General features: G+C 44.7%; 1 protein-coding gene across 4 annotated transcripts; it reads right to left on the bottom strand.

The window, feature by feature from the left end:
- Positions 1-1,094: 1,094 nt before the first annotated feature.
- LOC115100900 lies at positions 1,095-183,415 on the bottom strand. Of its 4 annotated transcripts, XM_029619965.1 has the most exons (9): positions 183,210-183,410; positions 182,010-182,363; positions 175,546-175,744; positions 132,182-132,372; positions 82,553-82,750; positions 81,324-81,506; positions 57,820-57,954; positions 3,952-4,044; positions 1,095-2,040 (listed from the first exon to the last, which is right to left on the bottom strand). In XM_029619965.1, the coding sequence occupies exons 3-9, from the start codon at positions 175,646-175,648 to the stop codon at positions 1,483-1,485; spliced, it is 1,461 nt and encodes a 486-aa protein (XP_029475825.1). In that variant the 5' UTR covers positions 175,649-175,744; positions 182,010-182,363; positions 183,210-183,410; the 3' UTR covers positions 1,095-1,482. The 4 variants fall into 4 exon arrangements, with proteins under 4 accessions (XP_029475825.1, XP_029475826.1, XP_029475823.1 ...); XM_029619966.1 differs by lacking the exon at positions 132,182-132,372 and having other exon boundaries at positions 183,210-183,414; XM_029619963.1 differs by lacking the exon at positions 182,010-182,363 and having other exon boundaries at positions 183,210-183,412.
- Between the last annotated feature and the right edge of the window lie 19,651 nt (positions 183,416-203,066).

Consider the following 203,066-nt stretch of genomic DNA (forward strand, 5'->3'; position numbering starts at 1 on the left):
TGTCCCCTAAACAGAGAACACACTCAAGGTGTGAGTCTGTTATAGACATATTCCGATTACAAATCGGACATTTTTTAAACTCCGAAGCCATCTTTTCAGCAACAGCCATCGATGAAAAGAGGGAGGAAAAAATTCTGAGAGAAAAAGTTTTTACTTTAAGTAAAAACGAGACTAGTTCTTCACCGGCCGGTGAAAGAGAGAGAAAAAAATCCCTTTGTGGGAGAAAATGTTTTGAAATCAATGACTTTTCAGTCAGAAAAATGTGTGAGGAAAACTCACAGGACTCCTATCTCCGCAATGCTTACAGCAGCGCGGAAAAACGAAGACTAGAGAGAGAGACCCCTGTGGCAGAGAATACCATGGCATGCTGGGCATGCTCAGTGGGCTCAGAGCGCCAGTCAAAAGTTTCTAGAAACTTTGACAGAAAGTTTTCCCGCAATAGGGCTCCGTCAGTGACGTCACCCAGATGTGAGGACTAGCATCCTACTTGTCCTGGGATAAAGCAGCACACTAGCTTAAAAAAAAAAAAAGATTATTGTGGGGCCAGTGTACACATTGGCCCTGCAGGGCCGAGCAAACCCATCTCCCAGTGAAAGACTATTTTTGGTGGGGGATAGTGTTGCAGATCAGCCCATCCCCTCCTTTCTCTCTCTCTCTCTTTTTTTTTTTTTTTTTTATAAATGCTTCCCTGCTGCCCCCCTCCCCACCCTCTATCTCAATACCATGTACCCCCATCCTCCGGACCACATGAAACCCTGCTGGTAGTGAGGTAACCTTTTATCTGCTCTTGTTCTGATATGACAAGCTCTGGAAGCATAAGCTTATCATTTCAGAACAGTGCTGGAAGTGCCAGGAGGAGGGAAGAAATTACCTCGTTCTCAGCAGGGTTTCTTGTGGTCAGAGGGACAACAGGGCGGTACAATTGTGGGTGCGGAGAGGGGACAGCAGGGAAGCATTTATTAGAACAAAACAAAATGGAAAAGGAGGGGGTGGGGGTGATCTGCCATCCTCCCCAACCTTCCTCCGAAAAAGTAGTCTTTCAACAGGTTTTGGGTAGCTCAGCCCAGCAGGGCCAATGTACACCTACTGGAGAGGGGGGCTGTAACTGGGCTGCTGGCCCGCAAAGTTCTTTTCTTTTTTTTTTTTTTTTTTACTGTGCAATTTTAGCCGAATATCTTTGAAGATATCTGGTTAAGTAGAGTGTTATCCGGCCACACAAGGTAAATTAATCTAATCAGTTATATTTTTAAGTTTTTCGGCTACATGTAGCCGGATAACTTTAGAAGAGTATATTCAGCGGGCTGTTTAACCTGCTGAAAATGCAGAACAAGTTATCTGGTTAATTTTAGCTGGATAACTTGTTGACTCACTGGCTTACTGAATATGGATCTGTACAGATCTAACCACTATGTTTAAAGTAAATGAAGAAAAATCCTTGTCCAATGCAAATTAATTTGCTTTTGTTTTTTCTCTTTAACATGATTAAACTGTTCTTTGCAACTTCAGTTGGGTTTCCCTGACCAGAGCATGCTCTGCTATCCGTTTCTCTCCCAAGGAAGGCACTACTGGCGGCGACGGTGCTTCCTGATGCTTATTTATTTCTGACACAGGGAAGAAAGGCATGGATGTGGGTGAGGAATTTGTTTCTAAACTGGATATAGGTTGCTCTGTGTCCAGGTGCACTGCAACAATTTCCAATGTCTCCAGCCCAGCATCGGAAGAGGTTTTTGAAGGCTCAAGAAAGGAAATGACTTCGCTGGCACCAACGCCCACCTGTGTCGGTGTAATGTTCTGTGTTGTTACCAGTCTGCTGGACAGTGCAAGATGCATGTTGTTGCTTTGCTCAGTGGATGTAGTGGTGTTAGCCAGCAGGTTGTGTGTTGATGTGGTTGTAGCAAGCCCTTGGCCTTCTAAGGCTGAGTTTGCTGAACGACTGGATTTACCATTGACTAAACATCCATCCTTTTGGGCAAATTCCTTACGTAGAGCTGCAACCTGCACCTGAAGAAGCTCCCGGTGCTGCCACTCCATTTGCTCCACCTATGTAAATCACAGATCATTAAAGTAATTTATAAATGGGAAAATATTGGTATAAAAAACAAAGCTATTATTAATTCCGTATATATGTATAGATCATATGCTAAAGTAAAAAAACAGCAACAGCTGCTGCCACGTAATACCCTTCTACGGAAATGAATGTGCCAATTATGCAAAGTTTACCTCATGATCTCCAAAAACCCCATTAGTGCTTTTTAAAATGCACATAACACACTGCTGTTTCCACGCTGGTAAGTACATTCACTGCAACCTTCAGACATCTTAGGGGGAGGAGGAATAGCCTAGTGGTTAGAGCAGTGGACTATGACCCAGGAGACCAGGGTTCAAGTCCTGCTGTCGCTCCTTATGACCTTGGGCAAGTCACTTTACCCTCCATTGCCTCAGGTACAAACTTACAGGTCAATACAGTAAAGTGCAGCCGCAGTTAACCCGCTTTCTACTCACTTTTCGGCCGCGTTAGTCCAACCCGCGATACACTATCCCCTTTAACCTACTCTTACCGCCTCTTTAAATCACCGGGTAACCCCTTCCGCCCGCGGCATGTATATTACATGTAAACAAACAAATTAGCTATTCCCTTCCATACAGTAACGCGCGCCCCTGACTATCGCTTTTTTACCCTGCCGTTTTGCCACGTGTTTAACCTGCTAATTTACCGCCTACCCGTACCCCTGCGTTAGAGGCAGGGGTAAGGGTAGACTGCAAACTTTCCCCCAAAAGGAAACCTAAAAACCTAAAATCCCCTCCTCCCAAAGCGACTTGACATGTTACCAACTTACTTTTTGTTGCTTTCAGCCCCTTCCCTTCTCTGCCGTCCTCCGGAGGGGGCAGCCGGCGGCGAAAGCAGCCTGCAGCGGTCCCCCCCGCGCAGGTCCCGGTTCTCCTGCCTCAGCCCTCATCTGAAGATTGTGAAGTCAGGTAAGAGCCCACTGTTCTGTGCCCTCTCCAGTCATGGCGCGAGCGGAGCGAAGCGAAGCGTACTTTCATTGGCTTGAGCGCCCGTCAATTTGGGCGCTCAAGCCAATGAAGCACATGGACAGGCGGGTGATGTCACGCCCGCCCGTCCATGTGCTTTCATTGGCTGGAGCGCTCAAATTGACGGGCACTCAAGCCAATGAAAGTACGCTTCGCTCACGCCGTGACTGGAGAGGGCACAAAACAGTGGGCTCTTACCTGACTTCACAATCTTCAGATGAGGGCTGAGCCAGGAAAACCGAGACCTGCGTGGGGGGGACCGCTGCAAGCTGCTTTCGCCGCCGGCTGCCCCCTCCGGAGGACGGCAGAGAAGGGAAGGGGCTGAAAGCAACAAAAAGTAAGTTTTCATGGGTTAAAGTTGGGATCCACTTCCTGGTACCTGTCATTTCAAATGTCATTTGAAATGACAGGTACCAGCGCACCCAGGATACTGTATAGACCCTGTATTAAGCGCCTATACAGTAAAATGGGTTGCGCGGGCCTAACACGTCACAGACGCTTCTTGGACGCGGCTTGCATTTGTAAGCTATTTAAATACAGTATCGAGCGGTAGGTGAGCAGGACTGTGCGTGTGGCAAACGCGGGTGCGCCCGGCACCAACGCAGCTCTTCCTACCGCTCCTTACTGTATCGGCCTGTTAGATTGTAAGCCCTCTGGGGATAGAGAAATACCTACAGTACCTGAATGTAAACCGGTGTGATATCTTGATTGAGATCGAATGTCGGTATATAAAAATAATAAATAAAATAAATAAATCTTGCATTTTGCTGTGATTATAAATGTCCAATGGTCATACTGGTCCACCCAGTCTGACCACTGAAAGAATCGCCCAGTAATGCTGTTCATCTGACATTAGGATTTCAATATTCCTCTGAAGCACAAAAGCAAAGCTGAAAGAATGAGAGAAGGGAAAGATACCATTTTATTCACTTTCTTCTCTAGGTCATCCGATGTCCGGTACTGGTTCAGCTCCTCAGTCATCTGCATGTTGGCCTGAACAATGCTTGCAATCTGGACAAAGACAAAGGAGGATGCAACACTAAAACAAGTCAGTTTTTTTCTAACTCCTATTTACTCTACATTTCTTCCTGTAACCTGCTTAAGCTCATATCTGGACTCTACCAGCCATTGTGAAAGCCCCTGACACAGAAAATCTCTTTAGAAACCGAGCTTTTGCTGTAGCCTAAACACTTGGGGTGTCTAAACTGTGCTGAATCTCCTGTTTGTCTCCCTACACTCCTCCAAGAACTAAAGCATCACCTTGTGATATACCAGGTCATTGCCAAAGGGTGAAAACAACCTTCACAATTGCAGCCTGTAATGTAGGTAAGCAATGACAGAACTTGGCAGGGTACATTAGTAAATAGTATATGTTTATTTATTTAAAATTGCTTATAGTCTGCTCCCTCCAAAGTTTGGGGCAGGTTACAATCATACATACAAAATAAAATAAAAACATAAATCATATAACAAAAATAACACACACACAGATCATAAAAAACCAGAGCATAGCAAAGTATTCTTCATCAAAAACAAAAGTATTTATTAAGAGGTCTGGTTCCTGTATCAAATCTTTGAATGCACCATTAGGTCACTTTACCTCTTTGGCAAAGGATTGCCAAAGAGGTAAAGTGAGGAGACAAAACATTTTTCAGATATAGCAGAGAAAGAAGGGAGGCCCGAAGTGGTATAGTGAAATTGAAAGGTGACAAGGAGCACTGTGTGGAGAGACATGAAGAAATGGCGGAAATATTAAACAAATATTTCAATTCAGTGTTCATTCCAGGATACTGAAGGAGCTTAGAGATGAGCTGGCAGGTCCGCTGAATGACCTGTTCAAGAAGATCCCTGGAAATAGGAGTGGTGCCAAGTGATTTGAGAAGAGCAATGGTTGCCCCACTTCACAAGAGTGGTAGCAAAGAGGAGGCTGCAAACTATAGGCTGGTTAGCCTCATCTTGGTGGTGGGAAAATTAATGGAGACTCTGCTGAAAAAAAGGATAATGAACTATCTACGATCAGGAGGGTTGCTGGACCGGAGGCAGCATAGATTCTTATCAGACAAATCTGATTGATTTTTTTGAATGGATAACTAAAGAATTAGATCGAGGAAGAACACTTGATATAATCTTTTTTTTATCATTTAAAGGTTTATTATACTTATAACAGTGTCATATTCACAAACCAGCAAACATGATAACAGGTATACTTTCATAACAGAAATCAGCATACATATCACAACATGATGAGAAGATATACCGTACCCAGAGGATTAAAACCATAATAAAACATTATATATCATGAAAATACAACTGTGTTTTTCTCCCCTGCCCCCCCCCCCCTTCTCCATAGGTGAAACCAAATAATGAATTGTTGTAATGTGTGAATACCACTAACAACCGCCTGGTCCCTCCCCTGAAAGGCAATGGAAGTATTCTATGTTTAGGGCCGCAAAGCTCGTCAGGGAGAACCAGTGGATTGGGCGGATTTCCAACTGGAATATGCCTGCCAAGTTTTGTCAAATTTATGCATACTTTTATGCCGAAAAGCTGTTATTTTAGACAATAAATATATTTTTTCCACTTGCTGTTGAATGACTGCTTTTGATGGTACTCTGGCATCCTTCCAGGTCCTTGCAATTTCCAAACGGGTGGCCAGTCTAACATAATGAGCCAACCTATTAAAATCATCCGACAATCCCACAAACTTGAGCCCAAGTAATGCCTGAGCCGGTCCAAAAACTGGTAGGCCAGGCATCATGTCTCCCATCCATTGTCTATAGCCGACCATAGTGCCTGTAAAACAGGGCAATCCCACCACATACGGATAAAAGTGCCCACCTTCCTGCACTTCCTCCAGCAGTGCTCAGAGACCCGGGGCATAAATTTGTGTAACCGCTGCGGATACATATACCATCGATACATAACCTTATAGGCATTTTCGATCATGGATGCAGCTATATAACCTTTCCCAAGTCCTTGGAATATCGTCTTCCACTGCTGATTAGGGATAACCATCCCCAAGTCTCGTTCCCATGCAAGTTGAAAGTTTGATTTTGTTCCATCCGCCCTTGCCAATAATTGATAAATTCCCGACAACAGCTGACTAGAAGTGTCAGCTTTCTTACACAATTTTTCAAAAGAGGATTGACCAAGTGTCAAATGCGGGCAGATCTGGGTGGTTCTAGCAAAATGAGCTAGCTGCATATATGGGAAATAAGCTGAATCGGGTAAATTATACTGACGCTGCAAATCAGCAAAGGATTTAATCCCTTTTGAACCCCATATATGATCCCATTCCAAAATTCCCCGTCTCCTCCAAATTTGGAAGGCCGGATTTTCTTGTCCAGGTCTAAACTCTTTATTGTCATAAAGACTAGTGCTAACATGGTATTCTCTCCATCCCAAGAGTCTTTCTCCCTGCTGATACCATAACGATAAGGTATCTAAAATGGAGGAAGATAGTGCGGTTCCTGGATCCACAATCCAAGTCCTCCTTGGTTGCCAAATGAGGTTCCTTAATGGGGTGCCCCCAAAAAGTTCCTGATTAATTTGTATCCACTGTTTGGGATTTTTCCCTTTATGCCAATCTACCACTTTTTTAAAGTGAGCAGCCCAGTAATAACGGGAAATATCCGGAACACCAAGCCCGCCCAGCGCCTTAGTCTGAAAGAGCACGCTCCGGGCTACCCTCGGCCTCCGCCCAGATGAAATTCATACATTTCCGTTGCCAGATTTGAAGTTGGGACGCTGGAACTTGTATGGGAAGCGTTTGAAAGAGGTACAATAATTTTGGTAATAATGACATTTTGAATACCGCCATCCGTCCTATCCATGAGATGTGATATCTGCTCCATTCTTCCATCTCTCTAACCAATTTTTTCCATAAAGGTACATAATTGAGAGTAAAGAGATCATGTGACGCACTGAGTTGCACTCCTAAGTACTTAATATGAGACGATGCCCATCGGAATGGGAATTGTCCCTTTAGGTGGGAAACGGTATGGGAGGCGAGGTTAATGTTCAAAATCTCTGATTTCTCCCAGTTAACCCTAAAACCCGAAACTCTGCTAAATGCATCCATCTCTGAAATCAAATGAGTGAGTGATAGTTCGGGTCTAGTGAGTGTGAGCAGGATGTTGTCTGCATAGAGGGAGAGTTTAGACGAGATCCGTCCCATCGTTAACCTCTTAATAGCCTCCTGCTCTAAGAACAATGCGAAAAGTAATGGGGATAGTGGACAACCCTGTCTGGTACCTCGTCCAACTGTAAAATTTGGAGAGTAACCGCCATTGATCTTTAAGCAAACCTGAGGGGCATTATATAATTGCCTTAACCATTGCAAAAAAGGGGCACCAAATCCCATACTCTCCAAAGTACAGAACAGATATGGCCAGTGAACCATATCGAACGCCTTTTCGGCATCTATGGACAAGGCTATGGTTGGGATTTGATACCTTTTCGCAAACCAAATACTGTCAAAAATCTTGTGAACGTTGTCCGGAGTTGTCCTCCCAGGAATAAACCCCGACTGATCTGTATGGACAAGCTGCGAAATATAACAATTTAACCGGTTGGCCAGTATCTTCGCCAGAATTTTTACATCAATGTTTAACAGAGATATAGCAAATGTTGCTTACCTGATGTAACAGGTGTTCTCACAGGACAGCAGGATGTTAGTCCTCACAAATGGGTGACATCGAGGATGGAGCCCACCACGGAAAACTTCTGTCAAAGTTTAAACAGAACTTTGACTGGCCCCTACTGGGCATGCCCAGCAAGGCACTGACCCTGCAGCCAGCAGGGGTCTCCCTTCAGTCTGATTTTCAAAGCTACAGGCAGTGCCTAAAAAGTAAAAACAAAACAAACCCAACACCGTGGGGTGGCGGGCGGGTTTCGTGAGGACTAACATCCTGCTGTCCTGTGAGAACACCTGTTACATCAGGTAAGCAACATTTGCTTTCTCACAGGACAAGCAGGATGGTTGTCCTCACAAATGGGTGAGTACCGAGCTGAGGATGTCCTGACTTGCACCAAATGCACCCAACGACGTGCAACAGGCACAACAACTGGGGTGGAATTTGGTAAGGGCATCCGCACCCTACCGGGAAGGTGGAAGGGTGTTGGTACATCATGTTGGAAAAAGGTTACACAAGACAGATTGGCTGAAGATGGAGTCCTGTCTTCCAGCTTTGTCCAAACAATAGTGGGCTGCAAAGGTATGGAGAGAACTCCAGGTTGCAGCTTTACAGATGTCAGGAAGCGGCACCGATCGAAGGTGTGCTACTGAAGTCGCCATGGCCCTCACAGAGTGTGCTTTTACACGGTCTTGAAAAGGAATGCCTGCTTGCTGATAGCAAAAAGAAATGCAGTCCGCCAACCAGGAGGAAAGAGCCTGCTTACCCACAGGTTGTCCTAACTTGTTAGGATGGAAAGAGGCAAATAATTGAGTGCTCTTCCTGTGAGTAACTGTACGGTCTAGATAAAAAGCTAGAGCTCGTTTACAGTCAAGGGTATGCAGAGTCTGTTCCCCGGAGTTGGAGTGGGGCCTGGGAAAAAAGATAGGTAGTATGATGGATTGATTAATATGAAACTCTGAAACTACCTTAGGTAAGAATTTAGGGTGAGTGCGGAGTACCGCCCGGTCCTGCAGGAGTTTAGTGTAAGGCGGATAGGTAACTAGGGCCTGTAATTCACTAACTCTGCGAGCTGAAGTGATAGCCAAAAGGAATAACACTTTCCATGTGAGATATTTTAGGTCACAGGAGTGCAGAGGTTCGAAAGGTGGTTTCATAAGGCGACCAAGAACCAGATTAAGGTCCCAAGATGGGGCCGGAGGACGTAAAGGTGGCTTCAGATGGAGCAAGCCTTTAAGAAAGCGTGTTACCAGGGGTTGTACTGAAATAGGGACACCCTCTATACCTTTATGGAAAGCGGCTACCGCACTGACATGCATCCTAATGGAAGAGGTTTTAAGACCTGATTCCGATAGATGCCATAAATAGTCCAAGAACTTAGAGATTGGACAGGAAAGGGGATCAAGGGACTGAGAAGTGCACCATGATGTGTACCTTTTCCATTTATACGAATAGGATCTTCTGGTGGAGGGCTTTCGTGAAGCTATCAGGACACGAGAAACCGAATCCGAAAGGTTAAAAGGCTGAAGGACTAACCTTTCAACATCCATGCCGTCAGGGACAAGGCTTGGAGGTTGGGATGGAGGAGGCATCCGTCGTTCTGAGTGAGCAGATGCGGATCCGTTCCCAGAGGGATGTGCCTGCGGATGGAGTGATCCTGGAGTATGGGAAACCACACCTGGCGTGGCCAGTGGGGTGCTATCAGGATCATGGTTCCTCCGTCCTGGCGAAGCTTCACGAGAGCCCTTGACAGAAGAGGAAGTGGAGGGAATGCATAGAGCAGACCTGTCATCCACTTGAGGGAGAAGGCATCCCTCGGCCGAGAGTGCTAGCTTCGAATGAGAGAGCAGTAATCGTCCACTTTGTGGTTCTGAGGGGACGCAAAGAGGTCTATGCGGGGAGAACCCCACTTGTGAAACAGAGAGGTCGCTACGAGAGGATCGAGTGACCACTCGTGCGGTTGGAAGACCCGGCTCAGCTGGTCTGCCAATACATTGTCCACTCCCGGCAGGTAAGTGGCTCTGAGGTACATGGAGTGGGAGAGGGCTTCTGCCCAAATCTGCGCAGCTTCTTGACACAGAAGGAAGGAGCCTGTCCCTCCCTGCTTGTTTATGTACCACATGGCCACTTGGTTGTCTGTCTGGATTAAGATTATCTGATTCGATAGATGATCTTTGAACGTTCTGAGCGCGTAGCGGATTGCTCGAAGTTCCAAAAAATTTATCTGGTGTTCGGCTTCCTTTGGTGACCATAACCCTTGGGTTTGGAAATCGTCCACATGGGCCCCCCAACCGATGTGGGAAGCGTCGGTGGTTAGGATTACTTGTGGATCTGGTAGGAGAAAAGGTAAGCCCTGAAGGAGATTGACTTGAGTCGTCCACCAGGTTAAAGACAGGCGAAGCGCTTGTGTAACTGTGACTATGGAGGACAGACGCTGAGAAGCTTGAGTCCATTGGTGTCGCAGAGTCCATTGTGTTACTCTCATGGCTAGTCGGGTCATGGGAGTGACTTGAACCGAGGATGCCATGTGTCCTAGGAGAATGAGGAATTGGCGAGCCGTGGTAGTGTCTTGAGACTGGAGCTGGCGAGCTAGGGACATGAGAGTTTGGACCCGTTGAAGCGGAAGGTAGGCCTTTGCCTGTAAGGTGTCCAAGTCTGCCCCAATGAAAGATAAGGTTTGAGATGGGACTAAGCAAGATTTCTCGTAATTGACAAGAAACCCTAAGGAAAGGAGTGTGTTGATTGTCAATTTTAGGGAGGATTGAGCAATCTGAGGGGTGGAGGCCCTGATTAGCCAATCGTCCAGATAGGGGTAGATGTGGACACCTTCCTTCCTGAGGAATGCTGCTACCACTACGAGGCATTTGGTGAAGACTCGTGGAGCAGATGCCAGACCGAAAGGTAGTACTCGGTATTGATAATGGTCGCGGCCTACCAGAAACCGCAGATACTTGCGATGGGATTGTGTTATCGCAATGTGGGTATAAGCATCTTTTAGGTCGAGAGAGCACAGCCAATCCCCCTTTTGCAGCAGAGGGAGTAGCGCGCCCAGGGTTACCATCTTGAACTTCTCTTTTTGAAGGTACTTGTTGAGGGCCCGAAGGTCCAAAATGGGACGTAGCCCCCCTGACTTCTTTGGTATTAGAAAGTACCGGGAGTAGAATCCCTTTCCCCGTTGAGAGGGAGGGACGGGTTCTATAGCATTTGATTGCAAAAGAAGGGACACTTCCTGTTGTAATTGAGTCAAATGGCTGGATAGACTCCATGCTTGAAGAGGCGGGGAGTCTGCCGGAAGAGTTATGAAGTTGAGGTGGTAACCCTGTGCGATAATGGCCAGCACCCACTGATCTGAGGTAATCTGTATCCAACGCTGTAAAAAGTGGTACAGACGACCTCCCACAGGGATGTCGGGAAGCGGGATGTGGCATGTGCTCCGTACCGGGAAGTCAAAGGCCCGCCGCAGGCCCCGGAGGTGGGGCTACAGCAGGTCTTTGTTTCCTAGGCTGACGTGGCTGAGGTCTGCTGGAGGATCGAGCCGGACGAGGCCTAGCCGACGGAGGATAGTAACGACGTGGCCGAAAGAAAGACTTTTTAGAGTCCTTCTTAGGCGGTGGTTTGGAGGATACCTCAGATGGAACAGACGAAAGTTGCTTCAACGTCTCGTGGTGATCCTTTAATTCTGCCACAATTTGTTGAATCTGTTCTCCAAACAGATTGTCCAGTAAGCAGGGTAAATCGGCTAGACGATCCTGGACCTCTGGGCGAAGGTTGGATGACTTTAACCAAGCCCAACGTCTGGCTGAGATGGCAGTAGCTGAGACTTTAGTGGAAGCATCGAAGATATCGTAGGCCGTTCTAATCTCGTGCTTCCCAGCCTCAAATCCTTTGTGAAGAAGGGCTTGAAGCTGTGGCTGGTATTGGTCCGGTAACGTGTCAGCGTAGTCCTGCATCTGTTTAAGGATGGCTCTGTTGTATTGAGTCATGTAAAGTTGATATGAAGCTATGCGAGATATCAACATAGCCCCATGATACACTTTCCGTCCCACACTATCCAGGAATTTATTGTCCTTGACAGGGGGAGTGGAAGAGTGTGGTTTTAGGCGCTTGGCCTTCTTTTGCGCGGACTCAACTACAACAGAGCGATGATCCAGTTGAGGCTTCTGAAATCCTGGTGCTGACTGGACGAGGTATGTGGAGTCAGCTTTCTTATTAACTGGTGACACAGATGAAGGGGATTCCCAGTTTTTCTTTAAAAGATCCAGAAATACCTGGTGAATGGGGATGGAAGCGATGATTTTTGGAGCATCCAGAAATTGGAGCAGTTCCATCATTTGGTGCCTGTCATCAGTCTCAGATTGCAGCTGAAAAGGTACAATTTCTGACATCTCCTTTACAAAATTAATAAAGGAGAGATCCTCAGGAGGAGATCGTTTTCTACTCTCTGTAGGAGATGGTGGTGAAGGCAAATCTGTATCAGAAGATGTATCATCACCCCAGGTATCATAAGGATCATGTGGGGCTTGCAGCCCTGAAGGACCTGGTTGAGGATCCAAAGGCATCGATGGAAATCTGGATGGAATCGGTGCTGCAAGCGGAACTGGGAACGGCATCGAGGGCTTCGGGACTGCCGATGGAATCGGTGCCGGTCTTGGAATCGATGGAGCCGAGGGATAGATCGGTGGAGAGGTATGCGAAGGCACCGATGGGACTACCCCGGACGGGGGAATCAGAAACGGTGTTTCTCCTGCCGATGAGAATCCTGTCGGAGACGATGGTGTAGTCGGTGCTACTGGAATCACCGATGGAAGTGCCGTCATAAGTGCGTCCATGCGGCGTAGTAGCGGTGCTAGGGCGTCCAGCAAAGGCTCGGTGGTCGGTTCCCTCCTCGGTGGCGGAGTCGGTGCCGGAATCGGTGCCGGTGGAGGCTGGAACCTTTGCATCGCTTTCTCGATGGCTTCCTGGACCAGCCGGTCCAGTTCTGCCCGGAGACCAGAGGTAACGATACCCGGCTCGACGGGAGAGGGAGGCTGAGGCAGAGCCGGAGGGACCACCGTAACCGGTGGGATCACGGCTCCCACACCCGGAGAGGGTGAGGGTTTCCTCGATGCCTGCGAACGAGACGTGGACGGTGCCAGGTCTGACCGAGGCTTTTTTGTCGGTGGCTCGGCCTGTGCAGAGGTCGATGGCTGTGGATCCTCGACGGGCCGAGACTTGTGCCGCCGATGGCGATGTTTGTCCTTCCGATCTCCTCGCCCATCCGGGGAGGGGATAGGAGTCGACGGCCGAGAAGTCATCGGTGGTGGACGGTCACCGGAGGGTTGACGGTGATGGTGCAACTTTGACGGTGCCGGTTCCGATGACGTCGATGCTATCGATGGTGTTGGGGTGGGTGCATGGAAGAGGAGCCCCATCTTCTCCATCCTGGCTTTACGACCCTTAGGTGTCATTAGGGCACATTTAGTGCAAGTGAGGACATCATGCTCACTACCCAAACACAAAACACAGACCCTATGGGGGTCTGTGATTGACATAGTCCGGGTGCAATCCGGACAACGACGGAACCCCGTCGCCATGGCCTAGGGCCAAATTTAGCCACGGGATCGGTAAGTGCCAACAGGCCTCAAGGGCCAAAATCGACGGCAGTCGATAAAAAACGGCAAAAAACTTACCGGATTCCGCGAAGGTGACAAAAATTTGTCAAAGGGAGACCCCTGAGGGGCAAATTTTCTTCGGAAAGAAAAAAAACCGAATTCCTGTCAGGAACATGGTAAGAGAGCTCCTTTCACCGCGTGGCAACTGCTGCGCGGAAAAAAGAAGACTGAAGGGAGACCCCTGCTGGCTGCAGGGTCAGTGCCTTGCTGGGCATGCCCAGTAGGGGCCAGTCAAAGTTCTGTTTAAACTTTGACAGAAGTTTTCCGTGGTGGGCTCCATCCTCGATGTCACCCATTTGTGAGGACAACCATCCTGCTTGTCCTGTGAGAAAGGCCGGTACGAGCCACAAAGAGAGGGATCCCTACCGGGCTTCAATAAAATAGTTATCCCAGCCGTGTTAGCTTGGGAGGACAAAGCGGATCCCGCCCTCAGTGAATTAAAGAAATTAAGAAGAATGGGCGCCAGTACTGTGGCAAACTGTTTGTAAAATCTGGGCGTATATCCGTCCAACCCAGGTGATTTACCCAGTTTGAGAGTTTTAATAGCTTCTGTGACTTCTAATAAAGTAATATCCTTATCCATGAACTGCCTTTGTGTAGCTGTTAATTCTGGTAGAGGGATGTCCGATAGATAATGAGATATGGCCTCAGCAGATATCTTAGAGTCTGTACTGTAAAGCTGAGCATAAAATTGATGGAATCGTTGCCTAATCGAAGTGTTATCTGTCAGCATAACACCGTCTGCGCTCTTAATTTTAAGAATAGTGGCTTGAGCTTGTTTACGTTTTAACGTTTGCGCTAGATACTTCCCCGCTTTATTCCCTCCCTCAAAAAACCTCTGTTGCGCCAGGGTTAACTGGTGAGCAATCTTTGCCGAATCTAGTTGCGCTATTTTGTCTTTAGTCTCTTGAATAGCCTGTAATGTCATGAGGTTAGTAGGATCGCCCATATGGGAATGTTCTAATCCTTTAAGATGCAATAGTAACCCCTGCCTGTCCTTATCTGTCTGTTTTTTAACAAATGTGGCTCGTGAGATAAACGAACCGCGCAGGACACATTTCAGGCAGTCCCATACAATCCCAGGATCCATCCCCTCAGTATCATTAGTATTTAGATAATCCTGTATTTCCTTAGCGATCTGGCGTTGAAACTCACTGTCTTCCAATAAGGAGTCATTTAGGCGCCAAAAACGTTGCCCCCTATCATAATTTTGAATTTGTAGGGTGAACCATATTGGTGAATGATCCGACCAGACGATCGGTTCAATATCCACGGCTTGAACCATATTTATTCGCAGCCTGTCCAACAGGAACATATCCAAACGAGAATAACTGCTGTGAGGATGCGAATAAAATGAATAACAGCGGGATTTGGGAAAGCGAGAACGCCATATATCTATCCCAGAAATCAGGGATTGGACGTTTTTTAAAGCTTTCCGGACTAAAGTGGAATCAGAACTGCGCCCCGTTGAATTGTTTAGTGTTGGATTAAGGGTCGTGTTAAAATCTCCACCCAGTATCACACTCCCTTCTGCCTTATCTGCGATGGTAGTATACAATTGTGTGTAAAAAAACCTCTTTTTGAGAAGTCGGACCATATATCAATATAAGGGAATACAGCTCAGACCCCACTCTGATATTGAGTAGTAAATACCGCCCTTGAGAGTCGGCGTGGGAGTTCAGCAACTCATATTGTAAATCCTTATTTATAAGTATCCCCACCCCCGCATATTTAGCGTCTTTGGTTGCAGCAGCCCAATATTGATGTGGATAATGAACATTTTTTAGTAATGCCTCATACCGCTTTCTAAGGTGCGTCTCCTGTAAGTATATCACATCTGCCTTCAAACGACCCATTTCCTGAAAGAGGAGCCTACGCTTCCGCCCGGAGTTTAGGCCCTTAACATTGAGAGATACAAATTTAATAGTAGCCATTTAGATTGCTTGGACCCTCCGTTCCATGCTGTACAGACCAGATAAGCTCGGTGGGGCCTGATGCAGGTAATAATATAGGGCCCAGCCAAAGGGATGGCTTCCAACTGAAAAAGGTAAACCATGGCAGACATATGTGTTAGCACACCAAACAATCCCCGCTGTGGAACCACATTTATACCTATGGAGAAAAGATATCCCCCCCACCCTCCCCCTCCCCCTTTGAACCTCCTGGGAAGGATGAAATCGTTCCCAGCATCTACTGGAAGAAAGGCCCATCCTGAAGCTAGAACGAAGCCCCCACCCCCACAAGTACCGTGTATTGCTATCGCAGCTAATTATCACACCCGATGCATGAAATCAAATATATGAAACCCAAACACTTGGAGAACCGCTTCATACGGAACCAAGACCAACAGAATAATACTGTGTTGTTGCCCACAGGGCGCCAGAGCTTTGGCAAGCTGACCTGAAAAGAAAAAGAATGTAAAGTCACAAAAGTCAAGTTAGAGCGCCTTCCTTGAGGCCGTCACTAGGGTTTCTTCTCAGTCTTCTACCCCCTTTGGGAACTCGCTGCCATCTGGGTATCTCCGTGCGGCGACCCTTAGGGACCTTAGGGTCCAGAGCTGGGACCTCCACCATCATGCCCGCCTCCTTTACCGCCTGGACTGCGTCTTCAAAAGTATGAGCCTTGAAGGATTTCCCATCCACTTGGAACCATATTCCAAATGGGAAGAGCCAACGATAACGCACTTTTGCTGCTGTGAGGGCCGTGGTGATTGGTTTAAAAGCTAATTGCTTCCGTAAGGTAGTAGCAGCCAGGTCCGCATACACTGCAATATCGTGTTCTTCCCACCGCCAGTATTGTTGTTGCCTCGCTGCTGTAGCGATTTTATCCTTATACATAAAGGAATGGAAGCAGACCACTATGTCTCTGGGGGTATTTCCTACCCTAGGTCCCAGCGATCTGTGGGCTCTCTCGATCTGGGTGCTGTAAGAGGGCTCCCCATCTCTATGCACTTGTTCCCCCATGATCACAGCACAAATCCGCCTAATCACTGAAACACAGTCCTTATATTCTTCACTTTCTGGCACACCTTTGAAACGCAAGTTACAGCGTCTATTTCTATTTTCAATGTCCTCGAGCTTATCAGCAAGCTCCGTTTGCTGAATCTGTAGGGCAGAGAGATCTTTTTGTTGTGCAGTCCAGCGCTCTTCATGGTCATCAAGGCGCGTGTCAGCCTCCGCCAGCTGGCGTGCCATGGTTGCATGCTCTTCCCTCATTTCTTGTAATGTATTAGCAATTTCAGCTTTAAACGATTTGATATCTTTGCGAAGCTCAATGAACCAGGAGCGCATTTCTGCGCGAATCGAGGAGTCATCCGTCGGACCTCGCTCTGCACACTCAGGATCCTCCACGTCTCGCATCTCAGAATCCGCCGCCATTTTGTGCGCCTCGACCTCCGGATCATCCCCGAGCTTATTATAGGAGAATTTTTGAAAATCGAAGGTATTTTTTTTCGCAGTCATGGTCCTCTAATGGTCTGCTATCAAATGCGTTTGGTTTCAGGTCAAAACGCCACGATTAACGCAAATTATTCTCCGTAAAAGCTCCGGTGGGTGAGGAGCCCCGCTCTTAGGCGTCCAGCATGGGAAGTGATGTCACTTCCTCCTCCACACTTGATATAATCTACTTGGATTTCAGCAAAGCTTTCGATACAATCCCGCATAGGAGGTTTGTGAATAAAATGAAAAGCATGGGAGTGAGCACCAAAGTGGTGATGTGGACTACAAACTAGTTGATGGATAGAAGACAGCATGTAATGGTAAATGGAACCTACTCTGAAGAGAACAGTGTTAAGTGGAGTGCCACAAGGATCGGTGTTGGGACTGGTTCTGTTCAATATCTTTGTGACATTGAGGAAGGGGTAGAAGATAAAGTTTGTCTATTTGGGGATGATATTAAGATCTGCAACAGAGTGGACACACCAGAAGGAGTAGAGACAATGAAACATGATTTAAGAAAGCTTGAACAGTGGTCAAAGATATGGCAGCTGGGATTCAATGCCAAGAGGGCTGAAAGACTTGTGCACAGACCAAGAGAGGGACCTTGGGGTGATAGTGACTAGCAAACTGAAGATTGTGAAGCAATGTGACAAGGCGATAGCTAAAGCCAGAAGAATGCTGGGCGGCACAGAGAGAGGAATAACCAGTAAGAAAAAGGAGTTGATAATCTCCTTTGTACAGGTCCTTGGTGAGAACTCACCTGGAGTACTGTGTTCAGTTCTGAACACTGTATCTCAAAAGGGATAGAGTCAGGATGGAAGTGGTCCAGAGAAGAGCAACCAAAATGTTGTTGTTGGTGGTGGGGGTCTCCATTGAATGACTTATGAAAGGGTGAAGGATCTAAATATGTATACCCTGGAAGAGAGGAGGTGCAGGGGTGATATAATACAGACCTTCAGATACCTGAAAGGTTTTAATGATGCACAAACTTGAAGCCTTTCCATTGGAAAGGAAATAGTAGAACTAGGGAATCACGAAATGAAACTTGAGGGGGGACATCTCAGAACCAACATCAGGGAATATTTCTTCACGTAGAGGGTGATAGATGCTTGGAAATCCCTTGCAGAGAAAGTGGTAAAAATGAAAATAGTCAAAGAATTTAAAGGGGCATGGATAAACATTGTGGATCCCAAAAGGGTAGAGGACAGAAATGAAGACAACAGTGCATGAAGGCAACCCTCTTGGTGTGACAGTTACTACCCTTAGCAGAAGCACAGGGATTACCACCCTCAACCAATAAGCATTGATACTTTTGATGCAACTGCAACATCACTCTCTGCTTTGATGGTGGGAGGGGAAAAAAGGGGAATTGGATTCAGACAGCAATTAACCTGGGCCCCGACTTCTAGAGTGTGGGGGTACTGATATGCAAAGGGAAAAAGCAAAGTTCTAAGTCCAAGTCCAAAAGCAAAAGCAGGTCAGCATTGCCAGAATTTTCAGGAATGCTCTCACCCAGTAAAAATGTTGCTAGCAGTAATTTTTTATGGGTTTGACAGTTGCTTGGTTTTTTATTGTAAATATTACTAACCATATTATAAGGATCGAGGATAACTGCACGAACTACCCTTGAGAGAAACCTGGGGTGACCTACATGACACGGTAAATATTAAGCTTGCTGGGCAGACTGGATGGACCATTTGATCCTTTTCTGCCATCATTACTAAATTACTATAATAAAATAGTCTTCAAGGCCTTCCTGAATTCTCTAGAGTCTTCAATCAAGCGCAGCTGCAAGGGAAGTGAGCTCCAAAGTAATGGGCCGGAAATAGAAAAAGCTCTCTCTCTTGTTTAATCAAGCCTGGCTGATCTATGTCAAGGAATTTCCAGTTATTGCTGGCTGGATGAATGGCAGGAACAGCTAGGTACTACTATTTGTTCTTCTCTCTTTGTGCACACTGCAGCTTTTGTATGACCTTCAACAGCCCAATCTGTCTTATTTGGAATAAAAACAGCAACAAAGAAAAACTGACTTTCTAAAGGAGCGATAATTAGCTGGACTTTAGGAATATATAGAAATCTATCAACATGGCAAATGCCTAATGGGTGGATTATGTCTGTCCATCTGTTTGGCTTTGACCTTGTTTCAGCAGTCACACTAGAGGATGGATTATTTATTATTATTATTATGAACATTTGATATTCTACCTTATACCAAAAGATTGCCTCAAGGCAGCTTACAATCAAATTTAAATCAACAGTTACAGTAACATTAATAGGTCATTTAAAGCCAGGAAATAAAAGAGAATCAAATTTCAGTTTTGTCAGGTCCTTAAGACCAAGAGTCATTGTGAGGAGTTTAGGAAAAAGCCTGTCTTAACAGCCATGCCTTAGCCTTTTTTTCTAGAAAGGAAAGACTTCATATTAGAGATTACAGGAATGGGTATGTAGTATAGTCAAATCAGACAACTGTAAATGTATTTTTTGGGGGATAGTGGAGATTGCATTGCATTTGGGTCTGATTCGGAAGCACTATTTTCATTGTTGTATGCACTAAACCCTGTGTTAGAGGATGGGGGAAGTGATTTACTGCCTCTCGGGCCGACACAGTAAAGTGCGCTCAGCAAGGGGTTTAGCGCCTTCAAAACTCACGTCCAATCCTTCCCGAAACTAATAGTGCTCATCACACGCAAATGCAGGCGTTAATTTCTGAGCAGCCCGAAAAAGTGTACAGAAAAGCAGAAAATACTGCTTTTCTGTACATCCTCCAATTTAATATTGTGGTGATATTAAGTCGGAGAAACCAGAAGGTTAAAACATTTTTTTTAAAAAGTGTGCCGGCGGGTCAGGTTAGGAAAACAGATGCTCAATTTTACAAGCGTCCGTTTTCCTAACCCATGGCTGTGCACAGATTAGGAAAACAAACGCTGGTAAAGTTGAGCATCCATTTTCCAAACCCGCTGACAGCAACTTCTCCTGGGCTTCCACTGCTAAGGAGGCGCTAGGGGCATGCTATTGTCCCTAGCACCTCCTTTTTAGTGTGACCCTCTCATTTAAACACGGTATCGTGTGCTCAGGAGAGGTGGCTGGGCGCATGTTAAGAAAGCGGGTGCTCAACACTGAGCGCTCGTTTTCCCGCGACCTTACTGTATCGGCCTGACTATGTGGAAGAGAAGTGTTGTATACAAATGAATGCCACTCCCTCACATATACAGCTTGTGGGAGTACATCCTGTAGACTTGTTATAAGTTAAGGCATCCATTCCTGCTGTATTTCCATGTTCATGATTCCTTATTTTTCCATCAATAAGATGATATCATCTGGCAGCACTGAATGGATCTCTCTCCAAGCTAGAGGAATTTTGAGCTCTACTGAGCATGTGCGGAAGTTCCCACACAGGTGTTGCCTCAAGAGTCTCCTCAGTCTGATTTTGTCCATGCTTTGCACAGACCATTTTTCTGTCTCTCTTCATAGATTTCATTCCTTCTTAAATTTTCTAAACTCACAGTTTTTCAGCAACCCACAGCAGCACTTTTCAGGCTTCATTTTTGAAAAAAAAAAAAAAGACAAACATTCTAGAACATGGTGTCAAAGAAAACAATCAGTGTATTCAAGCCCTGAACCTGTGGATAAATTATATCCATCACAGATGGCCATGAACAATGTTATATTTGCCTCAATCCAGAACACACCCAACCAAACTATCCAGCACAATGACGAATGTTCCCAAGCTCACAAAAGTCACCAGCGGCAAAGATAGCTAGCCTACGGCCAAAAGTAAAAGTAGATCAGCATCAACAAGCCATCACTCCTCCACTTCCACCAGAAGCAGCCGGAGCGAATCTTCAGGCAAAGGCTCTTCACACTGGGGTGACTCAGAATGGTCAGCCCCAGGTGCATCGAGCCCGAGAAGGCCATGATCAACAGAGTTGGTCAGATTGCCTACCAAGGAAAAGCACCAAGTGCCTTCAAAAAAGAATAAAGATTCATCAAACTAAAGTTTAATTGAAATCATCGAAGCAATTAATGCATAAAGTATTGGAATGCTCAATGCGTTGAAATCACTGATGCATGTTGCTCCAGATCACCTGACACATGAAGCTTCGACACAGCTGAAGCAAGGTGCATCAGGACACTCGATGCAGAGTGCAGTCTGCTCAACGCACAATGCACCTGAAACACATTTATTTATTTATTGAAGCGTTTTATATATTGTCATTTCAAAAGAAGATGACAATGGTTTACAAAATCAGCATTCACATACTGGGTCAACATTCATATTCTAGATCAACACAGCAGCAAATATATATTCTAGTTCATATTCAAACATATTCTAGGTTAACACAACATCAAATAAATATTCTAGGTAATATTCATACATTTTCTAGGTCAACACAACAGCAAATACAAATTCTAATTCTACTAACATTTCACTTACATTGTTCAGTACTTATAGTTCACTCTATTAACATTATCGGACTGAACAACCCAGGAGAAAACTCATTCCTCGATGTGTACTGCGTGAAGAAGCCAACACATGATGCATCAAGGTCCCCAATACGACCTGCGTCGAAGGACTCTGTGTTAGGTAGTTTATTTTATTTATTTATTTTTGGCTTTTCTATACCGACGTTCATGTAAAAAATACATATCACAACGGTTTACAATACAACAAAAACATTCGCTCAGGGCAATACAAAGAACAGAGATGGCTTTTAACATTAAAACGGATCATAACATAACATAAACCTTATAAAATAACTTAAATACAAATCATTTATTTATTTTATTTATTTAAAAACTTTTCTATACCGTTGCTAAGTTAAATACCATCGCAACGGTTTACATGTAGGCACATATTTAATGAGGGTAAAAGCATACTATAGTACATTCTAACAGGTGCCGTTAAAGGTTTGGTTACAATATATCATTAGACATAGACATTTAGCGAAGTAGTTCATGACCAGTTGTACCAAGGTACTTACACGGGTAGTTTTATCACACATAGTATTATAGTTATGTTTGTTGTGGTGTAGAGTTCATAGACTAATCTATTGTAAAGTTCTACGTACTGTGTGTCTGTGCCTTTCTGTTTTTTCCTGAATAATTTCTCTCTATTCTTTTGTCTCTTTGTAAAATGCTTGTTTAAAAAGCCATGTTTTTAAACTTTTCTTGAATGTCTTTAGATCACTTTGTAGTCTGATCTCTGGAGGCATTGTTTTCCAGATTATGGGTCCTGCTAGTGATAGGGCTCTCTCTCTCACTTGGGTCAGTCTTGCTGTTTTAACTGATGGAATGGTTAGGAGTGCTTTATTTGCTGATCGGAGATTCCTGTGTGGCGTGTGTACCCGTAATGCTGTGTTTAGCCAATCTGATTTCTCATCATATATTAATTTGTGAATGATACATAGGGTTTTGTATTTAATTCTATGTTCAATTGGTAGCCAATGTAACTCTGCTAGGGTTTCAGTTATATGGTCCCGCCTTTTTTTTCCGGTTAGTATTCTAGCTGCTGTGTTCTGTAGTATTTGCAGTGGTCTTAATGTCGTATTTGGTAGTCCTAGCATAAGGGCATTGCAGTAGTCTGTGCTGGAGAAAATTAGTGCCTGTAGTATTGTTCGGAAGTCATTTTGAGTCAGTAGTGGTTTAAGTTTTCTGAGTACCATGAGCTTTGCATAACCTTCCTTTACTTTTAGTGATATGTGTTGTTTCAGATTGATTTCAGGGTCTATAATTATTCCCAGGTTATGCACTTTTCCAGTTAGTTCAATTTTCTGGTTGTCTTTGAGAATTATTGAGGTTTGACTGATTTCAGAATTTTTTCATTCTAAGTGTAGAAATTCTGTTTTATCAAAATTAATTACAAGTTCCATTTGTGTCAGTAGTAGTTTTATAATGCTTAGATACATGTTGGCTAGGTTTAATGTTTCCTCTAAAGTGTCGTCTATGGGTAGAATTAGTTGGATGTCGTCGGCGTAAATGTAGTGGATAATTCCTAGTCCTGCAAGTAGGGGGCATAATGGCAGCATGTATATATTAAAAAGGGTCGCAGATAGTGCTGATCCCTGTGGAACTCCTGTTTTGAGATTAATTTTTTCTGATACTGTGTTGTTGATCTGAACTTGGAAAAACCTGTTTTTTTAGATATGAACTGAACCATTTTAATGTTTGGCCGTGTAATCAGATTTCTTCCAGTCTATTTAGTAGTATTTTATGGTTTACTGTGTCAAAGGCTGCCGATAGGTCAAGCATTAGTAGAATATAGTGTTTACCACTATCAAAGCCTCTCAGGATGTTATCTGTTAGAGAGAGGAGAAGAGTCTCAGTGCTGTAGTGTTTTCGAAATCCGTGTTGAGATGAGTACAGTATGTTATTGTTATCCAGGTGTTCAGCTAGCTGTTTCTGTACTGTTTTTTCGATTAGTTTAGCTATTAAAGGAAGATTTGATACTGGTCTGTAGTTGTTTAGGATAAGGGGATCACTGTTTTTTTTCTTAATTATTGGTTTTATTATTGCTCCTTTCAGTATATCTGGCATTGTTCCTTCTTCTAGGGATAGGTTTATGATTTTAGTCAGCGTATGGGTGACTATGTTAGCTGATTTCTTCAGTTCAATTGTAGGTATTGTATCAATTTTGTGTGGGGCGGGGTTTACATTTTTTAGCGTCTGTTCCACTTCCATTTCAGATATCTCAGTGAAAGATGTCCATGGGTTTACATCCCTTTTTTGCATTTTAATTTCTTGGTTGGCAGTATTTGGAAGTTTGTCTCTTAATTTAGTGATTTTGTCACTGAAAAATTTGGCAATTTCATTACATTTTGTTTCTGGTAGGTTTTGTGTTGATTCCTGTTTGTCACTGGTTAGGTTTGAAACTATTGAGAATAGTGTTCTTGGATTATTTGCAAATTTTTCTATTTTATTGCTGAAATATTCTCTCTTAACATTGAGTATTAGCTGTTTGTAGAAAGCTAGATGCTTTCTGTATTTAGTTAGGTTCTCTGATGTATTATGTTTTCTCCATTTTCTTTCCAATGCTCTTAGAGTCCTTTTTATATCTTTTACTTTTGCATTATGCCAGGGGTTATTTTGTCTTGCTTCATTTTCCTGTATCGATTTGATGGGGTTTATTTCGTCAGCTATTTTTTTGGTTGTTTCTAACCATGTTTCTGTGGCAGAACTGCTGTTGTTGAAATCAATGTCTGTTAGTTTATCTTCTAGTTTGTCATTTAGTTTTTCAGTATTAAAAGGTGGTCTCTGTATTTGAACTCTAAGGGTTTATGATTTTGTTTGATTTGGGGTTTAAGGAATTTTATGTCGGAATGAATAAGGAAATGGTCTGACCATGGGATTTGTGTGTATTCAGATTTGCAGTGTTCTAGATAATTGTGGTTGATGAAGGTGAGATCCAGTGAATGTCCCGCTTTGTGTGTTGGTTTGTTTGTTATTAGCGAGAAGCCTAATGCTATCATAGTGTCTAATAGTGCTTGGCATGCGTTGGATAAAGGGTGGGCATCCATGTGAAGATTAAAATCTCCTAACAGTATGGTTGGTCTAGAGATGTTTAAGGGTATGGTAAGGAACTCAATTAGTGGTGATATATTTAACTCTAGGAGGCTTGGTGGGCAGTAGATAAGGCATATCTGTATATTGTTGGTATCAAAAATGGCAATTTCATGATTTTGGGGGGGTGTTATTTGGATAGGTTTACATTTAGTTTTTTCAATAATTAGTAAGAGACCTCAGAGTGGATGGGATGAGAACTGGATAAAACAACGGAGATAACAAACTGGGTTGTGGTGTCCGCATGGAAAGTTTACTTGAGAGAGAGAGGTTGCAAGTGAGGAAGAATTACGTGGCCGGGAAGGCTTGGCTGAATAGCCATGTTTTAAGTTTCTTTTTGAAAGCAGATGGGCAAGCTTCTTGTCTGAGGTCTGGGGGCAACGCATTCCATTGGTGGGGTCCTGCTGTCGATATGGCACGTTTTCTGAGGGAAGTTTTCGCTTGAGGGGCATACAAGGTGTGCCTGTAGGCACTCCTAATCGGTCTAGAGGAAGTATGAGGTCTGAGTTGGGTAGATAAGTGGAGAGATGTGAGGTTATTTTTTGCTTTATGGATGATCGTGAGGACTTTGAAGAGTATCCTGTATTTGATAGGTAGCCAGTGGAGGCTCTGAAGGGTGGGGGTGATATATTCCCATTTTTTGGTATTAGTAAGGATCCTGGCCGCGGAGTTCTACACCATTTGAAGGGGCTTTGTGGAGTTGGCCGGGAGACTGAGAAGGAGGGAGTTGCAATAGTCCAATTTCGACATGATGATGGATTGCAGCACTAATCTGAAGACCTGGAAGTGTAGTAGTGGTTTTAGGTTTCTTAGAACTCGCAGTTTGAAGAAGCAGTCCTTTGTGGTGGTGGTCACAAAATTCTTTAGCTTAAACTGTTTATCCAAAATTATGCCTAAGTCTCTCACCAGTGGAGCGTCATTGTTGGCTGAGTGGGAGGAGGACGGCAAGATCGGCTGAGTTGCGAGACCATCTTGATTAGGATCTCAGTCTTATTGGTGTTCAAGACCAGGTTAAGAGTGGAAAGAAGGTGGTTAATTTCTTGAAGGCAGTTGTTCCAGTGGTTAATGGTTTTTTGTATTGATTCTGTGATCGGGATGAGTATTTGGACAACATCCGTGTACAGAAAGTGGGATAGTTTAAGCTTTGTAAGTAGGTGGCAGAGTGGTAACAGGTAGATGTTGAAGAGTGTGGGTGAGAGAGAGGATCCTTGGGGGATACCCAGGTTAGAGTTGACAGGGGGGGATTCTTTAGTGTTAATCCTGACTTTGAAGCGCCTGTTAGATAAGAATGATCTGAACCAACTCAGAGCCGTTCCCTTAATGCCAATGTCTATTAATCTTTCTAGGAGAATCGCATGGTCCACTGTATCAAAAGCAGCAGAAAGATCGAGTGGCGCCAGAAGGAAAGTTTGTCCTTTTTCCATGTTTATGAGGATAGTATCTGCAAGGGATATAAGGAGAGACTCTGTGCTGAGGGTCTTATGAAATCCATATTGAGAGGGGGAGAGAATGTTATGTTCCTCAAGGTATTCCGATAGCTGTTAACGATTTTTTCCATGATTTTAGCAATCATTTATTTATTTATTTAAGGTTTTTATATACCGGCATTCATGAGACTGTCACATCATGCTGGTTTACATATAAACAGGGGTGCATTAAATACATAAAAAACCCCATAAATAACGTGTCGAAGAGAGGCAGTTACAATTAACAAGGGCTATAAAACTGGGAGCAGAGGAAATAAAGATAGTTTAGTAGAGCCCTTTAATCACAAAAAGCTCTACTACCAATCAGAACAACAGAAAACCTTGGTACTCGCCACAACTGAAATCCATTAAGCAAGAACTGAGAAATAAAGAACTTCTATGGCGAAAAAACCCAACACAATCTAACAGGGACTCATACAAGTCGCTCATGCACCGCTACCGGACATCCATTCTACAAACTAAAAGGGATTTCTACGCCCAGAAAATTCACCACTTCACCTTCGATCCCAAAGCTCTTTTCTCTCTTGTCTCGTCGCTCACTAAACCCACCCCCCCATCCATCCCAGACGATCAAGCTGCCAAAAAAGCCACTGAATTAGCATCTTACTTCAAGAAAAAAATCACAGACCTTATATCACCTTTAAAAGACAACAAAAGCCCACATGTGACCAACCTCTACTCAATTCACCCCCAACAGAACTCAACTCTGAATAAATTTGATCTTATATCCTCCTTAGAGATCGAATCAATTCTAAAAAAACTTAAACCCTCCTCCCACCCCACAGATGCGATCCCGGCTAATTTACTCATAGCTATCCCCAAAACAGTTGCTAAAGCCATCGCAGACATTATCAATTGTTCGCTACTTCAAGGATATGTTCCAGACCCGCTGAAACTTGCAATACTCAAACCACTCCTAAAAAAACCTAACCTTTCCTCAGACAACCCAGCCAATTTCCGACCCATTGCGAATCTCCCATTCATCTCTAAAATCTTGGAAAAGATAGTGAACAGACAGCTTACGGAATACCTTGATGACTACAATATCCTAGCACCATCTCAATATGGTTTTCGAAAAGAACGGAGCACCGAAACTCTCTTAATCTCTTTATCTGACACAATACTCCTGAATCTTGAAAAAAAACAATCCTGCTTACTCATACTCCTCGATCTATCAGCCGCATTTGACACGGTGAATCACTCCCTACTCTTGGAACGTCTGACAGACATTGGAATCAAAGACACTGCACTAAACTGGTTTAAGTCTTTTCTACAAAACAGATTTTACAAAGTTAGAATCAACAACAATGAATCACACCCCGTCGATTCTTCTATGGGAGTCCCTCAAGGCTCTTCTCTATCGCCGACTCTTTTTAACATATACATGTTACCGTTATGCCAGCTTTTATCCAACCTCAATCTTAAACATTTCATATACGCAGACGACGTACAAATTCTTATACCAATTAAAGAATCCCTCCAAAAAACACTTGAATTCTGGAACTCCTGCCTGTTGTCCATTAACAATTTACTCTCAAGTCTTAATCTAATTCTCAATTCCAACAAAACAGAAATTCTCCTTGTCTCTCAAGACAATAACCATACAAGGCCAAATTTAAACCAAACAAATCAACCTTCCTTCTCTGCACAAGTGAGAAACCTAGGAGTCATTATGGACGACCAACTAAACCTAAAGAGATTCGTAAACAACACTGCCAAGGAGGGCTTTTATAAATTACAAGTCCTTAAACGCCTCAGACCACTACTGCACTTCCAAGACTACAGATCAGTACTCCAAGCAATCATTTTCTCGAAAATCGATTATTGCAATTCCTTGCTAATCGGCATTCCAGCTAACACCCTTAAACCCCTTCAAATGCTGCAGAACGCCGCAGCCAGGATACTAACCAAGACCAACAGGAGAGATCATATCACCCCCATTTTGAGGGACCTACATTGGCTCCCAATTAAGTACAGAATACTTTACAAGACATTAACTATCATTCAAAAAACCATATACAAGGGCAGTCCGCTTGAACTCAACTTTCCTCTTCTACTTCATCTACCATCCAGACCAACGAGATCAGCTTATAAAAACACTCTCCAAACAACACACGTAAAAACTTCGCTTAGCAAACGAGCCTTGTCCTCAGCAGGTCCATCCTTCTGGAACTCGCTACCTTCTTCTCTCCGGACAGAACATTGCCCAATCAATTTCAAAAAAAGACTTAAAACCTGGCTTTTCGAGCAAGCGTTCAAATCATGATAATAAATCACATCAACTTCCACACACCGGCAAATAATCCATCCAAAGACTCTCAATCAAGCCCAAAACATAACACTTCACATTCAAAGATAATTTTAAGTTTCCCATTCTTCCTTTATGTTTAAGTTATTTTACCCATGTATTCTGTTCCAAGTTTTAAGTCCCTGTTCTATGTAACTTGCATTCTACATGCATGTCTTGTTCAGTTATAATGTAAACCGAGCTGATATGCAATCCTGCATGAAGCCCGGTATATAAAAATGTTAAATAAATAAATAAATAAATAAATAGAGACTAAATTATATACAAGGAGATGAAATACAGCTGCTGTGTTGGATATGTTGAAGGCAGGGGGGGGCATTAATTTAAGTCCGGGAAAGCTTGCATAAACAGCCAAGTCTTGAGTCTTTTTCTAAAGGTTAGGGGGCAGGGCTCCTGTCTGAGATCAGGAGGGATAGAGTTCCATAACGGTGGGCCAGCTGTGGAGAGGGCTCGATCTCTTAAGGTAATGTGACTAGTGGTTTTAGTGGGGGGTACATGGAGGGATCCTCTGTATGCGTCTCTGGTAGGTCTTGTGGAGTTGAGTAAGCGGACAGGAAATTGTAGGTCAATTGTGCTGTGTTGATGGATAATTTTGTATAGCAAGGAGATTGATTTGTAGATGATTCTGAAGTGAATTGGTAACCAATGAAGGCCTTTTGGAATTGGGGAGATATTAGTAGACGGCCTGCTGCGTTTTGTACCATTTGGAGCGGTTTGGTGTATGAGGAAGGGAGACCAAGTAGGATAGCGTTACAGTAATCTAACTTTGAGAAAATAATTGCTTGGAGGATCGTTCTGAAATCATGGGAAGGTTAGCTATTGGGCGGAAGTTGGCTGGGTCCGTAGGGGACAGGTTGGTTTTTTTTAGGATGGGTTTAAGAATGGCGAGCTTAAGTTGGTCTGGTACGATTCCTTGAATTAAGGAGAGGTTAATGATGTCAGAAATTGGCTTTGAGATGGTGTTTGGGATATTAAAGAGCAGGTTGGTCGGTATTGGGTCTAAAGGGTGCGAGGCTGATTTCATTTTTTTGAGGATACTTTCTATCTCCAGCGAGGATGTTGGTTCGAACGCTTCGAGCATTGAATTATATTGGCGTGAGGTGAGGAAGGCACTGGGAGAGGGCGTTGCAGGGGAAGTGGAGAGTGAGGTGGTAAGTTTAGAGATTTTTTTCTCGAAGTATATTGACAGTTCTGTGACTTTGTTGAGCGCTGATTCGTCAGGAATAGTGGGGGGTGATGGTTTAGTGAGCACCGAGACATATGCGAATAGGGCTTTCGAGTCGAAGATAAAATGGTGGATTTTCTCAGCGAAGAAGTCTTTTTTCGTTCTGAGGATGGCGACCCTATAAGAATTGAGAAGAGATTTGTAAGCAGGTGAAGAAGCCGTAGACGGATTTTTGCACCAAATGTGTTCTTTCCTTCTGAGGTCTTGTTTAAGGGACTTAAGATCGGAGGTGAACCAAGGTTTTCTGTTAAGAGATGAGGGGCTTATGACTTTGGTGGACGAAGGGCAAGTTTGATCAGCTTCTTTTGTAGTAACATTAATCCAGGATGTGATGGCTGCGTCAGTGTTTGAAAGGTCGAGATGTGATAGTTCCTTGGTGAGGTAGCTGTTGAGGTGGTCCAAGGAGCATTGTATTGTAGTTTTAGGATAGGAATGGGGAGGGTGATCCTTAATCTTGAGCGCAGTGGAGATGACCATGTGGTCTGACCATGGGACCGGTGAACAGATGGGCTTGGAGGAGAGCGAGATGCCATCGTTGATGAAAATGAGGTCTAAGGTATGACCTGCTGTGTGGGTAGGGCTATTGACGATTTGACAGAAGCCTAGGTAGCTGAGCGAGGAGAGAAGAGTTTCGCAGTTATGAGATAGTGGGGAAGCATCCACGTGCAAGTTGAAGTCTCCCAATATCACAGCTGGTTTGTCAGCGTTGATGTGCTTCGTTATGAGTTCAGTGATGGGAGAAGGGTTAGATTCCAAGGTTCCAGGGGGGGCGTAGATTAAGCAGATTTGTAAGTAGTTTGACTTAAAGAGGGCAGTTTCTATGTTGTGCGAGGTGTTGGTAAGTTGTAGGGTGAGGCCTAAACCTTTTTTAGCCGCTAGGAGGAGTCCTCCACCTCTTTTCTTGAGTCTGGGTATCGAGAAAAAATCATAGAGATGTGTGGGAAGTTGATTTGTGATTACCGAGTCAGTAGGTTTCAGCCAGGTTTCCATGATGGCTCATATATCAGGACTGACCTCAAGAAGGTAGTCATTGAGGATGTCTGTTTATTTGGTGAGTGATTGGGCGTTAAAAAGTGAGAGGGTGAAGAGGGAAAGGCCTAGCAACTGAGTGATAGGAGAGATCAAAATTGGTATAAGTCTCTGTTGGTGGGTGAAGCGAGCCGAGGGAATTCTTGAGTTATTATTGCTGTATCTTGGTTGATATTTGATCAAGGGGATGGTGGAGGTTCCCATATTTATTACTAAGATGCTGTGGAGCGCTGGAGTGGAGTGTTGCTGCTGCAGAGCAGGTATGGAGAGAGTGCAGTTCCTGGTTAGAGGGGAGCCAGTGGTCGCTCGGGTTTGGGGCAAATATCTGGGAGTTGTGCACACTGATTCCGAGAAATAAATACAGACTTCCGGGTTGCCCTCAGGGGTTGCACGAAGGGGCGCACAAAGGGGCCTGCTCCTTTGTCGCGCGGCGCCTAGGTGCCGTGAGGATTTAAAGGGCAATCGGGGCTGTCCCCCGATTGGCTGAACTGCTGTGGCTTCGGATTGGCTCCCGGGAGAAGAGGAGGAAGTGGCTCTCGTCCCGGGTTGGATCGCCTCTTGGTCGGCGCTGGCGGCGGCTTGGGTAAGAGTAAATTAAAAGGCTTTACCCCGGCGGGTCACCGGCGCCGATCACGCAGGCCTGGCTTCCAAGACGCTGCGTTGGAGCAGGAAGAGGGCTGTGCTGCAGTGCCGCGAGGATTTAAAGGGCAATCGGGGCTGTCCCCTGATTGGCTGAACTGCTGCAGCTTCGGATTGGCTCCCGGGAGAGGAGGAGGAAGTGGCTCTCGTCCCGGGTCGGATCGCCTCGTGGTCGGCGCTGGCGGTGGCTTGGGTAAGAGTAAATTAAAAGGCCTTACCCTGGCGGGTCACCGGCACTGATCTCGCAGGCCTGGCTTCCAAGACGCCGCGTTGGAGCAGGTAGTGTGGACCCAAATGCTAGTGCAACAGTCTTACCTGACTCAGCTCGAGATGGAGGAGTCCTGGTATTCCCGAAGGTAGTCTAGGTGTCCCCACTGGAGGAGAAGTAGACAACAGGAATCCAAAGGCAGTCCAAGTCAGAAGGCTGGCAGCAGACAAGGGTAATCCAGAGGCAGTCCAGGTAGCAAGGCAGGTGGCAGACAAGGGTAATCCAGAGGCAGTCCAGGTAGCAAGGCAAGTGGCAGACAATGAGAATCCAGAAGCAGTCTAAGTCAGAGGCAAGGCAACGAACCTCCGAAGATAGCACCAGCACAAGCGAGCCTGTAGCTGAGGCAAGGAATTGTGCTGGGGTATCAGTTTAAATACTGCACTTTTCCCGCGCTGGACGTGGGGGTTGCCGGGAGGGACACTGATGAAAGGGGAGGAGCAAGGCCACGTCGGTTTGCACAGTGCATCGCGGTGCAGGACCGCGCCAGGAATGGCCCGATCGCGGCGGATGGTCAGCAGTAGTGCGGGGGCATTCTGGAAGTAAGAGAAAGGAACCCTGGGTGCACCAGAAATCCTCGAAGCAGACATCGATGCAAACAACATGTACATCGATGCAAATATTGCAAACGAAATCTTAAGTATGCCATGTCAATTCAGATGACGCTCCAAACCTTTCTCCACTATCACACCACCTTCGCGATCAAAACAAGCTGATCCTTACATTGCTTTTCCAATACTCCAAGTGTGCCCAGTGCGCATGAAATATTAAGAGACGCTTTACCCACATAACTATATGCAGCACATGGCACATCCATGAATGAGGCAAGACTTCAGCTACCACCTCCCATTACCAGAGCATTGCCAGTTTCCCAGTTACTAACATAGGATCTTGGCTACAATTCCCACAGCCAACTTGTTAAATTCTTCCCTTGGCATCAAACCCACCACCTGCAACAGAATCAATACTAGTCTCCAAAGATGATGTTCCTTCACTGACATCTGCCCAGAAGTTGCAGCAGGCGATGGAATAAATAACAGATATGCTATGTGGCTACTTTACCTCCTTCGTTCTGGAGCCAGAACAACCAATTTTTCCTCCGGTCTACCCCCATCCAGTCATACTCAGAGAGTAATGCTAGGTGCTCCGCCACTGCCAAGATCAACTTCTTCATGGGGTAGAAGATCAACCTCAAGTGAGTGACCACCACTAGTAATAGTTTTCCCTCCAGAATAACAGAGTCCTTAGCCATTCCCAAGGTCCTCATGGTCCAGCATTCATTCCCCAGGGGAGTCCCTAAGCAGCTCCACCAGCATCTCTTCGGATCTACCTTTGGGGCTCCTGGATCATACGTCTCCATCTGACATACTCCAAATTTGTAGAAAAGATGGGCATGGCACTAAACATAACTGAGAAAAGACCCAGATCCCAGGGTGGAAGTCATGGGAATCCTAAAGACATGTAGGGAAATCCCAATTCTTGATAACAGGACAAGCAGCTAAGATGGACTCTCTGACATCAGAAAAATGGATATCGGCCTATTTGGCCAGCTGCATCCAAATGCAGATATGAGAGAGTTTGCAGTTTCTGTGTACTTGACGAGCTTGACAGATTTACCGGCCCCTGCCATCCTGGAAGGTGCCCAGTGAGGGCAAGAGGAAACATAAGTACAATTGGTGCTGTGTGAATTTGTGCAGTCAGAACACTAGGGGCCTTTTTTTTATGACTCTGGGGCCAATCCCGGAGCAGGACTTATCAGCTCACTGTCAGATGTGAACAACTGGCAATTGTCCTGCTGGCCTCTCTCTGAACCTGGAGAAAGTAACAAAGAACTCTGAATGCACAAAGCCACAGCCTATCAAAACCTTAATTGTGTATTCACCTGACTATGCATGAAACTGCTGAATTATGCACAGGTGAGTACTTAAAAGCAGCAGGGAGCATGCACTCAGTGTCATCAGGATATCGTTACCCATCCAGACGATGATCCATCTGAGTGCTGTCTGCCCCCTGCCTGGGCTTCCCTGGAAACAGGATACTGGGCTTGATGGATCCTTGATCTGACCCAGTATGGCATATCTTATGTTCTTATGAGTCTGGTCCCATCAGATTTATCCATGAGTAGGGGAACTGAGTGCACTTTGTTGCTAGCCAATGATAAGGTGAAGCCCTCCTCAGCTCGGGACTTTGCCAGGGGAGGAGATCCTGCCACAGCAGAGTCCAGAGGACACCTCACAGAGAACAACCTGCACTGAATGTCCACTGCATTTGAAAGAAATTAAGAATTCCAATCTTACTCCCTATCAGTGGGTCAGAAAAATAGGCTTTTTAGCGCTTGTAAGCAAGTCTACACTAGGGGATGTGATACTAGCATTAACTCTGTAATTTGATATGGTGGATGATAAATAAGCAGTAATCTAATTGTTTGTGTGTTTCCTGATATGAAGTAATGTGCCTAAACTCTATGTAACCCATAAATAAAGCATTACTTAAACAGTTTTATAAGTTCTTTGTGCAGACAGATAGGAAGGATCACTGATAAATAAGAAGGGAAGCTGCAGGGGTGAGTTAAAGAAACCCTTCACCCTACAGACATTCCATCAGAACAATTTGAATGTCTTTATTTATTTATTTTTTATTTATTTAAGGTTTTTATATACCGGCAATCATGAGCACATATCTTGCTGGTTTACATGGAACGGGAGTGCATTAAATACAACAACTAGAACTGTGGTGATCGAAGGAGCAGTTACAAAAAACAAGGGTAGCAGAACTTGGATAAGAAGGAAGAGATAGGAAAGAATAAACGGTTGAACGGTATACAAATAAATTAAATGCTATGTAAAAATGGCATGTTTAATGGCTGAATATTTGAAGTCCTTGGTTTTATCTTCTTATTGAAGATGTGAGAAACACTTTCGTCCAGCATCACCGCTGCCCAAAAACTGGATCTAAAATTTCAAATAAAAAAGTCACCAGGATTGGTGGACAACTTCCAAATAATTCAGTAGTAGTGGAATCTGCTTTCAAAAAGGCAAAAAAGACCCACCCTCACTCTAACACTCCACCTGGAAAAGATCATCAAATACTGAATGACTTTGGAAAAATAAGTGTTCCAAGGAACAATATTGACAACGAGAATTACACAACATCAGTTCTACATGGTTCAATACATCTATGACTGTGTCCAGAATTTAAAACCTTTTATTCGTTCAGAAACAGGAGAACAGATCTTGCCAACTCCCTTCTATGATTTAGAAGAAGCGATTTATCATCTACTTTGCTCAGCATATGAGTCTTTCGATACCACAGCTTGCACATCCGCTGCATCAATCAGAGTGCGCTGCATGGCATGGTTAAGAGCGAGCAGCATTTGTGAAAATATCCATGAAAAACTAGCCGAGTGACAATCCATTCAGTGAAAATTTATGGGAGTTAGTATCTCAGATCAAAGAATAAAACGTAGCAGTGTAGTCACTCCCTCTAGCAGAAGCCATATCTCATACAAACGACCTTATTACCCCAGGAGGTCAATATCGCATGCCGCCTTTACCACAACAGTAACAGTAAATGCACCCAGCATCATCGAGGGGTCGCCCAAGGAAATGCTGTCAGCAAAAACCACAACAGCAACCCTTGCCGAAACCTGATACCAATGTCCAACCACCTGGTGGGTAGCAGAATTCAATAATTTCTGTCTGTCTGGAATCAAATAACACAGAACAAGTGGGTGCTGAACAAGGTACAACACAATAATCGCCTCAATTTCAAACTTCGACTACTGGACCCCATGCTGCGGCTCCACCATCAGATCCTGCTCACCTTCCACTCTTGAAGCATGAGGTGCAGCAATTATTAGAACAAAATGTCATACAGGAAATCGCTCCTGCTCAATACAGCCAAGGGTTCTACTCTCAATATTTCCTAACTCCTAAGAAATCAGGAGGTCTGAGACATCCTAGATCTGGTAATCTCAACCAACATCTATGATGGGAAAAACTCAAAAGATCTCCTTGAGCACTATTCTCCCTTTCATTCAACAAGGGAACTGGATGTGTTCCCTAGATACCAAAAATGCATATGCATACATCCCCATTCACCCTTCTTTCTGGCATTACTTCTCTATCAAGGTGGACACAGTTCACTACCAATACAAAGTCCTTCCATTTGGACTTTTGGTTGCCCCCTCCCCGAGTCTTCATGAAATGCCTTGCAGTGGTAGTTGCCCATTTATATCATCGGGTGATTCAAGTATTCTGTTATTTGCATGACTGGCTCCTAGCTCCCCCAACATAGAAACATAGAAATGACGGCAGAAGAAGACCAAACGGCCCATCCAGTCTGCCCAGCAAGCTACGCAGTTTATCCATTTTTTTTTTTTTATCTTCCCCCCCACCCCTTTTTTTCTCCCCCTCCCCCGTCACTATTGGCTTCCAGCACCCTCCGGCCCCAATTCCCTTCCACCCCTCCACCAATGCAGAGAGCAGTGCCGTATCCGCATCCCAATGAACATCCAGTTCAATCAGGGGTAGCAACTGCCACAATAAACGGCCACACCCCTGCCCCATACTCTTACCCACCTCTGTTTTGCTTGTTTGTTTTTTGTTTTTTTGTTTTTTGTTTTTTTGGAGATGGCAGCCCTCCAACCTTCCGCTCCGTGAAGGTGGAACACAAACCACTGGCATCCCGCTCCGTGAATGCCTCTGTGGCTACTGCCGCTCCGTGCAGTATTTTGCTGCCTGAAGGTGGAACAACTACTTGCCACTGGCATCCCGCTCCGTGAATGCTTCTGTGGCTACTGCCGCTCCGTGCAGTGTTTTACCACCTCCTCTATATTTATGCCCACTAGACTTGATGGATCCACAGTGTTTATCCCACGCCCCTTTGAAGTCTTTCACAGTTTTAGACTTCACCACTTCCTCCGGAAGGGCATTCCAGGCATCCACCACCCTTTCCGTGAAGAAATACTTCCTGACATTGGTTCTTAGTCTTCCTCCCCGGAGCCTCAGCTCGTGACCTCTGGTTCTGCTGATTTTTTTCCGTCTGAAAAGGTTTGTCGTTGTCTTTGGATCATTAAAGTTTTTCAAGTATCTGAAAGTCTGAATCATATCACCCCTGCTCCTCCTTTCCTCCAGGGTGTACATATTTAGATTCTTCAATCTCTCCTCGTACGTCATCCGATGAAGATCCTCCACCTTCTTGGTTGCCCTTCTCTGTACCGCTTCCATCTTGTCTTTGTCTCTTTGTAGATACGGTCTCCAGAACTGAACACAGTACTCCAGGTGAGGCCTCACCAAGGACCTGTACAAGGGAATAATCACTTCCCTTTTCTTACTCGATATTCCTCTCTCTATGCAGCCCAGCATTCTTCTGGCTTTTGCTATCGCCTTGTCACATTGTTTCGCAGACTTCATATCATTAGACACTATCACCCCAAGGTCCCTCTCCTGCTCCGTGCACATCAGCCTTTCCCCCCCCATCGAATACAGTTCATTTGGATTTCCACTCCCCATATGCATGACTTTGCACTTCTTGGCATTGAATCTCAGCTGCCATATCTTCGACCACTCTTCCAGTTTCCTTAAATCCCGTCTCATTCTCTCCACTCCTTCCGGCGTGTCCACTCTGTTGCAGATCTTAGTGTCATCCGCAAAAAGACAAACCTTACCTTCTATCCCGTCCGCAATGTCGCTCACAAAGATATTGAACAGGACCGGTCCCAAAACCGATCCTTGTGGTACACCACTTAAAACCGCTCTCTCTTCAGAGAAAGTTCCGTTTACCATCACACATTGTCTTCTGTCCGTCAACCAATTTGCAATCCAGGTCACCACCTCGGCCCTCACTCCTAAGCTTCTCGTTTTATTCACCAGTCTCCTGTGCGGAACCGTATCAAAAGCTTTGCTGAAATCCAAGTAGATGACATCGAGCGCTCTTCCTTGATCCAATTCTTTGGTTACCCAGTCAAAAAAGTCAATCAGATTTGTCTGACAGGATCTTCCCCTGGTGAATCCATGTTGCCTCTGGTCCATTAATTCTCCTGACTGTAGATAGTTCACTATTCTCTCTTTCAGCAGTGACTCCATTACTTTTCCCACCACCGAAGTGAGGCTAACCGGTCTGTAGTTGCCAGCCTCCTCCCTGTTCCCACTCTTGTGAAGCGGGACCACCACCGCTCTTCTCCAATCTCTTGGTACCACTCCTGTTTCTAGGGATCTATTGAACAGGTCACACAGCGGACCCGCCAGAACATCTCTGAGCTCCCTCAGTATCCTTGGATGAATCCCATCAGGCCCCATAGCTTTCTCCACTTTCAGATTCTTTAGCTCTTCCCATACATTTTCTACTGTAAAAGGATTTTCATCTATTCCACTTCCCTCCAGTTTCTTGTTGTGTAGAGATGGTCCTTCTCCAGGGTCTTCTTTAGTGAACACAGAGCTGAAGTATTCGTTTAATATTTCTGCCATTTCTTCATCTCTCTCCACACATTGATCATTACCACCTTTCAATTTCACTATACCACTTTGGACCTTTCTCTTTTCGCTGATGTATCTGAAAAATGTTTTGTCACCATTTTTTATCTCCTTGGCAATCCTCTCTTCCGCTTGACTTTTTGCCAACTTGATTATTTTCTTCGTCTCCCTCAGTTGAAACAAATATTTTTCTTTGTGCTCCTCCCTTTGGGATCTTTTGTATTTTTTGAATGCTGTTCTTTTAGCTTTAATTTTGTCAGCCACCTCCTTTGAGAACCAGATAGGTTTCAATTTTCTTTTGCTTTTCTTTACATTTCTAACATATAGAGCAGTTGCCTTGGTGATTGCTCCTTTTAGATTGGTCCACTGCTGATCCACATCTCTTTCATTCTCCCATCCTTTTAGTTCTTCCTCCAGGTACTTCCCCATTTCCTCAAAGTCTGTGTTTTTGAACTGTAAAACTCGGGTCTTTGTGGTTCTTTTCCCTATTCTTTTAGTGATATTAAACCATATCGTTTGATGATCACTGGTGCTGAGGTGGGTGCCCACCTGGACATCGGAGACATTATCTCCATTAGTGAGCACTAAGTCGAGTATAGCTCCTTCTCTCGTGGGTTCCAACACCATTTGTTTGAACAAAGTTACTTGCATGGCATCCACTATCGCTCTACTATTTTTAGTTTCTGCAGATGGGATTTTCCAGTCTACATCTGGCATATTAAAGTCACCCACGATCACCACTTCTCCCTTCTTACCTATCTTATGGATGTCTTCAACCAGATCTCTGTCCAGATCTCTGTCCAACAAGATCTCTGTCCAGATCTCTGTCCAACAAGAAACAATCTACAGGAACATATCCACACACTTGTAGAGACCCTACAATCTCTAAGATTCCTTGTTAATTTCCAGAAATTAATCTGGAACCTACTCAGTGCTTGTAATTCATTGGAGCCATTATAGATTCAGCACCAATATGAGCATTCCTTCCTACTGACATGAGTAACTGCATTGGCCAATACTGTCAATAAATTAGTAACTTCTCCAACCACATCAGCAGGCCACCACTGGTCACTTAGCAACATCAGTGTACGTAATACCTCTGACACGTTTGCACGTGCATCGCCTACAATAGGGGCTACGGACTCAATGGAACATCTTCTTCAACTGCTCCACACATATATCACACTCACACCAGAAATTATATTGGAAATCTGTTGGTGGTTACAACCAGCTGTACTCTTCAACCCATCCCTTACCAGGTCATACTAGTCACAGATGCTTCTACCTGAAGATGGGGAGCAGACACTGCATCCTACAAAACTCAAGGTGTGTGGACAATCAAGAGTGCAGTCTACAAATCAACCTCATGGAACTCAGAGCAATGCACTATGCGCTTTTAGCCACATTCTCGGAAAAAAAGACATCATAATTCAAACGGATAACCAAGCAGCTATGTTTTAGATAAACAAGCAGAGAGGAACCGGATCATGGATCCTGTGCCAGGAAACTCAGTGTATATGGCAATGGGCAACAGAAAATGAAGCCATGCTTCAGGCCACTTATTTGCCTGCAATAGCAAATATTCTGGCAAATCGCCTCAGCAGGATATTCCATCCATAGGCAACTGGTGTTTCAGCTTGGGGGGTTAACCTTGGATTGACCTGTTCATGTCAGAACAGAACCGAAAATTAAATTGATTCTGCGCCATACTACCCAGTGTTCAACAAGAAACACAAGAAACTTTCTTGGAACAGAGGCCTCATATGTATGTTTCCCCTCCTATACTACTTACAGTAAGAACCATACAGAAACTCATGTAGGACCAGGCCACCATGATTCTGATCACATCAGCATGGCCAATTCAGGAATGATATGCATATCTAGTACAATTGTCCACAAGACCACCCCATTCATCTAGGAGACAACCTATGTCTCCTATCTCAGGAAGAAGGTTCTCTATTTCACCTGGCCCTTCGATCTTTCAATCTCACACACTGATGTTACACGCATAATGTTAGTACCATAGGCCTTAACCAGAACCAATTCAGGACATCCTCCTCTAGGCGAGGAAAACTTCCACAAGGCGCAGTTACTCCTTCATGTGAAAGAAATATTCTAAATGGTGTGCTTCTCACAGGCTAGAACCGTTACTTGTGAGTCAAGATACCTATTGCTCTACCTTTACTTTCTATCACAGTCTGGCTTCGCAACGGCGTCAGTGCGTGTACATCTCAATGCCACTGCAGCTTATTTCCCTGAGAATGGGGTACCTATCTCTGTTCATCCTCTGGTCTCCAAATTTATAAAGGGACTTTTACATTTTTGTCCACTAGTTTGCAAACTTCTAGTACCCTGGAATCTCAACATAGTCCTCACTCATCTAAATCAACTGCCATTTGAGCCTTTAAACTATATTACTGAAGTACTGACCTGGAAGGTAGTTTTTCTAGAACTAGTCACTTCCACACATTGTGTAAGTGAACTCTAAGCACTGGTGCTTTACCCCCACCTGTTTGTGCAGTTCTTTCACAATTAAGGTAGTGCTCAGAACTCATTCCAAATTCTTATTGAAAGTGGTGTCAGTGTTCCATTTAAACCAGTCAGTTACACTTCCTACTTTCTTTCCTCGTCCTCATGACCAGATCAAAGAGAAAGAGCTGCATACTTTAGACTGCAAAAGAACACTAGCTTACTGAAAACATCATACACAAGTATACAGAAAGTCATCACAACTGTTCATTTCTTATGATCCTACCAGGCTAGGCATTGCTGTGACAAAACAGACATTATCAAACTGAATTCTATGCTGCTGTTAGAACGTAACGCACTCACACGCGTCCATCGTCCTCATGATGCAACGAACACTGCCACCAACAGCGGCGATCTCCCTCGAAGGAAGCGCGTTGTGCACGCACTCCATTTTGGCACCTTCCCTGTGCTGCGTCGAATGTCGTCACCGGAAGTACCAAGGAGGACATCACCGACAGCCTCTATTTAAGGTTCAGCCTTCTAGTGGTTCTTCGCCTTGGCAATGGGCTTGGTGAGTCATGTTCTCTGATGCTCTGCTTGAATTGCTCTGTGTTCCAGTTTCTCTTGTTCTCCTTGATCCTGCCTCGTGGTCTTCCTATTAGTGTGAGTCTGGTCTTGTCCCCACTTTGTTTGGCCTTGACCCTCCACCTGATATTGGATTCTGCTTGTCGCCTGCCTTGACCCTTTTCCAGTTATTGGACTCTGGACTGCTTGGTGCCTACCTCGACCCTCCGCCTGGTATTGGATTCTGGATTTTGCTTGCTGCCTGCCTTGACCCTCCGCCTGGTATTGGACTCTGTTTCCCGCCCGCCTTGAACTACCGCCCCGCCCTGGAAGTGAACATTGCCTGGCTCCTATGCCAATTCTGGATGCCAGGTAAGAGAGTCAGATTCTTCCTGTTGGGTCCACAGAAATTCTTAACAGCTGCATCAGATCTTGATCTCGCCAATACTATCAGAGCACACCAGGTTCAAGCGACAACTTCCTCAATTGCATATCTCAGGGAGGTCCTCATTGACGTTATTTGTAAAGCTGTTACCTTGCCATCAGTGCACACTTTTATAACTCATTACTGCTTAGACAGCCAAGCCACTGTGGACAGTGTGGTGGGATGGGCAGTTCTGCACCATGCACTAAAAAAATAGTCATACTCCGTAAAAGGGAAGGTCCAAAAAAGCAAACCGGAAACAGGGGCAGAGGAAGAGGTCAAAAGAGAGGGAGAGGCAGGGGTTCTTTCACCCATATTAGAAACTAATCAACATGATCATAATAGAGTTGTCAACATTTCAAGTAGAGTTCTAAATACAGATGAACTCTGTCTTAAATAAAGGTCTTTCATTTGTTCCTACCCCTGCATATAACGCATTCAATACAATTACAAGGAAACTAAAATTTTTGGATATTTTCTCAAAAAAGGTAAACAATACCCAAGACTCTTCAATAATTAAACACAGCAGTAAATGGATACCAAATGGGCCCATTAACCCTGTAATTCACACCTATGAAGCATTAGTGCTTAAGGATATTGAGAAAAAGGAAAATAAATCCAGATTCAATAACAACCTTACTGCAGATGAGAAACTTGTGATTAAAACACTCAGCAATGACAAAAACATTATTATTAAATCTGCAGACAAAGGAGGGGCAGTAGTAGACAACGGGGGGGGATGAAAAATTATATCGTAAGACCATTGGTGATCCAACATCAAAAGTCAAGTTATCCATTGACAATTTATTATCAATAGCGGATGCTTCTGGATATTTAACAAAAAAGGAGATTAATTTTCTCACGGTTGATCATCCAGTGATGCCTACGATTTATATCCTACCTAAAATACATAAGTCTTTAACTAACCCTCCGGGTAGACCAATAATATCAGGGAATGGGTCGCTGCTAGAACCATTACCTAAATTTATAGACCTGTTCTTAAAACTTGCAGTTCCACTTATCCCATCGTATGTACGGGACTCCTCTCATATGATCACTATGCTACAGGCATTACCTGAGTTCACTAATGACATCATTTTAGTCACTTTAGATGTTGAAGCTTTGTATACCAACATCCCACAAGAAGGAGCAATACAGATTATAGAAGAACAATTGCACAATAGAAGTTTACATAAAAGAATACCTACCCAATTTATTATTGACCTCGCAATGATCGCCTTACATAACAATTTCTTTGATTTTGATAAACAATTTTATATTCAGATAAAAGGTGTAGCAATGGGCTCATCTATGGCGCCCTCAATCGCAAATCTTTATATGGTGAAATCTGAGCAAACTTTTTTACATGATCATGAATTTAAAGATCACATTTTACTTTGGAAAAGGTACATAGATGATGTGTTTTTTATTATGGACAGGACATGTGGAGCAATTACTTTCATTTAAAAATTGGCTCAATAATTTGGATGTAAATTTATAATTCAATATGACTTTTGATACTAGCAAAATTCCTTTTTTGGACATATTGATTTCACGCACTGAGGCCGGTTTCTTTACGGATATCTATAGGAAACCAACAGATACTAATAAGTTGTTGAGGTTTAATAGTTGCCATAGTAGATCTTTGGTTAAGAATTAGCCAGATACACAATTTTTGAGGCTAAAACGACTATGTACAGGCGAGCATACATTCCGTGAAAGATCTAGAGAAATGAAAAGGAGGTTCATTGCACGAGGTTATCATGAAACCTGTATTGATGGTGGTTACAATCAGTCAGCACACCTTGATCGCTCTGCACTTTTGATTCCCAAACTAAAGAGCAAAAACAAAATTATCTGCCCAATCACATATACAGGACTCACTCACAATATCACAGATTCTAAAGAAACATTGGCACATTTTACTGATATTACCTGTTTTTAAAGATAAGACAGTGATGATTGCCAACAAGCATGATAAGAATTTGAAGGATATGTTGTCACCTTCTGCATTACCAATACAAAGATGTAAAGATATAAGACCAGTTGTCCACAGACCATGTGGCAGATGCAGTGTATGTAGTGTAAATTTAAAAACAAAAAGCATAGAAATTGGTTCAACAAATAAAGTATATTTTTTGGGATTGTTTTACCAATTGCAGAAGCGATGGTGTGATATATGTTGGCATCTGCCCGTGCAAAAAAATGTGTATAGGTAAGACTACAAAACCGCTGCACAAACGCATCATCGAACATAAAAGTGCTATAAATAGGAAGGTGAAAGGGAAACCTTTAGTGGCACATAGTGTAGAGGCTGGACATGCTTTTGAGGAATACAGATTCTGTTTTGTTAAAAAATTGAACAAAAATTGGACAGGGGGTAATTTTGATTTAAATCTTTTAAGAGTAGAACAGAAATTTATCTTTGATTTTAACACCATGTCACCACATGGTCTTAACAATGAACTTGATTTTTCTGTTTTTTTATGAATTCCTTTTTTTTATGAACTCTACTGTGTATGGTGTTTCTTACAATGTTGTATTTTAACTACTATTTATTTATATTTCCACATAAGTTGGCCAAGTGTCATCTGGTGGATTTTAAAATTTATTTATCTATTCTATTATGCAGTTGTGTCCTTGTGGTTTTAAGAAAAAATTTTTATTATTGATATACTGTTTTTGGTCATTTGGTTTATGATAAGGATTATATTTCACCTACTGGTGCTGTGGTAGTATGATTTAAACTAAGTAAATGTAGAGAGTATTCACCATTTTGTTAGCCTTGATGCACTCCAAGTAAATTTAAGGTTGGCCCAACTTTGTATGTTCAGTTTTTTATTTTATCCTGACATTGCCCCTGCAAGCACTCACTGTTTTCCTATATTGCTCTCTTGTCTCCGGTTTTAATACATTATTAAAACATGAGCTTTTTTCCCTTTTCAAAATTAAGATAAAAAATAAAAAAAAGATACAATTTAATTATACAGGCATATTCCCTTCTTGACACACCAAACACATTTTGGCGCCATAAAAAGCATTTAAATGCTGGTAGTAAGTTTTCTGAGTCATTTCCTGCTTCACACTGAACTAATCATTGCGGCGTTTGTCTCTGCATCTGCTGGCTTTTGAGTCAATCAGCAAGGTTATTTTAGCCTCAGTAAGAATTTTATATGTAATTTTTTGTTATCTCTGTTTTAAGAATCAATGGTTTTCCCACTGCCATTTCCGTGTGTTTTTGAAATTAAAACGCCACTTTCACTTGCACCTCAGCCTCCTTAAAAATTAAAACATAAAATATAAAAGACACAATTAATTATATAGGCATGCTTAGATGGATTTTATTTGTTTATTCTTCACTTGTTTTTCCTTTCTTGATACACCAAACAAAACGGCATTTAAATGACAGTAGTAAGTACCCTGCTTCACACTGAACTAATCCCTGCAGCGTGTCTCTGTATTTGCTGACTTTTGAGTCTATCAGTAAGGCAATTCCAGCACGGGCAATGACTTTGCATTTACATTTTTTACTACCATTGTTCACTATCTTTGTTTAAGGTCAGTTTTTTCCCCCATCAAATCAAATGCCACTCTTAGTGCACTTTAGCACTCGTGCAGTTTTTTGTCCTTTGGCTTTCTTATTAGCGTTTTACTCATCTTTTGATACAGCTTTCGGTTATCTGTTTGAACTTTTTTTGCAGATATATTAATTAATATCCACTTTTGTGTGCTGTAATTCTCCTGATATTTATTTCTTTGACTTCATTAATGTATTTAAATGCCTATAGTGAGCCGTGGGAGGCATTTCCAGTTTTGCGCTGAAGGAGCGCTACGGCGTCTTTCTGTCCTGCACTTCTCTGGCGTTTATAGAACTTGACATTAAAGTTTTCTATGTTGGTAAGTGTATTTTTGGTGCTCTAAGTCTGCCCTGCTTATTAACGCTGGTTTCACTGTTAATGCACTGAGTTACTGTGTATCTCCCTATTTGTGGGTTTTTAGTTTCATTCTGCTTTTACTATGTTGCCTAACTGTGTATTCAGTTTTGTTTTAAGAATCACAGTGCCTAAGATACTCAATAGATTTTTCCAGTAATATTCATTCATTGCAACTGGTTTTGTTGTGCTTGTTTTTTAGCACAAACAGTGAAGGTGTTTGCTGGATGCAGGCTACCTTGGCATCGCCTGCTATAGGTATTTATTTACATTTTTAGGTACACACTCAATTATGTTATGTCAGTTATGATTTTATTTCCACAATTAATATTATTCATCTATACATTCTCATAATTGAAATCATACATCCAGTAGTTTGAGTTGAATGAAAGTTGTCTTTTGCTTTTTTAAGCACATTTTGACATTTTTGTATGTCTTTATTATTTATTATAATTATCATTTTTTATGATTTTATAATGTGTTGGTATACATGGCTTTATATGTCTTAAATGTTTGACATGTTTTTAATGTATTTATATGTATTTAATTGTTTTTTCATGTTTTTATATGTGTTTCATTAGCCCCTGAAGCAGCTCTTTCGAGCGAAACTCGGCCTGAGTCAGGCTTTTTTGATGCATAGTGCTGAATAAAGAACTAAGAGTCCTCGGTGTTCACCGGTTCTTTTTTCTTGGTTGCTAAAGAAATAGTCTACTCTCCATGATGGAGTCTGGATTGCTTTACCATTTAAACGCCCTGCTGCAATCCTTAGCTTGGGATTCCCCATAGAACATAGCTAATTCAGCCCTGCTTATCGATGGAAAAGAGCAAGTTTGCTTACCATAAACAGTGTTTTCCGTAGATAGCAGGATGAATTAGCTATGAAATGTCTGTCCTCCTCCCTGGAGAGTACACTATCCTACTGCTAGCTTGATATAGATTGAGGAAACTCTGAGGCAATGTCTGCATGGGAATTCCTGCACATGCTCAGTAGAGTTCAAAGCTCTACTAGCTTAAGAGAAACAAATCCGTTCAGTGCCACCAGATGATGTCACCCACAGATCATGGCTAATTCATCCTGCTATCTATGGAAGACACCATTTACGGTAACAAACTTGCTTTTCTGTGTTAGCAGGTTCTGTTTCAATAATCATTTGAAATGCAAAAAGAAACCAGTGAAACACAATAAAGCTATCAAGCGCATCACTATCTGTTTCTGTAAGGATTACTTCTCCCATCCCAATGCCCAAAATCCCACATTTATTTATTTATTTTATTTATTTACTTAATTAGCTTTTATATACCGACATTCGTGGGTACATCATGCCGGTTTACAATATAACTGAAGGAGGAAAATACAAAAAACCAGGGTGGGGGGAGGGGAGCAGCTAGGAAGAGAGAAGGGACGAGAGAAGAGGGGGAAAAAGAGGAAGAGGAGAATAGGAACAGTACCTGATGGAAAAACAACCAAAGAACATAATATGTAACATTGTAAATTATACACTCAAAAAGGGACTGTGTATAACCTTATACACTATATATAAATTATACACTCCAAAAAGCACTATATACAACAATATACATTATCTTTAACTAGTACATACAGAAGACACTATATATGACATTACAAATTATACGTTCAGAAAGGCAACTATATATAGTCTAGCAGGGGTTGCTAATGGGAAGGAAGGGTTTAAGGACAGGGAAAAGGGGTATAAAAGGGGGTATATAAGGAGGTGATTTCAGAAGCTTTTTCAAGAAACCCTCATTGGCACCTCCTCCACCGTGATTCAGCACTTGCAATGGTAGTGGCAGCTGTCTTCCCTCCTTTCGTGAGCCTGAGCACATCACCAATGTGGTGCACCCAGGTCTGATCAGGCCCTACAAATGCTGCAGCACTGAGGACTGGTGCCATGGATCTGGCCCCTATACTGCCTTTTAAAAATTTTCTATAGTATATCTTAGTTTGTTACTTTGTTTATATTTCATTACACATTATTCATTATTCATATATTATCTTTCTGTCTTGGGCAGTACACTGGCAATCAGCCTCCGTGCAAATTTCTATTTTTTCTAAAATCTCCCCATAGAGACTGTGACAATTTAATACCATCACATCAAAATGATTTTTTTTGCCACAAATGCTTCTCTTCAGATTATTAGTGCTTAAGCCATAGTTAGAGTCCAGAAAAAAACAAGAATCTAGGCTGGCAAGTACTTGGCTTTAAGATCACTTAGGTAATCAGAGAGGGCAATTATGGCAAGTACTTGCCAATTTGGCCCATTTCTATCTGAAAAGGCTGTAGAATGTCAAACTGCTTCTGTCAGCATGGGACAGTCAGACAGGAGGGGATGGGGAGGGTGCAAAGGGAAGACATACAATGTACCAGTGCTTTCTTTGTATGAAGAGTTTAGCAGTTGGACAATTGACTTTCACTATTCCTGTTGAAAATCTGAATACTGTTTTGCTCAAGGCACGCACTAAACTAAAGAATGACAAATATTTCCAAGAGAACAATATCATAGTATCATGTTGCTATCTTTTCCCGTCCATAGCAGGGATGAATTAGCCATGCTGTCATGGGATCTGTCAATCAGGTCCAGGAGGCGGAGCTTGTCAAAGCATAGATTAGAGTTTTGCTCTCTGCGGCTGCGCGTGTGTTCCTGCGCAGGAAAGTAACAGAATCTCCTCAGTCTGTTCTTTCCGCGCGCGGGATCGCACGCAGAGCTGTTTTTCTCATCAGCGTTAATAAATTAAATATGTCAAAATCGGGGTTTAAACCCTGTAATTGCGGCAAGGTAATGTCGGTCACGGATAGCCATGACCGATATTACCGATGCCTGGGGCCAGATCACAATCGTGAAGATTGTGAATTTTGTTCAAGGATGTCTCCGAGAGCCCTGAAACAACGGGCCTACAGGCTTCAGGAACTTTTTGCCTCACCGGAGCCATCGGAGGCTCATTCGTTACCTGGCCCTGCTATCTTACCGGCTCCCTCAAAAAAGAGGGCATCATCGAGGGATCCTCAGTCCTCCAATCTTGCAGGTAAGGACTTGGCGAGCCGGCAAAGACCATCAGATTTTAAACAATCCATAGAGCCAGAATCCCGATGCAAGAGACATTGGCGACAAAAACCTCGGCGCCTAAAACTTCTGCGCCTAACATGCCTTATGCGCATAAAACAATGACGGCGCATAACACTTCCGCGCCTGAAGTATGGGTGCACAAGACTACTGCGTGCATGGCGCTGAAGACACTTGTGCACATGACGCCGAAGGACCCGGCGCGCAAGGCGCCGAAGACATCTGCGCACAAGGCGCCGAAGATGTCTATGCGTGCAACGGGAGAAACATCTGCGCGCACGGCGCCGATGACACTTACGCGCACAGCGCCAGCGATATCTGCGCGCACGGCGCCAGACATACCTGTCCGCATGGCGCCGGAGACATCGGCGCCGATAAGTTTTGTGCGCATGGAATCAAAAAGATATGCGTACAATTCTAGATCTGCGCACAACTCCAAATCGGCGCACAAAACACTGGAACACCCATCTCAACATGGGTTAAAACGATGATGTGAACACTCACAGAGGTCTTACTCCACCTCTCCATCGATAACCCCACCTCGTTTGGGTACTTCTCTTTCTTCGAGAGCTACTTCGACAGAGTTTACAATAAAACATAGAAAGCGTTCACCGTCTTCACGTAGAAGTCATACAGACTCGTAGTCACACTATCATCATAAGCACTCACGGCACTCCCACCACAAAAAGTCGGCAAAGGAGTGTGCAACATGGGAAGTAAGCCCTTCGACTTCTAAATCATCTCATATACCAACTTCAAATACCTTCTCCCACAGAGAGGTAATACAAGTGACTTCCTCTAACGCTTCTACTGCTTCAGAGGATTCGATGGACATAATATGTGAAAAGAAACAGAAAGACCATAAAGTATCTAATACTTTACCTCAAACCACTCCAATGCAACCTAAAGCATGTGAGTCACAAGAACCAGATGATCGTACAATAATGCCCCCTCATACAAAAGAGGCATTTTATCAATTGTCCCAATCCTTAGCAGGATTTTATGAGACACTTCAGTCATCATTCAAAATGTCTAATCTTGCCTCTGTCAGTTCTCCGGAACATAAGACACAGACTAATAGAGAACCGTCGGTGGCGCCTCCAACATCTCCCATAGTCAACCGACCAACTTCACCGAATTATAAACAGGATACATCTTTTGATTCTCCTTCACAGCAAACATCCCCATCATCATCTATGGGATTCCCATCGGATCCATAGGAACAACCTCAGGAGCCATATTCCCCTCCAGAAGACCTAACATACCCAAAATTTCTGGAAAAATTGGGTACAATATTGAATCTAGAGGTCCAAAAAGAGACAGACCCTAGATCAGAAACCCTTGGTCTCCTAAAGATTTTCGATACTCCAGGAGAACCAACATCTCTTCCACCACAAGAACTCCTGCATTCTGTCTTACAGAAATCCTGGGAAACACCAGGAAGACAGACATAAAATTCCGTATGAAGAAAACATCACCGTACTCTATACCACAATTACCACATGCTTCAATTGTGGTAGAGTTGGCGATACAAAGATTTAAGAAAACGAAGTCGCATTCCTCATACCCACCAGGAAAAGACAACAAATATTTGGATGAGTTTGGCAGAAAAATATACCATAACTCAATATTGAATGCCCGAATTATGCACCATCAATTCTACAAGCTATAAAAGGTATGTTGTCTTCGAGTGTGGATCAGATATGTTGTCTTCGAGTGCGGATCAGATACCTCCGCCTCTTCATGACATGGAAGAGTGTTCTTGACACCTTTTGAGGTCGATCTATGAAGCATATGAAACATCTTCCAGGGCATCTGTAACAGCCATTGCAGCCCGATGACTAGCATGGTTATGCTCAAGTTCGATACGTAAAGATTTACACGAGAAACTAATAAATCTCCCATGTACAGGAGATAACCTGTTTGGAAAACGATTCCAGGACACAGTAGGTAAACTGAAGGAGCAAGCTCTAGCAGTACAATCATTAACATCACAACCTCACTATTCGACCACACGTCGTTATATGGGATCTACTCGTCGGCAATCATATACCAGGAGACCTTACAGGTCTTACCAGTCCTTTCGTACACAGACATACCCTTCTTACCAGCGTCCTGCTCCACAACAGAATACCACCAACCAACATAGAGGTAAAGCACATAACCAGAGACAGCAGGCACAACAGCCGACTACTGCAGTAAAGTCGACTCCATCTTTTTAGTTTCCCAGCCACCATCACAGCATCAAACACCACCCGGCAGGATTCATTCTTGCCTGGCAGCCTGGGAGAGGATAACATCCGATCAATGGGTTTGGAGATAGTATGGCACGGTTACCAACTCCAGCCTGTCACAAAACCCATATTACCTCATCTTTCCACTCTCAAGATTCAAAGCGTCCAACCGCAACTTGGGGAGGAAATTGCTTTGCTTCGCAAACAAGCAGTTTCCCCAGGGACCCAATCAGAAGGATTTTATTCCCCATACTTCCTCATACCCAAGAAGTTGGGTGGCCTTTGTCCCATATTAGATCTAAGGAAATTAAACAAATTCCTCACCAAAGAGAAATTCAAAATGGTATCGTTGAAATCAATCCTTCCTCTGATTCAAACCACTGATTGGATGTGTTCCATCGATCTGAAGGATGCTTACATACACATTCCAATCCATCCATCCTCGTGGCGTTACCTATGCTTTCGCTACAGGCATCAACAGTACCAGTACAAAGTTCTCCCTTTTGGACTATCGGCTGCACCCAGGGTTTTCACCAAATGCATGGTTGTGGTGGTGGTGGCTCATCTCAGACAACAAGGTATAACCATATTTCCAAATCTGGACGATTGGCTCATAATCGCCCCAGCTCCAAACATCTTACTCAGTCACCTCCATCGGGTGATACAATGCTTGCAGGAATTAGAATTGGTGATCAATTTTCAGAAATCACACCTACAACCAACACAACAGCTACAATTCATAGGAGCATGCCTGGACACCACTTGCAACCGAGCATACCTACCAAACGATAGAATATCACACTTCCGTCACCTTCTACATGGATTGAACCAAACTCAGAGACCTTCAGCAAGACAAGTTTTAGTAGTCCTAGGCCACATGGCGAAGGCTATTTTCACGGTTCCCAACACCAGGCTACACATGAGACGCCTACAATGGGGATTGTAATGTCAATGGAAACAACACTCGCAACCATTGACACAGAAGTTGTCCTTGACCTCCGAGATGAGAAAGGACATAACATGGTGGCTCCTAGACTCCACCCTGTCCAAGGGAGCATTGTTCAGTTCCCCTCCTCACAACACAGTCTTAACCACAGATGCGTCTCGCAAGGGCTGGGGTGCGCACCTCGAGACTTACGAAACACAAGGGTTATGGACAATCTCAGAACAGAACCTACAAATAAATTTGTTGGAACTCAGTGTGATTCGGAATGCATTACAAGTGTTCCAAGACCACCTGAAGGGTCGCAGTGTCATGATCTACACGGACAATCAAGTGGCAATGTTTTACATCAACAAACAAGGAGGGTCTGGTTCATGGTCCCTTTGCAAGGAGACCCTGACAATCTTCGAACACGCGCACAGAAATTGCATATATCTGCAAGCAACTTACCTACCAGGCGTGGCAAATACAAGAGCGGACAGGCTAAGTCGCATCTTTCATCCTCACGAATAGGCACTCAGTACAGAAATAGCCCAAGACATATTCATGCAGTGGGGGACACCTTCGATAGATCTCTTTGCAACGGAGATCAATGCTCAAGTTCCCGACTTCTGCTCGATAAGACCAAGCCAATTCAGGATCGCTCAAGATGCCTTCCTCATTCCGTGGACAACAGGCCTCCTGTACGCCTTTCCTCCCATACCCCTCATAACAAGAACAATTCAAAAGTGCATAGCAGACATCGCCCCAGCCTGGCTGAGGCAACCATGGTACAGTTTCCTTCTCCGACTATCCATCATGGATCCAATTCGGTTACCGAATCGCCAAGATCTTCTCTGCAAGATCAAGGGACGCTTCTACATCCACTACACTCATCTCTCCACTTGACAGCGTGGAGATTGAGAGACTCCTTTTAACAGAACAGGGAGTTTCCACATCGGCACAATTCATTTTGTTAGAATCCAGGAAACTCTCAACGAGGAAAAATTATAGCTATAAATGAAAACGTTACTCTACCTGGTGTACTTCCAAAGGTGTACCACCATTGGACTGCTCACCTGAGTTGCTCATTGATTATCTTCAAACACTATATGCAGCTGGTCTAGCAACATCATCCAGCAGAGTTCATCTCAGCGCCATAGGACATAAGAACATAAGAAAATGCCATACTGGGTCAGACCAAGGGTCCATCAAGCCCAGCATCCTGTTTCCAACAGTGGCCAATCCAGGCCATAAGAACCTGGCAAGTACCCAAAAACTAAGCCTATTCCATGTAACCATTGCTAATGGCAGTGGCTATTCTCTAAGTGAACTCAATAGCAGGTAATGGACTTCTCCTCGAAGAACTTATCCAATCCTTTTTTAAACACAGCTATACTAACTGCATGAACCACATTCTCTGGCAACAAATTCCAGAGTTTAATTGTGCGTTGAGTAAAAAAGAACTCTCTCAGATTAGTTTTAAATGTGCCCCATGCTAACTTCATGGAGTGCCCCCTAGTCTTTCTACTATCCGAAAGAGTAAATAACCAATTCACATCTACCCGTTCTAGACCTCTCATGATTTTAAACACCTCTATCATATCCCCCCTCAGTCGTCTCTTCTCCAAGCTAAAAAGTCCTAATCTCTTTAGTCTTTCCTCATAGGGGAGTTGTTCCATTCCCCTTATCATTTTGGTAGCCCTTCTCTGAACCTTCTCCATCGCAATTATATCTTTTTTGAGATGCGGCGACCAGAATTGTACACAGTATTCAAGGTGCGGTCTCACCATGGAGCGATACAGAGGCATTATGACATTTTCCGTTTTATTCATCATTCCTTTTCTAATAATTCCCAACATTCTGTTTGCTTTTTTGACTGCCGCAGCACACTGCACCGACGATTTCAATGTGTTATCCACTATGACACCTAGATCTCTTTCTTGGGTTGTAGCACCTAATATGGAACCCAACATTGTGTAATTATAGCATGGGTTATTTTTCCCTATATGCATCACCTTGCACTTATCCACATTAAATTTCATCTGCCATTTGGATGCCCAATTTTCCAGTCTCACAAGGTCTTCCTGCAATTTATCACAATCTGCTTGTGATTTAACTACTCTGAACAATTTTGTGTCATCTGCAAATTTGATTATCTCATTTGTCGTATTTCTTTCCAGATCATTTATAAATATATTGAACAGTAAGGGTCCCAATACAGATCCCTGAGGCAATCCACTGTCCACTCCCTTCCACTGAGAAAATTGCCCATTCAATCCTACTCTCTGTTTCCTGTCTTTTAGCCAGTTTGCAATCCACGAAAGGACATCGCCACCTATCCCATGACTTTTTACTTTTCCTAGAAGCCTCTCATGAGGAACTTTGTCAAACGCCTTCTGAAAATCCAAGTATACTATATCTACCGGTTCACCTTTATCCACATGTTTATTAACTCCTTCAAAAAAGTGAAGCAGATTTGTGAAGCAAGACTTGCCTTGGGTAAAGCCATGCTGATTTTGTTCCATTAAACCATGTCTTTCTATATGTTCTGTGATTTTGATGTTTAGAACACTTTCCACTATTTTTCCTGGCACTGAAGTCAGGCTAACTGGTCTGTAGTTTCCCGGATTGCCGGGATAGGGGCATATCATAGACCGGATTGCCCGGATAGGGGCATATCATAGGCCAGTTAACAATATTCCTATATCCAATCACCCCTTACTATCTCGTTTCATCAAGGGGTTAACTCACCTTCGTCCTCCGATCTCTAAGCCTCCAGTTCCATGGAACATCAACATAGTTCTGGAACAGCTCATGCTTTTCCCATTTGAACCCATGGACTCGGCACATATTAAATACCTCACATGGAAAGTTGTATTCCTGGTTGCAGTAACATCGGCACGAAGAGTTAGTGAATTACAGGCCTTGGTCCATTATTCTCCATATTTGCAATTTCATCACCAAAAGGTAGTTCTCCGAACTCACCCATCCTTCCTACCAAAAGTGGTTTCTCAATTCCATCTCAATCAGACCATGGAATTACCCACCTTTTTCCCTAAACCTCACGCAAATGATAGGGAAAAACTACTGCATACACTAGACTGCAAAAGAGCCTTAGCATACTATAAAGAGAGAACAAACTCGGATTCCCGTGTTTCTCAACTCTTTGTCTCTTTTGACCCAAAGGCACCTGGATTACCAGTGGCTAAACGCACCATCTCCAGCTGGATAGCTCAGTGCATCAAATTCTGTTACGACAAACAGAAACTACAACTACATACAGAGCCTAAAGCTCACCAAGTAGGAGCAGTAGCAGCCTCATTAGCACACCTAAAGAATGTGCAACCCATAGACATTTGCAAGGCAGCTACATGGTCATCGCTTCATACCTTCACATCTCACTACTGCCTTGATCAACAGGCAGCCACTGATGCGAAGATAGGGCAAGCAATCCTGCAATCTCTATCATCATATCCACGGTGACTGCCACACTGTCAAAGATCACATACAAATATATATATATATCATAAACGGGAACTTGGGACTCCCATGACAGCATGGCTAATTCAGCCCTGCTATCGACGGGAAAAAGCAAGTTTGCTAACTGTGTTTCCGTAGATAGCAGGATGAATTAGCCATGCTGACCCACCCTCCTCCCTGGCAGTCACCTAGTCTTCGACTACACTACAGCTTAATAACAGACTGAGGAGATTCCGTTACTTTCCTGCGTGGGAACACATACGCAGCCGCAGAGAGCAAAACTCTAATCTCTGCTTTGACAAGCTCCGCCTCCCGGACCTGATTGACAGATCCCATGACAGCATGGCTAATTCATCCTGCTATCTATGGAAACACCGTTTATGGTAAGCAAACTTGCTTTTTATTACTCCAGTCTAATAGCACACACTTCTCTTGCTGTATCTCTCCCCTAAGTGAGACCTCTGCTCCTTCCCCATCTAAAGGGCAGGGAAGGCAGAACCAAGACAATTTTGCTGGAGCTCAACCAACTTTTGTCCTGCACATCTCCTCTTCAATCATCAAGATTAAATAAGGCTGTAGTACAAAAGTACAATTTATGAACTGGCCAAGTGTGACAGGGCAACTTACAAGGGACTTTATTACTGTCCTTGTTCCCAGTCTCTCTTCCCTTCAGCATGGTTCTTGAAAAGGACCAGCATATTTTTTACATCCTGAACTAAATCAAGAAATTGGACTGCATTCTCTCTTGCTCTATCTACCTGTTGCAAGCATGAACGGACACTTGAGAGTGTGAGCCCCTGTGCCACTGCACGACCTGCACAACCCTGGGGCTGACCACAGTCCATGCTGCTAGTGGGCAAATACATCTGGGCACAGCCTGGTTGGGCCGGGAATTTTCTTAAGCTTGGAACATGGTTTGAACTCAGAACGCTTGAAGGCTTTGCTGAACCTGCATGCACAGGAAGTGAGATCCAGCAATGCAATGCTAGTCTCTGGGGTAGCCCTCCAGCCACTCCAAAAGCCCTTTTGGACTTGCCGCTTGGGAACAGCTTGCATGTTAGGACAGACGAAAGCAAGGACTGAAGACGACTCTGGAGACGAGGACATGACAAAGGCACTGAAGGAACTAGACAAAGGCACTGAAGACTTGGAACTAGATAAAGCTCTGGGAGAGCCCTGCGCTGCAGGGTGCCCTACAGAACCCGTGGACTAGCTGCAGGCCACGCTGATGACGGTGCAAACTCTGGACTTGGAACTTGACGAGGACTTGGCATCAGGACTTGGAACATGATGGAGACTCTGCAAGCGCCCTGCACTGTTGCGTGCCCTACACAGTCTGGGGCTGGTCGGGGACCATGACAATAGCAGTGCAGACACTGGATTCAGGAATAACGTGGAAGCTGAAACAAGAATTCTGAAGACCGGGACAGGACTCAGGAACTTAGACTTTGGATTCAAGAACTCGGACTCAGATTCAGGAACTCAGAACTAGGGATGGGACTCTGGAATTCAGGAATTCTGAACAAGACTTTAAAACCAAAGGACTTCCGGAGACTTGGACCAGCAAAGACTCAGAAGACTCTGGACAAGACAAAGACTTGGAACTAGGAACAGACATGGAACGCAGGAACGAAGAATTGGAATTAGGAACAAAACGCTGAAGACAGGAACCAGGAACCAACGAGAGTCCAAAACAGGGAACAGGCAACATGGAAGACCCTGAAAGCACCAGCAGACCTTTGCGAAGGCCAGGAGCAAAGACAGAAAGGCCCTTTTATAGGCCTGCAGGAAGATCATCATCAGAAGGGGCCGCAGGGCTTTTCCCACCTTGGGAGGCGCTAGTGTGCGCTGGAATCGGTGGTGGTCCAGGCCGTGAAAAACAGGGCAATGACAGCAGCATTACATAGCCTCATGGTTGACAGGTGGTGTCTCTCCTGCCGCTAAGAAGTGCCACAGGGCTATGGTGACAGTTCTCTAGCATGCAGAGAGGCAAGGAGGCATTCAGCCAGCACAGGGAGCTGGCGCAGGAGATAGGAACAGCGGCTTAAGGCTGTGCCAGGCGGTAAGCGAGCTGCTCGCAGGGCCCTCCCATGAGTGGAATCACAACAGTACCTCCTCCACCATAAGGTGTTTATTGCATACTCATTTTGGGCCTGATTTTAAAAAGCATTTACTCATGTAAAACTGGGTTTTATGTGAGTAAATGCACTTTACTCGAATAAGTGGGCTTTTGAAAATTGCTACAATATATGCCATTGAATTGTCCATAGGATTTACTCGCATAAGTGCCCTTTACTCGACTAAATGGCTTTTGAAAATTACTACAATAGTAGTATTTATGTGTGTAACTTCTTTTGAAAATTACCCCTGTTTCCAAATCACTTTGTGCATCTTAATCTATTCATTACACTATACCCAACTCTCATTTTATCTTTTTCTCCATCTTCTTGTATCTCTAGCATTCTCGCTCTCTCTTCACCTAGTTTTATTTTAACTTGTTCTCATGTCTAACCTTTTCTCTTAAGAACATAAGAAATTGCCATGCTGGGTCAGACCAAGGGTCCATCAAGCCCAGCATCCTGTTTCCAACAGAGGCCAAACCAGGCCACAAGAACTTGGCAAGTACGCAAACACCAAGAAGATCCCATGCTACTGATGCTAGTAATAGCAGAGGCCATTCCCTCTTCTCTGTCCAATTTATTTTTTTTTTATCTCATCTGGTCTTTCCTCCCCACTTATTTCCTCAATCTGTCTCTTCTTCTGCATCTTCCCTTCTCAGCCTCCAACTATCTGTCCTTGATCTTTTTTCCTTTATAATTTTTCTCTTCAGTCCTTGTCAATTTACAACCTCACTCTCCCTTTTACTGCTTATTTCTCTGCCTCTCTCATTTTCTTGGGCTCTCTCCCTGCCTCACGCTATTATTTCCTGTGTCTCTCTCTTACTTTTTCTCTCTTGACTTTTCAGTACCTACATGTTCCTTTAGCTGCATGATCTCTGCTCTCAATTTTCGCTCAGTCTCCTCCTTATCGTCTTTCAATCGCTGGTTCTGCTGATGCAGTTCAATTAGCTGCTTTTCCAATAGGCTCTGGTCTGGTGACTCACTGGGCTATGGGACATGAAAGGGAGGAAAGAGGCAAATGAATATGAGGTAGAAATGAGCAGGAAAAATATTTTAGAACAGGGCAATATACTTTTATTTATTTAAAACAGGTTTGTACACTGTCAAGACCACAGTATCTCAAGGCAAGAAGCAAACAATTAATAAACACAACACTAAGAAGGTGTACCTATGGTGAGCTGTAGGCAAGTATGAAAAATGTTGTTCTAAACGGAGTTTCAGCACAAGGTTGGGTTTAAGATTTTGGTACCCATAGGCAGAGTGCCACAGTGGCAACCTCTTTAAAGCTGTGCCAGCACACTGTCCTAAAGCAAGTGGAAGCAGGCTCCTCTTTGGCCTAGATACTTGGCATCTTCAACATTTGGCACCCTAGGCTATTGCCTATGTCTACATCTGGGCCTTTTTCAGCCATAAAGTTACATGGAAGTAAAATAGATTATAAAATTATGGATACAGCCTACAGAATCAACATCTTTCCCACTACTTTAAATTTTCTGCACCATTCTGTAAACTTAATGATGGGATTACTATATCTTAAACCGTACAAAATATTTCCTTGATTCCATCAAATTCTGTACAATGCAATTGTGTGCATTATATTCCACCTGACATGACATTTTACATCTCTTCAATGAGTTCTATTGCTGCCCTACATTTAATAAAATAATTGCATTTCAGTCATAAAATTATACAAATACTAGGGGTATTTGTATAATTTCATTTTGTTTATTTTGCTTGCCAACCCTGTTCATTTTGTTCATTTTGCTCGCCAACCCTGCCAATGGACTCTCAAGACTCCATCTTCATGCCTTGGTGTGTGTGTGTGTGTATGGAGAAGAACTGGGTTAATGTGTGTCAGACAGCTTACAGAGAGTTTGTGAAGATAGAGATGGGTATATGATGAGAAGTGGGGTATATGTATGTAGTGGTGAAGGCGGTATGTGTTGTTGGGTTAGTGTGAGGGTGTAAGTGGTATGGTGTATTGGTGTGGGTGTGCATACACTTTTCCCCCTTGCATTTTCCATATTCTTCCCCTACTTGTGTGGGAAGAATATGGAATACAATACATACACATGATGTGTATGTATTGGGAGGTGAGTGAAGTGTGCATGTTGGCGGGGGAAGTTAGTGGAGATGGGGTTTGGGGAGAGATGCGTGGAGGGTAGATGTGCGGCGGAGGACATGTGTTAGGGGAAATGTTATGCTGGTGGACCCTTGGACTGAGGGAGAGTTGACACTACCTGTGGGGAGGAGCCCCACCGGTCCCCACAGCCGAGGCTGGTGGAAGCAGAGGCCCAGCTGGAGCTTCACCAATACCAGCCCACATTCCCCTTAGGTTGAGCCCTCAGGTGCTGGGGCCGGCTGGACTTAGGTGGGGCCTCTGCGGAGGTGGTAATCCAGGAAGTTGGAGCATAGCAGGCAGCATGCCGGAAGGTCAGACGCAGAACAGCTAGGGGTTGGAGAAGAAAGAAATGTGGTGAAACAGGCCAACGTCAGGGGCAGGTAGCGAAACTCGAAGTCAAAGTCCAGGCAAGGTTGAGGTAGACAGCAAGAAGCGAGGTTGATGTCCAGTCCAGTGTCAAGCCAAGATCAGTCTGAAGAGAAGGAAGAAGGAAGGTCAGGAACTCAGGAACTTATACTCTGAAGGAGCAGATCTGTTGCCAAGGCAAGGCTGAAGGCAGGGACCAGACTTAAATAGTCCCAGGGCAATGATGTCATTGGCAAGGGCCACAGGGCTTTTCCTACCACGGGCCCTTTAAATTCAGCAAAGAGGCACGCGCGCGCACCTAGGAAGTCGAGTGCAGCAACAGGACGTCAGTGGCATTTCCAGCCATGAAGAAAGGCAGTGGCAGCGGCTCCCAGCTGCTGCAAGGGAGCCCGAGGCTGGTTTGGTCACGGTGGCATGGCATCAGGTGAGTGAGGCTGCTCGCAGGGCTCCACAAGCGGCCGATGCAGCAGGAAGTTAGTGGAGATGGAGGGTTGGGGGGAGATGTGTGGGGGAGTGGAAACACTGAGAGGAGAGGATCACCTTGCTGGTGGCTGAAAGGAATCAGTAAGTTTTTGCTTGGGACATTGACATTGACTTTTTTAAAAGTATTGGGGCAAAGTTAACTATTTGGGAATATTATTTAGTGTGTTTGTGTGTTTGTGCCTTTAATAGTCAGGCAGTGAATAAACAAGTTAGACTGTTTGCATTTTTAAATAGTCAGTCAATAAGGTAGCAGTAGGTAGGCAGTGAATACACAAGTTAGACTGTTTGTATTTTTAGTCAGTCAATAAGGTAGCAGTAGGTAGGCAGTGAATACACAAGTTAGACTGTTTGTATTTTTAGTCAGTCAATAAGGTAGCAGTAGGTAGGCAGTGAATACACAAGTTAGACTGTTTGTATTTAGTCAGTCAATAAGGTAGCAGTAGGTAGTGTGTTTATTTTTTAAAAGTCTGCAGAACTAAGTGTTCTCCAGACTTTTAAAGAGCTAAGTGTTTTATTTAATAATAACTGAGTGCATTGTATTGAAAAAAAAAAAAAAAAAACCCACAAAAAAAAAAAAACCCACAAAAAAGTAGCCAGAAGCTAGAAATAAGCTAGGAGCAGTATATACCAAAGTAAAAAAGTTCAGTTACTCACCTTGGAAAGGTGTTGAGGTAGTGTGATTAGGTTTGAATAGGGAACAACATTTGTTAATCAAGGGAGCTGTGAGTCACTCAGGCTGACTAACTAAAGTTAGACTGCTCTCTAGGTGATGCATTATCCTTTCGCACTGAGGATATCTCCCCAAGGCCTACTGCCCAGGAGGGAAGGGTTAGGTCGGCCGTCATAGTTGGTGATTCGATTATTAGGAATGTAGATAGCTGGGTGGCGGGTGGGCGTGAGGATCGCCTGGTAACTTGCCTACCTGGTGCGAAGGTGGCGGACCTCAAGCGTCACCTAGATAGGATTTTAGACAGTGCTGGGGAGGAGCCGGCTGTCGTGGTACACGTGGGCACCAACGACATAGGAAAATGTGGGAGGGAGGTTCTGGAAGCCAAATTTAGGCTCTTAGGTAGAAAGATTAGATCCAGAACCTCCAAGGTAGCATTCTCTGAAATGCTCCCTGTTCCACGCGCAGGTCACCAGAGGCAGGCAGAGCTCCGGAGTCTCAATGCGTGGATGAGACGATGGTGCAAGGAAGAGGGATTCAGTTTTGTTAGGAACTGGGGAACCTTTTGGGGAAGGGGGAGTCTCTTCCGAAGGGATGGGCTCCACCTTAACCAGGGTGGAACCAGACTGCTGGCGCTAACCTTTAAAAAGGAGATAGAGCAGCTTTTAAACTAGAACAAAGGGGAAAGCCAACAGTCGCTCAGCAGCGCATGGTTCGGAGAGAGGTATCTTTAAAGGATACTAATGATGCATTAGAATTAGGGCATCCCGACAGTGAGGTTCCAATAATTAGAAAAGTAGTCCAAGTGCCTGTAACTAAAAATTCACCTGAGCAAAAAAATTCTAACTTATCCCTATCAATTAAAAAGCAGAATAAAAATACAAACAAAAAACAAACTTTGAAATGTTTGTATGCTAATGCCAGAAGTCTAAGAAGTAAGATGGGAGAATTAGAATGTATAGCAGTAAATGACATAGACTTAATTGGCATCTCAGAGACATGGTGGAAAGAGGATAACCAATGGGACAGTGCTATACCGGGGTACAAATTATATCGCAATGACAGAGAGGAGCACTCGGGAGGAGGTGTGGCGCTTTATGTCCGGGATGGCATAGAGTCCAACAGGATAAACATCCTGCATGAGACTAAATACAAAATTGAGTCTTTATGGGTAGAAATCCCTTGTGTGTCAGGGAAGACTACAGTGATAGGGGTATACTACCGTCCACCTGGTCAAGATGGTGAGATGGACAGTGAAATGCTAAGAGAAATTAGGGAAGCTAACCAAATTGGTAGAGCAGTAATAATGGGAGACTTCAATTATCTAAATTGAAATATGTGGTGTTTGAGATTTTGAAAAAACTTCAACGCTGTGCATATCAATATTTACTTATGAATTTTAAGGACCATCATACCACCCCAGTGCTCACAAGTCAGACTTGCATTTCATGCACTTCATTATGGTCACTTTTAATCAATTGGTCCACATAGCTCAGTTCAATTTTTATGGATTTTTTCGTTATAAGTTTAAAAAAGAAACAACTTCCCTTATTCATCCGTTGTCGGGGTCATTCATCCCGTAGCTGTCGGGGGTATTCGTCCGACGCTCGCGTTTCGCCACACAAGCTGCTTCAGAGACGTGTATTCAAACTCTCCTGATCCAGCACTCCCCTTATTTTAGCGGGGATACAAACAGATCTTTAGGTAATCGTAAATTCTTACAAAGGAAGCCGAAGAAAGTCCAGGTAATACCCTTCTCGGATGATGGCGAGGACCCACTGGTCCGAGGTAATCTCGACCCACCTGCAGTAGAAGAGGGTTAGCCTGCCCCCTAAGGCTGCTACCCCCAGATGGGTCGGCTGATTGTCATTGTGGGTTACGGCCGGGACCCGAACCTGAGCCGGTTCCCCTCTTGTTGTGCTTAGTCCGAAAGGACTGGTTCCTGGCCTGAGAACGAGGTGCTTGGTAGCGAGTCCTGTAAGGGTTGAAGCGCTGAGAGTTTCTACCTCTGGATGGCCTAGGAAAAGGGCACTGGCTCCTCCTTGACCTGTCTTCTGGTAGACGGGGTAATGGAGAGGCGCCCCATTTATTGGCCAGTTTCTCGAGGTCGCTGCCGAACAGGAGGGATCCCTTAAAGGGCATTCTCGTGAGACGTGTCTTGGAGGAGGAGTCGGCCGACCAATTACGTAGCCAGAGCTGTCTCCTGGCTGCCACTGAGGATGACACTCCCTTGGCTGCCGTACGGACTAGGTCGAAGGCTGCGTCAGTGAGGAACGAGAGAGCTGATTCCATCTCTTCTCCCGGGGTGTTGTTCCTAGCCTGTGATAAACAGGAACGCGTCACCACGGTGCAGGTGGTCGCAATTCGTAGGGACATGACTGCCACCTCAAAGGCTTGTTTCAGAATGGCATCCATGCGCCGGTCATGTGTATCCTTGAGGGCCACCCCCCCTTCCACCGGAATGGTGGTGCGCTTCACAATTGCGCTAACTATGGCGTCTACCTGGGGGCACGCCAGCAGCTCCTTGGTTGCTGGGTCTAAGGGGTACATGCCAGACAAGGCCCGACCCCCTTTGAATGAGGCCTCCGGCACATTCCATTCCAGATCGATTAGCTGCTGTGCTGCTTGTAGGAGGGGAAAATGGTGAGCCGTTTGGCGCAGGCCCTCTAACAGGGGGTTCATTCTAGGTTCCCCTGGGGTGTCATGGCCTGGGAGAGCCAGTTCTGACAGGCATTGAGAGATCAGGCCTGGGAGATCCTCTTTCAGAAAGAAGCACCTCATGGTCCAATATGGTTCAATCCCCGAGGGAAGTTCTCCCTCCTCGGGGGGCTCGTCGTCTTCCTCAGGGCAATCTGAATCCCCATAAGTGGGGGTTCCGGGTGGCGAGTGGCCGTGCCTAGGCCTTGAGGGTCCAGGGGCTGGGTCATCCGGTACGTATGGACCCGTTCGGGGAGCAGACTGCATTGTGACAACGGCATGAATACCCTTGAATAATTCCACCCAGGAGAGCGAAGCAGGATCTGGCCTTAGGGGCACCAGGTCTCTCGGGTTCCCTGGCTGCTCACCGCTGCCTGCTAGGTCCGGGGTGTTCCCGGAGGAACTGGCAAATACGCTGGGCTGCGACCGGTCCTGGCCTGGACCTCCCAGGGCCTCTTCACATTGGGTACATAGGGAGTCTGCTTCCTCGCTCTGTGTGGCTCTGAGGTTGCATGCAGAGCAGAGGCTTATGCCTGCTTCTGGAGGTGCCGGCTCCGCTGATGCATGGGCTCTCTTACGCTCCATCTCATCTGTTAACTCAGCTGGAGTCTGCGCTTTGTAATATGCGCGAAAGATGTGCGCCTACCAATATGTGCTTGTCCACGTGCGCTTATCAAGGTGCGCCTAGGAACGTGCGTGTATCAACGTGCGCCTATCAACTGGCGCCTATGAACGTGCGCCTATCAGCGGGCGCTTATCAACGTGCGCCTATCAACGTGCGCTTAGCACCGGGCGCCTATCAACGTGCGCTTAGCACCGGGCGCCTATCAACGTGCGCTTAGCACCGGGCGCCTAACAGTGTGCGCCTAACAACGGGCGCCTATCAACGTGCACTTGGTAACGTGTGCCTATCAACGTGCGCGTAGCAACACGCGCGTTGCAACCTGCGCCTATCAACGTGCGCTTAGCAACATGCGCCTATTGCGCGGCGACAAACCAGGGCAGAAGGCGACAGCGAGCAGGCAGGCAAAATGGCGACCCCCTTGGCGGGTTGCCACGTAGGCAGACTCTGCTAATCCTCGCTTCCTCGGAGACCAACAAGTAAAGATGTACGCCTTACCTTGTCTTCGGCGCTTCCTGGCTGCGGGGGGAGAGGGTGATTACCATCACTGCCGCGCTCGAGGAAGTGCAACCACTGCCTCTAGGCCGCGCCCGAACTCGTCTCGCTCGGGGGCCAAGTCCACGCCGGGACCAAGGCTGCCTCTAAGCCGCACCCGAGCCCTTCTCACTCGGGGGCTAGGTCCCTGCCGCGAGTCGGCCACCGGACCGAGGCTTTTACCTCCGAGGGACCACAGAAATCACCTCGGGAAACTCAACTGGGGGAGGGACCGAATGGTATCACCGCAGGAGTGCGGGGCTCGTCTTCAGGTAGGTTTCTTCTATGAATTTAGTCGTTAGAATTTGGAAAAACGCTCAGCGAGCGTGAGGTAGCTCCAAACTGCTTTGGAGACGGAAATTACTGAATTGCTGCACTTCCTGCGAGGGTATATGTACCCGTGCTGACGTCAGATCCGTGTCCAACTGCTAGCACGAGCACACTATACCCACTTGTTTTGAGTCCATCTGCTACACGCTAGGAAAGTAGTGTTTTCCATTATCAAATCCTCTCAGAATGTTATCGGTCAGTGAGAGCAGCAAAATCCCTGTGCTATAATTTTTACGGCATCCATGTTGTGAAGGGTACAGAGAAGAGTGGGAATGGGGAGATGGGGGAGATGAGTGGGAATGAGGAGATGAGTAGAAATGGGGAGATGAGAAGAAACAGGGAAAGGGGGAGATGAATGGGAATGTGGAGATGGGAGAGTGGGTGTGCGTATTGTGTGTGTGTGGGAGAGGGGGTGTGCATGTGGGAGATATGTGGGAGCAGGGTATACATGGGGGCAGTGGGGGTGAGGGTGTCATGGGAGGGTGATTTTCACTCTCCCCTTCCCCTCACTCTCCCACTGCCTCACTCCTTCGGGCCCCTCCTTCCTCACTCACCCACTGCCCACTTTCTGTCTCCTTCAAAATTTCACTGTATCCCTCATCTATCCTCCTGTATCCCATTGTTCCCTTCCTCAACCCCTCCCACTTCAACATTCCCTCTTTCCCACTGCTCCTTTCTGCCCTCCTTCTCCTGTTACACCTACTCCACTACTCCCTTCCCCTTCTTCCTCCCACTACATGTGCTCTCTCCCACTGCTTCCTTCCTCCTATTACACCCCTTTCCCTCTGCTCCCCCTCCTTCTCCTACACCCCCTCCCACCACTCCATTCCCCACCCTCATCCACTACTCATTTCCCTTCCCTCTTTCTTCTCCCACTGCTCCCTTGTCCCTCACTCCCTCAATCTCTCACCCTATCTCCCCTACTGCTTCCCTTTCTCCATCCTCCCATTGCTCCTCTCCTCCCTCCCACTCCGGTGTGGGAGCCCGATTGGGGAAGGCGGAACAAAGAGGCCTTACCCCGACGGGCTTTCAGCGCCGGCTGCGCGGGCCCAGTTCACCACCGAACCCGTTGCAGAAAGGAAGACTCCGAGGAAGGCAGGGGTCTTTAAATCCTGCTCGTCTCGGAGTGATGACGTCACCCCTGCGCCCTGCGGGGCGGATCTCGGTGCGGCGGGTCTGGTGTGGGTGGGGGCTCGAGGCCCGGCGGGAGGATCAGGCCGGATCGAAGATTAAAAGGCCGGATCGAGGAGCGAGCTCTCGGCCCTCCAGGTAAGTCTGATCGGGGTCAGAAAAGGCCCCGATCAGATTATATTCAGACAACAACCAACAAGGACTGAATTACACAGTCTGAGTAAACAAATAAGCATGGGTGTAGCTTGCTTGCTGCAGCAGTTACTACCCCGAATCAATTAAGCCTGATACTTCACTTTCAATACATATCCAGAGAAGCTCTCTGCTTCAACGGCAGGGGGAAATGAAGAAAAGTGGATTAATATTCAGATAACAACCAACAGGACTGAATTGCACAGGCTGGGTAAACAAATAAGCGTGGAAGTAGCTTGCTTATTGCGGAGGTTACTACCCCTAACCAATTAAGCTAGATACTTCACGTAGAAGCAGTTCCAGCACTGCTCTCTACATTAATGGCGGGGATGGAAGGAATATAGAACCAAAATGTTACACTAATGGCGGGGGTGGAAGGGATATAGAACAAGAAAATTATTCCTTACCTGCTAATTTTCATTCCTGTAGTACCATGGATCAGTCCAGACAGTGGGTTATGTCCCCCGTCCAGCAGATGGAGTCAGAACAAAAACTTCTGGGGGAGGTCCTATATAACCTCACCTCCCTTGCCTCAATTCTCAGTAACTAGACTAGCAAAGCCAAGAAAAGATATAATTGCGATGGAGAAGGTACAGAGAAGGGCTACCAAAATGATAAGGGGAATGGAACAACTCCCCTATGAGGAAAGACTAAAGAGGTTAGGACTTTTCAGCTTGGAGAAGAGACGACTGAGGGGGGATATGATAGAGGTGTTTAAAATCATGAGAGGTCTAGAACGGGTAGATGTGAATGAAAATTAGGATTTAAGGAATAATTTTCTTTTCCCTGTACGTACCAGGATCAGTCCAGATGGTGGGATGTACCAAAGCTTCCCTACTATGGGTGGGCCGTAGACAGCCCTGCTCGAATGACTTTGTCCCCGAAGGAACCGAAAGTTGGTGCCTGGACGACCAGATGATAGTGTCTCGCGAAGGTATGGAGTGATTTCCAGGTGGCCGCTCTGCAGATCTCCTGCGAGGACACAGAGTTACTCTCTGCCCAAGACGCCGCTTGAGAGCGAAGAGAGTGAGCCTTAACACCCAGCGGCGGGTGCCTTCCAGCACCAAGATACGCGACGACAATCGCTTCCTTCAGCCAACGGGCGATGGTCGGTTTGGAGGCCATACAACCCTTCTTAGGTCCCGACCAAAGGACGAACAAGTGATCCAAAAGCCGAAACTCGTTGGTGATCTCCAGATAATGCATCAGACATCATCTAACATCCAGTTGGTGAAGATCACTAGGATCCGTCGAGGAAAAGGAAGGCAATTCAACCGCCTGGTTGAGGTGAAAAACCGAGACCACCTTAGGTAGAAAAGATGGTACCGTGCGCAAGGACACCCCCTCGCCAGTGAACCGGAGGTATGGCTCTCGGCAGGATAACGCTTGAAGTTCGGAAATGCAACGCGCCGAGCTGATCACTACCAGGAAGACCGTCTTGAGGGTGAGATCCTTGAGGGCAGCAGCCCGAAGAGGCTCAAAAGGTGGTCCGCTGAGGACGCGGAGTACCAGGTTGAGGTTCCACGAGGAGCAAGGGGGTCATAACGGTGGCTTCAGGTGCCTTACCCCCTTGAGGAAGCGTAGGATATCCGGATGAGACGAGAGCAACAAGTCGTTCCCGCTGTGAAGGAAAGCTCCCAAGGCCTGCAAGAACGAGAGAACCTGTGCCACTGAGGCATGGATCAGCTGAATGGAATGTTACACGCACCATGTCTCAAAGACCTTCCACACTCGAACGTAAGTAACGGAGGTGGACGTTTTACGTGCCCGCAGCAGGGTCGATATCGCTGCCTCCGGATACCCACGACGCCTCAACCTATGCCTCTCAAAAGCCAAGCCGCAAGACAGAAGCGATCTGCCTCCTCGAAAAAGACCTTGTCGGAGAAGATGCGAAAGATGACTGAGACGTACCGGATCCTCCTCCGCCAGGTTGAGGAGGTCTGCGAACCAGGGCTGTCGAGGCCACTCCGGAGCTACCAGAATTACCGGTCCCTGATGACCCTCTATCCTCCGAACTACCTTTCCCACTAGGGGCCACGGAGGGAAGACATATAACAGGATCTGTCGGGGCCACGGTAGCACCAGTGCATCGACTCCTTCCGCGGCTGAAGAAGCGAGGGGCCTTTGCATTGCCAGCTGTGGCCATGAGATCCATGTGGGGGAGACCCCAATGCCGAACTATCAGACGCATTGCTTCCTCTGAGAGCTCCCATTCTCCGGGATCTAAGTGTTGACGGCTTAGGAAGTCCGCCTGTACATTGTCCACGCCTGCAATGTGCGAGGCTGCCAGGTGCAGCAAGTGGCGTTCCGCCCATCGCATTAGCTTGTCTGCTTCCAACGATACGTGACGGCTTCTCGTGCCTCCCTGGCGATTTATGTACGCCACCATGGTCACGCTGTCCGAGAGAATCCTGACTGCCTGATGGTGAACCAGTGGGAGGAAGCCCTTCAATGCTAAGCGGACCGCCCTGGTCTCCAGGCGGTTGATGGGCCACCGTGCTTGGGCCGTCGTCCACAGGCCCTGGATTGATCTCGACTGACAGACCACTCCCCAGCTGGAGAGGCTGGTGTCCATGGTGACTACCACCCAGTCCGGAACCTCCAGGGATACACCCTGGGCCAAGTGGTGAGGATCCAGCCACCAGAGGAGACTGGCTTGTGTTGGTCTCGGAATCGGGAGGACCCCCTGAAAGTCCCGCGACACCGGCTTCCAGCGAGAGAGCAGAGCCTTCTGGAGAGAACGCAAGTGCGCAAAAGCCCACGGCACCAGATCTATAGTGGAGGCCATGGTTCCCAGGACCTGTAGGTAATCCCACACTGTGGGTGAAGGGAGCGCAGAGAAACACTGAATCTGCTCGTGCAGCGCTTGTGCCCGCTCCGGCTGCAAAAACACCTTGCCCTCCTTTGTGTCGAAACGTGCTCCCAGAAAATTCAACGATTGGGATGGAATGAGGTTGCTCTTGGCATAGTTGATGATCCACCCCAGGGATCGGAGCAGTTGTACCACCCTGTTGACCGCTCGATAACCCTGGGTTAGCGATTTCGCTCGTATGAGCCAGTCGTCCAGGTAGAGATGCCTAGGATTCCTTCCCTGCGTAGGGCAGCCGCCACTATCACCATGACCTTTGTAAAAACTCGTGGAGCTGTTGCCAAACCAAAAGGGAGGGCTTGGAATTGAAAATGTTGTCCCAATATCTTGAAACGAAGGTATTGTTGATGTGCTCGGCGGATCAGGATGTGAAGGTACGCCTCCATGAGATCCAGCGAGGCCAGGAACTCCCCTGGATGCACTGCTGCCAGTACCGAGCGGAGGGTCTCTATTCGGAACCGCGGGACCCTGAGGAACTTGTTGACCGTCTTGAGATCCAGGATAGGTCGGAAAGTGCCTTCCTTCTTGGGCACTACGAAATAGATGGAATAGTGTCCCCGGCCCAGCTCGGGGGCGGACCGGAACTATCGCCCCCAGTGCGTAGAGGCGGTCGAGGGTCTGGCGAACGGCCCTTCGCTTGTGAAGGGACCCGCATGGGGAGAAGAGAAACCTGTCCTCGGGGGCGCGAACAAAATCCAAGGCGTAGCCGTGTTTTAGAATATCCAAGACCCACTGATACGACGTGATTTGGACCCACTCTTCGTAGAAGAGAACAATCCGGCCCCCTATCCTGGGAATCGGCCTGGCATCACTGATCAGATTTCGAGGACGTGCCAGGACCCTGTCCTTCCTTACCGAGCCTGCGCCTTCGAAAGGACCGGTTCCAGGTATGCGAGCGAGATGACGGAGCTCGGGGGGTCTCTTGCCTCATATTCTGAGACCGGCGCTGAGTACGGAATCGGTTCCTGGTGGAACTGAAGGATCTTGCAGCACGAGGTTGATCCTCCGGGAGTCTGTGGACCGCATTCTCGATGAGGGACTTGATGATCTGGTCCAGATCCTCCCCGAAAAGGAACTTGCCTTTAAAGGGGAGCGAACCCAGCCGGGTCTTTGACAAGGCATCCGCCACCCAGTTGCGAAGCCACAGGAGTCGACAGGCCGAGACCACAGCCACCATCGAGCGAGCCAGAACCCGGAGAAGATCATATAGGGCTTCCGCTCCACAGCCGACCACGGCCTCCAATCTATCCCCCTATTGGGCCTCCGCAGCTGGCAGATCCTGGGAAGTGAGAAGCTGTTGTACCCAGCGAAGACCAACTCTTTGCGCTAGTGAGCTGCAGATGGCCGCCCGAATCCCCAGTGCTGATACCTCGAAAACTCTCTTGAGATAAACTTCCAGCTTTCTGTCTTGGATATCCTTCAGCGCCGTGCCGCCTGTGACTGTAATGGTGGTACGCTTCGTGACCGCCGAGACTGCAGAATCCACAGCCGGGTCCTTGAGCAACTCCAGAAACTCCTCCGGAAGGGGATAGAGTTTTTCCATCGCTCTGCTGGCCCCGAGAGTGGTCTCCAGGGAATCCCACTCCCTGGAGATCAACTGTAAGAAAGTGGGATGAGTAGGGAAAGCCTTAGCCGGCAGACGTAGACCCGCCAGAAGAGGATCCCCCTTCCGAACCTTAGGATCGGGCCCTACCGGTTCTGGGGGGCATCGATGTCCATCTCCTGCAGGATGTGGGGAATAAGATCGTCCAGCTCATCCGATTGGAAGATGCGGAGGATACTAGGATCGTCTCCCTCCATCTGGGCCCCCAGGATGGGGTCGTCCCCGGCCGGATCTATAAGAGGGTCTCCCCCCCCGGAATCGAGTGTGATCCGTGGGATGGCGCAGGGGGGTCCCGGGATGGACCCAGTGTTCCCCCGGCCGGAAAGGTACTGCCCTGGGAGGGGGTTCCCCCCAGGAGCGGAGCCGTACGCGCCAATTTGGGAGGGAGAGGTCCCGTGAAAAAATCCTTGCTCTGTAAGAATGCCTTGTGCATTAAATTCACAAATTCCGGTGAAAACGAAGGAACCCCCGAGGGAGGGCAAACCGGGGCCTCCCCTTCCTGAGATCCTGGCTCCCAAAAACGGGCTAAAACCGGTGGGACCGCTGACATCGGGGCCTCCGTGTCCTCCTCAGAGATGCCGGCGTCAGAATCCGAAAACAAAATGGCCACCGTTCCCGCGCTCAGCAGGAACGGGGCCTTTCGCTTCCTAGCCGCGCGGTCCTGCCCGCGGGTTCCTGCGGCGTCCCCCTGTTGAGAGCTGTCCTCCCCATCGGATAGCCAGCTTGCGCAGAGCCCCTCCCGCGAAAGCCGGCCCCCCGGCCGTCCGCATGTCGAGCAGGCCGCCGAACGTGGCATCCCGAGTCCAAGGGGGAGGGGCGAAAAGGCGCTGCAAAGTCCTCGGCGCCTGGCAGTAAAAACTCGCGGACCGCCTAAGAGAACCCCACCGACCCGGAGGGACCACCGGGGAATCTGACCTCCCGGCGGCCCCGGGGAATGGCACATCACGGGGCCGCGGGTCGGCAACAACTGAGGGGGGGGGGGGGAAGAGGTTAGCCCCACTAACTTTCACCCCGGTGGTCAGGCGCAGTAAACAGCGGGTTTGTGAAGAGAGCAAACCTGAAATGATAAAAGGAAAAAACACACTTACCCCCCCAACGGCCTGAAGTAAAAAACAGAAGGTAAGAAGATAAGGAAACAGACCTGTCAGCAAGCGCCTGGGAAAGGGAGCCAAGCAAATGACTCTCCCAGGCTTAAGGCTACCCTCCTGTCCTCAAACCTTATTATTATTATTATTTTTTTTTTTTTACTTGATCCCTCAGCAAAAGAAAACAGAGGAAGAGCCTAGAAAACTGTAAGCTACTGTGCTGGGGACTGGACAGTCCCCTGCTCACATCTGCTGGAGTCAGAAAGATACTGAGAATTGAGGCAAGGGAGGTGAGGTTATATAGGACCTCCCCCAGAAGTTTTTGTTCTGACTCCATCTGCTGGACAGGGGATATAACCCACCGCCTGGACTGATCCTGGTACGTACAGGGAACAAAAGGTTACACTAATGGCGGGGGTGGAAGGGATATAGAACCAAAAGGTTACTAAAGGCCAAGAGTAACAGATAAGTATGAGAGAGAGAGGAAAAAAAAAAAAGTGTGGAAGCTTGCTGGGCAGACTGGATTTGCCAGTCATTTCTATGTTTCTATATGTTTTTATGCTTTTCTGCAAGGAATTATTTATAGATAGGAGAAGGCCTGAAATTATAGGGAGTTACAATAAAGTATATCATTTTAAGAAAAAACTGGCTTAACGCTTATGTCGGAGCATTTTTACATGATTGTCATGTTAACCTTATCCAGTTAAGCTATCAACATTCCTGGCATATAAAAAAAAGACTTCAGTTGTTCTACTATTGTGAAAACAAAATTTTCATCTTTGCGCCATACACAACACCTACAAGGATATCTTAGTACAAAGGTGTACCCTAAAGCTAACACTTGAGGTCTTAAATCTATAAACGCTCTTCTTCTAACCTATGTTGGTCTAGATAAATCCGGAAAGATTTTCACCATTTGACCATAGAATTCTGCATTTTTATTTTGAAAGTAACCCTTCATTACAATACGGACGTCTCTTTCGGGAACGAAAGATACCAGCAGTGTACCTCTGTCCAAAATCTCTATGGCAGAACTCTCAATAAACTGTGTTAAGTTCTCCATGGCTCCCAACTGTTTCCTCCGGTTTTCTTCATAGACTTTGTCAGCAAATAAGCCTTATTAATTAAAGGTACCTGCGATTCATCAAATTTTAAACAATCAACAAGAAACTTTTTTAATGTACTTTGGGTATCCTCTCCCAATGCCCTAGGAAAATTGAGGAATCTCAAATTCAGGTGCCTTGTGTAATTCTCAAGTGATTCCAACCTTTTGGACTGCATACCAATATCTTTAATCAGGTTGACATTCACCGCCTGCACTTGAGTAGTTTTCTGTTCCATTTCAAACATCTTATTTCCCAGTTCTTTTATTTGACCTCCCAGATTTTGACCTCCCACTTCCACCTTTGAATATTTGCTTTCAGAGTCTTTAACTAGCTGTCCCAAGCTAGCCACAAGGTCCCATAATGTGTCCAGGGTAACAACTGCCGGTTTAGGGGATAATTGAAATAACTCACCCCCTTCCCGGACAGATGATATCCCTGTTGCCTCCACCTTTTGAGCCTCCTGGATCCTGCGTTCCTCCTCTGCCGGGTCAACTGGAGATACAGATGGTACAATTTCTTCCAATGCCCTAAGCCCTGTTGATTCCAACGGGCTTGAGGAGAATTGCGGTACAAGCGTGGTTTCGCCTTCTCGGCATCCCACTCCCATCGGGTAGATGACATCACTCCGCGCCATTTCCTGGAGTCTCGCCCATGTTGCTGGGGCCGGCGGAGGTCTACAATCCGAGGGACTGAGGGTGGTTTCCCCAAGCAATGACGAAGCTCCCTCTCTGACCACCGCAGCGGGGACTTCATCTCCCATTTTCTCTGATATCAGGGCTGCAAAGGCTATGATCATCTTTTGGCCAACAGGTAACATGGGTTCAGAAGGGTATACCTTTCTTTTTCACAGGCATCTTGATTAGTAAAAAGAGAACTCAGAGGAGCAGCTTCCCTTGCAGTCACTCACGCCGCCATCTTCATTAATCTATGTTTTTAATACAGGTTTTTATCGTAAATTGTCATTATTCTGTGTTTATTTTATATTGTGACTGTTTCATTCTGTATTTATTTTATTTTTTCTTTTCTTTATTATTAGCTTTAAATATATGTTATCAGTCTAATTATTTATTATTATGTATATTCTATTATGTTTATCACCTTCTTTGAGTTAGGCGATTCAGAAATTGAATAAAATGTAAATGCAAATGAGAGATACCTGTTCCGGAGATGGTTTTTAAGGGTGACAATTCAGATGAAGTGAACCAAAGAACCTGGAAGATGTGGTAGGCCAGATTCACAAACTGAACAGTAGTAAATCACCTGCCAGGGTTCTGAAAGAAGCCAAAAATGAAATTTCAGACTTATTACCTGTAATCTGTAACCTATCATTAAAAGGTGGCCAGTGTAACCCCGGTATTTAAAAAAGTCTCCGGGGTGATCCGGAAAACTACAGACTGGTGAACCTGACCAGTGCCAGAAAAAATCATGGAAAATGTTATAAAGAATAAAATCACAAAACATTTAGATAGACAGGGTTTAATGGGACACAGCCAGCATGGATTTACCCAAGGGAAGTCTTGCCTCACAATATCTCCTACAATTTATTTGAAGGAGTAATTAAATAAGTAGACAAAAGTGAACCCGCAGATGTGGTGTATTTTGATTTTTAGAACGACAGTCCCTCATGAGAGGCTTCTATAAAAACTAAAAAGTCATGGAATAGGAGGCGATGTCCTTTTATGGATTGCAAACTGGTTAAAAGACAGGAAACACGGGAAGCCTTACTGTTGGAGATTGACACCACGAGGTGTAAGGGAGAGAAGGACTGCAACCCAGAAGAGCAGTCAAACCAGCTCCTGCCCCTCCCCCTTGTTGTCGGCTGGGAGTGAACGCTGTGCTATTTAATTCAAAGCACAGCGGCGCACAGCCGAAGCCACGCGCCAAAGGGGTGCGCCCCTGGGAAAGATTTTGGAGAAAAGATTCTCTCCATACCTATGGGGAGAAAGAGGAAAATAAAGATCTTGGCTTCTACACCCGTGGAAAAGGAAGTGAGAGGACCGATGGATGATCATCTAGTAAGGAGAGTGAGTCAAACCTCAAGAGAGGTTATCCCAGATATTACATTCTCATCAGGGACTTCTGTGAGTCCTGCCCAGAGCCATATATCCAATCCACCCTCTAGCAGCAATGGGGTTAGTGAGGTTGAAACTTCCCCAAAGCTGATGACTTTAATATCTATTAATAACAGAGAGGAAAATTTAATGGATCAGGTATCAGAGTCTAAAGCATGAGATGAAAGTAATACAGCAATGTGTGCAAGTAACTTGCTCCTTGAATTAGATCTAGAAGTGATTGAGCCTGAAACTATTACCTTAGTTTCAGGCTCAGTCACTTCTAGATCTAATTCAAATGGAGAGAAGATTATCTCAATCCATGTCCCAATCCACCAATTTTGCTTTACAAACTAAGAAAACATTAGAAAACCATGGAAAACGTTTAGAACCATTGGAAACTTCAAATACAGCTACAGCCATGCAAATTGCATCTTTGCAGTCATCAGGAACTACTTTCATTAAAGATTCACTGATTATATACAATCAAATAGAAGGATTGGAAAATTCTATGAGAAGCAAAAATTTGCATCTCTTCAACTTTCCTACCACTGATTACTTTCAGCACAAGAATTATTTAAAAAATGTGAAGGAAATACTGTGTATATCTAATGATTTGCTTATATCAAAAAATTACTATGTTACAAATTTAAAAAGAGTTGTGGCTGTATCAGATGGGGGAATGGATGCTCTTGTACTTGATAGCCCCAATTTAACATCTTTTTTGGAGGCTTCAGTAGATAATATTCAAACTAGATCCACTTTAATAGTGACTTTTAGTTTAGAACAGCAAAAAAATGTGGTGTTACAAAAATACTTTAAAAATAAAAGTTTACTTTTCTGTGGTCAACTAGTGCAAATGTTCCCAGATGTTTCCAGGAGTACGCAACTTAGAAGGAAACAGTTTCTTTCATTGAGGTAGAATACATTTGTTTTTTCAGACCCTGGTCATCTGGAAACTTTTCTTCTAGATAAAGGTGGATAGGATTATAGCAGCTTCCAAGTTGGATAGTTAGTTTGGCAAAATATTATATATCTCCTGAATTATCAGTTGGATATTTTCTTGAATATTGCTTAATGATTGTGCTTCCCATAATGTGGACTGTATTTGGTGGTATTACGTTTGTTTTTTCTTTTTTCTTTGTACTTATGTAATAAGATTGCCTATTCTATGTGGATGTAATTCACAATATTCTTATTTCATTGGAAAATGTTAAGAAATGTAATAAAGTATAAATAATAACTTTTTAAAACTATTTTATAACTAATAACCCCTTTTTATAACTATTTTATAACTATTTTATAACTATTTTATAACTAATAACCCTAACAAGAGTTAGAGAGGGCTCTAACAGGGAGCCTCGGGCTCCCTGTTAGAGCCCTCTCTAACTCTTGTTTTTGCTGGTTATCCACTCCCACATCCCCGTTCTATGTATTTTCTACCTGCTGTTATAATGTAAACCGATGTGATGTGTATTTTAATGTCTGTATAGAAAAACTGTTAAATAAATAAATAAATAAATAAATAATAAAAAAAAACACAGACAGGAAACAGAGGGTAGGATTAGACCATCTATTTTTACAGTGGAGTACCCGAGGAATCTGTACTTGTACTGGTGCTTTTTAATATATTTATAAATGATCTGGAAAGGGGTACGTCAAGGGAGGTAATCAAATTCGCAGATGACACAAAATTATGCAGAGTACTTACATCTCAAGCAGATTGTGATAAATTGCAGGAGAACCTTGTAAGACTAGAAGATTGGGCTTCCAAATGGCAGATAAAATTGCAAAGTGATGCATATTAGGGACAAATAACCCTTGCTGTAGTTACACAATTTTAGATTCTGTTTTAGGAGTTACCAACCTAGGAAAGAGATCTAGGAGTCATAGTCAATAATATATTGAAATCGTTGGCTCACAGTGCTGTGGCGATCAAAAAAGCCTAGGGGGCACTCCATGAAGTTAGCATGTGGCACATTTAAAACTAATCGGAGAAAGTTCTTTTTTACTCAACGCACAATTAAAGTGGAATAGACTTAGTTTTTGGGTACTTGCCAGGTTCTTATGGCCTGGATTGGCCACTGTTGGAAACAGGATGCTGGGCTTGATGGACCCTTGGTCTGACCCAGTATGGCATTTTCTTATGTTCTTATTAGACATCCACTGTTTTATTTGCTATTCCTTCCTAATAATTCCTAACATTCTGTTTGCTTTAAGAACATAAGAAAATGCCATACTGGGTCAGACCAAGGGTCCATCAAGCCCAGCATCCTGGTTCTAACAGTGGCCAATCCAGGCCATAAGAACCTGGCAAGTACCTAAAAACTAAGGGGCGGATTTTAAGAGCCCTGCTCGCCTAAACCCGCCCAAATCCGGGCGGATTTAGGCGAGCAGGGCCCTGCGCGCCGGTAAGCCTATTTTACATAGGCTTACCGGCGCGCGCAGAGCCCCGGGACTCGCGTAAGTCCCGGGGTTTTCGGAGGGGAGCGTGTCGGGGGGCGTGTCGGGGGCGGGCCCGAACCGCGCGGCGTTTTCGGGGCGTGTCGGGAGCGTTCCGGGGGCGGGCCCGGGGGCGTGGCCGCGCCCTATGGACCCGCCCCCAGATCGCGTCACGGCACGCTAGCGGCCCGCTGGCGCGCGGGGATTTACTTCTCCCTCCGGGAGGCGTAAATCCCCCAACAAAGGTAAGGGGGGGTTTAGACAGGGCCGGGCGGGTGGGTTAGGTAGGGGAAGGGAGGGGAAGGTGAGGGGAGGGCAAAAGAAAGTTCCCTCCGAGGCCGCTCCGATTTCGGAGCAGCCTCGGAGGGAACAGGGGTAGGCTGCGCAGCTCGGCGCGCACCGGCTATACGAAATCGATAGCCTTGCGCGCACCGATCCCGGATTTCAGCGGCTACGCGCGTATCTACTGAAATCCAGCGTACTTTTGTTTGCGCCTGGAGCGCCAACAAAAGTACGCCTATTCGCGGTTTTTGAAAATCTACCCCTAAGTCTATTCCATGTTACCGTTGCTAGTAATAGCAGTGGCTATTTTCTAAGTCAACTTAATAGCAGGTAATGGACTTCTCCTCCAAGAACTTATCCAATCCTTTTTTAAACACCGCTATACTAACTGCACTGACCACATCCTCTGGCAACAAATTCCAGGGTTTAATTGTGCATTGAGTAAAAAAGAACTTTCTCCGATTAGTTTTAAATGTGCCCCATGCTAACTTCATGGAGTGCCCCCTAGTCTTTCTACTATCCGAAAGAGTAAATAACCGATTCACATCTACCTGTTCTAGACCTCTCATGATTTTAAACACCTCTATCATATCCCCCCTCAGTCGTCTCTTCTCCAAGCTGAAAAGTCCTAACCTCTGTATTTCTCCATGGTGAGACCACACTTTGAATTCTGTGTGCAATTCTGGTCACCACATCTCAAAAAAGATATAATTGCACTGGAGAAAGTGCAGAGAAAGGCAACCAAAATGATAAGGGGCATGGAACGGCTTCCCTATGAGGAAAGGCTAAAGAGGTTAGGGCTGTTCAGTTTGGAGAAGACTGAGGGGGGATATGACAGTGGGCCACAAAATCGGTTATTTACTCTCTCAGATAATAGAAGGACTCGGGGACACTCCATGAAGTTAGCAAGTAGCTCATTTAAAACAAATCAAAGAAAATTATTTTTCACTCAGCGCATAATTAATCTCTGGTATTCATTGCCAGGGGATGTAGTTACGGCAGTTAGTATAACTGGGTTTGGATAAGTTCCTAGAGGAAAACTCCATAAGCTGCTTTTAATCAATAAGGAATAGTAGCTTGAAATCTATTTAATGTTTGGGTATTTGCCAGGTACTTGTGACTTGGATTGGACATTGTTGAAAACAGGATGTTGGGCTTGATGCACCCTTGGTCTGACCCAGAATGGCATATCTTATGTTCTGACTGTCCTGTGAGTCTGGAGTCATGTGCCCGATGAAGCACACGACTCCAGACTCACAGAATACCCAGATTTACAGGACATACAGACTCACAGGCACTTGAGCACCATGGTATTCCCTGTAGGAATTGTATCGTGATGCTGGCAAGGTTTCTTGCAGGGGTCAATATGATGCTGCAACAGTTCTTGGGTACTGGTGGTAGAGGTTCGAGGCAGGCAGCCATCAAGCAAATTCAGTATTCAGGCAGAAGGTCGAAGCAGATGTCAGTCAAGCATAGTAACCAGACAGAGGGTCAAGGTAGGCGGCAGTCAAGTATCCTGGCTATATGGTCCAAGTCGGCAACAGGAGTTCAATCCGAGGAGGACAAGGAAGAGGCAGGTGAAGGGCAGACAGGAACTGGAGGCAAGGCAAGGAACTGGAAGTGAAGCAAGGAATTGGGGGTAAGGCAACAAACACCAGCAACGTGACACAGGAGGACTGGTTGCTGAGATGTCGGAATGCTGCACAGCTGGCCTTTAAGTACCCCAGGCTGGATGATGTCATTGGAATGCACTGTGAGCCCTGTATGAAGGGAGTGTGTGCATGTGCTTAAGGCAGGTTGGGTTGTCAGTGCGTACGGCCAATTGCATCCGCTGCAAGACGGGCACTGCGGTCAGCGAGGCATTACATCTTATCTGCTAACAACTTTTTTCTTCAAAGAAGCTTTCAGGCTCTAACCAGCATCTGCAGTGCTTCAGCCCCCTTTTAGCATAGTAATCAACAAATAATAATAATAACAACAGTAGCTATGAATAAGAGAGGTATCTACCATAAATTGATTGCTATCCTCAGCAGGTCTATCATTTGTAACAAATATTATTTTATGCTATTTATGTATGTTTATTGAAAGCCACCAAGAACATTGAATTAGGCAGCCTATAAATGTGCTAAATAAATAAAATAACTGCTGTGTTATGCTCTCTGCCCGCAGCAGCCCCACGGTGTGGTCCTCTCACCTCTCTGCACAAGCTTCAGGCTCCAGCTCCTCGTCGCTGGCGGCAGTGGGCCGCCAGTCTCGACCTCGGACTCCCGCCAGCACCTCTGGCCCTGCTCCACTTCCCAGGACCTCCAGCCAGGATGCCTCCACTCCTCGGGCGTTTCTGCGGGCCTCACGGAGAGATGCCGCCGGCAGCGCATTACCCCTCCCTAGGCACACGCGCGCTCAACAGTGAATGATTTAAAGAGCCGCGGCGGGAACCTGGCTGCGGACCCGGATGCTGACGTCAGATCCTTCAGCACATAAATATTCAGTCGGCGCTCCTCAGCGTCGCCTTTGCAACAGGTCTCCTGTTCCTGGTTTCCGAGTGCTCGTTGCTTCAGTACTTGTTTATTCGTGTTCCTGATTCTCCAAGTTCCCGGTTCCTGTTCCGCTGTTCGTCTTGTCTTGTGTTTGACTGACTTCCTGGATTTGACCACCGCTTCGCCTGACTTCTCCTACCTGGCTTCTCCAAGCCTGACCTCTGCTACGTCTGACCACGCCTGCCTTCTCCGTACCTTGACCATTGCTACGTCTGACCACGCTTGCCTTCTCCATGCCTTGACCTCAGCTACGTCTGACCACACCTGCCTTCTCCGTGCCTTGACCTCTGCTAATTCTGACCACGCCTGCCTTCTCCGTACCTTGACCATTGCTACATCTGACCACGCCTGCCTTCTCCGTACCTTGACCATTGCTACATCTGACCACACCTGCCTTCTCCGTGCCCTGACCATTGTTACGTCTGACTATGCTTGTTTTCTCCGTGCCTTGAACTTTGCTGGACTCTCTTGAGTCCAGAGTTCCACGTTGCTTGCTACACCTTCCAAGTGCTGCCCACTTCTACTCAAGTTTGACAGTGACGCCTCTGTCCCTATCCTCTGGACACGGACTATTAAGGCTTCTGCCTTCCTTTGCTCAGGCACCTTTAGTATTCTCCTGTTCCCTGGTGCTTGGGTTTTCCGTTCCTCATCCTGTCCAGGACAGGATCACGCCATTTGCTGGCTGCTATCTCTGGGCTGAACCAGCTACTACTGATACCCAACCTCGAGGCCTGCCTAAGTCCTGCCAGCCCGGCACCCAAAGGCTCAATCCTAGGGGAACGTGGGCTGGTATAGGTGAAGCTCAAGTGGCCTCCAGCTTCAGCCCACTCCGCCTGCTGAAGGTGGGGACCCGTAGGCCCTTACCTACGGGTTGCGTCAACCTCACCTCAGCCCAAGGATCCACCTCCTACGCAACATGCTGGAGGTAGAAAATGCGAGAGCCTATAAGGAGTGATGTCAGAAAGCCTATTAGCTTCTGTCTCCATCTGCTGGTTGGTGAGCAAAACCCATGCATCTGGATTAGTCTGGCTGGCTGAAGATGAAAGCTTAATTTTCTGCACAATTTAAACAAGCTTGAAGATTATTCATAGTAGAATTCTAAAATCATTCTATAAAAGAATTTGGAAATCTAAAGTCCAAAATTATATCACATATTTCTTCACTCTTTTGTAGCCAAACCATTCAGAAACCCCCACCTCACCCCTTTTCTGAGTTGAGATTTACATCTCTTCCTTACCTGTCCAGTGGCACCATTAGTTCCATCCTCAAAGATAATGTTTCCACTATCTCCATCGGGATCCATCAGCACAAGAGTATGGTGTGTTGTAAGGGAGGAAGAAGAGGAGGAGGAGGAGGAGGTTGAGGTTATACACACAGCCTCCTCACTTCCAGCAGTGATCCCACTGTTTAAACTGCTGTCCTTTGAAAAGAGAAAGCAACATGAAATGCATTGACAAAGTGAAAGAGGCTGTAATAGCAGGGAATGCTCTGAGAGATTGGGAATATAGGTATGGCAACAGGACTGGAATAAGAAAGACTGTTACAGGCTAGAAGAAAGATGCACTGGCAGAGATGTGTGAGGTTGCTAGTATTGGAGAAGTAGAAGACAATACAGATCAGGATACAGGATATGGTCAGTTACGTGGGGCTCAGGGCTGGTTGAAGACAGAATGCTGCAGGTTAAAAATATATTTTATTGCTCAAGTACTGTGGAATATCTGCTTTCCAAGTTCAATTAATCTGTGGTTTTTTCACTAAGCACTTTTTTTGGGCAGACCCTGCTCCTTTCCTATAGCAAGAAAATTCAATCTCTGGGTATATTTAACCTAGAGGTTCCTCTCATTCTTCCAATCAATGAGCAAACAAGAAAATCAGCATCACAAAATTTAGGGGAGGACAATATACTTTTATTCTGTGCTCATTTTTCATTACCATATTTTAAAAATTCAAAATGTTTTTCTAAGAACAGGAAAATATGCCATATTTTTCAAAAATTATATTTGCTGATTTTGGCCCATGAGAGAGGTTTTATAAGTTCCATTTTATATATATAGCCAGATTTACATTTTGGTCAAAAGTAGGGGTAGCAGGTAGGGAAGAGTACAAAATGCCTGCAAATAAGTTTGCTGCAGTTTTGAAACAGTGCATCTTGTGGCCATGAATCCACAGAAAAAATCATCCTCACAAAACAGCATTTTTATTTTTAAGGAACATTTCAAAGGCAGCAAGGCTAAAGTTCTCCTCATAAGGACATGTTGCTAATTATAAAAATTAATGCAAGACTATAGTATTGGTTATTTTCAATCTTCATGAATGAAGAGCCAGCATTTAGTGTATGAGCACATAACCTCTCTCTCAAACTGTACAGTGGAGCCTGATGAAGCACCATTTTTGCCTCTGGTTATGGACAGGGCCAGCCTGGTCTGTGCTCTACATGTAAGCCTATTCTGCATATGTTTCACATACCTTGACCGAGTGGCAAGAGAAGGCTTCGGTGCTCTTGCTGGTATGAAATGTGGGGGATCCAGTAGTAAGAACAGCCTCTGCCAGCACCGAACCAACAGACATCACATCAACATTTGTTCCGGTGGCAACGTGCAGTCTGCCGTAGGATTTCGGGTGGGCTTCTGCACTGTGTGCATAGTAATGGCGACTATTAACATCCTATATGGGGAAGAACAAACCCAGAGAAAGGAAAAAATAGGCAGGAATTAAAAGAGGCAAGAACATGGCATACAGACTGTACAAAAAATGTTCTCTTTATTCATCTGCAGATAACACCCAATGGTTTTGCTGCCCATCAGTACAACACTACTTTTGTTGCTGTTGTTCTTTTGATGCCTGATCCTTAAGTGCTGCTTTAGGTGCTAAGAAGACTAGACTGTGCATTATTACATTGTCCTGAATTCTGTACACTGTAGGGGGAAATTTTGAATAGTCGTTTGCAATGCATGCAGATAATTTTAGCCCATGCATGTTATAGGTAGGTTCCCTTTGAAAATTAGCACCAGCAGAGGCAAAATAGTGCAAGTACTTTTGAGAATTTGAATGTACAAGTACTTTCACTCCCCCACAGGAAAATCTCTTTCCTCTGGCGCTCTGGAAGCCGGTGTGTGCTTTCAGCTGGGCAGAGGAAGGTAATTTTCAGCCAATGCCCCCATGAAAATATTCTTCTGTAAATGATTGATAGCACTGTAAAACAAATGTTGCCCTCAATAAGCAGAGTTTTAAAAAGCTCAGTCTGTAGAAAATGCTAGTCCTCGACTGATGTGTGCCCACCAGTGCAACATGCAAGATGTTGGTTCACAAGTGTGTATAAAACAAGGCATGTCAGTGTTTATTTGTGTGACATGCAAGTTGCAATGTACACTTGTTCAATCTACGTTGTGTGTCCTTGGGTTGTACACCACTTCTTTGATGTTCAGGGCATTTTCAAGTGTGTGATGGACTGAGCATGCCTTTACGCACCGGTGACAATGTCAACACACAAGCCTCTTTACCTCCAGGGATAATGTCTCCAAATAGGTTTGAATGAATCTCACTTTTAAGCCAGGATATAATTGGGTGTGATCTCAATCTTTAAATTTACTACTGGTGCTCTTCTTAATACTTGCATTGTACCAAAGAAAGCCTTCTTCTGAAGCTCATAAGATGACAAGAAGTAGTGGTAGTAGTAGTAGCAGCAGTAGTAGTAGTAGTAGTAGTAGTAGTAGTAGTAATGTTGATCTCCTAAATTAGGTACCAATTTTCAGTCAAACTTGGGGCTCTAAGTTTCAGCTGAAAATTTAGGTCCACTATTTATTTTCCTAGTTTTAGGAGTCTAAATTAGGTGTATAGTGCTGAAAATCAGTACCAAGCATTTTAACTTTTTTCCTTGCCCTACTCTGCCCCTGTAGCTACCACATTTTAGGGATCTAAATTAAGGAGACTACTGTAATTAAGAGGCCATTATTCAGCCACTATCCGCCTGAAGAAGTTATCTAGCTAACTTGAAGGAGATATTCAGTCATGAGGCCACACCATTGAATATACTCTGCTATCTTATTTATTTATTTATTTATTTAAAATTTTTATATACCGACATTCATCCAGGGTATCATATCGGTTCACATTGTAACGCAAAAACAAACGCACGGCATGGCGCTTTACATTGAACAGTAAAAACATGATAACAAGGCATTAACGAGAAGGGGGAACAATAATATGGGAAGTTTTGCAATAAAATTATAAACAAAGTTTGCAATTATATACATATGTACAAAAGAAAGAAAACTATGAGGTTAATTTTAATCAGGCTAGGAGATAAGATGGGGAAGAGAAGGGAGGAGAGCGAGGAAAGAGGGGGGGCAGAGAGAAAGAAAAGAAGGTGGCGGAGAAAAGGGGAGGGGAGAGAGGGGCGGTAGAATGAGAAACAGGGGAGGAGTGTGGAGAGTGGGGACAGTGGTGAGGTATAGTGAAAAATTAAGTGTATGCTTTTGCAAAGAGCCAGGTTTTGAGCTTCCGCTTGAAAGATTTGAGGCATTCTTCTTGCCGTAGTTCAACAGGCATTTTGTTCCAGAGGGTCGGCCCGGCTATCGATAGTGCACGGGCTCTTGTGGAAGTGAGTTTATAGAGTTTAGGAGAGGGGATAGGCATGGTTGCGAGATGTGCTAATCTGGTGGGCTTATTAGACTGGTGTAAATGGAAGGATTCATTGAACCAGTTCATTTCGGGATTGTATAGGGCTTTGTGGATGAGAGAGAGAGCCTTATATTGTATGCGGGAGGCTATTGGAAGCCAATGTAGGTCTTTTAGAATAGGTGTAATTTTGTCATGTCTACGTAAATTGGTCAAGATCCGGGCTGTGGTGTTTTGTAAGATTTGAATGGGATGGATGGCATTATTAGGTAGGCCGAGGAGTAGGGAATTGCAGTAGTCTGTTTTGGCGAAGATTGTGGTTTGGAGAACTGTACGGAAATCGGGGGGATGTAATAAGGGTTTGAGTTTTTTTTAGTGTGTGGAGTTTAAAGAAGCCGTCTTTTAGAATGTTATTTATGAATTTCTTTAGTGTGACGTGACCATCAAGAATGATGCCCAGATCACGGACTTGTTGAGCAAATTGGAACTGAGGAAAAGGGGGGAGGATCGGTTGGCTTTGGGGTGAGATGAGCATAATTTCAGTTTTATTGGTATTAAGAGCAAGGTGGATGGAGGAAAGGAGATTGTTAATGGAATGGAGGGTTTCATTCCAGAAGTCCATGGTTTTTGCTAGGGAGTCAGTGATGGGTATAAGCAGCTGAACATCATCAGCATATATGTAATGAGGGAGGTTTAGACTGGAGAGGAAGTAACAGAGGGGCAGAATGTAAATATTGAATAGGGTTGAGGATAGAGAGGATCCCTGAGGGACACCTCGGTTGAGGGGGATGGCCTTGGATACGTGATTTCCTAGCTGGATTTTGTAATCTCTATTACTAAGGTAGGAATTGAACCAATTGTGGGCAATGCCTGTAATACCGATTTCAGTTAGCCGCTGTAGGAGAATGGGATGGCTAACGGTGTCGAATGCGGAGGAGATGTCAAGGAAGGCAAGAATGTATGATTGCCCTTTCTCAAATCCTTTGATAATGTGGTCTGTCAGGGAAAGTAAAAGAGTTTCAGTTCTTATAATTAGCTCTTATAAAAGAGTTTCAGTTCTTATAATTAGCTGGATAAGTTTATAGCCAAATACGTCACTAACATCGGACAGTTAAGACAGCCTCAACACCAGGCGTCGCGCGCCAAAGGCGCGCGACAAAAGTGCTCTCCCCTTTATGCACCCCTTCGTGCAAACCTTTGTGTATATGTAAAAATTTATTTTTATGTTTCCTTTGTTAACTAAGCTGTTTCATTGTATTCGACTAAGGAATTTTTTCCAGCTTTTTCTGTTTCACTGTAAACCGGCATGATTTGCATTTAATGCAAGAATGTCGGTATATAAAAGTTAAAAATAAATAAATAAATAAATAAATACCTGTCCTAGACTTAGCCATCTAACTCAAGTTGAATAAATAGCCCCATCCTGCCCCTCATTTCTCTGGCTATTTGGCTGAATAAACGGTTAGCTGACTAAGTGGTGGCCATACAGTGTAGCCGAATATTCATACAGTGCCATTTAGCTGGCTAAGTCTGAATTTAATTAAGTCCCTGAATATCGACCTACAGGAGCTTAAAATTAGGCACTCAGCCCTAGTAAATTTTCAAAAGGGCTAATTTACGATCATAACTCCCAGTTAGGAACCTAAACCCTTTGAAAATTGACTTCAGTATGTACAGGCAATATACCAAAGTGCACTTGGAATTTTTAATTATGCCAATTACGCCAACATAATTGTATTGCAACACTTTGATTGCATCTCTTAATAGCTGATGATCTTTTGTCTCGCTATACGCAAAAGAAAATTATTTCCTACCTGCTAATTTTCGTTCCTGTAGTACCACGGATTAGTCCAGACAGTGAGTTGTGTCTCCCTTCCAGCAGATGGAGTCAGAGCAAAACTCGAAGGGTGGCCTCTTATAAGGTGGTGCGCCCTCTGCTTCCCTTCAGTATTAAGAATATCAAAGCAAGAAACAAACTGTTCTGAATGGATCAAGAAAACTTGAATTATGTACTAGATGTGCCAACAGCGATAAGCAAAAATGCCACAAAAAACCCCCAAACATTTTTTAAAGAAAAACTTGCAGAAGGAACCAGGTGGCAACCACCAAACATTCTCAATTAAATAAAGATAAGCATTCGAGCTGAGTACTATCCAATTCCATACAATCTTAGGGAGGGCATCTGGACTGATCCGTGGTACTACAGGAACGAAAATTAGCAGGTAGGAAATAATTTTCTTTTCCCTGTATGTACTCGGATCAGTCCAGACAGTGGGATGTACCAAAGCTTCCCTACATAGGGTGGGCCCCGGATAGCCCGGCTCAAATGACCTGAGCGTCAAAGGAGCCAAATTTCGGTGATTGTACATTCAAGCGATAAGTGTCTTGCAAAGGTGTGCAGCGACTTCCAGGTAGCTGCTCTACATATCTCCGCCCAGGAAGCTGCTTGAGCCCATAGCGAGTGAGCTTTAATTCTGTCTGGAGGACATCGACCGACACCAACATACGCTGAAGAAATTGGGACCACTCCATAGGACAAAAAGATGGTCAGACAAATGAAAATCATTAGTGAACGCCAAATAGCGAATGAGAACTTGCTTGACATCGAGCCTTTGAAGTTCCGCCGGACCCTCATCAGGGAAGGACGGGAGCTCTACGGATTGATTCAGATGGAACACTGAGACCACTTCAGGCAGGAAAGATGGTACTGTACTCAAGGACACTCCGAATCCATGAAACGGAGATAGGGCTCTCTGCATGATAGAGCTTGGAGTTCCGAAATTCTGCGGGCAGAACAAATAGACACCAGAAAAACTGTCTTCAGAGTGAGGTCCTTGAGGGTTGCTCTCTTCAGCGACTTGAACGGCGGGCCGACCAGCAGGCTCCCACACTTATTTTTCCATATGTATCTGTTTCACCAATCACCAATTTCAGGGCCCTTGTTGGTTAACTGATTCAAGTTTCCCGCCATCCCCTGCCATTGATGCAGATAGTAATGTTGGAGTTGCATCAAAGGTGAGCATAAGGCTTAATGGTTAAGGGTAATAACTGCCGCATCAAGCAAGTTACCCCGATGCTTGTTTACCCAGACTGCACAGATCATTGCCTTGTTTTATGTTGTCTGAATGTAAATCCTGTTTTCCACATTTCCCCCTGCCGCTGAAACAGAGAGCAATGCTATATATATGCATTCAAAGTGATGTATCAGGCTCAATTGGTTTATGGTAGTAACCGCCGTATTAAGCAAGCTACCCCCACGCTTATTTGTTTACCCCAATTGTGAAGTTCTGTCCTTGTTGGTTATTGTTTGAATGCAAATCCTCTTTTCCACATTTCCCCCTGCCGTTTAAGCAGAGAGCAATTTGGAGTTGCATTAACCTTGCGAAGGCTTATTGAGTAAGGGTAGTGATCACCATTTAATAGCCTCAACTCCAGTAATCCACCCCCATGGCTCTTCACTTCATTCCCATTCTCTAGCCTTTATGGATCCACAGTGTTTATTCCCATGCCCCCTTGAAATCCTTCACAGCTTTAGTCTTTACCACTTCCTCCGGAAAGGAATTCCAGGCACCCACCACCCGCTCCATGAAGAAATACTTCCTGACATTGGCTCTGAGTCTTCCTCCCTGGAGCTTCAAGTCGTGGCCCCCCAGTTCTACAGAAATTTTTCCAATGGAAAAGGTTTGTTGTTGACCATGGATCATTAAAAACTTTCAAGTATCTGAAAGTCTGTATCATATCACCCCTGCTCCTCCTCTCCTCCAGGGTATACATATTTAGGCTCTTCAATCTCTCCTCATAAGTCATTTTATGAAAACCCTCCACCTTTTTGGTCACCTTTTTCTGGAACGCCTCCATCCTGTTCTTGTCCCTTTGGAAATATGGTCTCCAGAACTGAACACAGTACTCCAGGTGAAGCCTCACCAAGGCCCTGTACAAGGGGATCATCACTTCCTTTCTCTTACTAGATATTCCTCGCTCTATGCAGCCCAGCATTCTTCTGGGTTTAGCTATCGCCTTGTCACATTGTTTCGCCGACTTTAGATTGTTAGACACTATCACCCCAAGGTCTCTCTCCTGCTCCGTGCACATCAGCCCTTCACCCCCCATCAAATACAGTTCTTTTGGATTTCCACACCCTATATGCATGACTCTGCACTTCTTGGCATTGAATCTCAGCTGCCATATCTTCGACCACTCTTCCAGCTTCCTTAAATCCCGTCTCATTCTCTCCACTCCCTCCTGGTTGTCCACTCTGTTGCAGATTTTAGTATCATATGCAAAAAAACAAACCTTACCTTCTATCCCGTCCGCAATGTCGCTCACAAAGATATTGAACAGGACCGGTCCCAACACCGATCCTTGCGGCACTCCGCTTAACACCGCTCTCTCTTCAGAGTAAGTTCCATTTACCATCACACACTGTCTTCTGTCAGTCAACCAGTTTGCAATCCAGGCCACCATCTTGGCACTCACTCCTAAGCTTCTCATTTTATTCACTGTATCAAAAGCTTTGCTGAAATCCAAGTAGATGACATCGAGTGCTCTTCCTCAATCTAATTCCTTAGTCACCCAAACAAAAATGTCAATCAGATTTGTCTGACAGGACCTTCCCCTGGTGAATCCATACTGCCTCTGGTCCAGCAATTCTTCTGACTGAAGATAGTTCACTATTCTTTCTTTCACAAGCCTCCTGTGCCTACCTGGTGCGAAGGTGGCGGACCTCATGCGTCACCTAGATAGGATTTTAGACAGTGCTGGGGAGGAGCCGGCTGTCGTGGTACATGTGGGCACCAACAACATAGCAAAATGTGGGAGGGAGGATTTAGGCTCTTAGGTAGAAAGATTAGATCCAGAACCTCCAAGGTAGCATTCTCTGAAATGCTCCCTGTTCCACGCACAGGTCACCAGAGGCAGGCAGAACTCCAGAGTCTCAATGCGTGGATGAGACGATAGTGCAAGGAAGAGGGATTCAGTTTTGTTAGGAACTGGGTAACCTTTTGGGGAAGGGGGAGTCTCTTCCGAAGGGATGGGCTCCACCTTAACCAGGGTGGAACCAGACTGCTGGCACTAACCTTTAAAAAGGAGATAGGGCAGCTTTTAAACTAGAACTAAGGGGAAAGCCGACATTTGCTCAGCAGCGCATGATTCGGAGAGAGGCATCTTCAAAGGATACTAATGATGCATTAGAATTAGGGCATCCGGACAGTGAGGTTCCAATAATAAGAAAAGTAGTCCAAGTGCCTGTAACTAAAAACTCACCTGAGCTAAAAAATTCTAACTTATCCCTATCAATTAAAAAGCAGAATGAAAATACAAACAAAAAACAAATTTTGAAATGTTTGTATGCTAATGCCAGAAGTCTAAGAAGTAAGAATGGAGAATTAGAATGTATAGCAGTGAATGATGACAAAGACTTAATTGGCATCTCAGAGACATGGTGGAAGGAGGATAACCAATGGGACAGTGCTATACCGGGCTACAAATTATATCGCAATGACAGAGAGGAGCACCCGGGAGGCGGTGTGGCGCTTTATGTCCAGGATGGCATAGAGTCCAACAGGATAAACATCCTGCATGAAACTAAATGCACAATTTAATCTTTATGGGTAGAAATTCCTCGTGTGTCGGGGAACACCATAGTGATAGGAGTATTCTACCGTCCACCTGGTCAAGATGGTGAGACTAACAGTGAAATGCTAAGAGAAATTAGGGAAGCTAACCAAATTGGTAGTGCAGTAATAATGGGAGACTTCAATTACCCCAATATTGACTGGGTAAATGTATTACTGGTACATGCAGAGATATAAAGTTCCTGGATGGAATAAATGACATTTTTTGGAGCAACTGGTTCAGGAACCGACAAGAGATGGAGCAATTTTAGATCTAATTCTCAGTGGAGCCCAGGATTTGGTGAGAGAGAGGTAACGGTGGTGGGGCGGCTTGGCAATAGTGATCATATTATGATCAAATTTTAATTAATGACTGGAAGGGGGACAGTAAGCAAATCCACGGCTCTCGTGCTAAACTATCAAAAGGGAAACTTTGATAAAATGAGAAAATTTATTAGAAAAAAACTGAAAGGAGCAGCTACAAAGGTAAAAAGTGTGCAAGAGGCATGGTCATTATTAAAAAATACCATCCTAGAAGCACAGTCCAGATGTATTCCACACATTAAAAAAGGTGGAAAGAAGGCAAAACGTTTACCGGCAAGGTTAAAAGGGGCGGTGAAAGAAGCTATTTTAGCCAAAAGATCTTCATTCAAAAATTGGAAGAAGGATCCAACAGAAGAAAATAGGATAACGCATAAGAGTTGGCAAGTTAAATGTAAGACATTGATAAGACAGGTTAAGAGAGAATTTGAAAAGAAGTTGGCCGTAGAGGCAAAAACTCACAGTAAAACCTTTTTTAAATATATCTGAAGTAGAAAGCCTGTGAGGGAGTCAGTTGGACCGTTAGATGATCAAGGGGTTAAAGGGGCACTTAGAGAAGATAAGGCCATTGCGGAAAGATTAAATGATTTCTTTGCTTCGGTGTTTACTGAAGAGGATGCTGGGGATGTACCCGTACTGGAGAAGGTTTTCATGGGTAATGATTCAGATGGACTGAACCAACTCACGGTAAACCTAGAAGATGTGGTAGGCCTGACTTGACAAACTGAAGAGTGGTAAATCACCTTGACCGGATGGTATACACCCCAGCGTTCTGAAGGAATTCAAAAATGAAATTTCAGACCTATTAGTAAATATTTTTAACCTATCATTAAAATCATCCATTGTACCTGAAGACTAGAGGATAGCTAATGTAACTCCAATATTTAAAAAGGGTTCCAGGGGCGATCCAGGAAACATCAAAATCACAGAACATATAAAAAGACATGGCTTAATGGAACAAAGTCAGCATGGCTTTACCCAAGGCAAGTCTTGCCTCACAAAATCTGCTTCACTTTTTTGAAGGAGTTAATAAACATGTGGATAAAGGTGAACCGGTAGATGTAGTGTACTTGAAAGGTTTTAATGATCCAAAGGCAACGACAAACCTTTACCATAAGAAAAAAATCAGCAGAACCAGGGGTCACGATTTGAAGCTCCAGGGAGGAAGATTCAGAACCAATGTCAGGAAGTATTTCTTCACGGAGAGGGTGGTGGATGCCTGGAATGCCCTTCCGGAGGAAGTGGTGAAGACCAGAACTGTGAAGGACTTCAAAGGGGCGTGGGATAAACACTGTGGATCCATAAAGTCAAGAGGCCGCCAATGAAGAGTGGGTGACTCGCCAGAATGATGGCTACTGCCTGGAGACAATACCCTTAGTCAATAAACATACACATGGTTACTGTGACTCCAACATCACTCTAAGATTCAACAGCATGAGGAAATGTGGAAAAAAGGATTTGCACTCACAATGACGGGAGTAGCTGGCTTGTTACGGCGGTTACTACCCCAAACCAAATATCCAGATTACTACCTCCACCTTCCTCTATTCCTGATGCCTTTCAACTAGCTTGATCACTCCATTCTTATACTTCACTTTCAATGCATATCCAGCATAGTTCTCTGCTTCAACAGCAGGGGAAAAGAAAAACTGTTACTTCACACATCCAGCAGAGCTCTCTGCTTAAACGGCAGGGGGAGAAGAAAAAAGGGTTCACACTCACAAAGCGGGGAGTAGCTGGCTTGTTACGGCGGTTACTACCCCAAACCAAATGTACCTGATACTTCACTCTCGACGCATATCCAGCATGGCTCTCTACTTCAACGGCATCGGAGAAAGACTGATACATCACGAATTTCCAGCATAGCTCTCTGCTTCAACGGCAGGGGAAAAGAAAAACTGATACTTCACGCATATCCAGCATAACTTCAACGGCAGGGGAGAAGAAAAAAGGATTCACACTCACAAAGCGGGGAGTAGCTGGCTTGTCACGGCGGTTACTACCCCAAACCAAATGTGCCTGATACTTCACTTTCGATGCATATCCAGCATAGCTCTCTGCTTCAACAGCAGGGGAGAAGATAAACAACCAATAAGGGCTGTATAACATAATCTGGGTAAAAACAAATAAGCATGGGTGTAGCTTGCTTATTGCGGCGGTTACTACTCCTACTACCTCTAACTAATCAAGCTAGATATTTCACTTGGATGCAGCTCCTCCACCGCTCTCTACATTAATGGCGGGGGTGGAAGGGAATTAGAACCAAGAGCTAAGAGAAACAGATAAGTATGGGAGAAGAAATGAGGGAAGCTTGCTGGGCAGACTGGATGGGCCATTTGGTCTTCTTCTGCCGTCATTTCTATGTTTCTATGTTCAGAGTAGTTAAATCACAAGCAGATTGTGATAAATTGCAGGAAGACCTTGTGAGACTGGAAAATTGGGCATCCAAATGGCAGATGAAATTTAATGTGGATAAGTGCAAGGTGATGCATATAGGGAAAAATAACCCATGCTATAGTTACACAATGTTAGGTTCCATATTAGGTGCTACCACCCAAGAAAGAGATCTAGGCATCGTAGTGGATAACACATTGAAATCGTCAGTTCAGTGAGCTGCGGCAGTCAAAAAAGCAAACAGAATGGCGTTCCTTTTGGCAGCGATCAAGTTCCCGATCGGACCCGCGGACTAACCGGACCAAGACTGCTGCGAGGGCCTGCGCAACCGGCGCTTAAGCCCGTCGGGGTAAGGCCCTCCCAAATCGTCTGCACTTACTCCAGACGGCTCCTGCGCCAGCCACGAGGCTGCTGCTCTCTCCGCCTCCTCTCAGCTCCAGCCAATCAGGGGGGCGCGCAGCTCACGGCGTCCCTGAACGTCGAGCGGGGGATTTAAACCCCAGCCCGTCCACCCGGCGTCGCGCGACAAAGGGGCCTGCCCCTTTGTGCGCCCCATAGTGCAGCACCTTAGGACAGCTGTTAGTAACTTTTATTTTATATTATTTATTTAAAAAGTTTTATATACCGCACAAATGGATATAATATATCCGTCTAGGCGGTTTACAATTATTCAATGCACATGCATAATTTTAAAACAAATACCAACATTTATATACAACACAAGAAAATTATGTAGGGTTCATTTATAGGTAAATTATATAAATATTATACCTCTTTTGAGAGCTCCCATTATACCGTAGTCCGGTATCTGTCTATATTCCTCCCCCCCTTTGGTCAGCTCAGGCTTGTCCTCTCCCTCCCTCCCTCCCCCTCTACCAACCCCTCCAGTAAGACCCAAGTATGCGCACCATCTCAATCCCGATCATTAGCAACCATCGAAGAAAACTTTTAAAAAACACCTCATTTCCCATCATTCAACAAAAAAAGACTTATTCCTTTCATGATCTCTCCACTGAATCAACTTCTGGGCCTCACTCTCTTCTCTTTAACCCTCCTTAACGCACAATCCCTCACGAAAAAAACTCACCTCCTCTATTACTATCTAATAGAAGCCAAACCTGACTTATGCGCCATTACCGAATCTTGGCTGAAACCTGAGGACACAGCGTTAATTAACCAACTCCCGATACATACTTATGACGTCTTTTCTATCCCCAGACTTAAAAAAAGAGACGGCGGTTTGCTATTAGCTTCTAAAAAAGAGCTAGGACTATCTCTACAGCACGCAAACTCTTCAGCCATTCTTAAATTCGCTGTATTCAAATCTAAACTCCTTCAAATCTGCCTTACCTATGCACCTCCTGGATGCCTGGAATCAGACCCTTCTCCACTAATTGAACGTATAGCCAAACACATCAACACAGATGTCCCTGCTATAATAATGGGAGACTCCAATCTCCATGTGGATACAACTCCGCACTCCTCCAATTGTGAAACGTTTCTCGCCACTCTTAGTTATATGGGTTTCAAACAAATCATTAACGGACCTACACACAAAGCAGGACACACTTTGGACTTAATCTTCATAAATGAAAGTCTCACCCCCTCCGCCACTACGACATGCTCTCCAATCCCTTGGTCTGATCACAGGTTGATCACCACAATCTTGAAATCCAACCAACCCACCTCCCAACCACTACAAAAAACCACGGTCCAATTCAGGAAACTGCAACCCGGACATCCTCAGCTCACACCTTTCAATAGAACTAGACCATCTGGACCTTTTGGATGCAGACTCGGCCTTCTCCTCATGGTTCAAGATCACCGAAAAAGTAGCTGACCTAACTTGCCCTTTAACCACTAAAGTTAGAGGCACTAACACAGATAACAGGAAACCTTGGTACACCCCAGAACTAAAAACCCTCAAGCAAGAACTAAGATGCAGTGAACACATCTGGCGCAAAAATCCTTCAACGAACCATGAAGCATATAAATCTCTCATGCACCGCTACAGGATCTCCATCCTCCGAACTAAGAGGGATTTCTTCTCAAGGAAAATCCACCACTTCATTTTCGACTCGAAAGCTTTATTCTCATACGTCGCTACCCTCACCACTCCTTCTCCCACAACTATTCCGGACGATCAAGCGGCTAGCAAAGCTTCAGAGCTCGCCTCATACTTAAAGAAAAAAATCACCAATTTGTTATCACCGCTAATTGCCAATAAGGGTCAGCCTCCTCCCCCCCTTTACTCTGCCTCTCTACAACAGTCCACAAGCCTGGAAGCCTTCGAACCTACCTCCTCCTTAGAGATAGAAACCATACTAAAGAAGCTCAAACCTGCATCGCACTCCACGGATGCGATCCCTTCAAATCTACTCATCTCCATCCCTGAAGCCATCGCCAAGCCTATTGCAGAAATCATCAATTGTTCCTTAACTCAAGGCCTAGTTCCAGACCCCCTGAAACTTGCCATTCTCAAACCGCTACTGAAAAAACCTAATTTGTCTCCTGACGACCAGGCCAACTTCCGCCCTATAGCTAACCTTCCATTCATCTCTAAAATCTTGGGAAAAATAGTCAATAAGCAACTTTCGGAATATCTGGACGAAAACAAAATCTTAGCCCCATCTCAGGTCGGCTTCCGTAAATCTCTAAACACAGAAGCCCTTTTAATTTCTCTAACAGACACCATACTTATGAACTTAGACAACAAACAACCTTGTCTTCTCATTCTCCTCGACTTATCAGCTGCCTTCGACACTGTAAACCACTCAATTCTCGTGGATCGGTTAGCTGATATCGGCATCAAAGGCACTGCAGTCAAGTGGTTCAAGTCTTTCCTCCTAAACAGATTCTTCAAAGTCAAAATCAACAACAAAGAATCACAACCAGTCAGCTCAACCCTGGGAGTCCCGCAAGACTCCTCCCTATCCCCTACCCTTTTCAACACTTACCTTCTCCCGCTCTGCCAGCTCCTCTCCAACCTTAAGCTAACTCACTATATATACGCCGATGATGTGCAAATACTCATCCTGATTACTGACTCTCTACACAACACCCTCTGCTTTTGGAACAACTGCCTTCAAATCTATTAACCACCTTCTCACAAGCCTCAACTTAATCCTCAATACCAACAAGTAAGTCTGAACTCCTCCTAGTCTCAAGTATGTAGTTTCCAACAATCTTCCCACCGTTCAACCATCCCTCTCCTCCCAAGTAAGAAACCTCGGAGTCACCATGGACAATCAACTGAACCTAAAATAATTCATCAATAATACCACAAAGGATTGCTTTTTTAAATTACAAACCCTAAAATGGCTGAGACCGCTCCTCCACTTCCAAGACTACCGTACAGTTCTCCAATCAATAATTTTTTCAAAAATTGACTACTGCAACTCGCTTCTGCTCGGTCTCCCAGCAAACACTATCAAACCCCTACAGATGTTGCAGAACACCACAGCCAGGATTCTAAGACCAACAAAAGAGATCATATCACTCCCATCCTGCGGAACCTGCATTGGTTCCCAATCAAATTTAGAATTATGTACAAAGTCCTAATGATCATACACAAAGCCATTCACAATCTCACTCCTCTGGTTCCTAATATCTCACTTCGTCCCCACTTACCCTCCAGACTGGTGAGATCTGCCTACAGAAACACTCTCTATGCCCCCCCCCCCCTGCTAAAACCACTCTAAGGAAACAAGCTCTTTCCACAGCTGGCCCTCCGCAATGGAACTCCCTCCCACCAGAGCTCCGGCTAGAACGATGCCCAATTACCTTCAAAAAAAGACTCAAAACCTGGCTATTCGAACAAGCCTTTCCTTAATCTCAGAAGATCTCTACAGTACTCTACCTCTGCTAGTAATGAACTATCTCGCCATTTAACCTTCCATGTCAGAGGATCAATCCAAGTTATTTTCCCTTTTAACTTGACACTGTGTTTAATCTCTTAGTAATATGACTCTGTGTCCCTTTTAATCTCCTGCTCTCTGGAAGAGCCTATTATTTATTGGTTCTGTTGATCCCAGTTATTTTCCCTTGTTTGATGTAATGAATTCTTACATGCTTGTTCTCGTTTTACTGTAAACCGAAGTGATATGTAATTTTTTACATGAATATCGGTATATAAAAGTGTCAAATAAATAATGCCTATGTATCGCTCCATGGTGGGACCGCACCTTGAATACTGTATGCAATTCTGGTCACCGCATCTCAAAAAAGATATAATTGCGATGGAGAAGGTACAGAGAAGGGCGACCAAAATGATAAGGGGAATGGAACAGCTCCCCCATGAGGAAAGACTAAAGAGGTTAGGACTTTTCAGCTTGGAGAAGAGACGGCTGAGGGGGGATATGATAGAGGTGTTTAAAATCATGAGAGGTCTAGAATGGGTAGATGTGAATCGGTTATTTACTCTTTCAGATAATAGAAAGACTAGGGGGCACTCCATGAAGTTAGCATGTGGCACATTTAAAACTAATCGGAGAAAGTTCTTTTTCACTCAAGGCACAATTAAACTCTGGAATTTGTTGCCAGAGGGTGTGGTTAGTGCAGTTAGTGTAGCTGTGTTTAAAAAAAGGATTGGATAACTTCTTGGAGGAGAAGTCCATTACCTGCTATTAATTAAGTTGACTTAGAAAATAGCCACTGCTATTACTAGCAACAGTAACATGGAATAGACTTAGTTTTGGGGTACTTGCCAGGTTCTTATGGCCTGGATTGGCCACTGTTGAAAACAGAATGCTGGGCTTGATGGACCCTTGGTCTGACCCAGTATGGCATGTTCTTATGACTCCATTACTTTTCCTACCACCGAAGTGAGGCTAACCGGCCTGTAGTTTCCAGCCTTCTCTCTGCTCACACTCTTGTGAAATGGGACCACCAATGCTCTTCTCCAATCACTCGGCACCAATCCCGTTTCTAGGGATATATTGAACAGGTCACTCAGCGGACCCGCTAGCACATCTCTGAGATCCCTCATCAGGTCCCATAGCTATGTACACTTTTAGTTTTCCTAGCTCTTCCCATTCAGTCTCTTCTGTAAACGGAGTTACATCTACTCCACTCCCGTCCAGTTTCTTGTTAGCTAACGACGGTTCTTCTCCAGGGTCCTCTTTAGTTAACATCGAACTGAAGTTTTCGTTTAATATTTCTGCCATTACTTCATCTCTCTCCACATATTGTTCCTTTTCACCTTTCAAATTCACTATACCACTTTGAACGTTTCTCCTTTCTCTGATGTATCTAAAAAATGTTTTGTCACCTCGCTTTACCTCTTTGGCAATCCTTTCTTCCTCTCGACTTTTTGCCGTCTTGATTACTTTCTTTGTCTCCTTCAGTTCCACCAGATATTCTTCCTTGTGCTCCTCCCTTTGGGATCCTTTATATTTCTTGAACGCTGTTCTTTTAGCTTTTATTTTGTCAGCCACCTCCTTTGAGTACAGGTAGGTTTTATTTTTATCTTGTTTTTCTTTACTTTTCTAACATATAGATTAATTGCCTTGGTTATTGGTCTTTTAGTTTGGCCCACTGTTGTTCCACATCTCTCATTTCTCCCAGCCTTCTAGTTCTTCCTCCAGATACTTCCCCATTTCATCAAAGTCTGTGTTTTTGAACTGCAAAACTTGGGTCTTTGTGCTTCTTCTCCGTATCCTGTTTATGATATTAAACCATACCGTTTGATAATCACTGGTGCTGAGGTGGGCACCCACCTGGACATTAGAGACATTATCTCCATTAGTGAGCACTAAATCTAGTATAGCTCCCTCCCTTGTGGGTTCCATTACCATTGTTTGAACAGAGCACCTTGCAGGGCATCCACTATCTCTCTACTACTGTTAGATTCTGCAGAAGGGATTCTCCAGTCTACATCCAGCAGATTAAAATCTCCAACAATCACTTCTCCCTTCTTTCCCATCTTTTAGATGTCTTCAACCAGATCTCTGTCAAGCTCTTCCATTTGATTTGGAGGCCTGTAAACCACTCCAATAAAAATGGATGCCCCATCATCTTTTTTTTATCCGATGCTTGGATATTGTTTCTGACATAAAGAGCCACTCCTTCTCCTTTCCTATCCTCTCTGTCCTTCCTTAACAAGTTATAGCGGTATTGCCGTATCCCAATCATGAGATTCCGTGAACCACGTCTCCGTGACAGCAACAACGTCCAAGTCCGCCTCCACTATTAGCACTTGCAGATCTGGGATTTTATTGCCCAAACTATAAGCATTTGTGCTCATAGCTTTCCTTGTTTAGTTTACTGCTTTTCTTGGACTCCTTTTGTTATTTATTTAGTTGAGTTTTGTTATCCACTTCACCCTTTTCCATTGCATTAGTATTTGGGGGGGCTGACATTCATTTTTTTCTACCACCCCCGGGATCTAGTTTAAATGCATTATGACATAGGATTTGAATTTATCCCTTAGGATCCTTTTTCCTGCCACAGATAGATGTAAGCCATCTTTGAGAAAGAGCTTTTTACTGTTTCATACACGGCCTCAGCCCCTAATAAATCCAAAACTTTGTTCCTTACACCAGGATTTGAGCCATGCATTGAAGTTATTAATATGGCTTAACCTCTCCTTCCCCTTTCCATGAACAAGTAACACTTCTAAAAAGGCAATGTTGTCGCCATGTGGCTAATCTGCTTCGTTAGAAACTATTTACCTCTTGGATGCTGTTTCTAGCAAGGTCATTGGTTCCCAGATGGATGATAATACCAACTTTAGAGTCTTGCTTTCTTCTTTGATCACTTTGAATAACCATGTCGCAGCTTGGCAAATATTGTCGGGGGACAACAATCTAACCTCCGCCCATGACACTGTATGAGCCCTAGTGGAATGCGCCTTAACATGAGTAGGCAATGTTTTTCAGCAGCCAAGTACATGGCTGTGACTAACTCCTTAATCCAGTGAGCTATTGTAGCCCATGAAGCCGGTTTTCCCTATTTACCTCCACCATGAAGGACAAACAAGTGATCTGTCTTTCGGAAAGGCTTAGAAATCTCCAGATACCTCATGACATGTCTCTTGACATCCAAGGGATACAACAGACGATATTCATCCGCATCTCTTTCTTTATCCAGAGACGGCAAGGAAATGGACTGATTCAAGTGAAAATCTGAGACCACTTTATGCAAGAGAGAAACAACAGTATGCAGCTGTATCGCCCCTGGAGTCACCTGAAGGAACAGCTCCTGGCAAGACAAGGCCGGCAGCTCAGAAATTTGATGCACAGAACATATCGCCACCAGAAACACCATTTTCAAGGTCAGTAACCGCAATGAAAGGCTACACCAATGGTCGAAACATAGGGTCTGTCAAGAAATCCAACACCAGATTAAGACACCACAAGGGAGGATGAAGATGTTTCACTCCCCTCAAGAAACGGGCCACATCAGGATAAAACAATAAAGATTCACCATTCAGCTGGCCCCTGAAACAGGCAATAGTCGCAACCTGTACCTTCACGGAATTAAGGGCCAATCCTTTATTCAATCCATCCTGCAAAAATTCCAAAATGAACAGGATCCTAACTGAATGACGAAGCACTCCTCGATCTTCACCCCAAGCCTCAAATGCTTGCCAAACCCGCACATAGACTAAGGAGGTGGAGAACTTTTGGGCTCGAAGCAAGGTGGCAATCACTGCAGTAGAATATCAACACTTCAACAAGCGAGCCCTTTCAAGGGCCATACTGTAAGACAAAACAGAGTTAGATCTTCGTGAAGGACAGGTCCCTGCTGCAACAGATTCCTGTGCGCCGGAAGGGGGAGTCTACCAGGAGTCTTCACAGATCTGCATACCATGGTCTCCTGGGCCAATCCAGTGCCACCAAGAGCTCCATCCCCCTGTGGCCTCCGATCTTCCGAACTATTCTGCCCAACATGAGCCAAAGGGGAAAGGCATACAAGTAGCTTCTCCTCTGGCCAGACCTGCAAGAGAGCAGACACCCAAAGACTTCGGATCTCTCCTGCGACTGAAGAATCATAAGAATATAAGAAACTGCCATGCTGGATCAGATCAAGGGTCCATCAAGCCCAGCATCCTGTTTCCAACAGAGGCCAAACCAGGCCACAAGAACCTGGGAAGTACCCAAACACTAAAAAGATCCCATGCTACTGATACCAGTAATAGCAGAGGCCATTCCCTAAGTCAACTTGATTAATAGCAGTTAATGGACTTCTCCTCCAAGAACGTATCCAAACCTTTTTTAAACCCAGCTACACTAACTGCACTAACCACATCCTATGGCAACAAATTCCAGAGCTTAATTGTGCATTGAGTTAAAAAATAATTTTCTCCGATTAGTCTTAAATGTGCTACTTGCTAACTTCATGGAGTGCCCCCTAGTCCTTCTATTATCCGAAAGTGTAAATAACCAATTCACATCTCATACAAGACCTCTCATTATTTTAAAAACCTCTATCATAATGGGGGGTCAGCTGTCTCTTCTCCAAGCTGAACAGCCCTAACCTCTTCAGCCTTTCCTCATAGGGGAGCTGTTCCATCCCCTTTATCATTTTGGTCTCCCTTCTCTGTACCTTCTCCATCGCAATGGCACGGATACCCTGTCACATGGTAAGGGCATAGGGCCATCGGCGCCATCTTTATGAATGGCAGCAGATGGCCCGAGAGCGGGAGATCGCTCCCCGCACCACCCCCCCGGACCACCAGGTAATTTTAAAAGGTTTTTGGAGGGGGGGTCGGGAGGGTGGGGGAGGCTAAGGGGGTCGGTTTAAAGGGTCGGGTGGGTTTTGTTTTTTTTTTTTAATCGGGCCATCGGCGCCATTTACATTATTTATTTATTTATTTAACAGTTTTATATACCGACCTTCATAGTAAATAACCATATCGGATCGGTTTACATTTAACAAGGGGTATAACTGGAGTAACAATTCAAGTGAACGAAGATAACAATAGGTAGGAATAAGTCAAAGTTACAATCAACAGGGGAGGAGAACTTGGGAGCTTGCAACAAGCTGGAAGGAAGATAAGGCAGGAAGAAATTATAACGTATTACAACGTATTTATTTATTTAAAGGAATTTATATCCCACTTTATAAAATTAGATTTTGTCAAAGTGGTTTACATTGGAGAAAAATAATAAAAGAAAAGAATAAAAAGAAAAAGGTAATAATTAAATAAAATTAAAAATACATAAAATTGCTTAATAGCCGGAACGAATTCCGGCTAAAAATAAACACGTGTTTAATAAAATAAATAAAAATATAAAAACTGTTGCCGAGGGACTTTTCTAATAATATAGGGGGGGGGGGGGGGAAGGGAAGGGGGTAGAGAAATGACAGAGTGTGTCCAAAAAGTAGGGAACGGTTGGGAAGCAAAGGAAGGGAGGGGAAATGAAATGAAAACGAGTTGAGAAGTATGATGGTGACTGTAAATGAAGGGGTGAATGCGACTTTATGTTTATTCTGGAGTGGGTGTTTTAAATGCTAATTGAAAAAGATAAGTTTTGAGTGATTTTTTGAAATGGGAAGGATTTGAAATTGAACGAAGAGGGTTGGGAAGGGAATTCCATAAAATGGGTCCCGCAACTGAGAAGGCTCGTTTTCGGGTGACTTCTAGCCTTGCTAATTTAGGAGAGGGGATATCTAGAAGATTTTGGGTAAGAGAACGTAGATGACGGGTAGGTTTGTAGATCCGCAATGATGAGCAAAGCCAGATGGAGGTTGGGTTATGGATCAGACCATGTATAATAGACATAATTTTAAATTGTATCCTAAATTTTACTGGGAGCCAATGTAACGATTGGAGGATTGGGGTGATATGACTATGTAGAGGGGTCCTGGTTAATATTCGGGCGGCACTATTTTGAATCAATTGAAGGGAATGTAAAGAGGAATCAGGTAATCCTAGGTAGAGTGCGTTGCAATAGTCTAATCCAGAAAATATTAGTGATTGAAGAATGGTTCTATAGTCACGGAAAAAGAGTAACGGTCGAAGATGTTTTAATAGTCGTAGTTTATAAAAGGATTTTTTGGTGAGTGAAGAGCGTACGGATTAAAGCTTAAAAGGTGCTTTAACCTGGAAGTTTAACCTAGAAGTTTCAGAGTCCATTGTTCATGAGTATAAATGCCAGGCTGGGTTAGATTGAAGGACAACTAGTGAGAGACTGGTGGATCGGCGAAGGCTTGGTGAAAGAGCCAGGTTTTAAGTCTTTTTCTGAAAGTTAAAAGGCATGGCTCTAATCTGAGATTTGATGGGATGCTATTCCAGATAGATGGGCCTGCTATCGAAAAAGCTCTGTCTTTGGTCGTAGAGAGGCGTGAGGCTTTAGTGGGGGGATATTTCAGAGTGCCTTTGTGAATATCTCTAGTAGGTCTGTTAGAGGAGTGGAGTTTGAATGGGATTTCCAGGTCGAGTTGAAGTTGATGATGGATGGTTTTGTGGATTAAGGTGATTGATTTGTATAGAATCCTGAAATTCACTGGTAGCCATTCACATTAGTGGCAGCCAAAATGGCGCCGATGGCCCGAGAGCGGGAGATCGCGCCAGGACACCCCCCCCCCCCACTGGACCACCAGGTAATTTAACATTTTGGGGGGGTTAGGGAAGGTGGGTGAGTGTAAGGGATTGGTTTTAAAGGGTCGGGGTGGGTTTAGGGGTTGTTTTGGTGTGCCGGTTTTCCCGCCCTCTCCCCAAATAATTCCCGTGCCCGATTTAACAATTTTTGACGATAAATCGGGGGAATTTTTATTGTATCGCGCACTCTAACGATTTTTGACGATTTAAAAAATATTGACGATTTTTTAAAATCGTCAAAAAACGATTTACATCCCTACTTGCCAGGTTCTTATGGCCTGTATTGACCACTGTTGGAAACAGGATGCTGGGCTTGATGGATCCTTGGTCTGACCCAGTATGGCATGTTCTTATATTTATCCTCTAGTGAAATTATCCAAACCTTTTTTAAACCCAATTACAGTAACTGCTGTAACCACATCCTCTGGCAATGAATTCTAAACATTAGATAGATTTCAATCTACTATTGCTTATTAATTACCATCATAGCAGTTTATGGATTTATCTTCTAGGAACTTATCCAAATCTTTTTTAAACTCAGTTACACTAACTGCTGTAACCACATTTTCTGGCAATGAATTCCAGAGCTTAACTATGCGCTGAGTGCAATTAGTGTAGCTGGGTTAAAAAAAGGTTTGGATAAGTTCTTGGAGGAGAAGTCCATTTACTATTAATCAAGTTGACTTAGGGAATAGCCACTGCTATTAATTGCATCAGTAGAATGGGATATTCTTAGTGTTTGGGTAATTGCCAGGTTCTTGTGGCCTGGTTTGGCCTCTGTTGGAAACAGGATGCTGGGCTTGATGGACCCTTGGTCTGACCCAGTATGGCAATTTCTTATGTTCTTAATTTGTTTTAAATGAGCTACTTTCTAACTTCATGGAGTGCTCCTTGGTCCTTCTATTATCTGAGAGAGTAAATAATACTTCCATGATTTTATAGACTTCAATTGTCTCTTCTCCAAACTGAACAGCCCTAACTTTAGCCTTTCCTCATAGGGCAGCCATTCCATGCCCCTTATTATTTTGGTCGCCTTCTCTGCACTTTCTCCAGTGCAGCTATATCCTTTTTGAGATGCGGTGACCAGAACTGCACACAGTATTCAAGCTACCGTCTCACCATGAAGCGATACAGAGGCATTATGACATCCTCCGTTTTATTTTCCATTCCCTTCTTAATAATTCCTAACATTCTGTTTGCTTTTTTGATCGCCACAGCACATGCCTAGATCTCTTTCCTGGGTGGTAGCTCCTAAGATAGAACCTAACATTGTGTAACTACAGCGAGGGTTATTTTTCCCTATATGCATCACTTTGCACTTGTCCATGTTAAATTTCATCTGTCATTTGGAAGCCCTTCTTCCAGTTTTGCAAGATCTTCTGCAATTCATCACAATCCGCTTGAGATTTTACTACTCTGCATAATTTTGTGTCATCTGCAAATTTGATCACCTCATTCGTTGTACTCCTTTCCAGATCATTTATACATATATTAAAAAGCACCAGTCCAAGTACAAATCCCTGAGGCACTCCACTGTGAAAACTGACCATTTAATCCTACTCTCTGTTTCCTCTCTTTTAACCAATTTGCAATCCACAAAAGGACATCACCTCCTATCGCATAACTTTTTAGTTTTCGTAAAAGCTCTCAAGTGGGACTTTGTCGAATGCCTTCTGAAAATCCAAATACACCACAACTACTGGTTCACCTTTGTCCACATGTTTATTCACCCCTTCAATAAAATGTAGGAGATTTGTGAGGCAATACTTCCCTTGGGTAAATCAATGCTGGCTGTGTCCCATCAAACCATGTCTATCTAAATGTTTTGTGATTTTATTATTTATTACCTACACTCAATATATAAATACCGATTTTCCCTTGTTTTCTCACATCAGACCTGCGGCGCTTGTGACATGTGTGCTCTAGCACTGACGGGGGAACAATGGCAAGCCCCCCATCCAGGTGCTGTGATACGCCATAAAAAGCTTATTACATGTGACTCCACGGGTGTAGTGTATGTAATACAATGCCCCTGTAATCTGGTCTATGTTGGATGGACTAAGAGAAAGATCCGCACTAGACTTATTGAGCACAGGAGTTGCATTAAGAATTTGAAGGTTACGTTTCCTCTTGTGTAACACTTCATTAAAGAGAATCATCTATTTACAGATTTATGCTGGTCCATTTTGGAGCAGGTGCATCACAGTTCAAGAGGGGGCGATATACAATTGGTTCTGAACCGCCGGGAGCATTTTTGGATTTTTTCTTTGAATACTGTTGACCCCCACGACTTAAACGAAAGAATCAATTGGTATTCTCTAATTTGATTAGTGTGGGGTTTTCTTCCCGCTTCTATAGTTTGCGAGGTCGGGCGAAAGTATTGGTCTATTCTGATTGGATGAACTGTCAAGCGGACCTGATTGAGAATATGTTCTGCATTTATTTTCATATGAGCCTGGGCCTGTATAGCTGCTGGAGGACGTGATGGGGGACTTGCTCTTTCCCCTGTGATGGAGAGTGGACTTGAAGGTGAACTACTTATTACTGCTGGGTTTCCGGAAGGCCATTATATAAGTTTCCGGGTCATCGCCATTTTTCAAAGGATGTGTGTCTGAATGCAGACCGCTTGTAGAAAAGGATTTGCACCGAATTAGCCGCTTTCTCTGATGGAATATTACATGCAGTGGATGGATATTTTTCGTTGAATTTGACTCGATTGTGTCAGCTGTTCCCCTGAAGCAGGACTTCGGTCCGAAACATGGCCATGTCGGGACTTTCGGGACCTTTTCTTCGTGGATAAGTATCCTTAATCATTAAATATTTGTCATCTTTTCCTTCTGCTGGAATGTGCTGCATCAGTCTTGTTGAAATTACTTCTTTTTTTTAAATCTTTATCATTTTTCATTTAATGTTACAGAAAACATAACAATCTAAAATAAGATAATTCTAATGTATACAAAAACAAAAAAGATATAATTGCGATGGAGAAGGTACAGAGAAGGGCTACCAAAATGATAAGGGGAATGGAACAACTCCCCTATGAGGAAAGACTAAAGAGATTAGGACTTTTCAGCTTGGAGAAGAGACGACTGAGGGGGGATATGATAGAGGTGTTTAAAATCATGAGAGGTCTAGAATGGGTAGATGTGAATCGGTTATTTACTCTTTCAGATAGTAGAAGGACTAGGGGACACTCCATGAAGTTAGCATGGGGCACATTTAAAACTAATCGGAGAAAGTTCTTTTTTACTCAACGCACAATTAAACTCTGGAATTTGTTGCCAGAGAATGTGGTTCGTGCAGGTAGTATAGCTGTGTTTAAAAAAGGATTGGATAAGTTCTTGGAGGAGAAGTCCATTACCTGCTATTAGGTTCACTTAGAGAATAGCCACTGCCATTAGCAATGGTTACATGGAATAGACTTAGTTTTTGGGTACTTGCCAGGTTCTTATGGCCTGGATTGGCCACTGTTGGAAACAGGATGCTGGGCTTGATGGACCCTTGGTCTGACCCAGTATGGCATTTTCTTATGTTCTTATGTTCTTAAGATTAAAAGAAATAATTAAGGAAATTATTTATAGAACATCTATTATATACTTGTTATATATCAGAGAAGAACAATAATTCCAGAAAAAAGAAACCATGAGTAATAGCAATAAACATAGGGAAAAAACGAGACTGATTTAAGGAAACTAAGGCAAATTTAAAGGAGATACTTTTTTAGAAACTTAACGTTAAGCTTACATAATCCAACTGTTTATAATTCAATGCCCTATCATAGCTACTCACTTAACTGTAACACAATTGAAGGAGATGATTCTGCTATTGGCGCTTCAATTACACCTACATTAGATTGCTGGGCTTCGACAAATTGTTGTATCTGATCTATTTGGTGAAACACATATATATGTTCTCCTTTCTTAAGTTCACATCTACATGGATAACGTAGGAAAAAAGTAAACCCCAAAGAGACAATCTATTGTCGCAAAGCAAGAAATTCCCTTCGCCTAGTTCTGGTAATTGGTGCTAAGTCTGGATATAACTTGACCACCTGCCCGTGAAAGATCGTTGGGAATTTCTTAAAGTATATTTTCATGAGACTACTTATATCCTGAGTTGTTATAAAGGATACAATTAGTGTATTTCTATGTACGACATCTAAAGTGGAATCTTCTAAGAAATTTGTCAAATACGCAGGGACTGGGGATTTTTGAGTAAGGAAATAACATGTGTTAATTGGAGGAATTGATTCCTCCGCATAAGATAAATTTTCTCTAAAATATCTTTTTAGAGATATATAAGGTATCTCACCCAGAACTTACGGAAAATTTGTTATTCTTATGTTTAGATGTCATACTCTATTCTCCAACAATTCCAAACGTCTGACACTGGCTATCTGATCTTTAATTAGACAAACATTTACTTTTTGTAATGATTGTAAATTCTTTTCATTTTCATTAACTCTACGGATTGTCTCATTGTTCTGATTTTGAACAGTCAATAATTTCCCATGTAAGTCAGTTGTCACATTGTCAACCTTTCTTTCCATTCGAGCCACAGCAGTACTTAAACTATTAACCGCTTCCAATATCCTTTCAAGAGTTACCTGACCAGTCACTGGTGTTGTTTGCAAGAGATCTTCTACATTCGGGACAGATGGCCCCTCGTGGCCTGCTTCCCCATCCATAGGAGTTAGCAGAACTTTTCCATCATCCATACTGCGTTGGACTGGAGGTGGGCGGCTGTCCGGGCTGAGGGACACTTCTTCTTGGGGGCCACATAAATCTCTATTTTGTGTGGCTCCAACAGAGTCCTCAGCTCCTCGATTCTCCAGTTGGGTCAAAAATTTGTTAATTTCCAGCTGGGTTAGGGCTGAAGATGGGGGTGCCGAGGGAAACACCCGAATCTTACCCTTCCTCTTAGCAGGCATAACAAGGTCTTAAATTTTTGACTATTATGACGCAAATCCTTAATTGCGGTGAGTCGCAAAGGAAAAAAAAAACAAACTTTAGGCAATTTAGAGCAATTCAGACTAATTCAGACTAAGTCAGACAAAGGGGCGCGCGTGGCTTGGCGACGCGGCAGCGCCACAGGAGTGCGCTCTATGTTGTTCACCGGCGCCTCCCTCTGACGTCAGGACCGGATTCTCTGAGGCAATTTTACCAGGTAATCCAAACTATCTCAGTACAGCATTCAAGAAACTTTCCTCTCACCGTCAGCCTCTCGAGATTACTTCTAAGAAAAATTGATATTCAAAAATATCTAACAAGACTATTTTTAGGAAAAATCGATACTTAAAAAATTCAACAAAAAGTACATGTGTTTATAATTAAAGTAATGTGACCCCTTATCACAGTCTAGTTTGATTTATAAATGTCTACTCGAGATTGGAGGGTCCAACAAATGTTTTGCTGGTGGTAGGGTGCTTTACAGTATATACCAGTACCTTGCGTTCTTTATATTGATTACAATAAGTATGACATTTATTCTATGAAAAAAAATTTTGAAACATGAAATAAAATTATTTAAATAATACAAGATTGTGTAAAGGTTTAACAAGTTGTTGAGCATACAGCAAAATTCCCTAGTCGCTTCCGGTAGTCACTATTTTATTATTTATAACAGTTTCCATGATTTTTCCTGGCAATGAAGTCATGCTCACTGGCCCATAGTTTCCTGGATCACCCTTGGATCCTTTTTTAAATATCGGAGTTACAGTGTCCATCTTCCAATCTTCAGGTTCATCGGATGATTTTAATGATAGGTTACACATTTTTACCAATAGGTCTAAAATTTAATTTTAAATTCTTTCAGAACGCTTGGGTGTATACCATCCGGTCCAGGTGGATTTACTATTTTTCAGTTTGTCAAACAGGCCTTGCACATCTTCCAGGTTCACTGTGATTTGGTTCAGTTGATCTGGATCATCACCCATGAAAACCTTCTCCAGGTATCTCTCCAACATCCTCTTCAGTAAACACCGAAGCAAGAAATCGTTTAATCTTTCCGCGATGCCCTTATCTTCTCTAAGTGCCCTTTTAACCCCTCGATCATCCAACGGTCCAACTGACTCCTTTGCAGACTTTCTGCTTCAAACATATTTTTAAAAAGTTTTTATTGTGAGTATAAAGTTTTTATTGTGAGTTTTTGCCTCTATAGCCAACTTCTTTTCAAATTTTCTCTCAGCCTGTCTTATCAATGCTTTACATTTAACTTGCCATTATCTATTTTCTTCTGATGGATCTTTCTTCCAATTTTTGAATGAAGATCTTTTGGCTAAAATAGCTTCTTTCACCTCACCTTTTAACCACGCCAGTAATCATTTTGCCTTCCTTCCACTTTTCTTAATGCATGGAATACATCTGGTCTGTGCTTTAGGATGGCATTTTTTAACAATGTCCATGCCTGTTGCACACTTTTTAACTTTGTAGCTGCACCTTTCAGTTATTTTCTAACCATTTTTCTCATTTTGTCAAAGTTTGCCTTTTGAAAGTTTAGCACTAGATCACTTTTGCCAAGCGGCCCCACCACCATTACCCTCTCTCATCAAATCCTGCACGCCACTGAGAATTAGTTCTGAAATTGTTCCCTCTCTCGTCAGCTCCTGAACCAATTGCTCCATAAATTGTCTTTTATTCCATGCAGGAACTTTATCTCTCTAGGATGTCCTGACGTTGCATTTACCGAATCAATATTGGGGTAATTGAAATCTCCCATTATTACTGGGAAGAACCAGGCTTAATATTTTCTTGAGACATAGGTACTGTAACCACAACCCTCAGACTGAGGAACCTTGACAGTGTAAACTCCCCACTGCCTGTTTCAACAGGGAGTTGCAGGGAGACATCATGAACACGTCCTGAGGAACACTGTGAAACTCCAGCACAAATTCTTTTGTGTTACCTCCAGGACCCACTGATCAGATATGATCTTGACCCATCTCTGATAAAAGAGAGAGAGGTGCCCCCCTATCGCCTCTTCTCAAGGGTGGGTCGGCAAACCTTCACTGGGAGGCTCGGCAGGTTCCAATATCTGAGCCTGCGCCTCGCTTGAGCAGTCTGGGCCAAATTGACTGAGATCTGCCGAAAGGCTGAGTCCTTTGAAAGGTCATCCCTCAATAGGGATGAAACCTCTTGGAACCCCTTAGATGACTCCTCATACCAAAGGGGCGCAGCAACTGCTTCTTATCCTCCGAAAACCGGGGATTTGCTCTTCTTGCTTGCCAGTTTCTCCGACTCACTCCCAAACAAGAGTGAGCCTTTGTTATGCTTCTGAAGGTGGACCCTTAGTCCAAGGTAGAGTTGGTACTACCTAAGACAGTAAACCCTCTTAGGTCCCTACCGTCGGAAGGCAAGGCTGGACTCAGGTGGACCCTTGAAGAAAGAGAAGAAATATGGATGCAAGCGCCTTCTACAGGTCATATAGTCCAGATGGCTGGTGCCTCCAGCAGGTCGAAAGCCAGTCCAGGAGCCAAAGCTCGGAGAATTGTCGGAAGTCGGTCCAAGGGTTAAAGCCTGAAGAATGGTCGGAAGCCGGTCCAAGGGTCAAAAGCCTGAAGAATGGTCGGGAGCCAGTCCAAAGGATCAAAATCTGAAGAATGGTTGGAAGCCGGTCCAAGGGTACAGTCCAAAGGAATCCGATCAACTGGGAGAGAAGCAGAAGCAGGAAGTGAGAAGACAGGAACTCGGAGCACAGAAACACACCAAACTAAAGAGCCAAGAAGCCAAGGCAAGGCCTAAAATAGCAAACTGGAAGGTAGAGTCCACAGGAAGGAGCCACGACAATTTTCTGTCGTAGCCCCTTTAAATGTAAAGTTTCTGCCGCGCGTGCGGCTCTAGGAAGGCCCAGCGGGGGAGGAGCCAACACGTGAAGGAGGAAGCCGTCCAAAGATACGGCCATGCTTAGTGGCAGCAGGAACAGCCGCAGATGAAACCTCGCTGACGGCAGCGGCTGTCAGCATCCACAAGGCGGTCTGCCGCGCTGGTGAGTGGTTGGCCCCGGTCGCGGTCTGCTGCGGCTGGCGGCCATAACAGTACCCCCTCCTTTAGGCCTCTCCCTAGAAGGCTTGGGTTTTCCTGGGTGACTGGTGTGAAAGTTCTTGAGAAGATCCTTATCCAGGATGTTAGTAGCAGGTTCCCAGGAATTTTCTTCTGGCCCAAATCCTTCCCAAGCTAGGAGGTACTCCCATTTGCCACCTCGTCTCCGGACATCAAGAACCTCATGAACCTGGTATATAGTCTCCTCCTCAGCCCTCAGTTTTAGAGCTTCGGGAACCTTCCGAGAGCCAATTGAGGACCAATGGCTTCAACAGAGACACATGAGGGAACTCTTAAGCGTATATGTGGTTGAAGGCCACTTCAACCACAAGCCTTCCCCAGCAGGGCTGCCGCCGACTACGAGCCCTCAGCTCCGGATCTCCCTCCGAGACGCTTACCTCCGAGACGCAGGCCCTCCAGCAGGCTTCCGGACAGCAACCAATCGCGGCGGCTCCCCACTACAGCCAATCAGCTGCAGCGCAGAGGATCTTTAAATTTTCTTCTCCTCACCGGCGCCGCGCGCCGAAGGAGTGCGATAAAGGGGCCTGCCCCTTTGTACGCCCCTTCATGCGAACCTGCGCCTGTGGGTTCCCCAAACACAACCTTATCCCATCGAACACCCCGCTGCCCTACACCGCCGACGCAGACCTACCAGGGTCAGGGGCCCGCACTGTCTAATCCACCCAGATCCCACTGAAAGACCGGCTGGACTCACTACAGGACTACTCTTTTTCATAATTTGTAACTATTTTCAACTCTCAGTCGACTACTTACTTACTCTGCTGATAACACTGCTGATAACACTGTAGCTAATACTGTTGACACGAATATCTACTGTCTCCTATCCCTGTCTTCACTCCTCCTCTTCTCCCATCAGCATTTTAGTTGTCACCCTTACTGCCTACTATCATTAGCATTCCTTGTGCACCCTAACTAAATCTCTAACATGGCTCACCCCTATCTCACCCCCTCAGTAACTTCACCCCATCTACGCCCAGATACTACCATGGAAGCATACCCCATCCCGCGCATTCACTTTCCACTCTCCAGACGCCATCCCCTCAACATACTTTATCCCCCCCACCCCGCAAATCCCTAATCCCCATTCTAATCTCCCCTCTGACTCAACTCCTCGGCCTTACCACTCTCTCCATAATTTTCTTCAATGCACAATCCCTATCCAAAAAGACACCCATTCTTAATGACCTCCTCATCGACTGCAAGCCTGACATCTGCACAGTTACAGAGACTTGGCTTAAAGAATCAGATACTGTCCTCATTAACCAACTCCTACGAATTCTTCTCTATCCACAGACCCAAAAAAAGAGGAGGAGGCCTCTTGCTAGTGGCCAAGAAATGTCTAAAGCTCAAACCCATTCCCATAGCCACTCCGCCCAGGCTAGAAATAGGCCTCTTCAGGTCAGCCACCTTGCAAATCTGTTTGATATATGCCCCTCCCACATGCCTAGAAGCTAACCCTTCACCTCTAATCGAATTCATTGTTGATTGGATAAAACCCGACATCCCCACCTTCATCCTTGGAGACTTTAACCTCCATGTTGACTCTCTTCCTCAAACTGCGTCATGCGAATCCTTATTACAGTCTCTACATGCTTTAGGATTCCAACAAATCATAACATCCCCCACACACAAAGCCGGACACACTTTAGATCTAATGTTTGTCAATTCGGCTGTCCGTGCCACCAACCAACCTTCCTCCACCCCTATACCATGGTCTGACCACTTTCTGATAGAAGGCCTCTTCTCTATCAACACCCCTCCCCCCAGCAACAACAACAACAACAACAGTAAGACCATAACATTCAGAAAACCCTGCCCTAGTGCCGACCTAGCGAATGCACTAGCCACCTCACTATCCAATTTAAATTGCTCAGATCCGGATACAGCTCTAGCGTCCTGGAATAACATCACAGGAGATATCGCCAATAAACTCTGTCCAGTCTCCAAAAAAGTTATAAGGAACTCCTCAAAACCCACCAACCCATGGTACACTCCAGAACTGAGAACCCTAAAAGCTACTCTTAGGCAAAAGGAGAGACAATGGCGCAAAGACCAGACCCCTCAGAACTCCGCCATTTACAAATCAGCTCTGCTCAGCTACAGAATCTCCACCCAAAAACATAAACGAGATTATTACGCTAAAAAAATCCATGACTACAGGTTCAACCCCAAAATACTCTTTTCCTATGTCTCAGGTCTTACCACTCCTATCCCTCCTACTACACCTGACTACGATGCCTCCACCAAATGCGAGGAACTAGCCAACTTCTTCGTCAACAAAATTGCAACTCACCTAAAGAGATTCCCCCCCTCATCGAACAGTCTCTCACCCAACCTGCCTGTTCCTTCCTCCCCCACCCAACCCTCAATGCCCGCTCTTGACTTTACCTCCACCATAGAAATCCAAACCATATTCAAAAAGCTCAAACCCTCTTCCCATCCTGAAGACCTTATACCTTCCAAAGCACTACTAGCTATACCTAATACAATAGTCAAAGCCATAGCAGATATCATCAACTGCTCGATTGCGCACGGATCTGTCCCAGATGCACTCAAGCACGCAGTAGTCAGACCCCTCCTCAAGAAACCCTCACTTGACCCTAAAGATCCCGCTAATTTCCGCCCAATCTCCAACCTCCCCTTCACTGCCAAGCTATTGGAAAGAGTTGTCAACTCCCAACTCATGGACTATCTGGAAGACCATCTGATCCTCCACCCATCACAATCTGGTTTCCGGAAACACTTCAACACTGAATCCCTACTGCTCTCCCTTTCAGACCATCTCCTCCAGGGCATGGGTCAAGGCCACAGCTACCTCCTTGCCCTCCTCGACATTTCATCAGCCTTCGACACTATTAGCCACCATCATCTACTAACACGCCTGGAGCACATTGGCATCTCACACCTGGCTCTCACCTGGTTTAAATCCTTCCTCTCAAACAGAAAGTTCTCCGTTAAAATCGGGAACTCCACATCCACCCCACAGCCCCTCCAGCAGGGAGTCCCCCAAGGCTCATCTCTCTCCTCCACCCTCTTCAACATTTACATCACCCCCCTCTGCCAACTCCTCTCTGATCTCAATCTTAAGTTCTACCTTTACGCTGATGATGTTCAGATCATCATCCCTATCCAGAACTCCATCTCCGACGCCCTAGAACATTGGGAGAAATGCCTCACAGCCATTAACTCCCTGCTCACTAACCTCCATCTCGCCCTCAATACGAACAAAACTGAACTTCTACTCATCTCCCCTCACTCATCTTCCTCCCCTCCGCCATCTGATATTACCAAACTCAACCTCCTCTCAACACAATTATTTGTGAGGGACCTTGGAGTTCTCCTTGACCACCAACTAATCATGAAGAACTACATAAATTCCATTCTCAAAACCTGCTTTTTCAAACTTAATGTGCTTAAAAAACTCAGACCCCTTCTACACACCCAAGACTTCCGTACATTTATCCAGGCCACCATCTCATCCAAATTAGACTACTGTAATGCTCTACTCCTAGGGCTCCCTTACTCTTCAATTAAACCACTACAAATGTTACAACATGCTACAGCGAGACTCATTGCAAACTCCCGTAAATATGACCACATCAATCCCATCCTTAGAGACCTACACTGGCTCCCCATAGCCTCTCGTATTGTCTACAAAACCCTCACCATAATGCATAAAGCAATTCACACCCACAACTCCAACTGGCTAGATTTCCCTTTCACAACTCCTCAGTCCAGTCGACCCACTAGAACGACCAAAAAAGGCACCCTAGTTGTGCCCTCCCTGAAAACAGCCCATCTCTCCTCTACACGTGACCATGCACTCTCCATAGCAGGTCCAACTCATTGGAAAACACTGCCGCCTGACTTACGCCTCGAACCATGTATGAACAACTTCAAAAAGAAATTGAAAACATGGTTGTTCAAGCAAGCCTACCCAGAATAAAAGGCTACCACACCGTTTCCAAAAATAGACCACTTTGCGTCTACTCTTTTCTCCTCATATTGAGGAACCATATTTTGTTATCCTCTCTCTTCTCGCATTGAGGAACCATGTTATTGTTATCATTTCTATTCTCTTCTACTTCTTGTTACCCCCGCCCAGTTTTGATTTCCCTGTTAAAATGTAATTTCCAAGCTTAACCCGTTTGCTGTAAACCGGCATGATGTTCACAACTAATGCCGGTATATAAAAATGGTTAAATAAAATAAATAAATAAATAAATAAATGTGTCTGGTGCTGAGCCACACCTTCTCCCCTGGACGAAACCATGGAGCCAGTCGATGTCTGTCTGCAGATTATTTTGCGGTACTAGCTGCTTCGCGTAGCATCTGCTGAGTTTGAACCCAAAGTTTCTTCAGTTGCAGAGCTGTAAGCTGGGCAGCCGGGGACGAAACAGGCAGAGGTAGAGGCAAAGGCAGCCTGGGTTGTCGCCTGAAAACAATTTGAAATGGTGAAGCCCCAGTTGAGGCACACACATGAGAATTGTGGGAGAACTCTGCCCAGGGAAGCAGTGCTGCCCAGTCGTCCTGACGAGTATGAACATACATGCGTAAAAATTGTTTCAAAGTACGATTAGTACGTTCCGCCTGACCGTTGGCTTGAGGATGGAATGCTGTGGTGAAGTCCAGAGCAATGCGAAACTTGGTACAGAGGCTCCGCCAATATCGGGCCATGAATTGTGAACCACGGTCAGATGTGATGTGCTGTGGTATTCCGTGAAGGCAGAAGATATGTAACATGAATAGTTGAATAAAGCAAATCGGAAGGTGGTCCCACGTAGCCAAGGCAAAAAACAACAAAGGGACTTATAACGCAGCGATCTGTCAAAAAACAAATAATACTGCAACTAGTTGCGTTGTAAGTTTTATTGCAACAATCAATACACAGATTGGTATATTGACTGTTACTGTGGTGAGAGTATGTTTACAGCATAAAGCCCCTGATGCAGCCTTGTTGGCGAAACTCAGTTCGAGTCGGGCACCTCTAATAAAATCTTCCACGGTGTAAGATAGTCCCTTTGTTGTTTTTTTGACATGAATAGTTGAGCCAGACTGGGAGTAGACAGGAGGGAGGGTAGCGGAATGAAGTGGGCCATTTTCGAAAATCGATCCACTACTACCCATATCACAGTATGTCCTTCAGAAGTTGGAAGGTCCACAATAAAATCCGTGGAGATGTGAGTCCATGGTCTCGTAGGAGTTGGAAGTGGTTGTAATTGCCAACAAGCCTTCCCTGTAGGACTCTTGTGCTGAGCATAGAAACATATAGAAACATAGAAATGACGGCAGAAGAAGACCGAATGGCCCATCCAGTCTGCCCAGCAAGCTTCACACATTTTTTCTCTCATACTTATCTGTTTCTCTTAGCTCTTTGTTCTATTCCCCTTCCACCCCCACCATTAATGTAGAGAGCAGTAATGGAGCTGCATCCAAGTGAAGTATCTAGCTTGATTAGTTAGGGGTAGTAGGGGTAGTAACCGCCGCGATAAGCAATCTACACCCATGCTTATTTGTTTTACCTAGACTATGTTGTACAGCCCTTGTTGGTTGTTTTTTTCTTCTCCCCTGCCGTTGAAGCAGGGAGCTATGCTGGATATGCGTGAAGTATCAGTTTTTTTCTCCCCTGCCGTTGAAGCAGAGAGCCATGCTGGAAATGTGTGAAGTATCAGTTTTTTTCTCCCCTGCCGTTGAAGCAGAGAGCCATGCTGGATATGCGTGAAGTATCAGTCTTCTCCCATGCTGTTGAAGCAGAGAGCTATGCTGGATATGCATTGAAAGTGAAGTATCAGGCACATTTGGTTTGGGGTAGTAACCGCCGTAACAAGCCAGCTACTCCCCGCTTTGTGAGTGCGAACCCTTTTTCTTCTCCCTTGCCGTTGAAGCAGAGAGCTCTGCTGGATGTGTGAAGTATCAGTTATTCTTCTCCCCTGTCGTTGAAGCAGAGAGCTATGCTGTATATGCATTGAAAGTGAAGTATCAGGCATATTTGGTTTGGGGTAGTAACCGCCGTAACAAGCCAGCTACTCCCCTCTTTGTGAGTGCAAATCCTTTTTTCCTTTTTTCCATTTCCTCTTGCTGTTGAAGCTTAGAGCGATGTTGGAGTCACAGTAAGCATGTGTATGTTTATTGAATAAGGGTATTGTGTCCAGGCAGTAGCCACCATTCTGGCGAGTCACCCACTCTTCATTGGCGGCCTCTTGACTTTATGGATCCACAGTGTTTATCCCACGCCCCTTTGAAGTCTTTCACAGTTCTGGTCTTCACCACTTCCGCCGGAAGGGCATTCCAGGCATCCACCACCCTCTCCGTGAAGAAATACTTCCTGACATTGGTTCTGAATCTTCCTCCCTGGAGCCTCAAATCGTGACCCCTGGTTCTGCTGATTTTTTTCCTACGGAAAAGGTTTGTCGTTGTTTTTGGATCATTAAAACCTTTCAAGTATCTGAAAGTCTGTATCATATCACCTCTGCTCCTCCTTTCCTCCAGGGTGTACATATTTAGATTCTTCAATCTCTCCTCGTATGTCATCCGATGAAGATCCTCCACCTTCCTGGTCGCCCTTCTCTGTACCGCTTCCATCTTGTCTTTGTCTTTTTGTAGATACGGTCTCCAGAACTGAACACAGTACTCCAGGTGAGGCCTCACCAAGGACCTGTACAAGGGAATAATCACTTCCCTTTTCTTACTCGATATTCCTCTCTCTATGCAGCCTAGCATTCTTCTGGCTTTTGCTATCGCCTTGTCGCACTGTTTCGCTGTCTTCGCATCATTAGACACTATCACCCCAAGGTCCCTCTCCTGCTCCGTGCACATCAGCCTTTCCCCCCGCCCCCCATCGAATACAGTTCATTCGGATTTCCACTCCCCATATGCATGACTTTGCACTTCTTGGCATTGAATCTCAGCTGCCATATCTTTGACCACTCTTCCAGTTTCCTTAGAACCCGTCTCATTCTCTCCACTCCTTCCGGCGTGTCCACTCTGTTGCAGATCTTAGTGTCATCCGCAAAAAGACAAACCTTACCTTCTATCCCGTCCGCAATGTCGCTCACAAAGATGTTGAACAGGATCGGTCCCAGCACCGATCCTTGCGGTACATCACTTAAAACCGCTCTCTCTTCAGAGAAGGTTCCATTTACCATCACACATTGTCTTCTGTCCGTCAACCAATTTGCAATCCAGGTCACCACCTCGGCACTCACTCCCAAGCTTCTCGTTTTATTCACCAGTCTCCTGTGCGGAACCGTATCAAAAGCTTTGCTGAAATCCAAGTATATGATATCGAGCGCTCTTCCTTGATCCAAACCCTTGGTTACCCAGTCAAAAAAGTCAATCAGATTTGTCTGACAGGATCTTCTCCTGGTGAATCCATGCTGCCACTGGTCCATCAATTCTCCAGACTGTAGATAGTTCACTATTCTCTCTTTCAGCAGTGACTCCATTACTTTTCCCACCACCGAAGTGAGGTTAACCGGTCTGTAGTTGCCTGCCTCCTCCCTGTTCCCACTCTTGTGAAGCGGGACCACCACCGCTCTTCTCCAATCACTCGGCACCACTCCCGTTTCTAGTGATCTATTGAACAGGTCACACAGTGGACCCGCCAGAACATCTCTGAGCTCCCTCAATATCCTTGGATGAATCCCATCAGGCCCCATGGCTTTGTCCACTTTCAGGTTCTTTAGTTCTTCCCACACATTTTCTACTGTAAAAGGATTTTCATCTATTCCACTTCCCTCCAGTTTCTTGTTGTGTAGAGATGGTCCTTCTCCAGGGTCTTCTTTAGTGAACACAGAGCTGAAGTATTCGTTTAATATTTCTGCCATTTCATCGTCTCTCTCCACACATTGATCATTACCACCTTTCAATTTCACTATACCACTTTGGACCTTTCTCTTTTTGCTGATGTATCTGAAAAATGTTTTGTCCCCATTTTTTATCTCCTTGGCAATCCTCTCTTCTGCTTGACTCTTTGCCAACTTGATTAATTTCTTTGTCTCCCTCAGTTGATACAAATATTCTTCTTTGTGCTCATCCCTTTGGGATCCTTTATATTTCTTGAATGCTGTTCTTTTAGCTTTAATTTTGTCAGCCACCTCCTTTGAGAACCAGATAGGTTTCAGTTTTCTTTTGCTTTTCTTTACATTTCTAACATATAGAGCAGTTGCCTTGGTGATTGCTCCTTTTAGATTGGTCCACTGCTGATCCACATCTCTCTCGTTCTCCCATCCTTTAAGTTCTTCCTCCAGGTAGTTCCCCATTTCCTCAAAGTCTGTGTTTTTGAACTGTAAAACTCGGGTCTTTGTGGTTCTTTTCCCTATTCTTTTATTGATATTAAACCATACCGTTTGATGATCACTGCTGCTGAGGTGGGCACCCACCTGGACATCTGAGACATTATCTGCATTAGTGAGCACTAAGTCGAGTATAGCTCCTTCTCTCGTGGGTTCCAACACCATTTGTTTGAACAAAGATACTTGCATGGCATCCACTATCGCTCTACTATTTTTAGTTTCTGCAGATGGGATTTTCCAGTCTACATCTGGCATATTAAAGTCACCCACGATCACCACTTCTCCCTTCTTACCTATCTTATGGATGTCTTCAACCAGATCTCTGTCCAGCTCTTCCTTTTGGTTTGGAGGCCTGTAAACCACTCCAATATAAATGGACGCTCCGTCATCTTTTTTTAGGTCGACCCATAGAGCTTCTTCAATACCCCAACTTCCTTGCAGCTCAGTTGCTTGGATGTTGTTTCTGACATAAAGAGCCACACCTCCCCCTTTTCTATCCTCTCTGTCCTTCCTTAACAAGTTGTAGCCTGGTATTGTTGTATCCCATTCATGAGATTCTGTGAACCATGTTTCTGTGATAGCAACAATGTCCAATTCTGCGTCAGCCATTAGGGCCTGCAGATCTGGGATTTTATTTCCCAAACTATGAGCATTTGTGGTCATAGCCTTCCAGGTACTCTCTTTACGGTTATTGCATTTCCTGGACTCCTTGTGAGATATTAGTTGAGATTTGTTGTTCACTTCACTATTTCTTTTTGTGGTTGTGCCACTGTTGACAGAGTTATCTATCTCAATTAGATTTTTCTTTTGCTTGTGGATCTTGAAATACTGCATGCATTGTGTTTTCTCTCTCTTTTCTGGTAATACTGCAATGCTTTTCTCAAGAACTTCTACAGTTTTTATTTTAGAGAAGGCTTGTTCTTTTTGCATTTGGTACATTGTGTGTCTCCTCATCACAGGTCTAATTCTACCAGAGCCCACTGTATTCCTGGTTTTTAAAGAATTTCTTAATGACCTGTTTGAGTGGGGGGGGTATACCTGTTGGCTGCTCTTCTGTCAAGAATGGGTGACTGTGGGTCCTACCTGAGCCTAATGAATCTCCTTTTCTTGACTCCTGGTTTATTTGTGGTATTGGGGAATTATTTTCTGAGTAATGCAATGTGGGTGTAATTCTTTTAATTGAAGCTAATTGATCTTTAATCTCAGTCAGCTCCATTTTCAAGGAAGAGAGTTGTGCACAAATTGGGCAAGCTCTAAGTTTCCAGATGCTTTCCCTCAGAATAAAGGCTCCACAGCAGTTACATTGGATAGTCCTCATCTTGGTAATTTGTGAATTGTATTTCCTTGACTGTAACCAATGTACTAATTTATCTCGCTGCCAATGGTAATCTAGGCAGTCTTTATTAGAAACAAGCCCCAGGGGTGGGTGGGTAAAGGGGTAGGGTGGGTGGGAGTCAAACAGTTTAGCCTGGGACAAGCTGGGAACAGCAGGGCACTTCTGAACTGTTGTCTTTGCGTTTTGGTCAATTCTTTTTTAAAAAACAGTCTTTATGCCCCAATTTTTTAGTTTGTGCCAGCTAACCCCAAACTAGAGAGATTTTACCAGTTTAAAAGCTGATAGCTTTGTTTGGGTTTTTTTTTTTTCTTTTCTAGCGTTATTCAGCAAACAGCAAAACTTACTAGAATAATAACTTACTATAAGAAATGAAACAGACTATAAAGAAAGTTAAAACACAGACAGGAAATAATCACAGAAGCTTTCTACATATTTCGCATATTACCCAGTTAGCCCTTCCCTTGTTCATTGTAATTTCCTTTCTCAGTTACTTGTAAACCGACATGATGTGTCCTACGAATGCCGGTATAAAAAAGTGTTAAATAAATAAATAAATACACAAGCTTTCTACACAAAATGAAACAGACTATAAAGAAAGTTAAAACACAGACAGGAAATAATCACAGAAGCTTTCTACACAAGCTTTCTACACAACTTCAGAGCAATAAGCAAAAATAAGCAGAAAATACTTAGCCACAATGAAGATTTCACAATGCAGTAAACGGTTCCACCAAAAGAAATCCCTCTTGCATGTGCACAGGACAACAATGGCTAACAATGTCTCCCTTGCTCTGATTACCTTGCCCAGGTCTGAGACACACCCAATTCAGTTAGATTACGTCACTTCTGGACTGTTGTCTTTGCCTTTTGGTCAATTCTTTTTTAAAAAACAGTCTTTATGCCCCAATTTTTTAGTTTGTACCAGCTAACCCCAAACTAGAGAGATTTTACCAGTTTAAAAACTGATAGCTTTGTTTGTGGGGTTTTTTTTTTTTCTTTTCTAACGTTATTCAGCAAACAGCAAAACTTACTAGAATAATAACTTACTATAAGAAATTAAACAGACTATAAAGAAAGTTAAAACACAGACAGGAAATAATCACAGAAGCTTTCTACACAAGCTTTCTACACAAAATGAAACAGACTATAAAGAAAGTTAAAACACAGACAGGAAATAATCACAGAAGCTTTCTACACAAGCTTTCTACACAACTTCAGAGCAATAAGCAAAAATAAGCAGAAAATACTTAGCCACAATGAAGATTTCACAATGCAGTAAACTGTTCCACCAAAAGAAAGTTCCACCAAAAGAAAGCATAGATTGGACACGAATCTATGTAAGCACGAACGTCCTTGCGCATCTCAGGCCACCAATAATGTTGTTGGAGAAGGGCTTGCGTCCGTATACGTCCCGGATGTCCGGCCAACTGGGAATCGTGTCCCCATTTTAATACTTTATTATGAAGCCTCTTAGGCACCACAGTCTTGCCAGGTGGGACCGTGAAAGTTGCAGAGAGGATGATGCAATCTGGGTCAATAATGTTTTGAATTGGCTCCTTAATGTCCTCATTGGAGAAAGATCAGGACAACGCATCAGCCTTGATGTTCTTATTAGCTGGTTGATATCGCAGTTCAAAATCGAAGCGTGTGAAAAAAAAGCGCCCAGCGAGACTGACGCAGATTCAAGCGTTGAGCTTGTTGGAGGTATATCAAGTTCTTATAATCCGTGAAAACAGTGATACGGTGTTGTGCTCCTTCCAACCACTGTCGCCACTCCTCGAATACGAGCTTAATAGCTAGAAGTTCATTGTCGCCAATGGAATAGTTGCGTTCAGCTGAAGAAAATTTTCTAGAGAAATAGGAGCACAGATGAGACGTTCCTGATACGGCATTCTGCCTCAGGACAGCTCCTACTCCTTCAGCGGAGGCATCAACCTCCACTGTAAACGGACGTCTGGGATCAGGATGTCGGAGGCAAGGTTGTTGTAGGAAGGATTCTTTGAGAGCCGGAAAGGCCTCTTCAGCCTCTAAAGGTCAGGCCTTGATGTTTGCCCCCTTACGAGTGAGTGCAGTAAGGGGCGCAGCCAGCTTGGAAAAGTTCTGGATAAAACTACGATAGTAGTTTGCGAATCCAAGGAATCGCTGGATTGCACGTAGACCACTAGGCTGGGGCCATTCTTGGATGCATTTCACTTTAGTGGGATCCATTTGAAAACCTTGCTTAGAGATGATATACCCCAAAAAAGAAACATAGAAATGACGGCAGAAGAAGACCAAACGGCCCATCCAGTCTGCCCAGCAAGCTTCACACATTTTTTCTCTCATAAAGAGAGAAAAAAGGTAATGGTTCTTTTTCAAAAATACATTTTTCTAGTTTGGCATAGAGTCGATGCGCTCTCAAAAGTTGCAATACTTGAATAACGTGTTGACGATGCGTCTGTAAATCGCAGGAAAAAAATCAAAATGTCATCTAGGTAGACTACCACACAGACATAGAGCAAGTCTCTACATATTTCATTAATAAGGTGCTGAAAGATGGCAGGAGCATTGGTTAGTCCGAACGGCATGACAAGATATTCATAGTGGCCATCTCTGGTGTTAAAAGCTGTCTTCCACTCATCACTCATCACCCTCACGAATCCTGACTAGGTTATATGCTCCTCGAAGATCCAATTTAGAGAATACCCGGGCTCCCTGTAGGCGATCAAATAGTTCCACAATAAGGGGCAATGGATACCGATCCTTGACCGTAATAGCATTCAGTCCACGGAAGTCGATACAAGGACGTAAAGTTCCATCTTTTTTTCTGACAAAAAAAATCCCGGCCCCGGCTGGGGATGTGGGTCTTTGGATAAACCCCTTCTGAAGACTGCCCTGGATATATTCGGACATGGCACGAGTTTCTGAAGCGGACAAGGGATAGACTCTACCACGAGGTGGCATGGATCCAGAAATCAACTTAACTGCACAGTCAAACTCTCGATGCGGAGGCAAGGTATCTGCGGCCTCTTTGGAGAATACATCCGCAAATTGTTTGTACTGAAAGGGTAAGTTCTCCAGGAGAGAGGTACAGATGAAACTACCAGAGGGAGTAATTCCCATTAGGCAGGTTTCGTGGCATGCTGGACCCCAATGAGTGAGTTTTAAAGATGTCCAATCAAACTGCGGATTGTGGCGTTGCAGCCAGGGAATACCGAGAACAACCGGATAAATAGCTTTCTGGAGGACATAAAAAGTGATTTGTTCTGTATGGTTGGGTGCAATGTGGCAGTCCAGGGGTACCGTGTGGTGTGTTATTCTTATTATTTATTTATTTATTTTGAACTTTTTTATACCGACCTTCATGTTGAAAGAAAACATATCAAATCAGTGTAAATGTAACAACAGAATTGCACAAGGCATTACATAGAACAAGAACAAGAGGTTACATAGAACTGGGAGAACAGGGCGAACTGAACGGAGAATTTGCAACGGCAAATGTGAGAATTAACAATTGAAAAAGGAAGCGAGCAATAGAGGACCTTTGTCTATTTAGGACAAAGGAGGAAAACCTGCAACCAACATGAATGCAGATTGATGAAATAAATAAAAAAAGTAACAGGACTGTTATAAAGTCTGGGGGCAATTAATGTAGTAAATATAAGTCCAGATAAAAGGTTTGAGATGGGTAGAAGGAAGGTATGACTACCAGCCCCGCCTGGGGGAAATCCAGGGTTATCGGGGAGAGAATCTGTCGGCGGAGTAACGGGATCTAGTGCGTGACGAGATAGGGCATTCCAGAGTTGGTGGAAGGTTCGTAATGTTATGGAAAAGCCTGTTTGAATAGCCAGGTTTTAAGTTTTTTTTTTAAAGTGAGTGGGCAACGTTCTTGCCGGAGATCAGAAGGAAGGGCGTTCCATTGTGATGGTCCAGAGGTGGAAAATGCACGCTTCCTTAGGGCTGTCTTAACTGGGGGGGGCATAGAGGGTGCCTTTGTAAGCAGATCTGATCGGTCTGGAGGATTCATGAAGACGAAGAGGAAAGGTCAACTCCAGAGGAGATAGATTGTGTGTGGCTTTGAAAATTATCATAAGGACTTTGTAGACAATTCTAAATTTGATGGGAAGCCAATGTAAGTTGCGAAGTATGGGAGTGATGTGCTCTCTTCTGTTAGTGTTAGAGAGTATCCTCGCGGTGGAGTTCTGGACCATCTGCAGGGGTCTGATAGTGTTAGCTGGGAGACCTAGAAGGAGCGAATTGCAGTAGTCGAATTTTTGAAAAGATGATTGATTGTAGAACCGTCCGGTAGTCATGGAAATGGAGAAGGGGTTTCAATCTTTTCAGGACTTGTAGTTTGAAGAAATAGTCTTTTGTAGTAGTATTTGTTCTGTCCCCGTATTGATAATTTTTTTTAGGTTGAACTGGTTATCAAGCATAACGCCGAGGTCTCTGACATGCGGAGAAGTATTTACCTGAGAGGAGATTGGGGGATTGTTTAGACCATGGACGTCGTCGTGAGAGATCTCCGGACTTGTTAGGGTTAACAAGACGGATCTCCGTCTTGTTAGGGTTTAGGACTAGATTAAGGCTGGTAAGAAGGTGATTGATTGATTGAAGGCAATCGTTCCAGAAGCTGAGGGTTTTGGATATAGAGTCTTTGATGGGGATTAGTACCTGCACGTCGTTGGCATAGATATAGTAGGTTAGTTTGAGATTGGAAAGGAGTTGGCATAGCGGAAGGAGGTAAATGTTGAAGAGCGTGGGGGAGAGAGAGGAGCCTTGTGGTACTCCCATGGAGGAGCTGACAGGATGTGATTCTTTATTGTTAATTTTAACCTGCAAGGTTAAAATTAACAAAAGAATCAATAAACAATATAGAACAATAAACAATAAAGTACAATAAATAAAAAATAAAAAAAATAATAAAAAGAATAACAATAATAAAAAATAATAATAAAGAACAATAAAGAACAATAAAGAATTAACAAAAAACAAGAACAAGGTTCTTCCTGGCAAGGGTTCTCCATGGATGGAGCAGGTGATCAATGGCCTCAGGCAAGGCCGTGTGGGAATATGAAGTTGTTCCACCACTTCTTGCAAGATAAAGTCTCCAGCGGCCCGAGAATCTACTAAAGCCAGCGTGGTGAACTTATGTCCTCCGATAACAAGGGTAACAGGCAAGGTGAGTGGGGGAGCTGGTGAAGTGATGCCTAGGGTTACTCCCCCCCCAGTGGAACCTAGGCTTTGTAGTTTCCCGGACGTGTAGGCCAGCCTGCAATGCGATGACCCGACCCTCCACAATATAGATAGAGGCTGCCTTACGGCATCTTTGACGTTCTTCCGGTAAAAGAGGACCCAAATGCATTGGTTCTTTGACGATTCCCTCAGTGGTAGAGGAATCTCGAGAGGCAGAGGAGGATGAATGTGAAGGAAAGGAAACTGCCAGACGTCTTCTCAAGCCCAGGCCTTCACGAGTCCTTTCCTGTAGGCGGCAGGCAATTCTGGTGGCTAGTTCAATGAGAGAATTTAAGGAGGACGGAAGTTCCCGGGCTGCCAGCTCATTCTTGATCCTAGCTGACAGTCCTTTGAGGTATATAGTCCGGAGAACACGTTCCTCCCAATGGAGTTCAGTTGCAGAGTTCTGATTCGATAGTGAAGTCCGTGAGTGAACGTCCTCCTTGACGGAGATGAAGAAGGTCGGAACCAGCAGCTGCTTGTTTTCCGGGTTCCTCAAACACTGTCCGAAATAGTTCCAGGAATCGTGGGAAATCTTGTAATACTGGATCCGAATGCTGCCCCAGCGGGGAAGCCCAAGCCAGAGCCTTGCCCTTCAATAAGGACAAGATGTACGTCGTCTTCGTTATGTCATCCAGAAAGAGGGTAGCTTGAAGACAGAAGTGCATGTTGTATTGGTCAAGAAACCCCAGGCATAGACGAGGTTCCCCGGCATAACGTGGGGGAGCTGGCAGTGGAATTACCGGGCAAGGGTAGCCATGTATTGCCGATGGTGCTTGTGCTGGTATTGGGTGCGTCGCACCCACCGCATCCAGACGGGCATCGAGTTGGTCCATAGATGCTGCCATGGATTCCAACATTATCTTCTGGGCCAAGCCAGGAATGGCTTGCAGGGCTGAAGCCTCTGCCGGGTCCATGGCCTTGGCTACGCTTCTGAAGGTGGACCCTTAGTCCAAGGTAGAGTTGGTACTAAGAGAGTAAACCCTCTTAGGTACCTACCGTCGGAAGGCGAGGCTGGACTCAGGTGGACCCTTGAAGTCAGAGAAGAGATCTGGATGTAGATGCCTCCTGCAGGTCGTATAGTCCAGATGGCTGGCGCCTCCAGCAGGTCGAAAGTCAGTCCAGGAGCCAAAGCTCGGAGAATGGTCAGAAGTCGGTCCAAGGATTAAAGCCTGAAGAATGGTCGGAAGCCGGTCCAAGGGTCAAATCCTGAAGAATGGTCGGAAGCCGGTCCAAAGGGTCAAAGTCTGAAGAATGGTCGGAAGCCGGTCCAAGGGTACAGTCCAAAGGAATCTGACCAACTGGGAGAGAAGTAGAACCAGGAACTGAGAAGACAGGAACTTGGAGCACAGGAACACACCAAACTAAAGAGCCAAGAAGCCAAGGCAAGGTCTGAGGAGCAGACCTTGCCTAAAATAGCAAACCGGAAGGTGGAGTCCACAGGAAGGAGCCTTGACAATTTCCTGTTGTGGCCCCTTTAAATGTAAAGTTTCTGCTGCGCGCGGGGCTCTAGGAAGGCCCGGCAGGGGAGGAGCCAACACGTGAAGCAGGAAACTGTCTGAAGACGCGGCCATGCTTAGCGGCAGCAGGAACAGCCGCAGAGGGAACCTCGCTGACGGCAGCAGCTGTCAGCGTCCACAAAGCGGTCTGCCGCGCTGGTGAGTAGTTGGCCCCAGTCGGGGTCTGCCATGGCCAGCGGCCATAACAGCCTTTAAAAGGCAATTTTTTAAGATTAGCTTTGGAGGTTGCATTGGCCGACCAATTTCTCAGCCATAACTAACACCTGGCCGCTATTACCGAAGCCAGTCCTCTGGCTGAGGTGCAGACCAAATCACAATCCACATCTGCTAAAAAGGCAGCGGCAGGTTCCATAACTGCCCTGGAATTCACTCCAGAGTCATCAACTTCCTGAGAGAGAAGCAAACAAGAGCAAGCCACCAGGGAACAACAGGAAGCTATCCTATCATGCACATTCTTCAAGGCAGCTTCTCCCTCTCCGGGGATAGTTGTCAGTTTAGAGATGGCACAGACAAGCACATCCATTTTCAGAAAACTTAGACGCTCTCTCATCACTGGATCCAAGGTCCACAGGCCTTCTAAGATCCGACCCCCTTTGAAATTTGCCTCTGGGGCGTCCCACTCAAGATCAATCAATTCTTGAATGGCCTCCATAACAGGGAAAAAACAAGAGGCTTTACACAGAGAAACCAAAATGGAATTTTTCTTTGGCTCAGATGTGGAATCTTCCCCAAGTACTCCCAGCATCTTCAACATCTGGGAAACCAGTGCCTCTGTTCATCTCTATGAAAGAACGGCAACATAGTCCTATATGGTTCCAGTCCCGGAGGAATTTTCCCATCCTTCAGTCAGACTCTCTGCCTCATCATCAGTGCCATCCAGATTCTTGTTGAGAATACCTGCAGCAAATCGAGTTGTACTTCGTCGTTTAAACATAGTACCGGAAGCAGGAGAGGCCACCTTCTGAAGATCTGACCTGACAGGATTGGACGGGGTTGAGGATTGCGCCTGAAGAAAGGATTACAATCCTTGAAAAAATTCTACCCATGAAAAGGCAGAAGGATCCGTGCCAAAACCAGGAAGCACTCGTGCGGCGCTCCCTGAGCTGCCATCCCCTGCTGAGGAACCAGTCAAGGGAGTTCCAAGATCAGGTGTTCCTCCTCACATGTCCTTAACCTGGCCATCAGGCTGGGAAGAACCAGGCTTAGTAAAATCAGAGGAAGATAATTCTCCCTGAGCCTCTAAGCAGCGCTGGCACAAGTTAGAGGGCACTCCAGGCTGAGCTGCCCGAATATGACAGGCAGCACAGAGGGAAAGGTGCTTAGGCTTCTTAGCCACCAGCGCCATTAGTATGCTTAACAGGTGACTGAAGAAGTGCATCCAGCCTATTCATAGTGAAAAAATTTAGGGAAACACAAAATTTTTGTGCACAAAAGTCACCGAACCAAACCTGGGCGCACAACCGATATTCCCCAGAATGTGTGCACAGGCAGCACACCCAAGAGAGACTGGGTGCACAATTTGGATGGACAACTGGACACACTTGCACGCACCGATGATCCTGTAGAGGACAGACAAAATAGAAGACAAAAACGCATGGAAACGACACAATGGCCAGAAAGAAGCCTAACAGCCCACCCGAGCTGCTCAATCTGCCAGGCTGCCCAGTTCCCTTAACCCCCATGGGAGCAGGAACGAATGTCAGAACGGCACGCTGAGCACGTAGACAGAGGAAGTCCTACAACAAACCCTCTACTCTGTCTCTGACTTTTTTTTTAAAACTTACCTGAGCTCACCGAGTATAGAGATGGTCTCCGGCTGCGGGGGGGGGGCATTATACCGTCTCCGCTGCACTTGGCTTGCTGCACCCGCTCTCTTTCAGCTGCTTAATTCAGCTAAGTCCACGCCAGCTGAAGAATCAGCTACCGGACCAAGGCACTCATCTGAGGGACCACAGAAATCACCTCAGGAATTCTCAACCAGGGGAGAGACCATTAGGTATCACCGCAGGACAGCGGGGCAACTCAAATCTCCAATTAATTCCTCTCTAAATTTTGAATCAATACCCAATAGGAAAATGCACGTCCACCATCTGCTGGAGACAGAGAATACTGGCAGGCTGTTGTCTATATATAATACTGTGATGTCAGTTTGCTCCATCTCCATCTGCTGGTAGAGGTGCATAACCCACTGGTCCTGAATCCATCTGTCTAGATGCTAGGAAAAGACTATTTCAAAATAGCTGACAAATAGATCATCCAATAATTTAAAATTTATATTTAAATAAATGTTCCAAACACAAAAAAATATTGCAAAACAGCAGACACGTCAAATAACACTCAATGATTAAAACTAACAAGGATAAAAAAAGTCACTTGCTGTCCATACCTAGGAACTTTTGATTTCTAGATACCCTGAGATTATTGTGGATTAGCTGAGGGGATGGAGTGGGGGAGGGGAGGGGCTTGTTGCACACAAGCTTTCTTCTCTCTCTCTCATGCATATACACGTTCTCGCCAAAAAAAACACACATATGCTGTTCCACATATGCACGCTCTACCACACAATGGGGTACATTTTAAAACACAGCGAGCGCGCGAAAAAAAGTATGCTGGATTTCATAAAATACGCACGTAGCCGCGCGTATCTTATAAAATCTGGGGTCGGCGCGCTGCCCATTCCCTCCGAGGCCGTTCCGAAATCGGAGCAGCCTCGGAGGGAACTTTCCTTCCACCCCCCCGCACCTTCCCCTACCTAAACCCCCCCCCCCCCCACCTTTATCTGAAAAGTTACTACTGCCTCCGGGCAGTAGTAACTTACACGCGCCGGCGCGACAGGCCCAGACACAGGCTGCTGTGTCGGGGCACTCGGCCACGCCCCCGGACCGCCCACACCCCCCTGAACATGCCCCTGATCCAAAACTGCGCGCCCTGGCCACGCCCCCGACCGCCCCTTTTTGCAAGCCCCGGGACTTACGCACGTCCCGGGGCTTGCGCTCGGCGCGCACAGGGGGTTTTTAAAAGGGTTATGCGCCTACCTTATGTGCGTAACCCTTTTAAAATCCGGCCCAATATACTTTCACACTCATGCACATACACACACACACACACAGGTTCCTTCTCTCAGTCAAACACACATCCTCACTCACTCCGACAGCTCTTTTTCTTTCACTCACACATACATCCTCAATGTCTCCCTCTCTTTCAAACATATATAGTCTCCTTCACACAGAATCCCTGTCTCACACATGCACAATCACTCTCTCATACACACCCTCATAGGCAACCTCTCTGTCTCACTCAGACACATCCTCGCACAGGCTCCCTCTCTCTCTTTCTCAAACACACATACACACAAATCCCTCTCTCATATACACACATTCACTCATTCCCACAGGCTCCCTTCTCTTGCTCTCACACACAAACTCACCCCTATCATATACTCAGGCTCCTTACACACACACAATCACACTTCCTCTCTCTCTCTCTCTCTCTCTCTCGCATACAAGCACACAGTCACTCTTTGCTCTCTCACTCCAAGCCTCTCCCTGACTTCTTTGGCCAAGGGCGGGATGAACTCTGTCATGGTCCCACTGGGCCTTTCTTCCTTGTATCTTCAGCCATGGGTAGGTTGGGCTCTGCCCGCAGCCCTGCTGGACCTTTCTCCCTTGCATCTTTGGCCGTAAGTGGGGTGGACTCTGCTCACAGAGTCTACTTAACTGTAAAAAAATCCTTTACATTTTTTCATTAACTTCTGTGGTTTGATTACTGTGGGTCCATGAACAAATTGACCATGACCTACAGCTTCATCAGGGGTCTTACCTTTACCTGAAGATTCAGCACTATCACTACCACCTACATTAATCCTAGTGCTTAAGCTAAGGGTGGGCACATTTTTATCCTGGCGATGTGCAGTCAATATGAAATTTTCTTTTTGCTTCCTATCATTCTTTAGTAGAAGTAGTGGCTGATATTCAGTATAGATATTATGCAATAGGGTCACCATGAGAAAGTACTCAGCAAGACTTGGTAAGAGACACTTACTCCATCTAATTTATTCTTTCACCCCTAGACCTCGTGCGCTGTACTGGATGATTCAGTCATCCATACCTGTGCTCAATACAAGATGCTTCTGCCCTGACCTGTGTGCTGTAAAAGATGATTCTGACATGTACACCTGCACTCACCTGTGTGATCTGAATCTGGAAGGTGGTGTGGGGATTCCTAAAATGAGTCTTGAAGTGTTTCACTGCCTCATCTCTGCGGTTGAACCCATTACGGCAGCGGTAGCAGTGCCAATGGGCCCCTTTGAACTTCTTCTCCCCCTTGATGGTTCCAACAATCTCACAGTGGTTACAGCAGCGCAGAATCTTCAGACCTTACAAACAAGACACAATGACTGTTCTCTCACTTGATCTCAGGCTTACACCAGCATTTCAACAAGGATTTGAAGTGTGCTATTTAAAAAAAGACCTGGACATGGGAGAACAGGATCCCCATGGATAACCAATATCTCTGATTATATCTGCAATTACACCTAGGTTTCAGACTATTACTGATGTCAGACAGGTCCTGACATCCACAAGAGTTTGAGATAGCTGGCACTTTCCGGCTCTTCTGTGGCATACGGCAAATTCCATAATTTAATTCTGCCCTTTAAAAACGTCTGTGGCTTAGCTGTAACAAGTCTATCAAAAATTATAAAGAGTATCTTGGCAAAGTAAAAAAAAAAAAAAAAAAAAAAAAGTGAGGCCTTTTATTTACTAAGAAGATTTTTACATTTTGGGCCCATGGGAAAAAATGTTTAGTAAACCAGTTCCAGGAACAGCAAGAAGATTTTGAAGGTTTTTCTTCAAAAAAAGCAAAAAGGAAAAAAGTAACACTCTCAAAAAAAAAAAAAAAGAAAGTTGAATCTAATATTACAGGCTCACAATGCTGCAACAAAAAGAAAGACATGACCTAGTAATGGATTTCAAAGGTTTATCTGTGTCTTGCCTCTGAAATGCACACAAATCTTGATGACAAATTGATATTCCTAACTTGAACACGATCTTGAACAGCAGTAAGTATGTAGTGCAGTATAGCATAAAGAACAAATAGCCAAAGTCAAAGAAAGCATTAAAGTATAGTATAGCAATCCTCTTCCAGCACTCAGTACATCCTGAGGAGATGCTTATACAGAGTGATAATGGGCAATGTGCTTCTAAGTATAAAACAGTAACAGCAGATGCTGGTAGGTAAGGACCACTTGGCCCACTCGGTCTGCCCAGTTGTCTTACTCTCTGGTTCTTTAGCACTTTGGGTAGATAAGCAATACATTTTCAAACTTAAGCCAACACCAGCTCCCCTCATGTTTCTTACCCAACCTCTCAACCCTGTTCCCACCACTGCCCACTATATCTGTCCCAAGCATATTTAAATTCCATTACTATGCTGGCCTCTACCACCTATTCTGGTAGGCCTTTCCAGGCCTTTCTCTCATTCTCTTTTTTTCACAAATTCTTGTGCTTAATTCAACACCAAGGCTCCCTCCCATGCCTTACCACCACCCTTTATATTATTATTTGATGATAATTTCAACAGGGTAAGCACAGCTTAAACTGAACAACCCATTTTCACTCACAAGTAATGGTGGTGGGGTTGAAGTTATTTTAACTAGAACACTGAGCAGATATCAATGACATGTTACACAGATGGAATTCAAGCATTTCATTTTTTTTTAACTTAATGTTTATTCATCACCAAAATCAGAAAGATACATATACATCCACACTTGTAAAATTTTCATTGGTGTACATTTATCAAACCCCCATTCCCCTTCCCTCCTATAAATATCAACATAGTCATAATCCGTAACATGATGGAATTTACATTTTAGAGGACTTTTGGCCTACAGCAATTGGTTACCCAAACTAATTATTCAATATAAAAAATATACAGACATTCAACTATTCAGTCTCTGCTTCCCTAGCTATCACTTTACAGTATTGTCCAACTACTCTTGAAATGGATGCCATAACTTATGAAAACGCTCAAGGTTATCATTCTGAACAGAAGTCAGTTTTTCCATGTAGTGTATAAACCTTAACTTCCCTTGCACTGCTTGAATAGGCAGTATTATGTCCTTCTTTCACCATTTCACCATGATACATCTAGCAGAAACTGCAACATGATGTAAGAGTTTATTCTATCCCATAGACAAATTTTGTGATGGCATGTTCAATGACCATACACTTGGATCCTCAGGGATTACACATTTGAGAATCTCCCCCTTCCAACTCAAAAACCTTTCATTCAAAAGATGCATCCCACATTTATTCCACCACATAGCATCACTTCTTGGGTAATACATTCTATGCAATCTTTCAAGGGTCATATACCATCTCTAAAGAACTTTATATCCATTTTTGATTAATAATGAGGAGAGAGATCTCCTCCCAACCAACACAAAACATAATTCCCATTGATTCTCCTCTCAAACTTCCCCCATATCTGTTTCCCAAGCTATCATATAATTAAATTTGTTCTCCGTCAACTTATTTAATAAAGAATATATCTTGGAAATACAACCCTTAATCATTGTAGCTTTCTCGCAATAACTCTCAAAAATGGATTTCCCCTGTACTGGTTTTAATTTCACTCTGTGTATTTAGAAAATGAGAGACTTGAAGACATGCATAACAATCTTTAATGAGGATCCCATACTTATCCTGCAGATCCGCAAAGTTTACCACTCTGTCCAGTCCATAACTGCCCAGTCCTCTCCAACCCTAGCTTTTCACATCTGGCAAATACAGAATATTCAATTCCCGCACTAAATTCCAAATTATATCTAATAGGAGTAGTAAAACAATAATTTTGGTCCCCTAATAAAGTTCTCTTTCACCTTCCCCATAATTATAATGTGTACTTGGGACAAGGAGAAACATGCAATCCTTCTACCTTTTGCCTTCCTGGAATCCAAAAAAATATCATATATAGGAGTATCCCCCAGAAGTGTTTGTTCAATGTCTACCCAATGTTTTCTATCATACTGTATATGGCAATCAACCAGAGTTTTCAAATGAGACACTACATAATATTTTATCACATTTAGTACTCTCAATCCCCACTTCCTGCTTGGATTGATATAAAATAGTTTTAGCTACCCTAGGAAGTTGACACTTTCATATTAGAGCAAATATCTTCTTCTGAAGATTCCTCAGAGGATGATATATGGAATTCCTCAGAGGATGATATATGGAATCATCTGAAATAAATAACATAACCTGGGTAATAAATTCATCTTAATCGCAGCTATTCTTCCCAACCACGAAAGTGATTGCCTATCCCAACCAAATATCAAGATCTTTATGCAAAGACTGTAATAGAGGCTCATAATTAAGCCGAAACAATTCTGAAACATCCCTTCCCAAATTGACACCGAAATATCTGTTTCTCCTTAGCTCATTTTGAATCAGGACACTTTTCCGAATCTCTCGACATCCAACATAATGGTCCACAAAGACATTTCTGGCTCAGTCACAGTAAACATTATCATCAACTGCGTATAAGAAAATTTTATAAAGGCCATCCCCAATTTGAAGTCTCATTATATTGGAATATCCCCTAATCCGCTCTGCAAAAGGTTCAAAACTGCAACAAATACAAGAGGCCTTTGGAGAACATAAAGACCATAATGAGCTTCAACTAACTGTAGTTTATGTTTTGACTCTTCCAAATTTCTAGAGATGCTACGAGCAGGGTTTTGTTTATGTTTCGACTCTAATGATGCTATTTCTTTCTTCAGCTCACATTTGATCCTATTTGTCTCTTTCTTTTTATGGGTGGCTACAGCTATTACTGTTGTGAGGGAGGTGGACCCTTGGGCCAAGGTGGGGTTGACGCTACCCGTAGGAGGGATCCTATGGGTCCCCACCATCGGCAGGCGGAATGGGTTGGCTGATGGAGGCCGGCTGGAGCTTCGCCAATACCAGCCCTTGTTCCCCAAAGGTTGAGCCTTTGGGTACCGGGGCCGGCTGGAGTTAGGTGGGCATGCGTGTGTCGTTGAAGAGAAGATTAAGAGGTCAGCCCAGAGGCAGCAACTATGGAACTGAAGAGTCTGTACTAGACGAGGCGGAGTCCCGGAGACGCAGGCGCCAATAGGAACCAAAGTCTGATGGGGTGCCCAAGCAAGAACAGGCCGAAGCCTGAGAGGCCCAGTCAAGGACAAAGACAAGGGGTGCATCGTAGAACAAGCTGAAGTCAGGACAGGTGGCAATCAAGGAGTGGTGGCAAGGCAAGGCAAGGCTGAAGTCAAGTCCAGAAGAAAGGCAATAGCGTGGTCGGACGTAGCAGAGGTCTGGACTAGGAGATGATCAGTAGCGTAGTCAGGCAAAGCAGAGGTCTGGACTAGGAGATGATCAGTAGCGTAGTCAGGCGAAGCAGAGGTCTGGACTAGGAGATGATCAGTGGCGTAGTCAAGCAAGGCAGTGGTCAGATCCAGGAGAAGATCAATAGCATAGTCAGGCACAGCAGTGGTCGGGTCCAGGAGAAAATTAATAGCGTAGTCAGGCAAGGCAGTAATCGGGTCCAGGAGATCAGTCCGTAAGGAAAGCCAAATAGCAGGAACGTAGGAACGAAGATGACAAACCAGGAACAGGAACTAGCAGGTATCAGGAACCGGGAACACGAAGGAAACACCAGGAGGCAACGAAGTACACGACCAGCGTGGAGACCTGTTGCAAAGGCGACTTAACAGGAGCTGAGCCCGACCTTATATACTGGAGCTTCAGCGACATCATCTTCCGGGGCCGTGGCCAAGTTCCCGCCAGGGGCCCTTTAAAGGAAGCAGCGATGAGCATGGCGCTGGAAGGAAGCATCTCTCTGCGGACCATGCGGAGAGGCCCGCCGCGGAGCACAAGAGTCAGAAACAGAAGCAGGAGCGCTGGGGCTGGCCTGAGGACGGTGCTGGCGGCCAGCAGCCGTGAGGGAAGTGGGCCAGACGCTGGATTAGGCAGCAGAGGGTAAGAGGGCCTGCCGCGGCCGGCACACACAATTACCTTTCCTCAGATAACTGCTTTGAGGCAGTCCCACAGAACTGCCAGTGATACCTCCTCAACCTCATTATGTTCTTTATATTCTCCAATGGCCTCTTGCATTTATTGCAGTATATCTGCTTCCTGTAATAAAGAATCATTAAATTTCCAAAATCATCTACCTCTGTCATTTATAACATTAGTAACTTTTCACCATACTGGGGCATGGTCCAACCATATGACTGATCCAATATCAACCCCTTTTGTCCTGGAAGCCAATAATTTATCTACAAGAAAATAATCTAATCAGTTATGTGGCTTTGAATAGAAATATAATCCCTAGAAGGAGGATTGCGAGTTCTCCATATATCCATTAATTGCCATTTTTCCATACGAGCTTTTAACCTAAATCTCAGAGCTTTTGAAATTAAGCTGGACCCAGAAGAGCTGTCAAGAGATGGGATCCTGATCAAATTAAAGTCCCCCCCAATATCAGATGACCACTCACATGCAACACCAACTTCTCATCCAAAAGATCTAAAAATTCCCTTTGATAAAGTCAAGAGGCCGCCAATGAAGAGTGGGTGACTCGCCAGAATGATGGCTACTGCCTGGACACAATACCCTTATTCAATAAACATACACATGGTTACTGTGACTCCAACATCACTCTAAGCTTCAACAGCAAGAGGAAATGTGGAAAAAAGGATTTGCACTCACAAAGCCGGGAGTAGCTGGCTTGTTACGGCGGTTACTACCCCAAACCAAATGTGCCTGATACTTCACTTTCGATGCACATCCAGCATAGCTCTCTGCTCCAACAGCAGGGGAGAAGAAAAACTGATACTTCACGCATACCCAGCATAGCTTCAACGGCAGGGGAGAAAAAAAAAGGATTCACACTCACAAAGCGGGGAGTAGCTGGCTTGTTACGGCGGTTACTACCCCAAACCAAATGTGCCTGATACTTCACTTTAGATGCATATCCAGCATAGCTCTCTGCTTCAACGGCAGGGGAGAAGAAAAACAACCAATAAGGGCTGTATAACATAGTCTGGGTTAAAACAAATAAGCATGGGTGTAGCTTGCTTATTGCGGCGGTTACTACCCCTACTACCCCCTAACTAATCAAGCTAGATATTTCACTTGGATGCAGCTCCATCACTGCTCTCTACATTAATGGTGGGGGAGGAAGGGAAATAGAACCAAGAGCTAAAAGAAACAGATAAGTATGAGAGAAAAAATGTGTGAAGCTTGCTGGGCAGACTGGATGGGCCGTTTGGTCTTCTTCTGCCGTCATTTCTATGTTTCTATGATAAGAATTAGGGCAATATACATTCATAAATGTATATTTTTCATTAGCAGTGGATACATGAACAATGACATATTACCCTTCTATATCTCTATACACACGAACAATACATCTTTTTTTATTTATTTACATGCAGTGACATTCTAGCTAAGAGGATCCCCACCCTCTCCATATCTGTTTTTGGAAGTGCATCAAGCAAGAAACTTTTTAGGATACTGTCTGGATACTAGCAATCTCTCGTCTCCCAAATAAAAGCTACTGTTGCTCTCAGTTCTCTAAATAACATTTATCTCTTGAAGGGCAAATTCAACCTTTACATTTAAAGAGACACAAACTTAATCCTCTGCATTTATTACAAGAATTCCAGAAAAAAATCAGACCACCTCTCAATGCCCCAGTCCACTTCTCCGACCTCTGTTCCCACCAAACAGACCCTCTACCCTTCTTAGCCCCCCTCAATACATCCATCCCCTCGTATGTATTCACAAAGAATAGCTTCCTTCCCCTTTTCCATCTACCTCTACCCAATTCTCCCCTCCCCATCCATCCCCTCACCTGCACTAACTTCTCTTTCCCTTCCCCTTTAACTAGCTACATATATATAGCAGCTCCACATCTCTCAAGGGAATGATCCATGAGCATTTCATTTTAACAAGCTGACTCAGCAGTACAGACATTTTGACCTTTTAGTTTTGTACTTAGACCTCTTTAATGCTAAAACACAAATGTGGAAGTCAGTATTGGAAGCTAAATGCAAAACAAAAGATTGGAACTCTGATCCCCAGAAGCAAGAGAAAGATCTGTGCATGACATTGAAATCGTGTATCTTGTGACTCCAAACCCTGGAATAGAGACGGTGACAGACAAACAAAGATGAAGCAAAAGAGAACTCTGTGTGATATCTAAATGCAGATTTCTGGGATCTTAAACCTAGCAGACAGATAGCACTAGGATGTGTGTGATATTTAGGCATTTTATATACCATTGGTTCCAAAAGAAGATCATAACGGTTTACAAAAGCAACATTCGTATTCTAGGTCAACACAACATCAAAAATGTTAACTAGGGGGCTAGAACAGTAGTGTGATACCTACATTTAGACTGAAAGCTTTTTTGGAGGAGGAGAGAGGGGTTATAATTTTTGGAGGGTACGACTGATATGTATTGAACTAACTACATTATTGATTTGGATGTGGCTTCCTGCTGACAGGCTGTGATGAAAAGCTGCAGAGTATTTCTGGTAATAGCTGTCTGGGGAGATGGGGAGCTGTAAGTGCTGCAGTGCTGCGGAAACTGTTGCAGCTACCAGCACTGTGCTGGAACACAGAGGGGGCTGCAAGGCACTACTGCAGGTCACAACAAGGATAAGAGAGAGAGGGGCAGAGGAAAGGTAGTACAGAAAATCAGTGAGATTCTAGCCATAGCAAGGAGAGATTCTAGCCATGTGCAAGGAGAGAACTGCAATAAATCCTGTGCTCCACCCTCTTATATGAGAAGCTCTGCAGCAGCATCTTCAGGAAAGGCACAAAGCCAAGTCAACTTTACAGATTTACAGCTCAAAATCCACAGACAGTGCAACTGCCAACACCAGCTGCAGGCTGTCTGAAGCAGAACACTGCAGAGGGGAGGAGGAAGACAAACTGAATCCCAATGCCCAAAGGGACCTACTCCTTCTAAATTCTATAACAGTCTTCCCTCAATAGCCATGTCCCACAGACCCAAAATATCCCTCTCTCTTTGCTTTATGCTACAATGTCTTGCCAAGGGCATGTGTACACCTGTCCAAAAGAAAGCAAAACCTTTGAACTTTTGCAGAGAAGTAAAAAAAACACCTCATCCGAGTTTTCGGCACCATAAGGCAATAATACTATCTTCAGTGCAATACTTTCTGACACTGTCTCACCATACAAGGGCTTCTGGCACATTAAAGCCTCACCCAGAAAGGGTAAGCATCTTCATACAGTCCTATGCTGCCTTTCCTTTCTTTTTTTTTCTTTCAAAATAATTTTTATTGGCAGGAATATGGAGAAGGAGGTACAGAAACAAATAGTTGATCACAAAAGGCCTAGGAAGAAAAAAATACAAAAGTAGAAGGTACAGCAGTCTGTCGGCTCTGGAATTGTTGATGCATGGCAGGTATGTGGCCTGTAGCGTGATGGATTTGCTCTCTGCCCATTCCAGGATCCTTACGGCTTCCCTGATAGGTTCCAGGAACCAGAACCTCCTTCTTTGTTTATGTAGAACATGGCTACCTGGTTGTCCATGTGGACCATGACTGTCTTCCCCTGGAGTGCATGTTCGAAAGCCCGAAGAGCGTTACGAATGGCACGGAGCTCCAGGAGGTTGATCTGATGTGACCATTCCCAGGTGGACCACAGGCCTTGAGAGTCTGTTGATGGACTAGGTGAGCGCCTCACCCTTTGGTGGAAGCGTCGGTGGTGAGGATGGTGTGATGTACTGGGGGGTTGTAGAAGCGTCCTGTTGCAAGCACCGCTGGTGTTAACCACCACTCCAAATCCCATTTCATGCTGGACATGAGGGTGACTGGAGTGGAGAGAGGATTGCAGTACTGGCTCCATTGGGACTTCAGATCCCATTGTAAACAACGCATGAGAAGGCGAGCGTGGGGAACAACGTATATAGATGCTGCCATGTGCCCGATGATGGTCAGTATCTGGCAGGCAGGGGCAATGGTGGTCTCTTGTAGGTGGCCGGCTAGCGATGTGAGGGCAAGGGCCTGGGATTTCGGAAGGAAGGCTCTGTTCCAGATGGTGTCGATTTGAGCCCCATTGAACTGTAAGATCTGAGTGGGTTGCAGATTCGATTTCTCGTAGTTGACAAGCAATCCCAGACAGCAACCAGACAGCATATGGTTGCTAGAAGAATAGTGTGTAGGAGTGACAGATTTGGGGCTACCAGTAGCCAGTTGTCCAGGTAGGGGAATAGTTGAATACCCCGCCGTCGGAGGTGAGCCACTGCTAACGCTAGGCATTTAGTAAAAACTCTGGGGGCTGAGGAAAGGCCGAAAGGGAGCACCTTGTATTAGAACTGGCAGCCATTGGCCGTGAAGCACAGGTACTACCAGGACATAGGATGAAATCGGGATGTGCGAATAGGCATCCTTGAGGTCGAGTGAACACATTCAGTCATTGGGGCGAAGGAAGGGCAGGAAGGATGAGTGATGTCATTTTGAATTTCTCCCTCGTCAAGTATTTGTTGAGATAACACAGATCTAGGATGGGTTGAAAAACTTCCCAACTTCTTGGGTATGAGGAAGTATTGAGAGTAGAACCCTTGGTGAAACTGCACCAAGGGTAGTTTGCAAATGCACTTCTGGTGAAGTAATTTGTTGATGTCGTGCTGTAGGGGTCCACACTGTGTATTCAGGTGTCTTTTGATGCACCAGGTGCAGAACAGATGGAATGGATGCTAAATTGAGGGCGTAGCCATTCTTGATGATTCATAAGACCCAATGGTCGGATGTAATCGCCTTCCATGCTGGAAAAAAGTGGGAGAGTCTACCCACTACTGGTAGCTGTAGAGATGGTTTCACGTTCCTTAAAAACCCTGTGGGGGCTTAGGGGGATTGCTGTCTTGAGGCAGACGAGGCTATCGAGGAAGGCGTTGGCACTGTCGAGCCCCTTGCTTCTGAGGAGGCTGAGGGTGATTTGGCATATATGGCTGAGACCGGTAGGATGGGTAAGGTCTGTAGGAACACCATTGGTAAATAGGCTTCCTATAGGATGAGTAACATTGTCTAGCCACTTTCTGTTCCTTGAGCTGTGCTACAGTCTCTCTTAATTTGTCTCCAAAAAGATTGTCCGGAAGACAGGGAAGGTCAGCAAGTTTCTCATGCATGTCTTCATGAATTGCGCTCACTCGAAACCATGCTAAACGTCAGGCAGCGATGGCGTTGGCCGTGGACCTGGCCGAGGTATCGAAGGCCTCAAACAGTTTGGAGATGTTGCCATAGCCCTTCCTCCAAGTCATGGAATTGTTCAGGAGGTCGGTGGTCTGGAGATGCCTCCTGAAGTAGGGGCTTTAGAGACTGTAGACACTCGTACAGGTATTGTGTAATACAGAATTGGTGCTGCTGAATCTTTACATTTAGAATCCCAGATTGAAAAATCCACTTCCCGAAATCATCCAAGTATTTGGAATCCTTTCCCGGTGGAGGGTTTGAATGCAGACGTGATTTTTTGGCTTTCTGCATAGCTGACGCCACTACCACTGAGGCATGAGGAAGCTGCACCGTAGAATAGAAAAGTGATTGCCTCATATAGAATTTTAAATCGGTTTTGCGAGAGGTTGGTGGTCCAGCAAATGGAGATTCCCAGGCTCTAGTCATGACTGCAACAAGACAGTGTGGGATGGTAAGGCCTTATGTTCTGAAGGTGACTCAAAGATTTTAAGGATACTCAGGACTTCCCTCTCAGGTCAAGTATCTTCCGAATCTCAATGTTGAGATGCTGCCCCACTTTTTCCACAAACGTCAATATGAGAGATCTTCCGGTGGAGATACAGGCTCTGATTGTTCTTCTGCAGGATCAGAAGGATACCCAGTGGAGGATCCCGGCGAAGTGGAAGGTTGGGGGGAAATATCCCCAGGAGGAGAAGCCATTGGGCGTGGACCAGGAGAAGGAGGACCTGGGCTGAGGCTTTCCTGTGGTGATGGAGGGGCCTCCAGGGGTGTCTCACCTTGACGCTTTCCTTGTTGCTCAACTGTGGTGAGAAACTGAGGCAGGTTGAGTGAGATCCGAGACATAGCCTGGGAGGCTAAGGTGTCTGTAGGGGCAGGCATAGTTTCTCTGTGAGCACCTCCTGGTTTGTGTGTGTCCTTGGTAGGCCGCTTGTCTTTTTTCTTTAGTGGCTCCTGGAGCCCTGATTTTGCCCTGTGCTGGGAAGCAGTGGACAGGCCACATTATAGACAGACATTATAGACAGACATAATAAACTGCTCCCTCACCTCCGGGAAAGTCCCTGACCCACTTAAACTTGCCATCGTGAAGCCACTACTAAAGAAACCCACCCTTGACCAAACTGACCCTGCAAACTACAGGCCCATTTCCAATCTGCCTTTTATATCCAAAATCCTGGAGAAAGTGGTCAACACACAACTCACCGATTTCCTAGAGGACAACAATATCTTACACCCCGCCCAATATGGCTTTCGTAAAGATCGAAGCACTGAAAAACTCCTACTTGCAATAACAGATACCGTCCTCAAAGGTATAGACCACGGCCAATCTTACATACTTGCTCTCTTAGATATTTCAGCAGCCTTCGATACGGTTAACCACCAAATCCTAATATCACGTTTGGCAGAGATAGGCATCTCAGACACAGCCCTATCCTGGTTCTCCTCATTCCTTGACCACAGAAAGTACTTAGTTAAGATTGATAAATTCGAATCCTCACACATTCCCCTCACACAAGGCGTACCCCAGGGCTCCTCTTTATCTTCCACCCTCTTCAACATATATCTACTCCCACTCTGCCATTTACTCTCTAATCTAGGACTAAAATTCTTCTTATATGCAGATGATGTACAAATACTTATCCCCATTCAGAAATCCCTCAAAGAAACACTGCAATTCTGGGACATATGCCTTGTATCTATCAACTCCCTCCTTTCCAATCTCCACCTTGCACTCAATGCCTCAAAAACTGAAATCCTCATACTAACAAATCAACTGATCGATACTATCCACCAAATGACTCAAAACACTTCACAAACTCACACACCACCGCCCGCTGTTAGAGACCTAGGAGTCTCCCTAGACCATCAACTAAGTTTCAAATCCCACATCAAATCGCTTCTAAAAGGGGGTTTCTACAAACTCCAAATTCTCAAAAAACTGAAACCTCTCCTCCACGCCCATGATTTCCGCACTGTTTTGCAGACTACCATCCTATCAAAACTCGACTATTGCAACTCCCTCCTCATAGGCCTCCCAGCCTCCACTATCAAACCCCTTCAAATCCTACAAAATGCTATGGCTAGAATCTTAACAAATACAAGAAAAATGGATCATATCACTCCCATATTACAAGATCTCCACTGGCTCCCTATTACCTTCCGTTCTCAATACAAAACACTCACCATCCTTCATAACACATTATACAAAAACAACTCCCCCTGGCTCGAAGATATGCCACACTTCCGTCAATCCAACCGCCCCACCAGAAACTCACACCCCCTCACTCAAAATTGCACACCTCACAACCACCAGAGAAAGAGCCTTCTCCATTGCTGGCCCCACTCTCTGGAACTCCCTTCCCGCCGAGCTCCGTTTAGAGCCATCCCTGAGCCATTTCAAAAAAGGAATCAAGACTTGACTATTTAAACAGGCCTACCCCGACTCCTCTCAATCCTAGACAGTGATTTCTTCCGAACCACACTAGTTCCCTCCTCGCCCCTTTTCCAGCCCCCCCTCTTCCACCCCATTTCCCTCCCCGCCTCACACCCAGCGCCCCCTCCCCTGCCCCCTCCCTTCCAGTGATTTCCTCTGAACCACCCTAGCTCCCTCCCTGCCCCACATCCCCCACCCCCGCTCTAGTTCCCTCCCCTACCCCCTCGCTCTCAGCCCCCTTTTGCCTTTAACTGTACATAAGTTCATATGTTTATTTACTTTTGATTGTCTAAAAATCCAAATAGTTCAACCAAGTTTTGTTATGCTCGTTGACCTTCTATAAAAAATGTATTTTCGTGTGTTATCTAGCTAACCTTTTATCATCGTTCATTGTAATTTCCTTTCACAGTTACCTGTAAACCGACATGATGTGTCCTATGAATGCCGGTATATAAAAAGCTTTAAATAAATAAACAAACAAACATTAAACCCTGGATGAGGCCGAGGAACTGTGAGAGGCGGCTGGAGAGCAGGGTGCCACATCAGAGTCCACCACCAAGACTGGGAAAGGATCCCTGGGGCGTTTGTGTCCTGATGAGTTCTTCTTTGGTATCTTGGTAGCACTGTGTGTTGAGGGCATCGGCTTTGGCGTCAATTTGCTTCGATGCGTCATCGACGCTTTATGCTTGTGCTTTGCAACCTGATCGCATGGTTGACTCTCTGACTTAGTTGCATCGGTGGTGCGTCGGGGGTTCGACACTAAGTGGCACTGATGGCAGTGGTGGCGCTGCCGAAGCATCCCCTGCGTCGTGCGTCAGAACTGTAGGAACTCGCTTCAGCGCCGGCCCAGATGAACGGGGAGGCCCTATCAAGGAAGCTCGACAATGAGTCAACACTTTGGAGCCCCGGGGGGGGGGGGGGTTCCTGGAAAAGACTTAATCAAGTCTTCAAAAGAGGCATACGATCCCGATGCCGCTTCCCTTAGTTTTGTGATCCTGGCAGCCTGCTGCCGCTGGGCTCGAGGGGACATGCGTCCACAGTCCCTGCAGGCCGTTTGGTTGTGTTGAGGACCGAGGCACAGATAGCATTTGGAGTGCCCGGTCACAGACATGATTTTGCCGCACTGGCAAAATTTAAACCCCGGTGAAAGCGGCATGTCGAAGAAAAAAAGTTCTTCAATGGAGAAAGAAAATTCAGTCAGGAGAGAAGAGCTCTTCGTGCAGATAGGCGCACGGGAAAAAACGGACTGAGGGAGACCGGGGCTGTGCGGGAAGATCCACGCAAGTGCGCTACACTAAAAAGACTCAGTATTCTAAGAGAGCTCCACCACCTAGCCGCCCATTGGACATCCCAGGCAGCATGGGTAATTCATGCTGCTTATCTATGGGAAAAAGCAATATGTCAGTGATTCTTTAGAAATGTGTTCCCCCAGGGCCAATAGGTGGCAAGGGAGTCGAGGTGGGAAGGCTGCAACCGCATACACAATCTATGCCAACCTGCAATGGAGTTTTTCAGAAGGGACACATCTTGAAGCTCCTGAGCAAAGGAGACTTCCTGGGAAAAAGCTTCAGCATCCCAAGTAAAAGTACCTAAATAGTGCCATGTCTGGAGATATGCAAAAAAAGGCTTAGAAGGGACTTGGAAAACTCGGCCCAACTCAGCAAAAGAAAGAACAGGTGCACTAGAGTCATAAGTGCAAAATAAACTGAATGCCTGCCTTAGCCCGTTCATGGAAAATGGCTGCATAATCTCTTCCAGGCGAAAAACCCACATTGCCCAACAGAGGAAGCAGCAAAGACTAGTGACCAGATAAGCCCCATTTATTTATTATTTAACAATTTTTATATACCGACGTTCGTTGGGAACATCACATCGGCTTACAATGAACATGAATGTAGCATTAAGGGCTTTACACAGAACATAATAATTAACAATTTAGAACAAAATTTAGAACAGTGCCAGAAATATGGTGAGAATGAATATTTACAGAATAATGGAGTATGAACAAACTATATGCAATGTAAACAATATCGATACATTTGAAGGGAAATAAGAATAGCAAGGGGAAGGGAAGTTGGGAGCGAGTGCGAGGGGAAGAGAAAGGAAGGTTGCGAGGGAGATTTTTTCTTAACGAGAGCTTAATGTAGAAAGCGAAAAGGTTTTTTGAAGAAAAGTTTGGAGTGTGAAGAGGGCGTAGAGGAGAGGGTTCAGGTATATGCCTGCTTGAATAGCCAGGTCTTTAGTTTCTGTTTGAATTTTTTTGGGCAGAGTTCTTGGCGTAGATCTACAGGCATAGTATTCCAAAGCAGAAAGATGAAAGGATGGAATCGGTAAAAATGGACTTTATTGATACTTGCCCGACTCTGGCCGAGTTTCGCTCTATCGAGCTGCCTCAGGGGCTATGGCACACAAATACAAACAAATAAAAGTACACACAAACATAAATATTTGTGAACAACAAATAGATATGATATAAAACACATTTAAAACATAATAAATAATATAAATACAAAATACATAAAAAGGACAACACATGCTTTGTGTGATTATAAAATAACGAATGTTGCATAAAACAATTATGTATTTGGAAGTACAGATACTTGTCACTGAAATGTCAAATCAAAAGTGACTGGAGAGAGGGGTGGAAACCCATATATCAAAATAACGTAGTCTATGGCAACTAAAACAATACGACATACACTTCATCAAACAGCCTTTAACTCGTACATGCAAAATGTAAAAATGAGAATAAGAATGAATGAAAATAAAATATGTAGATAAATCAATCGATGTGAGTGGTTATTACAAAGTATACAGAATCAGTAAAACTTAATCTATACCTTCTTGAACCATTTAACTTGGCTCTATATAGTTTCAATGTCTTTCGAGGTTGAAGGAACATGAGTCAGCATACCGAGTCTTGACGTGTTGTAAGAACTGTTACTTGCAATTCATAAATCACTTGTGCAAGCGGTATTCATGCGATTCTTATGGAACAAAAAATCACAGTTAACTAAAAGCATAAAAATTCGTGAGTTCACCACATTTAAAACCACTATCAGGGGTTAATGCTAAGAATATTATGGACTCATATTAACAAAACTAAAAAGTAGCATACTTCCATTTTGCCATTCTTTTAATACTTGGTACACATATGAGACCCAGAGCCAACGTCTTATATTATTAATATTGGGCTGCTATGTATCTCCCTATAAAATCCAATGAGCATCTGGGCCAACCGACAACAATAAAATAAAAAATTGATAAAAAGAATGATAAAAAAATAGAGAGTCGCATCACATTATAAAAAAATTAAATAAATAATAAAACTCGCTACATTCCAGATTTATATATATCAATCTAAGCAGATGTACTTAAAAAAGGTGTTTAACTATGATCGGGCGGCATACAAAGGCTCTCCGCACGGACGCACGAAAAATAAATCCAAACACCAACGAGGTGATAAAAAGAGGGGCCGCATCACATTGCAAAGAAATTAAACCAAAACTAAATAAAAACGCTACATCTCTAGTTTATCAGTAGCTGTTCTGGAGAGAATGGTTTTACTTAGGTCGGGCGGCATGCAAAGGCTCTCCGCACAGATGCACGCAAATGAATCCAGACCACAACAGGATAAAATTGCAACACTTGTCAATAAGTTATAACGTTGTTAAATCACTAGCTGATAAAAAATGAATAATAAATGAAAAATAGAATATCAGAATATCAACTTGTAATCTTTACCTTTAGTAGAATGGCACCCAGTCACACACCGCTCAAACAAACGCTGTGAAAACCAGTCTATACCTGTATTCAGCATTTATGCATCCCGCCTCTCAGTTCAACCCTCGCGAGAACAGACACGTATACAAAAATATATATATATAGGTGTGGACAATTGATTAGCTCGCTGGAGCTCTAAGTTATGGATTACAATTCTCATTCCAGATAAACAAATGTACAATCTTTGGTCCAGCGATATGTATCCACACACCATGCGATCCACCGTCAATTGAGCAAACTTACAATTAGATAATTCTGGTTGAATCTGTAGAGCAATATGACACTATGATATGCAAAAATATATTGACAAGGGGAGAAAAATAAAACAATTATATGTGGCTCATAATTCCAATAAGTAACCCGTATTCCTTCAAACCTCAGACTGCTTGAAATCAGATATAGAATAAAATAAACAATGTAAACATCTAAAATTACAAACCAAACACTCTTAAAAAAACAAAAAAAGGAAAAAAGAAGAAAAAAAAGAATGAATGAAAAAAGCTGTATAAACCAAATAATGAATAAGAATATGGGGGGGAAGGGGGGGAAGAGGGGGAGGAAAGGGGGCAAGGGATAAAAGGGGTAAAAGAAGAAAAGGGGGGGAAGGAAGGGAAAACTGGGAAGAGGGGGAGGGGGGAAAAAAGGGGGGAAGGGGACACAAAAGAAGGGGGAACGAATGCACAAGAGATAATAATGTACAAATAAATAGAATAAAATAGAAAACAAACAAGATTGAATAAATAGCATGTGCTCATGAATAAATAAATAAATAAATACTGTTTTTTAACCAAGCAGTCTGAGGTTTGAAGGAATACGGGTTACATATTGGAATTATGAGCCACAGAGGGGTGCCGCAAGGTTCATCACTTTCACCCACGCTCTTTAATGTCTACCTGTTACCACTATGTCAACTTCTTACAAAATTAAGCCTGAAACACTTCCTTTTCGCAGACGACGTACAGATCGTGATTCCCATGAAAGAAACAATCTCAAAAACAATGGAATACTGGGACAGTTGCTTATTAGAAATTAAACTTCTCCTCACCAACCTAAACCTCGTACTCAATGCTTCGAAAACGGAATTCCTGCTCATATCACCGGAAAACAATAACACACTTCCAAAACCACCCGCACTCCTTCAAACAGCCCACGTAAGAGATCTAGGAGCTATCTTAGACAATCGTCTCAACCTCAAAACATTCATTAACCAAACCACCAAAGATTGCTTCAACAAATTACATATTCTGAAAAGAATTAAACCACTTTTCCACGCTCAGGACTTTAGAACAATCTTGCAAGCAATAATCTTTTCCAAACTAGATTATTGCAATTCATTACTACTAGGCCTCCCAGCTTCTTATACCAAACCCCTAAAAATGGTTCAGAACTCCGCAGCCAGAGTCCTTACAAATTCCAGGAAAATGGACCACATCTCCCCTATCCTCAAAAACCTCCATTGGTTACCAATCCACTATAGAATCATGTACAAATCTATCAACATCATATACAAGACTATCAACCAACACACGCAACTCGATCTACAAATACCATTTAAAAATACACTTCCGCCAGACCCATCAGGGAATACTACAAAGAGTCACTCCAAATTCCAAATGCCAAAACCTACCAACATAAATCCTTGAGTCTCAGAGCTTTCTCTTCAGCAGGTCCAGCTCTATGGAACTCTATCCCACCTGATTTGAGACAGGAGCCATGCGCTCTAACATTTAGGAAAAGACTAAAAACTTGGCTTTTCAAAAAAGCATTTCCAAGCCTTGAATAAAACCTCCACTCATCAACACAAACTCGTATGCAATAACTGGATCTAAATAAGAATCCACCTACCATAAACTTACACTCATCATTACCTGCTGAGTTTTATCATATCATTACCATGCACTACTGTGTCATATTTATTCTCTTGGTTACTTATTTTACCGTTTCATATTTATGTACCGTCACATTTATTCACATAGGCTTATTTACTCTGCTATACTATTACATTAATTGGATGAAATGTAAATATTGCATTGTTCAATCTCTCCCCTCTTCCAGTTCCAAGTTAATTTTCCCTGTTTTATTGTAACTTTCTCACACCCTGTAATTGATTCACTGTATTTAAAGTTCACAGTTTTATTGGGAATATTGTTTATTACGTTACGCTATGCTTTACACACATTGTTATTTGTAAACCGGGTTGATGTGATGCTTGTCATGAAACTCGGAATAACAAAAATAATAAATAAATAAATATAATTATTTTATTTTTCTCCCCTTGTCAATATATTTTTGCATATCATAGTGTCATATTGCTCTACAGATTCAACCAGAATTATCTAATTGTAAGTTTGCTCAATTGACGGTGGATTGCATGGTGTGTGGATACATATTGCTGGACCAAAGATTGTACATTTGTTTATCTGGAATGAGAATTGTAATCCATAACTTAGAGCTCCAGCGAGCTAATCAATTGTCCACACCTATATATATATATTTTTGTATACGTGTCTGTTCTCGCGAGGGTTGAACTGAGAGGCGGGATGCATAAATGCTGAATACAGGTATAGACTGGTTTTCGCAGCGTTTGTTTGAGCGGTGTGTGACTGGGTGCCATTCTACTAAAGGTAAAGATTACAAGTTGATATTCTGATATTCTATTTTTCATTTATTGTTCATTTTTTATCAGCTAGTGATTTAACAACGTTATAACTTATTGACAAGTGTTGCAATTTTATCCTGTTGTGGTCTGGATTCATTTGCGTGCATCTGTGCGGAGAGCCTTTGCATGCCGCCCGACCTAAGTAAAACCATTCTCTCCAGAACAGCTACTGATAAACTAGAGATGTAGCGTTTTTATTTAGTTTTGGTTTAATTTCTTTGCAATGTGATGCGGCCCCTCTTTTTATCACCTCGTTGGTGTTTGGATTTATTTTGCGTGCGTCCGTGCGGAGAGCCTTTGTATGCCGCCCGATCATAGTTAAACACCTTTTTTAAGTACATCTGCTTAGATTGATATATATAAATCTGGAATGTAGCGAGTTTTATTATTTATTTAATTTTTTTATAATGTGATGCGACTCTCTATTTTTTTATCATTCTTTTTATCAATTTTTTATTTTATTGTTGTCGGTTGGCCCAGATGCTCATTGGATTTTATAGGGAGATACATAGCAGCCCAATATTAATAATATAAGACGTTGGCTCTGGGTCTCATATGTGTACCAAGTATTAAAAGAATGGCAAAATGGAAGTATGCTACTTTTTAGTTTTGTTAATATGAGTCCATAATATTCTTAGCATTAACCCCTGATAGTGGTTTTAAATATGGTGAACTCACGAATTTTTATGCTTTTAGTTAACTGTGATTTTTTGTTCCATAAGAATCGCATGAATACTGCTTGCACAAGTGATTTATGAATTGCAAGTAACAGTTCTTACAACACGTCAAGACTCGGTATGCTGACTCATGTTCCTTCAACCTCGAAAGACATTGAAACTATATAGAGCCAAGTTAAATGGTTCAAGAAGGTATAGATTAAGTTTTACTGATTCTGTATACTTTGTAATAACCACTCACATCGATTGATTTATCTACATATTTTATTTTCATTCATTCTTATTCTCATTTTTACATTTTGCATGTACTAGTTAAAGGCTGTTTGATGAAGTGTATGTCGTATTGTTTTAGTTGCCATAGACTACGTTATTTTGATATATGGGTTTCCACCCCTCTCTCCAGTCACTTTTGATTTGACATTTCAGTGACAAGTATCTGTACTTCCAAATACATAATTGTTTTATGCAACATTCGTTATTTTATATACACACAAAGCATGTGTTGTCCTTTTTATGTATTTTGTATTTATATTATTTATTATGTTTTAAATGTGTTTTATATCATATTTATTTGTTGTTCACAAATATTTATGTTTGTGTGTACTTTTATTTGTTTGTATCTGTGTGCCATAGCCCCTGAGGCAGCTCGATAGAGCGAAACTCGGCCAGAGTCGGGCAAGTATCAATAAAGTCCATTTTTACCGATTCCATCCTTTCATCTTTCTGCTGTCCGCTACATTGGATCGGTTACCGGTTTGTTTTCTTGGACCATAGTATTCCAAAGTGCAGGTCCTGCTATGGAAAGTGTACAATCTTCAGTGGTTGCGAGGTTAGTGAGTTTGGGTGAGGGGGTTTGCAGTGCTGCCAGATATTGATTTCTGGTGGGTCTTGAGGTAGTGCGAAATAGTAGGTAGGGTGTCGTTGAACCACTGCATGTTGATGTTATGTAGAGATTTATGTATGAAGGTGAGGGTCTTGTATAGGATCCGGGATGCGATTGGGAGCCAGTGCAGTTCCTTGAGGACAGGAGAGATATGATCATTTTTGTAGGTGTTAGTGAGGATACGGGCAGCATCATTTTGAAGCATTTGGAGTGGGTGGATAGTATTTTTGGGTAGGCCTAAGAGGAGGGCGTTACAGTAATCTGTTTTCGAAAAGCTGGTGGGTTGGAGTACTGTGCGAAAATCGGTGAGGTGTAGAAGAGGTTTCAGTTTTTTTAGGGTATGCAGTTTGAAGAAGCACTCTTTAAGGGTAGAGTTAATGAATTTTTTTTAGATTAATTTGGTTGTCGAGAGTGACACCTAAGTCTCGTACACGTTGTGAGAACGAAATTGAGGGGGGGGGGCATGTAGTGTGGAGGGGGGCATGTAGTGTGGGGGGAGGTTATTTGTGACGTTTTGCAGTGCGATGAGCATAAGCTCCATTTTTGAGGTGTTGAGGGCAAGGTTGATGTTAGTTAGGAGATTGTTGATTGAGAGCAGGGCGGATTCCCATATATTGATGGCCTTGGGTATGATGTCAGTTACATGTATGAGTATTTGTACATCGTCCGCATATATAAAATGCGAAGACCAAGTTCAGAGAGGAGGTGACAGAGGAAGAGCCTTGCGGAACACCATGGGTCAGAGGGATTGCTTTAGATTCACTGTTTCCTATTTTGACTTTGTATTGCCTATTGCTGAGGTATGATTTGAACCAGCTGAGGGGGACTCCAGATATGCCAATTTCACTGAGACTTTGGATAAGAATATTATGGCTGATGGTGTCGAAGGCGGAAGAAATGTCTAGAAGAGTCAAGATGTAGGAATGGCCTTTGAGGAGGTAGTCTGTTAGGGACAGAAGGAGGGTTTCGGTACTGTGATATTTACGGAATCTGAATTGTGATGGGGAGAGAATATGTTGGTTGTCTAGATATTCGGTTAGTCGTTCATTGACTGTTTTTTCTAGGATTTTGGCTATGAAGGGTAGGTTAGAGATAAGAACATAAGAACATAAGAAAATGCCATACTGGGTCAGACCAAGGGTCCATCAAGCCCAGCATCCTGTTTCCAACAGTGGCCAATCCAGGCCATAAGAACCTGGCAAGTACCCAAAAACTAAGTCTATTCCATGTAACCATTGCTAATGGCAGTGGCTATTCTCTAAGTGAACTTAATAGCAGGTAATGGACTTCTCCTCCAAGAACTTATCCAATCCTTTTTTAAACACAGCTATACTAACTGCACGAACCACATTCTCTGGCAACAAATTCCAGAGTTTAATTGTGCGTTGAGTAAAAAAGAACTTTCTCCGATTAGTTTTAAATGTGCCCCATGCTAACTTCATGGAGTGTCCCCTAGTCTTTCTACTATCCGAAAGAGTAAATAACCGATTCACATCTACCCGTTCTAGACCTCTCATGATTTTAAACACCTCTATCATATCCCCCCCTCAGTCGTCTCTTCTCCAAGCTGAAAAGTCCTAACCTCTTTAGTCTTTCCTCATAGGGGAGTTGTTCCATTCCCCTTATCATTTTGGTAGCCCTTCTCTGTACCTTCTCCATCGCAATTATATCTTTTTTGAGATGCGGCAACCAGAATTGTACACAGTATTCAAGGTGCGGTCTCACCATGGAGCAATACAGAGGCATTATGACATTTTCTGTTTTATTCATCATTCCTTTTCTAATAATTCCCAACATTCTGTTTGCTTTTTTGACTGCCGCAGCACACTGAACCGACGATTTCAATGTGTTATCCACTATGACACCTAGATCTCTTTCTTGGGTTGTAGCACCTAATGTGGAACCCAACATTGTGTAATTATAGCATGGGTTATTTTTCCCTATATGCATCACCTTGCACTTATCCACATTAAATTTCATCTGCCATTTGGATGCCCAATTTTCCAGTCTCACAAGGTCTTCCTGCAATTTATCACAATCTGCTTGTGATTTAACTACTCTGAACAATTTTGTGTCATCTGCAAATTTGATTATTTCACTCGTCGTATTTCTTTCCAGATCATTTATAAATATATTGAACAGTAAGGGTCCCAATACAGATCCCTGAGGCACTCCACTGTCCACTCCCTTCCATTGAGAAAATTGCCCATTCAATCCTACTCTCTGTTTCCTGTCTTTTAGCCAGTTTGCAATCCACGAAAGGACATCGCCACCTATCCCATGACTTTTTACTTTTCCTAGAAGCCTCTCATGAGGAACTTTGTCAAACGCCTTCTGAAAATCCAAGTATACTATATCTACCGGTTCACCTTTATCCACATGTTTATTAACTCCTTCAAAAAAGTGAAGCAGATTTGTGAGGCAAGACTTGCCCTGGGTAAAGCCATGCTGACTTTGTTCCATTAAACCATGTCTTTCTATATGTTCTGTGATTTTGATGTTTAGAACACTTTCCACTATTTTTCCTGGCACTGAAGTCAGGCTAACCGGTCTGTAGTTTCCCGGATCGCCCCTGGAGCCCTTTTTAAATATTGGAGTTACATTTGCTATCCTCCAGTCTTCAGGTAAAATGGATGATTTTAATGATAAGTTACAAATGTTTACTAATAGGTCTGAAATTTCATTTTTTAGTTCCTTCAGAACTCTGGGGTGTATACCATCCGGTCCAGGTGATTTACTACTCTTCAGTTTGTCAATCAGGCCTACCACATCTTCTAGGTTCACCGTGATTTGATTCAGTCCATCTGAATCATTACCCATGAAAACCTTCTCCATTACGGGTACCTCCCCAACATCCTCTTCAGTAAACACCGAAGCAAAGAAATCATTTAATTTTTCCGCGATGGCCTTATCTTCTCTAAGTGCCCCTTTAACCCCTCGATCATCTAACGGTCCAACTGACTCCCTCACAGGCTTTCTGCTTCGGATATATTTAAAAAAGTTTTTACTGTGAGTTTTTGCCTCTACAGCCAACTTCTTTTCAAATTCTCTCTTAGCCCGTCTTATCAATGTCTTACATTTAACTTGCCATTTAACTTGTCTAATGATTTGTAAATAATCCCAGGCCGTAGGCAGCGGCAGATCCAACAGGTTTTGCACTTGCGCCATCAGATTGACCATCCGCTGATGGGGCAGGAACACTTTGCCCAGCGAAGTATCGAATCGGGCTCCCAGAAACTCCAAATGTTGAGACGGTTCCAACTGGCTCTTCGCGAAGTTGACTACCCAACCTAGTTTCTGAAGTTGCTCCACCACCAACCGTACCGCCCGTCTGCACAATTCTTCCGACTTTGCCCGGATGAGCCAATCGTCGAGATAGGAATGTACCAGTTTCCCTTGACGACATAGAAAGGCTGCGACGACCACCAGAACCTTGGTGAAGACTCTGGGGGCAGTCGCTAACCCGAATGGAAGGGCACAAAACTGGTAATGGTCCCCCAACACCATGAATCTCAGGAACCTCTGATGATGCTCCTGGATGCCAATGTGGAGATATGCCTCGGTCAGATCCAAAGAAGCCAAAAATTCTCCCTTGTGGACAGCCACAATGACAGACCGCAGTGTCTCCATGCGAAAACGAGGAACGTGTAATGCCCTGTTGACCCGCTTTAAATCCAAAATCGGCCTGAACGTGCCTTCCTTCTTTGGAACTACGGAGTAAATGGAATACTGGCCAGTCCGATGTTCGGCCGGCTGAACTGGGACCACCGCCCCCAGCGCCCTCAATTGTTCCAAAGTTTGTGCAATGACTATCTGTTTCTCCGGAGGAGCGCATGGGGACGTCAGAAAAAGATCTCGGAGCGGACGAGCAAAATCCAACACGTAACCGTGACTTACAACGTCGAGGACCCACTGGTCCAAGGTTATCTTGACCCATTCCTCCCGAAATAGGGACAACCGACCCCCGATGCCCAGAAGAGAGGAATAGGCCTGCGCGCCTTCATTGGGGGTAAAGGTTTGTTGGGGGTAAAGGCCTGCGAGGATTCCGACCGCTAAGGCCGTCTGCCACGAAAGGAAGGCACCCAAGATTGTGACCTCGATGCCTGCTGTTTCTGGGGAAAGGCCCTGCCCTTCCCCATACGGAACCAGCGCTGACCAAGAAAACGACCCCTGGAACTCCAGAAGGATCGAGACTGCCGGGGCTTGTCCTCGGGCAACTTATACACTTTGTTGTCCCCCAAGTCCTTGATGAGTTGATCCAGCTCGGCACCAAACAACAACTTTCCCCTGAAAGGAAAGGAACCCAAACGTGACTTAGTGGAAGCATCTGCCGCCCAGCAACGGAGCCAAAGCAACCGCCTGGCGGATACTGCAGAAGACATAGTGCGAGCAGAAGTACGCAGTAGATCATATAAGGCATCCGCTGTGTAGGCAACCGCAGCCTCCATGCAGTTGGCCTGCTCCGCCTCGTCTGGCGGAAGATCCTGGGCTGTAAGTAACTGCTGAACCCAGTGAAGAGTGGCCCTTTGCACGAGGCTGCTACAAACCTCCGCCCAGACACCCAAGGCCGCAACCTCAAAGATACGCTTCAATAAAATCTCCAACTTTCGGTCCTGGAGATCCTTCAACGCAATACCCCCTGTCACGGGGATGGTAGCATGCTTTATCACGGCCGTGACCGCCAAATCCAATGTGGGAATCTTGAGAAGATCTAAGGACTCAAGCGGTAGGGGATACAACTTATCCATAGCCCTGCTAACCCGCAAGGAGGCTTCTGGAAGGTCCCATTCCTTAGAGACAATCTGTAACAATTTGGGATGAAAGGGAAAAGTTTGCGAGGGGTCCTGAAGGCCATCCAAAGCTAAATCCCCCGTGGAAGTGTCAGCTTCCTGGTGTGGTGTTGGGAGTTCCTGCTCCTTCAAAACGTGCTATATCAAAAAGTTCAACTCGTCCTTTCCAAATAAACGCAGAACCTGGGGGTCATCCCCCTCCACGGACACCTGACTGTCCAAATCGCCACCTCCGGCTGTGACTGGAGTGTCCGTGTAGGGATCCGGAGCCTCCGTAACCCCCATGACCCTCTGTGGACGAGGATCACTCGCCCCCGCTCTCCCCTGATCCGGTGCCGTCCTGGGAATCTTAGGAGGAGAGGGGCCAGCCGCCTCCCAATCTGCCTCTGCCTCCAAAAAAGCTTTGTGCATTAACAGCACAAACTGTGAGGAAAAGGGAACTGTTCTTTTAAAAGGTTCCCCTGCGGGTCGGGAGGGAGGGGGGAGCCGAGGAGCCTCACCATCGGGCGTACTCTGCGGGCTCAGCGCCGGCGGGGAGGGAGGAGGGGACTCCTCCTCCCCCGACGCTGACTCGTCGGACTGCAACGTGCTCAAAATGGCCACCGCCTCCTTCACTATAGGAGGCGGGGCTGCCGACCGGAGCTCAGCAACTCACCGCGGCCGCGACAAGGAAGCAACAGAAGATCTGCGGGCAGCGCTCGGCCTCCGAGAGGGTCCCTCGCCCCCGGGAAGACATCGGGAGCAGAGACCCTCTCGGGAGAGTCGCGCCCCCGCCCCCCAGAGGCCGCGCAGGCCGAAGAACGCGGCATAACGAGGCGGGAAGGTAACCTACAGAAAAGCGCGCCAAAGGAAATGGTAAGGACTGCCCTTCAGTGAAAGTGACGCGCCGGGTGAACCAGCCACCCCCTCCGGAGTCCCGGGACCGAACTAGGGCAGGCCGGGGCTGAAAGTAAAGAGCACACTGCCTGCCACCAACAGGACTCACGCGGCTGCAGAGCACAGATTCCCTTTTTTTTTTTTTTTGTCAGAACAAATAGAGTTGACACTCCGTATAAGCCCCCTTCAGAGGAATCCTCTGGAATACTGCAAAAGCAGAGGGGAGGGTGACCGGCCCACCGGTAATCTCTCCCCCTTGTCCACTGGGACTACCTAGCTCCGGGAACTGTTTAGAGGGCAGTGCCCTTCCAGCCTGCCCGCAATCCTGCCACCTTGCTGCGCTGATAACAGAAAAGAAAAAGACTAACTTCCCTTAAAACCTTTTTTTTTTTATATAAAGAAGGAAAGAACAAAACTAGTTGATCTAGTCAGGGTTATTTCAATAAAGAAAAAAAAACTGGATAAGTAATGTAGAAATCAGAAGGACCAGGACCGCAGGTTATTCCTCTCAATCTGCTGGAGTCAGAGAAAATACTGAGGGATCGCAGGTGGCACACCGGTATATCTAGGGGGTGGCCTTTCAGCTTTTCTCTGACTCCATCTGCTGGAGGAGAGGCATAACCCAGCAGTCTGGACTGATCCTGGTACGTACAGGGAACTCCCTTTACTACCAGGCACAATAGCCCTCCTTATGAAAAGGCAATAATTTATCACTAATGCATATCCTATTGAGAAAACACAACAAATAAGATTGATACAATTGCCTACATGCTAGTAAAATACCTTCACCAAGTACAGAGAGACCACACATTATAAATATGGAGACAAACTGGAATGGAAAACCAAAAAAAGCCACTCTGCATGCAGTGCAAACCTGGAGAAATGGAAAGAGAAATATAGCACCTAACCCAGTTCCAGGATCTGCAATAATGCACAGAAATTAATCTGCACAAAGTTACACCTGCATTATGGAACACATAACAACCCTATCTATGAAAAGGCAACCCTACAAATATTAAATTAGATCCTAAACACTAATACACCTCGTATTAGGAAATAGAACAAGCCAAGCTGCTATAGATCCCCACTCAGAAATAACTGTAAAACTATATTAATAAATGTTTCAATGTAGCTGATGAACAGAATATGGTCAAAATTAAAACTCATAAAAATTAAGGACAGGTGGTGCAGGCCCGTCCTGCACCGCCGCTAACTCGGGAATTGCACGCAAAGGAGCTGGGAGCGGGTTGGGGGGGGGCGGGCAGGGAGGATGAGAAGGTAGTGCAGGCCGGCTAAGGACCATGGGAAAAAACAGGCCAAGAGCAGGTTTTGGGTTTTTTTTTTAATTCGGGAGCTGTGATTGGGCAGTAGTGAGGTGGATGACGTGGCAGGGGTTTGGCACCACTAGGATCAGGTCGGCATGGTGAGAGAGTGCCTTGGCTCGCGATCCCTCCCACCCTCCCTGTTGTATTGCGGGGGAATGGGGACAAGAATTGTGTTATGTTTGTAGCAGCGGTGGCGGTAAACCCGAGCCCGAGTTACTATTGAAGAATTTGTAATGTTAAAAGGGGGAGGAAAAAGGGGGGGGGGGGCAACTCGTGCAGTAGGGGGGGCTGCGCAAGAAGGCCTGTGAGTTTGGGGGCTATAGCTCAAGGCCAGGGCTTGCCCTTGCTGGGGTGAGGAGGGGCAAGGGGGGGGAGGAGGGTGGCAGTTGCTTTACCTCTGGAGCAAGGGGTAGAGCCGGGAAGGGGGGGGGGTATTGGCAGTTACGAAGAATGTTATGATGTTATACTAGTTGTAAGGGGCTCGGGTTTGTAAATAAACTGCGGCCCATTTTCAAATGCCAAAAAAGTGGTATGTATTTTATTGGGGTGATAGGATGAGCAAGCTGAGCACATGTCTTGCCTCCCTGAGTTAATAAAAATTGTCCAAATATCAATAAAATATTTCAAAACAGCAAATACATCACATAATACTCAATAATTAAAATGGCAGTCAATCAAGAAAAATAAACTTAAAATGCCACCTTTACTTACCCTCTCCAGCAACTCTCCTACTCCTTTCCCTTGAAAGCACATACCAGGAGTAGCAGCGGCTGCTGAAGCTCTGTCCTCACGGTCCTCTTCTTTAGGGCCCACAAGACACACAGACACACCAATTAAACCCTACGACCAGTCTCTGACTCACACAAAGACACCAGTCACTCCCTGCCTAGTCTTATCTCTCTCTGTCTCTCACACACCCCCCAGTCACCTCCCTAACTATAATCTGTGTCTCACACACACCCCAGTCACCTCCCTGCCTAGTCTCTCTTTCACACACACACACCCATCACCTCCCTGCCTAGTCTCTCTCTCACACACACACCCATCACCTCCCTGCCTAGTCTCTCTCTCGCATACACTTTGCTTAGAGCCCCAATGCTGTGTTCACCACATTTTCGCCAGGCTCTGGTCAACACTGCCTTTAGCTTTTCTCTCTTCACTAGATTGCCCAAAAGAAAAGAGACATCAGGAAACATTTGTATCTTTTGTCCGTAAAAGGAGACATCCTTTTTTTTTTTTTTTTTTTTTTTTTAAGTAAAACACCAAATCTTTTTCTCTCTCAGCACAAAAGGAGACTATTAAAGTAGCTCTATTACTTATTAGATCTACAGATTCCTCAAGAAATGTTGAGAGACCTGGGCTAACTGAATTAGGAGGCTGGTTTATCTGGTTGGGTCGCTTCATCTTATACATATAAAATATCTTAGAAATATAAGGTACCTCAGTTTCCGAAAAGGCCAAGACCTCTTGTAAATATTTTTTAAACAATTCAGATGCTGATAGTAATCTATTATATGAAAAATTAATTATACGAAGATTTTTAACTCTAGCAAGATTCTCCAATGTTTCAGCCTCATCATGTAGTACCAAACTATCCTTAATATGTGCCGATTCAGCATTAAATAATAATGGAATGTGTGTATTCAAAGCAGATGTCATTTTTTCCAAATCTTGTAATTTCTTTTCTTGTAATGATATAACATTTTTTGTTTCAGCCACAAAAACATTAAACTGAGATATTGATTAATTTACATCATTATCCAACTTCTTCATCAAAGACCATAAGTCTGCAAGTGTAACACTCGCATGGTCTTTACCTATATCTATAGATGGTACCTTATGTTTAACCTCGGGATCTGCAGAACCAGATTTATCTATACCCATCATGCAAAATATTATTAGTTGCCTGTTGAACAGAACTTGGGTCTTCCCCCACGATAGATCTCAATAATGAGGGATAGTCCAGCCTCACATCTTGTAATAAAGAAGCCGATGGTTAGGGAGGAAGTGTACTATTAAGAGGACTCAAGGAAGCTCTCATAGAAGAGCTTCCAGAGCAGTCACTGGTGGACAACTCACCCAACCGCAGTGGTTGTCCATAGGGCCTCGAAATATAGCTGAAGCAGGTGTAGATGTAGAGATCTTCAATTTTCTTTTATTCCCCATCAAAACAAGACTAAACAAAGCCGCGAACTGATGGCTTGCACTGTAGGCCTCTAGATTATATAGAGGCAGAAGTCACTTGTTGATGACGTCAGCGGTGGTGTTGAGGGGGGGGATGGGGCGTCACTGCAGCTGGAACCGGCACCCCAAGCAAGCTCAAGGCAGCCCTCGATGTTCACAACAGGTATCTCCAAACAGGAAACCCCCACTCACTCGGCGTAGGCCTCTCGATTTTATAAAGGCAAACATCGCTTGTTGATGACTTTAGCGGTGGCATCGAGGGGGGGGGGATGAGGCATCGCCGTGGCTGGAACCACGACCCCAAGAAAGCTCACAGCAGCCCTCAATGTTCACAACAGGTATCTCCAAATAGGAAACCCCTGTCTCAGTCATTTCTATGGTTTTTCTATTTAGAACCCAACTCTTCTCCAAACTGGACCTCTTGTGAGTCAGCTGCCTTACAGGCAAAAGGGGATGGGTAGAGCTTCTGCACTGTGCGGTTTCTTGCTTTGTCCTGCTTGGACAGCCTATAACTAGGGATTCACCCATGTGTAAGGACTATCATCCTGCTTGTCCCTGGAAAAAGCAGAGTTGCTTACCTGTAACAGGTGTTCTCCGAGGCTAGCAGGATGGTAGTTCTCACGAAACCCATCCGCCTCCCCTGAGTTGGTTTATTATTGTATTAGCTATATCATGGACTGAGGGACTCTGCCTAGGTGGCAGGGTGATGATTAAAGCTACACATGCTTAAAAGGGCATGCTTGCAAGTTCTAGATTCTTTGAGATCAAAGTTCTGTGGTGGGCTCCATCTGATGAAGTCACCCAATGTGTGAGGACTAACGTCCTGTTGTCCTTAGAGAACAACTGTTACAGGTATACAACTCTGCTTTCTATTAATTATGTCTTTCACTATACACCCTACATAAAAACAAAAGATTTGCCATATTAGGTCAGTCCAAAGGACCATCAAGATAAGAACATAAGAAGATAAGAAATTGCCATACTGGGTCAGACCAAGAGTCCATCAAGCCCAGCATCCTGTTTCCAACAGTGGCCAATCCAGGCTACAAGTACCTGGCAAGTACCCAAACACTAAGTAGATTCCATGCTATTGATGCTAGTAATAGCAGTGAATATTCTCTACGACAACTTGATTAATAGCAGTTAATGGACTTCTCCAAGAACTTATCCAAACCTTTTTTAAACCCAGTTATACTAACTGCACTAACCACATCCTCTTGGCAACAAATTCCAGAGCTTAATTGGCGTTGAGTGTAAAAGAATTTTCTCCGATTAGTTTTAAATGTGCTACTTGCTAACTTCACAGAGTGCCCCCTAGTTCTTCTATTATCCGAAAGTGTAAATAACCGATTCACATTTACCCATCCTAGACCTCTCATGATTTTAAAGACCTCTATCTTATCCCCCCTCAACCATCTCTTTTCCAAGCTGAACAGCGCTAATCTGTTTAGCCTTTCCTCATAAGGGAGCTGTTCCATCCCCTTTATCATTTTGGTCGCACTTCTCTGTACCTTCTCCATCACAACTATATCTTTTTTGAGAGGTGGCAGCCAGAGCTGAACACAGTACTCAAGGTGCAGATTCACCAGGGAGTGATACAGAAGCATTATGACATTTTCCGTTTTATTCAACATTCCCTTCTTAAAAATTTCTAAAATTCTATTGATTTTTGGACTGCTGCAGCACACTGAGCTGACGATTTCAATATATTATCCACTATGACACCTAGATCTTTTTCCTAGGTGGTAGCTCTTAATATGGAACCTAATATCGTGTAACTACAGCATGGATTATGTCTCCCTATATGCATCACCTTGCATTTGTCCACATTAAATTTCATCTGTCATTTGGATGCCAATCTTCCAGTCTCGCAAGGTCCTCCTGCAATTTATCACAATCCGTTTGTGATTTAACTATTCTGAATAATTTTGTATCATCTGCAAATTTGATTACCTCACTCATATTCCTTTCCAGATCATTTATAAATACATTGAAAAGCACCGCTCCAAGTACATAGTGGATAACACATTGAAATCAGTGGTTCAGTGTGCTGCAGCAGTCAAAAAAGCAAACAGAATGTTGGGAATTATTAGAAAGGGAATGGTGAATAAAACGGAAAATGTCATAATGCCTCTGTATCGCTCCATGGTGAGACCGCACCTTGAATACTGTGTACAATTCTGGTTGCTGCATCTCAAAAAAGATATAATTGCGATGGAGAAGGTACAGAGAAGGGCTACCAAAATGATAAGGGGAATGGAACAACTCCCCTATGAGGAAAGACTAAAGAGGTTAGGACTTTTCAGCTTGGAGAAAAGACGGCTGAGGGGGGATATGATAGAGGTGTTTAAAATCATGAGAGGTCTAGAACAGGTAGGCGTGAATCGGTTATTTATTCTTTCGGATAATAGAAAGACTAGGGGGCACTCCATGAAGTTAACATGTGGCACATTTAAAACTAATCGGAGAAAGTTCTTTTTCATTCAACGCACAATTAAACTCTGAAATTTGTTGCCAGAGGATGTGGTTAGTGCAGTGAGTATAGCTGTATTTAAAAAAGGATTGGATAAGTTCTTGGAAGAGAAGTCCATTACCTGCTATTAAGTTGACTTAGAAAATAGCCACTGTTATTACTAGCAACAGTAACATGGAATAGACTTAGTTTTTGGGTACTTGCCAGGTTCTTATGGCCTGGATTGGCCACTGTTGGAAAGGGGATGCTGGGCTTGATGGACCCTTGGTCTGACCCAGTATGGCATGTTCTTATAGATTCCTGAGGCATTCCACTGTTTACCCTTTTTCACTGAGAAAAATGACCAATTAATCCTACTCTCTGTTTCCTGTCTTTCAACCAGTTTGTAATCCAAGAAAGGACACCGCCTCCTATCATATGACTTTTTAGTTTATTCAGAAGACTCTCATGAGGGACTTTGTCAAACGCCTTCTGAAAATCCAAATACATGACATCTACTGGCTCACCTTTATCCATATATTTATTAACCCCTTCAAAAAAAATGAAACAGATTTGTGAGGCAAGACTTGCCTTGGGTAAATCCATGCTGACTGTGTTCCATTAAACCATGACTTTCTAAATGCTCTGTGATTTTGATCTTTGGAATAGTTTCCACTATTTTCCCTGGCACTAAAGTCAGGCTCACTGATCTATAGTTTCCTGGATCGCCCCTGGTGCCCTTTTTAAATATTAGGGTTATATTGGCCATCCTCCAGTCTTCAGGTACAATGGATGATTTTAATGATAGGTTACAAATTTTAACAAATAGATCAGAAATTTCATTTTTTTAGTTCCTTCAGGACCCTGGGGTACATACCATCCGGTCCAGGTGATTTGCTACTCTTTAGCTTGTCAATCTGGCCTGCTATATATTCCAGGTTCACAGTGATTTGGTTCAGTTCATCTGAATCAACACCCTTGAAAACCATCTCTGGAACAGGTATCTCCCCAACAGCCTCATTAGTAAACACAGAAGCAAAGATTTCATTTAATCTTTCTGCAATGGCCTTATCTTCCCCAAGAGCCCTTTTAACCCCTTGGTCATTTAACGGTCCAACCGACTCCCTCACAGGTCTCTTGGTTTGGATATATTTTTTTAAGTTTTTATTATGAATTTTTGCCTCTACGGCCAACTGCATTTCAAATTCTCTCTTCGCCTTCCTTATCAATGTTTTACACTTAATTTGACAGTGCTTATATCTTTTCCTATTTTCTTCAGATGGATCCTTCTTCCAATTTTTGAAGGATGTTTCTTTGGCTAAAATAGCTTTTCACCTCACCTTTTAACCATGCCAGTAATCGTTTTGCTTTCCTCCCACCTTTCTTAATGCATGGAATACATCTGGACTGCACTTCTAAGACTGTATTTTTAAACAATGTTTGTACTGTTGCCTGTTGTACACTTTTAACCTTTGCAGCTGAACCTTTCAGTTTTTGGGGTTTTTTTTAAACTATTTTCCTCATTTTATCAAAATTTCCCTTTTGAAAATTTTTTTTTTTGTTATTAAAGGTTTTTATTGAAACAACAACAGAATGAAACCTACAGATCGGACCATACAAGTAGAAAATGAAGTATACATAAGAAACTGCACAAAGCTGCAATCAGAGCCAGGAACAACTGTAGGTGAAACATCACAGAATAGCAAAACCAAGTTGTTTATGTTTAATGAATATAGCACCCCACCCCCCCAAGCTTCACAATGACAAAAGAAATTAGAAAAGCAGAGCATACATGGAGTCACACAAAAGCATAGATATGATCCTATGGGTTACCCCCCGAGAGAAAAAAAAAAAAATATGAAAAGCGAAGGGCCCCTACCGCTAACATAATATTTAAGGCAAAGGACCCCCCGGCCCCCCAGAAAGCCATTGTTGGTAAGGGTGCCAAATCGATGTAAAACGGGAGGCTGTAATTTTGGATAATAAATAAATTTTCCGCACTCTGTTGTGAATGTCCTCTATCTTGGGAGTCCTGGTGTCTTTCCATAAACGTGCGATCTCACAGTGGCTGGCAGTAGAGACAAATTGAACTAACTGATTAGAATCCTGCGAAAGCCCCGTGGGTGCCAAGCCCAGCAGGGCCTGAGCAGGGGTGAGCGAGGGCAGACCCGGGAAAAGCTTGCTCAACCAGAGGGACACCTGCCTCCAAACTAAACTGACATGGGAGCAGGTCCACCACATATGATAAAACGTGCCCTCCTCCCCACAACCTCGCCAACAAGTATCAGGATATAAAGGCAAGAATTTATGTAACTGTGAGGGACATTTGTACCAGCGGTACAAGAGCTTATACGAGTTCTCAATAAGAGAGGCAGCAATATGTCCCCTGCCCAGCCGGCGAAAGACCGACTTCCAACGCTGAGGGGTCCAGCTAACCCGAAGATCTCGCTCCCAAGCCGTCTGGAAGGTGTAAAGAGGGGGATCCCGGACCAATAACAGCTGATAAAGCCTTGACAGCATTTTGGGGCAACTATGCGCCCGCTCACAAAGTTTCTCAAAATCAGAGGGTTCCTGAGCGAGTGGAGTACTAAGCCCGGTGGCCTTAGCAAAATGCGCTAATTGCAAATAGGGGTACAACGCCGACTCAGGTAAGTCATAGGCTCGCTGAAGATCAGCAAAAGAGCGTAAAGCTGTAGAGCCCCAAACATGTCCCCACGTCGTAATGCCCCGTCGTCTCCAGTCTAAAAAAATGGAGCTCTCACATCCCGGGCGAAAGGCCTTGTTGTAATATAAATGGGTACTGGCATGGTATTCCCTATTTCCCACCAGGGGAGCACCAAGGTGATGCCACAGGTGAAGCAGCATAAGTGTAGAGGGAGGCAACACCGCCCCCGGATTCACCGTCCAGGTGTGCTTAGGCTGCCAGATAAGGCTACTGAGCAGAACAGAGCCAAGAAGTTCCTGGTTAAAAATAACCCACAGTTTCTGCCTACGGGATGATTGTAAATCCACCAGTTTTTTAAATTGAGCAGCACGATAGTAGCGGATAAGATCCGGAACTCCCAGGCCACCTCTACCTTTAGGTTGTGTAAGTACTCTACAGGCTACCCGGGGTCGCCTGCCCGCCCAGATGAAAGCCATACACCTTCGCTGCCATTGTTTTAACATAGACATGGGAACCAGCACTGGGAGTGTCTGAAAAAGATACAATAATTTCGGGAGGACATTCATTTTAAAGGCAGCCATTCTACCCAACCAAGATATCTGATATCGACTCCACTCCTCCATATCCTTTGCTAATTTAGTCCACAGCGGGGTATAGTTAATGGTAAGCAGATCTTGCGTTACACTAAGGTGAATGCCCAGATATTTAATTTGGGTTTTGGCCCATTTAAAGGGGAACAGCTCCTGAAGGAAATTGACCATGCGGGTATGTAAATTGATGTTAAGAACCTCTGATTTTTCCCAATTTACGGCAAAACCAGAAACCCTACCGAAAGCCTCCATCTCAGCAATAACAGAGTCGAGAGAGTCGGCTGGGTCTGAGAGCGTAAACAAAATGTCATCAGCATATAGGGATATCTTGGGAGACAAGGCGCCCATAGGTACCCCAGAAATGTCAGCATTGCCGCGTATGGAGATAGCAAATGGCTCAAGAAATAAAGCAAAGAGGAGGGGGGATAGCGGGCAACCCTGCCTAGTCCCCCTGCCCACATCAAAAGGAGCTGAGTAGCCTCCATTTACCTTTAAACATGCCCGGGGAGAGTGATAGAGCTGACCCAACCACTGCAAATAAGAGGAGCCAAACCCCATATGCTCTAAAGTCTGAAAAAGATAAGGCCAGTGCACTCGGTCGAATGCCTTTTCAGCATCAATTGACAAAGCCACTGCCGGGATGTTGTGTGTTTGGGCAAAGCAGATAATGTCCAAAATTTTGTGAACATTATCCGCAGGAGTCCTCCCAGGAATAAAGCCAGCCTGATCGAGCCCCACCAAGTGAGAAATAAAACAGTTCAGGCGCTTCGCCAAGATTTTTGCCAGTAACTTAACCGATGTTCAATAAAGAAATGGGCCGATAAGAACCACAAACGGATGGGTCCCGGTCAGGTTTAAGTAATAGTGTAATGCCCGCCAAGTTGGCCTGGGCAGACAGGGACGACCCCGTTTTCAGGGAGTTGAAAAATTTCAACAGAAGAGGGGCTAGGGCCGTAGCAAATAATTTATAAAACCGGGGAGTATACCCATCGAGGCCCGGGGATTTCCCCAGTTTGAGGGAGTCAATAGCGTCCTGAAGTTCCATAGCGGAGATGTCCCCATCTAAAAATTGTCGCTGGGCCGCCGTCAAGGTAGGGAGGGGAAGCCGAGACAGGTATGCCTCAATCGAAGCTTCCTGTATATCAGGGTCGCCATGGTACAGAGCGGAGTAAAAACTTTGAAAGCAGCCCCGAATAGAGGCATTATCAGTAAGGAGCCCCCCAGAGGGATCCTTTATTTTTAAAATAGTGGCTTGTGCCTGCTTCCGTTTAAGGCTGTGGGCTAAGTAACGTCCAACCTTGTTCCCACCCTCAAAAAATCGCTGTTGGGCCAATTCCAATTGATGGGCAATACGGGCAGAATCTAGGGCCATAATCTTATCCCGCAGCTCCTGGATGGACCCCCGCTGCGTAGAGCCAACTCCGTCCCTCATATGAGCCCGCTCCAACTTGGACAAGGCCTTCAGTAACGTCTGGTGCTCCAGCTCCCGCTGTTGCTTAACAAAAGATGCTCTCGCAATACAGGAGCCTCGTAGGACACACTTTAAACACTCCCACAGGGTCCCAGCCCCCACCTCCCCGGTATCATTGTGAAGGAGAAATTCACGAATTTCCCGAGTCAATTGCTGCTGAAAGCTACCATCTTCCAGGAGGGAATCATTTAGTCGCCAAAAACGCTGACCTACATCAGACGGGCCCATACGCAATTTAAACCAGATAGGCGCATGATCCGACCAAACTATAGGTTCAATATCAACCCCTGTTACCGCATTAAGTTTGGTCCGGTCAAGCATGAACATATCCAGGCGGGAATAGCTATTGTGCGAGGGTGAGAAGTAGGTATAGCTGCGGGAAGTAGGGAAGCGAGAGCGCCAGACATCCACCCCAGCTATAAGCGTAAGAATCCGTTTGAGCGCCTTCCTGGCCAGGGCAGGGTCAGAGCTAGAACCCGCTGAGGTATCAAAGCGGGGATGAAGCGTCAAATTGAAATCCCCCCCCAAAATAACACTTCCCTCCGCATGATCCATTAACAGCTTGTACAATTTAGTATAAAACGCTTCTGAGAGGTAGGACCATACACCGAACAAAGGGGCGGATTTTCAGAGCCCTGCTCGCCTAAATCCGCCCAAAACCGGGCGGATTTAGGCGAGCAGGGCCCTGCGCGCCGGTGAGCCTATTTTACATAGGCCTACCGGCGCACGCAGAGCCCCGGGACTCGCGTAAGTCCCGGGGTTCTCCGAGGGGGGCGTGTCGGGGGCGTGCCCGGTCGTCGCGGTGTTTCGGGGGCGTGGCTACTGCCCGGGGCGGTCCGGGGGCGTGGCCGCGCCCTCCGTACCCGCCCCCAGGTTGCGGCCCGGTGCGCAGGAGGCCCGCTGGCGCGCGGGGATTTACTTCTCCCTCCGGGAGGCGTAAATCCCCGGAGAAAGGTAAGGGGGGGGGTGTAGACAGGGCCGGGTGGGTGGGTTAGGTAGAGGAAGGGAGGGGAAGGTGAGGGGAGGGCATTAGAGGATTCCCTCCAAGGCCGCTCCGATTTCAGAGCGGCCTCGAAGGGAACGGGGGTAGGCTGCGCGGCTCGGTGCGCGCCGGCTATACAGAATTCATAGCCTTTCGCGCGCCGATCCAGGATTTTAGTGGATACGCGCGGCTCCGCGCGTATCTACTAAAATCCAGCGTACTTTTGCTGGCGCCTGATGCGCCAGCAAAAGTACGCCTATTCGCGTTTTTTGAAAATCTACCCAAAGTGTATAAGACTCCCCGCCCAGAACTACATTAAGGAGAAGGTAGCGGCCTAACGGGTCAGAAAGAATATTCCGGACCTCAAAGTGAATGTCTTTATGCACCAGGATTCCCACACCCAAATATCTGGAGGCAGGTGTCGCCGCCGCCCAAAATTGATGGGGGTATTTTTCTGAGCATAAGAGGCCCTCATAACACTGGCGTAGGTGAGTTTCCTGGACATAAAACACCTGGGCAGATAGCCTGTCTATTTCTTGGAATAAGAGCTTCCATTTCCTGCCTGAATTCAATCCCTTAACATTAAGGGAGAGGAAGGTAATTGAGGTCATAATCTTAATATCTCTGCACCTCCCCTCCCCCAATCCCACAGCCCAGCACCGAGAACCAAGAGTGCCGGCCCAGAAGAATCCGATAACAAAACCCCATACTCAGCCATACCCGTGTAATAGCCCGGCAGTCCACTTAAATAGAGGGAACCCCTGGCCATACTGACTACCACAGAACACTCTAAGAGCGCGAAAACCAGGCATTGTGAAGCTAAACCCCCACCCCCTCCCCCCCAGCAAATATCCTGGATGGTTCCACACCTTCCAGAGAAGAACACGGAGGAAGAAACCATGCCGGGGTGCGGAGTCTGCCCCCCCCCCCGGAGCAATCAATTGATAATCATAAAGTCAGAATACACACTGTGACAACAGAATAAGTCCACCCCATGAAATAAGCGAACAAAGACACTGAGGCACATCTGAAATGGCAGTCAGGTTCACGACAACTTAGTCAATAAGAGCCCTGAGAACTGGATGGGCCAGGCAATTCAGGTGAGGGTCCCGGATTCCCCGTGGTCGCTGGCATTCCTCCGAAGCCGACGGCCTCCTTTGGTGACCCGTTGCCAGCGTGGGGCGGCTGGTCTGGAGCCGGAAGCAGCCACCTCTTTAGATATCGGAATATCCACAGTAATACCCACGGCTTTCAGGGCTGGCACCGCATCTTCCAGACTGTGAACTTTATAGGATTTCCCATCCACTTGGAACCAGAGGCCGAAGGGGAACAGCCATCTGTAACGTATGGAAGCACTGGCCAAAGCAGAGGTGACCGGTCGCAGAGCCATTCGTTTGCGCAGGGTACTCGCCGCCAGATCTGCAAAAATGGAAATGTCATTCCCCTCCCAACTCCAAACACGCTGCTTCCTGGCCGCTGCAGCGATCCTCTCCTTATAAGCATAAGAGTGAAAACAGACTACAATGTCACGTACCCGGTCCCAGGGACCGATGCGCTCGTTCGATCCCTGAATCCAACGCAGGACCCTCGCTGCCGGTCTCCGAATTCCCAAGAAGCCAGAGGCATATTTTTTGAATAATAGAGACACAGTCCTGATAGTCCTCAGTTTCTGGCACACCTTTAAAACGAAGGTTACAGCGTCTGGTCCTGTTCTCCAAATCCTCGAGTTTGTCCTCCAAGGTCGTTTGTGCGGATTTTAATGCGGTCACCTTCAGCTGCTGCTGCTGCCAGTGCTCCTCGTGCTCATCCAAGCGAAGGTCCACGTCATCCACACGGTGGCCCAAGGCTGCGTTGTCCTCCCGCATTTCCTGCAGCTTTTCAGCTATTTCCGTTTTAAAGCCTTTAATATCGCGTCGCAGCTCCATAAACCAGGAGCGCATCTCGGATCGGAGGGGACGCTCTGGGTCCAGGAGGTCTTGGTCGGATTCCACGTGCTCCGGGTCCTCCTGCTCGACTGCCACCGCCATTTTAGGGCCCTGGAGGTCCGGCACGTCTCCCCCTTTGCTGTATGAAAATTTTGCAAAGTCCACGGTTTGTTTTTTTTGCGCCATGGCCCCACAGTGTTCCGCTTCCCAAGCGCCCAAAAATCGCCGCAATTCGGGTGGGTGGCACGGTGTTTTTGTAGCAAAAAGTGCTCCGGGGCTGAGAGCTCCTCTAAGAAGCAGCCGGCATGGGAAGTGATGTCACTTCCTCCTTCCCTTTTGAAAGTTTAGTGTTAGAGCTGTAGATTTATATACTGTCCCCCTTCCTGTCACTAGTTCAAATTTGATCATGTTATGATCACTATTGCCAAGTGGCCCCACCACAGTTACCTCTCTCACCAAATCCTGCATTCCACTAAGAATTAAATTTAAAATAGCTTCCTCTCTCCTGAACCAATTGCTCCATGAAGCAGTTGTTTATTCTATCTAGGAATTTGAAGTCTCTAGCATGTCCTGACGTTACATTTACCTGGTCAATATTGGGGTAATTGAAATCTCCCATTATTACTGCACTGCCAAACTGGTTAGCTTCCCTGATCTCTGTTAGCATTTCATCTTCTGTCTGATAATTTTATCCGATAGTATATTATCACCATACTCTTACCCAACACATATGGGATTTCTGCCCATATAGATTCTACTGAGCATTTAGTCTCCTGTATGATCTTTATCCTGTTGGACTCTATATCCTCCCTGACATAAAGTGCCACACCCCCACCAAGTTGATCCTCCCTATCATTGCGGTATAATTTGTACCCTAATATAGCACTATCCCATTGGTTATTCTCCTTCTTCCAGGTCTCCTAGATGCCAATTATGTCTATCTCATTATTCACTGCTATATATTCTTATTCTAACTCTCCCATCTTACTTCTTAGACTTCTGGCATTGGCATACAGACATTTCAAAGTGTGTTTTTTGTTTGTATTAACAACCTGCTTTTCAGTTGATATGGATAATTTGGAATTCTTTAGCTCAGGTGATTCTTTACTTATAGGCACATGGGCTTCTTTTGCTTTTATTGGAACCTCTCTGTTGGGATGCCCTAACTCTCCTGTTTCATAAGTATCCTTCAAGAATACATTCCTCTGAACCATGCACTGCTGAGTGACTGTCAGCTTTCCCCCTTGTTCTAGTTTAAAATCTGCTCTATCTCCTTTTTGAAAGTTTCCGACAGAGACCAATGCTAGTCACCAGGAAGTACCTGACAGATTTATTTATTTATTTATTTATTTTGTATTTTTTTTATATACCGACATCCGTTTGCACATCACTTGGATGCAGCTCCATCACTGCTCTCTACATTAAAGGTGGGGGTGGAAGGGAAATAGAACCAAGAGCTAAGAGAAACAGATAAGTATGAGAGAGAAAATTTGCGGGGCAGACTAGATGGGCCATTTGGTCTCCTTCTGCCGTCATTTCTATGTTTCTATGTTTCTATATCTGTTTACACAAAACTTGAACTCTGACAGGAAACTGTCAGTTAGGCATTGCCTTTACAAGGAACCAAGTTAAATATGGGATACAAAACTTTAATACAGGAGTAGGATAACAAGGAGATACGAGAGATAAGAGTGAAGATTCAGAGTATTGTCTGGAAAGACCAGGTTAACTATTAAATTATATCCAAAATTCTATGTTCAATATATACAAGTGGGTTAGGGACAAAAGGTGAAAAACAGTGGGGGGGGAAGAGGGGGGTAGAGGAAAGGCTAGGAGGAGAAAGTGATAAGGGGAGGGAGAGGGATCTATTAATGTTCCTGGAGTACAAAGGGAGGTATATACGCTATGTCATCTACAGGGATGGTTGCACTGAAGTATTTTGTCTTCAGTGGGGGTCGTGTCAGATGGGAAGGCCTGTCGAAATAGCCATGTTTTCAGGTTGGTTTTTTTTTTTAACTTGGGTGTGGAGGTTTCGGTACGTAGGTCTGGAGGCATGAAGTTCCAGAGTGAGGGGCCAGCAAGGGAAAAGGCCCTCTTGGTGGTGGAGGTAAGTTTGGTGGATTTGATAGGGGGCAGGCGTAGCATTCCTTGATGAGAGGTACGGGTTGGACGTGTGGAGGTGCGTATCATGAGGGGAGGATTGAGCCAGTGAATGTTTTCATGTATGATAAAAGTTTTTGAATGAGGGATAGGGGTTTGTAAAGGATTCGTGATTTGATTGGTAGCCAGTGTAATTCAATGAGGGTTGGTGTGATATGGTGTCTTTTTCTGGAGTTTGTGAGGATGCGAGCAGAGGCGTTTTGTAGGAGTTGTAAAGGTTTGATATAAGTTGAGGGGAGGCCGAGGAGAAGGGCATTACAGTAGTCTAACTTTGAAAAAATGATAGATTGTAGGACGGTGCGAAAGTCAGAGAAGTTAGAGAATAGCCACTGCCATTAGCAATGGTTACATGGAATAGACTTAGTTTTTGGGTACTTGCCAGGTTCTTATGGCCTGGATTGGCCACTGTTGGAAACAGGATGCTGGGCTTGATGGACCCTTGGTCTGACCCAGTATGGCATTTTCTTATGTTCTTATGTTCTTAAGAGGTCGTAGTTTTTTTATTGTTTGCAGTTTAAAATAGCAGTCACTGAGGATGGATTTGATGAAGGGTTTCAGAGTAAGCTGATTGTCGATTAGGACACCCAGGCTTCGCGTGTGGGTAGGGATGGTGGTGGAAGTAAAGGATGGGGGAATGGAAGGTAACGGGTGTTGAGAAGAGATAATGAGGAGTTCCGTTTTTTGAGGGTTAAGGGCTAGATGCATGCAGTGAGAAGTTGTTTAATGGAGGATAAGCATGATTCCCAATTTTGGAGAGCGGTCTGAGGGGAGTCTGTGAAGGGGAAGAGAAGTTGCACATCATCTGCGTAGATGAAGTGTTTGATGCCAAGGTTAGTGAGGAGGTTGGTGAGGGGGAGCATGTAAATATTGAATAAAGTAGAAGAGAGGGAGGAGCCTTGGGGGACACCTCTGTCAAGACTGATTGGTTCAGATTTGTTGCTGTCCATGATGACTGTATAGTGACGGTTTTGAAGGTAGGATTTTATCCAGGAGAGAGCAGTACCGGAGATACCAATCCTGATGAGAATGCTGGTAAGGATATTGTGTCTGACAGTATCAAAAGCGGCAGAAATGTCTAGCATCACGAGGAGGAAAGAATTCCTGGAATCCATTCCTTTCAGAATAGTGTCTGCTAAGGAGAGGAGTAAGGTTTCGGTGTTGAGGTGCTTTCGGATCCTTATGTTCACCGGCTTTGGTCACTGCCTTGTCACATAGTTTTACTACCCTGAGATCATTAGATATGATTATTCAGTCAGGAAGCAGCAACTGAGAGTTTCATGGAGGATCTATGTTCAAGACAAGGATAGTGTCTATTTTCAGCTGACTTGATATTTACTTTTCATAAAATGGGCAGAACTGTAAACTGCTTTGCTAATCAGGTTAAAAAACAAGCCACATGGATAAGAGAAATTTTTAAAAAAGGAAACAATTGTAGGGGACCTCTTACCTGCAAAGTCCAGTCCCTTATCCACATGCTTGACTCGATAATGTGCCCGCAGGATGACAGGGTCCTGGTATGATTCAGAGACGCTACAGAAGGGGCAGTGCATGTGCTTCCCTTTGGCAGTGGCTCCACACTGTTCATCTTGGCATAGCACTGGGTTATAGCTGTGTTCTGTCCCTTTAATACGCACAGAAGGATGAGCCTTGGAGAAGGGAAGAGAAATTATGTTAGAAGACTGTTTATTTATTTAAGCATTTTATATTCCGTTATTTCTAATAATGATCACAACGATTCACAAGAGACATTCATAGATTCATATATTTGAACAAAATAATTATTGTTAAATAGAAAACAGCATACAAGAAAGTTGAGCTCCAGAAAGGTAATGATGACACACTGTGGAAGAGCTACAGAAAATGATTTAGGAGCATTGACTGCAAGTGAACACAGTGAAGTGATAACATTGGTCACAGAAGAGTTGCAACATGGTATATGGGTAATTACTTTGGAGGAGCAGGAATGGTACAGGAGTACTGGTTAAAATTTAAGAACCTTGTCACCACTTCTAATTTAACACCACATGCATATTCATTGTGGATATCTGAAAACTAGGCCTGTTGTAGCACTTGAGGACCAGAGTTGGCCACTCCTGGATTAGGGGGACCACCTGACTCAAGTCAGTTCTATGTGATTTTGTTTTTTTTTAACTCATGTTGCAAAGTATTATGGGATGTCTCCAACAGGAAAATCTTTCAGAGCTGAAAAACTAGGACTGGCCTAAATAAAATAGGGGAGGGGGAGGGAGGAAGATATCCATCTACTGACCCCTCCACTTCCCTCCATTAATTTGAATCTGTTTAGCACTTTTCATCCAAACGTGATTTACACTTTTGGCTTTATATTGGAAAAGCAAGTTTGCTTACCGTAAATGGTATTTTCTGTAGATAGCAGGATGAATTAGCTATGCTGTCTGGGACATCCCCCGGCAGCCTGAGGCAGAAAACTCTCTCCACAGATACAGAGCTTTGCTCTTCGCACCTGCGTGGCCATTCTCGTGTAATTTACCCGACTTGCTCAGTTGATAAGAAAGTATGTATGAGCAGCAAACAAAGATAGAAGGAATAAAGGGCTGTCCAGGGAGGAGGGTGGGATCACATGGCAAATTCATCCTGCTATCTACGGAAAACTCCATTTACGGTAAAGCAAACTTGCTTTTTACCATCAATAAGCAGGCTGAATTAGCCATGCTGTCTGGGAGTCCCCAGCTAATGGTCTCTTGAGCACACCCTTAACTATATGTTCGTGGAGGTGATCTTCTGTCTCTGGCATGGGTTAAGATGCCCCTTGTGCGAAAAACCGTGCAATATCACTTTACCCATTACGGCATCAAATCTCGTCTGTTGCTGGAGGCAATAATGGGATGTGAAGGTATGAAGAGACGATCAAGTAGCTGCTTTACATATGTCCAAAACTGGTATGTCGCAAAGGTGAGCTATAGAGGCCACTGTGGCTCTGAGCTGATGTGCTTTTACTCCATCTGGAAGTCTATCTCGATGAGTTGAGCAGCACAAATTAATACAGTTTGCTAATGTTCTTTTGGCGACTGGTAAGCCTGGTGCATTCGGATTGAGAGAGACAAAGAATTGAAAATGACATTTAAGGGATTGAGTCCTTTATATGTAGTAAGCCAGGGCTCTTTTGCATTCTAAAGTGTGAAGGATCTTTTCTCTGTCCATCACATGTGGTTTTGGAAAAAAAGTTGGTAAGGTGATTGATTGATGTAAGTGAAAGGCTGAGACCACCTTGCGGAGAAAGGTGACTTTTCAATGGTAGAATTGTAAATAAGGGGGATAGTAAACTAATGCCTGAAGCGATGGCCACCAGGAATAATATCTTCCATTTCAGAAATTTCATGGAGATGGAGTGCATTGGCTCGAATGGCGGCTGCATTAGTCTTTCTAATACCAGGATGCTATCACATCCTGGTGTTAGAAAGCCAGGTGTTTGGAAACCGGGGGACAGAGTCTAATAGCACCTGTAAAGAAATGAGATACTAACGGGTGCATCGAGATTGAGTTTCCATGCATGGAGTGATGTTATGCTGCTAGAGCACTGAGATGCACTCTAATGGATGACACCGCTAGGCCAGAGGAGTATAACATATGTAGATATTGAAGCAATTGTTCTGGGGAACTTTCGAGTGGGTCTACTGATACCATTGCACACCAATTTGAATAACTGTGCCACATGCCTGTATAATTCTCTCCTGTAGATGGATTCCTAGTGGATATTAGGATATCCTCAATATCAGAAGGGAGGAGGCGGCGACTTAACACCTCCCTTTCAACCTCCAAGCTGTCAAGTGCAGAGAGGAGGGTAGCGGATGAAGGAGTATGCCTCCTTCCTGCGACAATAGGTCTTCCCTGTTTCCCAAGGAAATTGGTGGTTGAATCGATAGTTGTATGAGATAGGCATACCACGGTTGTCTGGGCCACGTCGGTGCATTAAGGATGCGATCTGATTCGCCTGTGATGCACTTCTAGATCACTTATCCTATTAGGAGTATCGGTGGGTATGCATAGAACAGATCCTCTGTTCAGGGAACTAGGAATGAATCCTGGGCAATTCTGTGTGTGCTCGGGTAGAGAGAGCACGAGATCGGCAGTTTTGTGTTGGTTTCTGTTGTGAAGAAGTCCATGCAGGCTATTTCCCACTTCCCTAACAGTGCGTTTGCCACCTCTTGGTTCAACTCCTACTCGTGGGGATGAAATATTTTGCTAAGTCTGTCAGCCTCCGGGTTTTTCATACCCGTAAGGTATCAACGCACAATTAAACTCTGGAATTTGTTGCCAGAGGATGTGGTTAGTGCAGTTACTATAGCTGTGTTTAAAAAAGGATTTGATAAGTTCTTGGAGGAGAAGTCCATTACCTGCTATTAAGTTCACTTAGAGAATAGCCACTGCCATTAGCAATGGTTACATGGAATAGACTTAGTTTTTGAGTACTTGCCAGGTTCTTATGGCCTGGATTGGCCACTGTTGGAAAAAGGATGCTGGGCTTGATGGACCCTTGGTCTGACCCAGTATGGCATTTTCTTATGTTCTTATGTTGCTTACAACTGGAGTGGCTTATTGCCCATTCCAGGATCAACACTGCTTCCTTGCAAAGTATGTTGGAACCGGACCCGCCTTCTTTGTTTATATAAAATATGGCTACTTGGTTGTCCGTGTAAATCATTACTCTATTTCCTGCAAGGAGATGAGAGAACTTGTAGATAGCATTTTTTATAGCTCTTAGCTCTAATAGGTTGTTCTGGAGGGTTCTCTCCCTTGGAGACCAGATCCCCTGCATCTTTAGGTGCAGCAGGTATGCTCTCCATCCCTTTGTGAATGCATCCGTTGTCATAGCAATCTGATGCACCGGGATTCGAAATGGTGCTCCTGTTTCTAGTACTTGGGGGGGGGGGGGGGATAACCACCAGTTTATGTCCAAGATCACTGACAGAGTCATGACGACTCGCAGCGACATCAGGTGGCCGTGTTGTGACCGTTGCATCTTGAGTCCCAATTGTACACGCCGCATATAAAGATGGTTGTGTGGTATGATGTATATAGCCACTGCAATAGACCCAGAATAGTGAATATTTTATGAGCTGAGGAATGCAACTGGTTCTTCAAAGTATGAACCAGTTCGCAAACAATTTGGATTCTCTCCGCTGGGAGGAAAGCCCTGCAGAGCTTGGTGTTTATTACCGCTACAATGAATTGAAGGACTTGGGTTGGGATTTGGTTGGGTTTGTCATAGTTGATTGTGAATCCTAGATTCTCTAGGCAGGTTATGGTTTACTTTAGGTGTGATCAGAGCGTTTTGGAGTTTGAGGAGACTAGAAGCCAATCATTCAGATAGGGAAATACCTTGATTCCCCACTCCTGATATAAGAACATAAGAAAATGCCATATTGGGTCAGACCAAGGGTCCATCAAGCCCAGCATCCTGTTTCCAACAGTGGCCAATCCAGGCCATAAGAACCTGGCAAGTACCCAAAAACTAAGTCTATTCCATGTTACCATTGCTAATGGCAGTGGCTATTCTCTAAGTGAACTTAATAGCAGGTAATGGACTTCTCCTCCAAGAACTTATCCAATCCTTTTTTAAACACAGCTATACTAACTGCACTAACCACATCCTCTGGCAACAAATTCCAGAGTTTAATTGTGCGTTGATACCTTACGGGTATGAAAAACCCGGAGGCTGACAGACTTAGCAAAATATTTCATCCCCACGAGTAGGAGTTGAACCAAGAGGTGGCAAACGCACTGTTAGGGAAGTGGGAAATAGCCTGCATGGACTTCTTCACAACAGAAACCAACACAAAACTGCCGATCTCGTGCTCTCTCTACCCGAGCACACACAGAATTGCCCAGGATTCATTCCTAGTTCCCTGAACAGAGGATCTGTTCTATGCATACCCACCGATACTCCTAATAGGATAAGTGATCTAGAAGTGCATCACAGGCGAATCAGATCGCATCCTTAATGCACCGACGTGGCCCAGACAACCGTGGTATGCCTATCTCATACAACTATCGATTCAACCACCAATTTCCTTGGGAAACAGGGAAGACCTATTGTCGCAGGAAGGAGGCATACTCCTTCATCCGCTACCCTCCTCTCTGCACTTGACAGCTTGGAGGTTGAAAGGGAGGTGTTAAGTCGCCTCCTTCTCCCTTCTGATATTGAGGATATCCTAATATCCACTAGGAATCCATCTACAGGAGAGAATTATACAGGCATGTGGCACAGTTATTCAAATTGGTGTGCAATGGTATCAGTAGACCCACTCGAAAGTTCCCCAGAACAATTGCTTCAATATCTACATATGTTATACTCCTCTGGCCTAGCGGTGTCATCCATTAGAGTGCATCTCAGTGCTCTAGCAGCATAACATCACTCCATGCATGGAAACTCAATCTCGATGCACCCGTTAGTATCTCATTTCTTTGGCTTCCAAAACCCAACCCCCTTTGAAATTAGCCTCTGGGGCACCCCACTCAGATCAATTAATTCTTGAATGACTTCCATCACGGGGAAAAAACAAGAGGCCTTGGGAAACCAAAATGGAATTTTTCTTCAGCTCAGTCACAGCGTCTGCCTCAGGAACTCCGAGCATTTTCAAGGTCTGGGAAATCAGAGCTGGCAGTTCATCTTTATGAAAGAACCGTAGTATAGTTCTATACAGTTCTAATCCTGGAGGAATTTCACCATCCTCAAGGAAGTTAGGATCGGCGTCATCATCCATGTCATCTGGACCTCCATCAGGAAGTCCCGCTACCACTCTAGCAGTACTCCGGCGCTTAACAGTAGGTCCTGGCAAGATTTCTACCTGCGACTCTGCTCTGGGAGTACTAGAGAGGGCTGAAGATTGCGCCTGGAGAAAGGATTGCAATACCTGGAAAAACTCTACCCACGAAAAGGTAAAGCATCTAATCCAGGAGGTACTTGAGGCGTACTCACTGAGCTACCGGTTAGGGGAGTTCCAAAAATAGGCACCTCACCTAAGCCGTCTGCACCCAAGCCTACATCCGACTGACTGAAATCAGAGGAAGGCAATTCTCCCTGAGCCTCCAGTGCTGACACAAGTTAGCGGGCACTCCTGGCTGAGATGCCCAAATATGACAGGCAATGCAAAGAGAAAGGAGCTTAGATTTCTTAGGCAGACAATGCACTTGAGCGGCAGCATGCGAATAGCCTTTTTTTTTTTTGTACGTCCAAAAATACTAGGCGTCCAACCTAGGCATCCAAAAATTAGGCGTCCCAAAATTAAGTGCCATAAAATAATTTAAACGCATAATAAAACTTGTGCGTATAGGTAAGTATGCGGCCACTTAAGGCATCACTTAACTTAGACGCACATAATACAAGGCCCAACTAGACATCCAAAAACTGGATGCACAACCTGGATGAACAGCTAGACGTGCACACCAAACCAACAATCCTGTACAGGGCAGCCTTAGAAAGCGCGCAAAATGCCATTGCAGCCTACCACGCAGCACACAGCGAAAAAGCCTCAGAGCGGGGACTAACTTACAGAGGTTGCTCAACCTACCAGGCTGCCTACATCCCTTGTCCTCCCACAGCGCAGGACGAACATCGGAACAGCGCACCGAGCACAGAGACCGGAAAAAGGTAGGAAGCCCTTCGCTACAAAAGCCTCCTTTTACATCTCTGTAAATATATATATATTTTTGTTTTTTGACTTGTTTGTTTTTTAAACTTACCTGAGCTCAGCCTTACCTGGCTGAGTACAGAGACAGTCTGCGGCTGCGGGGGTAGACAGCATATGCTGTCACCGCCACGCTTGGCTTCCTGCACCCGTTGCCTTTCAGCCACTTAAGCAGCTAAGTCCATGCCAGCTGAAAAACCAGCTACCAGACCAAGGCACGAATCAGAGGGATCACAGAAATCACCTTGGGAATTCTCAACTGTGGAAGGGACCTTTTGTTATCATTTTGCAGGGCAAATGAAATATCCTTAATTCTCCTTTTTCAAAATGAAGCAATCCCCAGTAGGGAGATGTAGGTCCACCATCTGCTGGAGACTGAGAATGCTCCTAGGCTGTCACTGGAGGGGTATATATAGTGATGTCAGTTTGCTCCATCTGCTGGTAGAGGTGCATAATCCACTTGCTCTGGATTCATCTGACTGGACGTTAAGAAATTTGAATTTTTTTTTTCATGTTGGTTGTAATGTGAATTGCTCTAGCTCTGCTCCATATGTGTTCTGATTGTTATTTTATTGCAGCTATGATGATTTCTGGCTTTCTGCAAAGAGGATTCATGAAAGAATACAGTGATTTTTTACTGTCCTCTCCCTTCCCCACCATCCTCCAACACATACCTCCCATGTTTCCCGCATTTCAATTCACGCCCATGTAAGTTTGCTATTATCATGTACATCGTTTCTGACATAAACAACTGTTCAAGATTTTCCTGTTAAAATGTAACCAGTTTTTACCCTGTTTGATGTAAACTGTTGTTATCGCTGTGAACCGTTGTGAAGTCTTGCTCCAAACAACGGTATATAAAATCTGACAAATAAATAAATAAAAAATAAATATTATTACATGATTAATTGGATCTGTTTGTTTTCTTTGCTTTTTATATTATATTATTGTGCATTTATAAACTGCAATAAATACAGATTAATGAATTTATTTTGGGCTTGATTTGAGCTTGTTTTTTTCGGAAAAAGCACGCTTGTTCTTTCATAAATATCTGGCAACAATTCTCTTAACCTCTACCTCCTCCCACAGTACTTTCTCTCTAAGCTCATCCCCTCCAGCAGAGCACAGCGCCCCTACACGGCAGCATGAGAAGGCGCCTGTGAGAGAGGACTGGCAAGGGCACGGCTGTCATGAGGCACAAAGTCTATGACAGAGGGCTCCAAGCTTTGAGTCCGGTCTGTAAGAGGCCGTGAGATCTGGGACAGAGAGGGGCCTTGCTGTTGTCATACGAGGAAAGGGGGGACGTGGGCCCCACTGGCCCTGTGGTGGCCCCAGGCTCTGACTCGCGGGATGCTCAGGTGCCCGCCGCTCTGCTTCTTCTTCTTCTTCTTTTCGGCGCGCAAGGCTCCGGCACCACCTCACATATAAACGCGCGGATACTCACCACGAAGGACGCCATGGCCGCCGCAGGCCTCGGCCCCCTGCCGCACAGCATCCCCGCCCGACCCTGCACCGCCTGCACCGCCTCCGGGATCCGCAGCGCACGCCTCGTCGCAGCAGCTCCGCCGCACGTAAGGTAACTCCCGCCTCCAGCTCGGCAAAGTCCGGCCGAGCCCGGAAAGCTTGGGGAAGGGCAGGGACGCTCGGCGACTTCCGGGAGGTTTCCGGACGCCTTCATTCCCCAAGGGTGGCGAGGAAGCCTTGCAGCCAAGTTCCCGGTGCTCATTGTCCCATGCGTTAGTTCTCGGGAATAGACTTAATAATTGTGATTCTCCTCCAGGGCAGCGGAACGGCTTCCTAGGGAGGGAGGTGCAAATTGCCCCAACTGTCATTCTCTTACATCCGTTAGGGATGGGGAAGGTAACGGAGCTGGGAAGAGGAGCTAGAGAGCAGGTGGTAGAGAAGGAAAATGAAGGAATCTTAGGCAGGATAGTGCATGGAGGAGGAGAAAGGAAGAGAGGAGAGCACGGAGGATGGGGAAAAGGAGGATTCAAAAGTAGGGCTGCTTTTCATACAGAATGCAATAGGAAAATCCGAACAAGTCCTAGTATTCAATGGAGTGAAACCAGAACTGCATCAACCTGTCCTGAAAAGCTGGAGCCAGCTGGCAACCCTATTCAGGAGTGGGATGGATAAGGGATGGGGTGGAAGAGAAGGAGGGAGGATTAGGAGTGAGGTTGAGAAGGAAGAAAACCACAGCCCCCCATCATACCTCCATCCCCCCTTCCAAAACCCCTTTTATCCCTCACTTTCCCTCTTTTATTTCCCTTACCTGATCCCCTCACTCATCCTGTTTCTCTCCCTATCATAAATCCTGGTTCTGCCCTTGATCTCCAGTACATTCATCCCTCCCTCCACCCCAGTTCACTCTCTCCTTCCTTTACCCCCATTCCCCATTCGCTCTGTCCTCCCTTATCCCCAGTCCCCTGGTTTACTCTGTACCTTCCTTTCTCAACCTGCGATTTCCAGTTCACTCCCTTCCTTTCCTGCTCCCATCCCCAGTTCACTCTATCCCTCCCTTCCCCCTATCTCCAGTTCACTCATCCCTACTCCCTTCCCAATCCCCGGGAGGTTCCTTCCCTCCCTCTCCCACTTCACTTTGCCAAGTCACTCCGTTTGCATCCCCCGGATCCCCTCACTCACACGCTGATTAAACGGGAGGAGGAGACGGCACTTTTACAGTGCCTCCTTGTCCACTGCCAAGCATAGTGAATCATGTTATTCAATCCCGACACTTGGAATGACAGGGGAGAAGAAGAAGGAGGTGCCAGAGGCACTACAAAGCTGCCATCTCCTCCTCCTCCTATTTAATTTCATCAACAATTGAGTAAGAGGATCCAGTGGGCTCAGAAGGGAAAGTTGTTTCTCTTCCGGAGCAGACAGGTGGGAGAGGAGCAATGCAGCAAGTGCCATCTCCCTGCCACCAATGCATTTTTTTGAGAAGGTCTTCTGCAGCAATTTAGTGAGCTGAAACAAGAGGGGAAGGAGTCCTTGCCACCAGCAGCCCAAATATTGGGTGGGGAGCCATGGCCCCTTCAGCAAACCTCTCCCCCCCCTCCCCCATTCTGATGATTATATATTGTTGTGGTGGGAGGGGTGTTGGTTTGCCCATATCAATTTATATGCTCATGATCTACCAATGATAGAAGAAAGCCAGAGGAAGAATCTCAATTGGGCAGACTAGAACAGCCAATTAGTCTTTTTCTGCCATCATTTACTACAAAAATGACAGACTGGTGGCATCTTAGACTAACCAGTTTATTGAGATGTGAGCTTTTGAGGACAGAAGTCCACTTTGCTACTAATCTGGATCAAAAACTAAAAAGAATGATGGACCATGTGATGCACTGCTAGTGAGAGGGTGCAAGCTGGTAAGGCTCTCTTGATGCACCGATAAAATCCTGCATTAAACCTGTCTTTTTGTGGATAAAAATGCTCAGCTAAAGAAGGTCAGAAGAAATCTTTACCAGCTTTTTGTGCAGATAAAAGTGCAAAACGCAGCAGTCAAATAAGAAACAAGAGTCAGACAAGGCCTGCCTGGAGAAGGACTTTATTTCTGACACCATCTGTGCCACTGGACACTACTAAGACTCTTCAAAAGATGTTTAAATCCTTTTCTGAAAAGCTTACTGCTAGTATAACTGCAAAATTGGGGGTAGTCGTCCAAAAAGTGGCACAGCTGTTCGGACTCCTTATTAATCTTTTTTTTTTTTGTTGTTTTATTTTTTGGATGCCTATAGCGTCTGGATGGCGGTCCAGCCCTATGTCATCATGAATATAGCTTTGAATGAGCCTGGGTATGTCAGGAGCTGTATCCTTGGTGGTGTTGGGGCATCACCAAAAAGGAGAGAGCCAAAGCTCCTGTTTAACCTGGACAGAGTTAGGAAATAGTTGTATGAATATTATATGCTTTCTAATTTATTTTGGTGGGCAGAATTTTTGGGGATATTGGGGTTTCCTGTTTAAGTGGTAGTTTTTTCTTTGTATTTTTTCAGTTTTTATGTTTTAACAGTTCAAATCCTCAAGCTCTGTTATATTAGGGGATATCTGTTATGCAAGAGTTAGAAACAGAGACATGACGGCAGAAGAAGACCAAACGGCCCATCCAGTCTGCCCAGCAAGCTTTCACACTTATTTTGTCTCATATTTATCTGTTACTCTTGGCCCTTAGTAACTTTTTGGTTCTATTTCACTTCCACCCCCGCCATTGCTGTAGAGCAGAGCTTTCCAAACTTTTCATGTTGGTGACACACTTTTTAGACAAACATAATTTCACGACACGGTAATTCAGTCTACTAGTAAACCAGAGGTTAAAGGTTAAACGAACGAAACATATTTCGACAATTTATGTATGTTTCCTTAAATATATACATAAATAAAATGTTTCACGACACAACCTATCTCATGAAAACCTTAAATTTATATTAAAAATATATATTCCAAGATTCATGTTATTGTTATAATTTATGAGAAACAATAATAAAACAAATTGTCTGTCCCCCACACACTCATCTCTCTCCTCCCCCCCAGCACATGTCTGGCCCCCACACACTCATATCTCTCCCCCTCAAGCACATGTCTGTCCCCCCAGCACGTTTGCCCCCCACTCACTCATCTCTCTCCCCCCAGCACATGTCTGGCCCCCACACTCATGTACCTCGTCTTTTTGATTGTTGCCAGTTAAGTGCTTCACTCCCTTCCATGATCACCAGACACTGCTGCTTGCAGTCAGTACTCCTCATGGCCAGGCCTCATCGACAGCAGCAGCCAATGCAAGGATGGCTGGGCTCGTTCCACCCACCAAGCCCCCCAAAAAAACACGATTGACAGCAAAAATCACCCAATAATAAGCAACCCATAAACTGAAAAAAAAAAGTGAATCTCTAGGAAAAAAAAAGCCCAAACTCGCATCAGAGTTGACCAGGCTTGCGCGACACACCTGCACACTGCAGGAGACACACTAATGTGTCCCGACACACAGTTTGGAAAGCTCTGCTGTAGAGAGTAGTGCTGGAGCTGTATTTAAGTGAAGTATCTAGCTTAATTGGTTAGGGGTAGTAACTGCCGCAATAAGCAAGCTACTCCCACGCTTATTTGTTTACCCAGCTTGTGCAATTCAGTCCTTGTTGGTTTCTGAATATAATTCCACTTTACTCATTCCCCCCTGCTGTTGAAGCATTGAGCTGCGCTGGATATGTATTCCAAGTGAAGTATCATGCTTAATTGATTCGGGGTAGTAACCGCCGTAACAAGCAAGCTACACCCATGCTTATTTGTTTACCCAGCCTGTGCAATTCAGTCCTTGTTGGTTGTCTGAATATAAATCATCTTTTCTTCATTCCCCCCTGACGTTGAAGCACTGAGCTATGCTGGATATGCAGTGAAAGTGAAGTATCAGGCATTATTTGGTTTGGGGTAGTAACCGCCATAACAAGCAAGCTACTCCCCGCTTTTTTGTGAATGCAAATCCTATTTTCCACATTTCCTCTTGCCGTTGAAGCATAGAGCAATGTTGGAGTCGCATTAACCATGTATATGTTTATTGAATAAAGGCATTATCTCCAGGTAGTAGCCGTCATTCCCGCAAGCCACCCCCATGCCTCTTCTCTTCATTCACATCCTCTAGACTTTATGGATCCACAATGTTTATCCCATGCCCCTTTGAAATCCTTCACAGTTTTAGTCTTCACCACTTCCTCTGGAAGGGCATTCCAGGCATCCACCACCCTCTCTGTGAAGAAATACTTCCTGACTTTGGTTCTGAGTCTTCCTCCCTGGAGTTTTAAATCGTGACTCCTGGTTCTGCTGATTTTTTTACAAGAGAAAAGGTTTGTCATTGACTTTGGATCATTAAAACTTTTCAAGTATCTGAAGGTCTGTATCACATCCCCCCTGCTCCTCCTTTCCTCCAGGGTATACATATTTAGATTCTTCAATCTCTCCTCATAAGGCATTTGATGAAGACCATATACCTTTTGGGTCGCCCTTCTCTGGACTGCCTCCATCCTGTCTCTGTCCCTTCAGAGATACGGTCTCCAGAACTGAGCACAGTACTCCAGGTTATGCCTCACCAAGGACCTGTAACAAGGGGATCATCACTTCCCTTTTCCTACTCGATATTCCTCTCTCTCTGCAGCCCAGCATTCTTCTGGCTTTAGCTATCGCCTTGTTGCATTGTTTCGCCGACTTCAGATCGTTAGACACTATCACCCCAAGGTCTCTCTCCTGCTCCATGCACATCAGCCCTTCACCACCCATCGAATACATTTCTTTTGGATTTCCACACGTTGCTTGGGGGTATATGGTTATGGACAATGTTATGTTTTGGGTTACTGTGTTCACAAACTATTACGTTTGTACTTCTATTATATATTTATTCTATTACCGTTTAGCAGGTGTTCCCTAATGTTTTGGGTTGGAGTAAGCAGGGGGATGTATGTCCTCAGGCTTGATTGGAGAGAAGATAATAATGGTTAGGCCAGTATTGTTTGACTATGTTTTCCAATTTATATGTACCGAAGATACCTTTACTTTTGTATTATTTATGGATATTACAGGATATTACAGGATGGGGACACAGTTAAGCAGAGTTGCTTACTTGTAACAAGTGTTCTCACAGGACAGGGCTCACTGGACAGGGCTCCATCCTGACATCATCAGGATGGAGCCCTCACAGAACACTTTTTGTCAAAGTTTCAAGAACTTTGACTTGGCACACTAAGCATGCACAGCATGCCACCAACCCTGCATCCAGCAGGGGTCCCCCTTCAGTCTCGTTTATAGTAAAAGTACGAGCAAAAAATAAAATTTATTTTATTTATTTAACACTTTTCTATACCGACCTTCATAGTAATAACCATATCGGATCGGTTTACATCGACAACTAAAGTAAATAAACAAATGAAGTGGAAGAGGCAAAGTTACATTCAACAAGGAGTAAGAACTTGGAAACTTAATCAGCTGGAAAGAGAGGTTAAAGCAGGCAGTAATTATAAATATAATACAATAGAGAAGACAGGTTAAAGCATAATGTGCTTAGAAGTACCAGAGTCTATCGTTCAGGTATAGAATAAGGGCAAACTAGTGTGTATCTGGGGGTCAGAGAAGGCTTGGCGGAAGAGCCACGTCTTGAGTTTTTTCCTAAATGTTAAGAGGCAGGGTTCCAATCTAAGGTCTGAGGGGATGTTATTCCAGATAGATGGGCCTGCTATCGAGAACGCTCGGTCGTTCTCGATAGCATACCCAACTCTGCGGGGTGGTGGGTGGGTTTCATGAGGACTAACATCCTGCTGTCCTGTGAGAACACCTGTTACAGGTAAGCAACTCTGCTTTCTCACAGGACAAGCAGGATGGTAGTCCTCACATATGGGTGAATAGCGAGCTGAGGATGCCCGAGTAAATGTACCAAAAGCACCCAAAGACGTGCAACAGGCACAACAACATGGGTGGGTTTGGTTAGGCGGGCATCCTGAAAATCCAGTGGGTCGCTGGAAGGAAGTTGGGTTATTAAGCTGAGAATAGATTGCGTAGAACAGACTGGCCAAAAATGGAATCTTGCTTGCCAGCCTTGTCCAGGCAATAATGAGCTGCAAAGGTATGGAGAGAACCCCATGTAGCAACTCTGCAGATGTCAGTAAGGGGCTACTGATGTTGCCATGGCCCTTATAGAGTGTGCTTTCATAAGAACATAAGAAATTGCCATGCTGGGTCAGACCAAGGGTCCATCAAGCCCAGCATCCTGTTTCCAACAGAGGCCAAACCGGGCCACAAGAACCTGGCAATTACCCAAACACTAAGAAGATCCTATGCTACTGATGCAATTAATAGCAGTGGCTATTCCCTAAGGGGCGGATTTTCAGAGCCCTGCTCGCCTAAATCCGCTCGGATTTAGGCGAGAAGGGCCCTGCGCGCCGGTGCGCCTATGTTCAATAGGCCTACCGGCGCGCGCAGACCCCGGGACTCGCGTAAGTCCCGGGGTTTTCCGAGGGGGCGTGTCGGGGGCGTGTCGAGGGGGCGGGCCCGATCCGCGCGGCGTTTTCGGGGCGGGCCGTAGCGTTTCGGGGGCGGGCCCGGGGGCGTGGTTATGGCCCGGGGCGGTCCGGGGGCGTGGCCGCGCCCTCCAGACCCGCCCCCAGGTCGTGTCCCGGCGCGCTAGCGGCCCGCTGGCGTGCGGGGATTTACGTCTCCCTCCAGGAGGCGTAAATCCCCCGACAAAGGTAAGGGGGGGGTTTAGACAGGGCCGGGCGGGTGGGTTAGGGAGGGGAAGGTGAGGGGAGGGAACGGAGGTAGGCTGCGCGGCTCGGCGTGCGCCAGCTATACGGAATCGATAGCCTTGCGCGCGCCGATCCCGGATTTTAGCGGATAAGCGCCTGATGCGCCAACAAAAGTACGCCAAATCGCGCTATTTGAAAATCTACCCCTAAGTAAACTTGATTAATAGCCGTTAATGGACTTCACCTCCAAGAACTTATCCAAAGCTTTTTTGAACCCAACTGTACTAACCACATCCTCTGGCAACAAATTCCAGAGCTTTATTGTGCGTTGAGTAAAAAAGAATTTTCTCTGATTAGTCATAAATGTGCTACTTGCTAACTTCATGGAATGCCCCCTAGTCCTTTTTTTTTTTTTTTTTAATTCTTTATTTCTGATTTTTGAATAATAAATATGTAAATCATTCCATTCAATTAATCCATTGAACTGAAATTATACATTTTCAACATTTCAGCAAGATCAAAATTATTTACAATAATTCTTTAGCAACGAAATCATCGTTGAAACTCTCAATTTGTATATCCGTAATATCTCATTTAGGAATATAAATATTGCCATTGGGGGACATTTAGAGAAATATTTATATATATGGAGACTCTACAGGTAAATTATACACTTTTAGGGCATTTAACACAGGACTACAGCTGATTTAAACTTTTTTTTTTTTTTTTTGCCACAAATTGACACAATTGTTCTATCTGAGTGAAAATGAATGTTTAATTTCCCCTTCTTAATATACACCGGCATGGGTATCTAAGCAAAAACGAAAAACCTAAAGAGGTAACTCTTTGTCGAATAGCCAGAAATTCACGTCGCTTATTACGAGTAATTGGTGCCAAGTCTGGATATAATTTAGCATTTTGGCCATAAAAAGATACTGGGAATTTCTGGAAATAAGATTTCATAAGTTTACTTATATTAGACGTTGTTATAAAAGATACTATTAAAGTATCTCTATCTAAAACGTCTAATGTTGAGTTTTCTAAGAAAGATTTGCTGGAAAGAAGCAAAGAGGCCCCCAAGGAGCGGGTACCCCGTTAGCAGAAAGAGTCCAGTGGAAGGCAGAGTAGCTGGGTATGGAGAGCGAATCCCATCTGTAAGATCACCCTTGCTAACTCAACGGCTAGCAATAAACAGTAGGCTTAAATATCCTGGCAGCGTGACGTCATCACAGGAGGACGCCAATGAGGAAATAAGAATGAGGGCCGCGCGGTGCACGCACCCTAAGGTACCTGGAGAACATGGCGGGAGGCAGCGCCCAAGCCGGTCCGGGGACACTGGAAAGGACGGCAGGCGGGTGCCGCAGCAGCCAGGCGTCCATCAAGAGCAGGAGGAGCTGCAAGAAAGGAAAGGTAGGCGGAGTGAAGCCATTGGGAAGAGACGGTCGCAACACATGCTTATTAACCCCTTCAAAAAAAAAGAAGCAGATGTTAGGCAAGACTTCCCTTGGATAAATCCATGTTGACTGTGTTCCATTAAACCATGTCTTTCTATATGCTCTACGATTTTGATCTTGAGAATAGTTTCCACTATTTTTCCCGGTTTCTGAAGTCAGGCTCACTGGTCTATAGTTACCTGGATCGCCCCTGGAGCCTTTTTTAAAGTTACATTGGCCACCCTCCAGTCTTCAGGTACAATGGATGATTTAATGATAGGTTACAAATTTTAACTAATAGATCAGAAATTTCATTTTTGAGTTCCTTCAGTACCCTAGGATGCATACCATCCGGTCCAGGTGATTTGCTACTCTTTAGTTTGTCAATATGGCCTACTGCATCTTCCAGGTTCACAGTGATTTTGTTCAGTTCGTCTAACTCATCACCCCTGAAAAACCATCTCCGGAACTGGTATCTCCTCAACAACCTCATTAGTAAACACTGAAGCAAAGAATTCATTTAGTCTTTCTGCAATGGCCTTATCTTCCCTAAGAGCCCCTTTAACCCCTCGATCATCTAATGGTCCAACCGACTCCCTCACAGGCTTCTTGCTTCGGATATATTTTTTAAAGTTTTTATTATGAGTATTTGCCTCTATGGCCAACTTCATTTCAAATTCTCTCTTCATCTGTCTTATCAATGTTTTACACTTAACTTGGCAATGCTTAGGTTTTATCCTATTTTTTTCAGATGGATCCTTCTTCCAATTTTTGAAGGATTTTTTTTGGCTAAAATAGCCTCTTTCACCTCACCTTTTAACCATGATGGTAATCGTTTTTGCTTTCCTTCCTCCTTTCTTAATGTGTGGAATACATGTGGACTGCGCCTCTAGGATTGTATTTTTAAGAACATAAGAACATGCCATACTGGGTCAGACCAAGGGTCCATCAAGCCCAGCATCCTGATTCCAACAGTGGTGTGATAATAACAAATTTATGGTAGACGTCTGTGCGGTGGAATTCCAGGGGGGCACTGCTTGCAATTTGAGGCCTTCTTTCGACCTTTAGATAGCAGAAGAAATAGTGTATCTCTTTGTAGTTCTTTGTAGGAAGTTACAAAAAACAGGGTGTTGCAATTGGAGACAGGAGACAGGAGAGCAAGGAAGAATAGGCTAAACATAGAGTTAACATAGTGAAAATAATAAGTAGATTATAAACTTAACTTGACAAGTAACCAAGTAGGAGATCAAACAACAGTTAGTTCTTTGGGGTGCGTAAATCTACACAGGATTGATGGGAGTGGTGTTAAGGGTTGGCAGGGAAATGACAAAACTGTATTTAAGACTAGCAAATGGCGTATCTATCAAAGTCAGTCTCATAAAGGCTTAGGAGCTGACTTCCTTATGCGAATAAGAAATAAAGGCTTTTTGATTATGAGAAATACACTGTCTCTGTTGTCCTTTGCTAAACATTTTTCATTACAGTGGCCAATCCAGGCCATAAGAATCTGGCAAGTACCCAAAAACTAAGTCTATTCCATGTTCCCTGTACATACCACGATCAGTCCAGACCGCTGGGTTGTGTCTCCTTCCAGCAGAGGGAGTCAGAGAAAAAAACCTGAAAAGGCAGCCCTCTTAACCTGGTGTGCCACCTGCGATCCCTCAGTATTTTCTCTGACTCTCAGCAGAAGGGTTGACAGAACCTGCGGTCCTGATTTTTCAATTTCTTTAAATTTAGTTACATCTTTTTTTTACAGAGTTCTAAAGCTCTGGATGATTTAGTTAACACCTTTGGCTACAGCAAGTTGGTTGTATATAAAAAAAACAAAACTCAGTGCTGTTTTATTTTCCCAGGCTTTTCACTCAGCAGCGGTAGAGATAAGGCAGGGGCTGGCAGCTCTAAAAGCCTTGTTTCCGGAGGGCCATCTATCTCTGGAGGGGGATTAACCGGTGGGCCGGTCCCTCCCCTTGGCGCTCCGAGACGAGTTTCCTCGGGTGCTGCAGCGTTCCCAGAGCTCCGGAAGGCCGCGAGTCAGCAGGGTATTTTAAGTTCTTCTTTTTTCTTTCCTACCGTGCTGTTTGGAAACACCCCCCCCCCCCCCGGGATGCCACGAGGGCTATCGTGCTCAGCATGTGGGGAGGCAGGGTTGCGCCTCTCGCAGACGGGGTTTGCACTCGCTGCCTCCCCAGGGGGAGGGCTCGTCCGGGGGTGATTTTGGGCCCATTTTGCCTCGCGGCGCGGAACGGCGATCCGATTTCTCCTCCCAGTCTGAGTCCTGTTCGACCGCGTGATCCGGGGCCTGCCCCCTCGGCGAGCCCGGTCCTCCCCCCACCTATCGGATCCCTTAAAGGGCCAGTCAGTTTTTTCTTCAAAATTTATTTTACTTATGCATAGGGCTTTTTTGGAGGCAGAAGCTCATCAGCAGGATGAGAAGCCCCCTCCTGTGAAGATTGCGCGGCAGGACCCGTCTCTGGATGCCTTTCGGCCCCTGGGGGGGCTCCAGATCCTGCTCCCTTGGGATCTTTTCATTTCATTTTTCATTTATTAAAATTTATTAATCGCCTACCACAAAAGAGGCCTAGGCGATTTACATCATTAACATACATAATAAAAACATAAAGAATAACAAATACAATAATACACAAATTGCATATGTTTCACAGAAACAAAAATAGTCTATCATATGGATAGACTCAATAATCAATCACCCAAAGTATGTATCGAAATCCTCACATCTATAAGAGTGTTTATTCTGCTGATAGCACTCTAGAATATGTTGAATGCACGTTGGAGTAGGTGCTCTTTCAATAACTGTCTGAATTTTTTCGCATCATCTAAAGACCTGAGCTCGAATGGAATGAGATTCCATTGTGTTGGCGCAGCAATGGAAAAAGAGGTCTCACGAGTACTATATAAATGTGCTTGTTGAACAGAAGGAACTTGTAACAGATTCAATTGGGAAGATTGTAAACATCTTACTGGTTTATAAATGCACAAAAGGGCATTTGGCCACTAAGAGGAATCTGAAGTTAACAACTTAAAGACAACCATAACTATTTTATATGTAATGCGTTCAGATATTGGCAACCAATCAAACTATACAGAACTGGAGAAATGTGATCACGACGCTTCGAATGAGATACTAGACGCGCAGCCAAATTAAGTAGTAATTTTAAAGAATGTAATGTCATTTTAGGAAGACCAATAAACAGACTGTTGCAATAATCTAAGTGAGGAAAAATGATAGCACGAGTTACAAACAGGAAATCTCGATCAAACAGCAAATGCCTTAATCCTGCAATGAGATGAAGCTTAAAAAATCCACTTTTGATGAGAGATCTAATGTGAGGACGAAAAGACAAAGTGGGATCAAGTAAAATTGGAGCAATTGGTTCAGGAACCGACGAGAGAGGGAACAATTTTAGATCTAATTCTCAGTGGAGCACAGGACTTGGTGAGAGAGGTAACGGTGGTGGGGCCGCTTGGTAATAGTGATCATAATATGATCAAATTTGATTTAATGACTGGAAAAGGAACAGTGTGCAAATCCAAGGCTCTCGTGCTAAACTTTCAAAAGGGAAACTTTGATAAAATGAGAAAAATTGTTAGAAAAAAACTGAAAGGAGCAGCTACAAAAGTAAAAAATGTCCAAGAGGCGTGGTCATTGTTAAAAAATACCATTCTAGAAGCACAGTACAGATGTATTCCACACATTAAGAAAGGTGGAAAGAAGGCAAAACGATTACCGGCATGGCTAAAAGGGGAGGTGAAAGAAGCTATTTTAGCCAAAAGATCTTCATTCAAAAATTGGAAGAAGGATCCAACAGAAGAAAATAGGATAAAGCATAAACATTGGCAAGTTAAATGTAAGACATTGATAAGACAGGCTAAGAGAGAATTTGAAAAGAAGTTGGCTGTAGAGGCAAAAACTCACAGTAAAAACTTTTTTAAATATATCCGAAGCAGAAAGCCTGTGAGGGAGTCAGTTGGACCGTTAGATGATCGAGGGGTTAAAGGGGCACTTAGAGAAGATAAGGCCATCGCGGAAAGATTAAATGATTTCTTTGCTTCAGTGTTTACTGAAGAGGATGTTGGGGAGGTACCCGTAATGGAGAAGGTTTTCATGGGTAATGATTCAGATGGACTGAATCAAATCACGGTGAACCTAGAAGATGTGGTAGACCTGATTGACAAACTGAAGAGTAGTAAATCACCTGGACCGGATGGTATACACCCCAGAGTTCTGAAGGAACTAAAAAATGAAATTTCAGACCTATTAGTAAAAATTTGTAACTTATCATTAAAATCATCCATTGTACCTGAAGACTGGAGGATAGCAAATGTAACCCCAATATTTAAAAAGGGCTCCAGGGGCGATCCGGGAAACTACAGACCGGTTAGCCTGACTTCAGTGCCAGGAAAAATAGTGGAAAGTGTTCTAAACATCAAAATCACAGAACATATAGAAAGACATGGTTTAATGGAACAAAGTCAGCATGGCTTTACCCAGGGCAAGTCTTGCCTCACAAATCTGCTTCACTTTTTTGAAGGAGTTAATAAACATGTGGATAAAGGTGAACCGGTAGATATAGTATACTTGGATTTTCAGAAGGCGTTTGACAAAATTCCTCATGAGAGGCTTCTAGGAAAAGTAAAAAGTCATGGGATAGGTGGTGATGTCCTTTCGTGGATTGCAAACTGGCTAAAAGACAGGAAACAGAGAGTAGGATTAAATGGGCAATTTTCTCAGTGGAAGGGAGTGGACAGTGGAGTGCCTCAGGGATCTGTATTGGGACCCTTACTGTTCAATATATTTATAAATGATCTGGAAATACAACGAGTGAGATAATCAAATTTGCAGATGACACAAAATTGTTCAGAGTAGTTAAATCACAAGCAGATTGTGATAAATTGCAGGAAGACCTTGTGAGACTGGAAAATTGGGCATCCAAATGGCAGATGAAATTTAATGTGGATAAGTGCAAGGTGATGCATATAGGGAAAAATAACCCATGCTATAATTACACGATGCTGGGTTCCATATTAGGTGCTACAACCCAAGAAAGAGATCTAGGTGTCATAGTGGATAACACATTGAAATCGTCGGTTCAGTGTGCTGTGGCAGTCAAAAAAGCAAACAGAATGTTGGGAATTATTAGAAAAGGAATGATGAATAAAACGGAAAATGTCATAATGCCTCTGTATCGCTCCATGGTGAGACCGCACCTTGAATACTGTGTACAATTCTGGTCGCCGCATCTCAAAAAAGATATAATTGCGATGGAGAAGGTACAGAGAAGGGCTACCAAAATGATAAGGGGAATGGAACAACTCCCCTATGAGGAAAGACTAAAGAGGTTAGGACTTTTCAGCTTGGAGAAGAGACGACTGAGGGCGGATATGATAGAGGTGTTTAAAATCATGAGAGGTCTAGAACGGGTAGATGTGAATAGGTTGTTTACTCTTTCGGATAATAGAAAGACTAGGGGACACTCCATGAAGTTAGCATGGGGCACATTTAAAACTAATCGGAGAAAGTTCTTTTTCACTCAACGCACAATTAAACTCTGGAATTTGTTGCCAGAGGATGTGGTTAGTGCAGTTAGTATAGCCGTGTTTAAAAAAGGATTGGATAAGTTCTTGGAGGAGAAATCCATTACCTGCTATTAAGTTCACTTAGGGGTGGATTTTAAGAGCCCTGCTCGCCTAAATCCGCCCAAATCCGGGCGGATTTAGGCGAGCAGGGTCCTGCGCGCTGGTGAGCCTATTTTACATAGGCCTACCGGCACGCGCAGAGCCCCGGGACTCGCGTAAGTCCCAGGGTTTTCTGAGGGGGGCGTGTCGGGGGTGTGTCGGGGGGCGGGCCCGGTCAGCGCAGCGTTTCGGGGGCGTGTCGGGAACGTTTTGGGGGCGGGTCCTGGGGCGTGGTTACGACCCGGGGCGGTCCGGGGGCGTGGCCGCGCCCTCCGGACCCGCCCCCAGGTCGCGTCCTGGCGCGCTAGCGGCCCGCTGGCGCGCGGGGATTTACGCCTCCCTCCAGGAGGCGTAAATCCCCCAACAAAGGTAAGGATGGGGTTTAGACAGGGCCGGGCGGGTGGGTTAGGTAGGGGAAGGGAGGGGAAGGTGAGGGGAGGGCAAAAGAAAGTTCCCTCCGAGGCCGCTCCAATTTCGGAGCGGCCTCGGAGGGAACGGAGGTAGGCTGCGCGGCTCGGCGCGCGCCGGCTATACAGAATCCATAGCCTTGCGCGCGCCGATCCAGGATTTTAGCGGATACGCGCGGCTCCGCGCGTATCTACTAAAATCCAGCGTACTTTTGCTTGCGCCTGATGCGCCAGCAAAAGTACGCCAAATCGCGCGGTTTGAAAATCTACCCCTTAGAGAATTGCCACTGCCATTAGCAATGGTAACATGGAATAGACTTAGTTTTTGGGTACTTGCCAGGTTCTTATGGCCTGGATTGGCCACTGTTGGAAACAGGATACTGGGCTTGATGGACCCTTGGTCTGACCCAGTATGGCATTTTCTTATGTTCTTAACCTTTGCAGCTGCACCTTTCAGTTTTTTTTCTATTTTCCTCATTTTATCAGTTTCCCTTTTGAAAGTTTAGTGTTAGAGCTGCAAATTTACTTATTGTCCCCCTTCCAGTTATTAGTTTAAATTTGATCATGTTATGATCACTGTTGCCAAGCAGCCCCACCACCGTTACCTCTCTCACCAAATCCTGCGTTCCACTAAGAATTAAATCTAAAATAGCTCCCTCTCTTGTTGGTTCCTAAAACAAGGAGATGCTTGGACCAAGTAGGTGGCATCCGTCTTACGGTTTACTTGTGGCACCATACCTGGATGTTCCCATGTTCATTGTAGAAGCTCAAGGAGGACTTTGTGAACTGGTATAGACATCACTTCCTTGGGGGCATCCACAAACTGGAGGACTTCAAGCATCTTGTGTCTGGAGTCTTCTTCTGTTTGTAGCTTAAAGGGAATGGTTTCTGACATTTCCTTTATAAAGCTAATGAAGGACAGATCCTCTGGAGGTGAACGTCTTCTCTCATCAGGAGGAGAAGGATCCGAGGGAATGTCATCAGTATCCTGGGCATCTGAGGTATCATCAGACCAGGGCTGGAATGGCTGATCTCCTGCATCGGGTGGGCCTCCTGATGGTAGGAAAAAGCCTATACCAGCTGGATCCAGTCGTGGCACCGAGGGAATCGTGGGAGGCACTGATAAGTTCCGATGCAGCACCAAAGACGGGATAAGCACCGATGGAATCAGTGACCTCGATGGACGCTTCGATGGAAGAACTCCCAATGGTCCTGGAACCGGATCTGGCATCGATGATTCCTCATCTTCCGATGACAGGGGAATCTGTGTCAATGGATATATCTGTGTCTTCAGGGGCACCGGTGGAAATGCCCCGATAAGGGTGTCCAACCTATCCAGTAATGGAGCCAGTACCATGGGTGACCGAGATCAGTGCCGGTGTCAATGGAGGTGGAAGACCTTGTAGTGCTTGGATGACTGTCTCTTGAACCATCCGGTTCAATTCCTCACAGAAAGCTGGTGTTTGGAATACCAGTTCTGGAGTTGGAGGATGCACATGTGTCGCCGGAGGGTCCACTGGTGAAAGTGGAGTCACGGCTCCCGGCACCACTGAAGGTGGGGAATGCCTCGGTGATCTGGGCATGGAGGAGGATGGGGGCTCCTCAGCGCAGGCCTTCTTCCTCAGTGGCTCCATCGATGCCGACTACGACGCCTGACCTGGATTGGCACACGAAGCCTTTCGATGCCGGTGCTTTTCCCGGTGCTCGGCCCGGTCCTTCTCTGGTGCCGAGGATGAAGAGGTCAGAAGAGATCCCAGTGGCCGAGAATCGTTGGTGCCGAGGAGGTGAACGTGACAGCGTCGATGAGGTCGAGGGTTTAGACGGAGTTGGCTGTTTAGTTTGAAACAGAAACTCCATTTTTTCTAAGCGGGCCCAGCGACCTTTAGGTGTCATTTGAGCGCATTCGGTACAAGCCCCGACGTCATGGGTAATCCCCAAGCACAGGACACATACCTGATGTGGGTCCATGATGGACCTCATCCTTGGACAGTCGGGGTACCGTTGAAAACCCATCGCCATGCTTACTAAGAAAAATTTTAACCGTGGTGCGGTCGGTGGCCGTCAAGCCTGAAAGGGGAACCCTCGATAACCGACCACAAAAACGAGGTAAAGCCTTACCTAACGTTAGCGAGTGTCTATATTCGATAGGGGGACCCTGGATGGGATGAAGTTTGTCAAATTTTTAGAAAAAATTTCCATGAGGAAAATTCCTGTCAGGAATAGGTGTGAGAGCTTCTCAACCCGCGTGGCTACTGCAGCTCATTATTGCCTGGAGAAGGCTGGCAAGCAAGATTCCATTTTTGGCCAGTCTGTTCTACGCTATCTATTCTCAGCTTAATAACCCAACTTCCTTCCAGTGGCCCACTGGATTTTCAGGATGCCCGCCTAACCAAACCCACCCTATTGTGCCTGTTGCACATCTTTGGGTGCTTTTGATACATTTACTCGGGCATCCTCAGCTCGCTATTCATCCATATGTGAGGACTACTATCCTGCTTGTCCTGTGAGAAAGCAGAGTTGCTTACCTGTAACAAGTGTTCTCACAGGACAGCAGGATGTTAGTCCTCACGAAACCCGACTGCCACCCCGCGGAGTTGGGTACGCTTTTGATTTATTATTTTATTTTTTACTCATACTTTTACTATTTATTTATTTATTTATCGCGTTTTATATACTAAACGAGATTGAAGGGGGACCTCTGCTGGATGCAGGGTTGGTGGCATGCTGGGCATGCTCAGTGTGCCAAGTCAAAGTTCTCGAAACTTTGAAAAAAAGTGTTCCGTGAGGGCTCCATTCTGATGATGTCACCCATATGTGAGGACTACCATCCTGCTTGTCCTGTGAGAAAAACATTGTCTCTCTAAATGTTAGGAATATCCCTTCTCCAATTAAAAGATAGAGAATTATGCAGTTTTTAAAAAGCAAAACAGGTTTCTTGCAAGAGACTTACCTTTCCAAGGAAGAACATGCTAAGGTCACTAAACATTGGATGGAGCAGAGCATGGCAGCCTCATATAATACTAAAAGTCATGGGGTGTGTATTCTATTTCATCCCTCATCACCTTTGGTCATTCATCAGTCTTTCTGTGATCCGGATGGCCAATTTGTAATTCTTGAAGGAGTCCTATATGGTGTTTCGCTGACACAGATGGTGTATGTCCTCAAGCCTTTCAAAGAATATACTGATGAACTGAGTGCAGCTAAGGCCAGTTTAGGTGATATCATCCCTGTAATATATGATCTGGACCAGGTATTAGAGGAATTTCTGCATCAGATAGATTTGTCGAAGGAAGTGTTGCAGCTTGTGAAATGCTTAAAAGAGCAAGTACAGAAAAGGTTGAGACCTCTATTGAAAAGGGATAGCTATATGTTAGCTGCTATGTGTGACCCACGTGTGAAAGGCAATTTTGCTCTCAAGTGCAATACTCTTGAATACTGGAAACATAAGTTGATTAAAATGTTTGAAAAGATTTCAACTCTTCCCACTCCATCCTGCTCAACTGCTTCCAGTTCCACCAGCTGCTCGCCTCTCATGATGACACCCCTTTCTCCTCCCAAATTTCATCAAATTGGTGCTATTTCAAAAGCAAGAGCAAGACCAGCAGCAATACCTGCAAGAGAAGGTTTCAGAAATTCATGTGAAGAATTTTCTCTCTGAGCCAGTTCAGAGCATGGAGTCAGATCCCCTGAGATATTGGGCAGAAAAAGCTTCAATGTGGCCTAATCTTACCATAGTAGCACAACACTTTCTTTCCTACCCACCCACCAGTGTGCAAAGTGAAAGAGTATTTTCATTGACAGGGAACATTGTGAGTCCACACTGTGCACGTTTGAATCCAGACTTAGTAGAGGTATTGGTTTTCATCAAAATGAACCTTCTGCTGCTTGACAATCCGAAAATTTGCTGTGACTGGGAGGAGGAGTGAGTCTCTTGTCTAGGATGGGGATGCAAGGTTGTTTGGGGACGCAGCTGGATGGAGCGTTCAGCATCATGTGTCCCGTACTGGTTTTTTTGCATAAGCCTCTTGTTCGCATCCAGCCTGCTCATTCCTATGCCTTCTCCCTTTTCTGAGCTCATTTAAGACTACATTGTGGCATGCTGGACTCTTCCTGCATTCCCTTCGGTAATTTATTGATTGTTACTCACCCAAGGTGTATTTTTCACTTATTACCTAATATTAATGTGCACACTACAGTTCTTCATGTAATTAACTGTTGTTTTTGGTATTTGTTTTCCCCCATCCCAGTTTCTTTTATTCCTTGTTCTATGTACCGCCTCCGGGCGAACGCATTGTTCTCAGTTGAAATGTAAACCGATGTGATTTGTATGTCATACAGGAACACCGGTATATAAAAATTAAAAATAATAATAATAAGTCAGCCAGACAGCCCTGCTACTGCCTCCTGTCCAGGTGACAAAGCACGGTGCTGCCACTGCTTCTTGCAGCCCCCGGCAGAAGCCAGTCCGGGAGCCACAAGCAAGCCATGGGGTGAGAAAAGGCCCCATCCTGCTGCGTCCCCGCACCACAGAAGCGAGGCCTTGCTCTAGTCTGTGCACACAGGCTTCTCACTCCCACACTCTTGCCCACCTCCAAGGCCTGGTTCCTTCCTCTGCTTCCCCCAGCGTCCACCTCCTTCCCACCAGAGTCTCAAAGTCTTTTCCAAAACAAAATACTTGTGTGAATGAATTATGAAAGATTTTCAAGGCCAATGCAATAAAGTCGTAAGTGCAAAGACCTTCAGAAATAATGCAAAAGTAATATTAGAAGAAAAACTGAGCCCCCAGCAGTTGTGGATTTCTGAAGGATTTTTTTTTTTTAAGATTCTGCTTTCTCTTATCCTACTTTAGGATCACACAAACATTACATTTCCTGCTTTAAATGACTGCCTTGGTCATGCTTTGTACTTGTTCCAATAGACTGAGTGCACCAGTGCTGCACTCAAGGGTACATTTTAAAAAACAGCGCGCCCGCGTACTTTTGTTTGCGCACCAGGTGCGAACAAAAGTACGCTGGATTTTATAAGGGTCAGCACGCGCAAGGGGCGTTTTAAAAGGGTTATAAGTTATGCGCGTAACCCTTTTAAAATCCGGCCCACAGTGCACTGCACAATGAATATTGCATTGGCCCGTTTGAAAGATGTGTGAATGGTCAGTAGCCATGGATGAAGCCTTGACGTTGGCGCTACTGCTCACTAGTAATACAACTTGTGCTAATTCAACCAAACTGAATGTTTGTTTGACTGATTGCCATACAAAAACACAGAAATTTCTTGGAATATAACTTTTTTATCAAAATTTTCAAAAAATAAAAAATATGATAACAAACTATAAATATTAAATAAACTATAAATTTACAATATAGAAAAAAAATGGGGATTTAGCCCCAGTCAGGACTAAATTGGATGCTCATTCCGAGGGATCCATTCCAGGGTCATATGGAGAGGAGGATGGCAACCCAGGAAGAGGATCCTGCTCTGGAGCAGAGGGCACTGGTATCTCCTCCTCACGAGGTATCTCTCGAAAAGGAGGCATCTCGTGAGGAGGAGATGCCTG

This window comes from Rhinatrema bivittatum, chromosome 11, assembly GCF_901001135.1.
Source record: "Rhinatrema bivittatum chromosome 11, aRhiBiv1.1, whole genome shotgun sequence".
Lineage (NCBI taxonomy): Eukaryota > Metazoa > Chordata > Amphibia > Gymnophiona > Rhinatrematidae > Rhinatrema > Rhinatrema bivittatum.

What these genes read in the sequence shown, in the direction of transcription:
- LOC115100900 (XM_029619963.1), bottom strand. Translation starts at nt 183,260, where the DNA reads ATGCTGTGCGGCAGGGGGCCGAGGCCTGCGGCGGCCATGGCGTCCTTC. An exon ending in CTAATGGTGCCACTGGACAG is followed by an intron (nt 57,955 to 81,323) that starts GTAAGGAAGAGA and finishes CATGTCCCATAG; the next exon opens with CCCAGTGAGTCACCAGACCA. An exon ending in TCATGCAGCTAAAGGAACAT is followed by an intron (nt 4,045 to 57,819) that starts GTAGGTACTGAA and finishes GTCTTTGTCCAG; the next exon opens with ATTGCAAGCATTGTTCAGGC.